General features: G+C 42.9%; 9 protein-coding genes and 1 long non-coding RNA gene across 23 annotated transcripts; 3 read left to right on the forward strand and 7 right to left on the reverse strand.

Annotated features, from left to right (window-relative positions):
• Window positions 1-1128: 1128 nt before the first annotated feature.
• ADNP2 (ADNP homeobox 2) lies at window positions 1129-20761 on the reverse strand. 3 transcript variants are annotated; one of them, XM_033072936.1, is made up of 5 exons: window positions 20678-20761; window positions 15591-15747; window positions 13739-13858; window positions 10277-10366; window positions 1129-6362 (listed from the first exon to the last, which is right to left on the reverse strand). In XM_033072936.1, the coding sequence occupies exons 3-5, from the start codon at window positions 13844-13846 to the stop codon at window positions 3396-3398; spliced, it is 3165 nt and encodes a 1054-aa protein (XP_032928827.1). In that variant the 5' UTR covers window positions 13847-13858; window positions 15591-15747; window positions 20678-20761; the 3' UTR covers window positions 1129-3395. The 3 variants fall into 3 exon arrangements, with proteins under 3 accessions (XP_032928827.1, XP_032928810.1, XP_032928818.1); XM_033072919.1 differs by having other exon boundaries at window positions 15587-15747; XM_033072927.2 differs by lacking the exon at window positions 20678-20761 and adding an exon at window positions 18409-18608 and having other exon boundaries at window positions 15587-15747.
• Window positions 20762-35324: 14563 nt separating this feature from the next.
• RBFA (ribosome binding factor A) lies at window positions 35325-46919 on the reverse strand. Of its 2 annotated transcripts, XM_033077126.2 has the most exons (7): window positions 46804-46919; window positions 45746-45788; window positions 44975-45151; window positions 42614-42726; window positions 41473-41557; window positions 38590-38657; window positions 35325-36060 (listed from the first exon to the last, which is right to left on the reverse strand). In XM_033077126.2, exons 1-7 carry the CDS (start codon window positions 46911-46913, stop codon window positions 35667-35669), a joined length of 990 nt encoding a protein of 329 aa, XP_032933017.1. In that variant the 5' UTR covers window positions 46914-46919; the 3' UTR covers window positions 35325-35666. The 2 variants fall into 2 exon arrangements, with proteins under 2 accessions (XP_032933017.1, XP_032933022.1); XM_033077131.2 differs by lacking the exon at window positions 45746-45788 and having other exon boundaries at window positions 46804-46882.
• A 486-nt stretch (window positions 46920-47405) lies between these two features.
• LOC116991991 (probable 2-ketogluconate reductase) lies at window positions 47406-52446 on the reverse strand. Its single transcript, XM_033055220.1, has 7 exons — window positions 52391-52446; window positions 51951-52004; window positions 50480-50864; window positions 49800-49971; window positions 48655-48833; window positions 48066-48162; window positions 47406-47692 (listed from the first exon to the last, which is right to left on the reverse strand). The coding sequence occupies exons 3-7, from the start codon at window positions 50859-50861 to the stop codon at window positions 47539-47541; spliced, it is 984 nt and encodes a 327-aa protein (XP_032911111.1). The 5' UTR covers window positions 50862-50864; window positions 51951-52004; window positions 52391-52446; the 3' UTR covers window positions 47406-47538.
• Window positions 52447-56886: 4440 nt separating this feature from the next.
• LOC122149364 (probable 2-ketogluconate reductase) lies at window positions 56887-65373 on the reverse strand. Of its 2 annotated transcripts, none has more exons than XM_033059514.2 (6): window positions 65230-65373; window positions 62910-63294; window positions 60528-60699; window positions 58327-58505; window positions 58079-58175; window positions 56887-57265 (listed from the first exon to the last, which is right to left on the reverse strand). In XM_033059514.2, exons 1-6 carry the CDS (start codon window positions 65356-65358, stop codon window positions 57109-57111), a joined length of 1119 nt encoding a protein of 372 aa, XP_032915405.1. In that variant the 5' UTR covers window positions 65359-65373; the 3' UTR covers window positions 56887-57108. The 2 variants fall into 2 exon arrangements, with proteins under 2 accessions (XP_032915405.1, XP_032915427.1); XM_033059536.2 differs by lacking the exon at window positions 65230-65373 and adding an exon at window positions 64693-64781.
• On the reverse strand, window positions 64848-73896 carry LOC116996235 (probable 2-ketogluconate reductase). Of its 4 annotated transcripts, none has more exons than XM_033059484.1 (7): window positions 73826-73896; window positions 72015-72256; window positions 68765-69149; window positions 67368-67539; window positions 66404-66582; window positions 65570-65666; window positions 64848-65184 (listed from the first exon to the last, which is right to left on the reverse strand). In XM_033059484.1, the coding sequence occupies exons 2-7, from the start codon at window positions 72207-72209 to the stop codon at window positions 65028-65030; spliced, it is 1185 nt and encodes a 394-aa protein (XP_032915375.1). In that variant the 5' UTR covers window positions 72210-72256; window positions 73826-73896; the 3' UTR covers window positions 64848-65027. The 4 variants fall into 4 exon arrangements, with proteins under 4 accessions (XP_032915375.1, XP_032915383.1, XP_032915463.1 ...); XM_033059492.2 differs by lacking the exon at window positions 73826-73896 and adding an exon at window positions 72764-72810; XM_033059572.2 differs by lacking the exons at window positions 72015-72256; window positions 73826-73896 and adding an exon at window positions 72764-72936.
• A 13-nt stretch (window positions 73897-73909) lies between these two features.
• Window positions 73910-82121, forward strand: TXNL4A (thioredoxin like 4A). The gene is made up of 4 exons (XM_033059588.2): window positions 73910-73989; window positions 74133-74306; window positions 81076-81179; window positions 81849-82121. The coding sequence occupies exons 2-4, from the start codon at window positions 74154-74156 to the stop codon at window positions 82018-82020; spliced, it is 429 nt and encodes a 142-aa protein (XP_032915479.1). The 5' UTR covers window positions 73910-73989; window positions 74133-74153; the 3' UTR covers window positions 82021-82121.
• Window positions 82122-85283: 3162 nt separating this feature from the next.
• HSBP1L1 (heat shock factor binding protein 1 like 1) lies at window positions 85284-87970 on the reverse strand. 2 transcript variants are annotated; one of them, XM_033080808.1, is made up of 4 exons: window positions 87743-87970; window positions 87578-87644; window positions 86567-86661; window positions 85284-85664 (listed from the first exon to the last, which is right to left on the reverse strand). In XM_033080808.1, the coding sequence occupies exons 1-4, from the start codon at window positions 87953-87955 to the stop codon at window positions 85659-85661; spliced, it is 381 nt and encodes a 126-aa protein (XP_032936699.1). In that variant the 5' UTR covers window positions 87956-87970; the 3' UTR covers window positions 85284-85658. The 2 variants fall into 2 exon arrangements, with proteins under 2 accessions (XP_032936699.1, XP_032936691.1); XM_033080800.1 differs by having other exon boundaries at window positions 85284-86661.
• Window positions 87971-100161: 12191 nt separating this feature from the next.
• Window positions 100162-163625, forward strand: SLC66A2 (solute carrier family 66 member 2). Of its 3 annotated transcripts, none has more exons than XM_033070934.1 (5): window positions 100162-100440; window positions 109336-109469; window positions 113619-113666; window positions 141560-141776; window positions 161478-163625. In XM_033070934.1, exons 1-5 carry the CDS (start codon window positions 100238-100240, stop codon window positions 161683-161685), a joined length of 810 nt encoding a protein of 269 aa, XP_032926825.1. In that variant the 5' UTR covers window positions 100162-100237; the 3' UTR covers window positions 161686-163625. The 3 variants fall into 3 exon arrangements, with proteins under 3 accessions (XP_032926825.1, XP_032926833.1, XP_032926819.1); XM_033070928.1 differs by having other exon boundaries at window positions 100163-100440; window positions 113613-113666; XM_033070942.2 differs by lacking the exon at window positions 113619-113666.
• On the forward strand, window positions 155338-157781 carry LOC117002118. The gene is made up of 2 exons (XR_004419213.1): window positions 155338-157039; window positions 157079-157781. It is a non-coding gene; the product is annotated as an uncharacterized LOC117002118 (long non-coding RNA).
• Window positions 163626-167866: 4241 nt separating the features above from the next.
• Window positions 167867-221732, reverse strand: KCNG2 (potassium voltage-gated channel modifier subfamily G member 2). 4 transcript variants are annotated; one of them, XM_033073747.2, is made up of 3 exons: window positions 221558-221732; window positions 190523-191346; window positions 167867-170269 (listed from the first exon to the last, which is right to left on the reverse strand). In XM_033073747.2, exons 2-3 carry the CDS (start codon window positions 191276-191278, stop codon window positions 169475-169477), a joined length of 1551 nt encoding a protein of 516 aa, XP_032929638.1. In that variant the 5' UTR covers window positions 191279-191346; window positions 221558-221732; the 3' UTR covers window positions 167867-169474. The 4 variants fall into 4 exon arrangements, with proteins under 4 accessions (XP_032929638.1, XP_032929629.1, XP_032929655.1 ...); XM_033073738.2 differs by lacking the exon at window positions 221558-221732 and adding an exon at window positions 220867-220952; XM_033073764.2 differs by lacking the exon at window positions 221558-221732 and adding an exon at window positions 219547-219619.
• Between the last annotated feature and the right edge of the window lie 29369 nt (window positions 221733-251101).

The following is a 251101-nucleotide window of genomic DNA, read 5'->3' on the forward strand; positions in this document are numbered from 1 at the left end:
CGGCAGCAGTGGCAGGAGGGGATGGGAGCCCCCTGCCTCCCCCCGAGCCGTGGGGTCAGCAGAGAGAGCCCCTGCCTCCCCCCGGGCCGCAGGGCCAGCAGGAGGGAGCCCCCCGCCCCTGGCCCGGGCTGCACTGCCTGAAGGAGGGAGCTCACCCGCCTCATGCTGCCAGCACTGAGCCCGGTTCCACCCGCTGTGCAACAGAGTAACCAATTTGTAACACTCGCATAAAGCCGGGTTTTATGGCAGGTGCTTGACTCGGCACCTCGGTTTGCACTTCCGGGGTTGGAAATGTCAGAAAATTATTCACATATTAGCCGCTCCCGAGTGTAAGCCGCATTTCCGGGGCAGGAGTAAAATTTCAGTCAAAACAATGCAGCTTGTAATCGTGAAATTACTGTACTTACAACAATTATCCTGCAAGCCAACCAGCATTCTTCCCAACTGGGTTTCTTTCACACTGGACCACAGCTCCCTTCCCACACTTCAAGGACTCATATTGGTAAAGTCTGCTGCAGGGGGCAGCTCCACGGTTTTCCCATTCCCATATCCCCGCAGTGGGAGGCTCTGTTCTTGGAGAAGTGCAGAGAGGCAATTACCACAACTGCCCATATGGAGCCCGAGGCAGGGGCAGCAGCGTCTTTCGTGGCTAACATTTCTACTCAAATGACTTCACCCATGAGAAGCCTACAGTAAAAAGCCTGATTTAGATAAGGCCACTGATTTTTAACTTGGCTGTTTTCAAGCTCCTAGGATTTCCTGAAAACCACAGACCATACTGCATTCTCATTCACCACTTTCACATTTCAAAATTTATCTGGTTTCTATTTCTACAGTATCCACTTAACCAGAGCACTAGCATTTAGTGATAGCAATTAGTACCAAGATTTAGGAATATCAGCCACTAGGATAAAATGCAGCTATCAATATTTGAGATAATAAATAATTACTATGATGCACTAAGATCTACCTGCAGCATCTACATCCAAGTTCTATGTCTTACTTTCTCTTTCTTTCCTCTTGTCTCCTTCAACAGTCATTTTGCACAAGAAGAAATATTCATCTAAAGTTCTCGGAACGTACTAGAAGAGGAAAGAGGGTGCATAGGCAATCATTTACACACACATCTAAGTCAAAAATCTGGTTTATTTGAAACTGTGAAATCAAAATCCAATAAATAAAAAGTTTAACATCAACACTGGACACTATGGAGGAAAACTCTGGTAAGACTGGATTGTTCTCTTGGTGCCCCCCAAACATGGATGAACATTGTTCTCTCTACAATCTTTCCCCATTCATGGCAAGCCTTCCCCAGATGCACACTGCCAAATTTCCCCATGCTGGAGTCTCAGTGACAGGGCTCACAGGGCAGAGGCTACAAGAGCAAGTGCCTACATTTCAGGACTTCTAGAGAGCATCCCTCTTCCTCACTCAAAGCCCTCTGAACTGGTTTCATGAACTGTCTGCTATGGCCAAGTATACTTTATTTTTTTAATTTTTAATGAGCTGTTTATGCAGTTATAAGAATACACTGTTTCTTAATCACTTTTTGGGGTGGGGAGTGCAACTGATACCATAAATTATTCTTTGTTTTTTTAACACTGCTGTTAAATTACTAGGTTTTTCCAAACAGCAGATTCTAAGTAAATGCACATAGCATACACATTAAAACTCTTTGAAGCAATCAATATGAAAATATTAAGATTTTACCCAAAATATAACTCCAAACAGCTTACAGAACCTCAGGCAGGAAATCATCAAATTCTGCTAAAAATGTCACACCCTTTCAGAAACAGCAATAAAACACTCTGTATCTGCTTTAAAAACTATGGCACAGGCCCAAAGTCTACTTACTATCTTAAAAACAGAATTAAGCTTGGGCATATCATCCTTTCCTTCTAACACTGATACAAGTGACCCCTATTTTTTTTCTTCTTAGAAAGGAGGGTGGGGAGAGGGGGATGAAAAGGTGGAATAAAACCAATGCATCTTACAAGTAATTTATTACATAACTGGCTGTTGGTATTGGTGGCACTCCCTGACAAACCAGATGAAAACAAGCATATCCAGAAAGGACAACAAGCCTCTGTGGCCACCAGTTTGTGCTTCAGCTCAGGTGAACCTTCCCAACAGCTCTTCTGTAATCTAACACAGATGTCAGTCCATACTGAAGGGAAGACCGTCTGTGTTTTATACTATTGTGATGCTCTCTATAGGCCAACAAGAAGCAATCACTACCTGAATATCATTGGCTCAGGTACTCAACATTTTAAAATCTTGATGTTAACAATTCAACTAGGTTCTGGCCCAAGGGACTTCAAAGCCAGAGATCAAAATTGCTGGGGAGTAGGCTCTGCTCAGTTACTACCTCATGAAACAGCAATTTAAAATGTCAGATTTTTCACCAAATTTGGGTGGTATTTGGACAGGGCTTCTATACATAAGTGATGTGCACAGAGGTCATATACTCCATGTATCAAAGCAATTTGACACTCTCCAAAGCAGCTTTGCTTTTTGAAAAAGAAAATTAAATAAATGCTGCTGCCAAGCTTTGAACAATAGGTAAACAACCAGGCTTCAACACTAAATGAAAAGGATAAACACTTCTGGTTAGATCTATTTAACAGATAACACAACCATTTCAAGTCAGTTCACTGTAACCCTTCAACGGGCACCCAAAAGCCCCCCAGTATTCACCATGTTAATACTCGGCAGGAACTACTGCTCACCAGTCTGAACTGGCTTAGCAGGCATTCTGACTGAGGAAAAAAACACAATGCCATGTATTTCACTGCTACCAGTGCACTGGGAATTTGAAGGGGCAATGGATTTATTGGCTGCAATCACTTCTTCAGTAGATAAACCAGAAATAGGTCCAAAATATCAGGACTTAAAAATACAAATGAACAAATTCCTCTCTTTCACGTAATTCATCTTGTTATTTTAAGCAACATTACATACTTCAATACTTAGAAAAGACGACACTGCAGAAAAATAAAATAAAATTTGGTTAAAACAAGGACAAGGGTTTTACATGGTGATATAAAAAATGTAATGGGAACCTGGAGGGGAAGAAATGAAAGTGGATCAAAAAAAAAAAAAAAAAAACAAAAAAAAAAAAAAAAAACCACCAAAACAACCCAATGTCTCCCCCACAAAAAAATCCCACAACACTACTCCCAAGGAAGGTAAAAAGCTAAAACAAATTCCAGATGTTTAAGTCTGAAGGTTTAGCTTTTAAAATACACAACTACGTGTGCCTTTCACAATAACAGTCACAAGTGAATGATACTCTTTGTATTACTGTACCCCTCAACAGGTCAGTTTGCATGTTAAAACAAACAATATAACAAACTGCTAAATTGTAAGTATGCAATTATGGATTAAAAAGCTGCTTACATATCCAATGGTCCATCCTTTAAATTTAAACTGTGCTTAACGTTTTTTAGTTCAGACATACTGAAACCCATCAGCACAGATGGTTTATGATGTTTTATCGCCTTTAAGCATTTACTCCTCCTTTTTGCAAAGAATGATGCAACATCAATTTTCCACGCATATAGCAGCAAGGAAAGTAATTCCAGCTCTTTTTTAGAAGGATATGGCCTCCGGTGAAAGTAGTCTGACAAAAACTGTTTCTGTGCCTCATATGAATTGTGATCATACTGATTAGGATCTACTGCTAGAAAGCGGAGATCCTCACTAGAAGGAAACTTCCTCATCTCAGTCTTAATCTTTTGTCGTTTGAAAGGCACTACCCAATTCACTTCATTGTCTGGAGACAGAGCTATGCCAGTACTTAAGCTCAGAGGGTGCTGTTCCTTATTCCTTTGGTCTTCTGCAACAACGAAGGGATCTGATTGTTTTCTCTTCAGTACCACAGAAAGATGCTTCTCACCATTCACAAACAGCAGCTCTTTCCTCTCAGTGCGCTCAAGTTCCAACTTCAGGCTGGAGTTGGTGTCTTTGGGAGCACTTCTACAACGGAGCAAATGTACTGCAATAGCTGTCAGAGTCATATTTCCAGTGTACACACCACAACAGTGGATGCACTTGAAAGCAGGAGACTTTAAAATCGTATGCACAGTTGGCATTATATGATGCCTCTCTTTCAAATGTTTTTCATAGGTTTCTCTACCAGCAAACGTACCTAAGCAAAAAGGACAGGTGAACATTTTTCTGGTGCATCTCCTGTTCACTTGTGCTGTCTGAGGTTTCACTTTGATGTAAACAGGGACAAGAAGTGATGAATATATTCCAACAAGCACTGCCAAATGTACTTCTTTTTCATCCATGTCTTCATCTGGTAGCACTGTATTGAAATCGAAGTGTGGAAACATAAAGCCACCCTGTTCATCGTCACATAGCTCAACTCCTCTGTTGCTGTAAATTGCATGCAACTGCTTTTTCCCATTGTGTGCAGTTTTACTGTGCTCCACAAGGCTTTTTAAGTCATAGAAAGTACCTGTGCAAAACAAGCAAGATAAGCCATGCATGAAGATGTGCTTCATGAGCTCTTCCTCACAGAGAAAACATTTACAAGCGTAACACCAGATCGCCTTTTCTGTCATCCTCAGAAAGGATGCACAAGCTGCAAGTTTGTGAGGTTCTGGGGGTTCTACTTTTACTTCATGTTGTTTGTGGGCCACCTCCATGTGGACCTCGTAGACATTTGACGGGAAAAGCTCATTACAAACAGGACAAGTCTTCCACTGCTTGGCCTGTCTGACAGCCTGGCTTGTTTCAGGAGCAGGTGGGGAGGACTGTAAGGATACATTCTCAGAGGTCACAACAAGGGGAGGAGACGGAGCATTGGCTGGAGACTGGGACAGCTGAGCCACTGACCCCGACTGCATGAGCTGGATGGGCACCTGCGGAGGTGACACAGCTGCTACTCCACCACCGGGACGTACAGGCAAAGTAACTGAGACAGGGGCCAGAGTGAAAGTAGGTATCCCATTAACCTGTTTGCCAGTGGGAATCAACTGCCTCAGTAGAGAGCCCGCAGTCAAAAACGCTGCGCTTTGAGAAACTGGAGGCTGAACTGGCTGATTTACTGGGATAACTGCTGGGGCAACAGGTTGATTAAGCTGAAGGAACCCAGGTCCAACAGGCGGTCTGACAGGAACCACCCCAGGGGCAACAGGCTGGTTAAGCTGGAGAAGACCTGACCCAACTGTCTGCGTCACAGGAAGGACCCTGGGATCAATGGGTCTGTTCATGCTCCCAAGTGACTGGCCGACAGATAGAATTGCTGGAGCAACCGGCTGATTCACAGGGAGGACTCCTGGTGCAACTGGTTGATTCACAGGGCCGACAGGTTGAGTAGCAGGGAGCGTTCCAGCTGGAACCGGACTGTTTAGAGTACCAATGGGTTGACTAACACGGAAAAGCCCAGGCCTGACAGGCTGATTAAGAGGAAGAACTGCAGGGGTCACAGTATTATTTATGGTCCCAACAGAATGATTAAGAGGGAGCCCATGGGAAACAATGACGGGCTGAGAAGGTGATGGTTGAATACCAAGGTTGATCTGAGCTACAGGAGGATTACTGGGCACAAGAGTGACATGCGAGGACGCAGCAGCAGGAGCACCAGTGGTTTGCGGGAGGCTACCAGAGGCACTTGGGACAGTCACTGGTCCGACTGTGCTCTGAACTGCTTGTGTCTGCACCATGCTCTGGTTCTGATTATTCTGTGGAAATGCAGCCTTGATGCGAGCTGGAGCTGTCGCAGAACCTGCTGCGACGACAGTAGGCCCTGAAGATGGAGCAGCCGCTGCTAATCCAGGGACAGACTTTGGAGAAATATACGTTTGTTTCACAAATCCAGATTTCTTAATGTGTTCTGAAATCAGAGATCGAAGTTTGTTCTCCAGGTCTCTGTGTGTTTCAGCTGTCAAGATATGGAACATTAAAGAATCTGGGCTGTTTGCAGGAGCATTACATTTTTTACAGTAGAACTCGACTGAACTTGGTATATTTTCATTAAATTTTTCTCCGAAATATACACTTAGTAAGTTTATAAAATGGCTCGTCAGCACATGTTTCTTCATATTGTAATACAAGGTGTCTGTGAATTGACATTTTAGACATGTGAAGTTTATGATGTCACTCTTAAATTGTTTCATGCCATCCAAAATGCTGACTGTGTAGTTCTGTATTCGTTTATTAGATGAATGAAACATCCAGATGTGTTCTCCCACTACTTTGGGATGAGAAGAAAATGGACATTTTGGGCAAGAAACCACCATCTCTTGGTCCACCTCATCCTCATGGTAACGATGCAAATGATTCTTGAAAGAAGAAAGCAATTTGGATGAGAACTTGCATAAGGTACAGCAGTATGGCTTTGTTCTGTATCTCTGCAAACAAAAGAAAAACATCCACTTAGAAACTGCCAGTTCCTACTCCACTGGTATCTGTTCAAATCTGCACTATCACCTGTCAAAAATACCTTCACTTGATGTATAACATGTATCTTCTCAGTTTCTTCTGATTTTGAAAACAAGATTTAAAGATGACATACTTAAAGGGAGAAACATTTGTACCTTTTTTGTTTCATTACAATTTACCAAGAAACCTTACTTGAGTTTACTTCTACCCTGGTTCACAGGAAGCAATTCTGAAGCCTACATGTTTTTAAATACAGGAATCACAGAACAAGCCAGGAAGAATTTGTATCCCCACGGTACATGGAGGTCAAGCCTTAAGAATTAGGAATAGCAGCCCTTTTAACATGACACTTCTAAAGCATTATTCAGTTCAGGGCCAGCTCCAATCTACTGGACAAAAAGAGAAAAGACAGAACAGGCAAGGATTTTTTTCTGTATCTGAACAGCCTATTCATCACTGAAAACTCTCCAGAAGTTCCTTCCCAGCAAAGCCATAAACAACTGATTTTTAAAAGAACATTCTTTTGGAGCCAAAATAATAATAGAAAGTAGTAAACCCCCCTTTTTATGATAAAACAGTGATGTATTACTCATACATACAATTGATATTAACTCCCACATACTGGGTATCCCATCATAGTAATTTTTTAGGGAATTTCCTCAAAAATGTTCAGTGTAGAGCATATACAGTAATTTCACTAATACAAGCCGCAGCAATTAGACAAAAATTTTGGTGGAAACCCAGAAGTGCAGCTAATATTTGGGTGCGGCTACTTTATGAACAAAAATGTGATATCTGCCCTTACCTAGTATCATACCAGTCCAGTCCCAAGTCGAAACAGTTTGAAACCCATGGTTTCCCGTTGTTCCAACGATGAACCAATCAGAGAACAGCTTATTGCCTGCCTGTGGATGGCGGCGTTACTGAGGGGCGGGGGTTGTTATCGGGGTGAGTTACCTCGGCAGTTCGATAAAAGTGTGTGATATTTCTCTGTACTTTTTGAAGTGTTTTCAGTCTTGTGCGGCTGCGGGGCTGGCTGGGCTCGCAGGGAGAGGGCTGGGGGAGCCTCTCGCCCCGCAGGGAGAGGGATGAAGCGGGCGATCGGCTCGCAGGGAGAGGGTTGGGGGAGCCGCTCAGCCCGCAGGGAGAGGGGTAGAACGGCCACTCGGCTCGCGGGGCCGCGAGGGCTAGAGCAGCCGCTCGGCCCGCGGGGCCGCGAGGGCTAGAGCGGCCGCTCGGCCCGCGCGGCCGCGAGGGCTAGAGCGGCCGCTCCTGTGCCAGCACGGAGATGTGGCTCCACTCAGAGCTCAGCTGCCTGCCTGCGCGGCTGAGTGGCTGTTTAAAGGCAACGCGGATCCATTGGGAATGCTCGCAAAATGACCACACTATTGTTCCTGTCTTTTTCGGTTTGTAAATAAAGGGTGTGTCTTTTTTCACTTGGAAACAATGTTTCCGAGGTCAGCAGTAAGCCAGTAAGCCCCGGCGATCCCGCGATTGTGTTACTAAATGACGACTTTGTGAAAGTTCGCGGTGAACTAAAGTGCGGCTAATATTCCGGGTGCGGCTTATTTGTTGACAAAAACGTCAATGTTGCCAACACACCGGATATGCGGCTTATACTCCGTGCGGCTTGTATTCGTGAATTTACTGTACATTCTTTTCAGGAAAGTATTTTAACTGCTCAAGAACACATCTATCTTGCATTAAGCAGTGGTTTGATCCCTCAATTATATGTCACATGATAGCACTATTTTTAATATGCACATGAACATCATTTGTTCTTTCTGAAAAACTGGTAGCCCCATCAACCATTTTTTCTGATCAACTTCCTAGGAAGTTAACCCTGGCTCCTGCCAAAAACTACAGAATCATCCATGCAACAAATTTGCTCTCTCAAAAATCTAGTGGAATCTGTCTGTTCCCTCAGACATGTTTTCACCTCACTGATTTCTGCCCTCATGAACAGAACCCAAAGGGAACAAGCTGTTCTGCCACTACAGCACCCAGCTCAGCTAGATCACCCACATCCACATCTCACTGACACACCATGAAGAACAGTAGCAAAACACGTGCAGGTATTTTTTCCCACATCATGTATGCATGCAGGTTACCATCAGCCATCTACAGATGACAGACAGCCCTGACTGCCATCTACTAGCAGTACTAGGAGAGTTTCCTGATGGTAACCAAAATCTAAGCTTCAAATTCAAAAGACTGCATGAGACAATGCCACTGGCTAGTTAAGGCTGCTGAAGAAGCACACTGCTAACATATCACTGAATTATCTTCCATCTATACTCTTTGGGTGTCTAATCTCAGCTGTAAAACAGCAACAAAGGAAATTAACAGATGCATCAATCTTCAAGTATCCCACCTGGAGAAAGGCAACTGACATTAACAAACTAATGAAGTACACAGAACATAACCAGAAGATAAGCCTCATGAATTCTGAAGGAGTAAAATGACAAAGAAAATATTCCAAACAATTCTCTTTCAGCAGAACAGAAGCATGTGGAAATACGCTGTTTTGATATTCTCTATATGAAACAGAGCTCTTCCACACAAACACTTTAAAAACCATTCTGCCAGCATGTTCTCCTTGCATACTCATCTGCTTTTTTCTGTTCGTAAGAAAGTTCAGAACACTGTCTACCAATGGCATACCAGTTTTACAGAAAATTTGACAAAATAAGAATTGCAAGCCACTTAGGAAAAACAATGCATCTTGGAGATTGACCAATACAACCTTCAACTGTAAAAATGGAATCCAAAAGAAGGCTTATTAGAGACATTGTGGTAAACTCAGTCCTCCTTCAGAGAGCCTACCCCAGAACATAGGAACACTTCGTGTTTTCTAGTCTCAAATTCTCCACAACCTAGAATCATGCAGGAAGACGGGACAGCCTCCAAAAAACAAAGTTCTTCCAGAATTGTTCATGTCTCCCTAAAAATAGCAGAAACAGCAGAAACCACCAACTTCACTTCCACATACATCTTCTCCAGGCTACTGAGTTTAGTTTACAGGAGGAAACAACCTTCCACTTATGGCAACAACTTTGGAATAGAACATCCCGAAGGACCAACTTCTTTTCTCCCAAATCTAGGTAGCATGATATGTGAATGATACACATTAATAAACGAAAATTGTTTCAAGAAAACGGACAGGAAAAAGGTTATTATTCAAAAGACATTTTGGCAAACCTGTTCCACAGCAATGTGCTATCACCTCCACACTGAATTTCATTGACAGGTCTTCCATAAGGAGGCAATGAGGGGCCCCAAGACTCTTCAGCAAGACGACAAGTCTACCTTTTTTTCTGGACATACTCCTCTGCTCTATACACAGCATCTTAGAAACTTGCTACTATATACAATTATAGAATTGTTCACCTCAAACCTGTCTTTCCTGTAGGGTCTAGCTATACAGAACTAAAAGCTGTTTCACATACACAAATCTAACTGGAAAGAATTTTCCACTGCCACCCCATACCAAGCCACTAATAATTTCACCTTAATCCACTTGCATCTATGCAATCACATTTTCACCCTTCCAATGAAACAAGGAGCCATGCTGTACACAAGACCATGCTAAGACTACATATTAGGTTAGGCTAAAAATGCAGAACACTAGTGTGACATCTAAAACACTGATGTTCAGGGTTGTATCCTTAAAGGCCACAAATCACAACTGAAGTCCTCACAACCAGCTGCATTACAGGGAAAAACAAACAGGAAATGTACTATTATTCCCTAATAGCACTTAGGAAACAATTAAAGCTATTTTTTTCCCATCAAAAAGACACATTCCAATTTCTGAAAATTGTGAAATTCAGCAACTCCACACAACATATTTACCCACAGTTTGTGACACAAACATACATACCTTCTTTTTGCCCACAGGCTCCCAAGGAGAGACATCACCCCATGAAGTGTTACAAAAGTAGCTTTCACCTGCATCAAAGCTTTTAAGATTCTAAAAAGAAAATAAAAACAAGAAATGAAAACAAGGATTTTGCAGTCTGTTCTGAATGTGAAAAACTTCTCAATAGGAAATAAGGAAAAAGAAAAACCCACACAAAGAGAGGATGACTTAGAAGTCTCAAAACTCCATTCAAAGAAGTTACTTCTTTGACCATCTTTGATTTATGTTACCTCAAATATTTGTTCACATAACTGCCTGGTAATAAAGTAGGAATTCTAAACATTTCATAGTTACTGAAAATAATATAGGGAGTGAAAATATTTACATTTGAATTCCACTGCTTCCAGCCAAGTTCACAGTGAATGCTCAAAATATTTTCCCCCCTCTACCTCTCTCATCCTTCACTGGTAGATTTCATTGCTTACTTCCATGCATTAACTTACCACCACCGTTTATTTTGCAACAGGTTTTTAAATCTGCATAGAATTGTTGTACTTTTAACTTGGAAAAACAAAAGACATACACAGAAGCTGATTTCCAAGAGCTGCTTTTCCCAAAGCTGTAAAGGCAACAATATTACTGTGTCTGGGAAAGCAACTGTCCTTACAGCCTTCTTCTAATTAATCCCATCAGAGCAGTTCACATCCTTCAAGCCAAAGCCACCTACTATCCTAAAAACACTAAAATTCATCTCCAGATTTCTGAGACCCACACAAATTTAGAAACAAACTTAATGGGAGGAAAAAAATCCAGAAAAACCTGAACTATATTCCTGTTTACTGGGCATATCTTAAGACCCCAAACTAGATTCAACAGCACACCAGAATGCCTTGGATGAAACACAGGTAACAAATCCAGGCTTCACCCATAGTAAACTTGTATCTCTTCTCCCCTCATATTCTTCCCTTTCACAAATCCCTCTTCACTCAAAACCGCAGATACTTAGAGAAGGTGATTTCCATCTCTGCACCAAACCTCATTGCAACAGCAGAAGCAGATAATAAATAACATTTACGATCAGATGACCTTAAAAAAGGATTGGAATTCCTAGATCTAATAGTTTGTGTTATGTGAAATTTAGCAGCAACACTGAATATGGACAGCAATAAAGAGAAACAAAGCTTCAACAATCAAATACAGATTCTTACTTAATACAGGCTCTGTCTGCACTGTGTTCAGCAAATTACAGTAAGCCAGAACATCATGTCAGTGATAATTTGATTTTAACTTCATTATTCAAGAATTTAGCAAAACATAGCAGCTGAGTTTGCATTACACAGTCTACCTTTTCAACCATCAAGTATGCTCAAAGAGAATTCAGAAAAGCTCAGGGCAACAATAAATCAATCCCTTGCAATCTAACCAATACCTAGACACTGAATGAGTCATGTATTTGCCCTTCAACCAAACCTAAAAAAAAACCACCACCACCAACAGGAACCTTAGAAAGAACTCTTGCATGGAACAAGAGCAATGTCAGAACTTTGGAGAACTATTTATAATAGAGAAAATAGAGAGACTTGAGATTCACTAAAACTGTTTCAGCCTAACATGCTTAAGACTGAGATGTACTAGTCATACATGATATTCCTTCATCTTCCTCACAAACTATTGTCCATTCTCATGCCTTATTACAACAGTGCAAGATTTTAAGAGCAGATGCAGGTCATGTTTGTAGCATATCATATTTCAATCCATTTCTTACATTGTCCAGCCCCTTCATAGAGAGTCTAGAAATCAATTCCAATATTTGAGAAAACAAACAAACTTTAGGTACTTCTCACGAGATGGTCTTCAAGGTCCTTTCAAACCCAGGCCCTTCTACAATTCTAAGTTTTATTAAATCCCCACACATCCCATGTTACCAAAAAGAAATATCATCATCATATGAACCAAGTACAAATCAAGCTATAGAAACCATTCTTCCTACTGGTAAAGTTGTACCAAAACCAGCCCCAGATTATCTGGAAAAAACAAACTGAAGATATGAACTTGGTTAAGGGAGAATTATTTGCAAAAAAAAAAAAACAAAAAAAACAAAAAAAAAAAACCACACCCAAACAAAAAAACCAAAAAAAACCAAAAAAACAAAAAAACAAACACTTAATACGGTATTTTTTGGCCCAAATCTCATAAAGGTTCTTCCATAGTGGAAGTGTTTGCCAGGTTTTCCACTACCAGCAATTATTAAAAATGAAGCAAAACCAACTAAACACACATTATATGTACCCAAAAAACTCAACCAAATACAAAACAACTTACTACCTATTTACCATTTAAGTCAACAATCAGAGAGACTACAAGCAATTTCATAGTAAAAAACTGTCACCATCAAAACATTCCTACTTCAAATGGTCAAGACAGACTCAGCTTCTGAGTTAGAAGTGTGATTACGGAGCAATATCAACAAAATAAAACAGCAAGTAAGTGAAAATGACTAGACATTACAATTTTCCTTGAGCTATTAGAACATTTAGATATATAGCACACTGTTCAATTGGAATGGCAAAGAATGTTCCAAAATCAGTTATGCATGTAGCCTTGAACAATTTTTTCCCCAATTAGAGTTTCAGAAAGAAACCACCACAAAAGACACAACAGTACCCTTATAGTGTTAAGCCTACTTTAGTACTGCCATAAAGAAGCAATCAACCTCTTGACTATGGTCAATGTCAAGGTGCGAGTATACTCAAGAGCCAAAAAAGTCTGTGCACCAGCTCACTGAAATACACAGTTGGTAAGAAATGGAGTTACATTGCTGTGTTTGCACCTTTTCTGGTGTTAGGCTTGCCAATCGGATAGTGTGCATTCTTCCTGATTGATGCACAGAATTTTCCTCTGGAAGTGGCAACAGTGGTATTGGGTTTATCTCGATCACCCCAGCACACCTGCACATACTTTTAAAGATGTAGACTACAGCTCAGTAAGACCATTTTGATCTTTTTCACTGGACACAATGTTTAGAGGCTTATCCATTTTCAGAAAAGCTCATGTCCCTACAGAGGCTTGTCCTTCATATGTGATGGGATGTCTCTGAGGAGAATCAAGTCCTCATTTACTTGAGATTTTAAAAGAATTGGAAGAAGTTGCTGCACAGCACACAAATAACAATTCATTAGTCTGTGGTATTCTTTCCTGAGCTGTACAAAAGAAACTAATATTTCTTTTTGTTGAAACATCACTAACAGAATATGCAGCACCATCTAGGACACATCTTGTTAAAAAATACATCCTCTTGCAGTGTTACATACTCAAACACTAAATTCCTGCCCCGGGTTTGGCAAGTCAATAATGAGCAATCCCCAAAGTAATGAACCCCCCAAAAAGATCTATGACAGAGGAGCATCATGTATACACCAGAAAGTGAAATATTTGTCAGGAATCTACATTTCAGATTGGTTTACATTCCTTCAAATGCTTTACCTTCAACAAATCCCTGCAGCTGTCACGCCCAAGATCCACAAGAATGTCCTTCACCTTTTTTCGAGCCTTCCTTATATTATCAAGGTTCTGAACAGGAATTTGAAACATTTTGCACTTTTCCTGGGGGAAAAAGAAAACACAACAATGAAAAAAATAAAGAAAAAATGGAAACAAAAAAAAAAAAGAGGAAAAATAAAAAAGAACAAAAAAAGGGACAAAATACTTGAACACATGCACTTACATTTAACAGTGTTAAAATAAGAACTAAAACAGACCTCTAAAATCAAGTCCAAACATCAACCCAACACAGTCAGTGTACCATTAACCATGCCTCTCATCACTACACCTACATGTCTTTTAAATACCTCCACAAATGGAATGGAACTACTTCCCTTGCCAGCCCATTCTAGTGCTTGGCAACCCCTTTTTCTGAAGAAGTTTTTTCCTAATATCCAATTTAAACCTCCCCTGCAGCAATTTGCTCTTGTCCTGTCACTTGTTACTTGGGGGAACAGAAGGATCCCCACCTGCCTGCACCCTCCTTTCAGGTAGTTGTAGAAAGTGACGAGGTCTCCCCTGAGCCTCTTTCTCCAGACTAAACACCCCCAGCTCCCCCAGCTGCTCCTCACTGGACTTGTGCTCCAGACCCTTCCCCAGCTTCACTGTCCTTCTCTGAACTCCCTCCAGCTCCTCAATGTCTTTCCTGTGTTGAGGAGCACAAAACTGGACACAGCATTTGAGGTGAGGCCTCACCAATGCCAAGTACAGGGCTGACCACTGCCCCAGTCCTGCTAGACACACTACTGCTGATATAGGGCAGGATGACATTTCTTAAATATGAAAGCCCAAAATCCTTAAGCTGAAGAAGTGGGCTCATTAATATTTCGCAGTAGATCACTTGACTGATTCTAAAGCAAACAGAATCTAACTGGAGGGGCAGGAATTCTTTATATTTCTTCTATCTACAGAAAATTCCAAACTTTTCTTTCAGATGTCCTGGTATCTACATGGCAGGAACACTGGTTTCGTACGGTTTTTTTTAAAAGAACATGAACATCAGAATTTTATTAAGTTCTATTAAAAAAATTACCATTGTATCATTTAGGAAGGAGAAATTCAACACCTTTCACCTTAAATGCTAGCATCAAGATGAGAAGTCTCTTTAATAATTTTGTTTGCTGTCATGCATATACATGCTTAAAATATGAATGCTAGTAAAATCTAGATTTCTTGCAGAAGTTTCTACTTTTGTAAACCTGAAAGGTATTCCCAGAGGCTCAGCTTTAGAAGTATGTCAACCTTTGTCAACTCCTTCCTAGAGTACAGCCAAATGCAATTAAACTGAGCTTTAATAAACCGCAATGGACACAGAATGCAAAACCTAATCCTAAGCCTGTGCTGAAAAAGGTCACTGGAAGCTTTTCCAGTATTTGGTGCTTAATAGCCGACAGAGGATCCAGGAGCATTTACATCTTAAGTGGTTATTGCCAAACAATTCATCCATCCAGGACACGCCTGAACAGGAAAAGGAAAAAAGAAGAAATAAAGGAAATTCCCAAACAGTACTTCAGCACAGTCTCAAATGTCTTGAAAACCTGCACTTTACCAAAAAAGCAAGCTCTCTGCCAGCATGAAAACTCTGCTTAGAATGACAAGACTTTCCACGCAAACAGTTGCAAAATCCCCTTGCTCATAAGACACCAGCTACAAGCTAAGTTTCAAAAAAACAGACAAAAAACCCTCCAAACCATATTAAAAATGTTCTAGTCTGTATGTAACACCCCAAACCTTAATTTATGCACAAAACATACAATTGAGGGGTTTATAATTAAAATTCAAACAACTCACATACTATTCTTCACTTCTTTTCCCCTGAAAGGAAAGGTGTGTAGAGAGAAATGGAGAGGGAACCCCATTTGACAGACGCTAGTCTTGTTTTCTAATGTTTTTTATCATCAAGAAGTCCAGAAGACATTCTGATACCATTGGGGTAGATGCAGAACAGGAACCTATACAGAATGGAATAAATCAGAGTAACTGGTCTGGTATTCTCTCCAAATACAATGAGCAAAAATTTGACATAAAATACCCTTTTCAAAGAGTATTTTTCAACACATTAGGCTCCACTGGAGACAGCTCCCCCACCTCAGTCTTCCAACTAATGCTACTGAAGAAGGTGAAGCAGGCATTTCTTGAGGCATGTCTAGCTCACAAATAAAAAAACATCCACAAGGGGTGTGGTATGCAACATTCATGTACCTTAACAGTATTCTTAGCCAGCAATCATCCTGAAATTATTCATCCAGGAGAAAGAAAAACACACCAAAACATCCACAGCAATGGAAAAAAACTTGAATATAAATTATTTTCCCATTTTCAAGCAGTTGGTATTCAATTCAAAGGTCACCATGTCTAATCATGTGCAATGTTATTCAGTAGGTGTTTAAACAATCCTCTTGGGAGTAAGGATCTTAAAGGTAAAGGATCTCATACCAGAATCACAGAATGGTTTAGGTTGGAAGGGACCCTAAAACATCATCTAGTTCCAGACCACCTCCCATGGGCAGAGACATCTCCCACTAGACCAGGTTGCTCAAAGTCCCATCCAACCCAGCCTTTAACATTTCTAGGGATGGGGCATCCACAGCTTCTCTGGAAAACCCCTGCCAGTGCCTCACCACTGTCACAGTTAATTTCTTCCTAATATCCAATGTAAACCTACCCTCTTGGAGTCTCTCTATTAAACCAGCACTGCCCCACCATAAAGATCACAAAAGATCAACCTTCTAAGCTTATTCCCTCAAGCCCTCAGTTTAATTCCTTGATTATTACACAGTTTATTATCCACATTTTCATACTAATAATTTTTTTTTTTTTGTATTTCAGACATTTTTCAAGCTTTAGTTTGCACTTTCGTTCAATGCATTTGCTGGTCCACATTCCATTCTTAACCAGCAAATTCAACATAAAAAGACTACAGTAAAACTGAACTAGGGTTACCAAGAGTCTTGATCATTTTACCATGCTGCCTATCTAAAAGACAAACACTTATCCTTCGCTGTTTTAACTGTTGTTTCCAGAAAACCTAATAATCCACCGAGTTTCCAGACTCAATGCCCTTTCATATACAGAACCAAGGCAAGTTTTTAGCAAAATAAAAGAGTAATTTTAGCAACTGATGTCTCAAATTCAGTTCTAAAAAGGCCATTCAACTATTGCTCAGGCACACCATTAAGCCATTCCTGCATTTGTTGTTTGTTCAGATAACATCTCCATCATGATATACACGACTGAGGCTTTATTCAACACTACAGGTTCCTTTCATTTCTGCATTTGTTATTCTAACAACCAACTAACTACATTCAGCTTTTCGAAGATCACAAATGCAATTCTCCCCTTGCAGCAGTACTGTAGTATTTTAAGACTAGCCTAAAAGGCAAGGTAACAGTCTGCACAGTATCTTAGTAGTCAAAGTCACTAGTTTACTAAGCAACTATCTTTTACTGTCCTTTCTCTGCATTAAAAAAAAAAAAAGCAAAAACACTCACTTCAAAGAGGTATAGTGTTAGAAGTCATCACAAAATGCCAAGTTCTTGTTCATTCTACTTCTTAGAACCATTCTCACTCCCTGGAAGCAACCTCGAGAGGACAATCAGTCCGGCTTCATAGGAAGCAAGCTAACTCTGTTTTGGTCAGTCAAGTTTGGCAGCCTCTCTGGGCAACCTCCTCCAGCGACAGACAGCACTCACATTGAGACCTTTCTTCCTGACATGAAATCCACACCACTTCTGTTTGTGTTCCTACAGGAGGTAGGCATTTGCAAGCAAACTAAAATGGAGTTGATATGGAGCTAGCACAAGGAAGATGGACATATGTGCCTTCAACGGGCACGCAAATACTTCCAGCAAAATCCAGTGAATTAGATAATGAGGCATTTCTAGTTTCCAGGAAAAGAGGCATGTTAGGAGATCCACAGAGAAAATAATAATATAATATATTATATATTACGTAACATAACCCTTCTAGACACTACATAATCTGCACAGAAGCAAGATCTCCAAATGTGTTCTTAAGTGGCTGGCCTTCACTGGTCTGTTGCTCAAAGAACTGTTTTGAGCAGAGAAATTATGAAAGACTTATAGAACTTTTTCCTTTCGTAATAACTGCCTTGGAAATGGAATCATTCTTAGCTTTTGTAACTTTATCTAGTAACTGTCATTAGCAACTGAGAAAGATTTTATAAAGACTTTGGTCTTTTTAAAAGGTTTGTAACTTTTATAGGACCTTTATAAAAGTTTATAGGTTTGGAACATTTGGGTTGGAGTATTTTGAAAGGTTTGTTCAACAACTTGTATCTCAGCAGTTATCAGAACTGACAAACACCAGTAAAGAATTATTTTCATTATAGTAAAAAGTTGACAATTTAGTATTAGCTTAGAAAACAACAAAAACTGCTTCATTCCTAAAAGTGGAATGGAAGCATATGATCTACTTCTAAGAATCCAAGGAACAAGAACACTGGATGACAGAGAGCAGCTAGGAGGACAGGCCCACTAAGAAACTGCCTAGAAGAATGCAAGTTTGGTTTGGCCATGCCAAGTTTTACCCTCATCAATCTTGTTTTGTTTCTGATAAGCTTAGAAGTCTTAGAAGACTCTGAGAAGTCACACCTGGGTATGTGCTCAACCACACACTACATGGTCAGTTCCATTTCCTGGACTCTTACCTCTTCCTTCTGAAAGAGACCAAACCAGATTTACAAGTATGTCACCATCAACAGAATTTACAAGATAAGCACCATCAACACTTATTCAACCTATGGAGGGAGAGGAAAGAAAGCTTCCTAAAGAACAAGTCGATTGATTAGAATGGATACTATTCTTATTCCTTGTTTAATCTGTTGTAATACAAAATATATTCTAGTAAAACTTACGTGGCCAACAAAATAGTTGCTCTTTATCCTCTTATATTCAAATTTCTAACCAAGAGCAACTTAATAGAAATCTCAGGTAAGAAAAAATGTTAACTCTTCTTTGCCCAGCTGTATCACAAACCCGTGGGCATTTAAAATCATAGATCTCTTAGAGTCACAATAATTCTGCTCTTTTCATGGCTATTACATACCTGTTAAAAAGGTCATCTTGTCCAACACCAAGACAACATCATTGAACAGCAGCTAAGACAATGAAGAGCAGTAAGGTATGTGATGATACAGATGAAGATGCAGCACAACAACCTGCATCCTACCTAACAAAGCAAATTTAGATCACTAACTTCAGTTACTGTGGTTTAAATAACTGTTGTGATGGTTCACTAACACACAACCAAGTCCCTGCTATCCAAGACTGGTGAGAAGAGACAAAGGCACACTCCCATTTAAACTCATGGAGCCTTCCTCAAGCACTATCTCACACAATGCTTTGACTCCTTTGGAAGCCCATTCCAGGCATTGGCCAGAACCCGAACCCAGCACAATCCAAGTTTATCCTAAGTTATTTAAGAGTCCACTCAAATCCTGCAGGATGTGTCAGCCCCACGTGTATGTGAGCAACAGTCATATCCCAAGCACAGCTACTCCAGGAAGCAGTAGCACTGTATTTGTGCTGCACTCATCAGCTTGGTGTGACCCTAAGACTTTGCACTCTACAAATGCACACTACAGTCCACAGCACAGATAATCCAAAACCTTAACAAATCAGAAAGGGGACAGAACTGGGGAAAAAACAAACCAGGGCTGTGCAACAGGTTTCAGAAGAAAGACTAAAGTGTTCAAACACAAACCAGCTCCACCAGAACTCAGTAAGACTTAGTCCAAATTCAGGAATTCCCAATGGAAAAACATGTGGTGTAACAAAAATGTATGCTCTCTTCCTTGTCTCTAAAGATTTACTTTAACTTGTGGGGGATCTTGTTTTTCACAAAACTTCCATGAAACAAACCACAGACATTATTACAGCTTACCACATACAATACACATTACAATAGAGCTTACTATAGCTTATCATACACTTTATTTCTCACCCAGTTCCTCTAAATATTGTGCTAAATAAATTCCTTTTTGATCAAAATTAAAGAGAAATTTTATTAAAGGGACCACTAGGATTTTTAGAATATAGATTCAATATCCCAAGAGTCTTTTTAAGTATTTCGTTGGAGTTCTTTACAAACTGTTTTTTACAAACATAGATTTTTGTTGACAGAAAACTGTTGAGGGCAACACTAGTAATTTGCTCATCAAAAGTTTATCAGCTGAAAGTAAGTTGTTCATAACTATGACAGTACAGGACTCCGAAGCCCTGCAGCAAAAGTCAGACACGCGCCTTTTATTTCGCTTACAAGCCAGGACAACTGGAACGCCCAATTACCTGCTCTAGACCGCAAAGCAAGCGCACACAAATGGTTTTCACGGCTTGCACTGCGTGGGTTGTGTTTGTTTACATGATTCATAAACTTTTTTTCGAAACGTGTGCATTGCTGAGGCACCGCAAGGATAATCAACTTAATTTTTCATCCCATTAAGCGATTCCATTAACCTGAGATGAAGTGCTGGTTCTCTACGCGTGCCATTCCTGCCCATGCTACAGTTTGCCGCAAACGCTTTCAAATTAAAACAATTCATTAAAAGTAATTAAAATTATTCATCCACAGTCCCCAAAGCAAGCTACTAAGCTGGTTCCATAGACACCCCATCGCTGCAGTGCGACCTGGAATTAAACAACCAAGAAGCAAGAAGCGCGGTGACAACGAGCTGTTCACGGCGCGGCAGCGGGGAAGCGTCCCCGTGTAAAACGCCGCTCCCGGAGGGGCCACGCCGGACCCGTCCCATCCCTCTCGCCCGCTGGCTCGGGGAAGCTGCTTCGAGCTCGCAGCGGCCGCCGAGCCGAAAGCGCGGAGCCGCCGGCGAGCCCGCCGCCCTGCGCCCCGGCCCGCCGCACGTACCCGGCCGGGCTGCAGGGGGAGCCCCCGCCGCCGCTGCTCCTCCTCCCGCTCTTGCTCCCGCTCCTCCTCCTCCTGCGGCCGCCGCCGCCCGCCGCGGTCCCGCACCGCCGCCACCCGCGGCTCCGGCTCTGCCTCCGGCGCTATCCCCGCCCCGCGGCCCCGCCTCCCGGCCCGGCCCGCAGCCGCGCTCAGTGCGCGCCCCGAGGGAACGAGGGCATGGCCGGGGCTCCGCGCGCGCCTCGCCCACCGCACGCCTCCCTCAGCGCCCGCCGCCCGCGCCACCGCCCGCGCCGCATCAACCGCCAGAAAGGGAAAATGGCGCTCGATCTGGCAGAGGAAGTGACGTCGAGGCTCATTTGCATGGCAGACGGCCAGCCAATGGGGAGAGACTAGGCCAGCGCTCCCATTGGATCCCCGGGTGTGATGGGCGGGGCTGGGGGCGTGGCCTCAGGTGGGGCGGGGCTCAGCTTGGGGCTCACCTGTGCCTCTTCACACCTCTAAGGGGCAGCACTGAGCACTCTCGTGAGAGCTGTGACGTCACACCAGGGAGGAGCCTGATGACACCATGCCCATCACGTGAGGTTGCCATGTGACCACCCAGCACTGGGCAGCATGGGATGATGGGTGGAGCTCCATTTGCATCTGCTGCATTCTGGAGGCCCCGCCCACCCCTGCTGGCCAATCGGGCAAGGCGAGGCCTGGCGGGAAGGCTCCTCATTGGCAGCGCTCCTGTGGGCGGGGCTCACACCCCTTGGCGCCATGGCAGCTGGGCTGGGGCGCCTGGGCCTGGGTTTGGGCCAGCAGGGGCATGGAGCAGGGCCTGGGCACGGGGCCCCTCTGGTGACGCCATTCGGGAGCGTGGCACTGCCGCGCCCATGGCCCTGAAAGGCTCTGAGGTGTGATCGAAGACACATCACTCACTGCAAGCTCTGTCTACCAAATGTCTCTGTGTCTGTCCACTAATGCAGTTCTTGCTCTTCCCATGATGGCAGATGGTTTCTGGTGGACACAAGATGCAGAGACAATCCCTTGTGCGGACAGGCAACAGCTGTACCACAAGGACCAAGACAATTGGCCTGCTGCTATCAGCAGGATGGGTGGCTCTCCACTGCCAAGACCCCTGGTGTGGCTCTGCCACGGGAGCTGGAAGGAGGCCAGTCATGGCAAGAGACCATATAGGCCCATGCTGGATCCCATCCTTGGCACACTGGGACCTTCTCCCTGCATCCCTACCATCTTTCTGGCACAGCTCTCCATCTTCCCCACAAGGGTGACCTGGCTTTGCTCAAGCCATTCCCAATGGCTTCACAGACTAACGACTTCAACTAGAGATTCCCAAAGTGTTCACCATGTGAGTGAGACACTGATCGATGGAAGCCAAGGGCGATTTTGCAATGGTCCTGGGCAGCCATACGATTTCACTGTCAGTCTACACACAGCTCACACGCAGGTCAGTGTGTTGGCTTGGGCACTCAACACCTTTGAAGGCCACTGCAACAAACTGACTGGTATCTTCTCAAAAAGTAATACAAATCAATACTTTTGGCAGAAAAGTTTTGGGGTTTTTTTTCTGCAGCAGTGGCCACAAAATTTATTTATCTTTGTAGTCATCAGTCCAATAAGTATATTGAAATGCAGTTAGTTCCTTCTTTTTTCCCCCTGTTAATAAGTTCCTTAGCCATGTACTTTCAGCACCAGTGAATATGCCTTAAGGTTGTAGGTAAAAGCATTTACAGAAAAAAGGGGCAGCCATCCATGAAAAATAAGTTATCCATAGTAGTTACAGGACCACAATATAAAAAAATGTTACTACACAGTGCAGGGAGGGATATGTCCCACTTAGTTTCAATGTAGCATTAAAAATAACAGTAATAACTTCTGCCTAATAATTTATAAAGTAAAATAATTGAACATGGCTCTGCTCGTATAGAAATGCCCAATGGCTCCCACATAATCAACAACATTAGACTTCCATTGCTGCAGACCCGATAATTGCAAAGTGTTTCAAACAATGGATGTGTTAAAGAGATTAAGCAAAAGGTTTAAAGAAAACATTTGTGAAAGGGTCTTTCGTGGCTGAACATCCCAGCAAAGCTGTGGGATATGTCCTCATTTTCACAGAACCCCAGGACAGTTGAGGTGGGAAAGGACCTCAGGAGGCTAACTGATCCAAACCCACATTCCAAAGCAGGGCCACCTGGAGACAGCTGCCCAGGGCTGTGTCCAGATAACGTTTGAGATCAACCACAAGTGTTTTCTATCAGGTGGTAAAAACAGGAGCCACTTTATACAGGGGGCAAATTAAATGTACCCACATAATAACTTTAGTTGTAAATCTGCTACCTATTTATCGCCAGCTGCCAAATCGTGCAGTGTGCTCAGCAAAATTGGGTCTTGTTTAAATCAGGTGGAGTTGGCGCTCGTTCACTTGGGATAAGAGGTTACATTTTCACATTGCAGGACTGGCATTGACCTGTAGACATTGGAAGTAGGTTCATCAGCCACCAGTATATGCGTAAGACTTTCCAAAGTGAAACCTGTGACCAGGATGCAAATTCCTTCCCTCAGGAAAACAAAACAAAACAAAATAAAAAAAAAAACCCTACAAAACAACAACAACAACAACAAAAACCCAGCCCACAAAAAACCAACAAAATAACCCAAGGACAGCAACATGCAAAAACAATTCAAGAAAAGGATTTGGAAGAATAAAAGTGGATCAGGTTAAGAGGGAGGAGCAATGTATGTATTCACTTTTCCTGCAAGTCAACAACAATTTTGCAATATAAAAATAAGTGGACTTGGCGACAACAGAGTGAAGAGAAGTCAGAAGCATACCATGTGAAGAAGAGTAAAAAAGTAAAAAATCAGGTTTTCTTAGACAAAAGTAATAGCTTTGATCAATCAAATTCAATGGATTAGTAATTTCCTTCAGGAATGCATTTGAAGATTAGTACTTCTCCAGCTAGAGGACATCAAGAAATTTGGTGAATGTAACTTTACTGTCATATGAGAGTTAAATATTTGATTAGGTACCTTAACAGGTTACATTTAACAGTACCACATTAAGTAATATTTTTGCTTATACTGTTGGGCAATTCAGGTCTGGAGGAAGTAACAACAACAAGAGAGTGCTTTGGCAGGTCAAGGTGACTTGTGAGTGCCTTAGCCCTGTCCTCTTCTTCCTGTGCTCAAAATCCACAGTTTCAGCTCTTCCCATTAGCTGTCTCCAAGCAGAACAGCAGGAGCAAAGATCACCCACCTGCAGGTGTACAGCCAACAGCTGGGTTGGCAAAAGGGACTCCTCAGAGTCTATAGGAGAGTCAGGAGAATTGACTTCTATGGCTGCCTTCCACATTCCAGAGTAAGATCCCAAGACCTAGATGACTCTTTTGAGGAAGTGCAAGAGGATGGAGAGGAGCTCTGTCTTTTTACAGGGATTTGCAGGCAATATTTTTTTCCTTCAACTCTCCAGAATATTTTTTACATCATGTAATGTCCTCTTGCTTTTGGAGAAGATGCTGTAGCACATACCAATCTCAGATCATCTTTAAAATTGTCTGATGAACATGTTCATTGATCTATTCTGGATGTTTAAGGATTAATGTAATTACTTTACACTCTCTCTTCCCAACAAGCAGAAGCTGCAAGGTCTCCCTTTGAATAGTCTGTATGTTTAATTTTCCAAAAAAAGGTGCTTCATTGCTTGTTGCAGTGTAGCCATGATTCTAGAGAAATAGAGGATCTTGGAAGAGTTTCCAAAGGAGTCAAGTGCCAAGCCTCTCATTGCAACCCCACTCTTCTGCTCTCTGCAGGAGACCTCCTCAAATTCCACTGAAGTCTAGAAAGATTTTTACTGAATGTCATAGCTTTTCAAACAAGTTTTCATCGTGAAAGGAGGAGCGTCTCTTCTAGAAGAAGAAGAGGAAACAAAGAAATAAAGTACAAAGAAAAGGCAAAGAACAATGCCAGGCAAGCAGAAGTTATGCACAAAGTAAACATATTCAAAAAGTTGTATCAGTTCAATATGGATGTTTTTATATGCAAAAAATGTAAAGATTCCCAGAGAAGAAGTTTATCTCAAATACTTGTGATTCTGGCTGAATCATGTTTATCAAGATGGTTTTACCTACAAAAATTAGACTTGAAAATACTGTTAAGCAATGTGATAATTTGACTAAAGGAAAGATGGATCTTAAAAATCCAGATTATCTTGTAGAAAGGAACTAATTATTCAGACAAGTTAAGAAGAAAAGATAACTAGAAAATAATGAAGAATCTTTCCAAGTCCTTCTGCTAATTAGGATCTCTAACACTAATTGACACTCAAAATTATTCAAATTAATTTTATCATTTCTGAATTTCAAATATCATGGGGGCAATTTCAGTTTCAATTACCTTGAAGCATTTTAGAAAAATTTGAAAAGAGCATGTCTAGAGAGATTAAATATCTCTGATTTTAAAAAATTTTAACATCTGTAACATAACAGTAATGCAGAAAATCTACTCCTCAGTAGATGCAAATATTCTACTGTAAGAATTCCATTGGAAAATACAATTCATTCTATTTTTCATAATTTCACAAGGAAATGTTTCACGAGAAAATGTTAGAAAAAAGGAATCACCAATGCTTTTGCCAACACTTTGCACATACATTTCTGATATTTTCTTTTCAGATGTTGTCTATTTTTAGAAGAGGAATTTAAAAACAGTTTTAACAGGTGTTGTCAATCTTTGTCCTTTTAATGCTAAACATCCCTTCAAGTTTGTTGCACTTTTCCCTAGGTTGTTCTGAAAGTGCAGAGGTGTTTGTCTACCAACACCAAAGGCAGATGACTAACTCTGGAGTGCACATTTGGTTCACACAGTAGGGCTTATAAGGCTCCGTAAATCTACTACAGCTTGAATGTTTCAACATTATTTTAGACTTTGTCAAATCAGAGAAGATACCAAAAGAATAAGCTGTATTTTTCTCACCTCTATTTTCTCCTTGTTCAAGTTTTACCAGGAAATTACTTTCCTCTAGTGCTAGATGCCACATGTAATTTGTGTGATAAGTAAGTACTTACACATGCAGATTCCTATTCACTTACTCAGCCTTTCTCTTATGTTCCCCATCAGGCAGGCATTCCAAGAAAACTATAAACCAGGATCATATAGCTTCTTTCTGAATTATGTATATATTACATATGAAGTATTTTTCTTTATTCAGAAATACTAATTATCAAATTCTGAGAATAAGTGTAACTCATGTATGTATTCATTCATATAACCACAGTATTCAGATTGTAGTCTTTAAGGACTAAACCCTCTTTTTTCCAGCCAGCATGCTGCACACATACTTGAGATAATTGAGAGAGCATTTAAATGTTTGACTTGTGCTATTTATACAGAAAGGAATTTTCCTACTCTTTGAAAAGTAGCAGCTTTAAATCCAAAATAATTAACACATTCATTAAATATGCTGTTTATGGTCACTCTCAAAAAGTTCTAAGTTCCTTTTTAAAGACACAGTAGTTCCATTTGAATATATCTGGGGTTGGAGATCCTTTGGCCATTGCATAAGAGAACAGACACTTAAATTTAAAATAAGAGTGCTTTAGCTATGTAACACCCTGAACAATCCCTTAACTTGTATTGGATACAGAGATTTACTGAAATATTGCTGGGAAAAAAACCAAACCAAACCAAACCCCTAGAGATAAAGATCACTTACTGTTAAATCCTTTCAGTCTCTCTAAACAGCCTGGCCAGTGCCCACCAGAGATGACTGGCAGACTTTCTCTTGGAAATTAGATTCTTCAGCTGGGTAGGTGAAAAAACCCTTGAGGAGCTTCTCCCTCTTCCAAAGCTGACATATAAATCCAAGTCACAATATCTAAAAAGTTGAAGGCATTATTCAATTTTGCAACCTTTCAGATGCTTTGTCGTGACAGGTTCCTAACGTGGCCAGAAAGGTTTACCTTCTATGTTGTGAAGGATTAAGTTTATATTGAGTATGAGAGGTGCACATCCGCTGGTAGGATAGCAAGGAGAGAACTTTTTGATGTCTGGCCTTGGCTAAAAATATGTGGTTTAGAAAAGGAATTGATTGATTTCACCAATTCTTCAAATTCAAGGTATTGCTTTGAAAAAGCAGAAGATCCATGAAGAGGCTAATGATTTAGATGATATTCCAAGACTGCCTTTTCAAGATTAGGATCGTCATTTTATCTTACCATGATGGTTTCCCACTCACTGATTTGGCTAGAGAGGTCCAGATGAAGGCTGCTGGGATGTCAGGAAAATTGTAAAGGTTGCAGACAGTAGCAGATTCACAGCTGACAAAAAAGTGTACAAGAAAAGGAGGGGAAATGTCTGGTATTTGTGGAATTTGCCCAAACACAGCTGAACAGATTCAATTGGATTCAGTGCCAGCAAAGGAGGAGCAGCATGGTGATGATTAGGAAGCATTACTTCAAAACACAGTACCTAGAGGTGATGTCAAGAGCCTAGTTCTGTTCCTGTTTTTAAAACCAGATATGTGTTTGAAGCTACTAACATGAAAGTCCTCCAGACATATAATTTGTTCAGCCTCCTCACAGTTCTCCGGAATTCTCATCCTACATAGCTGCCTAGGGACTTCTCCTTTAAAGGAGCTATGCTTCACATCTATTAGAAGACTTTCTATCTTTTTCTAAGATTAATCCAACTATCAAAGTTGTGTTTTCAAGCAGCTACCAAAACTGCCAGTCCCAAAGTGGCTGGTACAGTTGCTTGAACAACCATCACTGAGATAATAGTGTCAGGGAAGTTCGTGTTGAGGATATCTGGGCTAAAGGACTGTTCTTCTTGATTCCCAGTCAAAAGAAGGGATATCAGTATCCTAAATGAGAAAACCCTAGATGAGTGTGAGACATAGCTAAAATGGGAGGGTTTGCTTTTGGGAATAGATGGATATCTAATAAGATATGGCTTTCTTACCTATTTTACCATTGTGTTTCAGTGCCTTTGATAAGGTAAAAGCATCCCTCACTGCTTTATCCACATCTGGGGCTTATAGAACACATTGCTCTTTGTCCTAGTTTCATCTGGGAATGAGTTAATTTTTTTCCTAGTAACCAGTACAGTACTGTGTGCTTGGATTCAGTATGAGACTGATGTCGATAACATACTGATGGCTCAGTTGTTGCTCTGCAGTGCTTGCTCTGAGGCAGGGGCTTTTCAGGTTCCCATGCTCTGCCAGTGAGGAGCTGCACAAGGACCTGGGTGGGAGCATGGCCAGGACAGCTGACCCAAACTGGCCAAAGGGATATTCCATACCATACGGTGTCATGCCCACTCTATAAAGTGTGGGGAGTTGGGCTGGGAGGAACGTGTTCTTGCACTTAGCTGCACGGGGAACTGGAAGGAAAATGTGCTTTGTGGAAGAACTATCATGGTACCAGGTGTTTCCTGGCTGCAGAGGATCACTGGGGAAAATTAGCAAATTTTGAGGGACCACTTGTTATTTGTAGCAGAGTCACATCGTTGGACAAAGTACCAGAAGTTCTTCAAAATGAAGAATGCCAAATCTATGAAGATAATCCCATGCTTTCAGGTTACTTGGGCTCTTATCACAATTAGTTCAATATGCAAAATGTCATTATGGATCTAAAATCTTTCTTGCATTGTCAGCTGGGTCATGAAACAAGCAGGCTGTGTGTAACTATAAACTGTCTTTCAAATTTGTCTCTGCTAGCATGAACCAGTTCAGGGAAAAGTCTAGTGCAAAACATGTGTCCAGTCAGGCACATGTTTGGATGGTATAATGAGCGGTGCAGAAATAATCAGCCTGCCCGTAAGTACCACCTCTGCTAACACCTCTCAGAAATAATGTACCACTGCTATTCTAAGCAGTTAAGCAGGCAGACTGTTTCTTCAACGAGGTTTACTCTTGCTCATAGAAAAAAAAGTATACAAGTACTGTGTACCAAGACTGAGAATCAAAATTTTAGAAATTTTAATTACTTAGAAGCTATATTTAACCTAGACCTTTTAAAAAGAAATGGAGAATAAATTTACTTTTCAGCTTTGTAAGCACTCTTGTAAGTTGCCTGTCTGCCTTTCCAACATCTTTTCCTAAACAAAAATCCTGAAGACTAGTGACAGATAATGTTTGTCTACAATCTTCCATCCTGGAAGAACTATTCACTGTCTTGTGGAACCAGGAACAGTTTTGGTACAGGGGTCAGATAGCATAGGAAAGGGTGCAGAAAAATAAGGCTTTTTTCTAGATAACACCAATATGTTTACTGATACTGACTTTTAAGTATCTCTATTATCTACTGAGCCAAGAGAATCTTCTCACTTGGTGACTTTGTGTAAATAATTAGTTCAACAGCCACTCTCCTGTCTTGAATTAGATTTTTAGAGTGTTAGTAGTAATCGGTTACGAAGTGCATAAACTCAACAGATACACACACACACACACACATATATATATATGTGTATGTATATACATATATATATAAAAATAGAATCACAGAACAGTTTGGGTTAAAAGGGACCTTTAAGATCATCTTGTTCCAAACTTCCTCCCATGGGCAGGGCAATTGCTTAAACCCAGCCTTGAACATTTCTAGGGATGGGGCATCCACAGATTCTCTGGAAAACCTCTGCCAGTCCCTCACCACCCTCACAGTTCAGAATTTCTTCCTAATATCTAATCTAAATCTACCCTCTTGGAGTCTCTGTAACCGTTAAACCAGGACTGCCCCAGCATAAAGGTCACAAAGTTTCAACCTTCTGAACTTATACCCTCACACTCTCTGTTTGATTTCCTGATTACTATGCCATCTATTTCCACATCCTTTTACTACTAATTTGTTTGTCTGTTATTTTGGACATTCTTCAAGCCTTAAGTTGCACTTTGTTTCTATGCATATCTACCAATCACAGGAATGGGGGCATCCACATCCCTGGGAAACATGTTCTACTGTCTCAACATCCTCATAGTAAGGAATTTCTCCCTAATATCTAATCTCAAACTACTCTCAGTTTAAAGCCATTTCCTCTTGTACTTTCACTACATGCCCTTGTGGAAAGTTCTCTCTTTAGCCCCCTTTAGGCACAGTTTTAAAAAACTCAGATAATTAAATTCCTTTGTATATGAATAATATCATCAGAAATTTTATCATATTGACAATCTCACATGGTTTCAGGTGAAAACAATTAAGTCCTTTTTGGCAGCTATGTCATAGTGTGTAGGGACTCTTAAGGAGTAACAATGGCCTTTTGGGTTTGAATGGTCGTGTAGCCAGCCACATTCTTACCCACACAACCATGATCAGCAACAACCTTCCTCTTTACCAAATTCCCACAGAATGAATTCAAAAATTTAGTGACCTTTATTCACAGTCCCGAAGAGTAAAACTTATCCCCACAGACAGCAGTGCCACAAACCACATAGACCCAGAAGTGTTTCACCTCTTGGAGCTTTCTCAGTGACTGGCACTTTCTCCAAGGAAACTTCTAAAATGGAAGTTCAATTAATTCTGGCTGTGGGTATTTCCTTTCCTAGGAGGAAACATCCATTGCTAAAGTGACTAGACGTGGATTTCTCCTCCAACCTGGAAGTATGGGAGTAGGCAAATGTTGCTGGAGGCATGAACAGGTCACACAGTGTGAAATTATTACTATAACTACTGGAGAAAAGTTATTGAAACTAAAGTTATATCCACATCCTCAGAGAGGTTGTAATGGTAAGGAAACCTTCATGGTGGAATGTGGTTGGCATGTAAGGAATCTGTTCCCCAAGCAAACATAGCCTGCAGCTTTAGATGTTGGCAACACTGGGGGAGCTTTGTGAGCTGACCTTAGAAGAAATAGAGTGGACGGCGGAGCAGAGTGGAGACACCACAAGCAGGCTCAGTTGTAAATCACTGCCAGTATGGAACTAAATGGTGCCCTATAGCTAAAAAACCACATCTGCCACACAAGAGATATATTGGTTGCTGAACAAACAAATGCTTGATTTTATGGTAAAATTCTGTTCTGTAGGTGTGGTTAGCTAGGGAAAGCCGATCGGAAGATCACGTGATGTACGGGTAAGATAGGGTCCCCACCCTCTCCAAAGCGTCTACCAATGGCGATGTAGTAAGTGGCGTGACAGCCGTGACGCAAGTGCTTCACGAATATAAAAGGATGCGTGCGTATAAAATAAAACACATTTCGCCATCCACCACATTGGTGTCAGTGTGCGATTTGTCCTGTTAGGCATGTAAGTTTAGCCGACGTGTCCCTCCTTAGGAACTGGGTCGCCACACCTCAACCAAGTTGAGGCGACATGTAGGTGGTATTTGCTCATTATAATACCAAAAATCACCTCCACCCCAAAAGCTACCTGCCTCCTAGGTGCGACCACCGCTCACTGAACATGTGCTCTATATTTTTCCAACCTATACCTTTAAAATCAAAATGAGAAAATTGTACACCAATCCATAACAAAGCTATGTATGACAAGAGTCACTCAAGCTCCACCTAAACATAAAAAAGTAGTACAATGCCCCTTGTGTGTCAGGCAAGATATTTTTGTAGGAAAGGCACACATTGTGCAAAGTCCTGGTGAAAACTCATCTATACCAGAGTGAACATCTCTCATTCCGTAGGTTCAAGTAGGAGAAATTCCATCTGAGGTGAAGGCAAACAAAGAATGAAACAGTTGATTAAGGGCATGGAGGGCCTATGGAATAAGAAGACAACTAGCAAGGCACGACAACAGCTGAGAGGGCTGTCATCACTTTCAAGAAAGATAGCAAGGTTAAAGTCCAGGAAGGAAAAAAGCTACTGAAGTGCAAGGAAAAATGATGGTTAACATTGCAAACCAATTCACTACTTCTTTCCAAAAGAAAAACCTCACCATCAGTACAGTAGCAAATATTCCTTGGTGTATTGGGAAGAATGGTGAGGAAACCATGCATGCTCTCTATGCTCTGCAAAGTTCACGCAGAGGAAGCCAAAACCCTATCTTTCACCTCTCATGTCACCACAACCTTATTCACACAATCTAAATGTACATACCCATTTTGTGACCAACATAGAAAATTAAAATCATAGTGCATTCCTTCCTCTTTCAAGGCTCAAAATACTAAATCCTAAAGGAAGAAGAGATTTACCAGGCTTACCATGAATGGAGGTGCACAAATAACTTTCAGAACAATTTAAGCCACCAAGAAGCGTTTAAAGTTTTACCCTGTGGATGGATCCCATATAAACAGCCAACTGGGCAGCTTAGTTTCAGTGGGAGAAGGGGATGTGAAGGTGATAGCAACAATGGGCTGTTTTACAGTTTGCAAATTTGCTTTGGGCATGGACCCAAATGTTCTATACCTGCAAATAACCAGCCTTTCCACCACAGCTCCTCCCCCCTTGTTTTTCAAAGCCTGTGTTGTTTCCAAAGTGGTGTCTTGGCACTGTTCATTCCAGCCAATGGAATGTATTTGGTTACATTTTGGCTTTTGAGCCAGAAGTGTAGTGATGGCTCGAGGCTGAGGGAGAACAGTCTGTCCATTGAAGAGGCAGGTCTTGCTCACACACTCAGGGAATTGCCAGGTGCTAGCACTGAGATCAGGAAGGAGTATTCCCCAGTGCAGATTGGCACTAGTCTATGGGGCTTTTTGTCTTCCCCTTCAGCATCGAGCATGACCACTGTTCAGGGCTCTCCAGTCCCTTTCTTCCATGCTGCTCATGCACGTGGAAGATGGCCTGCAGCTGAAGGGAGGAAGGCTTTTTTCCCCCCATGGTGGGCTAGCAGATGTCTCTAGCAGGTATTTTTGCCTTTGCAGCACTGAGAACGGCCCCTTGCCAGGCTCCTCTGGACCCTTACAGTTCTGTTCCTGCCTGCTGCCCTTGCACTCCCCAGGCACTGCTGGTGCCCTGGCTCCTTGACTCTTCTGCCTGCTGCAGGCTTGGAGTAAGAGTGAGCTCTTCACATCACTCCATTTTCCGAGGGGTTCTTGTTTCTGGTGAACAGCCTTGGAAGCCTTCCTTCCTTGCTTGGAAGGGCTCCAGGCTTGCTGCCCCATCCAGAGGCTTGGATGCCAAATGGCTTACTGCCATTTTTCAGCTCTTCTAGAGTACAATACAAGTGTGGGGCAGGCACAAGAGCACATTTCATTCATCCTTGGCCAAGAAGCACAGTGGAGCACATTTTGGAAGGCAGAAATTGTGCTTGTCATCGATATGGGTCCTACTTTGGATAATATTCCATGGTGCCACATACCTCTTTGTTTTCTTCTTTTGTATGTGGTCATTTTCCTCATTCCTCATCCTCATTTTTCTCATTCCTCTCTTCAGGAAACAGGGACTGCTTGGCCTATATTCCTGCTGTTGCTTTCTGTGCCTCTATAGCTTTTCATTGCTAGACTGCAAGAGATGTTTTTTCAATCTAAAGTGAAAAATGCACCAGCCTGCTCCTGGCTACATGTGCATTGTGTTAATGCTTGCAAGCATCAGCTATGAAACAGATTCAGAAAAATAAAAAAAAAATACATAACATAAATTCATATATATATATATATATATATAAATACCATTCCCATTGTAATCTTTCAGATTTGTGTTCTTGGACATGTTTTTGACAATGCAAAACCCTTGGTATTTCAGGCAAATAACAGTCTCACCATTATTTGACTCACAGTGAAAGAATAGAATAGAATAGAATAGAATAGAATAGAATAGAATAGAATAGAATAGAATAGAATAGAATAGAATAGAATAGAATAGAATAGAATAGAATAGAATAGAATAGAATAGAATAGAATAGAATAGTTCTGCTGTGTTATGCCCAGAGTTCTTCATGACAAGCTATAACCCACATCTGAGTGTTGTACCCAGGAGAGCAGCTCTCTGCAGTGTCAGACACACCTGCAGCATCACTCAGGCTCAGCTGGATGCATTCAAGGACCTTCACATCCTTTTGAAATTGTGGGGCCCAGAAGCACACACAACACTCAGGGTGAGGCCACACCAACACTAAGTACAGCAGGATAATCCCTTCTTTGAAGTGGCTGGTGAAGCTGTGTTTGATCCACCCCAGGACACGGTTTGCCCCCTGGGGTGCCCAGGCACACACTTCTGACTCCTGCTGAGCCTCCTGCCAGGCAGCACCCCCAGACCCCTCATGAAGGGCTGCTCTCCAGCCACTCCTCACCCAATTTAGACTTGTGCTTGCCATTATTCCTTCCTAGGTGCAGAATCTGGCATTTATCCTTGTTCAGTTTCAATGTTTTTCCAAATGCTCCAGGCTACCCAGATCCCTCTGCAAGGCCTCTTGTCCCTTGGAAGTGCCAGCAGCACTCCCCAGTTTGGAATCATTAGCAAACTTGCTCATGGTGCATTCAACTCCTGCATCCAGATCCCCAAGAGATATATTGAACAGAACTGTCCTAGGATTGATCCCTGAGGAACACTGCTGGTGACCAGTCAGTCACCAGCCAGATGTGGCCCTGTTCACTGCAACCCTTGAGCTCTGCCCTTCAGCCAGATTTTCAACCAGCACACCATGAACCCACTCATCCCACAGCTGGAAAATTGGTCCCAAAGGATGCTGTGAGGTACAGTACCAAAAGCCTTAAAAAATCCAGGAAAGCTACATCCACTGTATTCCCTTCATCTGCTGAGCAGGTGACCTTATTACAGTATACTAAATTATTTCAACTGGACTTTTTTTTAATGCCTCTGCATTGATTATGACTGATGATTGCAGTGTTCTGTAAGTGTAGTGATAGGACAAGTCCTAAATTTAAAAGGAAAAGAGAGATTTAGCTTGGATATGAGGAAGAAATTGTTCTGTCAGGGTGGTGAGGCACTGGCATAGGTTGTCCAGAGAATATTGTCCAGGATGCCGCATCCCTGGAAGTGTTCAAGATCAGGTTGCATGGGGCTGTGAGCAACCTGGTCCAGTGAAAGGTGTCCCTGCCCATGGCAAGGGGCTTGGGTCTACACGATCTTTAAGGTCTCTTCCAACCCAAACCATTCTGTGATTCTGCTATATTGTAGGGCAACCTCCTCTCTGTTGACTTTCTTTAGCCCCCCAATAACTACTGGAATTCAATTTTCTGTATTTCTGGTAGAATTCTCTTTCACTACCTTGGACATTGTCATTTCTTTGAAGCTTTCAGTCTTCTGACTTTAAACACTTATGCTATCTTTTTTTATGTGCTTTGAGTCAGAAAGCTTTATTCTCACTTTTTATATGATTCCCTACTCATTTTCAAATTGGTTTCTGGGACAGTCTTCCCTGCTGCTCTTTCTCTGCTTTTCAAGTTGTTAATACATTTTCTAAGTCATAGGCAATATTTTGCCTAATTTTACCCAATAGATAAGCAGTTATCTTTTTTTTTTCTGATTGCAGTTCCCCTTGCACAACTATAAATTTATTTTCTTTTTCAGGGTTATAACTTTATTGGCCATCATTTCAATGAGTTTCTGCTTCTTGTAGAAAGTGTTCCCCTATTAGACTGGTCCTCAAGAGAAGACCCTGTCCTCATCTCTGTGTGATGAAGCTGAACACCACTGTCATTATTTTGCTTCCCTCTTCCTTCCTGATATCAGAATAACAGGCACCATCCCGTAGTGGTAACTTTAATACAGGTCACTAAAAAAATAATAATAATTAAAAGAAATATTGCAATATAGAAACCATAATTTTATTGGAAATAATCAACACAACTGCAAGAAGTTTTAACTCAGTGCTGCAATAGGTATATTTTATCATTACAAAACTGCTCTCTGGTTGAAAGTCCTTCAAGTGCAGCAGTTCGAAAGCTGTTTAACAGCATGTCACTAACAGCAAGTTTCTTACCTACTTTGTGCTAGCAAACCTGCCCACATGTGGCAAATCTATTACTATGAGTAATGAAGTCGTTAACATGTTGTACAAAATGAATCTTTCAGTAGCTATGGCAGTCTTTTTGTTGTTGTTGTTGTTATTGGCAGCCTTCATTTTGAAGGGAGTGGCTTTTTCACTTCATTTCAGTTTACCAGTAGACTGACTTAAAGTTTTGTCATCATCCACCTCCAACTCATTCACCTCTTCCTGTAGTTCATCCTGCAGCTCATAGTTGGAGGCTGATTCAGTGTTATCATCCCAGTAATCAGCTTCGTAACTGTCCAGTAAGTGTTTCTGTGGCAGAACGTCATCATCGTCAGGAGGATTCCTTGCTTTTTTCTTTTTCATTTTCTTTTTAATCTTTGAAAGCTGCTGCTGCTGCTTCTCTGTCCAGGCAATGTTTTCTATATGTCTTGACACTTGCATTTTTTTGTAGTCCATTATCTGTTTATTCAGTAGTTCATGATCAATACCAAACAGATTAGGCCGCATGGGTGAATCTGAAGATTGAGTTGTTGAAGGGAAGAGTTTACTGTGGGAAAGAAAACAAGTATTGGCTTGGGGTTTTTTTCCCCACATATATTTCTGTGTTCCCCATGTTACAAAGGAAGAGATACCACCATATCATGTGTACAAGGACAGTCTGTGTCAATGGGAGTCTGTTTAACGGGAGAAAGCAAATAAAGCAACAACATGCCAGATTGTCTTGGGTTACAATACAGAGTGTGATAAAAAGTACCTATTCTATCACCATCTGTTGAGGGTGGGGGGAGTGATCCTTATCTCCATGGGAGACATTCTGCCAATGGGCCATCCATTGAAACCAGGCGGGGCATTGTTCTTTATCTTTTCACAACCCATCCTTCCTCCAGCGAGTCATTTTCTGCCAATGGCCCATTGAGTCCCACTGTGGGACTGATAAAATTACTGCATCCCGTTGGAAGTTGCTCCAGCCAGGGGGAAGAGCCCAACATTTCTTACCAAGAGAAAACAGAGGTTTTGGGACACTAACGTAGCCCCTTTCTCCACTGGACTCCAGAGGGAAATGGGACTCCTCCATATCACTACTGGACCTTTAGAGGGAAACTGCACCTTCTGCAGGAGCACTGCTTCAACTGAACCACATCTGTCACTGCAAGAGGACTGCAACCACCACTGAATGGGACTGCTACCAACACTCTGCCTGACGGGGTGTCAGGTTGTACTCTGTCAGGTTTTGGGGTTTGTTCCTTTGTAGTATTGTATTTCTATTTTAATTTCCCTAGTAAAGAACTGTTATTCCTAATTCTCATATCTTTGCCTGAGAGCCCCTTGATTTCAAAATTATAATAATTTGGAGGGAGGGGGTTTACACTCTCAATTTCAAAGAGAGGCTTCTGCCTTTCTTAGCAGACACCTGTCCTCCAAACTAGGAACGGATGAAACTGCTTAACTCTGGGAAAAAGTGTACATAGGTGAGCACTGGACCTGGGAGCCCCAAGGAACTCAAGACTTCTCCCAGCTCTTCCAAGAAGTGAGAAGCAGCAGCCTGTGCCCAAAACACACCAGAGTGATGCGACACCTTATGCTGGACTTGACTATTTCCCCAAGACACAGAAGAAGGTGTTAGGGGCCCTTTGGGAAATCTGTCACTGGAATGATTTCCCACGGGAAGTTTTTCCTGCTGAAACTTGTCAAATTCTGTCCTGTGACCCCACAACCCACTGCCTGCTGCTTGTGACCATTTAGGTACCAAAAAGCTACTTTGAGGAAGGGTGATGGAATCCTGACCTAAAGGAGACCATGTATTTGTGATTTGCACCTGAAGGACCATTCTGTGAGATGCTGAGGCACAGACGGCATTTCTACCAACAGACTGCAGCACACTGGTGCAAAGGCTGCTGGCTTTGAGAGCATCCAGTCTACAGAACCACCATTCTGATAGGTTGTTCAGCCTATCTCTCAATGGTTAAAAATCCCTCACAGAAGGAAGTTACAGTAATTTCACGAATACAAGCCGCACTGAGTATAAGCCGCATCGCCAGGTGCTGGCAAACATTTCGTTCTTTGTCCATAAATAAGTCGCACCTGAGTATAAGCCGCTCTGTCGTTCACAGGGAGGACCCGCGTGCAACAAAGTTGCCAATTAGTAATAGAACGGCGGCAGGGCGGGGTTTACTGGCTCGGCTCGGGCCATGAGGGATCGGGGCTGCCGACAGGACTGAGTGGCCCAGCTCAGCGCTGCCACTCGGTGGGGCCGCTCGGGGCCGGCCGCCGCTGCCTCTGGGATCGCTCGCCCCGGCCCGGTGCTGTCCCGCGGTGGCAGGAGGGGCACAGAGCCCACCGGCACCCGCGGCGGCGATGGGAGGCAGGGATGGAGCATCCCCGCTCCCGCGGCGGCAGCATGCGGGGACGGGAGTCCCCCGAGCAGCGGGGCCAGCAGGAGAGAGCCCCTGCGTCCCTCCCAAGCGCGGGGCCAGCAGGAGAGAGCTGCCCCTGCTTTCCCCACCCCCTGTGCTGCCTGCACGGAGCAGCTCCACCCGCCACGCAACAGAGTAACCCATTTGTAACAACTGTGTAAATGCAGGGTTTTACTGGCAGGTGCTCGACTTCGCAGTTTGCACTGACTCGGTTTGCACGCCCGAGGTTGAAAATGTCAGAAAACTATTCACATATTGGCCGCTCCTGAGTATTAGCCGCATTTCCGGTGTAGGAGCAAAATTTTGGTCAAAACGGTGCGATTTGTATTTGTGAAATTACTGTAAATTAATTTAGGAAGATTTGTCAGTAAACTTGCGATCCATGTATACCAAACCAAACTCATATCAGAAAAAAGTGGAAAAGTAGAGCAGTACTAGTAGATGCAGTTTTCATCCTCATGAGACAATTACTAGCAAGAAACAAGTATTACTGCTTCAGAGCATTTTAAAAATTCTGATTATCATCAACACATCAAGTCTTGAAATCTTACAAAATCTACATGTCTTTCCCTCATAAAAGTAAGATATTAATACCAGAACAAGTATTGGGTCAGCAGAGATGAAAACAGACACCTATAAAGTTCTGAACCAAAAAGACCTACCTATCATTTTGAGATGTTTCTTCTTCTTCTGGAGGTCCAAAATCAGCAATTGCCAGTAAGTCTTCGACCTGTAAATACATGAAGGCAACACATATTAAGGATCCTGTTAAAATCCACTTTGTTCTCATCTACACAAGAGTATCCAACAGCAAATATGTTCCTTTCTATATTTGGAATATTTAGAAAAAACACTTTAAAACAGCCTTTTCCTTCTTTTACATGGAACTGCTTATACTTCTTGCCTGGAATGTTTTCGTCAAATAGTGGATCCAGAGATTCCGACGCAGTTTTTTGCCTTATGTGCTTTATGAACCCTTGGCTAGGGATTGTCTGACCTACATATTTTTTGGTTTATTTGTTCTTACCTCAGTCTTGCAAATCTTTTTCCATAACATCCTTACACTTATCTTCTTCCTTTCTGCAAGTTTGCATTTCTCTTATAGGCAACTATGATGTTTCCAAATGCCTTTTAGCATGGCATCTAACCAGTAAATGCTACAGATCTATTTTATGCAGTACTTACAGACTATACATAATTGTGAAAATCTTCTCGTTTGAAATTTCATTTCAGCCTTTCTTTACATTAATTCCCTTCTTATCCATTGTATTATTCTAGGAGTTTAACTGGATTCCCTTACTTACAATATTTAAAAACCAAGTTCAGCTTGTTATTTGAATCTGTGATTGACAAAAATCTGATGAACTGCGAAGTGGGAGAAAATGATCCATCTATCTGCTCCCCAGTGTCATTCCCTGACAGAAGTGATACAAAGAGGGCTTTTACTTGTTTTCTGTGAAACTCAGAATTGTTCTGATCACAGAAAGTTCAAGCAGTACATGGTATTTCTAGAGAATCTGAAATTCTTTTTATCCCTTCCAGCTCTGCTCATGCACACTGCAGGAGCCCATAAGGGTCTAACAGTAATTGGCTGTTATTATAAATAACAAGGCACTTCAGGGCACAAAAACATGAACCTGTTCTTTTCAACTTCACATCAACAGCTTGAGGAAACATTTCTCATCAAATCCTACTCATTGGTTGTCATGTTTCTCTTCTGGAAATCTCACTGTTTTAGAGATCTTGCTTCACAGTCCCAATGACAGCTAATTCCTAGGAAACCTCAGTATTCTAGTAATATGTCAACTAGTTCAAACTATCAACACCTTGACAATAAACATGAAATAGTAAAGACAATTTTAAAAGTTAAGGAAAAAAATGTATAAGCCTACATCCCCTATGCAAAGATTTGCGCTTCCCTACAAACATTTTAACAATTCACAGATGGAAAAAGATATGGGGAAAAAAATAAAAACAAAACACCCACTAGTTATTCAAATGAGTCTTAAAAGCACATAACATTTAAAATATGGAAAACAGCTCCTCCAATCTCATTTCTATAATCATATACACCAGGCAACCCTATACTATTCCTTAAAATTATAATTTATCTTTTTAAAATTTCTTCACTGGCCTAATGATACTGCCTAGAATTCTTCTACATATTATACAGGCACCAATATTACTCAAGATTATTTGTTAAAATCATCTTTGCAACTATAGAGAAAAACTGATTTTTAATGTAAACTGGTAGAGCAACTACAGTAATTTCATGACCATAAGGTGCAGCGGACTATAAGGCGCATCCCCCGGGAGTCAGCAAACTTCGCAACTTTGTAGATCATATAAGGCGCACCGGACTATAAGGCGCACTTTTTTTTGCCGCGAAGATCTGTGCCACGTGCAACAAAGTAACGAATTAGTAATGGAAACCCGCAATTGTGGAGTTTACTGACAGGGGCTCAATTTGGAAACATTTTTCACAGATCGGCGTAGGCTTTCAAAGGCAGCCCCAGGTGCCCTCCCCGTGCAGTGGGCTCTGGCACTCCCGCCCGCCCCCGGTGTCGGCTGGCGTGGCTCGGCGCAGCCGCGGGGCCGCCTTCACCTTGTGGCTCTGTTCTGCTGTGGTGCTGTTCCCCATCGCGGCTCCACGGAGCCGCCGTGCTGTTCCCTCGCTCGGCTTGGCGCTCCTGCTGTGCCACCTGTCCCTCACTGGGCTCGGTGCCGCCGCCATGCTGCCCGTCCCTCGCTTGGCTCGGCGCACCGCGACCCCGCCTGTCCCTATCAGCTGTGGCCCCGCTGGCCTGTGCTGGCTGCGCCTGCCCCTATCAGCTGTGGCCCTGCTGGCCCGTGCTGGCCGTGCCTGCCCCTATCAGCTGTGGCCCTGCTGCCCCCAGCACCACGGCCCCAATGGCCCCTATCGGCTGTTGCGCCGCTGGCCCCTATTGGCTGTGGCCCCGCTGCCCCCAGCACTGTGGCCCCGCCGGCCCCTATCAGCTGTGGCCCCTAGGCTCAGGCCACCGCACACAACAAAGTAACGAAGTAGTAACACCTCCCTGCCCGCGCTGCTCCCAGTGCCTGGAGCCACCCGAGGCCGCCCCTCACCTCCCTGCCCGCGCTGCTCCTGGTGCCTGGGGCCGCCCGGGGCAGCTCCCTACCTTCCCGCCCGTGCTGCTCCCGGTTCCTGGAGCCGCCCCCTGCCTTCCTGCCCGCACTGCTCCCGGTGCCTAGGGTCGCCTGGGGCCGCCCCCTGCCTTCCTGCCCGCGCTGCTCCCTGTGCCTGGGGCTGCCCGCGGCTGCCCCCGCATCGCTACTCGGCGCTCCCGCAGCGCCGCCTCGCCTCGCGGCTCTCACTTCTGGGGTGGCAAATGTCACAACTTTGTACATCATATAAGGCGCACCGGACTATAAGGCGCACTTCCGGATTCAGGGAAAAATTTTAGTCAAAAGGGTGCGCCTTATAGTCATGAAATTACTGTAAATGATCATCTCTCTCTCTCTCCTAAGTCACTATATTTGAACATTGAGTCAAAGATTAGATTTACCTCTTTTACAGCTGCAGCTTCTTTGTCTTTTATAAATATTACTGGGGGTACATTTCCTACAATCTGCTGACTCTTCAGAAGATACCTGGCAAAAACACAGCATTCACCAGCATGAGTATCAGTATAGCATCTCCAGGACAAGTAAAAAGTATTAAATGAAATGCAGCAGTGCTGTAAATTTAAAGATATGGCTTGCAAAACTTTCAGTCTGTTGAGGAGTTTTTCAGGTTAACGCTAAGCAATACATCAGCACAGAACCCCAGCTTCAAATGCACAGCATACAAAAACTACTGGCTGCAGGTCCAGATGAGTATTGATGATATTAGGTTTGTCCGTATCTGTATGCACAGGCTGGCACAGGTCTTTCCCCACTTCATTTGGTATCCTTATCCCCACCGTAGGGATAAGAGCAGTGGGGGATAGAGCCCTTGGAGCAAGGCAAGACAACTTATCCTACATGCTAGCTGCAGGAGAGACTGACAGGGCTCCGCTTGTCTTCTTCCTAGCCAGCAACTTTCCTTCTTAAAGAGTAGAAGCTGTGAAGTAGAAGAGAGCATTATGCTGGAGCAGGAATTACACAAAAATCTCAATGATACTGTGAAAAAACACTGGAATCTGTGTTGGAAAAAATGGGCAAAAGCATCACAATACATGCTGGAATTCTTAATTTTGGGGGTTTTTTGGTATCAGCATTGTGAAGAATTTCTGTAATAACAGTCATCCCTTCTGAAGGCCCAAATCATCCCTAGCAATCAGAACTGCCCAGTAAATCTGGAAGGAGATCCTTGCAGCTGTCAGTCCTTCATGCAGCATCCTGTTCTGGGCTACTGTCCTGCACAGCCTGTCCAGCCACCTCCACCAGGATACTGGAATGAGACCTCATCCACACTTCTCTTGCTTTCTGCTCAGCCCACTCCTGCCCTGGGAAAGCACAGCAGCCAAATGAGCCAGCTGCGCTCCATCAAAAGATCACATAGCTGGTCTGACATGGCCACCCTTCCCTGTGAGGCTCAGCACAGGAGATGCTCTACTTCAAGTATCTGAAAACCCAAAGCATCCCAATAGGCCAGGTCTAGACTGTCAGAACACTTAAGAAATAGCTCTGGATTTAGGAAGTGGCCTGTCTATCCCATAGCAGTACCGTATACGTGGAGCACTCTTTCGCAGTACACTTTCAACATAACTTTCCTTCTCCACAGTGGAAGCAGGGTTCCAATACACACGACACGCCGAGAAGTTGGATGACAGGGACACCTATAAAAAAGGCAAATCTGTCTTTAAAAATTATGTACAGTAGTTTCACGAATACAAGCCGCACGGAGTATAAGCCGCACTTCCGGTGCCTCGACAATGTTGCTGTCTTTGTCAATAGATAAGCCGCACCCCGAATATTAGCCGCACTTTCGTTCGTAGCGAGAATCCGTGCGCAGCTTTCACAAATTGGCCAATTAGTAACAGGATCGCGGCATAGCGGGCTTTACTGGCGCGGGGTGGGGCCAGGAAGGCTCGGCCCACTCATGGTTGCCGATGGGGCCGGCCGGGTGGTGCTGCAGCTGCCGCCGGGCTCACTGGCCCCCCTCTCCCGTCAGCACTGCCTCGCTGCCGCGTTTGCTCGTCCTGCCGGCGGGCCAGCCGCCGCCGCCGCTGCGAGGCACGCCGGCCGCCCCGCCGCTGTGTTTACTCGCCCTGCCGGCGGGCCTGCCGCCGCCGCCGCTGCGAGGCACGCCGGCCGCCCCGCGCCATGTTCGCTCGCCCGGCCGGCAGGGCTGCCGCCGCCGCAAGGCTCGCCGGCTGCCCCCTCCCGTCTGCACCGCCGCCGCGTTTGCTCGCCCTGGCCGACACTGCAGGCCCCCGCACCGCCGGGCTCTCCCACGCTGCTGGCCCCGATTCTGCTGGGCTTCCCCCGCTGCCAGGCAGCCCCACCCGCCGGCCTTCCTGCTTCTGCCATGCTCCCCTGCACTGCTAGCCCCATTTCTCCCAGGCTCCCCCGCCCTGCTGGCCCGGGCTCTGCCGCCCCCCCTGCCCCGCCCTGCTGGCTCAGGCTCAGCCGCCCACCCCCACACTGCAGGCCCCGCCTCTGCCAGCCTTTCCCACCTCAGCCGGGGCCGGCCGGGCTCCAGCTTGGCTTGGGGCTGCCGCGGGCTCTCACTTCCGTGTTGGCAGATTTTAGAATTTTGTTCATGTATTAGCCGCCCTCGAATATTAGCCGCACTTCCGGGTTTCCACCAAACTTTTGGTCAAATTGGTGCGGCTTGTATTCGTGAAATTACTGTATACACACACACACTTCACATACAACTAAGTCTGTGATGGAAGTCAGAAAGCCTGCTAGAAAAATTCTTTTGCTAAGAGAAGTAATAATATTAGGCCAGAATCAGTTCATGAGTAAATCAGGACAGATCTACACCCAGCAAAGTTCCAGTACAGCACAAACACCGTGCAGCTATAAAATTTGTATTGTACTGGGAAGAAGGCTGTTTCTTTCCCTCTCTCATGTTACCAGTTGTTTAATTTACAGCAATGCCTCCTGTGTCTTGCCCACACCAGCCAGCATTTTTACATGCAGACGTGATCTGAAACAAGCAATCCTCAAAGCCCTAGAGAGACAGAAATACTCTAAAGGATATTGCACATATAGAGCCAAAACACTCATCTTGCCCATGCAATTTTGAACACTTGTCTAACAATAGAATGAATTCAGCTGGCAAAAACATCTATTTCAGTCATGAATGACAAACCTTTTGTCATAGATGCAGTTATGAGGTACCATTTTTTCCATGCTTCTAATATCAAAGCTAAGTCCACCAAGCTTTTAAGCCAAACACTGGTATAATTTAATCTTTACAGAGCCGCAATTGTAGAAGATAAAAACTGCAGACAACAAACAAGAATGTGGAGGCTGATTTAGTTCCTGTATCAGAGCTCTAACATCCCTTTCAAATCCAAAAATTACGACACCACTAGAAACAATTATGTACAAATCTCAATTCTTTCTCGGATCTGGCTTGACAACGACATTCTCTAAGGCTTGCCCTTTTTTTTGAACTAATCTCATGTATCACTTAGGTCTTCTGCCAGTAATGTTGCTGGTGAGTAACACAAGGAGGTGACAACTCTCACACAGCTGCAAGAAGAACAGACTCTTGGAAAGATACATTTAGGTTGGTAAAACCAAGCTCCTCCTTCTGAAAGGGCAAGACCAAGAGTTTATGTCTGAGTAACAGAAACAAAAAAGTCGTATCAGGAGAATCACCATGTAATTGGCCTGAGTTGCATTTGCATTAGAGTGGCAAAGGTCTCGTAAGCCAGGTACTACAGTGGCAAAGCTCTGCTTGTGTGTACTCCAGAGCCTGATTTTGCTGCACTCTGCCACATCAGAAGCAATGCAGCAAAACTCCTCTTGCACACGTCACAACAGCCAGGGGAGCTCCTCTGGCACGTCCATGCCAACCTCACCATGTCATCAGAGTGGCTCAGCACAAGCTGTAGCTTTGGCACTTGCCTTGCAGATTTCCAGCTTGAGATCATAAAATTCTTGACTGACTTCACAGGTAGTGGCCATCTCTAACACAGCTTTATGAATAAGACCATCCAAGACTCTGCAGCGCATGTTATCTTCTTTCTTTGTTTTTGTCAGATCATTTTTCATTAAAAAGTCCAACTTGGTTGGTTTATTCAACTTTAAAAAGAAACAAACAACATTAAACAGTAGCTACACACTTGTATTAGGCAACTATATACAGTTTCATGCACTTTACTAAGTATGCTCTTATTTCATTATTGCAGCTGTGATGTCTTTATATAGGTCCTACATATCAAGTGTTTCAATAAAGAATACTTCTGTTCATAAAATCTTTGACATTTGTGTACTACAGTCAAAGTTTCTAAAGTTCTTTTTGTATTTTGTAGCAAGTTATGAAGCTCCCTAGATCTGTTTTCTCAAGCACAGCATGCATTACTGAAAAGCTTTGCTGGTTTGAAAAAACAAACATTCAAAAAATTTCATTAAACTAAGCTCATAGAAATTTTAATCTGGATCAGTACTCAGGAGTGTGCAAGAGAGCACTGATGCTGGCAAGGATGAAAGATCAGTACAGAAGAGGAAAAAGCCATGGGAAGCCAAATGGCAAGCCTGTCACAGTCAGAACCCTACTGTTTGTTTGCTATTTCTCCATCCAAAAATGCTTCAAAGTTAGAATCAATGGCAGAAACACAAGTCTGTTCCTCCTAGCACAAATAAACACCTTAAATCACCTTAAGAGCTTACACTTACTGTTTGCGGTCCCAGGGTAGGGCTGTCATACCAGAACTTCTTTCTTTTGGGAAAAGGAAAGGAAATCAGCCTTATCTTTCAGTAGCTCAGACAAATAAAGATTCCCTGTGTAATTAATATTCCACCTGCCTGAAAGCACACCACAACACCCAGGTTTACATGCAAGTAGCTCTCCTCACAGCTGGGGTGCAGACAACAGCGGTCCCCAACCACAGCTGAAGCTGCACATGGACAGCAAGGGGGTGGAAAAGAACAGCTCTCATGTTTCTTTAGATTCATAAAATCATTGAGGTTCGATAATAGGGCTAAGATCATCAAGTCCCACTATTAACACAGCACTGATAAGTTCAGCACTAAACCATGTCTCTTAAGCACCACTTCCAGGTTTTCTGAACACTTCCAGGGACAGTGATTACACCACTTTCCTGGGGATCCTGTCTTACAGCTTGACCATACTTCCCTTCCAGTGAAGAGATTTCTCCCAATATACAATCTAAATGCCCCTCCGTACAGCTTGAGGCCATTTCCTCTCGTCCTGTCACTTGTTTCCTGGGAGAAGAGGCCCACCCCCACCCGGCTACACTCTCAGGCACTTGTAGAGAGTGATAAGGTCCCCTCGGAGCCTCCTTTTTTCAGACTGAACACCCGCAGCTCCCTCAGCTGCTCCTCACAGGACTTGTGCTCCAGACCCTTCGCCGCTGCCCTTCACTGGACACGCTCCAGCCCCTCAATGTCTTTCCTGTACTGAGGGGCCCAGAACTGGACACGGCACTCGAGGTGTGCAGAGCACAGAGGAACGATCACTGCCCTGGTACTGCAGGACACACTACTGCTGATAGAGGCCGGGTCCGTCGGCCTGCTTGGCCACTGGGCACATGTGCAGCCGCTGCCGACCAGCTGAGACCGGCGGCTCGGGGTCTGTGTTTCTCTCTCCTCCGCGCTACCGGGAGCGCCCGAGCCCCGCAGCCTCCCTTACTCCGCTTGCCCAGCGCCCACAGCCCACCCCGGCAGAGCCCGGCACGCCGGGAGGGCCCATCTCCCGCCGGCCCCGCACCTACTTATTCTTGCGGAGCATTTTCCGCAGCAGGTTCCTGGGGCCGCCCAGGGCTGCGGAGCTGCGCAGGGCCCGGCACCACCGCGGCGCCGCGGCCGCCCGGGCGCCCCACATTGCTGCCCCGGCACGGCCCGGCCCGGCCCGGGGAGATCCCGCCTCAGCTCCGGCTGTGGCTGCGGCTCCCTCTGCCGGCATGGAGGCCCGGGCTGGCGGCTGGAGGAGTCCCGGCCACTGCCGGAGAGGGAAGGAGGGAGGGAGGGAGCTCTGTCAGGCCGGGCAGGGCTTGCACACATGCACAGCCTGCGCACAGCTCGGCGCTTCGGCCCGAGAGGGAACTCGCCCCCGGGGTCGGGATTGCTGCTGGAGCCGCTCCCACACGCCGGCTGCGCTCGTGGCTGTGCCGGGCGGTGCCTCTAAGACACGATTGACATGTCTAAGACCGACTGTAAAACCAAGACACGATTTACATGTCCTTCAGTTCGCTGTTGCATCGGCGGGCAGTCGTAAGGGGATGCGAGGAAAGTAAATGACACTGAGGCAAGACTCTGTGCTCTGGAGTTTTCCAGTGAAAATCAAGACAAAACACTGCAGTTTTCCACACAGAACCGCTGTTGGGTATTTAAATAAATTAAACCCGTGCTTTATTTATTTATCTGCATAACACTGTGGGATGATTACACCAAAAGCATTCAAATTAGTGTTTCTGCAGTGACGGCATTAATCCTAAGTGCCAGCTGCTTTAGGGCAGCACCTCCCGAGGGATGGGAAGACCCGCCAGGCCCGCCTCTATGCTTTCTGTCATTTCTTCCACCATAACCCAGCGTGTCTTCTTGGTGGCACTTCCAATGTGAGGAGTTATTATAACATTCTTCAGCTTTAACAAGGGGTGATCCCTGGAGAGGAAAAGAAATGCTCAGCAAGTTGCTCACAGCACATTCATCTATTATTTCATCACCTGCAGGCACCCGGGGAAAATAATAATTAAAAATAAAACAAAAACCTAATTGCATGACCCAAGCATACTCAGAGGAGTTCAAAGTGCTGCCTAGCTTGGTGGGACTTTATGCAACAAATCCTCCAAATGAGTGAGTGTGAATTTTATTTGGCTGGAACAAGATTAGGGACATGGTTTCAGCAGGACTAGTGCACATCTCTCATGTACTCCAACTAACAAAATTATGCAACTTCTCACATGCTCACAAAATTTTACTCAGTTCGAACATCACAGATACACCCTTTTGTATTTAACTTAAATACATGTCCTACCTTGGCAAAGGTTCAGGATATGTCACATCCAGAGCAGCTGCCTTAATAACTTTGTTTTGAAGGGCTTCCACCAAAGCGTCCTGATCCACTACCAGACCTGAGTCACAGCAAGAAGGGTATGTTTATTTTCCTGTTCCTTACTGTCCTCTCAGCATTCTTTTGGGCACAGTGGTCAGGCAAACAGCAGGGCAGGACATGGTCACGGTGCAGAAGCAGCAGCAGAGTGTGGTGGAATGGGAGGGGGAAGCTTGGGCATGTGCATCAGGGAATTAGCAGCACGAAACAGAGTGCTAGGCGTCAGAGCAGGCTGTGCCAACCTGATGTGTGTGAGCAACAACACCGCATAAAATAAAGGCTTAAGTAGGAGATATATAAATACACATTTCCAGCTCACTAACATTTCAGAGATTTTCTCATTATTATGGGAACACTTATATATTTTACTGAGATATCACCATGGGTGTCCAAATAAACTGGTAACAAGAAAATTTACAGAAAATTTCAGAGGAACAGACTCTGTATTAGAGATTTTCCCAGGACTTGTCATGCCAGCAAACCTTAATGCAGTTCTGTTTATTCTGCACCTTACCTCTGCTGATATTAATAAGGGTGGCAGTGGGTTTCATCAGCTCCAGCTCCCTCTTCCCAATCAGTTTGTGTGTCTGTGGAGTTAGGGTCACAGCCAGCAACACAAAATCTGACTGCTGGAGCAAATAATCTATCTTCTTACAGTAAACAGCTCCAACAGCACTTTCTTCTTCTTTTTTTCTGAAGAGAAAATCCCAGAATTAAACTGCAGTAGCAACAAGGGAAATATCAAATCACAAGTAGAGAAAATGTTTCTTTTTTATCTTCACTGCATAGTGCAAAGGAGTTAGCTGCTTGTCTGAAACTCAGTAAAGACAAAGGTCAAGCTATTTCCCACAATACCAAGTGAACGCAGTACTGTGGAGATGGAAAGTAAGAAATGGATATCATGTAAATGCACTGAATAAATGATAAACCAAATGCATTTGTGTCACAATTTCTGCTTATAATGGGGATTCTTTTCCTACCCAAAAGCAAGACTGTCTTGTGAAAAAACACGCAATTTAAGTAAGTCATGTGAAAATTACTGAGGAAACACACCAGACAGGGCAGGGTTTAGATCTTCCCAAATCTATGTCAGCAACAGCCTAATTGTGCTGTGCATCAGTTCTGATTCACTGCATCACGCTGCAGGACCTGCTGGTGCACTCTATCTGCATCAGGACAACATTGGCTGGCTCTCATCAAATTCCCACAAAAGAAAAGAATGGAATGGGCCTGATGGGACCACCGGGGCACAGGGCACATGCACCTCATCCAGAAGACAGCCAACAGAGTGACAAATCTGGCCCTTTATTGTCACGTGGAAGGGTGAGATGTCTCTGCCGGAATCCCTGCCTCACCTAAATCACAGGAGTTAAGTCCTCCCAGTTTTCTCCTTTCCAGTTCACCGAAATATCACCACCATGGCAGGAAGAACTTGGGAGCCCCAAGTAATGGGGAGAACAGTGACATACATCTCTCCCATTCCTTCCTGACTTTCTTTCTGTATAAATTGGGACATTATTGATCATCTTGGAATAAGTGTAGGTACTTGTCCACTTAAAATAAAGAGCAGTGCAAAAAGTGAAAGCATAGTGAAAAGCACGGATAACATATAAAAGCAGTGACAAAACAGAGTTGCCATGGAGCTGCAACCAGCTTTACCTCTGATTTCTGTTGTGGTACAAAATCTTCATTTCAAAGGCTTTGGCTCTTTCGGCCACTTTGTAACCGATGGTGCCCATTCCCAGGATCCCCAGGGTTGCTCCAGAAACCTCAACCCCCAGCCAGTCAGCAGGGAAATACTCTGTGTCAGGGGAGACTGCCATCTCATGGCCTTGGAAGAGCAAAAGAAGAATTATGTAATGTAAGGGATGTTCCAGCATCTGGTTACTCCCCACCTCTAGTAGCAGTAATATATTGTCATCGTGTTTCTGGACAAGAAGTGAGTAATGCTGCACTGCAGACATGACTGCTGACACTGATTTCTTGCTCAGGAGGGAAGCATACCCAGCCTCTCTTTGGCAAGAAAGGAGATAAGGAAGGTAAGGCCAAAGCAGTAGTAAGGCCATCCAGTTCCCAACAATGAATAAGTGGCTGTGGGCCAAGGGAGAAGAGGCCTGAATTTAGAGCTGTCCAAAGAAGGAACAACCCTACCTTGCCAATATGCCAGTTTGGAAATAGAGTGCCAGTTATTGTCAACAACACAGATTTGTCTTAACCCCTTCCTTTTCCCCTATTTCCCGTGTTTCTAGTTTTAAGCTTACTTTTGCATCAGCACATGTTTTCTGCATGTTTCAAAGTAATCTTTTCTATGAAAATACTAAGACCATTTAAGTTATTACCTTCCACAAGTCTCCTGGCAGATGCCAGCAACAAAGCCATCCCCATGTCTGCAGTGTCAGTGGAAACAACAAATGGAGTATTGGACACCTTCACACCATAGCTGGAGAGGAGTTTCAGGTCCAAGTGATCTATTCCCACTCCAGCACTTGCAACTATCTTCAAGTTAGGCAAGCTCTGGACCAGCTCTTCATTAATGACTGGTCTGTGGTACCATACATAGATAGCGCTGATCTTTTTGCTGAGAAATGTCTTGTTTTCAAGATATTCTTTCATAGTGATGAGATGAAAACGTTTCTTCAGAAATCCAAGATGGTCTTCATATACTCCAAACCTCTCTCCTATAGAGTCAACTAGCACATAAGGCAGTTCCTGACCCTCCATGCCCTACAAAAGCAAAGAGAACCAAAAGGACATGGTCTGAAACGATCCATTATACCTTTTTTCCTAAAAATCAGGAACTGATTGCCTCAATTACTTGCTGTTTTCCTATTTGATGAAGGATTTGGCTAAAGATAACCACTCCCACATCCAGAAATCTTTTGGGTTCTCCCTGTGTTATTCAGAAGGATGTTCAATTTCTATATAATCTTGTTAATAAGAAAACATTTCTGAAAGTGTTTTTCATTTCTGTGTGTGTATTTCAGAATGTATATTCTGAATGAATAACCTGAACATGCACTTTCCCCAAAGCCTAGGAAAGCTAGTGTCTCCTTCTTGACAGCTGATGGAGACATAGTTGGTATCTTGATTACATCCATAGGCACATGGTGACATCCCTTATTTTGTTCCCAAATGCTGAATAGCTGTTGGGCTTTCCTATTTCCTGCTGACTTTGGGCCCCATTATGCCAGCACTGGAGCAGCCAGTTCCATTCTACATACCTGGTGGCTGCAATCTTTTCCACATGTCTCGAAGTTCTGATGAGGTTAGACTGGGTGGTTTCTGCTTCTTGTCTGAATTCCCTCACTCCTTCCTGTATTTTCTTTTCTCAAGGACCAGCTTCTTGATGGAACCCTTCTCTTCCCTCCTCCCCTAATAACTGATGATATAGACCCATTGACTTCCATGTCCACTGGGTTTTTTCCACTACTGGGGCAACTGTAGTTGTTCTTGTTCGAGCCTCTATCTCTGCTATCACTTCAGATGGAGTTTGTCCCCTTGTAACTTGAACTCAATCAAGTCACCCTCAGCATACCAAGTTCTGGCATACCAAGTATGCTAACACTTAAACACATGAGTAAACCAGCAACTCCTGTTCAATGTTCAATATTTAAAGCCAAAGTCTTGATATTTTAAGAATGTGTCCATGTGAGTAGAAAGGTATCTTTTAGTCTGCAAGTTCTGCCACTTCTGCAATTATATTAAGCAATTATAATTTATAAGATTATATCAGTAAAAATCTCATTTAATGTAACAGAGCTATGAATTGTCAACTATGAACTTTTGGGTTATCCATGAACATAAGTTTACCCTTCTTTTCTTCTGTCTCCTTCAGTGCTTTGCCAACTCTTCACTCTGCCGACTCTGCAAAGAGCCAAGGCTGTGATCTCAGGTTAAAGCCGAGACCCCTCCCGCCGCCTCTCAGCCCGAGGCAATGCCGGCCTGGCTCCCCATTTCCTCCCCCGTCCCGGGAAGTTTCCCCTGCCCAGGGCGGGCTGAGCGCTCGCCGCTGTCCGGGCGGGCCTAGGGCTGGGACTAAAGATAGGGGAGAGCTGGAGCGAAGGACGGCCGGGAACGGGTTGGATCGCTCCCGTTCGCAGCCCGCGGGAGCGCCGTGCCCCGCACGCCCGGTGCTACCCCCGGAGCCTCCTTCCCCCGTGGGGCTTGGGTCCTGTCCCCTGTTCCCTGTCCCCTGTCCCCTGTCCCGGCCCGGCAGAGCGAGGGGGTCCCGCGGTGCCGCTCGCACTCACCCCGGCCGCTCCAGCCGCACGGCGGGGGCGGAGCGGCACCGGCCGGCGAGGAGGGCACTGCCCGGGCCAGCGGGGAGGAGAGGCGGGACAGGGCATGGGACGGGCATCTGCTGGATGCCAGAAATCCGGGGATTTTGAGCTCTCTGTGCTTTCAGGCATAGACCCCCTGGAGGACACTGCTTTTTGACCTAAAGCCTTGGAGACAGCTTCTGAATATGAGTGATAAAGCGAAAATCACGAGTGTGTAGTAAATTAGAAGTGTGTGCTTTCACTTGATGGTGGATTTTAAAATTAAGGTTTTTATAGCACAGTAATAACTATGGGACAACATTAAAGTTTTTAAGCATTGTCTCTTTCTTGGTTCATCTTTCTTCATCTTCCTTCTTCATGAGTTTCAGGTAGTAGTTTCTGGTTGGTCAGTCTGTGTCACTCTAAAGGTCATAAGAATCTAGTTATTTGGTCAAAAGTATAAATAATATAGGTGTTAATTCTCTGTTAGACTATTTAGCTTTAAATGACCTTGTAGCAATTGCATCTGAGGCCATTTTTCCTTGCTTCTAGCAAGTAACTAGAAGTGCTATTGTACACTCTGTACTTTCTGATAAAATATAATAAACAACCAAGCCCAAATATGAAAAAAACTGTTTCTATCGTATTTTTGTTAATCTTGAATCTGAAGGAAAACAGACAAGACTAAGACAAACCACTAATTAAGTGGTGCAAAGCCCCCACACTGCTGTTACAGGCACCCCAATCCCTCTAGGAGCTGGGAGAGAGCAATGGGAGGTCACGAGTGATTGTGTGTTGTTGGAGAAGTCTTTCTGTGCCATTCCTGATTTCAGGATTTTGCATTAACGTCCTGCACACTGTATTTTCTATGTCCTTGAAAACTGGACATGGTCTGGTCTTTCTGCTGGTCACGACACTCTGTGCACATGAATTAACATAAGATGTAGAGTTGTCTCCGACCGACAGACACCAGTGACAGCTCTCACTGCTGTCACATGAAGGCCTTTTCCAACCTATATGATTCTAGGAACACCCTCAAAAACTCTCTTTGAGAGCTAAGCAGATGAGGCAAGCCCAGGTTCTTGGACACTTGAGATGTTATCCCAGCTACAGGCAGTTCTGTGCCAATTTCAGCTGGGAATGTGTGAGAATTTTTCTGTCTTGGTCCGTATCATAGAATCACAGAATGGTTTTGGTTGGAATGGAATTTAAAGCCCACCTATTTCCAACCCCCTGCTACAGGCAGGGACGCCTTTCACTACACCGGGTTGCTCAGAGCCCCATCCAACCTGGCCTTGAACACTGTCAGGGATGGGGCATCCACAGCTCCGCTGTGCAACCTGTTCCAGAGCCTCATCATCCTCAAAGAGGACAATTTCTTCCTAATCTTCTGTGTTCTACTACCTAATCTAAACCTACTCTCCTTCAATTTAAGGCCATTCCCCTTGTCCTATCACTATTTGTGAAGAGTCCCTCTCCAGCTCGCTTGTAGACCCCCTTTAGGTACTGTAAGTTTGTTAGAAGGTCTCCTCTGAGCCTTCCGTTCTCCAGGCTGAACAATGCCAGCTCTCCCGTTCTGTCTCCATAGCAGAGGTGCTCCAGTCCTGTGATAACTTAGTGGCCTTCTCTGGACCCACTTCGATAGGTCCACATCTTTCTTGTGCTGTGGACCCCAGGGCTGGATGCAACATTCCAGGTAGGATCTCACAAGAGAAGAGTAGAGAGGAAGAACCTCCCTCAATCTCCATACCCAGTGATGGGGACTGGGAAGTACAGCTTTAGCTCTCAGTTCACAAAAGCTGTGCTGAAGTAATTCCCCTTGCTCTACTGGTGGTCACAATCCACTGGGAAGGATGCCTGGCTTCTAGGGTCACAGCAGCTCAGGAGCCAGAACACTGCTGTGGGCATCCAGGGATCTTTCTGTTTTCACACTACAGAATAACCAGCCATAGGGTGCTGATGTGTCTCCTAACTACTGTAGTGCTTTTCAAAAGAATGGATTAATCTTCTTGAATTCTGTCAAAAGCATTTTGATATGCTGAACATGAAGACAGTCAAGTTTAACACCAATCCTCTATAAAATTGCTACTAAAAATAAAATATAATAACAATTCATATCAATTACACAAAACTACAAACTGTTCTCGTTATCCTGGTGATGATTTTTGAGTATCAGTTGATTATGTGAATTTCAAGTTCAAACAGTTAAACTTCAAAGTAAAAATTAATAAATTAACAATATGGAGTTACAGCATGTTAACTGGATTCTTAGTTAAGCTTACTTACATTTTCTTCCTTAAAAAAAAACCCCAACAAACATTAAATGATTACACATTACCTCTTTCACACCAAAAGTTTCCAATCTGCTTTGGTGATAAGATGTAATGAGTAAGCTTTTAACTTACTGCTCTTTTAACTTACTGAGGCCAAAGGACCCTTGTAAAGTCCCTCTCAAAGACACAAGTCTGATGAAGGAGGCCTACCACATTTTAGTCTTGAAGGCAAAGAAAAACCTTTGTAAGGGCAACACAATCGTTTTTGCCTTTGTATATCAAATCCACAAATTTGAAGGAACAAAATGAAGGAGGAATTAGTCAGAGGAACCAAAAAAAAAAAAAACCCAAAAAAACCCAAACAAACACCCAACAACAACAAAAAAAACAAAGGAATGTTACTCCAAGCAAAAACCAGAATTTTTGTCAAGAAATGGGTGTGTTATGTGGTTAGGTGTGGAGAAATGTCAAGAAAATGGGTATGTTACGTGGTTAGATGTGGAGAGAATCAGACTTTTCAAAGCTATTTTGTGTGTCTTGAACCGATTTTCAAGCTATAGGTCAGGAGCTGATACATCTCTACAGAAGATGTATCTGTTAAGCATCATATGTGAAATTAGCTGTCAGTTTTACCAGTGCACTATCATGTTCTAAGTATATTTAGTTTGTAGACTACCTTACAGACCTCCATGTAGTGTGTTAAGCTGAATTACATTGTGTGTATATCATTGCTGTGTGCAAGTTTTCTTTTACAGACAGGGATTTGATCCACCAGCGTTGTACAGAGCACTGTGAAATGAGTGAGGTCTGTGGGTACGTAGAGAGAAGCATTGCATAGTCTGTGGACTTCATCCCCATCATTAAATACTGCCACTGGTATCCATGTAATCCTGCAGGGTGAGCTGATGCCTGCAGTTTAATAAAGTGCAACAATAATAGCTGCTTCTTAGGATTAGGCTTTTGAAGTATTGCATTGCCCTAAAATACTTTTGTATAATATGATGCATACATTTCCCAGGTGGGTTATACAGACCAGCTTAAGCATGAAGCTGGATAAAGACATACATTTCCCATGTCTACATTAAGTTTTGTAAGGTAGTATTATATGTGAACAGGATTAGTAGGACAAAACAAAGTTGAGGCAGGAAATCTGTATTCACGAGCTTGTTGTTTCAGGTAAGGCCAAACCAAGTGATTCATTTGTTTTCAGTGACTATAAAGCATCATAAAGTGTTACCTGGTATCAGCCTGTCTAGTTGCTGTAGGTGAGGCCAGCTTTCCCAGTAGTCTTTTGTACCAGAACTTTATTCCAGATCATGTACTTTTTGCAAATCAAAGTATTTCAAAAAACCTGAATCAATGGAGTGAACTATAGTGGATCATCTCTCATGTGGCCACTGCATTTTTGGATCCACTTTCAGTAATTGAATGTATTCAATTGACTGAATGTATTGCGTGTAAACCAACTCATCACTCCATGACTGATGGGCAGATGTGTCAGCACTGGCAGGGAGCACTTCTGAAACTAATCAGCCCAGATTCTTGAAATATCTGCAGATGTAGGAGCAAAATTCCAAGCAAAAGCCAAACATGTACAATTGTTTAAGTAGAAGTGAAGTACTGCATCTTCTGATTTTGTTTGCTTCTTCACCTCTTTAAGTTTGAATAAGACAAGTCTGCATATGCAAAAGGCAAAAGCCTTGTGTGCTTTTTGCAGTTTTAGGATACTGATCTAAGAAAAGGCTTTTTCCCCCTCTTTTCTATTTTATTGTATAGTAACCTTGTTTTTCAGCTCTGTAATTTACTGCTTTTCCTTTTATTTTAAAATAAATTTAACTTATTTTTAAAGGTGACGTGACAATGAAAGGTGTACTGGTCACCTCTACCTCAGAGAGCAGGGAGATCCCTGGGGCAGTCTTGAAATTCTTGATAGGCAATTTGCTGTGCCTGAAAAGCTGCAATGTCTTGTTTCCTGGAGCTGCAAGAGTTGGTAATGTCATCATACATTAAAGTGATGGGAGTAACTGTATTTTGAGGTAACAACTACCTGCAAGACAAAGGCACTGTAAAGATGCATAAGGCTCCAGGCAAAATCTTGGCTGCACCTAATGGCTACTTTGCCATAAATTTTACTGATAAATAATCATGCTATTCATAAAGTCATAACAAAACATATACAAAAGGCATACAAAACCAATACATACATAACAAAAGGCATACCACTGCCACTTTGTGTGCGGGTTTATTTGTCTCTTGGACTTGCATTAGACAACAGAAAGTATATAAATACAACTGAGAGGATGGCAAACTCTTTCCTTGCAAGCTTTAGTGAAGTGTGTGGATATTCTTGTATTTAAAAAGATCTTTAGAACTGATGTGGAATGGAAAGATAATAAAAAGAGAAGAATAAAAAGAGATGTGATATCTTCTCACACATCAACTAGGCAGCACTTCACTGGGTAGGGGGAGACCATTCAGGGCTGCTAGTATGTTTTCAACTGCTTCCTCTGTTATCATGTAGGTGGCCTTGTCTGTTTTAATGCCGAGGTGAGGTGTTATAATGATGTTCTTTAATTTTAACAATGAATGGTCTCTGGAAGAAAAGAAAAAAGAGTTAACAATTGCTGTTCTTCTAAATAAAGAGGAGTCTTAGTTTAGCTTTTGCACTGTATTTAAAGTTAACTTGATACAACTTTACAAGTCCCAGAGAACCTGACCGCCTACACGGAAGTAATTTTGGACTGTAATAGGACATGCAAAGCCTTCAAAGCATCTCTTTTCTCCAGAAACACCCTTCTGCCATGAGACAGCAATTTGAACTGTGTCAGAAGAGAGGATTAAGCCCTCCTGACACATTCACCCTACACAATAGTCTGAGCTGTAATTACTTGCTGGAAGGCACAAGACCAAACTCCCCACAACCCAAAATGCCAGCACAGTTAACTCCAAAAGGCAATATCCTGGTAGAGTGGTCTTTTTAGAGAAGCTAAGTAGTCTCTGGGCCCAAGAGACTTGGAGTTCTTCAGCCTTGTATTGTGGAAAGAAGCTTGTGGGGAGGGATGCCTCTGGGCTATGCAGCAGGTGTTAGGCCTCAAGCAACTTGCACCCATTAAAATTGGCAAGCTGCACTTTGTAATAAAGTAATTTGCATGTGAAGCACCACTGCAGCTTCTCAGGGTGATTCTAAGAACTGAGTTTAATGCTTTCCCTGCCTCCTGCTGTTTCCTGGCTTCCTTTTGGTTTGTTAACAGCCCCACCATTAGGGCTGCATCCCATTGGTATTCATGGCACTTTTATCCAAACTCATGCCAGGGGCAGGGGGTCCAGCTTCCTGCCTGCTGCAGGGATGCCTCTGGCCTCAGCAGGGCTCACCCATCCTTCCCGAGAAACAAGCAGAGATAGCAACCTGGGCAGTGGCTCTGGGGAGGTGACATCCAAAGCTGCAGCCCTGATAACACCGGTTTGCAGAGCTGCCAACAGCGCCTCTTGGTCAACTACTGCACCTGGTGTGGAATAAGAGTGTCTCTGAGTGCACCTTGCAGGTGAAGAGAGAAGAGAGAAGGGAAGGGGAGAGGGAGGAATCTCTGCCATGCCTGACCATGTGCCCCAGCTGTGCTGGATGCAGCTGGAGCAGCCAATGGATCTGAGTGGTACCTCGGCTGATGTTAATGAGGGTAGCTGTGGGTTTCATCAGCTCTAGCTCTCTTTTCCCGATCAGCTTGTGTGTCTGAGGTGTCAGGCTCACCACCAGCATCACAAAATCTGCCTGCTGAAGCAAGCTGTCTATCTTTTTGCAGTAAGTGGCACCAACAGCTTGCTCCTCTTGCACTTTCCTAGTGGGGAAAAAAAGCGTTTCAGCCATGGAAACTTTTTTTTCAATGATATCACCAGTATACAAACTAAAGGATCTGATTATCACATCCATATAGCAAACAGGTGGCAAACAAAGGTGATTTTGCTCTCAGCTCAGTGTTTAGATCCTTCTGGAAAGCTTCAAGCCCTACAGCACAGGATAGATTGCATGCCTGCCTCTCAGCCACTCCAGTGCAGGGTCCCAAGGGCTTCTTATGATGTCTGCAGATGAACTGAGGATGAGCACTGAAGCAGATGGCAGCACACATTCCATTCTCTAGGATCCCCTGTGCACCTCAAAGGATGCAGCCACCACTCAAACCAGAGGAGTGGTATTCACCAGAACTCAGCCATGCAGGCTCTGGCCATGGCAGTGGTCCTCATCCTGTTGGCACTCCCAGTAAGCCTGTCATTTTTTTATGACTGAAATCAGCAAGGCAGCTCTTTGCCAGGCTCCTGGCTGCCCCAGGACTTTCACAGAATAAACTGTTCAGCAGAAAAAGTTACCAGAGTAGAGAGATTTTTCGTTTTAACTTTTCACAGTGCAGAAGAATACTTGCCGTTTCTCAAGATTTTTGTAAATTTAGCTGTCTGAACTTTGAGAAATAAAGGAGCAATGACAGGGGATCATGTGTACAATCTGCTTCAGGTTGCAAGAGAAGGGCTTTAAGTTATCTTCTCCCTAATCTAGAAATAAAGAGGTCACACTAAGAAAATAACTTCAATATAACTTAACCCATATCTCTTGTAACAAATGCGCTTCACTGTTTTTTTTTTTCAGATCAGCAACCACAGAGTAAGTGAGAGAAGAACAGACTGGAACTGCAGCCAGTTTTGCAGCATGCAGAGCGCATCTTGATTCAGCACACAAGCTGGAAGTGTAAATGTACTTTCAATGTACTTTAGGCTTTTAATTTCTGTTGCACTGTACACTGATCATTCATCACAGCACTCTTACATAAATATTACTTCATAGTCTGAAAAATATTAAACAGAGGGAGTTAAGGATGATACACATAGGAAAAAAACCAAAGGGATTAGAGCCTTTTAATTTTTTTTTGTGGTTTCTGAAGAAATTCTGAAAGAAATTCTGAAGAAATTCTGGAAAATCTTAAGGAGTACTTATTTTTAAATGTGAGTTTGCTCAGCTGTTTTTCTGAAGAAACAGGAATGCCAAGCATGGCTAAAAATTCCTGGCCTCGTTCACTCTTGTGATTTGCCTAGGGCTAGCTAAAGCAGTGACCCTCCTCCTGCAGTCTGCTCATGGGGAAAATCCCTGAAAGTCCTGAAAGCCACATCCTAGCACTGCAACTTCTCCCTTCAGTCACAGAGGAGTAAAGTTCTCTTAGGGTAGGTCATAGTTTATAGCAGTAAATAATTGTTCTGCTCATTATCTACATCTTGCCTGATTGCAAAGGCCTTGAGTTGTTCATGGGGGTCTTGCTCACTTTAAATTGAAGAGCCCCTGTGCTGAATGTCTAACAAGGCTCAGATTCCCAGATACACAGGCTAGGAGGGGCTAGAAATAAAGGGTGAAATCCACTTAACTACTTGTTAAAATTCCTACTGGCTTGAGAAGAAACAAGATTTTCTTAAGAACAGCTGTCAATCATATTTTGCCATGTATATGCTTCCTAGTTTCCAGCCACTGTTTCAAAAATATCCCTCCTGAACTTCAAATATAGGGAAAAAACAAACAACAAATAGAGTTATGTTGTCATTATAGTACAATGTGATAAGAATAGAAAAGTATCAGCTTGATTTCCATTTTTCTGCAGGAAACCTTGAAATTTCTAATATAAAAGCTAAATTAAGTTTCCAAGTGTTTAATCACCGAGTCTTTACAGGACTGATTTCAGGCAACTATTCTTCTTTTTTTTCTTTCGTTTTAATCTTGGCCCTATTCCCTCATTTCTTGCTATATTTCTGACATAATTCCTTGAAAGGAATACTGACTATCTGGAAGAGTTTCTGCTGCAATTAGCGTCAAGACATATCTTTACCTCTGTGTCCTGTTGTGGTACAAAATGTTCATTTCAAATGCTTTAGCTCTCAGAGCAATCTTATACCCAATGCTGCCCATGCCAACGATCCCCAGAGTAGCTCCAGCAACTTTAACTCCCAGAATATCAGCTTCACAGTACTTCATACTTGGAGAAATTGAAATGTTATGGACTGCAAGAAAAACACATAAATATGAGAAATGAATGGGGTCCAACACAGAGGAACAAGACAAAAGAGTCTGGACTTGTTGTGCTACTATAGCACACTTCTAATGGTTACAAACACATGATTTTGTAATCTCGTAGGTAACTCCCTAATGTATCATCTTTCCCTGTTTACATGCATATATGATATTCCAATTTATTCTTACCATACTACAAAAAGCCTTTTGATACAATCTCTCCAAAATTTTCTTTACTACTTTAGACTCATGAAAATATTGCCCTTTCCTCATCAAAATAATCAATCAAAATAATTATTGCCAATAACAATGCAGAGTTTGAAGATGCCATGCGGAGAACACCACCAGATATTGGGTTTCCTCTTCACATCTGCCACTCTCCTTGGGAAGAAAAGTGTGACTTCTTTAAAATCACAACTTGGTAATTTCTGTACAGTAAATTCACAAATACAAGCCGCACTGAGTATAAGCCGCATCTCTGGGTGTTGGCAAATATTTCGTTCTTTGTCCATAAATAAGCCGCACCTGAATATAAGCCACTTTGTCATTCGCAGCGAGGACCCGCGTGCAACAAAGTTGCCAAATACTAACAGAACCGCGGCATGGCGGGGGGTTTACTGGCTCAACTAAGGTTGTGCAGGCTCGGCCCGCTCGGGGCTGCTGACGGGGCCAGGTGGCCCAGCTCGGTGGTGCCGCTCGGGGCTGGCCGCCGCCTCTGGGTTCGCTCGACCCGGCCCCGCTCCCGCCACGGCGCCGGCCAGGCACGGAGCACCCCCTGCTCCCGCCAAGGCGGCGGAGGGCGGGGGCAGAGCCCCCCCTGCCCCTCCCCGAGCCACGGAAATGGTGGCACTGGGCCCCCGTCGGCTCCCCGAGCCGCGGCAATGGCGGCGCGGGGCCACCCCGTCTCTCCCCCGGCTGCGGCAGAGGAGGGAAGAAGAGAGCTCTCCTGCCTCTCTCCCCGCCCCCCGTGCTGCCTGCAGGGAGCCAGGGCAACAGAGTAACACTTTGTAACAATCGCGGAATGCCGGCTTTTACTGGCAGGTGCTTGGCTCGGCGCCCTGGCTGGCACGTCTGGGGCTGTAAATGTCAGAAAATTATTCACATATTAGCCGCCCCCGAGTATTAGCCGCACTTCCCGGTTTCCACCAAAATTTTTGTCAAATTGCTGCGGCTTGTATTCGTAAAATTACTGTAATTACCTTTTGTTAAATCTGCACAATTCTGGACAGTTGTGCAACACACAAAACACAGTTATATACACAGTGTCAGCACTGCTAACAAGGTGACAGCCTTTTGATATTTCAGTCTTCTGGTACTGCCAGCTTTTCCAAAATACAAGCAGAATATTGTGGAAGGATACAAAAAATGACTCAGGAAAAAACTCAGGCATGTCAGGATAGAGCTATCCGAAATGCCACCAGGGATAGTTTAAGTAGATGGGAACAAGAAATTAATTTTCCTTTTAACCTGTTTCCCTTTTATGAGGTAGAAACAGACTTAGAGGGACACAAATCCCCTTTGAGTTTCTATGAATCCTGTGACACAGATGGCAAGTCAAAGTCAGATAAATATAAAAGGATAAATCTGAAGGAATTTTTCCTGAAGAGGGAGGCATTCTAGCCAAGCAAAGGGTAGGTCTATTTGGCAAAATAGCAAGAAAAAATTGTTGATGAAACTAGAAAGGATGCTATTAACAAAAACTGGAGTAGGCTGCTTTCTTATTCTCTAATGCCTCTTAAACGCCCCAATTCTGCACCAATCCATTTCAGTCTCCAAGAATATACCCATGCCTCTATCAGCCTTGTGGGTCCCTTCCAACTCAGGATCTTCTATGACTGTATACAACCTTGTTCTGCCCATTATTGCCTCCCACATGAATTTCTGCCAGCCTGTGACTTCAGTGATCATCTGATCTTTGGCATCCCCCACTTTTGGTAATAGCAGTGTAACTCCATCACATTTTATTTACACCTTGTTGAAATACATGCTATGTAGTCCGTGTATAATGTAATAATTTAAGTATACCTATAATACATGAAATATATTAAAATACCTATTATTCTGTTTGCCAAGCTAACATACTTACATTTTCAGATTTTTATTGTAAAACCATGTGCAATACAGGTAACTAATAAAAGTCAAATTAATGGCAGGTAAATACTGAATGATTTTTAGAAGCCACAGAGAATTGAGATGTTACCTTCCACTAGTCTTCTAGCAGATGCTAGCAGCAAAGCCATCCCAGTATCTGCTGTGCTGCTGGAAACAGCACGTGGAGCATTAGCCATCTTCACACCAAAGCTAGCTACAAGCTTCAGATCCAGGTGATCCATCCCCACTCCAGAATTCGCAATCACTTTCAAGCTTGGCAGGCTCTGGAGGAGCTCTTTGTTGATGACTGGTTTGTGCCACCACAAATAAATTGCTTGGACCTTTTTACCAATATCCTTTCTGTTTTCAAGAAATTCCTTCATGGTGATGAGGTGGAAATGCTTCTTCAGGAATGGCACATGGCTATGCAGTATCCCACGTATGCCACCAATTTCATCTACCAAAAGCCAAGGTAGCTCTCCTTCTTCCATGATCTGCACAAAGAAGAAAAACACAAAGTGCCAGAAAAAAGACATACTGGTATTTCCAGACATTTTAAAGAATAATCACTGCCATGTCCTGTTTCATGACATTTATGTCACGAGATCCCATAAACCACATAGGAAGATAAGAAAACCAAGACAAGCAAGCAGCTCTTTTAAATATGCTATCAATTGTACTCATACACAGAAGTGCCTCCCCTCCGAGGTATTCATATTATCAGTCTGAACAAGTTCTGTCCTCATAAGCTAAGATTTCATATTACTGCTACTGTGCTCAAAACACAACACTTCTCATTAATTACTTAGTTTCAGATCATCAGCAGTCTGCAGTAAATAGTGCAATAAATCTCATTTGCTACCCTGAAATCACAAAGTACCTTGTCTAAGTAGTTTAGAAAAATGTTGGATCATATCTATGTCATGAAAATAAATTGAACAGCTTCATCATGAACTTTGAGTTACCAGGTTAATTTTTAAATGCTTCGTTGCAGAGATTTTTGCAGCCATTTGTCCTGAAGAGACCCCAGTGACTGCAGAGCCTTTCCCTGAGCCTACTGTAAATTACCAAAATAACAAAATAATATATGTGTGGGCGAGTGTTTTCAAGAAGGACCTACACACTCTAAAATTGTTTGGTTTGGTTTTTTTTCCAGAATCCCTGACCATCTGGTTTTGGTCTCAAGAGGGTCTGTAAATTGACAGTTATTTTGCATTTTTTGACAGACTATTTATAGTTACTTTTGATTTTCTATATCAGTTTTGGGAAAAACTGTGGGGAGACTATTCAAGGGCTAAAGATCTTGGGATAGGAATCCTGTAGCAATTCTGTTGCCTTGTTAATATCATTTCACTATTTCCAACAGAATGTCTAACTGCTGGCCTGTCTATACTTCTGTGCTAGAACTTCATTTTACCATCCCTTCAGGGAGCCTGACTATGTTGCAAAATAATGGAAAGTCTTCCTGACTTTATGGAGGTTACAACTACTTCATTGAATTTTCTGAATTTGTTGATTGCCAATAGGAAAGAGAATGTAAGAGAAGGCTTGGCCCTGGGCTGCAAGTCAGGACTATTCACTAATTTTGCTTTAGGTTAAGCCCTCACCCATGTGATTTCAATGGTAATTCTACCCTTCTTTCATGGCCAGTCAAGATAAAAGCAACAATTTTGTCTGTATGAAGGAACTAAATCTCTTGGAACTTACTTTGGTATTCAAAGGATCCCCTCACAAAAAATAAAGACACTTTTTCCACAATTGGCTTTGCTTTAACATGTAGAAGGGCTTTTGTAAAATTAGAAAACCTTAGGCCTATGATCACTTTAAAGAACATTTCTTCAGTGTTTCCATATAAAAACAGAATAAGGGAATATTTGCTGAAAAGTGCTTACAGTCAAATTTCTGCAGAGAATCAATGCTCATTCATCTTCAACAGATTTGAGTGTTGGGTGCACTTGCTTATGATTATGCAGCAGCAAGAACTGGGAACAGAACATTGGTATTCACTAAAATAGAGTGAAGATATCAAAATGCATAACTGCTCAGCTAAAATTTTCAAACAAATCTCTTTTATTAGCTTCATTTTATTTTTTTTGAATTGTGAGTAACAGAACAGATCAAGTCTGACAGTTTTGCAGCATCATGATGATCAGTGCAGGAACAGATGAAAAGTGGTGAAAAATTGTGCCTTCCCATACACAGGAGATTTAGTGGCATCATCTGGCACTCATTTGGGAAACACTTCACTTGGAATGGGTCGGCCATTGAGAACAGCCAGCATGTTTGCTATTGCTTCTTCTGCCATCATACAGATGGCTTGGACTGTGGCCGTTCCAATGTGCGGGGTTATGATGACATTATTCAGGTTTAATAAAGGATGATCTCTGGAAGAAACAGAAAAACCAGAATGTATTACATAGGGAACTTACTCTGCTGCTATCCCATGCTAGTTGTGAGGAACTGAACCTTGGGAAACAGCAATGGAACGTCCAGGCCAAAGCACAGAATGAGCACAAAGCTGTGGGACACTTGCTTACACATTTCTTCTTCTTCTCCATCCATCTTGTTCGTTGCCTGGCCCATGAGTCAGGATGGTAAAGAACTGACAGAGGTGGGAAAGAGGAATACCTTGTTGTTTATTTATGATTGTGCAAGACAGGCTGAGGTTTGGCCCTTAGACAGTGAGTCTCCCCTGGAGATCAAAATTATGATCTTTGAACACAGTTTAAAACATTTCAGATTAACAGAACGGGAAACAAGTTTCTTTACCTTGGCAGAGGCTCAGGGTATGTCACGTCCAGAGCTGCAGCCCTAATAACCTTATTCTGGAGAGCTTCTACCAATGCATCTTGATCAACAACTGCACCTGCATTCAAATGAAATCTTGGTATCCTGATGAGTTAATGTACACGTTTTTACCTAGGAGGGGGAGGAGAAGATCTCCAGGGTCAAGTGAGAAAATCTAGAGGCTCTCCATCTTGTAAGCAAATAGAATGCCTTTTTAATAATCATTAACCACACAAACCAAAGATTTTATTTATTAATCCTTAATTATGTGATGATTATGGTTATAACCACTGCATATGTTTTTTCCTGGGATGAGACCAGTCTCAGTCTTTTCCTCATTTTGACACTTCCTGTATTATTATAGACAAATAATTTAATCTCTGCAGACTTTCCACTCTTTTATTTCTGCTTTGTTTGCTGAAATGATAATCTCTCTTACATGCTTGTTCAGTGGCAACAGATTTCTCATTCCATGTGAAGCTTCCTTTCTACACTGCTGTTCCAAATGTTAATATTTCCCCTTGTACCCTGTTCTCCCTCACTGATGATAAAACTTTCAGGTATTTCCACTAAAACCCACTGTCTCTAGAATGAGGCTAAAGAGAACCAACCATCTAATGAGCATCCCTAATTTCCATCGGACCTTTGAAGACACAGCATACGATCACATAAGTCATTTGTAGACTGCCAGCTACTTCATGACTCAAACAACAGAGGGATACTACAGACTGAGGTTGGAGAGGGGAATGCCAACATTATCAGACAAAACACAACCTTAAATGTGGAGCCACAAACAGTGATTTCAGATCCACCTACCTCGGCTGATGTTTATAAGAGTAGCTGTGGGTTTCATCAGCCCCAGCTCCTTTTTCCCAATCAGTTTGTGAGTCTCAGGAGTCAGGTTCACAACCAACATAACAAAGTCAGATTGCTGCAGCAAGTCTTTCATCTTTGCACAGTAGTGGGCACCAACAGCCTCTTCCTCCTCCTTTCTTCTGAAGGAAAAATGTAGACATCCCCAAACTGACACAACCATTTCTAACTGAGTTTAACAATCAAGCAGCCCTAGCAGAGCTCCAGAAAGCACAGAAATTGAGAAGTTTGATACCAACATAAAGGATAAGTCATTGATAGGCACAGATGGTGGAATGGATGCAAGAAAGGATGAGGGCTAGAGCGAGCAAGAGGCTACAGAGTGGGACACTGGAGAAGTGATGTGTGAAAGCAAAGCACACAGGCTGGGGATGCAGTCAGACCCCACTCTTCTCTCCTGTATCTATGCCAATTCCTGTGGAGCCTTTCCTTGCCTGACATGCCAGTTACAACTTGTGTTTGAAAAGAAATGAAGTGTGAAAGAAAAGCAACTACAAACCCATGAGAAATTAAGATATTTATCATTGGCAGTGTGATGAGTGATCTGGCTAGGCTGAGGACACTGTCTGAGAGGAACAGGGATGCTGCCAGAAGCCTGAAGCAGAGTCTGACAGGACAGGGGACACCACAAGGTGTCAGGACCTGGTACAGGACCTGGTGTGCTTGGACAACATCTCCTGAATGTTTTCACAGCCCTTGTTTCAAACTGGTAGTGGCTAACCAGGGTAGGGGGAACTGCTTCCTGAGGGGAGCAGGAGGGAGCCAAAGTGAGGAAGTGGTGGCACAATGGTGTTTGTCACACTGCTTACAACTGCCACAAGTGCATGGGAAGGCTGGGGACAGAGCAGAGCTGTGGCTTCCATCACTGTCCCCTGGACAATTAAATGCAGAACCCAGACGCCTTTACCTCCGGTTTCTGTTATGGTACAGGATCCTCATGTTGAAGGCTCGGGCTCTCTGAGCCACTTTGTATCCAATGCTGCCCATCCCAATGATCCCAAGCGTTGCACCGGTTACTTCCACTCCCAGCCAGTCAACAGCAAAGCTCCTTGTATCTGGAGACACTGCAATCTGGCAGCCTGCATGTAGATATATGTTGAATAGGTACAAATCAGCCATAAACGTAGGCCTGGGGGAAAGGAAAGGTTTAGCACCATCACAGCAGTGGGGCTCTGGAGCACACCTTAGAAAACACCTTTGTTGATTCTGACCAGTTTTTATAAGGGCCTGGATGGTGCCAATTCCTGCACCCAGGCCTGAAGCCAGTAACACAGTGGGATCCTGGCTAGGTACTGTGCTGGAAGGAATGACTCCTTGGGGAATGAACTCTTCCACAGCTGGTGTGTTTTTTTGGAAGTTCAAAAATAGCTTATTTGAAATCACCCTGCAAGCATTGACTTCAATTTTATTTTTTTTTTAGCAGGGGTAAATCTCTCCATATCTTTCCTGGATCACAACACAAAAAATCCTCCTCACTGTTTGAGTAGGTGAAGGTTTCAAATTCCAGCTCAGCCAGGGACGTCTGTGAGCTTTTATACAAAGAACTTGAGGTTTAAAAAGATGCAATAGTGAGAAAACATCATGGGGAAAGACGTAATTCAATGCTCAGGGGTGGAGCGGCAGTGACAAAAAGACCATGAGCTCCTGAAGACAGTAGCTTCTTGTGAAAGTCTCTACTGACACCTTCCTTCCCCAGAAAGGCATTTAGTAGCAAGGAAGTGGGGAAAGAACCTGCTTTTAGGGACACAAACTAATGCTGGTGGTAGAACTCATAACAGTTTTGTCAAGAGGATTATCATCTATTTAAAAAATAATGCTGATGCTCTTCAGGAAATACAACCCATAGATTTAGACAAACTCATCACAGAGGCAGGAAAAAGAAGAATTTATGCTAATTACTGCTCTAGAGTTGAAGATGTAGCCATTAACACTTTGTATCTTCCTGAAGCTCCTAATGCTTCTTTTGAGGGGAAATGGAAAGTGGTGACATTCAGTTGGGATGCACTCTGTATTCAGTTTTCACAGCTATAAACAACCCACCCAGGGAACAGCCAGAGAAGAATTAAGCCCCAGACATTATTCCCAACAGGATACCACAAGACTTTCAAGCACATAATTTAGACAAAAGCCTTATTCTTGTCACTGTTGTCCTAAAAAGAAGTGAGACATAGGAGAGGTAGATGCCTCTGAAAAAATTTCCCTGTAAAAGCATCCCAAATATTGATTCAGAAAGATCATCTCTATCACAGCAAAAGCGAGGCATGCCAAAGAAGTAGCTAGGACCAAGAAAATTTAAAACATTACCTTCCACTAGTCTTCTGGCAGAGGCCAGCATCAAGGCCATTCCTATGTCTGCTGTTGGGTCCGCCACGGCATGCGGGGTGTTGGTCACTTTTACACCAAAGCTTGAGATCATTTTCAAATCTAAGTGATCCACTCCAACCCCAGAATTTCCAATTACCTTTAAATTAGGCAGGCTTTCTAGAAGCTCACGGTTAATAGTTGGCCTGCACTCAAACACAAAAACAGATTGGATTTTTTTGCTCATTTCTTCTTTGTTTGCAAGAAATTCCTTCATGGTGATAAGCTGAAAGTGTTTCTTCAGAAGTGCTGCAAGGTCTTCTAGCACGCCATGAGTTCCTCCTATATCCAGGATCAAAACAGCCGGCAACTCTCCTTCTGCCATGACCTGCATCAGGGGAATAGAAGAAATGCTCCTTTGTTTGGGAGAACACCCTGAAAGGAGTAATGATGTTCCTTTAAAAGTTATCATTTAAGTTCACATGTGCAGATCAGGAAACTAATGGAGCTCAATAGTGCTTTTAAATCCACAGTCACTTGGTACCAGTGTGGTATGTCAGACAACTTCCAAGTACTTTTACCAAGTGATGATTTAAACTTGGAATAGGAAAATCTAGGAATCTCTTATATCCAAATCCAGTTCTACAAGCGGTTCTTCTCAAAGAGTTTCATTTTAGTCCTGAATCAATATTGATTTCCTACAAAAATAGTAGCTTTTCTGGTAGCTTACTCACTAGCACCTTTCTGTAAGCAGTGCTATGAAACAGAGGCTGCTAGAAATTTATTCCAAGTTTCTTGCCCGTTGGTTATGGTTGGTGAAGCCATAGGCAATGTAGGGTGGCACTGAGGCCCACATGGGTCTGACAAACATCTGTCAGGGATGGTTTAGGTCTAACAGGTTTGCATGAGGAAGGGCCACCCTTGGAGAGCTGTTAGACTGCCTGCCTTCAGTGTTTTAAACATTCAGATCTGTACCTGAACTTACCTCATGCAAAATTTAGCACACCCATACCTATATGCTGAACCAGTGAGGAAGAGCACTAGAGGTGATACCACTGATAACACACTCCTTCATGCTACAACTTTCCTCTGCCTTGAGAGTTTTGAGTCCAGTCTTCTATACAATATTCCTGCATATGCACTCTGTACTAAGATAGGGGCTCCACATGCAAACACCTAATTAAAGTTCCTATTGGCAAAAATGGTATTTGAAGATTTCCTGCATATCTTAACAAGAGCTGTGCCTAATTTCCTACAGTTCTTTTTGCTGTGCTTCACTGATTTTGGTCTCCATCCCATTCTATGTCCTAGACTTGCATCCAGGAAACCTGATTAGAACAATTTTCCACAGCAGTATGCTGATTTATTCTGGGCACACAGCGCTGGCCAGTTGTGTTCTGCTGCTTCACTCCTCTCACAAAAAGCCTTCTGTGAATACAGTAATTTTACGAATACAAGCCGCACCATTTGGACTAAGATTTTGCTCCCAAACCGGAAATGCGGCTAATACTCAGGAGCGGCTAATATGTGAATAATTTTCTGACATTTACAACCTCAGACGTGCCAGCCAGGGTGCCGAGCCAAGCAACGGCCAGCAAAAGCCGGCATTTCGCGATTGTTACACTGTGGGTGGAGCCTGGCTGCCTGCAGGTAACACAGGGGGCGGGCAGAGAGGCGGGAGAGCTCTTTCCTTCCCTCCTCTGCCGCAGCCCGGGGGAGAGACGGGGGGGCCCCGCGCCGCCATTGCCGCGACCCGGGGAGGCGGCGGGGGCCCCACGCCGCCATTGCCGCGGCTTGGGGAAGCGGCGGGGTGCTCTGTCCCCGCCTGCCGCCACGGGAGTGGGGGGGGCTCCGTCCCTGCCTGCCACCACGGGGCAGCGCCGGGCCGTGGTGACCGAGCCCAGTGGCAGCGGCGGCTGGCCCCCAGTGGCCCCGCTGAGCGGCAGTGCCGGGCTGGGCCACCTGGCCCCGTCGGCAGCCCCGAGCGGGCTGAGCCTGCACAGCCCGAGCCGAGCCAGTAAACCCTGTCCTGCCGCCATTCTGTTACTATTTGGCAACTTTGTTGCACACAGGTCCTCACTCTGAACGACAGAGCGGCTTATACTCGGGTGCGACTTATTTATATGGACAAAAAACGAAATATTTGCCAACACCCAGAGATGTGGCTTATACTCAGTGCGGCTTGTATTCGTGAAATTACTGTAATCAGAACTCAAACCTGTGATAAAAAGGTGTCAATGTAGATTGGAAGTTTTCGTCAACCACATCTACCCTTGTCCTGAGCAGACTCAGACTGATCCCAACCACATCTATTAAATGGTTACAATCTCAGCATCAGTACTGCTGGCTTCTCCTGGCCTTGATGTGCATTTCTGCCTCAGTTTCAGTCTGCTGCTGTACATGGGTTTGAAGGGGCCTCCACGCTAGGACAGGTCTGCAGTTCACCACAATGTTTCTGACAATACTCTCTGATTCCCAACAGCAGCAAACAAAGCAATGAGATGAACAGCGCAACCAAATTGCAAAGGAAGACCATGTTTTTATATACATGCCATCTTTTCTTTTGCCAGCTGAAGTTGTCAGCCCCATGTGATTGTCAAAATTGTGCAAACTTCCCCAGGTGTAGTTCGCATTTCTTAAGAATATCACACAACATTACTAGGATAAACTAGATTTGTGTTCCAGAATGAATGGAATAAAAGAGGAGTTGATAACATATTGTGATGGAGTTGTCCAGCTTCATTAATGATCAGAACCTGGTAATCCTGGACAGCAGCTAAACCTTATGCTGTTAAGCAGGGAAAAGCAGGCACCAGACATGATCAAGTGATTGGCAGGTGCCAGTAAGGCAGTACTGTATTACTCCATTTGCTTTCCTCACCACCTCCTACCCCACTTCAATACACCACACATGATAGGCAGAGCCAGACTTGCTTTCACTTTGGGAGCACTTCCTACACTTCACAAGCAGAAAGGTGACCTATGAGGAAGCCTCTAGCTTCTTCAAAACAAACCAGCTGGTGCACTAGAAATAGGTTGTTTTTGATGGTTCTTTTCATGAGTGTGGGCATGCTGAGCCCACCACCATTCCAGCCATGTTTGATGCACATGTGACCCCATGCATCACCTGCAGCGCTGGTCCAACAACTGTTCTGCTCGCCCCAGGTACAATCTCAAAAATCACACTGACAACCGCAAAACAAAAACACTTAAAGGAACCTCACAGAATGAAGGGGGCTCTGCACATACCAACCTTGGTCCCAGCAGTTATTGCTCGTCTTCCAGCACTACATGAGTGCGTCCTGTACCTCTGTTTGTAAATCACACTTCTGTGACAGTGATGTCCGTGAGAAGCAATAACTGGATGAAAAAATTTGCAAGCCAAATTTGACTGGCCAGACATCAAGGGAATCAGCTTCAACAGACGCAATGCTCTGCTCCTGAACATAATTATTCAGCTATCAGATGTCTTGTCCAGTGTGCTAAATGTAACACCTGTCAAGGATATGACAATTTTGGTTTTGGACTAGTATCATCTACAGTATCACTAAGTTCCTTCTTTAATTTTTTTTTTTTAAAGTTGTCTCTTCTCCTTTTGTATTTACATAAGAATCTATGCTTCCATGTAGGTTAACAGTCACAATCATATGTAAATCATTGATGTAAGGTAAGTGTACTAAGTTCTGGCCCTGGCATTGCAGAGAAAACTCTGAAAATATGACTTAGATTGAGACAACGGGCCAAGTAAGAAGGATGACATATAAGTATTAATTTCAGTGCTAAGTGAAGCTCGCCTTATTTCACCTGTGGAGTGGGGACTCACTTCTTACTCGCAGATTTGTTGACTGGCGCTGCTGTATCACCTTGGACTGAGACAAATCGTAGCAAAATAAATCTACGTAATTTTTCCCAGCTGAGCTTTCAATTCAAGCTAACAGCCTGCGTCATCCAGGATCAATTCCTCCTACTAACTTTAGAGCTCTGAAGAAGAAAACTAATTACCTGAACAACAACCAAAGTACTAATCAGGGCTGGTTTCTTCCTGACGCCGTGCCTTTCCCAGCCCGATCCCGCGGCAGCTGGAAGGGCCGAGAGCTTACGGGAGCCGGGAGCAGACCCTGGGCTCCTGCCCAGCCCTTCTCGCTTAACTCTGCCCTGTCCGGGGCTGGCGGCGTCCAGGGAAGCTACGGCCCGGGATCACCGCCCGCTGCCTCGGCTCTTGTCCGCACTCTGACCGGGCTGCCTCTCCTTTCCCTCTCCCTCTCCTGCCGCCGGATGTCCCAAAAAGGCCATAAAGCAAAACGAGGACTCGGACAGTTTTTGGAGAGCTCAGCAATTGTGGGGCAAAGTTATTTGCCACAAATTCCCGTTGTTCCCCACGGCCCAAGCTGCAGCTTGTGTGGGATTTTTATGGTGGAAACGATGCTTGCCTCCCTGCCTGCTGCAAGCTAACCTTTTAAATGGGGGTCTACTGTGGGATTAAGGCAACAGATTGGTCTGGGATGGTCTCTGCCAATGGAACCCAGTGCAGGAAGGCGCTGGTTTCGCTGCTTTCACTTCCACTGGAACGCTTGCCCAGTGGCACGGTGATGGGAAGAGCGATGGGAGAGCTCATGGAAGAGCTCATGGAAGCCCAGTGCGAGTCCGGCGATGGCTGGGCAGGGCAGCTGGGTCTGTGGGGCTGATGGTGCTGGGGCATTAAAATTGTCATTGCTGAGGGTGAATACACTGAAAAAGCCTTCCACAACCAGGACATGCAATAGCACAGAATCACAGAATGGCTGGGTTGCAACATCTAGACCCAACCATGCGCAGGGACACCTTTCGCTAGAGCAGGTTGCTCAGAGTCCCTTCCATCCTGCCCCTGAACTCTTCCAGGAATGGGACATCCACAGCTTCTCTCAGCATATCTCTTAGACCAAACCCCATGGAGGTACGGGGAATGTGCTAACATCAGAGTGCTCAGCAGCAGGCAGGCGGGGATCTGGACTCTGCCCACCTCTGTTCCCTCCACCCCGCGCCAGCCGGCACCGCCGATCCCCGCGGCACGGCTCCACAGCCCACCTGCGAGCGGGGACGCGGCAGTCCCGGGCAGGCCCTGCTCCCGCGGGGAATGGCGGCCGCTCCGCCCCGCGCCGTGCCGGAAGCGCTCCTGCCGCCGTGCCCGCCCTTCCGGTTCCCGCCCGCGCCGCCGCTGCTCCTGTCTGTGAGGGAAGGACGCCCGCGGGGTGCGCTGGGCTCGGGCCGCGGCGGGCTCGGCGGGCTGGGGGGGGGCCTCGGTGCTGGCGCTCGGTGGCCGCCGGCGCCCCGGGAGGGCCTGGGGAGGGGGGAGGCTGTCAGCTCCAGGGCCATCATCCCTGTCGTCCCGCAGGCTCGCCAGCCGGCCGCCAGGATGTCGTACATGCTGCCGCACTTGCACAATGGATGGCAGGTGGACCAGGCCATCCTGTCGGAGGAGGACCGGGTCGTGGTCATCCGCTTCGGGCACGACTGGGACCCCACGTGTATGAAGATGGATGAGGTCCTGTACAGCATCGCCGAGAAGGTAAACAGGAGCTGTCTGCTCGTTCTGAGCTCGATGTTCCCCATGGATTGCGTATCGCTGGGGTTCTGCTGCTGTCCCAGCTCTAGGAGGCAGCAGGAAAGCTGTGTGGTGTCACTTCCACGAGTGTCTGCTAAAGACTGCCCTGATGTTTGCAGTGTTCTGGGGGGTGAAAAGAGCATCGCAGATGTTCGGAAGTCGAGGCAGCTGCCTGTCAATAACCCGTCATTGAATGAGCGTCGGCATTCAGGCAGAAACACTGCTCGCTGTTGGGGCTGCTGCGGCTCTAGGGGATGCAGCACTCTCACTTTGCAGTGGAAGTGTGTGGTACCTTCAGGTTTCCCTCTGAATAACTTGAAAAGTTGCTCTCATTTTGGCTCTTAAAAATGGTGAGGTGCTAAAATGTGCGGGATGGTGTTGCTTATTCTATCATTGATATAATTCTGATTAATCTATCAGTGATGTTATCTCTGGAGACCAGTAGCATTCCACTGAGTTTCATGGACTGAATTAAATTTTAAGAGCCAAATTCCACAGCTGTTTTCAGATGGAAACTGAATGATTACCAACAGCTGGTCACTTGTTTAAGAAAGATACATAGATAGGAAAAATTACATTGTTAGAATTCAGTCAGCTATAACTTACCTTTTCACGTATTTGCTAAATGTTTATTATTATTGTGAAGCAATAGATGGTAGAATACTGGCAGTTCTTTAACTGAAACACATGAAGAAGGAAGCAAAAAAGTCTGAATCAGAAATGGTGACTTGGGTAGGAAAAGGTGCCAGCTATTGCAGAAATCATAGAATGCTTTGGGTTGGAAGGGACCTTAAAGACCATCTCATTCCAGCTCCTGCTGTGTTCTACACTAGACCAGGGTGCTCAGAGTCCCATCCAGCCTGGTCTTGAACACTGCCAGGAATGGGGCATCCACAACTTTGCTGCCTTCATGCCAGATTGTTTGCATAGCTTGACATGGAGTTGTTTTTATGGTTTACATTGTGTTCTGAAGTTTTTTTAAATAACTTGTGTCTTGAAAATACCCACAATTAAATATCTATACCCACAGCCAGGGATTAAGATGTATTAGAATGCAGTAAAGAATTGTGACATGTTTTAATTCAGTTGTTTTGTATTCAGCCTGGTGGGAGTGTTATGCTCACTGTTAGTATGGACTTGTGGCAGGATGCTTGGCAATTTGGCGGACCTGCTGGCAGCTAGGGGTGACTGGGGGAAGAAAGAACAAAGTAACTTCTTATTTAAAAATCTCCCTCTGCAGAAATGGCAAATTAAAGGGGGAGATCCTACCTCATCCTCTTGCTTACAAGCCATGTTTGGATCTCTGCTGTTTTAAAGAGTGAGTAAAAGTTCCAATTGTACAGGTGTTTATTCTAGAGAATAATACAGAATGTTGACATGCTATAATTATAGGCTACAGACAATGTGGCCCTATTTTACATTTGTTACCCTGGTGCAATATTCTTTTAGACTGCAGGATGTTTTTGGGTAGCAGTAATATTTATCTGTACATTATGACAGGAGAGCAGGGGTTTTATTCCAGTTTGAATTCTTTAGTGGAAAAAGAAACTAGAACTCTGTGTGAAAGTTCAGAGTAGATTATTTTCACTGAAGTGTACTCCATTTGCAGTTGACTGGGTTTTTTCCCTAGTATTACATGAAAAAGAAGCAAGGTTTCACTGAGTATCAAAACAATTGTAAGATGTTAGATTTTTTTTTTTGCTTTGTCAGGTGAAAGCCTGACAAACATTGATTGAAACAAGAATTGGGTTTCACAAGTTTTGTCTTAAAGACCTTTTCTAAAAATGTACTTTTTTCTTTTCTTTAAAAGAAACTTACAATTATAAAACCCAATCCCCTGAAATAACAGATATTGGTTTGCTAAATTAATACATCTTATTTAAGACATGATTTATCTATGACTGAATAGTGTAAATCAGATAACTGTTGTATTGGATCACTGTGGGTTTAGGGAGGAATTTTCATATGTTGTGCATTTATTTAACCATAATCAGAAATGTGAATACCTGTGGCTTTTCCTCAAACATTAGTTGTGCCTCTGCATTTCTGCTAAGGTTACATGAAAAGTGAGAGAGGAAAAGAAGGTGGGGCAGGGAAAGAGGTAGCTATAAAAAAAGGCATGTAGGTATTTTAACTACTGGTGTTTGTAATTAAAAGCTGAGCAAAGTTAATCCATTTGCTGATGTAATTTTCAAAATTGCTAGCTATAAGTGCTCCTCTTGGCAGTACAATGTCTTTTTCTTTTCCCCTAGAAATTTATCACCTAAACTTACAGCACAATTAACAAGAAAAAAGATTCAAATAAATATTGCCAGTACAAACTTTTGAGTTTGTACTTGCTCTGTTCAGTTCAGTAATGCAAGTCTGGCAGTCACCTTCAATTTGAGTCATTTGTTGCAAAAGCTAGTCAGTTCTTGTGAGTTCTTTTATTTTTTCCTGTGTTTCTTGTCCATAAAGTAATATTCTGTTCTTCTAAACAGAAAAAACACTCTCTAGAAACTGATTAGGAAGATGAGAAGATGCAATCTTGGGTCTTGTTTCAGATTTCCTTGGGCGTTTGGGCTCTAAGGTTTGCTTTTCAAAGGCAGCTGAAATCTTAACAACTAAAAAAAAGGAGTATTATTTACCTCTGTCAGAAGTTTCAAGAAACTTCACGATTTTTGTCCTAGTCATTAATCATATTTTTGTGTCACATTCATGTTGGAAGGCATTAATTTATTTATTTTTTAGAAGGATATTGTTAATGAAGGAACTCAGGGAGGAGACCTTCAGAGATCAAATGAGTCCCATGGCATATAATTTTTCCTACATCTGTGTTGCCTGTTCACTAGCAAAGTGTGTGATTTTCATGAAGACTGGATACAGAATCTTAGTAACTGATGTTAAAAGTCTTGTAGATTCCTCTCCTTTATAGTCTTGAGCCATTCGGTTAAAGGATTTCAGAGCAGTCTTCAAGCAGATACAGTTCTGTGAAGGATTAGAACAGCCTGTAACTGTGGCCAGGCAGTAATGTACTTCTGGGTTTTCTACATGCAGATGTAGAAATTATGTTCATGTAGAAAATTGTTCAGCAATGTAGATTGGTTGGACTGATTTATGAAGCTGCCATCGCTGGGGAGAAGAGGGAAAACCAGCAAAACTGAAGCCCCTTCTGTGAAAGCCAGTTGCCAAATTTTGAATCCATGCTGCTGTTTGACTTAGGTTTCCTGCTCTACCCTGTCCCCCAAGAACAGCAGCTCCAATAGCCTGGTAAGGAGAGAAAGTTTTGAATTGAAAGACAGGTAAGGGAAGTCAGGAGTGTCAGTTAATACCTGTCTCTGAAAATGCTTTTATCTTTAGTTGTTGCACAAGTGAGGAGCTGCCCAGGAGGAGGTCTCTCACTAGAGTTTTGATTTTGGTTTTTTTTTCAGAAAGCAGTTGACTTACTGCTACAAATTTAGTGTATGTTATGAGGTTGAGCACTTTCAGAATGAACTTGTGTTTGTTATTCTGTGTTCAACTTCTAAAATTCTACAAGTTTTTTTCATATTGTCTCTACAGTAAAACTTTGGTTTATATTAACAAACTCAGCGTAGTCTTCCCTGTAACTACTGCAGCTGCTTTTATTTAGTGGGGTTTGCTTGTTTAGAGTTGTATTTTATTCTTGTTCTGAGGTTCTTTTCTGTATCCTCAGTTACAACCCACAAGTCAGAAAGAGAACTTGTTAGCAACCACTGCCTTGGCAGGGTAGCAAAGCTGGTTTTGTACGGGAATGTAGGTTTTCAACTGACAGCTCTGTCTGAGCAAAGGATTCACGTCTCAACAGGGAGAGGTCAACCTTTGGTTTGTCTCCACAAACCATGCACATCCATAGCAGTCTGAATCCATAAATACTTCCATTGCTTTTGCTTAAATCAAAGCCTAAGCTAAAGCTTTGTGAATTAGAGCTGGCTGCATGTGAAGCCGGCTGAGATGCTGCTCTGTACTGCTGCTGTCTTGGCTCCAGTGTTGTGTATGAGACAGGAACTGCTTCTTCAGGCTCTAAAACTTGGCCATACTGTGCAAAAAGAGACATTTGAGTCTCTGCAAGTCTTGTCTCGTGTTGAAATAAAATGCCTCTTGGTGACAAGCTTGCCCAGCCTGGCACATTAAATTGCCCAACCCCAAAACATTAAATAGGCCACTGCAGTTCTTCTGCATCACCCTCTCCATATGTTTATCTAAGCCTTCTTTAGGCCTGAATCCCAACCTCCTGCTGCTGTCCTTGGCAGCCAGTGTCCAAACAACAAAGCAGACCCTCATTCAATGTGCTTGCAAGCTAACTCGTTTTGGAGTGGTGATCTTGCCAAATTTGAAATTAGGAAAGCGAGGGATAAAGAATAGAGCCACTTTTAAAGTTTTGGATTCAAATTTGAGTCCAGCTTTAAGGTCTGCTTTAGACTTAATACGAGTTTTTCAGCAGGCAAGATTGTCATCAGTTTCATTTCTATAAAAGTAGGTCAGAGAGAAGGAAGATTTAATTAATGTCTTGGATGCTTGGATTCTGGTGATGACTTGCACATGTGCTGTGCAAAGGTGATTTGAGTGATCCTGACCTTTTTAGTAAGATTTATATAACAAAATAAGACTTGTATAGTCTGTTTCTCTTGTATGAAATCCTAGGCTGTTGATGATCACTGCTAGTGACAAGCATTTCTGGTTCTGCAACAGCTCAACTAAATTAAATGCATATAATGTCAAACTAAAAGGATTTTTTTGTTCCAGTCCTGTCTGGAATACAGAGTACTTGGAAGTAAAATTTTGGTTTAAGAGTGTTTTTGGAGTGGTATTCTGGTGCAACATATAAATTTCCTTGGACTAATCTTTCAGTGAACAAAACAGGTCCTAAGAATGTTTTATTAATGCTAGGTTTACATTAAAATAATTTTCCAAGCTCCAAAATAAGTAATTATTCAAAGACAGTGTGCTCTGTCAAAACTACTGAACGTCTTGTAGGAATTTCCCCACCTGGTGTAGGTGTGCTGCTGATGCTAAAAATGCCAGCAGGGTGGAAGAAGTAATGATAGGATAAAATGAAAATGGCTCCTCAGGTGTTTTTGTAAAAGAAGGACCAAAACCCCTCAATTGCCTTTTGCCTCCCAGAGCTCACCAGGGAGTAGCTTCAGTCACTTCTCAGCTAAATTATGTCGCCTCTGAACATCCCATTAAGTTCTTAGAAGTCTTTAATGTAAAATTGAAATGGGTGGGAAGGATCCCTTTGGAGGGTTTGATATTTATGACAGTTTTAGTTTACAAGGCTTTATCTCTTGCCTGATTTAGAACATGGCTTAAATGGGATGTTTTCATTAGACTATTGACTGAATCTAGGACTCTTAACTGGCTCCATAAAAGCATAGTAAAAACTTTAAATGTTCTTTTACTCTAGAAGAGATTTTACTTTATTTGCTGGTAATACTTACTTACATTCTCAAAGTGCAATTATTTTTTATAATTTTGAAACTTTGAAGCATAAGTCCATAAAAATTTATTTGCCCTGCATTTCTGAGGGTTTTTTTGTAAATAAACATCTCCATACTTTATCAGTAGAGTGTCTGCTAGGATGTCTACGTACAGGCTACACAATATATCGTATATTTCTCATACAAACTAATCCTGCTCTGTGAACTAAAATAAAATATTGTTCCATCAGGCAGCTGTTATAATAGCATTTCCAGACTTTGGACAGGGAAATTAACAAGTGAGAATCACTGTCATGATCAGTGAGTTTATCATAGATTTAGACCATGTGTGTTAACCTCAGGCTGGTAATTCTGGGCAGTCAAATGGGAGGGACCAAAATTGTGTTAGCAGGTAACTGAGGATGGGGAGGCACAATTGTGCACTCCGGATGTAGTGCTTAAGCATTTGATAATATACCTTACAGTTAAATGTTTGTGCATTTTGGGTGACTTCTGACTTAGAATGTAATGTGTGTGTTTCTATGCACTTGTGAGCTAAGTTTGGAAACCAAAATTTCTCCTAATTCCACTTACTGACAAGTATGCTACATCTAGGAAACAAAAATGTGACATGGTTTTCTTGCAGGAATGAAGGCATTGACTGTGACACTAGAGGGGAGGGATTCTTTTGCATCTGAGTAACTCTGCAAAAGGAAAGCCAGTTTTACCAGAATTGTCCAGACAGTAGCTTCTCATCAAGGTCTTCTTTCTTTAGCAATTACACTTTTAAGTTTTAGCTTTGCACCTCTCAAAAAAGCTACCAGTTTTTAAATTAGACCTTAAGTTTCCTTTTCATTTAATGAGTCTTGTTAGACAAATTGGGTGTTATAGAGGGGGAAAAATGCTTGGAGGCAGGCACCCCAGGACACTGTAGATCATTAATTTTCTGAAGTTTATAAGCAGCTGATGACAGAGGCAAGATGTATCAGCTTGGCTTACACAAAGCAGTTATTCTACTTGTTTAGAGCTGTGCATATCACTGTGAGTTCTCAGTTCTGTATAAAGGGCATTTGTTTCTCTGGATGTTGATTTCCAGTTTACACTGGATGTGAAATGAGCTTCTTGGCTATACTGAAAAATATTTTCCATGTTAATTGGTTGTTGTGGTTAACAATAAAAGCAAGGCTGATTATTAATTTATTCTGATTTTATGACTTAATAATTTGGAAAATAAATGTTAGAATAATGAAAGCTTATGTCTTTTAATTGAAAATATATATATATTGCTTTTGTATTTCCTGTTTTCTTCTGTTTAGGTTAAAAACTTTGCTGTTATTTATCTTGTGGACATCACTGAAGTACCAGACTTCAACAAGATGTACGAATTGTACGATCCCTGTACCGTCATGTTTTTCTTCAGGTATGTGATGGTTCTGGAATGTAGCTCATTTAAACTTTCTGTTTGTCAAATACAGTGTCTGAGCAGATCACTTCCAAATGCATAATAGCACACTGATGCCTGTGTTTACATTGCTCTACAGAAGAGTAAACGGATTTTATAGGAATAGCCTGGTAACAGTGTTTGATAATAGAGTGAAAATCAGCGGTAGTGTATTATCCATTGCTCTTAGTTTTAAATCTCAAACTTCCTGTAGAGAATACTGTAGTAATACAGCAGTCAAGCTTGCCAAACTTGCTTTCAAGATAAATCAAAAGTAATAAGGGTTTTTTGGAGTTAAGGTTTCTACATTGATGAGATAAAATGTTCTGCTGACAAGTATGGAAGTCTCTGAAGATAGAGAGTAGTGTGAAAGAAATACAAACGATAAGGAATATGCTGAAAGATAATTGCACTGAGTAGCCATTTTGGGGCATGTTTGGAGTCCTTATTCTTGCTTTAAAAATTGGCAATAAAATGTCAGCTTGAGTGAGAGGGGTGGATATTCTTCCTTTAATGCTTATTTTGCAATCCTGTTTATGTTATAAGGGCTTCCTTTGATCCTACAAAGCATTTTGGGGGTGGGTTATAAGATTTCTTTCTGAATTATAATATTACATTAACTTGGTTTTTTGTTCTTCCTCTTTAAAGGAACAAACACATCATGATTGATTTAGGTACAGGTAATAACAACAAGATCAACTGGGCAATGGAAGATAAGCAGGAGATGATTGACATTATAGAAACTGTTTATAGAGGAGCCCGCAAAGGTCGAGGTTTGGTGGTATCACCGAAAGATTATTCCACTAAATACAGATATTGATGTTTCTTTGGGCTGCCTTTTTTCATAATTCTATGTCCACTTAAATTTATTTCTGTGTATGTGTGTACATATATGTATATTAAAAGAGAAAAACGCTACAATTTTGAGCATAGTTTGAATTATTTAAAAGATTTGTATTCTGTTTGAGAAATAGAAAACTCAAAGCCTGGAATTGTCTTGACAGCTGTAATACTACTACAGCTGAATTTTGGGCTTTTGTTTTTTAAAGACTTTCTCCTTTGTTGTCATTTTGGTATAACATATTTTTGTACACAAAAAGCCTGTATGCAGAAAAACATTTTGACTGGTTTTGTTTGCTTTTATTAAACAAATACCTGGGAAAATGATACTATAGCTTTTTTAAAAGAATAAAGTGAGTTCCACTTACCTTAGTTTTTTTCTCAGCTCATTTAATTTGAGAATTAAAACAGGTGTAATTAGATGCAAATCTGTAATATTGAAGACTTCTTACTTTTGTCAGGATTTCCTTGTGTATCATATTAGTCTTCTGTATCCACTAAAAATGGGAATAAAGCACCAAGGTGCATTTATTAATATTTAGCAGAACTCAGAGAAAACATCTCCCATGACCTTGCTCACTGCCACACTCCCATCAGCCTAATGGACTTGTGGTGCCAGACTCTTTTTCTGCGGTGGTTGTGCACTCAAGCTTTTAAGCACTTGGTGAATTTTGCAGTGTGAAAGCATAATTGCAGTTCTGGAGCTGGCTGCAGACAGCAGCTGAGGAAACCACCAGCCATGCTGTCACTTTACCTCCGGTTTGTCTTTTGGTATACCAACATGCACATGTACTTGGGAGACTTGGATTGGATTCCACTGCAGCATAGCTTTTGGAATTTACATTTGCATTTCTTTTATGGAAATGAAGTTGATGTTGTGTGGGGTTTGTTTGTTTTTTAAACTGATACATGCATATTTACAGGATTACAGTAATTTCATGATTATAAGCTGCACTGAGTATAAGCCGCACTTCCGGGTGCCAGCAACTTTTCGTTCTTTGTCCATACATAAGCCGCACCTGATTATAAGCCGCACGTTACAATACAGAGTGTGATAAAAGGTATCTATTCTATCACCATCTGTTGAGGGTGGGGGCAGTGATCCTTATCTCAACGGCAGATATTCTGCTAATGGGCCATCCATTGAAACCAGGCAGGGCATTGTTCTTTATCTTTTCACAACCATCCTTCTTCCAGTCAGTCATTTTCTGCTAATGGCCCATTGAGTCCCACTGTGTGACTGATAAAATTACTGCATCCCATTGGAAGTTGCTCCAGCCAGGGGGAAGAGCCCAACATTTCTTACCAAGATAAAAACAGAGGTTTTGAGGACACTAACGTAGCCCCTTTCTCCACTGGACTCCAGAGGAAAACTGGATTTCTCCACATCACCACTGGACCTCCAGAGGGAAACTGCACCTTCTACAGGAGCACTGCTTCAACTGAATCACATCTGTCACTGCAGGAGGATGCAGCCACCATTGAATGGGACTGCTACCAACACCCTGCCTGATGGGGTGTCAGGTTGCACTCTGACTTTGTCAGGGTTTGGAGTTTGTTTCTTTGTAGTACTGTATTTCTATTTTAATTTCCCTAGTAAAGAACTGTTATTCCTAATTCCCATGTCTTTGCCTGAGAGCCCCTTGATTTCAAAATTATAATAATGTGGAGGGAGGGGGTTTACATTCTCCATTTCCAGGAGAAGTTCCTGTCTTTTTCAGCAGACACCTGTCCTCCAAACTAAAACAGCAACTTTTCATTCTTTGTCCATATATAAGCCGCACCTGATTGTAAGCAGCACTTTGGGTTCGGACCAAAATTTTAGTCAAAATGGTGCGGCTTATAATCGTGAAATTACTGTAATTAAAACCAAACCAGTCTAGCTCCTTTCTCCAGAAGGAAGAAATCCAGTTTGTTACAAGACAAAGAATTTACTTTTACTACCAAGCGTGTTGTAGAGGATTTAGAAAGTGTGAAGGAAGTAAAACAAAAAGGTCTCAATTTCTGCAGAAGTTAGTCTGGTTTACAGTGGTTATTGATTTTGGAATCATTTGTGTTGGAAGGGACTATCAGCCTCCCAGTTATAGTAGGTTCCACGTGGTCAGGGTACCCAGGATTATGACCAGTGTTGAGTATCTTGGCTGGACTAGATGATCTTCCAGCCTTAATGATTCCATGTTCTCTAAGGATGGAGATTCCTCAGCCTTTCTGGAAGGCCTGTTCTGCTATTTGAGCACCTTCATAGTTGAAAATGGTGTTCCATGCATCTAGCTGGAATTTTCTGTGTTCCAGCTTCTGTCGAGTAACCCTGGTGCACAACACCTTCCACAAGTGTCTGCTCTGCCATGGGGTCGTGGTTGGCAGCAAGAAGCCACATCATTTCTTTAAGGCTGGCGTAAGAGATTTCTCTCAAACCTTGTATCTGCTGTACTGCATATCTTGGTGGCCCTGTTTTACCTCCCTCACACCACTGCATCTCTTGAACTGGGGAGCCCCCAAACTGACAGAATATTGTAGGTGTGGGGAAACAACTTGCTGGTCCTACCTGTGCTAATACTGACCAGTGAGTTGCTGCAGCCTGGGCACCCTGCTCACTCAGTCAGCCTTCCCACCTGTCCCCTTTCCTGCAAAGCAGTGCCAGCCAGTCCCTCACACTTGCCCAGCCTGGCATTTTGAAATTCATCAAGGTCCTGTCGCCCAATTTCTCCACCCTGTCCTCCAGCATACCAACCTCTCCCCCCAGTCTGACAGTACGTGCAGTCCACACCAATTAAAGCATTAATTGGAATGATTTATTGATAGTAATGAAGGCTGTAATAGAGGCATTTCTCCCTCATTAGCTGAGGTATTCTGTTAACCTGGCAATGCTTCAGTTTCTGCATTATGGTAAAAGGTTCCTATTACACTTCAAACTAAATCTTCCCTGCAAAGAGTACCAATGTTTTGGTGTACGACCACCTTAAAGTTAGTGCAGATGTCCTGTTGTCTGACTACCACTTTCTTCTGGACATGCTTGGTAACTAGAATTCCTCATCTATTTCCAGATCTTTAAATAAAATAAACTTTTCATTAAAACAGCTAACATAAAGAACTGACATTGTCACAATATTAATACCTGGTCATGTTACCTGTACTGGTGTGCAAAGCTTTGGGTGGGCTTGTGCAAACAGCGACAACTGTGCAGCTGCAGTCTATAAATACTGCCTTTTTTTTTAGTACAGAATGTTTTATTCTAAGAACATGTAAGCTAAAAAGGCAACACATATTATTTTAATATTAAAATAAATACATTTTCATACATTGAAAACATTCGTGATTGGATAAGTTCACATTACAGGATATAGTTTTCTATCCAAAATAGTGGCTTTGACCTCTCTGAAACTAACACTTCTTTTTCAGCTCCAGGAAATACAGTGCCCCACTTAGATGAACAAACCCAGCTTTCTATTTTTTTCCTGGGCCAATCGTTTAAATTTTTTTTTCAAGTTTCTTTTATTGCATGATGCAAACACATTTGTCTTCCCTTAACATTTTTTGTCAGTGTGACACCTGACTGTAAAATCTCCGAGTCAGTGCTATGCAGTTCTGTCTTTAATCTTCCTCAAACACATTCTCATTTCAGTGCTGCAAAGATACAGTGAATAAGTAGGTTAGTGATTTATTCATGAACGTGATTCAGCACAGAGATAGGAAGATCTCTGTACAGTTAAATACATCTTTGTGGATTGTCTTGCTGCATTTCTGAAAATTATTGTGTACCTTGTGTAAAAGGCATCAGAATGAATAGATACCTAAATTACTTCAGAACATTTACAGACATTCCTCTTTCACTGGGTAAGAAGTTCCAATGACAAGAATAATTGATGTGTCTCAATTTGAATCAGGAAAGCAACAACAGGAAGATATCACTTGCATCCACAGAACACAGAAGCAGTGCTGCCTCATAAATACTAGGAACACACAGTCAGGCATCCATCAGGGAGGGGGATGGCATATGCAACAGGCTGATATAAAATCCAGAACACAATCCCAAAATGCAGCATGATTTAATATTATACAGTGATTGACTGTAATTTACTGCTGTGTTTGGGGTGTGCTCCAAGTCACACTGGGAAGCTGGAGCAGGTTTAAAAGCAGAGGTACATAAATTTACACCACTGAGAATCCTCAGATAGGTTACCGTACCTGAGGGACAGGAATGGTGGGCAGGAGTACTTCAAGCCACACACATTTCACTATGAATGGTCAGCCTCAGTTTATACACTTGGGTGAATTAGCACTAGCCCCTTGTATATGGCACTCAGCTGCAAGAGGCAGCAAGATGAAGTTTTTCTTTTGTAAAAGTGGTGCCATTCTTTGGGTCTTGGAAAAAAAAAATCCTACGTATATTAAATATGTTTTTAAAAAGTACACTTTCAAATCCAAGAAAATGCAGGTATACCAAATATGTAAACACCATTACACGCCCATCACCCAAAACGAAGTGGAAATGTGTAAAACAGAAAAATTTAAGTAAATGTCTTTACTCCCAACTCTTCGTTGCTGTTTTCTACCCCAGCCTCTGTCATCAGGTCAGCAACTCGCTTCTCAAGGTCATTGATGCGCTCACCCATTTCTTCCAGTAAAAAGTTAAAGATCACTTATAAGTAAGAGTTCTACAATTTTACAGGTTTTTTCTTGTGTAAGAAGAACAAGCAGCCTTATTCCAGATGTGTCAGCCTTTTACTTGTTCATGCTTAATGCCAGACGAAGCATGCAGAAGGTGGTATTGTTAGAACACTACCTAATCTTCTCTTACCACACATAAACATTCAAATTGTTAGTATCAAAGCCCTTTGCAAATACTCATGAGTGAACTGCATAAGAGATTGTTTTCTTTCTGATGAACTCTTCTAGGTGATGCCATACAGTTAGCCTACACAAATGAGTATGTGTGCTACCCAAACATTATTCAGGAAGCATCTGCTTTCTGAAAGGTCAAGTTTCTAAAAAAAAAAAAAATTATAAATACTTCAGAAAGCAGAGGTAGTTTCTGTAAGTACATGTAATAAGAGAACTCAGAACCCCTTCAGGTCTGATCTTCTTTTGAGGGCTCATCTTGTCATGTTCAGGCCACCAGCTGCTTTTAAACTGTGGCTCGTTTGAGTTACATTTTTGCGGATGGATGCTTTTTAAAATGCACCTTCAGAAAATCTTTACATACAATCCGATGCTTATTTTACTTGAAAGCCAGAATTGCAGCACAGCGACTACCTCGCTACTTGTAGTGAAACATTTTTTTTCTAGGATTTCCTTCTTAGAAAAGGGGATATATAAACAGGCTGGGGGAGGGACTGGAGGGGGGGAAGTCAGGTGCCTTCACGTCATAGCTGTTTAGCCACGTCACTCATTATACAATTAAACAATTTGATGTTTAAGAAAGAAGCCCAGCCCGCTGTTGGAAGCCCAGACCCCTCCCGCACCCATCAGCGCGCAGGGGGCCCCAGCCACGGGATCCCAAATCCAGCCGCGGGTACCCCACGCTCCAAAGAGGATATTTCTCAGTGTTAACTTTTCCGTCAGAGCCTGAAAATTCTCCTGCAGCCGGCACAGCAGATTTTCCGCCTGCAGTGGGGAGGGGGGGGAGGAAAGGCGAAATAAACACGGGGGAGGCAGAAGGCAGGAGCCCCGCAGCCGGGGCACCTCAGCCCGGCCCCGCTCACCAGCTGCGGCAGCTCCACGGCTCCCGGCGGGACGGCGGCCGCCATCGGCTCCGGCTCCAGCCCCGATCCCGTCCCTGGCCCCGGTTCCAGCCCCGGCCCCGGTCCCGGCCCTCCGCCCGCCTCCGCGGGGCGGGCAGCGAGCACGGCCCCGCCCGCAGCGCTCCGCTGGGAATCCTTAATTACCGCTCCTGTGTTTGCCGAAGAAATCGTCATCCCGCGCGGCAGTAACTAAATAAGGATGTCAAGAGTTGATCTTAAGAAGTCTTACAATTTTTTTTAATGTTTTTTAAAGGTCCGCCCTTTTTTCCCCTGTACACTAGTTTTGTGAGATGGAGTGGTTAAAAAATACGGTGGTGGTTGCAGTGTCGAACGAGACAACACCAAAGGCATAAGCAAGAGTCCTACGGTGCCCCTTGCAGCACCCGCATCTAGGTCACTCCGGCCTTTTGGGCTGCACAGCGTAAAAAGCTCCTGATGCAGCTGTTACAAAGATATCTTTCTTCTGCATTCTGGGACTGTTGCCTGATGTAAATGAAGAGATTTTCAGTTTACTGGGTCTGTATGGTTAGGAGCATATCACTGTTGGACAATAAATTACCTTAGTCAATAACTTTGAGTAATTACATATGCTAGATATGCCAAATATATGTCTTCATCCACAAGAAATTTCTGAGTTAGTAATGACTTCAGTTGCTGTAAGCCTACCACTTATACTCTTTCTTAATATACTTAATTGTTTTTCTTGGCCTTCCCCACCTCATTTGAGAGGGTGCGTTAATCTCTGAGGTGAAATTCTAGCATCAAAGGCAACCTCCGCATTGCTACTTGCTTCCCATAATTGTGGCTCCTCTGCACAGCCTTGTCTTCCCACTTTCACAGGTTGTCCTCGTTGTAGAAAGAAAAATCAAGCACATTTTGCAAAGCTTGAGTGTTCTAGCAGTGTTACTGCCCCAGAAAGCTTCTAGATAAAACGATTTGAACAATATTATACATGTAGATAGGGTTTGCTTTTGTATGTAGCTGCTAGCATCAATCATACAGCCTTTTTGTTCTGTTGCTTAAGTAATAAGGAACAATTGGTGCTTCTTACCTGTTTATTTGTCGATAATAAATGTTTCCTTTAAGGCTAGGCAGTAGAGCTGTAGTATTTTTGCATTTTCACTTCTGGTAACAGCCATAGTCTTCCTAGTTTTCCCTCCTTCCAGAAGAGCTACAAAAGCGTCTCTCTCACACTGCAGTATTTTCCCCCAGAGGCAGTCGAAGTGACTCTATCTGCTTGTGCCAGTTTTCTTGAACAAAGCCATAGAATCCTATTTGTAGTGAAGAGCTTGCAAGGGTAAAGAACCAGCTGAAAATGCAGAGGAGCAAGCATTATATAGCCAACCAATTCGCAGGAATCCCACTACATCTTTGTAGTGCCACATTTTAGCAATGGCTGGGTTAGAGTTCAACTGAAAACAAGCATGACTTGATAGAGGCTTTCTTAACTAGCTCCTCATTTTTGTGAGGTAGGTCAGTATGGTTGAAACAACAAAAAAAATCCAGCTGACACAGCAAGGAAGGCCAGGCAATTAAAAGTGTAGAAGAGACTGAAAAATATTTCACCATGCATTTCCCCCTTCAAAGGTCTGGTTCTTTTACTTTGTGGGCTCAGTAGCTGATAAGAATGGCCCTCTTAGTTCAGATCTGGAGCTGAATTACAGTAAATTCGCGAATACAAGCCGCACTGAGTATAAGCCGCATCTCTGGGTGTTGGCAAATATTTCGTTTTTTGTCCATAAATAAGCCGCACCTGAATATAAGCCGCTCTGTCGTTCGCAGCGAGGACCCGCGTGCAACAAAGTTGCCAAATAGTAACAGAACAGCGGTAGGACAGGGTTTACTGGCTCAGCTAAGGCTGTGCAGGCTCGGCCCGCTCGGGGCTGCTGACGGGGCCAGGTAGCCCAGCCCGGCGCTGCCGCTCGGCGGGGCCACTGGGGGCCAGCCGCCGCTGCCACTGGGCTCGGTCACCGCGGCCCGGCGCTGCCCTGTGGTGGCAGGCAGGGACGGAGCCCCCCGCCGCCTCCCCGAGCCACGGTAGTGGCGGCCCGGATCCCCCCTCTCCTCCCCGGGCCACGGCAATGGCGGCATGGGGCCCCCCCGTCTCTCCCCCAGGCGATGGCAGAGGAGGGAAGAAGAGAGCTCTCCCGCCTCTCTCCCCGCCCCCCGTGCTGCCTGCAGGCAGGCAGGCTCCACCCGCAGTGCAACAGAGTAGCAATTTGTAACAATCGCAAAATGCCGACTTTGCAGCAGCTCGGCTCTGCACTCTGGCTGGCACTTCTGAGGTTATAAATGTCAGAAAATTATTCACATATTAGCCGCTCCTGATTATTAGCCGCATTTCCGGTTTAGGAGCAAAATCTTAGTTAAATTGGTGCGGCTTGTATTCTTGAAATTACTGTAGGTCAATAGTGCACAGCTGGGTTTATGAAATAAAAATGGAAGTGTCTTTAAATCTAAAAGTGGTCATGGAAAAGTTCCAAAGTTCAGAAAGCCTACGAATAGAAAAATTTTGCTTGACAATTAATTTAGTTAGAACTAGCATGCTTGGTTTTGCTCTGATGTCTTCTAGTCTCTCCCTTCTCAGAGGGCTTAGAAGTTCAGAATTGAGCTGTTGCGTACATTCCAGGGTCTGAAATCTGGGGATGTAAGATGAGCCATATTCCAAAAGCATAGTCCATGTTGGGCATGCACCCATGGGTTAAGGGAAGCTGAGCAAAGAGGCTTTGGTTTTGTTTTGTTTCAAAAGCAGAGGGATAGCTGAGAATGAGTAAACCACCTGTGCTTATGAGAGTATTTACTTCAATAAGAATGCTTAATTTACTGAAAGGATAACAAAAAGTTCATTTTGGCAGTGAGCACAAAAACAAGTCCTGAGGGGGTTTGAGAAAGGAGCAAAAGAGATTTGACAACATAAATTCTTTTTCCATGCCAAAATAAGCTCTATGCTAGTTTATTTCAGTAAAAAGCTTAGACTTTAGTCACTTTAGTCACTTTTTAGTCTAAATATGTCTTTTTGGTATGAAAAAACATGGAGTAAAAATAAAAAATAGGGTGACCTCGACGCTGAGGTGCCATCTGCTTCCATCCTATTTCAGTATTGCAGACCTGAACTCCTCACAGTGTGGACTGAAATGGTATCCAAAGCATGTTTCCCTTGCTCTTTCCTAGGGAAATTCCAGTCCCCTTACTGCTGGAAGGAGAAGTCAGGGTAGCAGGATAGGACATAAAAGCATATTTAAACTTTTATAAGATCTAAGCTCCAAGTTCACTGCCATGCTGTAAAAACCTGTGGTATGGTGAGATAGAAGAACTGTTGCAGAAACGCATTACTCTTGCTGTTTGGATGTTACATAGAGTCTCTTTCCCTTCTCTTCGCTCACAAATGAGGTTTTATATACCAAGGGTAAGGAATCTTCTGGTCACATGCTCCATGCATGTCTTGCTCAGGGTTGCTTTGGAATGAAGGTGAGGTCAGAGAGAAAACATCTCAAAGAGAAGCTGAATATTACATGTGTGGTAAGAAAGAAAACAGGAAATTTAGTCCTGAAAGGAGACAGGCAAATGCTCCTGGGCTGACATGGCAGCTTGTTTTGGCTGCAGATCAGAAGGCAGGATGCAAATGGCACTGCAAATTTTGTGGGTTTGCATTCTGTTCTTCCTGGCAGAGGCATGGTCAATACTAAAAGTTTTCTCTGAAGAGAAAAGGGCTTGGTACATGTTAGTGCTTGCACCACAATCATGGTATTTTTGCTAACAAATTTTTAGGCTGGGTCTTTGAGTCATGCTGTGCTTGGTCCTTCCCTCTCAGGTAGCTTCTCTTGTGTCACTTTGCAGTCGTGATTCAGAGGGACGAAAGGTGCAGAAAAAAACATCTGGTTTTGCTAGGTCATCAGCTTTTATATGCAGCAATCCCAAATGGTGCTGATGGTTCCTGTAGCAAACTTTAACATTTACCTGATCTTTTGATTCAGCATAATGCAGTTCACTGAAAGCTTGCTCCACTGGAGTACTTCCTGGTGAAGGCATCGCTTTTCTTTCATATGGTAACATCAGTAGACCAACAAGTTGTTATTCAAAAGCATGGAAAGACGTGGTTAGTGAAATGCAAATGCCTCAGGCAGGGGAAAAGGCATTCGGGTCAGTGGTGTCTGACAGCTGGTGCTCCTTTCAAAGACAAAGTCATTTGAGGTGAATATTAAAAGCCTGGGTGTTTGCTCATGGTTCAAATTTCAGATTCTGTATCTTTGAAGAGAAAAGGGTAATTCCAGCCGTTAGGAAACCTGATCCCTGATGGAGGTGCTCTGCCTTCAATAAAAGTGTTCTGGTTTGGGACTGCTGCTTACAAATCCCCCTATTGTGAAATTTTTCAGTCAGCCCCTTTCTGCAAGTTTTTTTTCAAAAAGAAAACTGACAGGGTTAAGGATAATCTTGATCAGATGCTCAGAGTGTGCTGTGGGCATCATGTATTGCTAAGTAGCTGTGACAGAACACAGGGTGTCATTTTCCCTGTAAGTGTTATTGCACTGAAATAAATGCAGGAGCAGCAGAAAGGTGACTGTGGAGGCTGGTGTGGTGGGTGGTGGTGGCATCCTTTGGCTCTGTGAAGAGCTATGTGTAATTCATGGCTCTGTGAAATCACCCACCCAGCTGCTGTTTACTGCTGAATTATGTGGTGATCCAGAAATCTCCAGCTACGTTTCCTGGACATGGCTGGTAAGAGATGTTGCTTCTCATGCTTTTTTCTGCTCCAGCCTTGTTCCATTGTCTTTGGATAGTGAGGATGAAGGAGTATTCACCACGCATTTCACCTTCTGAAAGGCGGCAGGAAGGAGCTGGAGGTGTTGGTCCCTGATGAGAGAGGGAGCAGGGTCTGTTTCTCCGGCCTGCTGGCACACCTGGCACTGTATCTGGGGGCTGTGTTCAAACCACCCCGGCACGAGGACAGGCAGCTAACCTCACATGTCCAGATCCCACAGCCTGGTGTGACTCTCTTCCAGGGACCTCGTGGTCTGGAGCAGAATGTGCATTTTGTGCACAGATATTAAATGTGGCATGTGCTTAGGTGTGTGATGGAAAGGGTATTTTTCTAAAGTATTTGATAAAGAGAGCCTCTGCTCAAGAGGCTGGAAGCAGGGCAAAGGAGGCAGTGGTTCATTGGAAAATGCCCATTTTGCATTTCCAGAAAGTGTGGGTACAGGGTAACTGACAAACTCACTGTTCATGACAGTGATTCTCACTTGTTAATTTTGCTATCAAAAGTCTGGAAATGCTATTATAATATCTGCCTGATGGAACAACTTTACTGTGGTAACGTTTCCTGTGACCAAACTGCAGTTATGCTAATGCTTCCTTGCAGCTTCACACACAATTTTTCCCAGAGGAGGCAACTGGTGTGTTTCCCTGGTACAGGTGTTAAAATTCACCTTGAATTAGTGGAAAACACTTAGTATGGTTGCATAAAACGTGAGCTGTTTTGGGCAAATATGGGGAACATTAGGTGTAGAACACATGCTCTAACAGCAAGATGTGCCTCAGTGAGCAATGACAGTAATAAAAAAGCCAAGAGTATGGTAATCTGATTATTTGGCTTTTTTTTTTTTTTTGTTGGGGAAAAAAGCTTGCCCTTTCTCATCTGAAACAAAGATCTCTTGCAAATATGCTCTAAAGACTGAAACCTTGACTGGCAGTGGCCTGCCTGCTTCTTCTGTGAGACATTTGTGGCAGAGGGGAGGTGCTAAGAGCTATGACAGGTATTTTATGCAGCCTGGGTAATGTAGGAGGCCCTCCCACCTCAGCTCCGTTTAGTGTTCCACATGGTGTTTGCCAGCAGGAGACATTTGGGTGCATATTCCAAGCATGCCTGGCAAAAGGCATCTGAAATTACAAGGGCTTAGAGAGGCCAGAGAGTGCCAAGGGACACTGCCAGCATAGGTAGCACAAGTGTCAGCTGAGCAGAAGAGCACTGGAGGTTTGCCCTTCCACAACTGGGGAAGAGGTGCCCCCAAGGCTGCTCCCACTTTTGGGGCTGGCCAGAGTGGCTCAGAGGACACATGAGAATGTTAATTTTCTCTCTGGGATAGATGCTGTATTAATCAAAAGCACCTGTAACTGCAGCTCCTTGAGGTTTCAGAAAAAATCAGTCTGCAGTGTTTGTGTCTGTCTCATCTAAATTATCTTCAACTCAAGTATCGCTCCTGCAAAAAGTTGGTCTTTGGTGTTTTTTTTCCCCCATTCTGCACTCTTTGCTCATGGTAAGGAGAGCATAAATTTAGTTTTTTCTGTTTTTAAGTGTACCAGAGATGTTGAGGTTATCTAACAGAAACAAGCCAGGTGTGTGCTACAGTGTGTAAATGTCAGCAGGAGCACTTTGTCCTTGCTCTAGAACTAAGAAAAAACTAAGAACTAAGTTTGGATGCTGTAATGCTACTGACTCCAGGTCACTTGGTGGTATTTTGAATCATGATGAAGTTGTAATTAGTCTGTTATTTTTCTTTCTTCTTTCTGCTTCTCATTTACTCCACAGCAGAGAGAAGATGAGTCAGAGCAGGCTAGGGATAGTTCTCCTGACACTTTGGACACTGCACTTGCACCTTCACATGTTCAGTGATAAAGCCAGCCTGAGGATCTCCCAAATTGCATTTCATGCCCTGTGTTGGCTCTGGCTAAGGTGGAGTCAGCTTTTTCCATAGTGACCTGTATGGTGCTGTATTTGTGACCAAAACAGTGCTGGCAGAACACCACCATCACTGAGCTGTGGTTGCACAGCATCAAGGCCGCCTCTGTTTCTCATTCTGCCCTCCCCTCCACCCCAGCAAACAGGCTGAGAGGGGAAATAGCCAGCACAGCTGCTCCAGGTGATAAAAGGGACATGCAGAACCAACACCATCACACTCAGCAATAAAACCGGGCTGTGGGCAGGAAGTTTCTTCCAAAGTAGCTGTTGCTCGGAGACTGGCTGGGCACCAGTCTGCTAGTGGGAGGTGGTGAGTGGTTGCCTTTGCATCACCTGTTTATGTTCTTTTTATTCACTACAAGGCTTTTTTGTCAACCCATAGGTATTTTTCCCATGGCTTCACCCTGCTGATTCTATGCCTCATCCTGCAGAAATGAGTGAGCAAGCAAGTGGCAGTGGGGGCTTCACTGCTGCCTAGGATCAACCCACCACACTCCTTCTCTCCCAGCTCACTCTCTAGTATCAGCAGCTTCTTGTGGAACACAATTGATCCTGTAATTAGTGAGCATTTTGCCCCAGTGAAGTGAGTGCATAAGAGAGGGAGATGATTCAGAGCTTTTCTGCATCATCTCAAAAAAAAGTCCAACAAAAACCAGCTTAATAAAATAGCCATTTTAGCAAGAAAGAACAAAAAGAAGAATCTGTCTCTTCTGATGCTGACCAGCATGTGTCGGATCAGCAATGAATGGAGTCTGCATGGTACTTTCCCATGGCATGCTGTGCAGATCCCATCTGTGGAGATGTTCCTCTATTGCATATTTTCTTAAGAGAAAGCAGCTCTGCTCCTGAGGGCTGTTGAGGTGAGAACTTCTGGCTGCATTGTTGGTCATAGGCAAGGATATGCAGGTGGATTGGGAACTGCCTATAGACTTCTCTGCTGTAGCCAGCTGCTGAGGTGACCTTGAGCCCATGGGACACACCAAAGGCATCCCAAGAGCAGGTGGGGAAGAAATAATTGCAGCCAGCTGGATCTGTTTGACAGAAGAGCAGGCTGTGGGTTAAGTAGTCCTGCTTCAACTTCTTACCTGTGTCCAGCCATCAGCTGCTTACTCAGGTAAGAAATTGAACTAGGACTGATGTTTATTTAGCACCCCACTCTAAACTTTGCCCATTGTTTACAAAGCTGTAGTGGTTTGAAGAAGAGTTCATGTATCTTTGCCAGCTGTCAGGCTGATTCCTGCTCTGACATGTTTGCTTTAGGGCTTTTTCTCCATTCGTCTGTGGAGATAGTAGCAGTCCAAGTACAGAGAGGAGTCTAATCATCAACCTCCATGGTCCTGCTTCCTGCTCCCCAGTGAAAAGCACGTGACAACTGCCCAGGGATGGGCTTCTAGGCTTGAGCATGTTTGTCAGAGCACCTCCTTGGAAGTACAGAGGGTATTCCTGTGCATGCAGGTGGGTGTTCCACTCATGCTGATATTCACTGTTTTGTTTGCAAAGACCAGCGCAGGAGAAGAAAGGAAGAGTGGTGAAGATGTGCAGTAAAACTCCTGTATCTCCTGTTAATGCTGGCTTGATGCTGGCCATCAGCTGCTAAAACAGGCTCACCAGTGGTAGGAGAGGCCAGGAGGTAGCTTCTGCCACCAGTTGCAGCAAGGTTGCTTTAAAAAAAAATAAAAAAAACCGGAGAGGACAGCTGATTTAGTGATAATACATTATGGTAGGAATGGCCAATTTCAAGACACTTAAGACCCATTTATTTGTTTTATGGACAGTACAGTGAATATTTCTTTTTAATCTTCCCATGGCTGTAGTTGTAGGATGAGATATATAATGTGATAATTGAAGGGAATTTGGCTGCCATAGGGATTCACTTTATCCTTTTATACTGTGTTCCTTTTGCAGTGTGTTCAAGAAGTAACTTAGAGCATATCTGCACTTTAGCATAGTTTTGAATGGACTTCATATGCTTGCTTCTGTGCAATGTAGAATATAAAATAATTTTAATAGTCATCTTTCAAATCAATTGTCAGAACAACAGACTGGTTGGGAGACTTGCAGCAATCTGCTATTTTTGCTACTGCAGTAACTACAAGTGAAGTACCAAAAGCTGTCCTCCTCCTGTAAAAAACTGCAGAGGTGGCTAAAGCTTGTCATGGAACTGGTCCATTGGGTGGTTCATTCCTGTGTCCTGCTGGTCCCATTGTCATCCTGATAGGAATATGGCCATATGGAGCCAACTGTAGAAATGGGGCTCTGCTTACTTTTTTTAAGTCAGTGGCCCTATTTGCAAAAATGAAACCTTATATAGTAATTTTTATTACCTCTCCCAACATTAAAGTTAAAAGCCCCTTGAAAACATCCTGTGTCTGTTCACCATTTTCAGCTTGCTCAAACCATATCTAAAGATAGTACAAGAACATTTCTTATCAGATTTCTTAATCTAAAAGAAATCAAAGTTCTCGTTATATTTGGAGGTTTGGGGACTACGTTGTCACCAAAATGTTATCTCTAGAAGCCAGTTCATAACTAGGTGGCTAAAGCTGCTCACATGATCAATATCAATTCTCCTACAGCAGATGTCCTAAAAAGATTAATTCAGTTTTCAAAGATCTGGTGTGAAACTTTGTCTGCTTGTATTTTTTTAAGGGGTAATGTAGTTCTAGCAAATAGAGAAGTTTTTTTTTCCCTAATGGAGGAATTTTGCCAGTCTGTGTGAAAACATAAATGCACCTGTTCTTTTTGTCATCACTTGAAACAGAGGATTGCTTCTGGCAGTGAAGCAGTACTGTTTCTAGGGTAGGCTCTGCTTTTACACCGAGAGAGAGGTCCTTCTGAGCCCCTTCTTAGTTACTATCTCCCAGAGAAAAAAATCTGCTTTGATTGAGCCTCACAAGGTTCATTCTTGTGTCACTGCACTCAGACCTGCAGGTTGTGGGACTTTTCCTTCATGATGCAAGACTCTCTCCAATCACCTGTTATCACTCCATGTTTAGATAAATTTCTTACAGCACACTCTCCTGCTGGAATCTTGCTGGGTCTGCTGTGGTCGGACGTTCCTGTGCCAGCCAGGAGTCAGCAAGCACCTCAGGATAGTACTACAACCAAAAAAAGCCCTGAGCCTGGCTTTTTAGAATATCCTGAGACCTGAAGGGTCTCTCCCTGATGCTGGCAGCTGCTCAGCCCGAGGAGTTCAGCCAACCTGTCATTCCTCCTCCTAGCCAGTGTCTGGTGTCACTGGTCAGTTTAGCTTACAGCCATGGATTAACTCCTGAACAACTAGGACTTTTTCAGTGACCAGAACTGAATTGTATTCACATAGCAATGTGCTGTAATTCACAGCTTTTACCCTTACAGTTTCAAGGGAGAACAATCTAAGTTTAAGCACTTTTTTGTTTCTAGTTGAGTATTTCAGAATTTTAATATTGTATATAATTTGTTATTGCATAGACTTAAGAGCATCATGGAATAATTCTGGAAGCTAACCTAGAGATCTGGTGCCAGCTTGGCCAGTTTCTTCCACTTAGGTAACCTTCTTACTTACTTCAAAATACTTATTTTCTCAAGATAACCTCTTCATAATTTCTCAAAATATTTGTAAAATTTACATGAAAAAAATTGGCTTTCTAATCTGGGCTACTACTATTTTCAGCTAGAGGTTTGTTTAGACCCTTGTGCTTAAGGAAAAATAATGTGCTAAGGGCTCCAAGGAAAATGTGTAAAGAAGTTGGCCTAACTGCCTGATGAAAATGCACATGTGATATATTAAATATGAGCCATTAAATAATAAAATGTTTTAAATAATGCAGTTTATGTACTACAATAAACTGCAGTAAATAATGCAGTTTATTGGATTGTTATAGTCTCTCTGTGTAAGTCAGATGCGATGAAATTAGGAACTTCAGGATCCTCATCCAAAAATCAGAATTCAAAACATCCAGGATGTATTTTTAACTTCAGCAATCAAATTACCAAGTCTGTGCAATGGAATAGAGCTTTGTTCAAGTAGCACAGCTGCTGCTTCCTTGTAGGAAAGGTAAGTCCCAATGTTATCACTGGTCACCTGATCTATATAGGAGGATGTTTTGGATGTTTTTGTGATGGTACTCCAAGAATGTCTTGGACAAATACATGCTGAGGTAATGTGCAGGTTCACATGCTGCAAGAATTACCCAGTGGAAGAAATGGTTGCAGTTGAGCAAGGTGCTGCCATGCAGGAAGTAAACAAAAGGCTTCTGAAATCCCAAAACAGACACTTCTATTTTTAATTTGGCTCCTTTTACCTGTAAAACTCACAAAAAACATTTGCAGCTGCTGCTATAGGACACAAAATAATACATCACTCAGATGCAGGAAAACCCATCTCATTTCCTACCTGTCAGGTGAGCAGCAGGGGCACTTACAAGGTAGAAAGAAGCATGTCTAGGGTAATATGTGGGGAGCCCAAGGGACAAGCTTTGAGGGCAGCTGTGCAGCCACTTGGATGCACTGTGGATGATCCATCCCGTAAAGTGTGGCTGAAGGAGGTGGATGCAGTGTCCATGCTGTCATTCTCCACACAACACCTGTGTGCAGCACCGCTGGCCCAGTGCAAGCAGCAGTAGAGGCTCCTTGATGACTTTGGGCTTGCCCTCCTTTGGGTAGAAGATGCACATTTTCCCTCCCCAGCACCAGCAATTCAGAGAGGCACAGAAATCACAGAATCACGAAATGGTTTGTGTTGGAAGGGACCTTAAAGACTATCTAGTTCCAACCTCCCTGCCAGACACCTCACACTAGACCAGGTTGCCCAGAGCCCCATTCACCTGGCCTTGAACACTTGAAGGGATGGCACAGCCACAGCTTCTCTGGGCAACCTGTTCCAGTGCCTCACCACCCTCACAGTAAATAATTTCTTACCAATATCTAATCTAAATCTCCTCCCTTTCAGTTTAAAACCTCCCTTGTCTCCCATGCCTCCACTGTCCATGAGGCATGACGGAATTTTCCGTAACTCCTGGGGAGCAGGACCCAGGGCGGCAGCTCAGCGCAGCCGAGGAGGAGAAGGCGCCAGGGGGAGCCGAGCCGCCCGCCGTGTCCCGGTGCCGGCAGCGCGGTGCAAGGCACGCACGGGGAGGAAGGGGCCCGGCCCCGGCGCCGCCGATGCCCGCCGGAGGAAGGGGCGGCCCCGGCGCTCATGGGCGGGGCGGGGCCGCTGGCGGTGCGTCACGGGCCGCCCCGGCCGCCGCTGCCCGCCCGCGGAGCGGCGCCAGGGGATGGAGGCGGCGGCGGCCGGAGCTCGGGGAGCAGGTGCGGGGCGGGCGGCCGTGCCTGTCGGCGGGACGGGGAGAGCGCGGGTGGGCGAGGGAGGCGGAGAAGCCCCCTCGGAGACATGAACCGGGGCCGGGCGGGGGTGGCGGCGGAGCCGCGTGTCCGCGCCCTGCCCGGCCGCTCTCCTCAGCGATGGAGCGGCGCGGCTTCTCCTGCGGGGCGCTGGGACCGCGGCTGGGGCGGGGGCTGAGGCTGGAGCGGGGGCGGCCCCGGCCCACCCGCGGCAGGGCGGTGGTCCGGGCTCGCCAGCGCCCGGCTGGCAGCGGCCGGAGCCGCCCTCGGCAGAGCCAGGCTGACGCCCCGTCCCTTTCCCCAGGTGCGGGCCCCGCCGGAGAGGGCGCAGCCATGGTGCCGCACGCCGGCCCGGAGCCCGCCCGTGGCTAGAGCCGGCCCCGACCGGAGAGCTGCGGCGGGGCACCCTCAGCCTGCGGGCGCCCCTCAGCCTGAGCGCCTCCCCGCGCGCCCCCGGCATGGAGCCGGGCGGGCTGGAGTGGCTGCTGGTGCCCATGCAGCAGCTGGTGTCGTGGGGCGCCGCGGGGGCCATGGTGTTCGGCGGCGTCGTGCCCTACATCCCCCAGTACCGGGACATTCGGCGCACCCAGAACGCCGACGGCTTCTCCAGCTACGTCTGCCTGGTGCTGCTGGTCGCAAACATTCTGCGGATACTTTTTTGGTAAGTCGGCTGTGTTTCTGCTCAGTTCTAAAGGTTCGTGCTTGCCAGCTGTAAAGCTTTGATTGGAATATTTGACGAAATAATGTTTTACTTACGTTTTCTCTTCTCTTGGAGATCTAAAATGCTGTCTTTCCATCAGTGTGCGAGTCTGTTAAGAATGAGCTGGGCTGGGAGGCATGGTCTGTTCCCCTTGGTAGATCTAATTATCAGCACTCTGATTTCCAAGATGAAACTTTTTAAACTTGTTGGTAAAGAGTTTATGCAAAGTCAGGTCCTTTTTCTTGGTTTTACATTTTTCGTGCTCCTCTGTCCCCATTTTCAGAATGAATGCCTCGGTACCACACACTTATTCTGGTGTCTAGTTGACATTAATGTCACTGGAACACTTGCCATATATTCTTGCATTTTCCCGGGATGCCAGCTGGCTTCAAAGGGGATCCACTTGTAGATCTTCATGCACAATTACAGATGTAAATTTTCACTCTTGGATAAACAAGGAAAAGATGTACTGCCTTTCAAAAGGAAATTCCTTTTGCTTTCAACACCACTTTCTATACTTAAGAGCAAGTTTATTTCCATATTTAGGTCTTGTGCTGCTGGACAAGCAGGGCATGATTTCTGTGAATCAATGTTATTAAAATCTTGCTCATTACTTCTGATTGTATAGATGCTACACCACTGAGAATGTACTTGGGAAACCAAGGATTAAATGGTCTGGACAATTACTGCAACTAAGGACAGTTATTCCATGATTCTGTTCTGATTACAAAATAATGCTTTTTAATCCATGAAGAACTAATAGGTAGCAGGCTGCATCCGTTCGTTGGTTTCCAGTTTCTTTTTAAAGAAACCTCTTCTGACTCAGTATAATGGCTTCCTGGATTCTGCTACAGCAACATGCAACTTGTAAGTGCTGTGCTGGAGTGGAAAGCAGGAGACCCTTCCTTGGTACCACAAGCCAGCAGTCAAACAGGAGTCATCACTACATCAGAGCTACTTCTTGCATTGGAACTGTGTTTTTCTGGGGAGAAGTATATGGAGAAAGCAAGAAAGCAGGAGGGAAGTAGAGGAACTGGCAAGAGGAGGAAAAGTGGAAAGCCTGAGCTGACAGTTTTAGAAAGAGAAATAGTCTGATACTTGGTTTTACTGGAGGTAGCTAAAATATAGAAATGACTTACACCTGAATGGAGATGCTGGCAGCTTCTAGGTAAATCAGATGAGTGCATCTGTTAAGTGGGACTCAGACTATGGAAGACGTGAAAGCTCTTAAAAGTGAATCGATCTAGTTAAGAGATATGTGAAAGTATAAATACTGCAAGTAATGAAAAGTTACAATTTTTGTCAATGTTGAAAGGTTTGTCAGTACCTCAAAAGAGAGAGAATGCATTATTGATAGGAATATGTAATTATTTTATTGTGTAGTTAAGCCACATGATAGTATCACTCCTTGACACAGATAAGCACTGTGTAGGCTTTGGTCACCTTGGAGCTTGGCATGGAATGACTTCACACAGGAGCCTGCACAAACCTTTCTGTCTGTACTTGCAATGAGTTGTCTCTTTTTAGTTCTGCTGAACTGGAAGACAAAAGAGTACTTGCGTAATGATAACTCAGTGTTCTGGGGAAAGAATATTTTGCTCGTCTGCCTAAAAAATTAGGCATCCCTTAGTTAGTTAGAAGCACCAGTAAGTCATGAAAACAGCATTGAGGGTGGATGTTATTGAGGGTGGGTGCATCTGGACGATTAAGGAAGAGCGTAGAGCAAGAGCCTGTGATTTCTGTGAACATGGCTAAAATGCACCCATAGAGCAACCTGGCAATTCAATTTTTGCAGTATTTGGTTAGTGTCACCTATGGCTGATGCATTATCTGGGACACAATGCTCTCGATAATGACATAAGCAGCAGAATTATTTTAATTGTATATGTAATATTCTTTGGCGGAAATGAGAAGGCTTTATTTATTTTGTTTTAAATTTATTAAATAATTTAATCCATTCTGGTGCCAGGACAGAACTGTTCCTGCAAGTAATTTTTGTTCTGTATATATTTTTTTCCCCAAGTACCAGTTGACATCTCTTTCCCTTCAGCAAACCCAGTATTAATCCAAGCCTCTCTTCTGAAAACTTTACTGCCATATAGCTTCTGGTTTCATTTGGTTTCTCTTCATTACTTCTGATTATTAAGTATGTGATTTGAGCCAGAGTAATTTTTCCAGGACTTCCCCTCCACCCTGACCCAAAAATTAGTACTTAAATTGTTAGGCCTTAAAAACTTTCAAGTTTTAATAGTGTTGCTTTTCAGGACTTAATTATTTCCTAGAATGGCTCATGTTTCTATTGTTTTTTGCTTGTTAGTTTTGTTTTCAACTTCAAAGACATTTCTGTAATTTGTTTCTGTTGCTACTTCCAGGTTTTCCGTGAAATTTCATTTATTGAATGTGGAGCTCACAAGGACAGACTGTTTCTGCCTGTTATGCCTTTTATGCCTCTGTATTTTTGCTCTTGGATAGTGCTGGTGTTTCCGTATTTGTGTAGCTTGTAACAGACCCAGTCCTCCCACCTTTCCCTTATGGCTTTATTATACTTCCTTCTCCTCAGCTATGGGGGAAATTCCCTCACATTCTCTTTGTGGAATGACAGATTCCACAGGTTCCTTTAACTGTACTCAGTTATTTCAGAGGTTATCCTTTCTTGGTTTAGTGTCTGGTTTTGCAGTGGGTTTAGTTTGACCTTTCGTCTCCCCTCCAAAGAGTATTTGCTTCCTAACCTTGGCATGTTTTATGTGTCAATAGAGTTTCAGCTGGTGGATTGCACTGTGACAGTAGACAATGAACAAAGTACTCCTGAGATCAAGGATAACAGTCCTGTTTCCACTTACCTGTTCTCACAAATTCTGTTGTCTGATTAGACTGTCTGCAGTGGTAAGCCATCTTTTGAAGTCAAGAGGACTCTCCTCCTTGTCTTTCTTGCATCTAATCACTTAATTTCAAGGTGTGCCCAAAGAACTTTTAGTTTACTAGTGATGACAGTAGCACAGCATCCATTTTTCATGCTTCTCTTTCACAAAATGTCTCAAAATGTCATCTTTAAAGAGATATTTCTGCTTTCAGTTTTGTGTGTTTGGCCTTGCTGTATTCCAAAAATGTGCTAGGACTTAGTGTAAAAACATTGGGAAAAGATTGGTCTGGAACAATGAAGACAGGGTATGGATAGCAATGGGCGTGGTTCTACTTCACTTTATGCATGCATAGTTTTTGTTTAGGAAAAAGAAAGTAGTTTGGCTATGTGTAAGTCTTTTGCACTTTCAAAGAGGATTCTTAAAAAAATGAAAAGTAGGCAGTTTGTGCTTATAGCATAACACAAGTGAGTCTCTGTTTACCAGTGTGAAGAGCAGATTTTGTGCTCTTGTTTGCAGATTTGATACCAATATAACTTTATTTTTAAAAGTAATCTGTTGTTACGATTTTATCTAACACATCAAATCAGTATTTACTTTGGGGTGCCAGTGTAGCTGCTGGCTATGATATATAGCTGCATCAGCTGCCCCTTTGTTAAGTTCTGCCATTGTCAGTACTGCTTCTCCTGCCTGTCTTCTCTAGCCCCACAGGTCATTGTTTGTCTGGACTGGTCAGCCTGGGGAAAGTCTGCACTGTGCATTGACATCGAGAGGCAGTGCAGAACTCCCAGGTCTTTGTATTTCTGGTGCATGTGAAAGCGCATGACCTGCTCAAAAAAAACCTGATAGCAATTTTCTTCCCTCTACATTTTTAATTAAACACTTCATTACCATTTTTGATAGCTGTGCCTTAGTCTTATTATCCATTCTTGAGTTAGCTCTCTGTTCTTGCTCAAGGGATACCCTGAGCTTTGAGGTGATTAATTATCTGTTTAAGCTGTCCCAGGCTGTTTTGAAGTTGTGGAGTGGCTCCAGAGTTCCCTGTGGCACCAGACCGAGGTGCACACATCTCCTGGGTTCCTGTGGCCTGCAGGCTGCCAGCTGAGTGGCTTTGCATTGTCATGATGGAGAATGGGAATGAGAAGGCGGGTGAGAGTTGTGTAATCGGTTGGGGGTGGAGGATGCAGAAAAACTTATACTTGTGAGTTCTCCCTCTCTTCCCCCTCTCTCTCTTTGCCCTTTCTTTTTTTAAAGCAGAGCTTATGAAGATATAAATTACAGTTTCTTCTAATACTGAAATGAGAGTAAATAGCTAGAGGAAAAGAAACTATAGATTTCTTAGAAATCAATGTAGACATTTTTATATATATCTTGACTAAGTACAGCCAAAAGTACTTATGTTACCTGCTATCCCCAGAAATTTTTGAGATCTTTTTTCAGTTTTACGTTTTGTAAAATGGATGTGATTATGTAATAGGGTTTGTATATTTTCCAAGAAGACAATGTTCTTTCCAAAGGTTTTGAGCTGGAATTCTGTGGGACACTGTCCTAAAACTGATACAGCAGTGCCACTGAAATCCAGAAACAGAAAATAAAACCATCCAGTTTTGGAGCTGTTTTCACAAAATAGTTGCCTTATGGCAAACCGTGGGAACAAGTTCTGACGGCTGGGGACAGGATGGAGACGATGGACTGTATTATTTTTGAGCAAAGGTAACCCTCTACGAGTTCCATGTCAATTGACCTGAAACAAAATATCTTAAAACAGCAATATCGACAGCATGGGAGCTCTCTGCTGTAGTCAATGGAATAAGCTCCCTGTTTAAGAGTAGAAGTTTAGAGACTCAAGTATGAAGGTGGAGGCAATTTATAGAGAAATTGTGAACTTGGTCTTGTCAAGGGTAGATTCCTAGGTATTTATTATGCTGTAATATCTACAGTGGTATTTGTGGACCAGATCCCTTCTGTCTGATGCTGCTCTGGCTTTGGGAAGTGAAGCAGTGATATCTGAAGGACTTTCTGTGAGAAAGAGAAACTTCTGCTTTTAAGGCTTCTGTTACTAAAATGGATCTTGCCAGCTTTTACCATGTGTGGAATGTGGGATGATGCTATGAATCAAGCTGACAAAATGACTAGAACTTTGAGAGATTGCCTTGCATATGGCCTGCTGGTGGAATCTTGCTCAGATATTGACAGTGTTATGCAATTCCTCCTCCTTTGTATAAGTGTCAGAGAGCAGTGATAAGATGTGCTGCCTTTTTTGTGTAGAAAGTGAAGTAGAATTTGTATGCCCAAGTGAGGAGCTTGGTTTGGAATGATGCATAAAGTCTTGGAAGTTTACATGTCAAGAAGAACCTTGTATCAAAAGATGCTTCTGCAAAACTAGTTTGTTTCTTCCTGCTTAAATCCTCCAGGTTAAATTCTGTAATTGGGATGACTTTCAGGACAGTTGCCATGCGGCTACCCTGGGATATCTGTCTTGATCCTGGTAGTGTGTGGTGTATCCTGTGTACTTTCCATGTTGCCTGGAATCTGTAACTTCTCAAAGAGCTGAAAAGCAGACAGCAGATGAAAGCTGGAACAGCATCCAGGAGTGTAGGAGGAAACAGTGGTCAGGGTGATGGTGATTGGGCTGCACCAAAAGCAGTCAATTTATTTCAAAGATGTCTTAGGAAAAGCTTTTATATAAGCAAACCTTTTATGTTTGGTCTAGCTTAGGCTTCTTTTTCACAATCTGCATTTGCTGTTTCAAGTAGGCTCAGGACTGGAATAGCAGGATTATTGCAGAATTGAATAGTACCAATGCAATTACGTAGTTTTCTCAATAACTAGTTAGTCTCTGCTCTGGCTTGAATGTGCACTTCTTGTATTCATCACCCTGAACATGCATTAGTCATGTGAAGGCTGTGGAAACACTAATAACATGTAAGTCACTCCCTGCCTTTATTTGCGTATTTGACTAGTACAGGAAATAAAGGGTTCTTTTGTTTTTACAAATGAAGTAAACAGTGGAAAAGCTCTTTGTCTCTTTGTAGTCTGACATATGAAGTCTGAGTTCCTTGAATACTGCAAGTGTCACTGTTCACTTTGTTACACAACACTGTAGTTATGGGGTGAAAATGCAGAATAATGGTGGTGACCTCTCACTCCCAGGATTTCAAAGCTGATCTTTTCTGCAAGCCTGTTCTAGTATCCTAAGGCTCTTCATCTTTCTCTCATAAGGTGCTCTAATTACTTTAATGTTCCTCCTCTCCTGGCTCCTGCTTATGCAGAGACAGGAATTATGTCTGTGAGGCAGAAAGGAAACAGAACATGGAATGGCACGCTCTCCCTTCAGGGCTTACATCCCATAGTGCTCCTGGCTGAAGCTGGCCTGAGGAGTCTTAAACTGGATTAGTGTTGCTTTGGCAGGCCCTTATATCAGTGCAATGTAGGGTAAGCAGCTCGGAGTGGTGCTTGTGTCCATGATCCTGAGCAAAATGAGTGTTCTGGCTTTTTTTTACAGCTTTAAGAACCCAAGGGTAGTCCTTGACAGTGGTATTCCCTTCAGTTTTGCTGCCCAGGTAGTGTAATTTTTTGCTCTGCCTGTTGGCTTCCGTGGTAGCTATTTGTTTTCCTGTATATCTGATCTAGTTTAGAGGTTATGTTGCCTGCAAGACTCATTCTGGGGTTTGGTGTTCAGGAAGATACATTTCAGATGAGTTATGTTTTGTTGTATAACCTTTGTTGTCTTTGGATGGTTGTGAAAAACCGTACAGGCGGTTTGCATTGCTTGAAGTTCCCATAAGAATTTTTAGATTTCTATTTTAACTCTCTTGTGTGTTGTGATCTTTGTTTTACTTTTTTTCCCACCTAGTGTGTAGGGGTAGAGGGTCTGCAGCAATACTTGAATCTCATGACAAATTGTTGTGATCAGACAAGCAGGTGCCTATGCTTATTTGTGTTTATAGTGAGTGGGTATTTAAACTGCAGGCAGTACTTTTGTGAGGCACCCATTAGTGAATCACCAATAATCTCATCAGCAGGGAGAAACTAACCTTGCAGTGACCTGTGGCTGGATTTACTGTCATAATAGCTTCTAACTTGTGCTGCTAGCTCAGCCCCTCTTAAATGCATTGCTGTATTTTTACATGCAAATGCATTTGAAATTGGAGATGGTTTTTCTAAATCTGATGTAAACTGGTTTATAGTTAACTTGTCTGTAATTATCAGTAAGTCTTTCCCATATTTTTTCTTATCCTTGAGTAAGAGGCAGATATGACAGGATTGAGTTCCAGTAGGTGAGGGGAACTTAGCCACAGTCTGCAACACAGGCTGAATGAGCTCTGGAATCATGAGCCTGGGGAATAGGTTGGGTCCAATTTTTGTTCTTTTCCCCTGCATTTTGAACTAGTGCAGTGAAAGGTTTATTCGGAACATGCGCTACCTATGATTATGCTTATCAGCTGTGTTCTTTATTTCCTTCCTCATAGTGTCCTCCAAATTTGTTACAGTAAGAAAGAAGTGGGGGACTAAAGGTCACAGATCTGCTATTCCTGCAGTATTTACTGGTGGGCCCTCTAGCAGTAGTGTGGAGGCTCAATGAGTTGTACTTTTCCTCAGCTGTATGCCATTAGGCAGGAAATTCTTGGCTGTTTTCACTGATGTGGGCTGCTTGGCTCTTCTGTGCAGGATTTCCAAGGAAGCTGGTTAAGGATCTTCCATCTCTCTCCTGTTCCTTGTTAGTTGACTCCTAACAAAAAAAATCTCTCTCCTGAAATGGCTGCAGCAGAAACACAGTAGTGTGAGGCAGCATGATGGTGAACCTAGCTGGTTTTTACTGGCATGGAGCTCAAACCATGAAAGCAGCCCGAGCATATCAAATTACATTTTGCCAGAGTGCTGTAAAACAGGAACTGTCAAGAATAGGGCATAATTGTCATGCATGTGAGGCTTAGGACTCTGTCAGCATGATGTAGTCAAAGACTGACCTTAGTAACTGTGCTGTTAAGAAGTTTAGAGAACCTGTGTGCTTCATGGTACAGGCGAGGGAGCCTGGGGAGCACCGCAATATGTTCTGACCAAATCACTTCCTCAGCACCTCTGTCTTCAAGCCATAAAACCTGGCATAACTGAGCACAGGAGCAGCAGCTCACTGTGATGTGTGTGTCACCTTTCTGTTGTAAATGCAATGTGCAAATGCTTTGAGGGCTGCACATGATAATCTTCCACCTTTTACCCCTTATGCACTTACTGAGTGTGTGGTGGGGATTGATGAGCTTTCATCAAGTAATGTAGGAAGAGGATCTTGAAGCATTTCTGATCTCCACTGAAGGGTTCTCCTTTTCCTACAGCAGAATCTTACGCAGTCACCGAAGAGTGAGCTCTTCAGTCAAGTCTGGTCACAATCCAAGTTCACCCTCTCTGCTGTGTGAAGGAAGTGCTCAGAAGCTCCCATGACACACCATCTGTACTTCCTTACTTTCCCCAGTCTTGGTCCAAATAAGACAAAAATGTATTAAATAGTTGGTGTGTTTTGCAGACCTGGCTTTTCCACTCAGATGTCTAGACAGAGCTGTGGATATTTGTTTCTTTACAGGGCAAGTGCTATCGTTTTTATGACTTAATTCAAAAATGAAAAATTGAGAAAGGGAAGTTTTGCACAGAAGTCCATGTGAAACCTTTGGGGTGTGTGTATGGAGAGCACACGTAAGTGGTGTTAATGTGGCATAACTCTGGTCTCTCTGTACTGACTGCTTAATGAATGTGATTCTCCTTTTAAAACAATAGGTTTGCTGCTGGCTTTTGAAGCAAAAACTTAAGCTTCTCTCTTCAGCAGCTGTAGGATCAGTCCAGTGGGATGTTGAAATGAAGTTCTCAGATACTTCTGCTCTGAGCTACTGTATGTGCAATTAGGTCTGTCTAGTGACTGATTTCCTCAGCCTTCCACACCTGTTGCTAATAACATTTCCTTTTCCAGATGCTTAGATGTTTTACATGCTTCCTTTTCCTTTTTTAGGTTTGGAAGGCGTTTTGAATCCCCTCTTTTGTGGCAGAGCATTATCATGATCATTACAATGTTACTGATGCTGAAACTGTGCACTGAAGTTCGTGTGTCCAATGAGTTGAACGTGAAGCGCCGCTCTTTTGCAGGTCAGTGACGGAAATTGGCTTTTTGAGGATAAATATGTCTTAAAGTATTGTGTGCTCTACTTAGTACAAAAGTTCTGTCTTGCAGTCTAGTCTCCCCGCTGTAGCACTTTCTGAACTATTATTTTTGAAACTGCTTCTTTTCCAGATAAAAATATGTAGCTGAATTTTTATTTCAGACAGGTCTTGCTTCAGTCTAGAAATTTGAGTTCTCCCTAATATTTCACACCACATTCTGAATATGGAGCTGGTTATTGTGCTAGCCTGGATTATTTTTAAAGATCTTGGCTGGAGTAAGAAGTTATTTTCTTCAGCTGTTCTTTTAACCAAGTTCTTAGTTATGATCTTACACTATTATCTAAATGCTGTAATTGCAAACATTTGCTTTAGTAGGTAATAATTTTCTATTTACTTGTTACTACTTCTTATCGTAGCTGCAAAATTTCTCTTTTTGTGTACAATTTCCTTTGGCTTTAGTATGGGACTAGTTGGGATTTATGGGAATTTTCCCATATATTTTATTATGGTTAATTTTATTAATTTTGCCAATTTCAGTGGGGCCAGTCTATTATTCTCTATTTAATAAAATGTTCAGTCTTTGTGCAGTGTCCTTGCTTTTTCCCCTGCTGATAACAAATGTGAGATGAGTAGGTTTTTGTTTCTCTGTGTTGGCTTTGACTTACAACATTTTATGTAACAGCTTATTACCAACAAGAATAGAATTAACACTGTCAGCTTTCTGTCAGTTGTTTTGCCATTAAGGATGTATAATTTATTCTCTCCATCTGTTCTCTTCCACACTCTCTAATAATTGAGGGTCTGATCCAATTCCAGATAGTAGCAGCTCCTGGCTGTGCAGTAGAGTAATTTATCTAATAGCTAAGGAAGCTGTTTCCATGCCTGCTTATTGTAGAGTTTAGTGAGAAACTATGCAGGTAAGTGAATTCATGTGGAAGAGGAACTGCACTCCAGCTTCAAAACATAAGCTGCTGTGTTCACAGGGGTTTTCAGTCTGGCAGGATGAATGACTCAACAAGTACTTTCAGCCAGATTTAGCAGCAGGTAAAATCCAGGAAGCATTTGGGAGGGGCATGTATGCTTTCTTCCTCCTCTGCTGTTTGTACTGGCATTTTGTGGAGTGACTGAGAGGTTTCTCTGTTTGCTCTTTCTGAGCGGAAATTGTTCCTGTGCCCATTTACACACGCACGCTTGCAGGCTCCTTCAGTAACCTTTGGACAGAAAAGGGAGACTCTTCAGTTTAATATACAGAACTCTTTAAGCAACTCTCCCTGAAAGACCTGTAGTCTCCTAAGGGGTAATCAGTCCTTCCCGTAACAGATGACAGAAACTCTTTGAGATCGCGTTGTGTTACTTATTCCTTTTTCCTAAAACTCAGTTTGTCATATGGAATTTGCTAGAGAGACTGATTTTTACCTACTTGTGGTCCTTAATTATTTGTTCTCATCGAAAGGCTTATATCCTTCCACAAACACTTGTTGGAATATTTTTCTTACATGGGACTGGTATTTTTTTAAGAAAGATAACTGTACGATGGCTGAGACTAAACATACAGATGCATACAAAGCTCTTTTCAAGCTGGACAGAATAATAGGTTTCAAGCACAATACAAATAGGATTGAGAACTGTGTTTCTAATCATACACCTAATCTTATCTGTAAAGTTTTATGATGATCTGGGCAAGCTGATAAATCTATGTACTTTCTTTTCTTATAGATTACTGGGGCAGTGAAGAGCTAGGTTTGAAGTCATTGTTTTTGGTTAACCTTAGAGAATCCTGAGGGAAGGTCCACCATTTCTATATGATAATATAATTATTATTTATCAGCATGGTTGGTCTTCATTGTGAATGTTTTTCTTTTCTGTCCTCCCTTTGAATGTTTCAATAAAATAATACAAAATATTTAGAAAGAGTAGAATATTTCAGTGGGAGTTTGCTGTTTTCTTATATTATTGTTAAATGTGGTATTTCTTCCAAGTGGCATAAGTATATGTTTACCAGTGTGTTTTCAGTTATGTGTGAATTGCCCTTTTTCCTTTGGTTTTTATTTTTCTCACAAATTAGGTCCCTTAAGTAATAACTAGTTCAGAAGGAATCTACTTCCTATCTTGAAGCATGAAGAAGCAATCTCTTCAAATCCTGACAAGCTTGTTCTGTATTCTTTAGCCTGTTTTGTGGTATTACGGGCTTAAAATGCCCAAAATGTCAATAACTATTCAGCGCATATAAAACCATTCAGTCAATTTGCTTGTAGTTTGATTTGTAGGGTAACTATTATAGTGTGAGAAATGCAGTCTCCCTAGATTTTCTGCTAATGTTTGGGGGTTGCTTTAGCCTCTGTTTATAGAGAACTTAACAAGATTATTTGAGTTTTCTTGACTTTTTTCCCTTCTCACAGTTAACTTCTCAATGGTTGGATTTCCCTCCGCTCCCTTTTAGTATTGCAAAATGAAATTAAGGTGAAAGTGGTGCAACCCATCTTGTGCTGTTGTTGCCTTTTCTGATTTTTTGTTTTGGATACACAGACTTTATGCTTCAGTACATACTTATTGAAAACTGAGCAAGTGCTCTCCATATATCCTACTGTTCTGTTACTTTTTTTTTAAACTTGGACTGTATAACCTGTTTTTAACAATTCAGTTTGGGAAAAGCCAACACCCAAACCAGGCAAAATACAAAACCAGCAAATGCCCCAATTTGATTTTAAAACCTCCAGTGATAGGACAGTTCTCTCCCCTGCATCCAAATGCTTTGAAAACTACATGAAGGAGTCTTCAGGTGAAATCAGCGGGCATGAACAATAACTTCTTATCTTGTAACCTGTATTTAACCTCACTGCATCTTAATGCAGATCTCCTGGTACCATTGTTGTGGCAACAACAGTTTTCCATATTTGTTCCCAAGTTTTAAAGTTGTATCTGTGCAGCAGATACTGCCTTGTTGGCTTAGTACAGAAAGGGCCAGGCTTCTTGTTAATTTTGTCTTTGTCTTTCTTCAAAGTATTGTAATGTTTTGGGGCATGATGGTGCTACTATGCTAAAGAGCTGAAAATTGAAATACAAAATGTGCAGGTGCTATGTCTTTACTCAAGAACTAAGAGGTAACTGAAGCAAGGTTGTCACAGATTCAGACAGCTGAAAACATCTGGTTACTTTTGGGAATGTTGGCAGGCCAGAGCAGTCTCTTCATGTTCTTGGAGAGACAGACACTCTGTGGAACTTTCTTTTTCTTTCCCCAAATCAGCCTCCCACCTCTTTCCAACAAAGATTCTAGCAATGCTCAAGACATTGTGACAGATTTCGAGCCCCCTGAATGTATGAACTATACTAAAAACCTGTGGACAGCATTTGTTGAAAGGAGATTCTTGGACATCTATCCTTACAGGCTTCACAAGTAGAATATGGGCTCCTGTGTTTTTACATTAAGATTATTTCCTCTTGTCATTCATCCAGTTTTGCTGGTGGGCTCAATCTGCTTTATAACTTGTATCTTACTATAGCATTCTGATCCTTTGAAGAGCTTTGGTTTTGGCACTGGAAAACTTTTGTGTAATATACAGTTTTCAACTGGCAGAGGCAGGTTAGAATGAAAAAGGTTTAGCATGCAGCATGGTTGCACATGAGGTCTGTTCTCTCCTTCTTGATGTTGGGCTGTGTGACAGTATTTTTGAACAGCGTTTACCACCAGAGGCGAGGCAGCTACTGTCTCAGCTGTTTATACATATTTATCCACACACCTAGTGTTGCTGAGGGAACAGCTTGTTTTCTCTGATAATGAAAAATTAAAAGTTTTGTAGTCTAAAGTAAGAATCAATCTGTCTATTTCATTGTTTTTTAAGCCTTTATTTCCCCCTCATAGGTACACTGTTGCTGGGTTGTGCAGTTAGACTGTTGTGGTACTTCCTACTGCTCAGTCCTATCTTAACATTGTGGGGTGGGAGCCTTATAGAAAGCATGAGGTCTACAATTTCTGGCATGTTTTGGTCTGGCTATTATTTTTTAATGAATAAAATGTACTAACTGACTAAACTGTAACTCAAATAACCACTGTTGCATTTAATCATAAAAGTCTGTTTGTCTTTCCTTTCTTTTTTTTTTTATTTCCACTTCAACTCCTTTTTTATGTAGCTGCAGATAGTAAGGATGAAGAAATCAAAGCACCTCCCAAGAGATCCTATCTGGGTATGTACTGTACAAACCCATTCTGCATGAAGTTGTCCCCTTAACTACATATTTCATGATTTACTACTTTTTGTGATCATTTTTGGAAATGATTGCATGATCATTTCTGTGGAGAGTGTTTGCATTACCTTTTCTTGACATACTAAAATCTGGGTGTCTGATTTTTTTTTATCTTTAATTTTTCACCTGCCCACTTTTAACTTTCATGGAAAAGAGGAAAAGATGCTTTCAGCTCTATTTCCAAAACCAGTTTTTTGAAGGCAGTTGAATTGACCACATTGTGTGTCTCAAGAATCTCTTCCTTACTCTTTCCCCAAACTGGGAAAACAAAATATTGCATGATACAGAGATCCACCTCTTCAGACTCAGTTCCTCTTTCAGCTCTTATGCTGGAGGAAATGATGAAATATGCAGAAGGTATCTTTGAGCAGTGTGCAGAACACTAGATAAGAAATTTCACACAACACTTGATATTCAAGCAAAGTGCCTGCATCCTTGTGAGTATTCCTCTTTTTCATTACAGAGCAGCCTCAAAATTATTATTTGGGAATTAGTAATGCCCAAGGTGAGAGCTTCCAATCTTTAGTTTCAGAGTTGGAATCTGTAGTGTTTAATTTATCTAAGAACTGGAAATACTTGGTGCAAACCAGCCCTGCAGTATTTTTCCAGTCTTAATAGTTTGGAATGACAATTTTAGTCAAGTAATTGTAATTTTCTTTTAAATTAGTTGGGGTATCACGTCAAAGAAGTTAACACAGACACAGAAGTTCCCTAAAGTCAACTTATAGACTGATTTTAACTGAACTGATTCAGAATCTTCCATTGGTACCAGTTGTGTTTCGTTGCAGTTCTTGAGTTAGTAAGGGGTCAACTGGCAATATCCAGGGCACAGAAGAAGAATTTTGCGGCAAAAGGAGAGTCTCTACATTTCTCAACACACAGTTAATCAGGCTGGAGTTAGCTCTGAGAAACTGCCCAGGACTGGTATTAACCTGAGTGCTTTCTTGAAGCCATAAGGCCATCCCTGCTTAGGTTAAATAAGACTCTCTTTTAATGATTCATCTTCTGGATCTCCCCTTTCAGGTTTAGGGGCAAAATCCATGCTTTGGGAAATTTATCAGTTTTTTTTGTCTGATACCAGTATTTTTGCAAAGCACCTTTTCCTTTTCTATTTTCAAAATATTATTTTTTCTGGGTTTGGTATCAAACTATGTTTTTTCTGTTTGTCTTTAACTCTAGTTTGTGTGGTCATTCTCACTGGCTTGCAACACTAACCATTGGAATGTAATGTTTAAGCAGTTCTGTCTTCCTTGTACCTGTGTTCCTGTCATCTTTTACTAGTTTTCAGCAATGCTTTATTTACAGTGTCAGAGCTAGAAACATTTGTCAGCTTCATGTGGTTAAAATTAAACAGAAATAAGTAACTTAATGTGACCTTTCACTTAATTCAATCAATTTTTTTTCTGTGTCTATTTGGCTAAAAACTCATTTGTTGGTAGTTTGATAGTTTAAAAAGATGTGGAATAAAGCACCACACATCTTAATCCAACTGATATAAATCTGAAACATTCGGTTAATAGGTATTACTTGATGTTTGTTTTGGAGTTGCTTAGCAAAACAGGATGAATTGAATTATTGCTAAGGAACAAGGCAGCCTTACACGCTTCAGAAGTTTAAAGACTGGGTGGGCAAATTTGAAATACGGCGATTCTCACCGCTATAAAGAAATAAGAAATGTTTTGAGCTGTTTGTGTATAATGTGCATACACAAATGTGTGCTGGTGGTATCAAGAATGGGGTGCACAATGCTGTGTGTCACAGCATATGTCGTATTCAATTTAGAGAGGGCTTAACTGAGCTGTGCTCTGCAGTGCTGTGTTTTGCTACAGCTCTGGGGAAACTCACTTAGAGATTAGCTGAGGGGAATATTGGTTGTGCTTTCATGTGTTAGTGCATTCTCATTATATCCTTTAATGAGTTTTAATTAAAGCTTCTGCTCAAGAAGATAGAATTTTTTTTTTTATTTCCCTCAAATATTTTTGAGTGGTGTAAAAATTTTTCAATATATTTTTAGGCTTCAAAAATTATTATATTACTTTTTTTTCCCTGCTCACATAGTAAATTATGTTTGTAATTGAAGATGATCTATTAAAGCTATTTTGATATAGAGCTGTTGAACAATTAATCTGAAAATGTACTGGGCTACCAATGAATGTTAGGTGAACTTGTTAGATAAATACTGAGGCATTTGTTTGGTGCCTCTTCTTGAATAGGAACTGAACTCTGCTGGGCTCCCCAAGATTGCTTTTAGGTTTATTTTATTGTCAGTAGTTCAAGAAACCACTTAATGCCACTGTTTTTCCACATTTTATCTGAAAAAGCCTTTATCTCTGTCATGTGACTCTGAAAAGTAACTTTCTGTCAGTACTGAGAGAGAGTTGAGGGTATGGGGGAAGCCTAGTGCAATTTGAGTGACCTAAAATATTACAGTAAGGTTGGCCCCAGGGTGCAGGGTTTTCTCATTCCATACAGAAATAAAATTATTTCCCTTTTTTTTTCCTTGGTGAAGGAAAGATTAAAAAGAAGTAGCTCCAGTTCTGAAGGATTAATGCTTTATTTCCTTTGTTTTTTAATTCAGGTATGTAGTTCTACCTCGTGCCTGGTAACATGCCAACTGCTGAGACTGAGCAATCTGCAGTTGAGTTGAAATTTGGGTTCTTGCTTGTTTCTTGTTTCTTTTTTGCTTCTCATCTTGTTGATGAGATGATTTAGAACAAATGTGATTAAGTGTATTAGTCTGTTTTGATAAAATGCAAATTCTGTAGCATTCCATAGCTGAGCCCTGTGAATGTTGGAGACTGTTGGGGTAACAAAATCACTAAAGGAGTAACAAAACACTATCATTGCTCCAAAAAACCTGGATTGTTTAAAGTTGTTCAGAGTGGTTTCAGTGTGTGGCAGGTGAGCCTCAAAGTGGATGGGACATGTTGGATTATTTTTTTTTCCTTCTAAGTAGACAGTTAAACATTTTGAAATACATATCTGGGATTTCCTTCCCTCTCTGAAGATGGTTTTAAAACTTGTTGTATTACTGAATCTTGACCCTTGGTTTTTACTCAACAGAAACTCATCAAATAACATTAAAGTTTAAAACATGAATAATATAAACAACAAAAACTTAGATTCATCAAATACCTGTTGCAAAATATTTTAAACTACTAAACATTTTTTAGGGGGGGAATGAAAAATATATATATAGTTGAGTTCACAGACTTATATCTGCATAATGATGAAAAGAAAATAGTAATGTGAATTTAGCAGGTGCAGGCATCTGCTGCATGGTTTCCACTGGCAGTGTGACAGCCTGGTGGATAACTCACCCTTCCACCTCTCCTTTTGTCCGTGCTCTTTGCTTAGCTCAGGGCATCAGCACCACACTGTTGACATACTCTAGAACAGCACTGCTACACGATATGTGCCATGAAGGATATAAACTTTATTTAATCAGCTCTCACTTCTGTTCAGGGTTTGGTCTGTTTGGGTTTAGCAGGACATCCTGCACAGCTTGCAGGCGAGCACTGTGTTTTTCCGGGGGTGCTCCGTGACTAACAGCATAATGTGCTTCTCTGTCCAGCTCAACACCCTGAGCAGAGCTTGGGACACAGAGGCACAGCTTTGCTGGCTGTGGGCAGTGCCTGGGCTTTTCATTGAAAGTGCTTGACTTCTGCACCCTCCTACCCAGTAGTTGAATTCCCTGTACAGCTGGAACAACAAGAGCAGAATTGTTGCTGGGCTGTCACCACCTCTGTCTGTGCATAACTGAACATGGAAGTGCTCTTGGAAGGATTTCAATCTCTTCTCCCCAGCATTATATGTATCCTCATTAGGCTAATTTCAGAGTGCTTTTGTTAGTATTTTGGGGAGGGTGTCCAGGACAAAGGATTGTAATGGCATGTCTGTGACAAAATAGGATGCGCAAAGGATCTTTTTTGTTGTTTGTTTTGCTTTTAGTTTTGTGGTCTATTTATTAATTTTAAAAATTTTTATAAAAAGGATTTAAAAAAATATTAATGGAGTTCTAGTTGTTGAAGAACTCAGGTCTACTTCGCCTGAGAAAGTGGCACCTGTCTGCACTGATACTTTGGTTCTAATTCTGTGTATGTTGGGCACAGTTATTTCCCCATGACTTTCTCTGCATCAATTTTTATATCTTTCAGGAGAAAAAACAGAGTAAGAAATTGAGATTATAAGGATGTAGGGGCAATTTTAAATTTGTTTTAAGTAAATGCTTAAGTGGCAAACATTGGTGTCTTTTTTAATACATAATTTTGGTTCCTATTAGTTGATGTTGCAAATGAGACCAACAGAAGTCTGGAAAATAATTTGTCTTTACAGGTATGGATGGGGCTGTGCTGGAGGTCTAAGTTACTATTCAAGCATTTCAGAATAATTCAGTCCAAATAGGATACTATTGGATTTTTTTAAAAGGAGCTTAGAAATTGTTGACACACTGAACAGATTGAACAGGTAACTTTTTTTTTTTTAAACTACAGGCACAGAGAGATGGAATAGTTTCATTTTAAAAGTAGTTTCTTTATTTTCGTAGGGAGTTTGTCCTGAAACATTTCAAGTTCAACACTAAAATAATTTTCTTTCAGAAAATGTGAGAAAAATGGATTTAGATCAGTCTGTTTTTTGGGACCAGTTTTATGTTTCCCAATAGATATTCTGTTTCAGGCTTTGAAGTTCTATTCAGTGTGAATCTTTCTTTAGCCCCTCAGGCTAATGGGTCTCAAAATAAAAGTTCTAAAAGTAATAAAAGTGGCCTTTTTTGTTCTGTTGAAAATGTTGGAAGCAGCTCAATAGGAGGGCATACCTTTTTGCAGGCTTATCTGGTATTATTCAGAAGGTATAAAAGGGAAGGATAAGTTTAAACTCTGTATTCCAGAGAGACCTTTTCCTTTCAGGAAAGACAGCTAGGAAGAGAGAAACCCAAAAAATGATTGTTGAGGCCTCTGAGCAGCTGTGATCCCTGCCTCTGGCAGTTTGCAGTTTCCTTAAGGTGAGCAATCCAGAAATACACACACCCTCTGCAGTGAGGTGGAGGCATGAGGCCAATCTCTTTCCTGCCTGCCTGAGTGCTGTGAAAGCACATTCCTGACCACAGTGGTCAGGAATGAATTTTCTTTTATTTTCCCATTTCCCTATGCCAGAAGCAACTGGCTCTTGTGGTTCTCTGGAGAGAGGAGCAAGAGGAGAGTGAGAATTGCAGTAGATCCACAAACTTAGAGATGAAGTGGTGAGGGATCCAGGTGGACAAGTCACTCTTGTAATGTGTGGCATGTAGTGGGTTTAGGCCTGACAGTCAGGTGGTGGCTCTGCATGAGAGTTAAGGTGGTCACCTTTAGAAAACCCAAGGGTATTTCTTTTCATGAGGTGCATGGATGAACTGGACAATTGCAGTGGAAGAGACTGACACTACCTGCTAGAGTGCTGTGTAAAGTATGAGGCAATAGGTTCCAAGTCTTAAACTGATCTTAGATGTATTGTTCCATTCATAAGTTGCAGATTTACCAGCAGTTGTTGTTAAGCTGTAGGGAATAATCCTGTGTTGTGAGCTCACCCTGGCACTCAGCTCTTCCCAGCAGAGCCACCCACTCGCTCTCCTGCAGTGGGTGGGAGGGGAGACTCAGAAGGCTAGAAGTGAGAAAACTCCTGGGTTGAGGTAAAGATACTTTAATAGGTGAAGCAAAAGTTGGGCATAGAGGCAAAGCAAAATAAGGATTTAATTCTCTACTTCTCATCGGCCAGCAAATGTTCAGACATTTCTAGGGAAGTAGGAACTCATCATGGAACATGATGGAGACAAAATCCATAATTTTAGACATCCCTACTTCTTCCTCCTGAGCATGCTGCTTACAGTTTCTGTGATCACTTGATTAATGTGTGAGCCAGCACAGGCAGGCTCTGCTGTAATTTGATTATCTCCAGAACAGGGCAGGATTCTCAGGCCTATTTGATAGGGTGCCTCCTATCACAGGCCTGTGTTAACTAAACACAGATATTTGAGTTGCCTCTTGGAGAAAGGTAAGGTGATGAAATGTGGTTTATATAAAAAAAAAAAACAACCTGCAGTGTTTTTTCAGTCCAAGAAATGCCAAGGACTGCTGTCTTAATTCTGCTTTCTGATCTAGTAGTGTATGAGAGCTCTGTAGCACTTGTCACTTCATGCTAGGATGTGGGTCCTCCTTCTCAAGTTGAAGTCTTAAATTTAGTCAGCATACTCCATAGTGAATTCTTACTGGGTCTGCCAAGATATCTGAAAATGGAATGACATGTATCTGCCAGGTAAATAGCTTTTTTTGGCTGGTCACCTGCTGTTTTCTTTATGTAGGTTGCATAACTCAGAGGAGAGAGGTCTTATTTGGGTGGTAAGACTTAATCCTTCTTTCCAGAATTTTGGTTAGTACAATGATGGTTGAATAGGTTCCTACTGATTTTGGCGTTTGTTTTGTAACTTAGATATTTTACCTTAATTTAAGATAAAACTAGAACTGGTAGGCAGAGAGGTAATGTCCTTGTACACACAACTTGGGGACAAAGTATTTTCAGCTGTGTAAATTCTTGTGCAGGTGTGAAATAGAAGCAGAGAGCTTCAAGCTCCTTTCAGTTTGGAAGCTGCTTTTCTCTCAGGTTTAACTTGTGTATCAGTTACAGCAGTTAAGCAGCAAGAATAGTTGCTATCTGTCAGATCATGGTCGCCTGTGGGATGGAGAATGGAATGAACACCCACCATGGAATGTGGATGGGTGAGTTGCATTTCAGGTTGTATTTTCAGCAGGCAGTGAAGCCAACAGTTCTAGAGTCTGTAATTTTTGATAACCATTGATGAATTTTAGTTTCTAGATTTCGTGTTCATCAACTTTACAAAAACATTTTCATCTTTTGGGCTTCATTCAGAGATCAGAGGCGCCACCTTTGATGATGAAGACCTTATCTGCCCAGTAATGTTTCTCTCCTTAATTTGTGTGTGGGAGATGGAGACTAGTAGTTGTTTCATATTAGCCACATGTTTTGCATCAGCAGAATTGATACGCTATACAAAGTATTTTGCATTTAGTGATAAATGCCGTAGCATTCCTGTGCTTTAAGAACTGGATTATAAAAAGTACTCTTTCAATACATTTGGGAAATTGGAACTGCCACCTGCAACTTCTTCTAGTAATTAAACTGAATCCTCTGAAGCCTTATGGACTGAAGGGGTTATTCTGATCTTTTGTAATGTGGGCAATAACATTTTGCTTATATTTTATTGTAGTGCATACAGTAACTTGTGGTCAGACTGGTTCTTCTCACAGTTTAAAAATTTACCCATTCCTAATCAGCAAGGTTCAAAGTACTACTTCATAAAGTGAAATGTCCTTGGTTTTTAAATTTTTAACAGGTTACCGTTGGACAGTATGGACTAGATGTCCTGCAGAAGGCTTTTCTGATCCAAACTATTGTGGGATTTTAAATAAATTGTTTGTAATTTCCTCTATGTTAGCTTTGTAATATTTTGTACAACACATTAATTCATTTGACTTCTGTCATTGGCAGTTATCAAACAATATACATATACCTAAAACAGGGAGTTGAGAAGGTATTGCCTGTGTTTACTTGTTATCAGGGCAGGGAACCTGGAGGACATTGTTCTGTTTTTGTTGCTACCACATTTTAAAATTGTTATTTAGTTCCCTTTACATGTGCAGCTTACAGACAGTAGGGAAGTAACCAACCACAGACTCATACGATCTCTTCTGAGTTAGAGTTCTTTCAGTAAGATGTTGCTTGGTGGTAGAGCAGTATGTTTGGGCTAAGCCTTTTGACCTATTTACACCAGCCTTGCTGCTGCTTTTAAATGGCTTTGACATGAAAATGTGGCTAGGCTGTTGTTTTATGAACTACTTAATGCAGTTTACAGTGTTTGTGTTTATAGTTTAAGAGGATCTGCCAGGCTAAATGTAGTGTGTGAATAGCCCATGCCTATTCCAAAAGCCTACCCACTGCAAGAAGAAAGGGGATGGACAGGCAGGCATGGGTTAGATGGAATGAGGGAAGTGTGTGCAGCGTCAGGGCCTTTCCTTTGCCATGCAGCAAGAGGACACTGCAGTTGCTGGGAGAGCTGGAAAGAAGCAGTGCAGCTGTTGTTCGCCCAGCCTGTCCTTATTTAAAAAAAAAAAAAACAAGTGGGGAAGGGGAGAAGAAAAAAATCTTTATCTGCTACCAAAAAATTTCAATGTTACCTTAAGTTGAGGGAAAACTGTTGTTCAATCTGGGGAGAAAAGAGGGAGGTGGTGAAGGTTGCTTCCCCAGCCTGACGTGAGCAGTAATACCTAGAGGCTTCACAGGAACAAGGTTCAGCAGCGTGTTTCTGGAGTGTGCTGCTCAATTGCCTGCTGTGGCTGCTGATGCCCCTGACCAGCCATCCAGAAGGCCTGTCGTCCAGCACTACCCTGGGGGGAAGAAGAGGCTTGAAACAGGGTCTGTTGGAAGAGCTGTGTGCCAGCTGAAGTGTTATTTATGGTCTAAGAACAATGCCCAGTTGGTGGTGTGGTGGGGAGATAAACCTGTGAATAAAATGTGTATTTTGCTTGTGCCTCTCCCAATTCAGACTGAGGAGGGAGATCTCCTAGCAACATCTAGCCACATGAGGGTGCTCTGGGTTTTCAAAACTTGTCTGCTGAATCACTCAACTGGAACCTCAGAGAGGAGGCTGAGCTCACTTCCAGGGCTATGGAAATAGGGGATAAACAAAGATGTTGAAAAAATCTTTTCCTTATTGCTGGGAGCCAGAATAATTAAGTGCTTTAATAATATCAGTGATGAAACATCTAAATGTTCAAACATCTGGTTTGTCTGCTCACCCTTCACATCAGGGAGCGTGTGTGCAGCAAAGCTGCTGCTTTGGTTTGGTAGAGGTCAAAAGCTTTTGCAGTTACCTGCTTCTAGAGCTTGTCACATGCTGTTGTATACTTGGTCATATTTAGATATGAATGATGAGCTTCATTCTTTAAATTTGGCTTGGAAGGGACTTCTGAAGTTATTTGATCAAATTCCCTGCTTTAAGCAGGTCCAGTTAGATGAGGTTGCTCAGGTCCTTGTCCGGAGGAGTTGTGAGTATCTCCAGAGTTGGAGATTCCACAACCTCTCTGACACCTGTGCTGGTGGCTGTCTTCATGGTAATAAAGTTTTTCTTCTAACTACAGTAATTTCACAGCTATGAGGCACACCTCTGGGGAGTCAGCAAATTTTGCAACTTTGTACATTATATAAGGCACACCAGACTATAAGGCGCACTTTTTTTTCTTTTTTTTTTTTTGCAGCGAGGAGCTGTGCCGTGTGCAACAAAGTAACGAATTAATAACAGGGGCTGCCGTGGCGTGGCCGCAGCTCACACTTACGAGTTGGCTTGGGGTTGCCACCCGCTCCCTCCCTCCTTCCCCGCGCGGTGGCCAGGGCTGCCCGCCTCCCTCCCCATGCACTTGCTCCTGCTGGGCCGGTGGCTCCCTGCCTCCCCACCCTGCTCCAGCCGAGCTGGGGCTGCCGGCTCCCTGCTCCCGCACGTGGCTCGGCACTCCTGCGGTGCCGCCCCCCCACTCACAGCTCCCGCTTCCACGTTGGAAAATTTCACAACTTTGTCCGTTATATAAAGCTCACCGGACTATAAGGCGCACTGCTGGGTTCGGGCCAGAATTTTAGTCAAAAAGATGTGCTTTATAGTAGTGAAATTACTGTAATTGGAATTTCACTTGTAACTCCTGTCTGTTACCTCCTGTTCTGTCTCTAGATGCCTTAAAGAAGAGCCTGCGTCCATGATCCACTTCCCCCTTAGACAGCTGCAGGCAGCAAGAACCCTTCTCTTTGAGCTGAACGGGTCCTCTTAGCCTCTTCAGGTACACCGTATGCCTGAGCCCTTTAATCATATTAGTGGCCCACCACTGGGCTCATTTATAGAATTATAAAATTATTTTGGTTGGAAAAGATCCTTAAGATCATCAACTCTGGCTGTAAACCCAGTGCTGCCAAATCCACCACTCAGCTATGTACCACACCTAATCTAAATTCCTTCACATATGGTCACTCAGCTGCTACCCTGGGTAGCATGTTCCAGTGCTTGACAATTCTTTCTGTGAAGATTTTTTTTTCTTAATATCCAGTCCAAACCACCTCTGATCCAAGTCAATTTTTGCTCATCCTACTGCATAGTACTTTGGAGAAGAAAGTGACTCCTGCCTGGTTACACCCTCCTTTCAGGCAGTTGTAGGGAGTGATAAGGTTGCCCCTGAGCCTGCTTTTCTCCAGGCTAAACACCCCCAGCTGTTCCTCAACAGACTTGTGCTCCAGGCCCTTCCCCAGCTCCCTTGCCCAGAACTGAACATGCTCCAGCCCCTCAATGTCTTTCTTGTAGTGAAGGGTCGAGAACTGGACACAGCACTTGAGATGTGGCCTCAGCAGTGCCAAGTACAGAGGGTCAAACACTGCCCTGGTCCTGCTGGCCACACTATTGCTGATGCAGGCCAGGGCATTGGCCTTCTTGGCCACCTGGCCACTACTGGCTCATATTCAGCAGCTGGCTGTCACCCCCAGGTCCTTTTCCGCCAGGCAGCTTTCCAGCCACTCTGTCCCCAGCCTGTACCTCTGTATGTGGTTGTTGTGACTGAAGGCACTTGGCCTTGTTGACTGTCATACACTTGGCCTCAGCCTGTTGATTTAGCCTGTCCAGATCCCTGTGCAGAGCCTTCCTGCCCTTCAGCACATCAACACTCCCACCCAACCTGGTGTCATCTGTGAACTTGCTGAGAGTGCACTCCAGCAGGTAACTCCAGTAGACCAACATCTTTCTTGTACTTGGAAGCCCTGAATGCATTACTGCAGATAATGTGTCTTCTGGGCATTGAGTAGAGAGGAATAAACAGGTCTATCCATCTGCTTGCTATACATTTATCCAACTATACAGCCTGGAAAGTGATTTTAACCATTACACCCGTGGTCTTTATTATGGGTGTACACTTTGGCTCATGCTCAAATTGCCTGCCTGGCCATAGCAGGTTACACTCTGCTATTCTGTGAAGCTGTTCTCTAGTGAGTCAGCCCTTTGCACGAGTACTGTGGTGTGTGGTTACTCCTTCCCAACTGCACAGTAACCCTGAACTTAATTCCTGTCAGCCCATATCCTCAGAGTAAGATCCCTTTGAATAGCAGTGCTGTCCACATACAATATCCCGGGTTGGACAGGATCTACAAGAATCATTGAAGTCCAACTCCTGGACCTGTAGAGGACAGCCCCAAGAATTACACTGTGACCCTGGGACACTTCTTATACTCTGTCAGGCTTGGTGCTGTGACTACTTTTCAGAGAGGCCCAACCACTCTTTGGATGAAGAATGTTTTCCTGATATCAAAACTAAACCTCCCCTGACACAACTCCGTGCTGTTTCCTGAGGTCCTGACACTGGTCAGCAGAAAGAAGAGATCGGCATCTGCCCTTCTGCTTCCCCTTGGGATGAAGTTGTTTATTGCTTACTCTCCCTAATTTGGTATTCATGAACTCACCATCATCCAGGTTGTTAATAAAAGATATTAAAGAGCATTGGCCCTAGTATTAATCACTCTGGGCTGCCTTGTAACTGGTCATAAATTTTATGTTTTTCCTTTGAGAGAAATTGTTTGAGCCTGATGATCCAGCCAATTTTCTGCCTTTTTTATTGTCCACTAACCAATCAGTAATTAGTTAATAAAGATACTGCAGGAGACTGCCAGCAGCCTTGTTAAAGTCTCTGGAAACAACACCTACTGCTCTCTTCTTGCTCTTAAAACCATGAATTCATAGAATGTCGGGGTTGAAATGGACCTTAAAGACCATCTAGTCTGAGTCCTGCTACCATGGGCCAGGATGTGTCCCACTAGACCAGGTTACTCAAGGCCTTACCCAGCCTGACCTTGAACACTTGCCAGGGTTGGGGCATCCACAGTCTGCCTGGGCAACCTGTTCCAGTGTCTTACCCCCCTCACAGTAAAAAATTTGTTCCTAATACCTAACCTAAATGTGCCCTCTTTCACTCTGTACCCATTACTCCTTGTCCTATCACTTCAGCTGCTGAAGAGTCCCTCTCCAGTTCCTGGTAGGCTGCCTTCAGATACTGGAAGGTTGTCATCTCATAGGTCAGGTTGGTCACTTGCAGTTTGTGCTTGGTAAAGCTATGTGGGCTGTTCTGGTCACTTTATTATCCTTCCTGTGTTTTGAAGTGACTTCCATGAGGACTTCTTCCATAACCATCCCAGGGATCAGGTTATCCTGACTGACCTGTAGTTCGCTGGTCTCCTCCTTGCAGATAGGTGTGATTTTTTTTACCTTTCCTTCCCCTGTCCCCAATAAGAGAAAATCTCTCCTACCATGATCTTTCAGAGATGATGGACTAGCCTTGCAAAGACATCAGCCTGTACCCTCAACACCCCCACATGCGTCCTCTCTTGTATAATCTTGTGTAAATTGTATAAACTTATGTAGTCCCAAACTGCTGCTTTCCTTTTCCTGGATACTCATTCACTCCCTCAGCTTTGCTAGCAGGACTGAGGAGCTGTAGGGGGCAGACCTTACCAGTGAAAGCACATTAAAGCACTATTAATGCAAGAAAGCAAGAGGTGAGTTTAGAGCCACGGTGACAGCTATCTGGCTTTCATGGTGATGTCCTGTTTTGCTGCCTGCCAGCTCTCTTTCAGTTTATAAGCAAAAAAGTGAGAAGAGAAATGATGATTTTCTAGATGATGGCCAAGTTGCCAGTTCAGTGCAAAAGATGTAAGTGAAGAAATTTTTAAAGTGTGACTCGCCTCCCCACAGGCTTCAGAATAAACTTTCAGGCTGAAGGGGTTTTAATTGTTAGTACAGATACACTGATAGCTTGCTTTTTTAGTTTCTTAAGTGGTTTGTAGCACTGGCTGGCATGGTGTGTGCTTAAAGAAGCGCTGTTGTGCAGTGCTACCTGCTCAGACATAATGGATTGTCTAGACAGCTTGCTAGGGAGAAAACTTCTGGTTGCAGTGCATTTTTGTGATCTTGTTACAGATTCTGCAACATCCAGATTTTGTAGATTTCGTGAGTTTTTAAAAAACCTTATCTTTGCATTTAAGTGAGTGGTATGGACTCAGCAGTTCAACAGATGAGCATGTCATCAGAGTCAACACCTGCTAATATTAAAGTTCTGGCATGTACAGGAGATGGGGCATAGCCTGCACTCCCTTTCTGCTGCTGACACTCTAACCATACTCCCTAGGAAAGGCAGATGTTGTCACTTGGGGGAGCTGCTCATTGGATATGTTAGGGCCTTCTGTTGGAAATGAGCCTGCTGAGATAACCATACCCACTGCTGTGTGCAGTGGGAGGAATGGACAATGAGGTGACCTGAAGTGCTGAGCTGTGTGGCAGCATTCATTTGGTCCCAGTTAAAATGCTGCACAGAGCAGGTGTGACTTTGGATGTCTAAGCTGTCACAATTTGCTCTATGAACTGTATGTGGAGATCATGCTCAAGGTACAACGTGATTATTGTACACAGCCTGATGGATTTTTAAATTAAATTTTATGTCTATATGTTCTGTTATCTTTAATTATTTTAAAATCACTTGGAATATGAAGTTACTAGTTTCTAGTAAGCTAGAAATAGGGAATATATTTAATAAATCAATGCTTCTGAAGGTCTTATAAATAATGCCATTTTAACAAGAAGTTTCCTTATGGTGGAGGTTGAAAGGCACTTTTCACTGAAACATCAGTGCTTTGCCATTTTCATTGCTGTATCAAGGGAAAACAAAATAAACCCTTTTATATTTTGACACAAATGTCATGCTTTTAACCTGTAATGCAGTGCGCTGACCATCTTGGACTGAAAAATTTGATAGCTTTATTTTCTGAAAAGATTGTCATTTTCTCCCCACTCCATATTCCCGCTTTGCAAGCAGTAATGCACCAAAGGTTCATTGGAAAAGGATTTTCAAACTCTAGCAGAACATTTCAAGGGAGAGAAAAGAGAGATCTTAGCCACTCTCTGTTGTCTGTTTGCTTTTGAGAGATGACACAGGAAATTCTATTTTGTGTCCCATCTCTGAAGCAGGAAAATGAAGCAGTAGAACCTAGGTACTCTGTATCCCATATGAATGCTGAGCAAGGATAAATTAGGGCAGGGGGCTTAGGTGCTCCTGCTTTTCTGTGTGTTCTGGATCCCCTGTTGCCACCACAGGAAGGTGCTCACAGCTGACTCTGTTTAGCCCTTGTTGCCCATTTAGTTTGTGTCTGTGCCCTGAATGCTTTTAGCCTTGTAAAGACTGGAGCTGAGCACTCCAGTTACACAGGCTGCAAAGCAGTATCATGGCACTTGGGTGGGATATGAGAGACTCAGGTGGAGGCTCCTGCTTGCACAGGTAACTCCGGGTGTATTAGTGTGAGCAGAGTGGCTCTGATGGTTTCTTGGTAAGCCAGGCTGCAGACAGGAGAGAGAGCCCTCAGAAGGAGCCTGAAGCCCACATCCCAATCCTTAGGCTGTTTAGGTGATGCTGGTTCCCCATCCCTTACTCTTAGCCTGATTTTCCCCTGACTTGGGTTGGAGAAACATCTGAAATTTCAGTGTTTACTTAAGAAAAAGGCATCCTATCTGGTTCTATCCATGACTTGCTGAGTGGCCTGCAGAAGCTGAAGGCAAGCCAGTCTCTCCCTATGAATTGTAAAGGGCCTGAATCCGAGGCTCAGTCTGGTGGTTGGACTCCAGATCTCAAGTCTGATCTGATGAACGCTGCCTTCTGTGGTGCTGAGATCAGCTCTGCATCAGGGAAAGCTGCCTGCCTCATGAAGTTTTACTTACTTACTGATTTTCTTTTGCAGTAGTAAGTTCAGAGCTGGCTTTACCTTTTTTTATTTTTTGAATAGCTTTTTATGAACCATGGTGTGCTGAAGAGCAAACACCAAACCAAACACCTTGTGGTGTGGATGCCAAGTTGTCACTTCTCATGTTTGGCAGTTAGCAGATGCCCAAAGAGTGACTTACGAATGCTGAAGAGAAGAAATTGTTTTAGAAGTTATTTGTCAGTTCTGTTCCTGTGTGTTGGGGGGAGGTGGGCATTGTTATGGGAAATGGTGTAGACCTTGGCAGTAAGGCTGTTTGATGGGAATACTGTGTTGGAGCAGATTTGGCCTAGGTATCAACTATGCTCGTCTGCACTGAGATGTGACAGTCAACTTTCAGAGACAGGCGGTGCATCATCTTCCTCCTGCCTTCCAGCTTGATATTTTTACTGTTGCATGCACCTGGTATAGATTATTTCAGGTTGCATTAGATATTGGGGCAAATTATTTAGACATTTAGTGATGTGACATTTAGCACAGTGTAGAGCACCAGACCTGCTGGAGGGTTGTACAGGACACTGTGTCAAGGAGCACAATGTGGAAGGATTATTTTGTAGGTCATACCAGGTCCTGAATTCACTTCAGAGTCTCGTCCCACACACAGTTGCTCCCATCTCAAGGCCCAAACCATCTCCCTTTCACTTCCAAACACTCCATTAAAGCTGATGAAGAAATCTTACACTGTAAAAGTTTTTTTTGTGCAAAGAAAGGTTAGTGTTGGAGCTTCCTTTGCAAATGATGATTTAAATTGCCAAGCAAGAAATATGGGAATAAAATAAATTATTTTGTGTCTTTACTAAAGAAAGTTTGGTTTATGTGGTGATATATGTAAATGGAATAACTACATTTTAGTAATGATCCATTTAAATTACATTTTTTATCATCTTAAAAAATTAATTAAATGGTCAAATATTGCATTACTTTTACTTGTAACTTATAGAAGCTGTCTGGGTTGAAGATTGATTCAAAATAGAAGTGCAAAATGACAATTTAAATTACAAAAAGGTAAATGAACTGCAGTGTTTGTTCTGAAGGTTCATTTTGCAGAAATGTTTCTTTTTAAAAAAAACAAATGAAGTGGTTATTATTTTCAGATAGATTTTTAGTAAAATTAATTTACTCTTTTTTTCTCATTCTTTTATACTCTCAGTCACTATTCAAAGACACGAGAACAAAGCAGATGTTACTCAGCTTCAATCAGTTTCTTGTTTTTAGAATAAATGAGATATTTTTACTAAACAAAACTGAAAAAGTAGAAAAATTGCTCTTGCAGAAGGAGACAAAGCCTTCCAAGCTCAGGGTCTAGTGCACCAGCCAGTAATTCTTCAGATGTAGCATTTGACTTGTTAAAACTATGCACTAGTGATCTAAATGATGTTAATAGGCTGGCAAATATAGACCTCATTAGAAGGTGCATAATCACATTTCAAAATTTGAGTTTGTTTTATGCTTCAGAGTGAATGTTTTTAGCTTCAGAATGTTATCTTTTAACTAAGAGAATGGTGTGCAGTGTCTGTAGGAGGAGGTGACATAACACTGAGTGAGTTTGGGAAAAAGGATGTAACTTAGCTTCCTCTATTGTCTCAAATCAGCAGCAGAAAAGGTGTTATTTTTTGGAGAATTGTGAATTTATGGCGAAGGGCAGAGTGTACACAGTCTCCCTCCAAACACTTGGATTACCAGTAAACAGCATGTTTTCCTTCATGTGGAGGGAGCAACTATACCATCGTTATTCCTGAAGTTATGAAGGTCTCCTTTCAGATGCATTTATTATGTGCCCTACTTTCTCTTTGCTCTGCTCTGTGATCAGTATGCATTACATCTCTGCATCAGCATCCTATGTCCCCTCCCATGGGTGGGGGAAAGAATCCAAATCCCAGAATTCAGTTCTGACACATTTATTTTTACGTGCATTGTACATTTACAAAAAAGGGTCTTGTTCATCCTGACCGATTCCATGGAGAAATAGAAATCTGTGAAAGGAAGACAGATCCTGAGTATTTCATGGAAACATTTATTTATTTTTAAAAGCTGCTTAAAACTATTTTTTTTACTATTACCCATTGCAACTCAGAAGTCTGAAAATAATTTGGGAGCTAGAACATTTTAAATATTCAGAACATCTCTGTTTCTTTGCGTAAGGTGTCAGATGAGTGTCGGGATTTTTTTCCCATCAAAATCAGGACCAGTGCTGCTGTTTCTAAAATACATAGACTACTTTGGTGTTATACACATTTCAGTAGAGTTTGCAAGTTTGCTGTGGTTTTTTTCTGTGTGCAGTGTGTGTAGCTAATCTTTAAATTTATCTCTATGATAATAAAAATTATGTCATCCTCTCCTTTCTTAAAGTGGCTTTTTAGTAGGTTGTTTTGTAAGTGTCACGAACTGCAGTTGTTGCTAGGTAAATTTTTTCCCCTCCTTATCTCCAGTTTGTATAGCCTTTGGTAAAAAAACAGTTGCTGGTCTTGAAATTCTCTTTTTCCCATCACCCCCATTTTTTTTGTCCATTTATACAAACCGTGACAAACTTGAGTGACTCCTTGCTTATGTTAGTGTTTTCCACTGCTGCCCTTTCTTGCCTTTGCAGCCCTTAGCGTGTAAAAATCAGGAGCAGTTATTTTAAGAAAATGTCTTTTGCCTTAGATTTTTTACTGTATCTTCAGAGATGTTATTTACTTCCTAATGCCGTTCTTCAACCCCTGTTGAGAGTAGGTTGTAGTAGAACAAGTAACTGCACTTAGGGAATAGGGCAAACTTAATATGCAAATGGCTTAAATTAGTCTTGTTCCTCATTTAATTTCTGTGTACAGTATATGTTAAAGAGCTGATCACTCTTTAAAGAAATTCACTATTTCTTCACAGCAGAACTCAGAAATATAATGAGGATTTTGTGGATAGGATTGTTGTTTGCAGCTCATTGTTTATGGTTCACCTGTCATCATTCTCCACATCCCCTGCACTCCTGAGTACACAATGGGAAAGGGCCAACGGCAGTGGAGGGCAAATTCCAGAATCACTTGGCCAGGGATATAAGCATGGTGCCCTGTGGTGGCAAAGTCATCTCTCTGGTGAACACTTCCCATGCACTCTCTTCTGCCTGTTTTGGTTTGGAGGTTTTTTGTTGTCCTTTTTAAAAGTAAAAATACTCGTAAAGGGGCAGAATAGACAAAGTCTTTTGCTTTTAGCAATGACTGGGTGCCAGGATGCTTAGCAGCAATGCTGAAGATATTCTTGATCCTCTTTTTCCCCCTACTCATTCTTGCCCCCTCACTTGTACTGACAGAACAGTTTGTGGGATTATGTTTTGAACCAAATAAGTGAACCAATCTTGCTTAAAATGCAGGCTTGTTCTTTTTTGGTGTATGTAAAATCTTAAAAAAAAAGAAAGAAGAAAGCACATGTTTTGTGGCTTCAGTGGGAAATGCTTCAGGGAGCTAAAGAGTTATCCTGTTAGAGATTGAGGGGGATAAGAGGGGCTTAAACTTCTACTGGGAAATGTGAACAATTTGTGAATGCACATCTGTATCACCACCAAACTCTTTGTAACAGAGCCACTTACTTCAATCAACTACCTTTTGTTCTGTCTTGAAGGTTAGTTAGCTTTGGTGCATTGAACTGCAGGCACGAGGTGTTCAGAAAATTTGGTATTCACAAGTGCACCTTACATAAAAAACACTGCTCTTGTCAAAACAGAGATTTATCTCTGGTCAAACTAAACAGCTGAGAAGTTGAAGGGGAAATTCTGTTTCAGGGAAGCTCTGTCTCAGCTGCTCCAGTTACAAGTGCTGTAATCAGTAAGGCAGTTTGCAAGATTCAAGTGAAACTCTCTACTGGTCTCCCATCCTGTAAATTGCTTCTGCTAGTGCAGTGGAAATTCCTGCTGTTTGGTGTTCTGTATACAGTAATTTAGATCTGTGCAGACTTGTGGATAGAATGAGTTTTGGTTTAATGGTTGTGAAGGGACACTGGAGGCATGGAGATTCTGCAGTTCAGAAGGTGGTAAAGTCTGGCAGTTACTTCCAGAGTTTCTAGGAGTAACTTGCTGCATTATACATGCAACCTGGCATTGTAATCTCTGGCATGGTGGAATCTGAGCCAAACTGTATCTGGTCTAATGCACGGCTTAGTCTTGTAATGTTTAGAATAACTTTTATTCATTTCTTTAATTACAGTCTTCAAATGAGAAAGGGCATATTGTTTTGAAAATTACAGTAGTCTCGGTATCTTCTGAGACTTAAACTGCATAGAATAAGTTTCAGTACTATTCAAAATAAATTAAACTGTTTTCATATAGAATTTATAACTCCCAACTACAAGAATTTTAGAGTCAAGGCTGCCTGCTCTGCATTGCTCAACTTACTCCATTTTAGTCTTTTTTGGAGGCCTTTGTGTACTACCTGCTAGGGCTGTGGGTGATATCTTCGATAAACTGTGCAGATGATAGTGTAAAATATTGTTAAAATTATTGTAAAAATAGAAACTTGGTACTACATGTTCTCCTTGCTGTGACATTCTCATCATCCCTTATCTTGCTGTCAGAAAAAGAAGTCTCTTTCTATAGTTAGCATAGGAAGGCGTATCTGGCCAAAAGAAGAGGGAGCTTATCTCTTACCTTCCGCCTCCATTGCTGGCTCAGTTGGGAGCAAAGGCCTGACTTCACTGCTTGTGAGTGAAGGGTTGAGGCACTTCTTTAGTTTGACTTGCTCTGGGGTTTTTGATGCTCCTAGTGTAGGAGGTGAGCAGAATCAGGAGTATTTGTACTGAAAGCAGAGGCTGCCCAGAGTCATCCAAACTTTGCTGTGGCATTCCCTGAGCTTCCCATTTCACTGCCACTGCTGCAACTTTAGAGAAGGATTTCCTCCTGAGGTCCATGCTCATTCTGAGTCACATGGCTTCTAAAGCTGTTCATGTTGCTTTCACTCCACCTTTCAAATACAGATCATATTTCTGTAGCACTGAATCCTTTGGGCCACAGATGTCTTATTCCAGTGGCTTTCCAAGCCCCACAAGCTGCCAAGTTACTAGGCTGTTTTCCTTCATTGGTCATAAGTCAGCTAATTGCTGCTTTTGCCTACTGTTGAGACAATCTCGTGGACGTGGTGACTAAGAAGAACAGTGAATACATTGGAATAGAAAGGAGGGATACTATACTGAACTATACTGAACAGGCAAGAGTAGAAATAACACAGTAGGGAGTTGCAGTAGTGATGCTACTGGGGAAGCCAGTCTTTACAGGGGAAATATAGTACTCTACTGATTTAGATATATCTAGCCTTAAGTGCCCTGCTCTTGTAGCAGTATTGGCATATGTGTGGTGGTGGTTGTCTTTTTTCTTCTCCTAGTCTTACTCTGGCCTACTAGTACACCAGAAGTAGAGACCCAGTGCTTTCTCTCAGCTGGACTTGGGAAGCAAAACTTGGGAAGCAAATAATTTGGTTAGCATATGTTGCACAAGGTACAGTGGTAGGGGGGTTGCATGTGTACCTGCTGCAAGATTGCCTCAAAAGCATCTTCCATCTGGAGAACCCCAAGAAATGTCCTTGCTTTGGATAAGAAGTCCAGAGTACTCTTCTGCATGCTTTTTGTTGGAGGGATGGGGGTAGGAGTTTACTTACTCCCCAGGTGGGTTACACTCATTCTGCAGTGATGTTCAGAGACAGCTGAGCTGTACTGCTCCATGAGGATTTCCCAGCTCAGCTGGCATCCACCAGCAATTTATGAGCCCAACAGTTAGAACCTTGTCCACAGATACCATACTTGCTAAAACTTCCTCTGTATTAGAACAAAAAATCTTTGTTCTCCCCTGCTTGCTTTTATAATTGTGCTTCCTTTTTCATGCTTATAACATCAGCAGTGCTGTGAGGAGGAGGCATGTATGTGTATGCAGGCTTATTTAGATATAAACACACAAATTAAAGTGTTGACAGGGCTGGTATCAGTGCAGCACAACTGATGTAAACAATTCTGCATCCTTTTGTAAGACAGTGGAAATTCTCGAAGATGAGTTAAAGGTCAGCCTAATTTTGTGGGTTTATATAACTGCATTTTTCTCTAAATTTTTTTTTTCTTCTTCACTCTGAGACTCCCATAAACTGAAGCTGTGTACAAAGCCAATTACACTGCAGATAGTATGGCAGAGGCTGTCAGCTACATAGAAGGTGCCTTTGATTTAACTTTTCATTCCTATTGTCATGTGTGTTGTCAGCAGCAGGGGTAAAACTTTCAGAATAAATTGTAACTTTTAAATTGCTGCTCTTTGAAGGTTACAAAATGGTCAAGACAGGTGTTATTGCTAATCATGTCTGGTGAGGACTACTGTGCTAAGTGGTATTCAAAGGTTTCCTTAAACCAAAGGCTGTAAAATCAGGGAAATAGCACATTAATGGGAAAGGCAAGGTATTAAGAAATAGAGTGCGGATTGTTTGACTTTTTCATGTGTACTAGTGCATTTGTGTCAGATTTTTCTGAAGTAGTTGTATTTCATGTAATTAATTTCTTAACCGTGCAATTGCTAATTACCTTTGGTGAGGAGTGGACCCTGCAGGACCCAAAGGGGAAGGATAGAGCAGTTACTGATATTTGTAGGTGTGTGCTGCGGGACAGTGTGGAATATGAGTGAGAAGCCCTGGATGGGCAGGCTAGTGCTGAAAAAATGTCAGCCTGCTTAAGTGTAGTATTTCTGAGAAGGAGGAAGAAGAGTGGGTAATAATTCTGATGGGAGGGAAAAAACACAAAACAGAGACAAAACAGAGACCCAGCATAGAAGATTTTAGAAAATTGTGACACTACATAAAATAAGGCAAAGAAAACCAAGGCAAGTACTTGCCTTCAAACTAGGAAAGATGACTGAAGGGAGATAGGGATAATGTTGATGTAGAGATTTCGTCAGACTTGAACTTCTAATCTCAGGTGTTCTATCCCCCATGAAGTACTGAAAACTCCATTGAGCTTTTAAAAACAAAAGTTCTTAAAAACTAAAGTATGAATCTTCAAGGTTTGTGTGGGTCAGACTTTCAACCTTTTTCAATGTGATTAAGATTTGACACTTTACCCCTCTCACATGAAAATCTGCTGGTTACTTTTTGTTGACTAGAGGACTAGTACTGTTCAGGAGAGTCAGATACTAAGAGGAGTGGCTTTAATGAACTGACATTAGTCTAGATGTGGCCAAGAGAAGATACTGTATGAGCCAAGGGATGTCAAAAATGGACTTCATTGGAAGAGAAATTTGTTTGGTATAGGATGGGTTGATATTTTCAGAAGAGGTTCAAGACCCTCCAGAATGTCTTGCTCCCATCTTGCATGGGCTAGAGAGGAAAAAGTGACAGGTCAGTGTGAAGACTAGATAGAAGGGAATGTTTGAGAGATGCTGAAGTAGTCCAGTGACAGGGCTGAGCAGATTCATAAAAGTAACTCAGAGTTTGAGAAATTCCTAGGTATGGTCCTGAAGGAATGCAGATGAAGAGTATTGTCTGTTTATTGACAATGTCCTTTCAAAAAGACAGTGATTTGGATTAGAGCCAGAAATTTTTCATGCTAAGCTCTCCTTTCTTCTCTTTTTGTACCATGAGTGAAAGATAACAAGTCCCTTCTCAGCCCCAGTGAGTGTAAAAGAAATGCTGGCTTCAGATAGCATTTGCAGGTTTCTGTCAGTTCTTAAAAAAGGAGGAAAGAAAATCTGAATGTATCAGTTCTCTGTAATGCTGCTTCCTTTCTTCTTTCTGGAAGGAAAGAGGAAAGTGCCTAGCTGGATATGTGGATGATGAGAGTGAGAGAAAAAGTTTTGGATCACCCAGTAACAGTCATGCAGAGTCTTACTGCCCTTGTCACCCCAGTTACTTCCTGGGAGCCCTGTGGGGTACTCTGGTATTTCAGAACAGAGCATAGAGAAACCCAGCTTCTGACTGGGAACTGCTCAGAATGAGCAAGGTGAGGAGTGCTAGCCAGCATGCTTCTCTGCAATCCTGCTGCTGTTTTTAGATGAGAGAGTTGAAATCAGGATTGCTAAGGAGACAGATAATGCCTGAGGCAAATGTCTGAGGATTTGCTGCAGCTGAAGAACTGTAAGTGTAAAAGTCTTCTTTTCGGAATCCGCTGCCTGGGCTCAGCCTCTCGTGACAGGTGCCTTGCAAGTCCTCTTTAGAGAATGTGGCAAAATTTATTTTTAAGATGCTACTGCTGAGTGCAGGACCTGTGTGTAGCTTAGAGCACTCATTGGAAGTGTGAGAGATCTGAGTTAATTTCCCTTGTCAGCCTGGGGATACAAGTCTGTGTCCTCCAGCTGTCCAAAGAGTTGCCCTTGTTGCCGAGCTAGGATAAGGAGCAGCATCATATTTGCCTGCAGCTCCGAGCTGAACCCCTTTTACAGCAGAAACCACGAGCTCTGGAGAGCAGAAGAGCAAATGAGGGGGAGAGTGTTGTACTGTAGCCCAGTGGCTGAGACCCACAGCCAGCACAGACAGTTGCAGACTGTGCCTCCTCCATCTGCAAAGTGTGTACATTTTACAGGAATCAGACCATGGATAATAACCTGAAATAATTCCCAGCCATGACTGCATTTTGTAGCTGTTCCAGGTTGGATATATTACTGTTATCAGGCTCTTTCACAGCATCTAAGCCAGATTTTGGATTGCAGTGTTGTTGGGGAAGGCGTTGGATATCTGACTGCTTGGGCTGGACTCCTTTGATCGTGTGGCAGGAACAGGTCAGGTGGGCTGGCACTGTGGTCCACAGCCAGATGATGGAAATTGGATGTCCTTTGAACAGCACCACAGTCTCACAAAACATACGAGTTAGCTGTGTACCAAGGGTAGGAGGATTAACTACTGAGTCATCTGTTTAGAAGGGCATTCAGGGGGTAGAGACTGTCTGCTCAGCATGCTCTTAGAAGGAGTTAGTGAGCAGTGTTTTTCATACAGGAGGTCAAGAGTTTAATTATGGGAGTCAGTTTGGGTGAGTGACTGTAGTGTAGTGGCGTTCATAAGGAGTGGGAGAGAAAGTAAAACCAGCAGCCTTCCTGAGAAAAAAGGAGTTTATTTCCTTGTCAGAGCTGTACAAAGGGCTCAAATGCAAAGACCTGCAGTGGAAATTGCAAGCTTTTCCTTGACTTCAAAACTAGGAAGGAACCAACAAAAAAGAGGAGCTGGGTCAAATGTCTAAGGACATGTGTAAGTGAATGTAGTGCAAGGATGTAGGTACAGAATTAGAAAGGTCAAGGCACAAAATAAGATGCAACTAGTAAGAGAAATTGAGAGCTACAGTAAATAATTTTTAGGATGTCAAAGTCTTTGCTTCATTTTCCCTAAAGGAACTAGCATGGTAGCTGGCTTGGTATAAAATGTTTCTTGACTAAAAATAATGTAACTGTTCAGACCGCTCTGTCATCCTCACTTGAAAGTTGATACTGTGGACTCTGCTTTGTGTCACTTGGCATCTATCCCACACCAGAATCTTGAATTTACTACTTGCATTTTGGCCTGACTGGTAATAACCATTGTTATTTACAATGCTGTCTCTGCCTGCTTTACATTTTTCATATCTGACATGCAAAGTGCCTCCCAGAGGAGGTCTTTTAATCTCATCCTTCTTCACCCTCAAGCTGTGTAGTTTTCTCCAGTCAGTGCACAAAAAACCTACTGAGCTGCTCCTTCCCCCAGCTTTAATAGGATTTTCCAACATAAATCTCTCATCTATCAATGGATTAACATGCTTAAAATTCAGCTCACTGAGTGGTTTAAAGAGCTCAGCCATGGGTAATAAAATACAGTACCTTTCACCGCAGTAATGCCAATTCTGATCCACACAGGATGTTAGTGACTGGGAGTTACTGCTTGAACTGCATCAGCTGAGTGTGGTTACAAACCCATGTCAGGGAATTCTCACTGGGCAAAATGGAGTGAGCTGTGCAGGCAGTGCCTTCCCATTTCAGGGAGTAGAAAGATACGACAGTTTTTAAGATGTTTGCTAGAAATAAATGGTAATACAGTGGGATTTCTTGTTTTGTCCTTCTAAGGAAAAGAGATGATGGGGGGGCAAAAATCCCAATGTGATGCTTATTATTCATATACTTATCTTCAAAAATGAGTAATATTTGCAATAATATGTATAACTTTGTTCAGTTCTCAGATGACATGGTCTGGGACACTGATTGGTGTCTTCTGCCTGTCTTCTTGGGATAAGGACTGGTTTGCACACACATGAATTTTGTTCTGTTTTGAAAACTAAATTTTTTTTCCAAGCATTTAAAAGATTTTTTTTTTTTTTTTTGCAAATACCTGTCACTGTATTCAGCAAAATCAACATTTTTTTCTTGAAAAAAGTATCCCTCCCATTACAGCTCTAATGTGTTTGGACCCCCTTGAGAAGGAAGCCACTTGGAAAAATGAGTCACAGTTTATTTCCAGATCTTGACATGATGGGTGTGTGACTTTTTTCCCTCTGAATTTTTGAAGCCATTTGTCAAAGAAAATAAACTTTAACCTTGGTTAAAAAGAAGCAATCATGTGGCAAAACATTGTAGCAGTTCAAATAAGGGCTAAAAAAAGTACAACCCTTATGGAAAGTCAGGTGTCATCCTCATTTTTTATTTTTTTTTAAAATGCAGATTGTGGTGATGTGGTGTCCTAAAATAGACTTCTGCATCTGGAGAATACATCTGTTAAGTAGAGCAATTACTGATTATATATTGGGTTGTTTTTACCATAATTCTGATTTTTTTCTGCAAAACTATTATCCAAGGTTATGATTGCTCTTATCTCTTTTGTCTTCCCTTCTTCCCTTCTTTCTTAACTATATTATCAAGCAAAATTTATAGCAAGAACCAGAACTTATAAACTGCTACAGTGAAATGGAGATTATCTAGCATCATGATAGTTTTGAGCAAAAGAGAATCTCTGCACTGGTAATTAGTTCTCCAGCTTCAACTGAAATCCTGTTTCACACAGTGTTTTTCTCATCTTTGCTCAGGTGTTTGCATGGATGCATGGATTTTGTTGCTTGCCTCATGATAGCTGTGGGAATGTTGACTTTTTTGGTTTCATGAATTTCCTAAACTTCTCCTTCCATGTAGCTTTAGTTCTTTGATTTCTGTTATGAAAATGAACTTGAGAAATTAGGATTTGGTGTCCAGGGATAGATATTTTAAAAAGGATCCTTGAGCATGTGGAGAACAGAGGGGGAAAAATACAGTGTGTGTAGGGCAGATGTGACAGCTGGTAGGAAGGTTTAATGAGTGAAGGGCCATGGGGCCTTCATCTCCAAAAAGGGAAGACTTCACAAAAAGAAATGCACAAGGCTCAAGTGGCTGTGCCAGCACTGGGTCTGACTATTTAGTCTTGTGTCCCTGAGTTTTGAGGCTGAGGAGCCACTACCGTAAAATGCTGAAAGTCAACATTTACATTGAGTGTGATTTTGCCCCAGGTAATTTCATTCAGTTCTGGGTGATGGTTCACAATGCTGCAGGTTGGGTAAGTCTCCTGGCCAGTTGTGCCTTCCTCTTTGGGTGGCAAAATAAAAAATGATTGAGCTGGATGCAGTCAGGAGGTATCCTGAGGTGTGGGTTTGCCAAGTACTAAGAAGAGAATAGTTACTAAAGGGTGTCTGAGGGCCAGACTGATACTGATATGAAGGTATGAAGAGATGCAGAAAATAAAACTATTACTTGGTGTGTGTATGTATCCTGAGGCAGCTAAGTGCCTAAATCCCCATCACTGAATTTTCTGTTAGTATTAGTCAGTGGAGGTTGATGTCTTCCTTGCTTGAGTTAGCAGTGGGACTATTTCTGTAGCTTTCTGACTGCTTCTGAAGTGGCAGCAGCAGCAATCTTCTATTGATGTGCTGTGTGTTGCATGGCTTTGGGCTGATTGTAATATCCCTGTTAGAACAGTAGTTCATCACCTTGGTGGTTCAGAGTCCAGTTGGTCTGAAGTAGGTGCTTCTATGAAAGGAATGCAGGAACAGCACCTGCTATCCAATAGTTAATATAGCATTTTTGCTAAAAATTAATTTATTGCATTGCTCTACGGTCAGTCACTGTGGGCTTGTGTATTTTATTATTCATCAATAAGACATACATATCTTTCGGTGGTACACTGTTACTGTGCCAAGCAAATGCCATGGTTGGTTTCTTCCTTCTTCCCTCAAAGAGGGGATATTGTGTTTTGTGGCTGAGCATTTTATTGTGACAGATGCAGAAATGGGAGCTCAGCCTGCACTCCTTGGTGCTGGCAAAGGCAAGAGCAAAGCTTTGTTCTAGGAGTGAAAGTGGTGGTGTCTCTGAGAGGCTTTTTTCCAGGGAGAATCTTGCCTCAGTCTTGTCCTGTCTCAGTAAAACTGTAGCAGCTGCACTGGCATCTTGCCCTTCATCACAGGCAGCTGAACTGCACCAGGGAACAGAGCTGTGGTGGACTTCAGGTGACCTTCTAAGCTGCTTGGATTGAGTCACTAGGAAGGCAGAGATAATGAATCTAAGAGAAAGAATGCTTGCACTGCAGTGCTTGGGGCCTGTTATTAGTGTTGGAAGGTTTTTGTGCAACATTTCCTGTGGGAAATGCCAGCCTCACTACAGCAGTATCCAGAGTCCTTTATGTTTGATACAGGAAGGTATTTTTTAAATACTTTCTTTTGAAAAGTTAAAAAGTTATCTTTGTAAATACTTTGTTGGCTTTTGTTTTCTTGTTTCTTTATCGAACATCCCCCCTAAAAATATTTTTGAAATCAGGACTATTCTTTATTTTTCTTGGGGTTTTTTTTGTTTTTCCTGGGGGGGAGGGGTGAGGATTGCAAGTGTATGTGTTTGTTTGGTTGTTTTGTTTTTATTTTTTTAATCCTATCCCTCATTTTTACTGACCCCTTCCACCAAAGCCTGTGGCTTCCTAATGCTTCCTAATTCTCAATTCCACCCTAATTGAACTGGTTGAGAAAACATATTTTATTCTTCTTGCATTGCTGTTCTATTGCAGATTTTGACTTGAACTACTTTTGGCATTGGAGCAAGTTTACAGACTACGTGCAGTGCGTCCTCACCTTCACTGGTGTGACTGGTTACATCACTTACCTGTGGCTGGACTCTTCCCTGTTTGTGGAAACGCTGGGCTTCCTTGCTGTGTTCACCGAGGCCATGCTGGGCGTGCCCCAGCTATACCGCAACTACCAGAACAGATCGACAGAAGGAATGAGGTACGGTGCTTGTCCTACACCAAACACGTCTGTGTGCCTTCGTGAGCGTTGTCTCTGCAGTGTGGGAATGCTTGTCCAGGAAGGGCAGTGTCACCTCTACAATTTTTACTTGAAAATTCAGCAGCAATTGGAGTAGACTCTCTGTCAGTAGGAGCCGGTGCAGCACTGCTGAAGGCAGTGGGAGTTCCATGACTCCTATGAAGTCTGACCCATTATCCAAGTCCAGCTGGAGAGTTCCAAGGTGAAACACATCGTAGTGAATAAACATGTGAAACCACTGCTGTTGCCATTAGCAACGTGTTGCAGTTCTACTCAAGCTGTGCTACACTGGTACTTAGAAATGATCTAAAGAAATCTTACATATCAAAAGTAATAGAGAGGATGAAATTTTTTTGAGCCTACAGCTTGTAATTATCAGTGTAACTCATATAATTAGCTTTTTCTCACATATCTGCTCATCACTTCTTTATAATTCATTACTACATTTGTAGCAAATGACATCTGTATGTATTTTTGTGTCAAAGCTTGAAACTGACACTTATGAAAGCTCCGATGCAACTTTTACAGTCATGACTGTAAAAATGTGGGACAGAAAACTTTAATCTTGTGCCCACTCTTGAGTCATTAAATCAGATTATCTTTTCACACTGTTTATTGGATAACTCAAATGGTAACACCATGTTTACAAAGGCAACTTGTGAAGCTTTTTGAGAGAGGAAACTTCACTGTCGTGCATCAGTGCACTGCTCTGTAGAAACAATACAGCAGCAAATTCAGTTCATAGAGTGCTGTGGTCATTTGTCTTCTCTTTCATTGTTTCATTATGACTTCTCTGCGTTCCTTTTAAAGTTTGCTGGGATAGTTTTTACTTCAGTCAAAACACTTAACCACTGCACCCCCAAACAAAAGCAATTCTGTCCCCTGTTCACATGGTTCCCTTTACTTGTTTGTCTTGAGCATGCTTATACTAGCTACTCTGAGATATTTTCTAACTTGAAATGTTGAAATGTTCAGAAATTTGCTTTGATGCTTCAGGCATTTTCTGTTGGGGAACCCTTTTGGTACAGAATGTCAGGATTTGCTTCCAAAATATTGGGGTATTTTTCATGCACCCACTGTCTTGGAAGAATCTGTACCTGCGATATCCAGAAGGCAACTTATCTACTAGATATTTTTAATGCTCTGGTTTGACTTCTCCTTTTCTATTTTTCATCTGTGAATCATAATGCCATATTAATGATGGCCACTGGTAGTGTTTTGCTTTTACTTAACTCCTTCCTGGGGACATGAGTTTCAGTTTTCCTATTTCTTATGTGTACTACTAGCAAAAGGATTAAAAAAACCCCTTTGTTCTTTGTAAACTGCTAAGCATAGAATTGCAGAATTCTCATCCAAGACTGCTTGGCAGAAGAGTGCTGTGCTTAGTCAAGGGAAAATAGCATAAAAACTCATGTTTCCTTGCCATGGAACAGAACCAGGTCAAGCATAGCCACGCTCTTTATCACTTGTGCCCACGGTTCCAGACTGCATTCCCCTCTCTAGTTCCACTCTTGAAGCAGTACTTTGTGTGACATTGGACATTGTTGGGTCTGGGCACTGATGAGGTAACGCACAACTTTGGCTGCTGTGGGAGGATATTCATGCACATGTTGGTGCTATTTCTTTTTTCATTTAAACTGTGGTTTTATATATGTTGCAGGTACCACACACACTTTGTAGTACCATGCAATCCTAAATTGACTGGATGTTCTCTAAGCATTACTGGGCTGTTCTGCCCATGAGCTGCCAGTGTATTGCTTTCTGCTGAAGGAGCTGTTGGAAATATTTCCTCTGAACTTCCCACTTCTCTAAGAGCATATCAAGAAGAGACCCCAATCATGGAAACACTGAAGGGAGTATGTAACAGTGCAGTCAGCCTACTTGCATGGATATTTACCAGGTGAGGGCTGGCTGATGCCCAGGTTAGCTGATTCCCACTGCTCTATGCAGTTATTTATGGCTCAGGGCAGAAATAGCCACGTGGATGTGTGGATGGTTACACTGTTGGAAGCAGTTGCACTGGGGATCTGGGCCAAAATGGCTGGCTGCCAGCCATGCTCTTAGCAAGCCTCAATGGCAGAGATGATTTTCTAGTGTGTCTGTAACTTTAAGCTTCATGGAGAGCGCAGTGAGTACTAAGCTGTTCTATATAGTGACCTTTTGGTCAATCACATCCTGGTTGGAGGTGGTAACTTCTAAAACCGCAGTAATTCTGTCACCCAGTGTAGGAGTGCAGTGTGTGTCCCTGATAAAGATCACAGCCTTTACTATTGCCTGAGAAGTGGTTGTTCACAGGTCCTCATGGCTTGGCTGAGAAAAGCTGTATTCATCTGTCTCTGAACTGGGACAGAGCAGCTGATACATTAATTCTATTTAGCAAACAAGTCCTTTCATAAAGGTTAAATATTGAAAAAGAAATACAGAATAAGGTCTCAGTATGTGGTCCCATTTGATCAAAGTATCCTGCCAGACTCCTCTGATACTCTTGTTTCTGAAAAAAGTCCACACTACCCCCAACCCTTCCCCCAACCAGTAACACCTGTTTAAGTGAGAAGCTGAGGACATCTCATACTTGAGGTAGCAGTCATTTCCCAATAAACAAACTTTGACACCTGGGGCCATGAGAGAGCTAAATGGGAGAGGCAGCTGCAGTGGCAACCAGGATACCGTTTCGGAGTGTGTTGTGGAAAGGGTCCTATCACATCACCCCTGTGTTTCAATTTGTTACTGCTTGAAAAGTCCCCTACTGAAAATGTCCTCTGTGTCTGAGGTAAATGTCCAGAGGGCATCTGCAGCTTAGACCATTATGTTTATTGTAATAGGGCATAGCTGGAGTGAAAGAATCACAGTTATGTGCTTTGTAGTGCTCCTGAGAATGAGTCTGCTGGTTCTTTGATATCTCTGTTCTGCTGGATAGAGCTACTCACATCTTATTTTTAAATTTTCATTTTTCCCTTTCTCTCTCATTTTCCTTCTTTTTGTAAGATTATTACTACTAGATCCTGCAGCTTCCTCCTCTGTTCTGACAGAACAGAGACCAAAGGAGAAATTGGAAAGAAATGGAAACAATAAAAGTAGAAAGGAGATGCATGCTGAGTAACAGCTTTTGTGGAGTGAAGAGCGTGTAGTATGTCCTTGTGGGCTGATGATTGATGGATGGAAATTTTCCTATGATTAAGTAAACAACAAAGCTAGTGAAAGCAACAGAAATTTTCATCATGTTCTTTTTGACAATTCATCTGTTTACTTTTGGAATGTGTACTTTATGGAAACTTGGAACTCTGTTTAAGTACTTCTGAATGATTGCAAACCTAAATAGTACAGTAGTAGTTATATAAATTATGGTACTAAACTCGACAGAAGTGCTTTGTAATGAATTGTGTTAATACCTATCAAAGAAATATTCACTTAGTTTCCATTCTTTTCAAGAATTAAACTAGTTCTGTCAGGTCACCTAGGAAAAGAGTAATTTAATTGCTTTAATTATTGGGGTGGATTAGAATTATAAATTATAATGTTAGAAAAAGGACAAAAGGCTGCCTCAAAGTTAAAGAGCTTTAGAGTAGTTGAGAAAGAAGGCACTATGACATTAAAAGATTTGTTCATCACTTCTAAATTTTCCTTATATCATGTGGTAAAATATTTCAAGATTTGACATCCAGAACACCTCCCCTCTATCACCTTTTAGGAGTCGAAGCTGCTGAATGCTAGAGTTGGGATCTGATGCTCCTTGTATTATTAAGTGCTTTTGTTTTGTGACAAAAAACGTACTGTCAGGAACTTACTCTGTCATTTGTCTTTGGGTTCCAGCTCCTTCTAGGAGAGTTGCCTCCCAGTCACTTTCTAATAAAGTGCATTTGTGAGGAAAGGTGATGTTCAACAGGAGGCAGTGGAAAGGGCAGGAAGGTTGGCTCTGGATCTGGCAGCAGCACTGCTGCACAGAGAGGCCAGTGCGTTGGGAGAATTGCATCTTTGTATGGACAACAGCTTTTGTGGAGTTCCTATAGGGGGACAGTGTGTGCTTTTGTGCAGGTGTGGGGGGAGCCTCTAATGGGAGGCACTGCTATTATTGTGCTCTTCTCATAATCCCATCTGACCTCACTGCACCAAAGGAGGAGGATGGATGGCATTCCTCTGTAAGATCTGTGACCAAGTTGTAGGTGTGTGGTCCTACCCAAGGACCATGTTAACCTTGGGACTGCATAAGGGTTGATTTGCTCCAGGACAGTATTGCATTCCTATCTGCTGCCCAGAAAAAAAATGACTGCCCTTCATTGAAAGTATTTTGCAAAGGCTTCTCAAAATCACCTGGCAGTAACCCTTTTTGATTGCCAGCTGCTGCTCAAACCCCATGGAGAAGCAGTTTCTTTTCAGTCAGAGCTGTTGCATGGCACAATCTTCCCAGGTACAAGAAAGAGGTTGGGCAGTAGGACTAAGCTGGGCTGCATGTGTTGAAATCTCAGAAGCTGCAGTCCATTGGATACCCAAATGTGCCCATCAGCTGTTAGCTTGGAAACATGTGGGATCAATAAAGGTCTTTTGCAGCAGTAGTTGAGGTCCTGATATGCAGTGCTGTCTCTTTGGCTGCACCCTGTACACAGGATGGCCCTTGCTGTGTCTGGCTCAGGGCTGCACATGCAGCTGCATGGTCAGAAGGACACAACCAGGGAAAATCTGTGTTGTCCCTCTGCAGGCAGTTTCCCAGGTTTATCTTGCTCATGGACAGCTTTCAGTCTGCTTGGGAGGAACCTCCTTTCTGCACGACTTTTAATGTTTGTTTGGCTGACATTGGGTTGGGGGCTCAGAATTTCGCTGTCTAGAGACAGCCAATACGATCAGTGACTCTACTTATGCATTGATAGGAGACTGTCTTGAGAAATCTAGTCTGAAAAGGCTGAATGAGGATAATCTCAGGATTTCATTCAAGTGGGTTATTGTGCAGTGAAAGAAAAATGTTAATTTAGTCCCTCCTGTGGCAGTGCTGGGTCAGTCACAGTGATTATCCTGTTTTAAAAAGCACAAATCACTGAAGGAGAAACAGTTGGCATTTATTGTCTCAGAAGTTGCTGGAGTCAAGAGCTGTAAATTATAAAAAGCTTTTTCATTCAGAAATGTTTTATGAGGTGTGCTGCAGCTGTGAGCTAGTTGTAAATGTTTATCTGAAATGCATCCAGTGAAATGAGTGTGGTATAAAGAGGTACGAAAGGAATAATTTCTATTAAATTTTTCTAATATGTATATATATTTAATACATAATTTACTTTTCTCATCTATAAATAATATTAAAAATACTAGAAGACAGTATTTTTTAGAGAGATAAATGTTATTGTTGGTTGCTTTTATTGAATACTGATCTATAGCTTTTTCCTGTATGAGACATGCAGCTCTTTGTATCATTATTCAGGAGAAACTTTTGACTTCTGAGAACAGTGTTTGTCCCAGAGACAAATCCTTGGTTTATTCAAACACTGCAAATATTAATGAAAGCTGCTATGTTTTTTCTGCCTGTATTGTATTAGCCAGTTGCTATGATGAATAGATGTAGAAGGCTTTATTCAGGACTGGTTAACCAATGTCTGGGCACCTCCTTTAGTGAGAGTTTAGATTTAAGGAGATTAAGTGCTCTAAAAATGCTACTCCTGTGGCTTCTTGGGATTTTTTAGCCTGAGGGAAGTTTTTATTTGTGAATAAGTAAAACAGCTTCAGTGAGTTACTTCCTTTGGAGTAACTTTCAGTTACTTCCTTTATGGTATTTAAAAGAGAACAAAACCTTGTGTTAGAGGGAGGTAGCAAGACTTGTGGATGTTTCTGCTCAGGCACCAACTGTGTATTAGCTTCTTGAGAAAAAATTTACTTCCATTAAAAAGGGAGGCAATTCATATCTCTTATGACAACTTCATTACGCATCTGTGTTTTTTTGGGGAGGCTCAGTAAAGGAGTAAGAGAAATTAACTGGAAAAGAACTTTAAAAGTGCTAAAAAGAAGGGAAGTTAAAAGAGAATGATGCAGGCAATGGCTGTGTTGAATGTTACATATTTTTTCTCTTCAGCTCCTGTTTATCACTGTCAGAAATTGCATGGATGAGAGCAAAATCAAAAAAATAGGAGTAGGGATAATGGATGCCTATGTGAAAGATTTTCCTTTCCTGAGTATGCCACATACACAAAGCAGACAATGACTAGCACAGTGGAGACCTGAGTTAGGAGTACATTGTGTCTCAGAATTAACACCAAGGAAAATGCTGAATAGAGAGGGAACTGTTTCCCACAGGCTTTGGCATTGTACCCTCCAGGTGCTGATTAAACAGTGTCTTCTGTTACTCTTAAAATAGCAACTGTTTTATATATTGAACAGACAAAACAGAGAGCATGGAAGAGGGGTATGGCAGGTGAGGGCCATTTAATTCAAACAAACCAATTAAAACCCCTCAATATAATTTTGTGAATTCAAATCATCTGACACAACTAAGAAGCAGATTTTCATTGCATAAAGCGTTGTGCAGACAATCATAGGGACTAAGTTATGAAAGAAAAAGTAGTTCTCAAGGGACTAGTTAAGACCTAAAAGTTAAATCTGGGACCCTGGAAAACAGAAAAATCAAGCATGAGCATGAACTACATTGGATATATGTAAAATTATTACCTATACTTTTAAGTGGTTTGTACTTAGGGTTGTATGTAGCCCATTCCTTAGTTTTGCTGCCTTTCCTATTGCACTAAGTTAATCAGAACTGTCACTGTGCTTACAAATTACCTATTTTAAACTATACATATAATTTACTGTAGTTCTGTGATTGTATTCTTTTGTCTTCCTACATGCTCTTCTTTACTGAGATCCTTAGTTTTCTTTGTGGGCCTACAACAAGTGTTGTCATTGCTTCTGTGGCCAGTATCCATAGTTTTCTGGGGAAGTTTTACTTGTTTGATTGCTTTGCTTTGCTGACATTTCCTCTTCTGCTCATGGCACTGATCAGCTGGTTGCTGTTGTCCTTTATCATGGCTTTTATGTAAAATATTCCAAGGTTTTTCATTTCTGGACTTTGCATACACATCCAGGTTTGCGTAATAGTCAGTGAACAATTTTCATGACTGGATGGATGAGGTTTTTGTATAATTGTAAGGTTTACTACAAAGAGCTTGTCTTCTCTCTTCACCTTTTCATTTGTACTGTTAGGCAACAGGACCATCAGAATTCCCTTCCCTTCTGCCTGTTTTAGGGCTAAGAGATTAAAGAAAGTAGTCTGTAGTTCTCAGAAGGTTTCTGATTTCTTCTCCCTTGAAAGTGTTACTACATCAGGAAAATAAACAGACTTGGTGTCAGTGCACTCAGGATGAGGGCAGAGTCCTGTCAGCATGTGAACAGATGGACTGAAACTTTTGTTCTGATCCTAGACATTAAGTGACTTCTTTCCTCTTCTCCAGACCCTCTTTTCATTTGGAGCAGACCTGTGATCAATGCCCCAGATTCAAGGGCCTTCACTTTCTGCTTGACTCTCTATAGATCTGTGGCCTGTGGGTTGCTGTGCTGGTCAGCACTGCAGTCACCTCTGTGCTTGCCCTCTGTGTCGCCCCAGAGCTGTTCTCTCAAGACCTGCAGCAGCACAGTATGAAGCTCCAAAGACAGTTCTTTGTGCCCTGTACTCTCAACACATTTGAGAATTTCTGGAACTAAAGGAAGGGACAGGTGGAAAAATCCAGGAGGGAGACCTTCCTTCCTTCAGCCTCCCAGCACTTCTGAGAGTGTGAGCAGCAGTATCGACTTCCCTTAAGCATCTCTAAGGTTGTAGCACAGTGTGGACTGCTAAAGTTCTTGCACATATTGAACCTCTTTCTCATTTCTCTTCCCCTGGCACCTCATCCTCTCAGTTCAAAAAGCAAATTCAAAGCAAATTACTTCAAACCAAAAGCATTCATCTTTTACAAATAGTTCAAGGCTTCTGTACAGCAATAGGAATAAAGCTCTGCCAGCATGTTTAATGAGTGCTCCCTCGGTAGGTGCTTTTCTCTGTGCCCTGAGAATTTGAATTACAAGAGAAAATTTATTGTACTTCTGTTACAAAACCATTCTGTTAAGTTTAGGTGCACCGTCTTCCTCTGACAAGGAAGTGTCATGCAAGGTATTTTGCATAGATAAGGTCAGGTCAAGGCCCAAAAGGTGGGAATTAAGCCTGTCATGAAGACACCTGAGATACGAAAGTTTTCTAAAATTGTTGTCTTCCTCTGTTACTCAACAAATTTGGGACCAAAAGTGTTTCTGTTCTCTACATTCCACCACCTGTATTGTTTTGTTAAGAGTTCACCACAGCCAATTGTGTAAGTGGGTTAAGTTACCTGCTTATGTGGCTGCAGAGCCGTCTCCCTCAGTGCAGTAGGGCTGAGTGGAATTAGAAATATGGAATGGAAGTAAACTGAGATTTGAGTTTAAAGAAATGTAGGTTGTGATGCAAGGATGCAAACAGCCATAATGATAACACTGACTGTGATGAAGATCTGTTAAGTCAGCAGAATGGTGAGTAATTTAAGTAGTTAACAGATGAGCCAGAGCATCAGAAAAAAAAAAGAGATTGAAGAGCCTTGGCTCAGGAAGTGACTTTGCAGGGTGGTCCAGGAAGACTGCTAAGAAGAACTGGGTAAAGAATGGGAGTTGGGCAGATGTGAGTGGGTCAGCTACAGAGATTTTGTTTCAGCTTTGACCTGTAATGATGTGTTTGGTCCCCTACTCCTCAGACACAGAGGGACAAGCAAGCAGAAGAAGAGTGGGAGGTGCAGAGACTGACATACTGAGTGATGTGCCCAAAAGCTGACATGGCGGGCAGGAGTGCATAGTGTTCTTGAGTGGAATGTAGAAATAAAAAAGTCTTGATAGCAGAAAAATCTGTTTCAACAAGGCTGAAAGAGGTAGGGTTTTAATTTGTTCTAGGGAGGATGGCTAGGAATGATACATGTCTACATCACATAAAGGAATTACATGCCTAGCCAAGTGTCTTGGCATTGTTTTCAGGGTAGCTGTGGAAGCCTTGTCCTGTCAGATACTAAGTCTTGTATTAGAGAATTTCCTAAAACAGGATTCATGGCATACAAGGCAGCAGATGGCAAGAGTTTGGGAATGAACATAGACTAGAAGATATGTATCCTTTTTGAACTGCAGAAACCCTACTTGGGCTAAAATGTCAATATTTGTTTCATGCTACTGTGTGTGGGATGTGATCATGATGCTTTTATTTCCTCCCTATAGCATTCAGTTCTGCAGCAGGGGTTCAAAGCTCTGCAGCCACCATGGGTCAGTGGCAATGTGGGAAGTGGCTTAGAAAGGGTTGGTTTGTGGTGGCACCTGCTGACAAAGCACAGCTTTGCTTCCCACTGGGATTTGCTTTGAGAAGCAGCACAGAGGTATGTGGTGTGTCACTCCTGCACTTCTGTGTGCACATGAGCACGTGGAAGGAAAGGGAGAAACCTGGCATTTCAGATGAATTAGATGGTGACATACGTTCATATAGAGCTTGCAAGAGGTTGTTTCATAGAATCAATAAGGTTGGAAGAAACTTCTACTGAGTCCAGTCATTGCCCTAACACTGCCAGGTCTGCCATTATTTCCTTACAGTGCTACGGTGTTTTAGAGGAGAATGCAGGCTTTGTTCTTGCAAATATCTGTAATTTCTTTCCAGACAGTAATCTGGACTTTGTCCCTGAGTGATCACTCTTATTTTACCCACTAGTGTTTGGGGTTTTAATTTCCCCAGTGTTTTCCTAGAATGTGAGAAGCATTTTTACTAACTGAAGGATGTGATTATTCATGAAAAGTAATGACTGCAACATCACTAGACTTTGTCCTTGTGGATGCTGGCTTTGAAGACAAGTGAAATCCAGTCATCTAGAACAAGGAAAGCACTATAGCTGGGACTGTTACTTTGTGTATGTTAACCAAACAGGTAATTGTCAACAGTTGTTGAAGTAGAATACTAGAAGTGTGCTCAAGCTATGTACTTGTTACCATAGGAAGATGAAGGGAAAATGTGCTCAAATTACCTCAAGTTGGATGAAGAGTCTGATGATCTCTTGGTTGTCTAGGGCAGAAGGAAAGGAAGATTTAAAAGCATTGCTTTGAGCCTTGAACACAGCTGTGCTGAAGGAAACATCAGTTCCCTCACATCTTTTTATTACATTTCAAATTGAATTTGTCCCAGGTTATTTAGAACTAGAGCAGGAAATACACTGAATGGTGTTGCACAGGGACATTACGTTGCTACTTCTTGGCATTGGCCTTGCAGGACATAGTGACATCCCTCCTGGCAATGGGCAGGCTGCAACTACTGGGATATGGTAGGCCAGCTCACCCTGCAGGGAAGCGAGTCATGGGAAGGAATGCTGCTTCCTGGGACTTGTTTCCCCGTGCCCTTGCATGGCAGCAAGTCTTTCTGTCACCCAGCTTTCAGGGCATGATGTGGGGCCCCAGGGTGGGCTGTGCCAAGTGGCTGGAGAGAAGGTGGGCAGCAGGAGAGCATCTAGAGTGGCATGAGCCAGCAGCTGTGCCTGCAGCTCCACCAACTGCAATGCTGTGAGTGGGAGGTGAGAGACAGGGAAGCAGGGACAGATCCTCAAGAACAACTTCACGAGTGAGATGTTGAAGGATGGTGTAATTTAGGTGTTCTCTGCACCATTCTCATTACATTGACAGTACCATGTGCGTTGGCAGCTGACTGTCGTTATTGTGGGAGGTGCAGGACATGATTTTCTGCCCTGGCACCAGTGGAAATCTACCATGGCAGCAGGTCTCAAGCTTCCCAATTCACCAGCAGCAGAAACAGAGCCTGCTGATCTATGTTCATACCACACATCTAAACAGACCTGAGCTTTGCAGTCTGGCTGGCATCCATCTGTGTCTCCTGCAGAAAGGACACTGGTGTCAATTGTGGCTCAAATCTCTCCTCTGATCCACAGAAGAGATTTATTTTCACACCTGCTTCACAGAACTTGGGTTTTTTTGTGCTGTTTAAGACCTGCTGCCCTTCTATCTGCAGCACAAATTGTAGAGTACTAGAAGTACTTTGTAGATGTTAAGGGTTACCAGTTTCTGGACTGCTACAGACTGGACTTTAGGTACAGCTGCTTGCCATAGTTGGAGGTCGTATTAGTGATCCTGGACTACCTACTGACCCTGTGCAGCATGTCTTATAGTTTCTTTTCATAGACGTGTTCTAACAAATACTGGCTTTTGGCTGGATAAGCTACATGGGATCAAAATGCCTGACACTGCCATTCCTAGATGTTTAGAAAACAGATATTCGTGGAAAAAAAAAATTGACAAATACCCATTTACCCTGTTCTTCTGTGAAACTTTTTTGTTTAGCTGCACCTTTCTGGGTTTTTTTGCCTGATGGTGTTTCAGAGTGAAATCCTGCATTTCTTCTGTCCTCATTGATGAGTACAGTCCTTGAAAATCACAGGAACTTTCAGATAATTTGTTCTTGGATTGCAGCTGACTGTGGTATGAATGGCTTGTAGATATGGCTTTTAACTCAATTGCTTCAGCTTGGTTACAGAAGTCCAAAATAAATACTGAATCTCTCTTGCTGCATGCTCCTTTTAACTCCTGCTGGTAATGTGTGGATGGACAAATGTCTTTCTCTGGAGATGGTCAGTGCTGCTGCAGCCTCAGAGGAATTGTTGAGAAGTGAGGTAAGGCACTCACACCAAGCAGGGCACGTAGGACTGGTGAGCAGTTTAATGCTTGGATTCCCAACTGGCTGTGCAATATTTAAAACAAGATCTTAGCTTATTCACACAGAAGGACCTGTCTTAGGGTATGCACACTTAGTTTCCATGTTTTCAAACTTCAGACACTTTGGATATCTGATCCGTGTGTTTTCTTTTTCTTCTTTTCCTTTTAATAGTTTTTGGCAGGCTAAGAAATTTGGTTAACATGAGGAGGACTCCTTTTTTTTTTGTTAAGCCATATGTCATTTTGTTAGAAACAAGGGTTCTGTTTATTAATTTTTGTTTGTTTTGTGCAGTGTTAAAAATAACATGGCATTCGCATTTCATGTTTTCTGGTCTGTGTTTCACTGCTGTAGGCAGGCCAGCCTCTGATTGAATGCAATGTTAGGGATGCTTGCTGTCTTTTCTAAGTAGCCTATTTTGGAGCTGCAAATGGGAGCTGAAAGTTTTCCAAAGTCAGGATGTTACAACTGAATCTGCTTTCTCTTCCAGACATTCCTGTGCGAATGGTTTGTGGGAGGTAGCAGCTTAAAAGGTTGCCGGAGAGATACCTTCTGTACCTTCTTCCTCACTTCCCAAAACCAAATGCAGTGTTGAAAATACTCACTGACAGGCTGCTTCTGTATGGACTTTATTCCTGAATGAAATACTATATTGTCAGCTTTTACATTATTTTATTCTGCTTTTGTATCCTGTCATTCAAATGTTTGTCACTGTGTTTTAACAAGTATGAAAGTCAAGTGCTAATATATGAAGAAATGTCTGAAACTGTGGCAGTCCAATCAGATTTTCTGATTTGGCAAAACCTGTGGCCAAGATGTGGGGAAGTTGGCCATGACTGTGGAAGTTGTGGACAACTTCCACTGATTCTTGAACAAAAGAGTCCAGGATAATTCTCTTCTTCACATAGGTAAAGGTCAATAAATTATATTATTTTTTTCTCTATCAAACATAACTTGAAGTTTTGAGTTCATTGAATGTCTGAGCACAGTTAGCCCTAAGTTTTTGATGGTAGCAGGATGTAATTACATCAGGGCAACACGTACCTCCTGTTGCTATTTGTGCTGAAATGTCTGCTGAAACCACTGCAGGATTTTTCAATCGAACTCACTGTCTAATGTCTGATTCTCTCAGTGTCTTCCAGCATGCAGGGTATTTTTGGGTTTGTGTGTTAAGCTACAAACATGCAGAGTCATAACACCAGTGTGAGAAAATCTGCAGTGCAAACAGGAAGCAAGGACTGCTGTGTCTTTCCTTCTGCATGTTTCGTGCTCAGTCCCAGCCTGTGTTCTGCAAACTGCTTCTCTGCAGCCCTGCTGCTGTTTGGATGGAGGGTTGCACGGTCTTCAGACAGACTGGGAACAGACAGGGAAGTGGAAGAGGGGGCTTCACATCTCCTATTCTTTTACCAGATCCTTCTTTCTGGTAGTTTTTGTTCTTTCAGATGAAGGAAGAAGAAAGGTGTAATGATCCAGAAGTGGGTAATGTTGAGCAGAGTGTGCAAAGACTCCGAAGGAAAAATCAGAGACTTGAGACCGTTGCAGCCAGATTTTGCACAGAAGGAATGAAGATGCTGAAAAGCTTTGATTAGAATAGTATTAGTCCTGGATAGGGCAGGTTGAACCTGAATATCTGGCAGATATAATTGTTTTGTAAATTACTCAGCCCCTAGTATAGTTCCACAGAAAGAAGCAACAGAATATAGTTTGTTTGGTTGGATTTTTTTTTCTTTTTTCCTTTTGAATGTAGCTCTTTCTACATCTAAATAATTCCAGAAATAATTCTATAAAAATTAAGGTTTGCTGGCTGACTGCAGATACCATGTTACTGATATCTTGTTTTTAACTCTAGTTGCTGTCACTTCATGATTAATATACAACATACAGGGAACCTGAATGAAGCAAGTTATTCCATGAAAAAAGTGAATGCTATTTTCCAGCATGTGATTTATTTATTTAGCAAATGAAGACGGGTACAGCTTGTTTATGAAATCTGCTATCAGTGGTAGAGCAGCACCGTAGGGCATTTTCATATTACCATATTAAAACCCATCATTTACCAACCCACCCCTAGTCTAGTGTCTGATCAGAAGGGCTGGTGTCTCTCTGAGAATTTATTCCAGCATCAGAATAAGTAAGTGCTCTTTCAGATTTTGAAAACAGTTGAAAAAGTAGCAGCTTTTCCTCTTTGTGGTCACTTACAATTTACGCAGACTTGGCACTGGCTGTTACTGCATTAACAGCTCCTCAGCTGTGAGGAAGGTGCTTGCTTTTTAGGAGGTTTGTTGTCATTGGATACTGCAGTGCTGATGTACATTACTGGGAAGTGCTATTTTTACCACAAGTCTGCCTCAGCCTCTGGCAATACCAGCTACTTGAACGCAGTTCCTGCCTCTCTGGTTGGCATCTCTGTTGTCACACAGACAAATGCTGCCATTTGTTTATTTCTGCATCCCCAGGTTGCTCTCTGGCACTGCTCACCCCATACCTGCTTGCTCATTTGTGCTAAGAGCAGTTGTGCTTTGCTTCTAGAGTGTATCCTCCATATTGACAAGGTGAGCGTTTGCTGCCTTCCGCATCTCCCCATCTTAGCTCTGGGCTATTTCAGGAAAGAAGTATTTACTCCTGAGTCCTGCTTTGCTTTGTAGCCAGTGCTGCACAGAACAGCTTGGCTTGTGTGACTGCACATAGCAGGAAGATGGAGTGTGAAGTTGGTCTTTGTGAGATAGTCTGGGAGATTTTTGCTGCACGCAGCCTCTTTGTGCCATGCTCTCCAGTCTCAGGCAGTGTTGCTGGTGAGCCCTGACTGCCTATTGTAGCAAAGCCTCCTCTGCATTACCAGTGCAGCATTTTCTCTTGCACTGTGAAGCCAGAGATCAGAGTCTGGTGCACCAGAGTCTGTATTCTACCAGCCCATGACACCTGGCACATGTCAAAGGTGCAGATCCATGAACTGGAGCTGGTTGTATGAGCATCTCCAAGACCAAATGCTGGGTCCTGCAACAAGCTATAGACTTGGGAAGAGTGACTGGAGAGGTCCTCAGCAGAAAAGGACCTGGGGGTGCTGGTTGACATCCACCTGAATATGGAGATATTTAAAAGATGTGCAGATGCACCAGTTAGGGGTGTGGTTTAGAGATGGACTTCGCATGGCTGGGTGAGTTTAGGTTAATGGTTGAACTCAGTGGTCTTAGAGGTCTTTTCTAACCTAATGATTCTCAGCAAATACAGGTCTACAATAGAGCAGTGGAGCAAGGGCTTAAGTGTGCCTCTCCCCTTTTCTTTCTTCTCCACAACCAATAGAAAATTTCCATTTCTTTTGGGCAATAAAATGCTCTCTTTTTCATAGACACTGCTCTTTTCTCCACCAGGGCAGGTAAGGGTGCATCTGCCCAAGCTAGAATGGTGTCTTTCTTATCTACTCCAAAAATAAGAACAAATATAAGAATTACCTCTCTTCCCCAGGTGACTGGGTAGAAGCTGCAGACAAAAACTGGCTTTTCTGTGCAATGTGGCATCCTGAAGTGACACAATAGCTGGAAGGTATGAGGACAGTGACAGTGTGTCCATGCCATCCATCCCTCATAGTCATACACGCAACACTGCATCATTGCAAGTGACATCTGCATATGCAGCAAGGACAGAGCAATTGCAAATCCCACATCAGGGGGAGGACCATTACTATTGCATTGAGAATCTGGAAACTAGGACTTGACAGAAGTTGTGTTGATGGTGTAAGCTTCATCCAGCTCATCTCAGGCCTGTGGTGTGGTAGTAGGGGCAGGGCCAGCTCTGTTTCCCCCAGGGTGCCACACTGATACTTGATGGGTTTCTCAGCAAGATGAAAGTTTGAGGCTGTGTGCAAACAGGTGCTGGTTGAGGGGGGGAGAGCCAAAGCACTTGTAGCTTTTCCTCTCCCTGGAATGGGCACTGGAGGAGTGAGACACGTACTGATTTGGAGAGGGTGCTGGGGGCATTCCAGGGTGCTTGGACTGGTGACATGAGAGTCCTGGGTCAGCACACACCTCTTTGCTCATTCCCTAGCTTTTTCCTCATGGTGGATTGATGTTGGCTAATGCCAGGTGCTCACCACACCACTCATGCTGCTCCTGCTCCCGCTCCCAGACAGGGGGAGAGAAAATTACAATAAAAGGCTCATGGGTTGAGATAAGGACAGGGAAATCACTCACCAGTTACTATCACAGGCAAAACAGTCTCCACTCAAGGAAATTAATTTAATTCATTGCCAATCAGAATCAGAGTACGATAATGAGAAATAAACCCAAATCTTAAAACAGCTTCCCTAGGCTTCTCCCTTCTTCCCAAGCTCAGTTTTATTTTGTCTTCTCTACATTCTCCCCACAAATGGCACAGAGGGACAGGGAATGGAGGTTGCAGTCAGTTCATCACATGTTGTTTTTGCTGCTCTGTCCTCTTCATGTTCTTTCCCTACTCTATTTGGGGTTCCTCCTAGGGAGACAGTGCTTCCTGAACTTCTTCAATGTGAGTCCTTCCCATGGTGTGCAGTTCCTTATGAACTGCTCCAGAGTGGGTCCCCATGTGTCCTTTCCATGGCGTGCAGTCCTTCTGGACTGGATTGCTCCATCCTGCGTCTTCCCAGGGGTCACAAATCCTGACAGAAAGCTGCTCCAGCTTTGCTGCTTTGGGCTGCACACTCCATGGACCCACAGGTCCTGCCAGGGACCTGCTCCAGCACAGGCTTCCCATGGGGTCACAACCTCCTTTGGGCATCCACCTGCTCCAGAGTGGGTTCCTTCACATACTACAGGTGGATCCTGCTTCCTCATGGACCCCCATGGGCTGCAGGGACACAGCTGCTTCACCATGCTCTTCAGTGTGGGCTGCAGGGGAATCTCTGTACCAGTGCCTGGAGCACCTCCTCCTGCTCCTTCTGCACTGACCTTGGTGTCTGCAGGGCTGTTCCACCCACATGTTCTCACTTCCTCTCACCTGGCTGCTGTGTAGTGCAGCAATTTTTTCCCCCTTCTTAAATACATTATCCCAGAGGTGCTATGACTGTCATTGATGGGCTCAGCCTTTGCCAGTGGCAGGTCCATCTTGGAGCCAGCTGGCATTGGCTCTCTTGGACTTAGGGGAAGCTTCTGACAGCTTCTTACAGAAGTTACTTTGTAGCCTGCCTCCCTGGGCCCTGCTACCAAAACCTTGCCACACAAACTGTCTACTGGTCATTTTCAAGGACTTGTGTACTAGGTTTCCAGTTCTCTTCCGTTCCTGTCATTCCCTGTCCTGTTCCAGTCTCTTTTTTCTATCCTCTTCTAATCTGACTAACTTCTTGGCTCCACTGCTGCCTCCTTTACTTTCCTCTGTAGCCCTTCATTGCCTTTTCTCACCTCTTGCATGACACTGTCCCCATTTCCTTGCTAAGCTCTTTGTAATTACCCCATGCACCTTTTTGGTCTCTGCTGGATGTGCTCCTTTTGTCCAGTCCCCCCCTCCTCTGGGTGGGGCAGCCAGCACTCCCACAGTCACTGCTTTGCATCAGCTCTGAAAATATCGGTGCAGCTGCAGGACTGAGTGTTGTGGGATGTCAAGTGTTTTCTGTATTTAATTTTCATTGTACTTTGGTGATTTGCAGGTTTTCTCTGGTGCTTTGTCCAAGCCACTGGACAGAGAAGGATGTCTGATTTTTGGTACACAGACAGATCAGTGGCATTAGCTCTTTAAATGATCTGTAGCATTTTTTAAGATTATTTTTGTCAAGGGCAAGTTAAGATTTTCATGTGTGTGGAGCATTGTTGTGGCCTAGTGAGAACTCCAGGCATGATGATGATGTCCTAGAGTGTCAGATGTGTGAGCTGAAGTGCAGGTTCTGGAATGTGCAGAGGCTGTCAGAACGTGCAGCAAGTTTTTCAGCCAGTATTGCAGACTGTTGAGTTCACAGGTGGCTTCCTAGCAAAACACAGACTTGCTTTGGCAAATTTGGCACAGCATGTGACACAGCTAGAGGTGTGCTTGGCTCCTGTGGTGCTGCTGACTGCAGGTGTCCTTAAGTTTTCCCTCAGTGATTGATTATTCTTTCTTTGAGGGGGTTAACTCTTCTTCTGTAGGCTGTACATCTTCTGACTCTGTATTTTCTCCTCCACAACTGCACTGCATTGTAAGGTCACTTAAAAAACCCAGCTGGCTTTCTCCATTGGAAATGAGTGGCAAATATCCTTTGTATTAAGGATATTTGTTAAATTCCTATTCAGCTATCTTATGGTATCCCTGAATTGCCCTTCTGTCAATAGTGAGCAGTTACTTGATCAGCCTGGTTGAGCATGTGCTTTTAGTGAGGGTGCCTAGCCGTGCCAGGACACATTCACAATTAAATTGTGATCAGTTGCCCAGCAGACACTAATACAAGGAAGTGGAATTTCTCAGTGGAAGAGAGATATTGACTGCCAGCAAGCAAGGTGCCAGTTTTATTACCCTCAGAGTTTATTGCCCTCCTAATTAAAATCTCATTCAATTCCAACCACCACCTGCATCTACAACGGTCCTGTAAGTGTGATGTAAGGTGACTTGGTGATTGGGAATGTGCACAGGGCAGGTGGTGCAGGCTGTTTGCACCAAGCACAAATAACATGTAGAGTTCAGCAGTTGTTTTCTTTCTCTGATTATTTATGTTTTTAGGATGACCTTGGGTGGGGAATGACTGCTCACTCAAGCCCATGTCCTTGCTTGCTGTTCCACACAGATTCTGTGGAAGGTCCTGATTGTAGACCTGTTTTGTGCTCTGGGCCATGTGACATGAGTTACAAAAGGGTCCTGTTTCCCTGGTGTGATGGGGCTGTATGAACTGATACTCTAGGCCACCCTTCCCATGTGGGCAAAGAATGGGCTGCAGCATTTGGCTTGCAATGGCATTGTGCTCTTGTGCCCAAAATACAAATCCTGTGAGCTCCTGCCTGAGTGTTTGAAAAATGAACATTAAGTCAGCAAATGCCCTGCTGCATGGACCTGACTGTGTGTGATGAATTGGAGTCGTGCTGGCAAAACGTAAATTGCTTGTAATTATGACAAATCATGTGCAATGCTCACACTGTGAACTACAAAGCTTTTGTGCGTGAATCTCAGAAGCAGCCTTCCAGGTTTGGTTGTTCACATTTTGTTGAGGACACTGAAAACAATTTGGTCTGTTTGAAGAACTTGCTTCTATTCCCTGGCGTTTCTCCTGATGTGGGGAAGCAGGAGCTGGACTACAGGACAGGGAATGCTCAGCAGAAGAGCAAGATGAAAGCAAGTTTGGTTATTAAAAGGAACTCTGAGCATTGCTCTTGGTCTGTGTCCTTGATAAAATCCCTAGTGCTGTTCATCCTTCCAGTAACAGTTGCAGGCATGTAATTTCTCCTCTTTCTGTATTACTGGACAATCTGTCTGTCTGCTTTTTTTGGTTGTGCATTTTCTGCAGTAATGAGGGGTTTCTTCTGTTTTGTTTGTTTCAGCAGGTGCTAAAAGTGTGCATGCATGAGAGAGCAATCTGTGTGTTGCTTTACCTTGCATGAGCACAGAATGGCACGCACAAGAAGTAACTGCTGGGATGAATTGCTGTTCTTTTCCATGAACTGTTTTACTTCGGTTTATGGTCAATGCTGTCAGCATGTGGCAGTCATGTTTACAGAGCACCACTGAGTCAAATGTCTTAGCTGGATATTTCGAAATGTTGGATACCTTCGCAGGTGTTCAGAGCTGTAATTGCTGAGATAAGAGTGCTGCAGTGTGTGGAGCAGAGAATTTGATCCTCCCTTCCAAGTCCAGTGCTGCCTGTTTCAGCTAGGCACGCTGTCTGCCCCTGTCACGGGGAGTCCCAACCCGCTGTTGGGTATAAATCCTAGCTGCAGTAGGTGGGATCCTCTGGCACAGCAGGTCTAATCCAAAGCCAGGTTCTTCTCAGTAAACACTCTTCCCTTTTTTCTGTATTTTAGCATCAAGATGGTGCTGATGTGGACCAGTGGGGACACGTTCAAGACTGTTTACTTCATCCTGAATCAGGCCCCTTTCCAGTTCTCCATCTGTGGACTCCTGCAGGTATTTGTGGACATCGCTATCCTGTTGCAGGTTTACTTGTACAGCCACTACCCTCAGAAGCCTGTGTCCCACACTGCACACCCAGCCAGCACCAAGGCCCTGTGAGCAACTTGGCTGGGCAGGTCGCAGGTCAGCAGAGTCAGCCATGGCATCTCTTCTTCCACTTGTAAATACTCCTGTGTTGCCAAGTTGAAAGCAGAAATGAGAACAAGGATGGAAAATACGGCTGCATGTCCAACTGGGGAGGTTCTGTGTTAAATAACCTGCTCTGTTTTCAGACTTAGCTGTACAGAACTGTTTCTTGGTGGGGGGAGGGGCACTTTATTTTTGCATACGTACCTATGAGCCTTATTAATTCACAAATGTTTGTATATTTAATCACAAGGGCTGGATGGTTTGTGTTTTTAATGCTATTTAAAAATGTTACACCACAAAAATTATAGGATATTTTGTCTGAAACTTCTACCTATTTATAAAATATAAAGTCTGTATATTGATGGGAAGTTTGTGGCATATACTAGCATTCAGTATCTCCGTGATGGAGGAAGAAGTATTGAAGAGCAAATCCAGGAGCTTTCTCTTTTCTCTGTAAGGGTGTCTGGTGAGAAAAGGTGGGGGTGGGAGGCCCTGCAAAGACATGAGCAACTAGAAATGAGCTGGCCACAGAGGCTGTAAAGCTAAAGAGTGAGCAGGTGTTCATCCCCCCTGCAGGAGGACACATGGAGGAGAGATGATGGAGGGGGTCTGATGGTGCTGGAGTCACATTGAGAGCTGGCACAGCAGTCAAGCATCCAGGCAAAAGGAGGAGACTTCAGGGAACTTAGTCGTGCTTTGAAACCATGGGATGTGGGAATAGCCTGCCCTGCACTTGGAGAGCAGCACTGCCCCTGCAGCTGTGCACAGGACAGAGCTGTGCTGTAGGGTGTGGTGTCTGTTCCAAACCAAGGGGCCAGCAGACAGGTGTTGCCAGTATTGCCAGGCAAGTATTTCTAGATGGTGATTGAGCCACAGAGATAGAAGCAGGTCCATTTTTATTGGCTCAGAAATGAAGAAGTTTAAGACAGAGAAAAGTAGGACCAGCATCTGACAGCTTGATTTGTTGAGGCTGAGATTCGTATTCATGTTGTTCAATGCCAAACAAGAACCAGGTTATGTTTTGAGGTGTTTCCTGCATTGGCCCAACAAGGAAGGAGTCCATGTTTCCCTTTTACTGTTATGAATTTTAGGCTTTTACAAAAGAGATTCTTCTCTTTTAGATGAATCAGCAGCCTGTACTGAGAGGGACTGAGAAAGCCGAAAGAGCAGAGTTTATGTTTTCTTTAAAGGCTATTAGCCAGCATAGGTCATTGTGCTCTGTCTGTGACATGCAGCTGCTGGTGGTGTGGACCCCTGGGGACTGTGACCAAGCCCTGGGCTCCTGTTGTGACACTGCTGTCATGATACTGCCCCTGGTGATGTGAGGAGATTGTAGCAAGGTCCTTGGTCCCAGGAGTGGCTATGCCTGTGCTGCTTCCTTCATGAGGCTTCCTCTGCTGGGTGAGTCCCGTCTGGCCACAGGCAAGGTGTTGGACAGAATTTTCAGGATAATTTTTTCTGTAAGAATAGCCCAAGAGATTGTTTTCTTAGCAGCAGCAAGTCTGAGGTTTGATAACTTCAGTGTGTAAATCAGTTACTTCCCCTACTGCGCTTTCTTTGGGAACCTCACAATTTGAGTCTGGACTGTCTTCATTGGTGGCAAACTGTCCAGTGGAGGGGAATCACACTGTGCCCAGGCACTGACTTCACGCTCTTTGTTCAATACCATACTCTTCTAGGCCTGAAGTGACCTTACAAAGACAATGTACTCAGCATGGCAGACTATGAATGTTTTGTTCCTCTCTTTTCTCCAGTGTTCTGGTTGTGTTACAAGAACATCTGGGCTTTTGTCTTTTTTAATTGAAAAACTTTACAACTGGCTTCTCCGGTATGCTGCTTTAATGAGGATTGTATTTCTACTGTTTGAAAACAAACACTTTCTTGTGTGTTTTAATGGTCTGAAGGTTTTTTTTAAATAACTTGTAATGGTAAGATTTTTGTATTTGGTGGTCTTTTTCTAATATTCTGCAAAACGGGGATGTAAGAAATTAATGGTTCGTAAGGAACATACTTTTGTATGTTACATCTTCACCTGGGAGTGCACACCTTTGGCCACCTCTTTGGCTTTGAACTACAGGTATTACTGAGGATAAAACAATTTCTGTTTTTTCCTTTTGGGGTTCTTCCTTGGGCGGATTCTTGAGTCTGTCATCAGTACCTAAACCAGCGAGCTCTGCAGACCAGTCTCATTTACACCAGAGCAGCAAATGCTGGAAGAGAAGCCAGTGAAACCATGTCCAAATCATCTGTATGTGGCATTTAGCAAGTAGGACTCTTGGCCAGGAACTCTAGAACTTCTTGCAAGATACTTTAGGGACAAAGTGTTACAGAACTTTTTTTTTGTGCTCTAATTGTCAGGAAGTATCTGTTTCAATGATCACCTCAGAGAATAAGAAATCACTTACTTTAAATACATCTATTTGAATGTATGGCACATTTCATGGACTTTATTTTTTCTGTCAGTTGCAATGGTTTTTTTAATAAAAATTACCTATTATATATAAATTGCAGTGTTGCTTTGTTTTGTTCAGGTACAAAATGTGTGCTTCTTAGCTCTTATTATAAATCATCTTGTCAGGAGTGTTGTTGAATATGAATAACTAGCGTGGTTTTTCCTTCTGATGAGTGAGTAAGCAAAAGGCATAAATTGTCCTGAAGTCATGATGCACAGTAGGTGTTCTGGATTTCTGTCCCCTGCTCTTGCATACATACCAGGGTAAACTTAGCCATCGAGACCACATAACTTGTTTGCGTTTGCAGTGCTCACAGTAAAAACCAAATTACTAACAGATTATTACATAGCTTTAAAACAACCCTGTGTGATGCAGACTTCAGACTTTGAAGATGGGACACAGATGAGGGATGTGCTCTTGGCAGCCTCTGCACAGAAGATGAAGACACTGAGTCTGTCATCTCTTGGCCAGTTGCTGCCCCAAGAAAAGTCTTGGCCACCCTCCCTGTTTTTTCTGGATGGGAAAACAAGCCAAGACTGTCAGGAGCAGCCTTGCAGCCACTGTGCTCCTGGTCCAGGATGTTGGGCTGCTCTGGCATGGAGAGGTGGTTTGCTATTGCTGTGTGCAGTGACTGCAGGAGCTGCAGAAGGGGAGTTGGGGAGGAGAGGGCTGGGAAGGGCAGGAGGAGAGACGTGGGGGAGACTGAGCTTAGTCAGATAAGGGGGGAAGGGAAGGGACGGGAAGGGAAGGGAAGGGAAGGGAAGGGAAGGGAAGGGGAAACGAAAACATGAAGGTAATGGTAGGTAAATCAGCGAAGTGGGCAGGAAAGGAGGAGGAATGTAAGGGTGGGGAGTAAACCCTGCCTGCTCTGTTACAGTCTGCAGGCAGTGGAGACCCAAGCAGTTCTCACAGCAGCCAAGCCTCCTCAACACATGCAGTGCCTGCCCGTTCTCCCCAGACAGTGCTGGTGCTACTGGCTTCAGCATTGGCATTCACTGTGGAGAAGCCAGTGGTGGGGCTGGCCCCAAAGGAAACAATAGGGAAGCCAAATCTCTGGGTGCTGCAGGAGCCCAGCCCTGCTACTGGTGCAGTGCTGCCCCAGGCCTCCCTCAGGGCAAATCTCTCCCTCTGCTGTGCATGGCAGTCTGCACTGTGGCTCCATGGAGGGAGAAATTTCATGGTTAAATGTTTGAGATACATGGAGTTAGGTGCAATTAAAAACATTTTAAGACATAAAATAAAGCTCACATTTGGTACTGGGTATTAAGCAAAAATTGGCCCACAGGTTCTATTTGTTAAATCTGATTGTGATCCTTAGGCTTGAGAGCCAAGCAGGCTTCAAGGACCTGAGTGATAACTGTAACATTGTTGGAGGCTTTCTGGAAGAAAGAAGACATCAATATGTAAGTCAGCAGTGTGCCAATAAATGAACACTGCCTGAATACCTGTGCCAACAGCAGTAAATTAAAGATGGAGACTAGAACATAATGTGAGGTTCACCCTGGGGCAGGGGCAGGTCTTCCTGTAAACAGCCTTGTAAAGCAGCCAGTCCCAAGAGGATGACAGCATCTAGAAATGCACTGACAGCAAACAGCATTTCAAACCTCCTCCTGCCTTTCTCTGTCCTGGCTTAAGTGCGCTTGTCTCTGGTAGGTGCTAGCTGGGGGACTGAGGGGCTTTGCTCAGCTGCAGATGGGCCAGCAGCACTACCCTGAATTTCTCTACCCATCAGCCCTCCCATGTGCCTGTGTCCTCTTCCACACCAAGGCTTCACACTCTTAAGGCTGTGGCTTGTAGGTGCCAAGGGGAAGGCCAAGGATGCTTTGCCCCCTGAGGCATCTGCTGTGAGGCTGCCATAGCCTGTGCCTGTTCTGGCCTCAGCAGTGTGGGACAGTAGCCTCTGGCTTACAGCTGAGGAGATGACACCAGTGTTGCATTTTTCTTTGCGTTGCTGCTTTTTCTTAACAGGCTGCTGTGCAAGAGGAGGTGGCTGTGCCCATGCTCTGTAATGAGCTGAAGTTGTGTTTGACTTTGTGCCATTCCCTTTAACTCTGTCCCTTTAGCAGTTAACACATCCTTAAACTCTCCTAAGTTAGGGTCTTTGTGACTAATGTTGCCAGCTACCAGAATCTGTAGGATCCACGCATGCTTCCACCAAGGTGGACATGAAGAAGAGGTGGCTTTGCTCACATGTTTCGAGTCTTTGTCCCATATGAGAGAGAGGAATATTTTTTCCTTTTATTTTTTTCTTTTTCCTTGAGGCAAAACTAATGTGCTACAATTGTGAAGCACTTAGTTGTTCAAAGAAACAGGCATAACTACCTGCTGGCACTGATGTGTCTGCAGACAGCAGTGTGGCATTTATTATAGTTAGAGATAAATGGCCTTAAAATCATCTGTCTGTTGTGTCAAAAAAAACCCCAAATACCATACACAACAAAATCAACATTCTCCAGCAGCTGATCAAAAGTAGCAAGCGTCACTCATAACAACAGCTGCCCTGGGTGAAATTCATTCTCCTCTGGGTGTCTTTTATGTCTGGCAATGTGTGCATCACAACTTTATACAGCTTCCAAAAATAATTTGTTTAAAAGGTTCCTGGTTTATATTTGTTTCCTCATCTGTCATCCCAATAGATGAAATGAAACTTTATTAAAAACCAAGCTTTGACTAGGAGACAAAATGAGTGGATTTTGTCACTTTATTAAAACTCTGTGCGTGCTGGAATTAATTATGTGCCTTTTGAAAAATACAAAGAACTCACTATTGTAGGACAATAGCAACTTGATGGAGAACAGCAATAATATGGTGTGTGTCATCAGTCTGTTTTTCTACACAGCTGCTGAGCTGCAGTTTGCTGTCCCAGCACTAGTTTTTTCATGCAGCAAGGCCAAAAGCTGCATTGATTCATGGTTATTTGCTAGCACTGCAAGTGTGAAACTCTTTGTTCTTCAAGGATATCCACTCCAAAATGGCTTTTCTTGCATTTTGTGGGCTTCACCACCTTGAGGAGATGCATCCTGCACCCTCCATGTGCACTAGCCATGGTCACTTCATTCACACTGGAGACGGAGCATGAAACACACCTGGGTGTGCATGAACCAAATCACCCTGAGGAGTGAACTTGTGAGTCCTCCTAGTGAGTCTGCTGGGTGCCACCTTAACACTGAGCATCTGAATGCCACCAGAAGGTGCAGCGTGCCCCTCAGCATCAGGCCACACTGTCCCCCAGCCACTGCTCCCTTTGCTGGTTTGCAATCAGCTGGCAGCAAAGCTGATTCCCTGATGTCAGACCTTAATAATCCCTAAAGAAAGAAATGCCTGCACCGGGAATAAAAAAACCAATAAAATTAAAATCTTTCATGAGTCACAGCAACCCAGGGCTGACATTGCTTTGCCAGGAGTCTGAGTCAGCCCGAGGCACCAGCCCTTGGCTCTCCTCTCCAGCACAAGGAGCAGATGTGATCCCGGTGCTGCTGGGTCATAAAGGATGGGCAGAGCCCTGGTGTGGACACCTCCTTTTGGTTTGACAGCAGTTTGGCTTTGCTGACCCAGGTGCATCCTGCAGGGTAGGGGGGCTCAGATTTGCTGCCTCCATCTCCTGCAGTGCTCAGCAGCAAGTAACATGTGCTAGCTCACATCAGCACTGTGAAACACCACCTCCCTCTGCACCCAAATCACCAGACACAAAGAGCAACAAAGCTTTTAATTTTTATTAAAATAAACTGAAACTTTTCCATGTCCTTTGCTTCATTCCTATAAGGAATGGCTTAATATGAGCGTTTGCTAATGTAGGATTGTTTTTACGACGTATGCCGAGGCAAAAAAAACCCCCCAAACAACAGACCAGACAAATCCCATCTTCAATACATCAGGTTTTGTTCCCTTCCAGGTGGGTGGAGAATATGGAGAGTGACACTGCATGGCTTCAGTACAATAGGAGTGTAGCTACAACAGACTGTTGGGTTCCATCTCCCTCCAGTCCCTGATCACATCCCATCTGCAGGAGCACTGAAAGACCCACAGAGCATCCTGACTTGGACCAGCGACACAGCTCCTCCAGGGTGGGGGCTGGAAAGCTCATGCATGGGGCTGGGACCAATAAGCAAACATGCAGATGCCACCATATTATTTATTTTCCCTTCAAATTGACTTAAATCCTTTGAGAATCGGGAAGAGGAGCCAGAACACTTGTTCTAATGACAGGATTGTCTTTTTTGTAGTAGGAGGGCAAAACCAAAAGGCTACTCCTGACACAGAGAACAGCTGCTGCACCACAGCTGGGACCAGAGCCCACTGCAGGTATCTCTCTGGCTTGCCTGGGTTTGTACTACTCCCCTGCTCCTGTTTGCACATGACAAACACTCAGTGCAGCCACCACCACCGAGGAACACTGCACAGAGCTGGGAGTCACTGCTGGTTTAACATCACCCTCCCCTTCTTGAGCTACATGTAGTTCAGATTGGTTCAGCTGCCTGTTAAACACATTTCTCGATACATGAGAGATGGAAATAGTTAACAGAAAGCGGAGAAACATCATCATCTGTAATGGTATTTTTTTATATCTGACTGTTAGAAAAGAAAAAATAACCAAGTTAACATTTAGTACCATAGTCAGGATGATTTTTTGTATGTGTATTTCTGTCATGGGACTAAGATATAAAGCTTAGGATGGTAAATATGCATCTCTACTAAATAATGCAAACTGTGCTCACACACAAGTCAGAGCTGGCAGCTCCGGCTGCACTGCCTCATCTGTAGAAGACAAAAGCAAGCCCCTGGTAAAGCTGAAGGGATGCTTTGCCCTTCTCCTGCCCTCGCCCTTGGCTTGCCTGAGGTTTGTGTTCCTTGGTGGTGCTGCCAAAACAAATGTGCTGTGGGGCGTCACAGCACGGGGAGCCCCTTGCTCAGCCCCTCCACAGGGAGTGCCACTGAGCAGGGTGGGGAGGAGGTGGCACGCTGGTTGCTCTGCCGTATGGCACCTGGCACAGGCTGTGCTTCACATTACATTCTGCTGGCTGGCTGGGTTCAGTGGCTGCTCCTCAGGCATACCCAAAAATACTTGGCTCAATAGAAAAGCCCTAAGAAAAGCAATGGAGCAGAGCTGTACTTGGTAGAATTTATAGGGGTACATTTCAGAGGTCCCTTAAGATCAGAAGTTGGTCTTTAGAGAAACCCTGTTTGTATCTGCCCCTCATTTATGCAGTTCAAGGCATTCGTCTTGCAGAACTGACCTCCCTTGTCCACTGCTTCTTGTGCTGCTGGCGTATGTCCTCAGCTGTTCAGAGTCAAGAACTTCTCTTGGCCTACTGGTCCACCAAGGGCAGACCCTCATGCTCACCAGCACTTGGTGGGAATGTGGCACTGAGCCCCCTTGTACTGTCGCCACCCCAGAGCTCCGTGTTCTCTTGCCGCTGGCGCACCTGCCTGCTGGCTACTCGCTGCTGCTGCTCCTTCAGCTCACTGTAGGAACGGGAAAAGGTGTGAAAGATGGAGGTGACCGGGAAAGCCATCAGCAAAATCCCACTCAAGATACTGCTCAGGGCTACCACCTGTCCGGGGATGCTACGAGGCACCATGTCCCCGTAGCCAACAGTTGTCATGGAGATCACAGCCCACCAGTAACTGGTGGGGACACTGGTGAACTCCTGCTTGGCTCCCAGCTCGCTCTCAGCCAAGTACACCAGCGGCGAGAAAAGGGCCATGGCGACGCAGAGGAAGAGCAGGAGCAGCCCGAACTCGCGGGTGCAGCGGCGCACGGTGAGCCCCAGTGTCTGCAGCCCCAGCGAGTGCCGCGCCAGCCGCATCACGTACAGGATGCGCAGCGCCCGCAGGAAGCGCAGCACCAGCCCCACGCGCTCCAGGTACTTGTTCCCGGCTCCCCCGCCAGGCTTGCTGCTGTTCTTTGTGGAAACCACGTCCACAATGAGAGAGATGTAGAAAGGCAGAATGGCCAGGATGTCAATGATGTTGAGCGGGGTTTTCAGGAAAGCACACTTGTCTTCTGCCTGGATGGATCGCAGCAGGAACTCAAAGGAAAACCACGCCACACACACCGTCTCCAGCACAAAGATGTCATAGCACTTTCGTGAGCATTCACCCTGGGGAGAAGAGGAGTGGGAAACACATAAAAGAGGGAAGAAACAGATTTAACCAGGCAGTGAAACAAAGAGAGCATCAGTTCTTAAAGCACCATGTGAAATTTATACCAATTGTGATGTACCGAAGCAACATCATGGCTGCTGAGAGGAATTAAAACCAGAGGCTTCATGTTTGACTACAGGACAGGTGAACAATGCTCTGGAGTGTCCCAAAGCTGCCAAGAACTTGGTGTGATCTTATCAGCCGTTGGCCAGAGAGCCTACTGCTAAAAGACCAGTGGTTTGTACTTCATTTCTAACCAAGACTTTAACACCTTTTAAAAAGGACTAATACAAGATTCATGGACTATAATAAATGTGATCCTTCATTCCCTTCCTGATCAATAATAAATTGCTTACTAATGGCTCATAAACACCTACAGTATTTTAAGTGATATGCTTGGAGTTATCTATAATCTATTATTCACTAAATACAGTGCATATTTTATGTTCCTGTGAACATTTATTAACACACTACCCCTACAGTCAAAAGCTTATATAAAGTACTGAGAAATGTAGGCATTTCTAAAAGAAAAAATACCACAGGACAGAGTGGATAAGTGTTTTAATTCCTGCACCTATAACAACTAGTGACCTTCCCCAAGCTTTCTTCCCCTGCTCTACCCTGCAGGCTCACTTGGTGGCACATAAAGAGAGCTCTGGCTCTTTAGTTATGATGCTTCTAAACAAGTCAGCCTCAGTGCACTGGAAAGGCAATAAACAATATTGCTGGTGATGGCCACTCCTTGGTTGTTAATACTGTGGCAATTCTCTGCTGTATCACTCTTGGTACCTCCAGCTCAATAATAACTTCTCTACATAAACAGTTTGATGTGGACAATTATAGGGCTAGTGCTGTTTCCGCTACAAATGCTCACATAAATGCTCATATACGGGGGCTTTGTGTGGAAGGCAAGTGTATACTTAATGGAAGTGTGTATTTATTCAGTGTGCCAGTTTGAACAGTTTGTGAAACAGTTTGTTGTAAGGAGTCCATCCATGCTAGTGGGGTCTGTGACTCCCACTGGATGGAACAGGTATTAGGTCCCAATGCCCAACCTTGCCTATGCCAAATTATAGCAATAAGCATCATTTGAGAATGGCGAGGCTGCGTCAAGCTGGTCCCCATTTCACCACTGCAGAAGCTGAGAACCTGGCACATCTATTAACAGCTCTGCCCACATACTCAGCCACAGGAGTCTTTTGCTCCAGAGAGCCAAGGAAAATTTTAATGCACAGCACTACATCCTAACTTCATCCCTCTGGAAATGTGTATGCACAGGCTTTTTCTCTGTTTGGAAAGAAAGCAGCAGAAGACTGATGAGCATTTTACCCTCTTCACTAACTGCAGCCTTCTCCAAAACGTGGAGGGATTGGATATGTTTCAAAAGTTACTGCACTGCCAGCAGGGAGAGCAGTGTCATTACACTGAATGCAAAGCCTTGGGTTACCTCAATATGATGACCAAAATGCTGAGGCACTCTGCACATGTTACACTTAAGAGATTGAGACAATAACAAGAGATGTCAGCAATAAAAACAGATGTGAAAAGGAATCCTCACAGCCAACATTTATGGTCCTTGTAGTAACCACAAAAAAAATCGTAATGCTTTGTGTTCATGGATTTTTGTTTTGTATTCCACTTTCAATTGGCACATGATGTACCTCCCACTGTTTCCCAGGGGGTCATGCTGATATGGAGAGAAAAACTACTTGTCCCATTGAAATTACTGTCAAGATTTTAAGCATATTGCAGGGAGGAATGATAATCTTATTTTACCAGTACAGTAGCTCAGATAGCCTTGTCTTTAAATTCCAAATTTTGATAGGTGTGAACAGTAGAAGGAGCTTAATTTATATCTGCCTCGCCAAACTAATTTGGTCATAAGTATTTTTGTCACAATCAAAATACATAGGATATAAGATTTTGTTTCTAGGAGCTTTCCTCCTATCACAGCATAACCATGCTGTCAGGCTCTCCTATCAAACACAGAATCAAGATGCTTTCACATCCCAACACAAATCTGGCTCTGTGAGCCAGTGACAAAGCTGGCTCTTTGTCTCTGACAAAGTCATTGGAAGGACTCTGCCTGTACCATTGTAACTTCTCTCCTTATGACCCAGAAACCAGCCCTCAGACCAATATTGTCCCAGAGCTCTGCTGCCTGGAAATCTCTCATGAGGATACGCTGGATCTCACACCTAAGGGCAATGGATGGAGGTGATTTCCAGTTCTTCATCCTAACCTTGCAGGAGTTTAAAAGGATCAGATTGAGGTGTTCGGATGACAACCAGAGAAGAAGAGCTATGGCTTGTGCAAAGCAACAGCAGTGGCAAGATAAATACCCAAATGGGCAAATTTGCTTCCTCTGACAGGTGCACCATTACTTGGACCACCATCTATGGAAACTGGGATACACCTTGCCTTAAGAGCCCTATCTGGCAGGAAGTGTTCTGGATTCTGATGCACATGTATAGACTTTCCATGCCACTACACTAAAAGTCTTAGGAAAGTCAGTGAAGCCTATGGAGAATTTAGCCCTAAAGAAACCCCTACAAAGTCACTAAGCTGATTTATAGCTAATTTGGCACCTAATTCCCCCCGCACTTTCTCTATCAGCTACATATGGAGACTCTCCGAAGTGCTTCTGTGTGAGTTTTGGTGTACGAGAAAACAGGAGTGAAGATTGTTCCTCACTAATGGGCTACCAGGGGAGATGGCTTGCCAAAGACTCTGTGTGCTCTCCCACACTCTGACATGTTTATCTTGTGTAGAGTCACAGACCTGAAGCACTGCCTTCAATCTTCCTGCAGAACTACATCCCAAAGTATGGGAGCAGCCTGGCAACCTTTGTTCAGCCAAGTTCAAGAAGCTTGGGGAAATGTGGAGCTTGCATAATTCAACACTGCAGAACCAAACTGCATCTTTGCCCATCAAGATAACGAGGAGCTGAAATTTCCTCCATCCAGAGCCAGCGCTGGGCCCTGGCTTTTTTCCACTCTTCCCACTCTTCACAGCTGACAAATAATATGAAAGTCAAAATGTTTACTTTCAGTACAGTGGAGTGATAATGTTCTACTACACAGAGTTCACTTCAACAGGATGAAACAGTCCCCACTTCCAGTTAATGCATAATTATGTCCAGCAACTTGCTCAGTATCCTTATTAACCTATCACAATCTGAACAAGCCAGGCTCTGTCCAAAGGCTGTCATAAGAATAAGAGGGTCTAAACATGCTTTTAGAAAACAGATCTGTGTGTCAATCAACCTGCCAGAGGTCTCTTTTTTCCACTAATAAAATGTCTTCCTACCCCTTGGACCATATTTCAATATCATTTAGGTGTGACCTATTACTATCCTCACATGTTACCAAAAACAGCAACACAAAACTGTTCTTTGCATTTAATTTCTTTCAGTTGCAGCTACTTTTCCTTGCTGGTTTTTTTTCCTGTTTGACTAAAGCATTGGTTAAGAAAAGGGGAAAAAAAGGCAGTTTCTTGCTTTCTTAAGTTTCTAATTATGTGTTCCAGTCCAACTGGATGCTGTAATTCTGCCTGTTTTTTTGAGGTTTTTCTGTTCAATAAAACAAAGCAAAAATTCTCAGAAAGGCACACACTCAGATGGAAAAAAAAATCAGGAATTAATCAGCCATTGGAACACAAAAAAACCCCAAGTCCTAACAGAACACGGCACCCTGCTCAAAATAGGTCTTCATCAAATCTGCATGTTCTTGAAAAGATTGAGCTATACCAACTTGTGGCCATAAACACGTTCATTAACAACTACATACTGCCTTTTACTTTGTATAAGCAAACCAGCTCTCTCATACCAAGTAATGAAATTTCCTCACCCTGTAATCTAATGGATACATTTTTATCACTGCTTTTTCATATTTAGACTGATGAAATTGAGCTGCAGGGAAAACAGTTGTTCTTCATAAAGTGTGTATATTTATTTATCTGTTCACATTTGTTTTTTGAAACCATGAGTATTTTTTTGGTTTTTGTTTTGTTTTCGTTTTTGGTTTTTTTTTGTGCAGAAATTTCTTGAGTATAGGAAATTAGCTGTACAGGATTTGGGGGCTATATACTAATGTCAACACAGGGCACAAGGAAAGAAAGTGAGAAAGGCATCAGTGAGTAATTCTGTGCAGTCAAATTAAAGTGAGTTTCCTTCATTAGGACCTATAGAAATTTGCTGTCAAAAAGCCAACCACAGCATCTTTCTTCTGGAGAAACGTTTTCCTTGCCAAAAGTTCTTTGGCAAAAGGAAAATTACAAAAAGGAAAAATGGAGTCACTTGAGTTCAAATCCATCTGTATTCATTGTTCTGTATGGCCTGTCTGAAAGTTGCAAACATCTTTCAGAAGCATTTTGGTTTGGCTTGTAGGGTCCATTTCACTTGTGCTTTCTTGTACTGAACCTCAGAAAAATTCTCCACTGTGTGTTGTGTGACTTCTTGGCCCTGTCTTTGTCCCCTGGTCTCCTGAGAAGAAATTGTGACTCTTCCTTAGATTCTTGCAGGCTTTGACACCATCTTCTAATCCCTCTGCATTAGAAGATGCCAAAAGTCAGATCAGCTCTAACTGACCCAGTTCTTGTGTTGCTTTCCATGCACTTTTTTGAAAGGTCAGCAGCTCCACAGCACTTTGAAGGAAGATGTTTCAATGCTGCCCACTTTGACCCTATAGTAAGATTTCCCTTACTGTCAAATCTGTATGTTAAGGAAAAAAGAAACCCCAACATAAGAGGCATTGTGTACAAAAGCACTTATGTAAGCTTGAAAATCATGACATTTCTAAAATGATATTTTTGTTCATGTCCACTTGCCCCTTGTTACTTGAACCTTTAGGGTCACATACTTCAAGTGTTTCTTCGTGCACATCAGATCAAACTCTTTTTTAACAACAATTTGGAACTCGAAATTCTGACACAACTGAGATCTCAGCATCAGAGATATGTGTTAAGAAACCTGCAGACAAAGAGACCTGCAGTCCTGAGGCTGCTGACAAATCTGCCTACAGTCCCCAGTCCAGAGGCTTAGGGTGTTCCTCTTGGATTGGGGTGGAAGGCTAAGCTGCTTGCTTCAATGAACGTCTGCAGGGTGACTCAGAGGACAGACACTCCTCCACCACCAACTATTCAGCAGCCCAACACTTGGAGCCCTTGCTGGGCTCCGAGAGACCCAGTTCCTACTCCTGTGAGAACAGGGTATAAGATTGGCTCTGCCCCAGTGTGTGGGAGTGCCTGGAGCACGGGGTGCTGGGTCATTTGCCCTCTCTTGTCACTGTAAAATGAACACGCCTTTCCTGAGAAAAATTCCAGCAAAAGAGCAACATTCCCAGAAAGATGCCTCACCAACAAGACTCAAAGGTATTGCTCATGCTGGCACTTTCTGATGAAAGGCAATTTTCTGATGAAAAGCGATTTTCTGGTGAAAGCATCCAGGTAATTTTCACAGCAGGGATAAGTGCACGACTCCTGCAATGTGACCTACCTTGGAAGGGCAGCATCCCACCCTGCCTGCCCTGGGGCTCAGGCAGCTCCCCTTGCTCTGACCACCCACAGACACGGTGATTGCAGCTCAGGGCTTCTGCTATTGACGCCAGGGTCAGGCTGAACTCGCAGTCAGCCGGCTCCGAACATTTCCATGTGCTCCTGAACAAAGATGATTCAGATAACTGCACAGCCTGTCCTCAAAGCTGGCTGGCTATGAAGTTAAAGTAACAGTTTCTGGTTTTAAAGTCACCAAAGGGCCATGAAAAAGTCCTCTGCTTATTGCTAACCACACTTTGAGCCATAACTCGAGCTTAGTTCTTGCTTTATCTTCAGCCCAGCTGCCAGCAAAGGCAACCTGTGCCTTCCGAGGGGAGGAAGAGTTGTTGCTACCTTTGCGCAGCCCTGTTATGGACATAAGACAACTCTTGCACAGCTTGTCTTTGTTGAGGAGAAAGTGCAAGGATTTCCCTTGATCCGGAGATAGCACAGCCCCAAGATGCCACTTCTCAAAACCCCTCAGCCTGACATTTTCATCCTGCCAGTGAAGCTGCAAATAAACATGGACGACCAACAGGAACAAGGGAGATGCCAAAAGACTATGGCAGCTGCTAGAAGGTGATTGCAGGGTGTGCTAAAATACCCAGCCAGAGTCTCATCAGCTTGTGGAATTGCATGCTGTGCTATTCACTTGCAGTCATGCAGCCAAGGGGTTACTGAGATACCTACGTGTGTCTTTCATTTGCCTCAAATTGCTCCTCTGGCCAGTAACTGTGAAGCCAGATGGCTGTGTTCATGGAAATCTCAGAAAAGGGTCTGGGAGTCGATGGTAGGGAAGAGAAAACTATGTGAGGACTTCACCAGTGGTTACCCTTGCAGACTAAAGAGACATGAGACATGGACGGCACTCCTGATCCAGGAGGCTGCAGAGGGAACCAGCTATGTTTCCTTGGGTTACTCTGCCCAATCCACAAGCAGCTGCTGCTTTGGGCCATCTCAGTCCCAAACTGTACAACCAAAATTAGACACTGCAAGTAGGCCTTGGGTTCCTAAGCCATCAATACTGAACTCTGAGACCTGTTTAATTGACACCTTTCTCCCCGGAATGCTACAGATGTCTTAACAGCTGACTGCAAGGATTTGGCATATACATCTGAATCATGAAGAAAGACACAGACAGGACTTACTGTGATCCTAAGGCTTTCTTCCATTTCCCTGCCTCCTTCACCTACCGCCCCTGACACATGCAGATATATTCTCTGATCCACTATCCTGCCTCTTTTTGCCCCAGCAGAGTTGTTGAGAAGAATGGGAAGCAGGTAAGTAGTGCTACAGATGCACAAAATGCCCTCTCATTAATACCTTCTTCTGAACTAGCTCTCCTCATGCCTGCACCCTTTTTTAGCACACACGTCTCCAAAAGCAACAGTATTTGCTAGAGAGAAAAAAATGCTATCTGGCTGTACTTTATGGAAAGCAACCAAAACCTAAAATCACCAAGAAGCAGGAAACACAGCAAGAATAAAACAGACCATGAAATATCTATGAAACAGAACACCATCAACTTGCCTGATTTTCAGATGCTTATCAGGAACAGCATAGCACCTCATCCAGAGAGGCTGGGGGAGGTGTCAAGACATCCAATGTCCTAAAGCTCCTCAGACTCTGTGACCGTGGCTGGGAGCAGCTTAAGGCAACAGTGTGAGCTCCATCAGCCAGCTCTCCTACCTCCCACTCTGATCTCCCCACACACCAGGAGTGAGGGGCTATATCATAACATAAGGAGGAGTGAGATACCCTGGGCAGTATTTTCTGCAGATGTGGTCCAGGAGTGGCTGGGAAGGGCAGCACCATCAGCTGAATAACTGCAACCAGCAGGGCAGGCAGGAGGGCAAAGGAAAGGGACCTCACATGCTCAATCTGTACTGACTACATGCAAAGGGAACCCAGTGTTGGCGAGAGAAGAAATAGCTACACCAACTTTCAGAATAAAGACTCTAGAAGACACATGAGGTTCCAAAAGAACAGGGAAGATCAGAGACCTCTAAGATGAAGTTTCTCAGTTTTGAGGGTTGGTGGTGTGATGTAGCTCCCATGACAAGAGGGGTCTGTGCTCACCTCAGAGGACCCCTCCAAGCCCTACCTGCCCATAGGGTTTGGCTGGCAAAGGAAATGATCTCTTGGTGCTGCTGGAGTTGGCCCTCAGGGTCTGAGATCCCCACCTGGCTGGTCCACAGCTTTTGTCTGTGCATGAGTATAAGACATAAGCAGGCTGTTACTAATATTTAGAGAATTACAGCCTATATGTACAAGAAAAGATTTACTGCCATTTGCTTGAACAAATATTCTAAATCAAAACAGTCCTTTTGGTTGCTGGGGTCTGCTTTGGCAATTTTACAACCATTCAGTGCCACTGGGAAACTGTCTGAAGATGAATAGCTACACAGAAAGACACAGTTGCAGGAGAACAAGGTATTTTATTTGAAACTCCTCAACTCCCACAGCATTTGGTACAGGATTTCACAGACCACAGCACATATGGCTTGTTTGTCTCTGCCCTGCAGCTGACCCCTCTCTCTGGGAAACACCCGTGGGTGACACAGAGGTCCAGGTGTGCCCACCATTCCTGCACAGCCTGCTGTGCTTGGACCAGGCACAACCTGCCCAGCCTGGCCTCAGGGGGCAGCTCAGCACAGAGGGTTTGTTTATCAGTCACTGCCACCGACTGAGGCAGGAAGGCAGGAAAAAGAATGATGATTTCACCAAGCCAAGGTGTCCTCCAAAGAATGGTTTCAATTTAGAAACACCAATGTTCTTAGTATTTCTGACTAAAATTACCTTGAATTTTCTATTTCTAGATCTCCAGATTTCCAGAATGCTTTTCTTGGGTTTGACCCACTTTTTCAGTGAAATTGAAAGTAAAAATCCCCAAGAGAATAATAAAGCACTAGGAGTGTCCTTGCTGACAAGTGTTCCCCCTTTCCCCTGGTTTTACCTTAATAGAAATCTTCCTTCTCAGCCCCCTCTCTTTTCTAGCTCTGATAGAGCTTTTTTTTAAAAAAAAATCCAATATCTGTAAATCTAAGCAAATGCTTGATCCTGAGCTTTCATGTGAAGAAGCTCTGTTACACTTCAACTTAACAAATCTGATTTCTGAAGAATTGTATTTTCTATCCTGTGTTCTGAAAACAAGACAGACTCAGTTGTCACTTGGAAAAGCTTGAGCAATGGTACTTGGCACTTGCAGCACACCTGCTCCTCGCAGACAGGGAAGGATTGCAGAAATAAAGATGAGGGCTATCTCCCTTAAAGCAATCCAGCATAAAACTGCAGAATCAGAGCAGGGCTGAGTTCTTGCCAAGGGCACTTGGGTGCAGTTTGAACAGCTTCCCCAGGAAATGGGAACACCTGCACACCCCTCCAAAAGAACCAGCCCACGGGAGACAGGGCTGTGTGACAAAGCAGTGACATTCCTAATGCTTTCACACCCACCTAATACCTGGGAACAGATGATGTGGTGGCACCTGGTTGTGCTCACAGATATCCACTGCCTAGAACTGTGGTCTTCCTAAACCCAGCATCCTCTTTCCATCTTCTCCTCCTCAAGCTTGTCCCACACTACAAAAGAACCTGTCTTGTCCTCCCTCTCTCACTTACTGATTATATTAAATGATCAACTGATTCTTAATAGCATTTTAAAGTGTATTTTCCATCTTATTTACCCCAGTTTCTCCCTTCTTTCAATAATTTTTTGAAGCTCTTCTCCTCCTGCCTCCCACTCACTGCTAGCTGTTTTACTGACCCATATTAATTTTACTGGTTCCTGCAACCCTGTAACCTGCTGTAAGATTGGGGGGTGTCTGTTTTTCCCCTTGGAGGAAAGGAGGACAGAGTCAAGCTTACTGTTTTCCTTTGACATTTTTTCCCAAACCTGTATCCCTCCCCCCTCAGTCTCCCTTTATCCTGTTATCTGAGAGCAAGGGAAGGATTTGCGTGTATTGCCAGTGGGAAGATTTGCCTTCCTGCTGGTAGCAGCTCAGGCACAGCTGGCAGTGAGCTCCTGCCGTGCCTTTGCACTGAAATGCTCTAAGCTGGGATGCATTTTTACGAGGTGGATGTGACCACAGTGAAACCAGACACGCTTTCATATTCTTTCTTTCTGCTCAAGGCAACAGTAAAAACAGCGCTTTCTGTGACATCAGTGCAGCATTCAAGAGCTTACCTTAAAACAGCCAACATTTCTACTGTGTGTGAAGGCAATGGGCTGCAGACTGGGAGAAAATCTCTGCAGTGTCTGCTCACACACAGAGCAGGGACTTTTTGGGAGAGTGCTGCAGTTTCTCTTGTCACCATCTCTACCCAGTGTACCAAGTGCCAAGTTCCCAGCACAGCTCAGGATGTATTGGATGGCTGGGACCTTCACATGATACTCTCTATCTCCTATTTGAATCCAGGCTCAGGACATGAGGGTAGAGTGAGTAAATGGCCTGAGGGGTGGGCTGGCACATGTCCTGGTGAGCAGCCAGGACAGCTTAGCTGTGGCTAAGCCCCACCAGTACCTGTGCCAGCCCCTGTGGCACCCCCTACAAACACCAGTCAATGCTGGACAAGACACTTAGGTTACGCGATGCTTCCTTCATGGGACCAGACTCATGCCACGTCACTCTTCAGAGATCTTCCAGGCTTCTGAGCTTTTTCTGGCTACTCCTGCCTTTAATCACAATTATGAACTGTCACTGCTCATTTCATCTTACTGATGCCTTCAGGTCTCAATATTCACGAGGGCCAAGGAAGTCCCAGACAGTGAGAAGATGTAGAGCATCCTTGCTGGCACCCCCTGCACCAGCGAGCCAGGGACAGGATGGCAATGGTTCACTGCCCTGGAAGGGCAGAAGAGGCTCCTGAGCTAATTCCCTGTGGAGCAGAGGATCTTGCCAAGTGGCTCATGAATCATATGCATGGCTTCAGCTGAGCTGAGCTGTAATGTTTAGAAAGACTGACAGATTGCACTTAAAAACTCTATGAGATGCATGCAGGCATGTCTAGATAAATGGTTTCCATTGTTAATTACCCACACTGTAACACACTTTAATTCAGAGCATGAGTTTGTCCAGCTGCAGCTTTCAGTTACTTCAGTTCACTGCTGCTCACAGACATTCTCCTATCATGATTCCCACTGCATTAAAAGCATTTCTAGTGTCTCACTATAAAGCAGAACTTTCAGATTTTAAACCAAATTTTAAATTATTTTTTTCAATTTGCCTGCCAAATGAATATCAATCCAGACACAGTATCTCAAGCCTCACCTGATGTCTTATGTTGGTTTTATGCTATTATGCTAAGAGATTTTTTTAAACAATAAGGAAGCTAATTTTTGAAAAATGCCTTTTTATTAAGGAAGAATGTTGTGTGGCACTAATTCAAATGTCTTAGACATTAGAAGTTACTTTCTTCTGAAAACTTTATAACCTCAAAAATATATTTGATTGAGTGGTGTTCTACACAGACTAGATAAAGATGTGGCTGATTGTACACAGTACCATGTTTTTGATGTTTTTACTTGGACCTAATATCATGCTTACTGTTAGAAAATCCAACAGCTTTATAGTTTTCTCCTGGTCCTTTCTCAAGCCCTTGTTTAAAAACTTTTGCAAAAAATCTTGTAACCATATTTTTTTCCAATTTGTACACCATTCAATTTGTCTTGACTATAAATGTCTCCATGGACATTGCAAAACCCTCCAATTTCAAAAACTTTTATATTTCATCTCCATTGCAATACTCTAGGCAATGAAAATGTAAGCATTTATAATGTTGAATAATTTAATGCAATTCTTCTAAGTGCCATACACATGAATCAGCTCATTACCTCAGCCTAGCTATATGAGGTGTAGCCAAATGTAAATCTGCCTGCCTTCTTTCATTCCAAACCTCCAGAACTGATAGCAATGTGTCCTGGAGCTCTGAAATGAAATTTCCAGATTATATTTTCATTTCAAATAAATGAAAGAGTTCTCTCTTTCAGAACACTGGGACAGCACTCAATAAACCCACAGCGCCCAAGCTCTCCCGCAAAAGGCAGTGGAGCAATCTATGGAACACAGAAGCTGTGCTGTACCCCCAGGATATTAGGCTGTGATGAGTAGCTGTAGTAATTTTACAAACATATCTGAAGGTCAAGCAGCTATTATTGTGAGATTGTTTCAGAGACTCCCTGGATGATTTACGAGCAAGTCTGGAGAAAAAACCCACTGGTAGGGATAGATACTTACGGTGGTGGAACCAGAGAGATACTGAAAGAAATTAAACATGGAGCATATTTTGCTGGGTGAGCCACACTGCACCAAATATAAACCAGCTAACAATATGACAAAGTTACCAATGCTTTTATGAAATAGTTTTAGCCGTTTAATTATTTATCACTAATGTTACATTGAAGCATATTTATATAATATTTAAAAGAAGACCTAACTTTGCTATTTATTCATGAGAAGATATCCTGCAGACAGAAAGAGTTTGTTGGCGGAGAATAAAGTTATTAACAAGTCAAAAGTAATTTTATCTTAGTCAACTCCTGCCTTGTTCCCAAGCAGTGCAGAGAAACACTCTCCATTTTTATACTTCTAAGCCTAAAACACTGCAGAAAATCTCGGGTGGCTCCCAAAGTCCTGTAACCTACTGTCCTCAAAATCTTCAGGGCAGCTCCTTGACCACAAGGATTTCTCCCCTTACTTGGGAAAAGCAACCCAGTAGCAGGTGCTGCAGTGAGACCCACGAATGGGAAGAGCCAGGCATGGAGAGCTCAGGTGGTGACTTCGCCGAGAGGGGGAATTTTGAGCAGAAGGTCTGCAGCAGGCTCACTAAGGGACTCTGTCAACACAGTGCTGTGTTCCCACCCCCAATCTAAGAGAAATTCTTAGAGGACATTCCTCCTAACTCTCCTGACACAACAGAGGATGATTTTCTTACTGGAACCATGGCTCCTTTATCTGCTCTTGAAGCAGCTGCCATGATGGAAAAAACAGGTATGTCCTCTAAAGTTTAGACAGCTTCAATGAAGTAGGAAGGCTGGATTTTTGGCTGGGTTTTTTGTTTGGTTTTTTTGTTGTTGTTGTTGTTGTTGTTGTTGTTTTGGTTTTTTTTTTGTTTTCCCGGGGGTGGGACAACTGCAGAAAGCAATTTCTTTTTTTCCCAAGAAGAGCAAGCAAGCCAAGGAGAAGAAATGGTGAGAACTCTTCAAATGTAGTCATGACTAAATACAGCCAGTTGTTATCCAGCACTCTGTCCACACAAACAATAGCAAGAACAACCAATCGTTCCTTCAAACATTTTCTATTTGTCAGCAGCCTAAGGCAGCTTTACAAAGGGGGAAGGACTGTCTTGTAAAAGAGCTGGAAAAGCTGGCACATGGTGCGCTATGTGACCAGGGGTTTTGCAGGCAGCAGGGGTCCCAGGCAGTGGCTGGCAGAGCTGGTGCAGAGGGCAGTGAGCTGCGCAGCAGCGATGCTGGGGACTCCCATACCCAATGTGTCTCCTCAGTGTGTGAAGAGCCATCCTGAACTTGGCCAAATAAACTGATACTGAGATATGCTCCATATAACAGCTGGATTTGGACAGCCAGGAAAGGAGGGATTTAGATTCAGTTCCACAAAGTAAAAACAAATAAATGCATTCTTTTACATTAGGGACTGGATCATTCAGATGGCTCACAGACAGCTCCCAGGAAAATGATCAAAGGACATGGTCACCACTTCTCAATATTTGCAAAGAACATTTTGCCATTGGTCTCACACTTATAAATTTTATGAGAGCCAGATAAAAGATGCACACTACTCAGAAAGCCCCACAGAACTTGACATTTAAGGTTTAGATGGAGCAGAGCAGAGGCTCTCAGCTCCATGATTTTAATGCTGTCTGCGTGACACACAGACAAAAACCAAACCTCATCACTTCCCACTGCTTTCAGACAATCCTGACCTGTCTGAAAGACGACTTGCCTAGCAAATGTCTCTGACCATTAGAGAGGAGTTGGGAGAGTACGATGGGATGACTCAGACTCGAGAACTTTGCAGTTACTCCTCAGTTTGGATTCAGCATGAACTAAGTTGGTCTCACTTGCCAACAGAATTTCCTTGCCTAGAAACGTATCTTGCAGATGAGGCATGAGGAAAGTGCCCATGTACCTGAATAGAAGGTAGATGTAGTTTTATTTCTGTTACGATAACCACAGACATTGTGTGTTTAAGGTATTTTGTCCCACAGCATTCCCAATCTAAAGGCAGGACTACACAGAACAAGTGGTAGAACCACATGAGGCCAATTGAGAACTTCAACAAGAAAGCAAGCATTTGCTTATTGCTGATAACTGAAACTGTGAGTAAAGGGTGCTCTCAATGCATGTAATTTGGAGTGTGCTACCATTTTAAGTACGATCTGAGGAGAAAACCTACTTTGCTTATGAAAGGAAAAAAAATAAGAAACACTTTTAGTTAAAACAGAGTTCTGCAGTGCTCTGAGTCCTACATCCCTTAAGCAAGGACATGTGAATGTTAAACTGAATATGAATCTCACGCACGCGCCTGCAGGAACTTCCTTGTGCACAACGTAGAAAATGCAGGTGACCATTGCTACTGAGTCATTTGGTCTTTCCCTGGCCTCCAGCCAACTGTGGCCTGAGGAGTCTGGAGCAGACACAAAATGCAAATTAGCAATATAGGGTGCAAGTACAGTAGATCAGTTCAGATGCCAAAACTGATGATATTGTTACAGCTTATGATTTTTGCATTTCAACAGCAGAGCTGAGAGTGGTATAACAAATTCTCAGATGATCCTCAGGGAAATTAGTTAGCCCAATTCCCCAAGATTCTTTTTATAAAAAGTCACCCTCAGTGCCTATACACTATAAATAGTTTTCTATAACACCAGCAGGGAGATATTTTTTTAAATACGTGCTTTTTGTTGACTGTGCTGCAATTTCTAGAACAGTTTATTCCACAACGAAAGCAAAAGCACAAGCTGCAATTTTATTAGCACCTTCATTCATGAAAACAAAGCATCTATGCATCACATGTGGCTCTAAGTTAAAATTAAGGTCTCGGTATCACACGTAGAATAACAAGTGAACAGTCAGAAAGAGATAAAGTCATAAAAATGAGCTCTGTAGTAATTCCAGAGTCTCAAGTAGAGTGCCATCTTAGGATAGCAAGCACCACTGGACTTTGTCCAGCATGTCTGTATCTCTCTTGCACTGAGGAGCCCAGCACTGGACAACTGGACAAGTTTTCAGTCAATCTCACTGTCTGCTCATCCAGTCTCTAACAGAACAGCTTGTCTATGAAAAGCTATTGAGAATCATTATACAAGACTCTCTCAACCTTGTCTGAGATTACTTTTGTGTGTACCTTTGCGAAATGAAACCTTTAGTCACAAGATTGTTTAAAATGCACATTCACAATTTACCTATTCCCCATCCTCAGCATTATGGAAGTTGAAGCACAGTGTGTAAATTGAGCTTAGAAGGTTAAATAGTTTTTGCTTCTTTACGAGCTATTATTAACTTCATTATTTATAAGTCTCTTTGTTGTAATGTTCTTCAGCTGAAGGTTATTGAACTGTAACTTCCTATCACAGCATCTTTAATTAGTCTGGCTTTTCCCAACAGGTTACGAAACACGGTGAAGAATGGACTCTCTGATCTGCTTCTCCTGTTTTGCACTGTGCTGCTACAAATGACTGAGCTCAGGGGTCTCAGGCCTAGAAATGCTTTTTTGGATCAGGACAGAATGTTTGATATTATTCTCTAAGTTCCACCTTTTCTTCTGTGACAACAAAGGCTGCTGTCTAATAGAAAAGAGAAGATTTGTCTTCAGATAGAAATGTTTGACATTTCTGTTTTCACCAAGAAAAGAAAGGAAGAGTCTAGTATGACGACCATCTGTCTTCCAGCTGAATCTCTCTGAATGTCTTTTGGTTTAGCTCTTCCTATGTATTTTAAAGCTTTTGCTGTAATGTATCCCCGACTGGTTTAAGACTTCTCTGATGTATTAGCTGTTTTCTTTGAGTCACTCAATGCCTGCCATTTGTTTAGAGAGGTGAGAAGTCCACTTAAAGGTAGCATATGCCTAAAATGCCTTGAGGATACTCTGTGCCTCTGGCTATTTTTATGTCTTTGAGATGACTTTGTGGTGGTCTTGAAAGAGCTTGGTGCCTGAGGGCTTCTGCTATGATTTTGTCTCAGCAGATTTCGCCTTTAGAGGAGACTTTTCACCATTAAATCTTGAATTGAAACCTCCCGTTCTGGAAATTTTTAAATAAAAAGTTTATCAGTCTTGTTACTTCACATGGAAGAACCTGAGTGCCTTCACATGTTTGCTTTCTTTACATACTCGAAGTGTTCCTTTCCTGAAATTTCCAGGAGTTATTATACATATTACTGGATTAGTGGATTTTATTTGATTTAATTGGTAAATAAAAACGAAATGACAAAAAAAATTTGACTAAATACATATCCTACTTTGTTAAGTGAAAAGTAATTCGGGATCTGATTCTGTTAACTCTACTGACAACTGTGCGGTATCTGAAATACACCATACTACTTCCAAAAGAGAGTAATACTCCAGGTGAATCAAGGTGACCTTTAGTTGTGGGAACCCAGGACATCCCTCTGAATGGCTTGGATGGTTTGAGATCCTGGCAGGGGGCTCAGAAGCCTTGGCACAGAGCCCAAGACCCCTGTGCCTTTGATTTTAGCCCCTGGGAAAAATTACCACCTTTGCATGAAAGGTCACACTTTGCATTACAAGTCACAAAAAATAAGTAGAGTATAAGTTAGTTTATCAAAAGGTTGAAAAGTAGAATTTTAAGATTTTTTAGAATAGGGGTCTAGGGTCAAGATGGAGGAACCTGGGCATGTTCTGTTCTTCTTTCTCCTTCTTCCTAGCATCCATCCTTTAGGTGATGTTGGCATATTTAGATTGGTTTAGAGTAGAACTAGACTGTACAATGTAAGTGATAGGTATTGGAAGATAATTGTAAATAATGTTTCCAGTATAAAAAGATGATACCGCCCTGAAAGCAGGCAGTGTGCCTGGAACTGACCTGCTGAGAGGACCTCAGCTAGTCAGGGAAAGAACTTTTAGATTAGATAAAATAAACAACTTCTGGAAACCACAGAAGACATCTCCAGACTCTTTCTCTGGTGCTTGGGTTGGAACACAGAGACTCTAAAACATACACAGGTGATTGTCTCAATCTCCTGAGCACCACTGACCATATTTAGTAAGAACAAGTATCTACAGTACAGGGGAGCGTGAGCCTTCCCACTCTTGTTAAACCACCAGGGATTGGTACCTTCACCAGAACACCTGGAGCAGCTATAAAGTTAACAAAATATATGATTGAATCTTCTGCTCTATTTTAAAAGAGATAGGCAGGCACCTAAAATAATTTCCTCACCCACCTGGCAATTACTTCTAACTTTTAAGGTCCCACACTTAGATCTTGTGTGAGGTCGTTTACAACTCTGCAGGACATCACTGGATGTAACAGCTGGTCCATTCAGATGGCATTAAAGGATCAGGGTATGGAAAACTGCTCCTCAGCATGATTTTTTTCATGACTGGCTTCTCTGTCTTTCCCTGAAGCAATAACAGGACAGATAGATGGCACATACAGTTTTTGTTTTGTGCAGTAATGCCAGCTCAAGGAAAAGGCCACTGTTTGCTAGCCAGAGCACCTCTGACAGCCCTGACATGGAACCATAACAACAGCAATGCCAAAAACAGAAAGCCCGGAAAACGTGCACACTGAGTATGATGTACCTTTGAAATAGTATTTACTACTGATTTGTTCCTTAGTCAGGAGGGATGCACATCCTTTTTCTGCTTGTTAGGAGACTGCAAAGCCAGACCAAAGAGCTATCCCTGGGCACAAATTTTAATCTAAATACTGGGGATACAGCTCAGGATGATTACCATGAATTTGAATTCACATGAGCTCTCTTGTCTCCACACCTGTTACTTGCAGAGCTGCCTTGGCTTGCTAAGCCACACAGGGAGTACACGAAGGGAGTCTGCAGCCACGGTCCCAGTCTCTACAGGTGATTCCAAGTGGGCAGATGCCTATTCCTTGCCTGCCAGAAGTGATCCTTCACCAGTCCCCTGTGCAGGAGAGCTACCTTTGTCTCAAACAAAATAACCATTTCCAGTCTGTTAGAGACCTTCTCCGTGCAAAGTGCAGAACGAAGATTATTTGCAGGAGCTCTGTGCTTTTAGAATTTAAGGGCACAGAAGAATGTTGGATAATTTATTCTGATCTTCTCAGTAAGAATTCCACCTTTGTAACTTGATCTGCAATTGATGCTTTTCTTTTGACTGAAGTAGAGTCTGTTTAGCTGAGGGCTAAACAAAAGGGTAGTGAGTTTTAAAGTGAAAATATCTAGAAGCACAAAATCCACTAATTCTCTTCCTAGTCTATCCTAGTAATGAATCACCTTGGTATTAAACAGTGGCATATAGTTTCCCATATGAATTTATGAGGATTCAGCTTTTATCCATACATTATCCCCCTGCTTAATTTAAAGGTCTTTTAGATGATACAGTTCTTCTACCCTCATAAAAAACCCACTTATGTGCCTAATCCACTCACCTTCCTTCCAATAATTTAAGTCAACTGAAATGTTCGAGTTTCTTATTGTACGGGATTTTCTCCAGGTGTCTAAGATTTACAGGTTTTTAGCCCTCTTCCAAATGTTCAAAACACCATAAAAATATGAATGTGAGAATTGACTGCAGTGTTACAGTGTCAGTCTCACCAATACCACATGCAGGCACAAAAAATCTTCTAGCTTCTTTTTAATACTCTCCAGCTTAGGTATTCAAGGATGGCAATAACCCTTCTAACTTTATGCTGCAATATGAATTTATGATTGCTTGTACCCTAAATATTATTTAGAGCCTCATTTTGGGAACCAGAGTCCTTACTTTCACATGAGCTAACCTGCATTCATCTTTATTGCAAAATTTTGAATTTGACTATGAAAATGTGCTCCTTCTAATGGTTCCAGATTACCAAGAAACCCAGGTTTCTCTCATATGCTTGCTCTATCCTCATTATTATCCTGCTCCACCTACAAAACATTATTAGCCTAATATTATGAGTCCCTATTTATGTTCAGACCATTACTAAAAACATAAGGTTCCTAACCTCTCATAATTCTTAAAGCAATTCTTTATCTCTCACTTAAACCTGTGAACAAGTAAACACTAAATTCATCTCAGTTTTCGACAGTAAAATATCCCTTCTGCTTGGAATTCAGGATACTGGAGACCTGATGGTTAATTACAGTAAAAGGTATGTGTTTTGGAAATATCTTAAAAAACATTATTAGGACAACGCAGTGTTAACTAGTACCCAGTACTACCACCCTCAAATTTTAAATCAGAAAAAGCCCTTAAAATCAAGATCTGATAATAAATAATGTATCAGTCAACATAACCAAATGTTTTATCTTTTTTCCTGGCTGCTCCTGAATGAATCTGATTCCAAACCCAACTACTCAGCTGAGATGCAACCTGAGCAGAATTGGTAAGCAAAGAATGAACGGTACACAGGGTGCCCAGGCAGGTGCAGGGGTCTCTCTGAAGCAGTTGGCTCCATTTTCCATCAGCTTGCATTTTACTATCAACAGCAGATGCGTCCAAGTTCGGGGATGATCACCCTGTTTTCTGCTCATGGCAGTGGGGCACAAGCCATCCAGCCCCTGGGTGACAGCTCATGGGAAGAGCTGCTTCTAGGAGAGCTCAGCCTTCAGCTGAGGCAGCACATCATGGGCTGGGCTGGAGTACCGTCTTAGTAGCTGAAGTTCACAACCACATTGGATGACCACGGGGCTGGGAAATAAGCCCAAACATTTAGTGCCAAGCTTGGACTTGGGTAAAACTAGAGATGGCATGAATTCTTCAAAATGTCCTCACCCCCAACTCGTCAGGTTGCATTTCAGCACATATGTGAAGAAAATGTCAGTGTCCTCCTCTACCATTTTTCAGATGAGCTCTTACTAGCCTACATACATTTAATCCTAGAGAAGTGAACTGCTTGCACAAAAAAGGGACTAAACCCTTAGGAAATTTGATGAACTAAAGAATAAACAAAATATCTGTTAAGACTTGATTTTCAAGGGCATGAATCATCCACAGCTTACACTTGAGAATACTAAGCAGGTCTGAAAATTGGGACAATTGCTCTGTTTCTGCTGTTAAGTTGCTGGCCTTTACATCACCCTATAGCATCAAAATACTTTAGATGTGGTTTTTACACTGGCGCACTGAGAGTTCATTCAAATTGTTAAAGAACCTTTAGGGAAAATTGATCTCTTAGCTCTAAGTCTAGCCTTAAAACATTAAGCCACAAGAGAGGCTGGATTTTATCCCCAGAGTAGCTAGTTTGTCATCTGGTTAGACATGTCAGAAAACAAATCTGGTGGGTAAGGCAATCTGCTGGTGTGAACTTGCTAAGCTGGGTTGGCAGGGCAGAGTTTGGCCCAATCTTGTCTCAGTTTTAAGTGACATAATGCTTTCTGTGCTCTACCCAGCCAGCCCTCCACATCATGTGTACTGAACACAATACCTGCATATCTGCTGAAGTGATTTTGCCTGTCACCTTTCCTGAGAAGACAACAATGCAAAACATGCTCTACCCCAAAGAAAAGCTGCACTTACCCGATCCTCTTCTTCTCTGACATCTGGCATGGTGCTGATGCAGAGGCTGACAGCAGTGATGGCAACAAAAGAAATTGAAATACAAGCAAAGATCTTTCCTGGGATCCCTGAGTGGGGGTTCTCTACCATGTCCCTGAGTTTTCTCATGCACAAACTCAGTCGGCTGTTGTCCTGGAAGGCACATTGAGTGGCTTCATTAAAAACCATCTCCCTTTCAAACAGCCTGGCCTCAGCTGCCTCTTCCTCTTTCTGTCGCAGTCTCTTTTTACAGCACCACTCCAGGTGGTCCTCTTCTATCCCCCAGTAGACAAGCTCCTCCTGGAATGAAAGAGCGCACATCTCCCTGAGAAGCCTCAGCTTCCCAGCTGTCAGGAATGTCATGATCGTTCTGAAGGCACTAGGATTACGGTCAAAAAAAAATTCATTGCAGCTAACATCATAATCATCGCAAATGTCCATGATCTCATCATAATTGTTGCAAGATTTTAGCTTCCCAAGCCTGGTCAAGGGGCAGTTCTCCAACGTGGTCCAGGGAATTTTGTACTTAATACCACCTACGTTGATGATCACAAACCTGGACCGGTCATCCAAGTGGGCTAAGCAGCACAAGTCCTCTCCAGGATGCAGAAGTTTGGCCTTTTTGTAGAATAATCCTTTCTTGGTTTGTACTTCACACAGGTTTTCCAAGTTGTTGAAGGAGTGGGAGCTGAACTCAGGATCTGCATTCCCAGTGAGGAGTGCCATTTCGCGGCACATTTGTTGAGTCCATAGGGAGGGTGAGTCTACTCAAACAAAAGCATCTGGAGCTTGACCAGAAAATCTATCTGTAAAACAGAATTTTAAAATTACAAGAAAAGTGGGGCACTCTTAAATGATAACAATCCTATCTGCTTCCTCCCAAGAAACTCTTCTCTATGGCATTCCTTTCCTCCCCATTATTTTAGGACTATCTTTGCTTGATAGTCACTTGGGGAAAGAACTTATGCTACAATCAGGTCAGAAGCCATGCTGTTACTTCTAGAGGGTTTAGTGATTGAATGGAAACAAAAGTAGTGTATTACCATTTTTAGAAATTTCTAGAGGTTCAAGATATATCCTGGATATCAATGCATACAAGAAGAAAAATCTAGTCATTTGGATAAATGGCAATTTACAGTTCAGCAACTTAACAAAAAACTTAGTTGCAAATGGTTTTTCAATTATTTTGGCCCATCTACATTACGTCCCTATTACAAAAAGCTATGGGGTGAAGATAGAATGGATATTTACAGTACAGTCAGAACTGTGATGGCAGAAATGTGGGTAATTCCCAACCTAAATTCATTGAACCTAGGTAACAATAGCAATGAATATGTGGGAGCTGAGGGCATGCTGGGTCTGAGCTCAAATCAGAGCTTGCCTGGGAGCCTGGAACTGCTGGAAGCTCTGCTGTGGGCTTGGCTGCAGTTGTGGACAGGGTTCCAAGCAGCCTGTCAGCAGCTCTGAAACAGGAGATCAAACTTCAGAATGAAGCTGAGCTGGAAGTGACCTGTTTGTCGTTCTGACTTCTGGATAGCACAGAACCCAACCGGTCACATTTAGAAGGAACTATGTATAACTCCAGGATTTAATTTGTGCCTCCTGCTTGTCCCTGCTTTACCATACCACAATCAAAATTGCTTCCTTACTTTCTCTAAAGCTTATCACATGCATTCTTCAAAGCTGTCTCTCTAAAGCAATAGTGGGATGTCTTGAAATGCTACCATATAATGGCATTTGTGAATCACCCAAAACTTCCGGAATTGCTCAAATATGAAGTAGGAAACAAGAAGTCAGTGTAGGATGACTGGGTCTCAACACAAAGACCCAGGCTGGGAGTGGATGCAGTGATGGAGAACAATTTTAAGCAGAGGATGGAGAAAACGAGAGGCAGTAACTCCATAATTTATAAGCAATGTTCTCCAATTCCCTCTGAATCTCATGCCTTAACCGGGAGAGAACAACAAACACATGGGTGCTAGGAAAAACTGGAGAGCATATACATTCACATTCCCAGAGGACCAAGTTCCTTTATCTTTAATCAGCTCACCAACTCTTAGCTCATTAGACTTATTCAAAATGATCTCTGACAGAGATCTGGTGAATACTTTTAGTCACAGCCCTGAATCACCCTCCAAACGTTCTCACCAACCACTCTCAAACAACACTGCAGTAAAGTAGTACTTTTGCTTCAACATTTCTATGAGGATCCACTCCCTGAATTTCAGAACAACACTTACATCAGATATTTGTAAAAAAGCCAGAGAATGGCTGCTTTATGTGCAAAAAGCTACAGTCACCTAAAGCTACTTTTCAGCACTGTGAAAATTTCAGAAGAGCAAACGATGCCAAAATCTCTCCGATTTAACTTCGGGGAAGAGAAATAATTGTTTAAACATCCGTTTCTACAGGGTAACATGAGCACAGAAGAGCTCCTTCATCTGGCTAAGGGCCAGTAAAGGGCAACACGCACTCTGAGGAATGGGTGCTTTTGCAGCACAGGCTTGAGTGCAGCTGGGATTGCAAATACCATTACTGTCACAGCGAGAGCGCACTGTCAGCACAGCATATGCTTTAAGGATTTGGTCTCTTGTTGCTTTCCCTTGGTAAGATAAAATATTCACTGTCACTACTGAGGGCTCTGTGCTTTTGTTTTCATGCCTCACTTGTTCCACAAATCAACATACTAAAAGGAGTTTACATTGTTTTGACATCAAGGCCAGGATTTTTTTATTCCTCTCCCCCTGTGTAGCATAAAGGGGCCAGATACATTTCACAGAACTGCTTTGAATCTAATCTTACATGCACTTCTTCTTCCTTCTAAGCAGCAGCTAACTCAGTGTGAAAATCTGTAAGCATGTTCTTTGCTACAAAATCACTAATTACAGAGGGTTATTAATCTTTTATTTTGTGGATATAAAATGATGTTGCTTAAATCCAAAGCTTAAGAATGCAGATTGATTTTATTTTTTTTAATCGTTAGTGGATAAATAGAAAGTGAGAGAGAAGTAGCTACAAATTAAAGCTGCCTGTGATTGAACAGGTTGACTCTGGACAGTGGACACCAGACGCTGGAGTTCAGTAACTAAAATGAATTTTCTGACATCACAGTTCAACATTCCAGAATTTATAATAGCTGGCAGCATTTGTTTTGGAAATCTCATATTCAATCTCAGATTAAAAGATAAGCATGTGAAGACAGTTGTATTTATTATTCTCTTTGGCACTTCCACCCTGTGAATTGACTGCCCAAGACTCAGATGCCAGTGGAACAGTTTGTGGTGCCATTTTAACTGTCCTATAGAAAACCAAAATACTGTGGGCTCCCAATTTGACATCTCTCCTGAGAAGTAAAACAAGCCTGGAAGGTCTGCTTCTGATCTTATGTGCATGGAATGTATCATGACTGTCAATAAATATTAAAGGGTGTTTCAAAATTATGTAGGTCTTAAAATACTCTCTGCATGCCAGGGTTATCTAATGTATGCACATGCCTGCAGTAAAGCATCCCATTGAAGATTAACATTAAAAGCCAATACTTCCAGAAATGATACTACATTATCATCCAGTTGGCATTTCTACTATTTAATCTGACACATGGGTGCATGAAAGACTATTAAAACACAGTCTGGAATAAGCTGCCCATCACAGGGATGAAGGACAGAATTTGACTCTATATTTGTTGCTCATAATTTTGAATTGCTGTGGGAGAAATGCTGTATGAATATTTCAGTTTGAGGATCATATACAGGGTGGGTCACACATTGTGGGCATTCTTTTTTTTTTGTTTGTAAGTATAGTCAAATAGTTTTTATTCACTAAGAAGTACTTTCTTTGGCCATCAGTGTACGTGTTTATGTCTACACACATACACAAGTTCAGCCACATTTTGTCAGCAGCAGACAACTGAGATCTTCACACTACAGGTATTTCTCATCAAAAAATTTAGTTTCAATAAATGTCAGAACCACATGACTGCCTCATATTCTTCTTTTTGTTTAATTATTTCCTCAGTAGTAGAGAGGGTTATTTCTCTGCTTACTGCTTTTTCACTTTGCCTGCTCCCAGAACTGCTCTTCACACAAATACTCCTCATTATCCTGTCCTATCAGTATCTCTGCATCTAAGTCACATGTGATTCTGCCTGTGACTCCCCTGCCTCAAGTTGCCTTGGATAAGAATGAAAAATGGGGCAAAGTCATTCCTACCAAGATGCTGAGCAGTCTGGCAATGAGAGCTTGACAACAGCGATGAAAGGGAGGTAGCGGTGGAGCAAAGAGTGCAGGGTGCCATGGCAGGAGAGACCTTGTGGAGAAGGGTGGCCAAACAAATGAGGGTACAGGTACAGGAAAGTGTCATGGGCAGAGAGCTCATACCTCTTCATAGAAACCAGCCCAACCAGGTGGCTCTGGAGGGCCTGTACACTAAAGCAGGCAGCCGGGGGGGGAACAGGAAGAATTCAGAGGCCTTTGTGCAGTTGCACAGAAGAAAAATGTTACTCTGAGGGTGGTCAAACCCTGAAAGAGAATACTGAGAGGTGGTGGAGGCTCTATCCTTGGGCATATTCAAAACCTATCTGGACACAGTCCCAAGAACCAGTTCTAGCCAATGCCACTTTGAGCAGTGGTAGATAAATCAAAGGAACTCTGGAGGTCCCTGTCTACTTGAACTCCCTGATTTTGGGAATAGTCTCTTTTTTAACTGCTGATGTAAATGACGAAATATTGAAAGTTTACATCTGTGCTACAGCAGCAAGAGGAAGCTGTGAGACCTTTTAGTAATTAATGTTTTAAGATTTCCTTTGTGAAATGAAGCACCTTTTGACAGAGAACAGGCAATTGTGTTGTGATTCAAAGCCACAAACACGAAACATATATTAGGGTGACAACAATTTTTCTCTCAATTCCAATGAGAGTTGAGTCAGTGAATCTGTCCTGCAGTGCTCAGCCATTTCTAGTCAGGGATGTGCTGAAATCTGGCATTGCTGCCTGGGACCAGAGCAGTTCCCAATTCTTACTGTGATGTGATTTATAAATCACAGCACACACAATCACTTTAACACTAAACCTTACACATGCAATTGACCATACATTCAGTGATATTACAGCTAATAGTGTGGGCAAAAAAGCTTACGAGATCCAGGTTACTCTTGTGCTTATTACAATCCAGTAGAACTTGGGGTCCCGATAACGAGTCCTTGCCAGTCACTGTGGAAATATGGAGAAGAGAGCACCTGCTCACGAGGCTTACAAAATGCAAAAAGAGAAGGGGTGCGAGAAATACATATATTTTAAAAAGACCCAAAACAAACCCCAACAAAACAAAACTGAAAAGGGGACTGGGAGATATGGTAAGACATGCAGCTTAGCCTGGAAGGCAGACTCTATGGGATTTGGGGAATTAGCTTCTGAGTTTGTCTACACTGAGCATGATTATGGCTCCCTACATACTCATTATTACAGAATCATAGAATTATTTACATTGGAAAAGACCCGTAGGGGATCCCTGAGTCCAACCATTGCCCTGATATTGCCAAGTCCACCACTAAACCACATCCCAACCACATCTACTTTTCAAAGTGCCACATCAGGTCTTTTAAATACCTCCAGGAATGACGACTCACACACTCCCCTGGGCAGCCTGTTCCAATGTCTGACCACCTTATCAGTGAAGAAATGCTTCCTAATATCCAATCTAAACCTTCCCTGGCACAACTTGAGGCTGTTTCCTCCTCTTCTGTCTCTTGGTACTTGGGAGAAGAGACTGAACCCACACCTCACTACACTCCCCTTTCAGGGGAACTGCAACTTGGACACAGCCAAATTTTACTTATTTCTTATCAGTAAACTTTAACATCCCTAACCTCCTACGCCTCTGCTTAGGGAAGGCAATAGCTCAAGAAGTTGAGAAGGTACTAGATATTTGAACAGCCCTTCATTTTGTCTGTTTCTCCATCAGAGTAACAGGAAGCAGGGACACCGCCTTACACACCTAGCTGAGATGTCCCCATTAACAGAAAGAAGGATTTCTTGTACAGGTATGGAGCACAGCAGCTAAGATAGTCTTCTCCAGACAGTGTTTGGAGGCCTTGAGGAGGTGCTGCATTAGTCAGTCCAAGAAGCGCAGGAGACTCACGCTGTAATGAAGGCTGCAAAATTCAGCGTGTGAAGCTGGACATTGCTGCATACTCTGGGATTACATTTTCCTTAATATTTTCATCAATGCAGTGGGAGAAAAAAGCAATAATTTTCTTCTCTGAACATCCCTCATCACATCTAGGCCACACTACATAATTAGCTGAAACAATTCAATTTGTTAAATGGAAAAATTAACTTGACTCAACATTAATTATTCTGACATACGCCCATAGCTATTTGTCTCCATTAGACAGATTATGAGTTATCTTGTGTCACTGCACTTGCCAGAGTTCTGTAGTGAAAGTATGAACATTGTGACATCTTTAAGAAATCAGGGATTTGGTTCATCTACCCACGTGAAGGTATGGGATCCTTTTACCTGTATCTTCACAGCTACACCAAATCTGATTCTGCACTTCCACAAGCTTTCGGTGCCCATTTATCTTTGTACCCTAAATGGCATCGAACTATTATTTCTGTGAAGCTATTTGCACACTTCAGTTGCACAGCAGACAAAGGCAGACATACTAGGTAAAATACAGACAGGGGAATCACAGTTTGTTTTTGCATTCTACCCAGAATTACAGAATTCTGTTCAGGTTAGCAAGCCTCAAGATTTCACAAAGATCCTAGACATGTATTTCACTCAAACAGAACTATAAATAAAAAACGAGCAGAGACTACAAGGATTAGGCAGAAAAGTTTTCCCCCACAGAATTATTACTACTTAAAATAAAACAGAGCATCATGTTCAAACCATGCTTTATTTTTTTAGGTGAATTAACCTTCAGTTGGTTACCAGAAAAACAGATTTGTAAAATGTGCTTTCATCCTCAGTTCATATTTCCTGAAAACTGAACAGACTCCAAATATGCACCAAGTGGATGATGTGCTAAAAGGAAGGGACTTCAGAGCAGAGCTGTACCTCCCAGACTCTTGTGATTAGATTGGACATGGAGATTTGTCTGATGCAGTTCCTGTTAACTGCAAGCTTGGATAAAGTATACAGTGTCAAGAGCCTAAAATTAAAATGTGTTCTGTCTGCACTTGCTTAGTCAGAGATTGAGCCCTGTGAACAAGGTACCTTTGACCCTTACTGGCAACGACTAGATGGTGAAGTTTTTATTCTTCCATGAATCACACACAAGTTTATTTTAGGAGTCTTACTGATTAATCCTGTTAGTATCCTGTTTAATCAGCCATTCTGATAAGGTAATATGAGTTGGTTGCCAATCTGAAATATTTCTTTCCCTGTTCTTAGATTGCTGTATTTCATAATAAATAAATCATAAAAATCCAGTCTTTAAAGTATTTGCTCCAGTCATGATTACATAGTCACAGCTGGCCTAAGATGCAATGTGAATAGCACTATCAAATACAAAAGTGACAGACTGTGTAGTATTTTAAAACAGCATTGTTTATCCTTCTCACCCAGGAAATGAAACAGATTGTCTCATTTCTGTTGCCAAAATTTGGGAAGCACAAAATCACAGAATTATCAGTCAAGCGTTCAACTTGGTCTGCAGATCACTGTGGGGGGAGGAAAATACAATTTTTAGCATGAGTTCTTCTCCTAACACTGATCTTTTCTTTCTGATCCATCCTACCAGTTTTTGCAATTCTATACTTAGCAGCTTCCCACCCACATGATTAATATCCTTGATTTCATACAGAATATACCAACTGGATTTCTGACTAGAAATAAGAAGTTTTGACTGTGTGATGCCACTCCTGGCCCAGTTGCACATTCAGAAGTTCATGAAGATTTGCTGGGGCATTTTTCCCAGTAACTGTACCTGTCCTTGCATCTCTTTCAGGGCCATTCACAGGTGTGTACAAATGGTTGTTGTAGATACATACGATTGAAGAGAAAACAGCCTCAAATTGTGCCAGAAGAAGCTTAGACTGCATATTATGAAAAATTTCTTCACTGGAAGACTTATCAAGCATTGGGACAGGGTGCAGAGGGAAGTGGTTGAATCAACATCCCTGGAGATGCTGCAGACACAGCACCCAGGACACAGTTTAGTGGTGAACTTGGCACTGCCAGGTTAGCAGTGGGACTCAGTGATCCTAAGGTCTTCTCCAACCTCAATGAATAAATGCTCTTATTAGCTAACTGCTCATGGACTTCAGATGTAGATCTAGCCTTTTTTATTTCCACATTAAATCCTTTGCAGAAACGACAAATTGTATACAGATGCATCTTGCTTCTCTTGTTAGCCTGAATTAGTGAACACTGGATTTTGTGTGTTTTCATTGTTTTTTTGCAGATGATGTCCCTTGTTCTCATGTGCATTTCATAAGTCAGTTGTGCACTGACCTCAAAAATATTCCCATCTCTTCTTAAACACAATTCTGCCTCTGAATTTAACATGAATTGCAGTTAATTATTAAAATCATTGCATAGAACACCTTTTAAATTTAGACTCATTAAGATTGTATATTTAATCCATGGTTGGAGCTAACAGGAACTGGATCAAACAAAACTCCACATGCACCAGAACTATCTCAGAGAGACACTGGTTAAAGGACAGCTCCTGGCCTAAAATCTATCCACTTTAGCTCATCATTCTCTCTCTGCAAATCTGGTGTCCCCAGAGCTTGTAGTGCCTTGTTTGTCTCAATATCCCTACCCACACTCACAATGACACACATATTTTGCACAAGGATAATACAGCTGTGGTTCTAGAGCCCTTGGATGAGGTGACTCCTAAGCAGAGGGGTCCTTAACTCTGTGGCATGGTGCCCACATTGAGCATTGGGAATACTGACACACTGCTGCTTGGTGCAGCAGGAATTACCTGCCCTACCTACAATGGACAGAATTCAGGAATCTTGTCCTCCAGATGTCTTTGTAAATGAGAAGGTGTTCAAGATCTTGCTCTGTACACAGCTTGCATTTCTACAAGGAACGACCATCACTGCCTGGAGCATGAAGTTCCCAGAGCCCTTCACTTCTATTCTGTGCAATCTTTACCCAGGAACATCTACATTTTGCAGCTTTCAGTTGTGGTGAACTGGAAATACTGCAGAAGCTTGAAGTTAAGTTAAAAAATGAAAATTTGTGTTCAAATAAATAGGAAAACTAATACTATGACTAACAAAGAACCCCTAATGTATTTATACAAATTTAACACAAACTTCTGTTCCAAAATGTAAATTTCTTTACATCTTCTGTCCTGAATTCCTCCTAGACAAATGTGGTAGCAACATCAACTTTCCCAACGAAAGCTGACAGGACAAAGCCACAGCACCTGTGTAGATGCACTGATTCTTTTAGTTCCTGGAAAGGTGGGTGACAGTTTATATTTTTTCCCCTCAAACAGGTAGAGAGAGGTCTTTTGCAGTTTGGGTTTACAGATGCATTTACACATTCTTACCATGCTATTGAAGAGGATGAAAATGACCTATAATAGTCCAAGACATCTCTGCAATTTCTCTCACCAGCAACCCACTTTCCCCTCCACTGAACTGCGACTGCTGTATTCAGTAGAGAAACACAAATTCACTATACACACACTCACTTACTCAAAGGATCATCTGATAATGTTACCAGTTTTAATGTTTCATAAAGAACCAAAATAATTAGAAAACTTTCTGCTTTCTCTAATGCAATTATTTCGGTCAGCTCACAGACTGAGCATGTTAGCATTTTTAAGACCTTGTTCTCTATAAAATTTCAATGGACTTATCTACGCAACGCAGTCGGAATGAATGGATTCCACCGTGAAGGTGATGGTTTTGAAATCAGGTAAAATATGACTGATCCAGTTATGTGTAATATCTTCAGCAATCATATTGAATCCTTCATAAATCACCTCTCCCTTCAAAAACTCTGGAACAGATACAAGAGGAAGGCTGACAGGCTAATTATTCACGAATGCAATAGATGAAAACATTTCACTGATATCTTGCTGGAGAACCCTGGTAGATCAGATGTCATGCAGATACACTCTGATGTAACATTTACAGAGAACTGCTGTAGCAACAGATGTGTGAGAAGCTCAATTCTAAGACCAGCTCCCCAGTCTGGAGGTTTTTCACCCAATGAATAAGGTGAGCTCTTGGGGCAGTGAAAGCAGGCATAACATCAGGACTGACAACAATCCAGACCTTTAAAGGATGCTCAGAGTGGCTATTTATTCACTAATTGTTTATGCCGTTGGGCTAGCAAATGAACAGTTCCTGCTCTCCATGAGAAAGCTCTCCTTTGTTCAGAATTCCTTCAGTTTCTGCCAGATTGCTCACCACCATTCTACTTGCAATACCAGCAAATACACAGAAACACTGGGATAAAATACCACTAAGGAATTCATTTTACAGCATCACCACTACTCATACGATTTTGTTTCTGAGCAGTTATTTTCATGCAGCAAAAGGACATGTTGTTACTCATAAGGCATACATTATTCTGCAAGTGAGGCAAACAATAAATCACTGCCAGATCCCAGTATCTCTGGCACACTCCAAAACTGCTGGTTTCTTCCCCTGTGTTGTCATGCTTTAAATCTTATTACCATCAGAAAGATGATGAGGAATTTCCAGTTACTTCAGTTCCCTGCCAGCTGGTCTTCCCCTTCCATGAGGAAGGCTCCATCAGCTGCACAGCCTGTGGTGCTCACACTAAGAACTCAGGAGGTCATTAACCCAAGGGCCTTGTTTGAGAGGTGTTTAAGTCTTCACTCCAGGCCTCATTCATGGCTGCCTCATTGGTTTTAACTTCCCCCTGCAGGTTCCTACTGCTGGGTGAGAGAGGCTGATTGTGGGGTGCTGTGCAGACACACAGGCAGGCTTTACACCAGCAAAAGCAGTATGACTATACAAACCAATTTACCCCAAACTGGGTTACACTAGAAATCTGTGCAGAGATGTGATGGCCTTGCTCAGAACTGAGCCTGCAAAGGGCAATGGGCCCTGGCAATTCCACTGCCAATGGAAAACAGTGGAGCTGAGGAAGTTGCTTCTTCATTCCACCTTTACCTGACTGACCAGTTCATTGTGCAGCTAAGAGGATATCCATGACTATTTCACTTTGAGCAATGGAAAGCTGCTCTCACCCTTCCTGTGCTGCCAGAAGATCTGACGGGCTCTCAAAGAAGCTGGAGACTGGCAAGTGTAGGAATAATTTTGCACCTCTTTTTCTTTCCAACTGCGCTCCCTGACTGCCAAAGGAGGCTCCCTGGAAGGTGCCCTGCAGATGAGTAAGCTGGTCTAACCCATCAGGTTGTGTTTGCTAGGGCACTGCAGTGCTGGCATGGTCAGGGGAAAAAAGATGGATGTTCAGCTAAATGAGAAAGATCACAGAATGGAGGAGTTTCGTAGGTACTAACAAAAAAGCCGGGCTCCAGCTCTATTCCAAGCCTGTACTTTGGTAAATATAAGATTTATCTACTACACTGAAGAATCTGGAGCATGGTCTCTACAGAAACTCTTCTGCCTCCCTCCACAGTGACAGCAGTGAATAGAAGTGATTTTCAAGGCACAAGGCTTACGTGATCAGCAGCTCTGTATATTTGTATCATGCAATACAGCAGAACACCCCAGATTTATCTACTTCAATTTTACTTATCCTGGGGCATTTGTTCCAAACAAAACTTCATTATTCTATTATTGGTTTTTTTGCTAACAACCAACCTTTGCTGTTAACACAAAAGATACACTAAAGAAATAAGCAAGAAAATAACTTTCATTCTCTCTCCTCCTGAAAATTTTAATTAAAAGACATCTCATATAACATGAATTCATATCCAATTTGCTTGCTCATCAAGTAAAAAGTAAGCACAGATATCAGCATCTAAAAATCTGAATAAAGATCAGCAAATAAGTAGCTAACAGCTACTTAATGAAGATGCTCAAGAAGAATGCATGTAATCTGATTTGTACTGCATAATTCTTTTTGTATTATTTATTTTACACTTTAAATGACCTTATTTTATTTAATGCATTCAGTCTCAGTAGCTCACTGATACAGAATCATTTAGTTTAAACTCTGATTAAGTAGCTGCTCTGCAGTTCAATTAGTGTCCTTCCCGACAGCAAGAATTTTATTTGGCTGGTGAATACTTCTATACCCTGACAGGAACTTGTAACCTCATTTGGTCTCAGAAACCTTGTCCTGAAGTGTATCATCATACTCCACAAAGCCTAGCTTCAACAGAATCAACAGAATTTGAATGGGCTATGGAATTGGGCTCTAGAGAGGTCCATCCTCAGGCTTCTGAGGAGCTGGAGAGAAGGGTGCCCCTAGGAAGACTTGCTGGACAGAACTGGAAAGATCCTACCAGTGTTATACAGCAAACCCCATGCATAAGATTAATTTCTGTGTCTCTGTCATCACTATAGAGATGTTTTCTGTGGTTGTAAAGGATAGCTTCATGATCTGGAAGGGAAACAAAGTGTGAAATAAATATGAGACATGAGCAAACACAGATGGGTTTACAGAAATAGAGTGGGAGAGAGAAAGCACTTAGCTAAACCTCTTGTGGTCAGCTAAGAAATGTAAATGGTACTGTTTTGAGATAAAATATCATTATAAACTAAAATCACTTGGTGGTTTTATGTTTACAACTACTAAATCAAAAAGAAACATAAAATTTACAGTGTGAAGGAAGAGGAGAAGGATAAAAGGATAGAGATCAATATGGGATAGAGCAGATACTTCATTATTTTAGAGCCTAATTCAAGCATATGCTGAATCCCTGCACTTTTCATGTAAGTTAACAAGTGCCAAGAAGCTTGTAAGAAGTCTCTCCTGCTTTTAGAATCAGGATCGCAGTCTGCTATATCACCTAAGAAAACCATTAACAAGTAAATGCACAACTAGTACTAAGCCCATTATCAAATATATATAAACACTCCCCTAGACAATACTGGATTTTCCACCATGTATATGCATATCTATGCAGGTATCGATATATTCCCCTCAACAAGCAGAGGGAAATGACAGACATGAGATCTACAACACGAAATGCCTGTGGGTCCCCACCAACAGCCCTCAGGAAGCACCAAGGAGGGACAAATCAACCATCAGCTCCTACCAGCTTCCAGAGGAAACAAGCAGCTTGAACCTGGTACCTGCACAGTGGCACCCAGTGCAATCTGAGACACCTTGGGATACCTGAGGATAGCAGATGTGGCACAACAGCAGCAGCTGGATGCCAAGAATGATGTGCTAGTACATCTAAAAGAGCTGTCTTTGGGCAAGCAGAACTACCCTAGGTAAACAGGTCCTTTGAGAATCTTTGCACACAGAGCCTTTGGGGGTTTATTTTTAATCTCTTGGCAGTGACAAAAGGTCCTCCATATTCATAACTTCTTAAAGTATGGCACTCTTACATCAAAAGTGAGTGCTGCAGATCAACTGATATCTCCATGCAGATGAGATACTCACTGAAACAGCAGAAGGACTGTTAAAAAAAATAGTGGGTTTCTACCATGCTTTGGGGTATGCAAACCTGAAAATTTCTGTAATTAAAGTTAAACACTATCCTGGAAGAAGTTTCCATAAGATTCACATTAGGCAGCTATATTTATTACTAAATGTTGCCTGTTTTACCCAAGCTGAACACATTCAGCAATTTGCATTATAGAGCATAACTCCTTAATTCTCAAGTTAAATGTGATCACTGCACATACTGGTTTTGCCCTACCCAGCCTGTGCATCTAAATTTCCAGTGTCTGTAGTATGATCAGGTGTCTGCTCATACTTGTGATGGGGACCAGCTGGAAATAAGTCTGTGCACAGTTATAATGTGTGTATGAACATGTGTACAGGTTGGAAAACAGAGTACATTATCCCCTGTTTTTGGAGGGGAGATACCTTGGTCATACAGTATCATCATGAAAAACCTGACGGTCCTCACCCTTCTGAAGCACATACACACATCCAAGAGCCGAACGGAAAAAGGGAAGCCAGTGAAAGGGTTAATGTCAATTGGCATTACCTCTTTTGCTGCTGCATAAATGCTGTTTTCTGAAAATAGCAAATACCCTTCCCAACCCTGGACTGGTAAAGTAGAAGGATTTTAACCTAAAATGCATCCTCTATGAACCAGAGTAAAAAAGTCCCAGTTTCCTCCAAGCCCTAGAAATTCTGCTATCCATTGTATTTATATAAAACCAAAGCCCAGTTATGAAAAATAAATTAAACCTAACCACCTAAATATCCTTTTCATGTGCTAGAATCTCATGCTTTTGGCCCCCTGCCTCTGTTTTATGCATAGTCTGCATTCTCACTGACCTGACAAAACTGGGAATTTGTTGCAGTGACAGAAAAATCAGTGCCACTTAATTCTCCAGTCTATGAGAGAGTAAAGCAAGCTACTTTTCATAATGTATGTACAGGCATCATGTGAGCACTCACTGGTAGCTGTGCTGGAATGCCTGGATATTGTGCGTTTGTCAGACTGTCACAAAGATTTATAAATACACAGCTACAAACTGCAGATGAAGTCTTGCAGCAGGGACAGGCTACACGCACCTAAATTAAGAAGGTGTTTTAATTCTTGATACATTCAGATGCAAAGTGTCTTTTTGCATGTAAACCTGTTAAGATTTTCAGACTGTGGTGATTTTGCACACAGAGAATCAATGCTTCCACAGGTTCAGCAAGACCTACTGGAATCTGTGTGGTTCCACCAAATGAGAGGAAGAAAAGAAGCAATATAGAAACCATTACAAAGGAGTCTTCTTGAGCAGAGTCTCAGATTATGGGGACAAACTACAGACAAGGTGAGAAAATAGACAACATGTTGCCTCATTTCCACCTCATTTCACACTCCTTAACACCTTTACTTCCAACCCAGAAAGAGAGGAGCAATGAAGACTCCAGAACTCGAATCAAGCCACCACAGACAGACAGTGGGGAGGAATTTTATAAAAGTTACAGCCATATTCATTCCAAATTCTCATAGTAGTTGCTGAGCACCTCCCTTATAGACATCTGCTCTTATGCCCATGCCACTTTTTAATGAGTGATCCCCTCAATCAAATCTTGAACTTGATTTTTTTCTAAAGCACGAATAAAATGCCTTTATCCATTAGCCCAGTTTCTGCTGTTTTCCTAATACTGAAAAGGTGAAGAAGTCACTTAAGGTATCTTTTCTTAGTTCCCATAATCTGGTAGATCTCTTCTCCTTTTGAACAGTTTCTTTACTCCCTCTCCAAACTATTCTTTGCTAGAGCAACACACTTTTCCCCTTATTAAGGACCCTTTTACCCCAAATAAATGTCCTGCAGTATCAACCGATCATGCATCAGTTCCAGTTCCTCATTACCAGGTCCATTTTTCTTTTTGCGGACACCTGCATAATTACATTATGTGAAATAGCTTATATAAATCAGAAGTCATTGTCAGATGTTCTGAAGAATTGACCTGCAATTATTATCTACTGCAAAATTTCATCCCAATTTTAGCCATCAAATCTAAGCCATAAAGTCAAAAGTTGGCTGAATACAGATTACTGAAGCTGCACTTGGGAAACAAGAACTTGCAATTTATTTACAGTAATTTCACGAATACAAGCCGCACCAATTTGACCAAAAGTTTGGTGGAAACCCGGAAGTGCGGCTAATATTCGAGGGCGGCTAATACATGAACAAAATTCTAAAATCTGCCAACACGGAAGTGAGAGCCCGCGGCAGCCCCAAGCCAAGCTGGAGCCCGGCCGGCCCGGGCAGAGGTGGGAAAGCCTGGCAAAGGCGGGGCCAGCAGTGTGGGGGTGGGCGGCTGAGCCTGAGGCAGCAGGGCGGGGCAGGGGGGGCGGCAGAGCCCGGGCCAGCAGGGCGGGGGAGCCTGGGAGAACTGGGGCTAGCAGTGCAGGGGAGCATGGCAGAAGCAGGAAGCCCGGCGGGTGGGGCTGCCTGGCAGCGGGGGAAGCCCAGCAGAATCGGGGCCAGCAGCGTGGGAGAGCCCGGCGGTGCGGGGGCCTGCAGTGCCGGCCGGGTGAGCAAACATGGCGCGGGGCGGCTGGCGTGCCTCGCAGCGGCAGCAGCGGCTGGCCCGCCGTCAGGGCGAGTACGTAAACGCAGCGGCGGGGCGGCCGGCGTGCCTCGCAGCGGCGGCGGCGGCTGGCCCGCCAGCAGGGCGAGCAAACGCGGCAGCGAGGCAGTGCTGACGGGAGAGGGGGGCCAGTGAGCCCGGCGGCGGCTGCAGCATCACCCGGCCGGCCCCGTCGGCAACCATGAGCGGGCCGAGCCTGCCTGGCCCCGCCCCGAGCCAGTAAACCCCGCTATGCCGCGATCCTGTTACTAATTGGCCAATTTGTGAAAGCTGCGCACGGATTCTCGCTACGAACGAAAGTGCGGCTAATATTCGGGGTGCGGCTTATCTATTGACAAAGACAGCAACATTGTCGAGGCACCGGGGGTGCGGCTTATACTCCGTGCGGCTTGTATTAGTGAAACTACTGTACCTAAATCCTACTATTGTGATCTCATTCCTACAGGTCTTGAAATTGATTTTGAAAAAATACTTTAATTACCTTCCTTCCTGCCAAGCTTTCTTTGGTGCTTGGTTCAGAAGCTGAGATTGACCCTGACTTCTCATGTCTGGGTCTGTGCACTGCTGTTATCCGCTCTCCATCCTTGCTGGCTGCTGTGTGCCAGCCCAGCAGGGCTGGAGAGTAGCTATTAGAACACAGGGCAACAAATGAAGCTTTCCTGATGCTTTCAACAAGCAGTGACTAACTGCTCTTAAAATTATCAAAACAGTGGCAAAAAAAATTATATTTAAGGTTACATTTTCACCACCTCCTTATTTGTATGTACAAAATACGTCCACATAACAGTTAATTAGCTGTGCAGCTATTCAAATGTCTTTTCAAATGCATCTGTACATGGTCAAATGTAGATTTTTCATACCTGAATGACTGCAAACAAACCAACTGGAGCCAAATGAAGGTTGGGCTATTTAATCTAGAGGATACTGCATATTAAGAAACACATTCTAAGTTGCAACAGTGTAAATTATTGCTATCCCTTTAGGAACTTTCAGTTCCTTCGTGAGAAGAATCACATTTGACCCATTGAAAATAAATCTGGTCAGAGGCTATTATAAAATGCAGAATGTGTTTCCACAAACAGAACAAGCAAACTTGTGTAATTGAGACATTCATAATTTATTTCAGAGCCACTCTGTTTTGCTGACATATATCTATTCTTCTTAAAACCTTTTCCAATGAGATGTTTTATATTCCAATAAAAGGTTATCTTAAATCTCACATTTCTTCCTTTTTAATTCTGTATATTTCACCACTTGAAACATCCAATGACTACCTGCAATAGTTATTACATTTAACCTTCCAATATGCCCCTCTTTCTCACACAATTGTTTGCCTTCTAGGACATGGACTTGCATCAAACTTCCTTTCTCTTTATTAGGCTTCTTTTCCTAGTGCTAGGTAGCACGTGTACCCCTTAGGCTTTCAGTTTACTAAATTAACTGTCAGCATTTTATATGATCCCTCAACTTCTTTCCCCTCCACAGTTCTAGCTCATTCTATTATCCTTGGCAGTTCTAAAACCTTTCAAAATTTGGTCTGCTGAAATTCAATACTAATGCGAGAGGATATAAGGTGCACCCTGACAAGAGAAAACTTCAAATTTTGAGCACATCTCTCTAATAAGCCTTGTCCAGTCTTACTTAATCTGTCATTCAATGCCTAGAAGTAGAACTTGAGTACACTACACACACCCTAAAGCCAGAAGTACATTATTTCCCTAGAAAATTAGATACTTCTTTCCATTTCCTGAACAGTTCTTCTCCTCATCACTTTTTCAACTACTCTTAGTGAAACTGCATTATCTGACTGCTTTGCTTAAAGCAAATTGATATAGATTATTTCAGCATCTCTTTGTTTTCTTTTTTCCTTACGGAGGGTGAGGCCAATACATTTTATACTAGACTAGCATATGTTGCAAAGTCAAAATTCAAAGAAATATTCTGCATGCTTCCTGCTCTAATTTTTGCTTTGAAAATTAGTACTTAGTTGCTTTGAAACATGAAAAATAACTGTGTGTGGCCATAAAAGTGCTCAGGAAAACAGAATCTGTCAATTACACTGAGCTATTTTTGTAATATCTGGCCTTCTGGATCTATTCCAACTATATCACTCTAGTTAAGTCAGTCACTTACTATCAGTTGTTTGCCAGCTCCTGGCAGTGCTCCATGATTTCTTCTAGGTGACTCACAGAGCATGAGATTGACCTTAAGGTAGCTTCAAATGACAATAAATGTGCCACTTGCCAGAACAAACATAATTTCTCTGTCTCCTAAGCCCCAGTCTCATCCCACCTGTGCTTCCTCTTCCAGAATATTCAGAGCAGGAGGAAGGAAGTTATTTGAATCATTAGCCTGCAGGTGTTTCCAAGATGCATCCATGATTAAGCAAAGATTTTCCTTTGACTTTGTCCAGCTAAAGAGTAGATTAAATTAAATGGGCATTTTCTTTCCTTCCATGATTTTATCTTTTGCATTTACTTACTTCTGAAATGCTTTCCAAATGTTTTCTCAGGGTTTGGCCTAAAATCTTGATATGCTGCCTCCTAAAATTCTCCTCAAACATATGTTATTTGCCTTGAAGTTGATAGTGTCTTTCCACTTCAGAAAAAATCTTCGGTTAGAGGCACCGTGATGATTCTCTATTTCTAGACCAAATCCATTCAGTTATCAAGGAAAGAATTAGGTCTTCTACAAAACCCAGTCAGGGCACCCACAGAGGAAGTTGATCTGCTAAATAAGGAGCTGCCGCTTTCCACAGTGCCTTTTCAGAGCTGAACTGCCATATGCTGCTGCCTATCCCTCCTTCACTGCCATCCTCTCTGCAGGAAACCAGCTCTGAGTACTTCAGTCCACTGGCTCAGCCTTCCCCAAAATGGGGTGCACTTTACTTAGCTGCAGTTAATGTCTCCTTGCCCCACTCCACGGCACTGAAATATGATTTTGGTGCTTTGGGTACCTTTCAAAGGAGCAGGTGATTCTTTCCCACACACATTGCAGCAGGTGATGCCACAGGGACACATAATCCTTTGGGGATCCATGTCAGGTTGAATCACAGACATGAAGCGGCTGGTGGAGGGAGGTGCCAGACTTTCACTCTGCCTGGGATGCTCTTTTTGTTCCTGGTTCTTGTGAGGAGCACACAGGCTTGAGGAGGGGGAGGGAAGTCACAGGGTTGTTCTGATTCCCTTGCACTGCATCTAGGGAGCAGGGGCATAAGCAATGGGAGAAGAGCTCTGCTAGGCCCAGCCTAAATCTATCCCTGTAGCACGTCAAAAAGAACAAAAGCTTTAGTACGTGTCACTGGGGCTGAGCAGCACCCTCTGTACAAAGAGAGACTCCTCGAAGAGTTCTGTGACACCAGTGCCCATCAGGAGTCAGGACTGTCTGGTGCAATAATGGAGCTCTTACAGCCATGCATGCACCCAACCATTTCCAGCCCTTCTCAGGTTCAAAAAGCTTTGAAATTCAACTCCAGTCAAGACTTCCCTCTTGCAGTCTCACCTAAGCCTTCTCTCCAGCCACATCCTGCATGCCAGCTCATAGCAGGCATTCCTAACCCCCTGGCTGCCTGCCTTGTCCTCCTCTCCAAAGCTTAGGCATCACTTTCCACGTTTTGCCTCTGCAAAGCTACAAAGGCCTTGCCTCTCACACTCATGCTTGCCACTCTACTCAAGAAAATAATAAAAACCAAAGGATGGAATGTGAGTGGGAAATAAAACCTGATAAATGAGACTGCCTTTACAAAACTACAAAGCCCTAATCATAACTGTGTGCTAATACACTTATTCCTGTGCTGTTGAGAACACACTGGTACAGCAAAAATGTAACACTGGCAAATAAGCATCACAAAAATGTGTTCAAATCCATTAGTGGATCCCTGGAAACCCACATGTTGTTTCCTGGCACTCCAACATTTACCAGTTGGCTCGCATGAAATTATGGAAGAGGAAGAGGGACACTCTTTTCCTTATGACACTCATTCCTTATCTTCCATCCTCACTATCACTGCACAAAACACAAGTTCCATGCCACATCCAATGTAGGGCACAATGTCACGTTCCCTCTTGCCTTTGCCTTTCATCCAGTCCCTGCATGGGGCTGAGAAGTTCATTCAGAAACCTGAAGTCAGGCATTGTCCATCCTAGCTGGTAAGGACCCATACCTTTATTCAGAAACACTCCCATGAATATGCAGCTGGTGACTCTGAAACCACTTTAGGTGACACCAGTTATCTTTGTGAATGCACAAAATGAACAGAGAAAAAATTCTTGCTTGTTACAGCAGAGGAAAGAAAATAATGCAAACTGTACAGATAAACAGCCTGAACACTGTTGTTCTACTTTGACTCAGCACTATTTTAAGTCAAAACACCAGCCCATGGTAATTTAAACTTATTTTAAGTGAAAATGGATCATTACTTTATGACTACCTGAATACATTTAATGTCCAGCTGAAATTCCAGCAATGGATGGCTCAAAGTTGGACCATGCCTACTAGCTTTCATAGGCAGAAATAGGATGACAAAATCAGTAGTTAATAGAACACTTCATTGGAAGATTCAAAGAACCTTATACTGTACATTCATGATGTATCCTGCTTTTGGGAGCAGTTTACCCAAAACCCCAATGCTGCATTTTCATTTACATTCTGAAAACAAAGGGTCTGATATCTTTTATACATTTCTTATGCTATTGAATTTAACTTAAGCAGTGTCTCTTGCTTCAAGATTTTCCCCAGAAATCTCCAGTGATACCTAAAAATTGTAGAATGGGATCTTTTGGTGGTACAAATACTTCTTCTCTTCGATAATGGTCCGCTTTTGAGAATGCCAAGAGTGGTATAAAGAATGTCAAGCAAGCAAAAAGGTGGGGAAGGAATCACATCCCTAAACTTCAACAGTCTGAATGTGCTTGAAAAATCTTGACCAAGAATGAAGTAAGAAGAGCCCAGAGAAATGCTGACTCCAGAGGCTTCAGAAAAGAATCAGGTGGCTGCCACTATACATGACAAAATCCTCATCTGACTTTGGTTCTTCACACTGATCATGCGTAGAGCAATGTGCCCCCCTCATAACACTGTTTTATTAAGAAGCTCAATTAATCCAGTGTATTAAAAAGTATCAAATGATGAGTTTTTGGATCATACACCAGTCTTCTCTCACTTAAGCTAAAGGTGAATCCCTTCATTTAAGGAATAAACAAATTCTCGATTATCTTAAAAAATACATCCAGTATTTAGAATTGTAGTAGGTTGTTGAACAAGGAGTTGTGTTTGATATGAAACAAAAAAGCATGCATACCCACATGTGCAGCATTTGAACAGGTATTATTTGTCACAGTCTCCCACAGATGCTATCAGAGCTTACAGAGAAACACAGTGGTTATTAAAAATGATTCACCGCAATTATTAACACGACAAAGCACAAGAACTGGGAACTAGTCATTAGAATGGATGAGATTTGATAAATAAAAGAGAATATATGAGATTTGATAAATAAAAGGCTTTTCAATGCTCTGTAAGGACCTGTTACTTTTTGTGAGCTCATCAGCTTCAGGACACCAACATACTCAGTAGCTTGTTTGTGTGAATTACTCATGAGGGGTCCCTTCCAACTCATACTGTTCTATTATCCAGTGCCACGGGATAGTGCAGAGGAGCGACCAATCTTTGATTGCAATTGCTCAGTTAAAATCTACACCTACAGAAAACATGGTATTACTGTGCCAAGTCCAAGTTAGTGCGTTTCGAAGGTATTTGTGCTGATTCCCTTCCTGCAGGAGAAAAGCAGAGCTTGCCAAAGTGACTTCCAGATGGAAAGTGCATCCCTGATCATACGTGTTGACAAACAGACCAAGTTGGGCAGTCCTGAGGTTGCTCTCACTTGACCCAAGTGGGGAACAACAATCTTGGAACTTAGGGGGAGGAAGAAAGCCAAGTGAGTATCACCTATTTTAACTGAAAAGTAATTAGGCAAGAACACCAGCAGATTGCAGTGGAAATTGAGAAGCCACAGAACAAATTGTCAACGATCCTTGTGGACTCCTTCCAACTCAAGACACTCTATGATTCTGTGATTCTAAGATTCTAAGGGTGAAGTCTGTCAGGGTTAGACAAAGAACGTAAGATCTTTTCACAGTTTTTTATTTTAAAACCAGACAAGAAATAAAATCAGAAGTTTTACTCTTGCTTAGTCCAAGGGTGATATATTATTAATCCATAACGCTGAGGGATTTCACTCTAGACTGCTGTACAAGTACAAAGAAATACAAGTACAAACACTCAGGACTGAGGCACACTCTCATTTACACGAAGGTAGGTCTGGACAGGATTCTTTGATTTACCTCAGCACCCCAAGAAGAACATCTCCCTGCCATGCAGCTAGGAATTGCTCCCAATTAAGAACCCTGAACAGCAGTCTACAGAACAAATTCCAGTCCCTCCATTGCCAGAGGAAGCCTTCATGGTGTGAAGAAGCCTCATGTAACCACCAGGAGAGGCTGAGTTCAAAAACCAGGCTTTTAGGGAAACACTAAATGCAATACTAAACTGAGAAATATTTTAGCGACATTTACACTGAAGAATATACACGTGAAAGAGGATATTCACAGTCTACAATCATAAAACGCTGGGACTCTAAAGCTCGGAGAGTATGCTGCTCCTGCTTCTGGTGGATAAGGAAAAGGTTGTGCATGCTGCGCATTTTCCAGCCTCACAGGACTCAACCTTTTGTTTCTAAATCAGTAGATATTAAATGGAGCCTTATACCGCCTTCTAGACTACTTAAACTTGTCATGAAAGGACTTCAAAATTTCTCTTTTTTTCTCTCTTTTATATGTAACCCTGATCAGCTTCCTTAATCCATATATATTTGCAGGGGTTTTTGCAGGCTTTAAAGTCATACTCAGAAAAGTCCTTCCTGAAACACCTTTGATGATTTTACAGTATATAATAACATTAAAAACTACTCCTCAAAGTCTGAATAAATGACCTTGAAAAGCAAAACAGACAAGAACACAGCAATAAAATTATTCTAGGTACGAACTTAAAACAAATCAACCTTATCTGAACCAGAACTGGTATGACTACAGTTGTTCCTGCCTTCTTGTAGGCTGAATAGAGGAGACTTTCTTAAGGAATTGATGTGACTTTCCCTTAAACAATGAACACAAGTTCAACTGTATGCAAGCTGGAAAAAAACCTAAAACTTAGCTGGGAACTTGGACTGAATAAATTAATTTGAGTACTGGCACAGAAACTGTGTCTGATTAAATGTAAAACAGGGTCACAAATTTACTGTGTTCTCCTGTACAGTGAAAGCCATCATAAAAATGATACCATTCAAAGTTAGCATACTCATGCCCATCAATAGAAACCACAGACAAGCCTCTTGTGGCTTCACTGATTGCTTAAGCCTGGCATGTAAGGCTGGTCATTATTCTGAGCACAGAGGTAAGTTCAGAAATATGTCAACACACATTATTGCAATCAACATGCATTAGTGTACATCAGCGTGCATTATTGTAATCAAATTTAACAGCTCAACTGAACAACAAGGTCTTGCAGTCTGAAAAGATGGCAAAAGGTCCAGTAATGGTAACAAAGTGGTACCAGACTGTCCATGGAGACACGTAGCAGGCCTCTGCCATCAACGTATAACTGCAATTTCACTGCAAGACTCAGTCTTGATGGTCTACCATAATCTTCATTAACTAGAAGCACATTATAGTGACCTCCAAAAACAATCATTTCTGGTGTCAGAATTAGAAACTAAATCTTACGAGATGTGCTCCATGTCCTGGGAAATATCTGCTCTTTCAAGTATTTACCACTTAACTCTGGAATATTATCAAAGACAGTTTGTGAGGGAAGAGAATTAATTTGTCAGAACCAAGTTGAAATTTCATCCTAACAGGTCAGAATAAATAAAGTAAATTCTAACCCTTACAAACTTTAACCTTGGGATAATGTTTGAAAAGCTCTAAAGAGGCTTGAGTTTCAATCAGAGTTTTGTTGAAATAATTTATATTGTGATTACTGAGTCTCCATAGAAGCTCTGGCTTCCTGGCTTTACCAGCTGAAAAAAATTGCACTGATAATCTGAAAACAAGTATTTTTCCTCATGTCTGTTACAATCTGTTCAGCACAGAGTACCTAGGATTCTCACACTTCACTCTGAGAAGTTCAAAAACCCCTCATCTTCCCTCTAGCTCAGTCTATGCTGCATCCTATTATTTAGAATGTTCAATGATTCACAGTGTTGATAACACATTTTCTCTAGCAATTGTTTCCACCTCATTTCCAAAGCAAGATTTTCTTATTCTTAGAAACATATTAAACCCACTCCCCACTAAAAAAAAAAAAACCAACCCAAAGTCCAAAACCAAACAAAACCCTAAAGATTTTTTTCCATACACTGCAAAAATCTGTCCATCATTATGATAACCAGCTTCAGACAGTGGGACAGGTTCCTGGCTGACACTGCCTTCCACCACTCAAGCAAACAACACGACCTAGACCCTTAAATGGGAATTACATATTGGTCCCTTCATTAATCTACATCACTTGTCTGGTTAAACCAGCACATTCCCATTGTTCTTGACTCTGAATGTGGTGTTCTTACATTATTGCTGTAAACAGAGTTTAGTTGTGAATGAACTCCTCCCAGCTCAGGTCAGTAACAGCCCAGGAATGCCAAAGCCACCTGAGCCAGGAATGGAACACAGCACAGAAACCAGGGCTCACAATCTGTGTACTACCATAGCAAGGGAGGGACCAAGGGGGAAGAGAAGGCAAAGGGAGGGACTCTGAAAGGATGCAAATGTTTATGCCCTCAAAGTCACCACAGTAAGCAAATCTGCACTAAGAGATATCCCTTTTCAACAAATGGGTATCCAAGCAGTATTCTCCTTGATTCAAAGCTGGTTTGATGTGACAAACATTTAAAAGCAGCAGTGTAGGTCCGGTTCTAACTCAAGAAATTAAAAAGTCAATGGAAATGAGCTTCCATTTGAGGGTTCAGTTCTGTGTTCAACACCCTGGACAGGTAAAAATCACAAAGTCTCAGAAAGACTGCTAGACTTGAAGAAGCTAGATTTAGTTTTCAGGGGTACAGGGCTAGGCACAAAAAAAATTTATTCTCACAGCTGTGCCAAATCCCTGGAGAATGGTTTATCCCAAATCTGGTTTACTTCTCCCTCTTTTTCCTTAATCTGTCCAGTTTCTCCTTAAACATTTTAAAATCACAGATCTCTTCTAACTCAGACAGTGGGGCAAATGTACACAAAATGATGATGCGAGCAATCTGGTACACAGCCAATACACAACTGCTTCAAGTACATCTAGGAAACCTTATTGTCAGTCCATCCCAAGAATGTGTCTGAATAGAAACTTTAAAAGAAACCCCAACAAACACTGCAAGATGGAAAGAGACGCATAATAAACACATAAACATGTTCATAAATCCTCTCCAAAGTTCCCAAAGGACTGTGCTCAAATCCCAGGTGTACCAAAGTCAGAGTAGTAACGGGCTTGGCAGTGTTGTAGTTAGACATCATGATCTTAAAGGTCTTTTGCAACCCAAATGATTCTTTGATCTTGCTGCATGTCAGCATCCTTTTTCCCCTAAGGAATGATGGAGTTCAAGCAGAGAAGGATATCACCAACACAGCCCCAACTGCTCCCATTCCCAAAGGGTAAGCAGTTTGCCAGGGCATCCTGGCACTACTCTGCACACAGACAAAGATGGATCTCACCCATTACTCCCTGGCCACTTGGTACCAGTCTATTTATTTTGTTCACAGAACCATTTATAAATGGCTGAGACAAACAGCTCTAACTCAATTGCCAAAAATCCCCCACAACATTAATATTTACAAAGTGCTTCTTGTGGGTACCATCTCAGTCTAAATATTATTTGTATCTTCAAGGAACACAAAGCTCTGAATAAGAAGATGAGAATTATCTCCATAAACATCAATGAGTATAATTCTTCTTCTTGAAACAACACTGAAAAGATACATTTTTAATGCTTTATTTTTGTTTCATCTCTTTTGTTTCATTGCTATAATATTCCTAGAATCTTCAGCACATTTTTTCTTTTAAATGCCCATATTCTTTCCCATTTGTCAAACATTGATTTACCTCCTGCAACTTGTGCAGAACTCTAACACGCTTTAGTTGGATCTCCTGTTTTCAATAAGCATCACAAATTCTACTGAGAGCTCAGAAGGACACTGTCCACCAAGCGCAGAGCATGAAGAACCACTGTTTCTGCAGATATCCTGCAAACTTAGTGGTTTTACATTTATTTTGATCAATAGCTGGCATCACAGTTTACAGTCTTAATTATCCTTATTTTTAAAGTATTTATTTACAACCCTGAAAGAGAAGAAGAAAGAAATCATTCAGGACCTTTTCTGCTCAGGAATAGGAATAGACTAGAGTGGCTTAATTCAATTACAGTAATTGAAATTCCTCCTTTAGCTTTCTGTCACTTGGAAAAAATACCACAAACCTCTGACTTGCTTTAAAGATTTAGATTTTATCACCAAATGGCTATGAAATGGCAATTGTGTTGGTAGGACCTGAACAATTATCAGAGATGCCAGTTCATGTTAAGAACCTGGGAAACTGCATACTTCTTATCTTAATTCCAGGGTGAAAAAACAAAGAGATTTTAAATATTTAATGAGAAGAAAACTGCTCCAGAAATTGCTCTTCATGCACCTAAGGTTAGTGAATGCACTGAGAGTCTGAAGATGTAAAGCACTCATCCTAAAGCACATCAGCATAGAGTAAACCATCACAGATGATTTTTGAGGTGGTAAGGGCAGAAGAACAATATTAAGAAAGCAGAGTGACTTCAGCCCCTCTCTCATATTAAATAACATAGGAGTGTTCATGCTCTCTGCTGGGAAGTCAGGGAAAAGCCACTGGTCTTTCATCAGGCACTAAGACCAGCCCCAGAGATTCCACAAACGTTTTTTTCACTCAGCTCACCGTTTAACCACAGTGCACAGAATCTTAATTTGCATTTGTATCTTAGTCCAGTGAAGAACACAGAAGTAAGGAGCAAGGAAAAAGTCTCCCACAGGCAAAGCACTACACAAGAGGAATGAACAGAAGCAACAAACCCTGACTTTTCACGGGGCTAAACTGCCTCTTGAAACACAAAATGAATGTGGTGCAGAGGAAGCATACCAGGGAAGCAGTACCAAGTAACTTAAAGCTGTCAGGTTTAATTAACTGGTTCCCAAAAATACCTGATGCAAACAAAGTGTTAAAGTCCCTTGACTGATTACGACACCTCTTAGAATCTGATGAAGATATTCATATGAGTAGGGAAACACCAACTCGGGTAACTCAAAATCAGTGTCTTAACTGAGCAAAAAGTTTCTCCATGCAATTCAAGGCACACTGAGTATTTAAAGAGGTACCGCCCCAGAGCTGATAGTTTCTTCATTTTTATAGTAGAGCTACAAAACATTGGAAGAGAAATAATCTCAATCCTTATCACCTACATGCATCCAAAAATTTTTGAACCCTCAACAGAAACCCATCTGCATCACAGGTTTAACACTCTGGTCCTTGATAGCCCGTGTCATTTTTAAAATAAGAGAAAAGCTCCTCAATCACTCAGACATTAAAAAAATCAGGAGTTTTCACTATCTTCTCTTAATACCATTTAAATTGAACATTTACTTTTATCATTCATTCAGTCTTAAAATGTTGCCTCTATTTCTTTCTTGCAAGCAATCTGAGGGACACAGTGATCAAATCCATCTCAGTCTTTCCCCCAGTTGTGCTCAAAATAAGCAAGCAAACAGCTGTGTGCATGCAAGTTCACAAGCTAAAAGCTATGCTGAGCATTCAGAAGACAATACTCTGGAATAATTTCCCACCTGGGCACTCACCCAGTATCAAGACCATCAGTGCACAATATTAGCACAGGTACAGCTACAGCATCATCAGTTCCCATCAGCTTTTCTGGCTCTAGCTTCTCCAATTAGACTGGACTCGTGCTGGAGAAGTCCAGGGGTTTCCACAGTGTCTAAAAATCTATCCAGCACTGGCTTGATTACTGATCCTGTCTGACTACAGACGGTGCTGGGTTCAGTGCAAGGCACAATCTGATTACCTGGTAATTTCTTACAGTGTCCTGAAATCATAGTCCGGCATTTGAAAGGAATTCTCCCAGAAACAAACACAATGACAAAGGAAAGCGAAATATGAGAACCATCCAAAGACCTTCATAGTCCTGGTTAAGTTCAGCAAAGAAATGCAATTCTAAAGAAACTCTTCTCTCATCTGTTTCATCAACACAGAGCTGCTAAGGGGAAATTAAACAAGTAAACTCACATGTTTTAGGTCTTCAAAACCAAAGGCGCATAAACAAAGCTGGGCTATATTAATGGGGGCCCCGACAATAGATCCATGCATCGTGAGAGTTAGTCACACAAAGGGCTGTGTCACATTTTAAAACTGAGCTGAAACTTTTCTTTCTGTGCTGTTTCAAAACAACTCCGTACTCAAGCCCGAAGTGATGGCAAGCATTTACTGACAGCTAATGCAGTGCTCCTGCGATGCATTATTAGGCACAAGCCCAGAGGTACAAGGCCGAGTGCTGTTAATCTCTTGGTGAGTGCCACAGTGTCTCAGATAGGCACTTCCTGAAAATACCTACTGATATCGCTAATGTTTACTAAAAGGCAGGAGTCTCCAGTTTTCACAGAAACTGATACACTGATTAACCCACCAAAACAAAAGTATAATGGAAAAAGCCCTGCAACAGTTCACCCAGTTTCTAACCCCTGCTTCCCCACATCAGGAGTGATGTACCAAAAAAATACTATGCTCCTTTGCCTTACCTCATGCTTTACTTCAGCAGTGTCAAATCAGATATTTCTTGCTTGGCTAAAAACCTTTCCAAAACAAGTGAAAACATCTATCAGCTTTTACCCAAGGGAAATGAATTGCTGAATATTCAGTCATAGGTTTCCTTCCAAATGTTCTGCTTGTTTGTTTTAGAGAAGCCTTAAGAAGGGCAAATAAAAGGTTTGAAATCCTCTGAGCAAAGCTGACTGTTTTCTCTGAAGGTCACCCTCAAGTCATTTCAGAACCGTGGAAATAGCCAGGGGAGGGATAAGCAGACTCAAAAGACAGCTTTTCTTCTTAAGCAACTTTGGTGCTTCAGGCTGGACTAAAAAAATACCCTCAGGTGGAGGTTTTATGGACCTATCCAATTTTACCCTGGGGAGAAAGATGCATTAAGAAGTTCTTCTTGCAAAAGTATCTGCTGCACAAGCGCTTCAAAGAAAGGAGTGATTGTCTTTTCAGAAAGATTCCACTAGAAGTCATGGGGCTCGTCAAGGGCCTTACAGTCAGGTACCTTCTTCTTTGGGACAAACCTCAACCACTGTTTTCAGGGTCAGTGCCAAAGCCGGAATATTCAAACCATACGGTGTAGATCTGTATCAAGACAGCCCCTTCACATTCCTTCAGAATTTACGGTCTGATCATACTAATAATATGCACTCAAACTGATAGTAATGCATTTAGCAAACATTAACTATGACTGCCATGCTTATTCAGAGCAAATTTTGCCCAGGATCCAAACTGGAAGTCAAAATCACGTTAGCTAAACATATTATTTAGGAGATGTTGCAGCCTGACTAAAGACTTAATTTTGCGTAAACCTTGAGAAAGACCCGGCAAATCAGCGGGAGCTCTACCCAAGCAAAAACTATAGTATCTGGCGTCCCTGTGCCGCTCCATGCACGGGCACACCGCCGTCGTCCCTGTGCCAGCTCCGCACACCCCGTTCCTGTAGCGAAAGCGCGCCGCCACCCCAAATACCCAAGCAGGCAAGTGAAGAGAGCAGCGCTCGGGGCAGCCCGGGCAGGGCAGCGGCTGCGCCCCGGCACAGCCCCCGGCGCCCCCCAGCCCCCGCACCTTCGGCCGCGGTGCCAGGCCGGGCCGGGCAGGGCAGGGCAGGGCCGAGCCCGCCACAGGCACCGGGACAGGCAGCACGGCCCCGGCTCTGGCAGCGCCCCTGGCCCCGCGCACGGCCCGGGCAGGGACGGGACCCGGCAACTTGGCGCACGGTGCCGCCGGCCAGCGCAGAAGTTGCCGCCACCCAGCGCCATTCCCTCGCCCAGCGGGTGCTTTCGGCCCGCAGCCCCTCTCACCTCAGCCGCTGCCTCCTCCTCGCCGGACCGGGGACGGCGCCGGCTACTCCCCGCTCCATCGCCTCGCCCCGCTCCCTGCTCGGGCTGGCGCGGTCCCGCTCGCCGCCGCTGCCGCCGCAGCCCCAGCGCCAGCCCCGGAGCGCCGCCTGCCGCCGGGGCACGGCCCCCGCCGGCCCCTCAGCGGGCGCGTCCTGCCCGGGCAGCGGCCTTCATCTTTCATTCACGGCTTTAAACAGCAGCCCCCTCCCCTCACCGGGGCAGCGCGGCCCCCGCTGCCCGGGCCGCTGCCGTGAGTTGCCCAAGCTCAGCCCGAGCCCGGCCGTGCCGCGCTCCGAGGCGGCGAACGCGCTGTCCCGAGCACCGGACCCGCGCTGGCCGCGCTGCGGTCCCGCCTGGGCTCCCCGCCCGCTCCGAGCCCGCGGGCGGCTCCGCGCAGCCGGCAGGTGAGCGCTGCCAGCGAGCCCGCGGGCGTGCCCGGCGCTTCCCGAGGCGGGGAGAGCCCTTTCCCCGAGTTTCTGCCCCGGAGCCCGTCCGGGAGGCGGGAGCGGTGCCGGCAGCCTCGGGGTGCCGCGGCAGAGCGCGGCTCGGCTCGGAGCCTGTCCCGAGCGCCGGCGGTTCGCGTGTGCCGGAGCTGCCTCGGGGGCAAAGCGGGGAACGGCGTTCACAGACTCTCGGGCAGAGACATCATTACCCGGGCGGATGTCTCCGATCTGCGAGCGGGCGCTTGGGGGAACGAGAAGCCTTGGGATGCCGGCATGAGCGCTCGGGCTCTGCCCGCTCGTACACCGCTGCAGGATGCCGCTCCTCCAGGCAAACAAAAAGCACACCACACTCGTAACTTTTATGGTTCTAGCAACGAGGATGCTCTACCCCGACTCCTCCCTCTGCTCCCCTCAACCCCCATCCGTACCAAGTTACGGTACCAAGCCTATTTGTAAGGATCGAAATGCATTTCCTGAGGTGTCTCTTATCTCCTGACAGCTTTTTCAAAATGCCTCTGTAGCAAGTACCTGACTCCAGATTTTTGTCAGTCTTAACACATTTTATTTTATTTTTAAATTGGATTCTGTTATTCATTAATTTTAATTTTTGGTGTATTTTAAAAAATAATTCCTTTGCTTCCTCTTGGTGAAAATTCTGGCTAGTTATGGTATCTGTCACTATTTTTGCCTCTTATTACTGAAGCAAAGATTATGCGTGCATTAATTAGTTTCTTTTCTCAGTTAGTAGATTAAGTGCAAGAATTTGTTAGGTCAAACTTGATAAAAACTGTCAGTCCCAGGCAGCCCCTTGTCTCTGCAGGAGCCAGCTCTGTCTCAGAGAAAGCAGGACATAGTTCTGCCTGTAGTATCTGTAGCTATTAGGGAGATTCTCTTTGTGTATGTGTATGCATTTCATGGTTTTTACTAATTATTGCTTACATCCACTACAAAATATATCAAATTTCAAGGCAACAGTTCATTGCTCTTGAAGCATTTGGTTTTCAAGATAGCAGTGAAGAAGTAATTGGCAATTTAAGTACATTGCCGTCTAATTTCATTTCATATTCTGTTTCTCTAGCATTATGTAAAGACAAACAAACAGGACCTTGCTCTTGTCCTTCTCAGCTCCATTTCGGCACTGCTTCTTGCATGCTCTCCATTAATCACTCCCCTCTGCACTCCCACTGAAGTCTGGAAGTGAGACAGGCATCACAATATCTGACCTTGTTTGTATCAGTGTTAAAGAACCATTTGAAACCACTTGTCTTTCTCATACAGCAAGACCTTTTTCTTCTCATTTTTTTGATGCTTGACAGCACAGATAGTCTGGAACATATTTCCCCTGGCATGAGATTTTCGTGCAGTTCATTTTCTGTGCCAGTTCTGTTTATTTATTTAGCATGGATTTATCCTACCTGTGTATGGCTTGTATTTCCTCAAAATAATGTGTTTAAAAAAATGGAGGTATTTATTTCTTCTCCCCACCCCCAATTCCTAATATGTAATTTGACAAGGCTATGGAGATTAGGATCTCACTTCTATTCACAAACTGATGTGCTACTATTATCTTCAGACGTTACCTTTCAACTTGCACTGGAGATTAGTTGTACATCCCCAGAAGTGAAGAGTGAGCATGACCAGACAGGTGTAATTCCACTTTTAATAATTCCAAAATACTAAACAGTATTCCATCTCCCTCACCCCCCCAGTTCCACTAAGTTGCAGTTTCTTTACTTCACCAATGATAGAAAAGAGTAATATTAAAGATCAATAGCAGAATGTTATTTATGGGGTCCATGCCACTTACCATTAAAAATAATACAATTCCAGTTTTATAAGCAGATGGGGAAAAGGTTACATGGAGCAGTTAAACTGGTTTGGAGGATCAAAATGGTGCAGTCTTGGCTGAACTGATGGTGAAAACTGGGTGCTGGCTCCAGCTTTTTGGCTCATTGCTGTTGCTTTGGTGCTGCTTTGTGCTCCTGTTCCTTGAAGGCCATGCAGTGTGTGCCATTCCTGGCTTATGCAGCACCCACAGCTGCAGCAGGGAGGCTACAGCCACCATTCCAATCCTCCTCGCCTCTAGAAGAGGGCCACAAAAGGCAAATTGGCAGCTTTGTTTCATGCCCATGCCTATAGAAGAGTGGGATAGCAACCATTCCTTCTTGCTTTTCCTCCTTGCTTGGAGTAAATACAATTGAGTTTGGTTTACAATCAAGCCTTTCTACTGCAATCAAAAACACATTTATATGACTTTCTGTGAGGAGCTCTCTTTATACAGGTGTGGGTGCAGCCTCATCAGTCTTCCAGTTTAAAAATTTCATTTTCTACTTGGACCTACTTTCTACTTGGTCCTGTTTCAAATAAAATTTTGTCCCAACAATTTCAGAGGAGTATGATTAAATGGTTTGCAGGTATGTTTACCCATTTCTTTCCAATCCATCCCACTAGTGTTCCTATTGCTTATGTTCCACAGATGGCAGCTTCAGGGGCAGGGACATGGCAAACATGACAGACACAGCACACCTCTGTTTCATTTCTTCAATTAGTTTAAAATTTGTTAAATATGTTTAAATGTTTTAAAAAGTAGTAAGCATAAAACCACTTGCTTGCACTGCTCACCAAGACCTACTTTTGTTAAGCAAAAAAAAAGCAGATTTAAGTGCAATATTTTGGTTTCTTTTTAAAATCTGTAATCTGAGAAAAGCTGGAATATTATTCCAGAGCTGCGAAAAGGGAAAGGATATACCTTTTCCTTTAGACTCACAAGAGTCTAAAGTCTAGAACTGTGTTGTTGATTTATTTTGATTATTTTAGCATCTCAGTTGTTGTACTGTGTCACCTAATACAGAAGGGGTTTTACACATCAATAAGATGCTTCAGCTGAGTGTCAATAAGCATTCTTCAAATGCATCCAGTTTCTCAGGAGTCTTTTGGAATAAGTAGTATTAGGGACAAGAGTTTATGCATGTATTAGTATGTGTGTTTTATAGGTGGAGAAGCTGTTAAATTAGTTCACCATGGTTAAATTAGTTCACCAATGACCAAAGAAACAGTATATGGCCAGAGGCAGTAAGAACTTGTATTAAAGCTATAATTGTACAGTTTCACCCTGGTGTCCCAGTCAGCCAAGTTGTTTTAGCTGCAAACTGGTACAAAGAGTTGTCCCCATCTGTCTGGAAGGGACCAAGTGGGGAATTGGAAGCTTTTGCAGTGGATGTGCCTAAAAATGTGGCATCAGGCAGGAGGTGTTAAAAAGAGGAGTCAACCTAAAAGAAGGTGTCACAAAAAGGGAAAGAAAGGTGATGGTGATGATGAACTTTGGCCACCTGGGGTGTGTGTAGACTGTGGAGATGGTAGTAGAAACTTTCTCCTTGGAGATGGTGGCAGGAACAAAAGGAAGCTCCTGGAAGCCTGACTCCCACTCTTCAGCTCTCATAGCAGGCAGAAATCCCAGAGTTGGGTAAGTGAATGTGTCTGTGGAGACTGTGTTGAACACTATTATTGTAATACTTTTGATCAACTGTCACCAAGTGCTGCTGACTGTGTTTTTGAAGGGAGAGAGGCAGATAGCATAATTTTGGTACCTGTCATGGAGATAATTATTTTTGTAGCTGAAGGGAGGGAAGGGGATGGTGTGAAAACAAGAAAGGGAAATGAAGCATCACTTACTTCAGGTAAAAGTGATTTTTGAAACAGGAAAATAATTAAGCTGAACTTCTATTTACATAACTTTAAACCGATTCCATTTGGGGCAGCTGATCGGAACAAGTTTCTCAGAGCTAAGAAATAATACTGCAGGTAACAGTGCAGAAGGGAAGGATAACATAATTGTATCAATGACAGCAGATGCAGTAGTTTTTTTCCTCAAGTTATTTGTGACTAAAGTGGTCATGTGCATGTGCAAAATATTAATGATCTATTAGAACAGTAGCCATGGGTATACATTACATAAATATGGCCATGTTTATATATTACATAAGTATAATATTTTCTGAGTGCTCATCTCCTTCTGTATAAGATGTATCAAAAGGAGAATTTAGAGTTTTCTGCAAGCTATTATATAAATAATATAATGTGTTGCAAGCAGGATGTACTTTTATATTAATGCTGATTTTTCAAATTATTTCAGGGGAAATTACTCAGGTTGGGAAATCACAAGAGTTAAATTAAAAAGCGAAAAAAGGAAATCAAGAAAGTCACGGAAGATGTAATAGAGCTACTGTAGCGATAGCTACTGTGGTGATGGCTTGTGAACACTCTATATCCTTTTTGTGTGGAAATAATATTGCTGTGAGTTTCCTATTCTGTTAGACATCAGGTTGTGTTTTTATAGTTTTGTTGAGAGTCACAGCAATGAATTAATATCTCTGTAATCTCTTGCATCAAGTTGCTAGAGCAAACAGCATACCAGGCACCTTCCAATTACAGATAAGCTAAATTTTAAGTTAGTATATGCAAATCTACCCTGAAACAGAAAGCTTGTTATGTACAAAGGTGTTCATGTTTTTCTAGGTCTGTTCGTTGCCAGAGTCATGGGGTTGGTGGAGGGGAGAGAACTCTGCCAAGCAAGAAACTCAGTACTTGGCTCTTTGATTTGCAGATGAGACCCAGGTATACATCAGTGAATGTATACTCGGGAACACTTAGTGAAACAGGAGCAACAACGTGTATAGGTAGATTGCAACTTTTTGCAGGTGAGATGCAAACTTATGCTGAAAACTGTCCCTGTTTAGAGATGTGACTGAGCTGCCAAACCCAGGGGCTGGCCCTGACTGCAGGCCACACCACATGCTCAGAAATTGCTTGTCTACAAAGGGTTTGGAGGTAAAAATCAACATATGTCCGCCTCCACGTTGGTATAACAAATGCCAGCAGCCATGCTCAGGCTGAAAAGACATTTTCCTAGTGTGGGGGTTTGCCCACTCAAAACACCAAGGAAGAAAACATTCTATAAATGAGAAGAAATACAGAGCATAAACTGGAAGCAATTTGGAAATTATGTTTTTTCTGTCAAACCAAACACAAGCACCCAAGACTCTGAGATTAAACCATACTTACTGAATAAAGATGTGGTCAGGCAGCCAAACAAATGGAAAATGAATCCAACAGTGTTAAGCTTGATCCTGCCCTGCTTTGGGAAAAATTGCTTCTTCAGTACATTTCATTGTGTAAATTTAACATCTCACCTCAAAGTATTATATTTGCTTCAATACAGGCTTTGCTGTCTAAAGGATTCTCCTAATCCATTTGGCTGAAAATCAAGGACAGTGGGAGAAAAATAAAATCAGAACGATTTCTGTTGTGTTTATTTGCACTGCTGTTCTCAGAAAAAAAATTAAGCCAAATTCACTAATTTCAGATTCTTGAAATGGATCATTAAACCAAGGTAAGTTCTTGTAGTGGCTCTTTGATTCAAAACTAAGATTTCAACTGTAAATTGTCGTTTATTAAAAAAAATTGCATCTCCTTTAATTCCAAATGACAATACACAGAATTTTAAAATAGTTTAACAAAATCACTCTGAAATTTCATTCAGATTAATGTTTAATCATCCAGCATTCCTGTTGTCTGGAGGCTTATGAACATGGGAATCTTAATGTGCTATAAAGTAGCATTTAAATTTTTTTGAAGGAAAATATGCCTTTTTCAAGGAAGAGTAAATTATCACTACGAATGGTGTATAGGAAGAGTTAGTGCACAGTGAGTTCCTGGTCCTGCTCACTAACTGCACAGTAACTTCCTCTCTAGATGTGGGTCCAGGCCAGTAGAATTTATGCATTGTTAATCTTGCCCTGCACGTATTGCAGCACTTTGGCTATAAAGTGGATCAGAGCCCAAACAGTGAAGGATGGCTGTGTCTTCATCAGGAGCAAAACGGTGCCAAGGGGCCAACATTTGTCTTTCAGCAGCTTTTTCTTCGGAGTAGCTGTGATATGTTCCCAGGGACTCAAAGCCCTTTAGTGGCTGAAGCACATCTTTCCGTTTGGCTCCTGCAGGAAGACCCTGGTAGGGCAGGATTGAGCAATGCACACCAAGTGGGGAGAATCAAGAATGATCTGAACTTCAGTGCTAGTGTAGATATTCTGAATCAGAGCAGGGCTTCACAGGAGGGCTAGTCTGATGGCAGCCTGGGTGTGCTGTGAGCCTGGGGTGACCAGTGTCCTGGGAACCTGCTAGAGAGTGGCTGTGGGACTCCCTGAGTTAGCAGAGAGGTTGATATTTTTATTTTATAGAAGAAAGGATGCAGAAAAGCACTCATCAGATTGATGCCTATGGCACCATTCAGTCTGTCATGGCATTTGATGCAGAACTAACTCTGCACAGCACTCTGTGGCAAAGGCCACGTTGTAATGACTGCATTGAGAACTAGCCCTGAAGCTTTTCTTGCCCCAGTCTGTTTGCCATGAGAAACAGTAAATTAAATAACATCGGAAAGGCCAGACTCCTATATGAGACAAGCATGCAGTCCAGAGAATTCACTAAGCGAGAGGTCAGTGGGCTTAGTGAATTTGACTGGTTCTTTTTAAAGACTTTACATTATTAATAAGGTTTCCAGCTTCTTAGTGGGAGCTGAAGTTACTGCAGAGCTTTTGAAACAAATTTCAGGGCTCAGGAAGGGATGTGCTATTTTTGGCTTCCACTTAACCACCCATCTGACAGGAATCAGGTAAATGATTTCCTCGTGTTGCCATTAGTATCATGTTGCTGGTATGTATGGCATCTTTTTTATAAAAAGACAACAGAGCTACCGTTCCAGCAGCTTGCAACATAGATTAGAGAAAACTGTGAGGTTTGCCAAAGTGCTTTTGCTCTTTACATAGCAATTAAGCTTGAGAGAAAAACAGATGGCCACAGGTGGGTCTCAAGCAGCTGTATGCAAACCTCAAATATCCACCTAAGCCAGAGTCACCTTCTGGGATTGAGGTGGCTTTTGAACAACCAGTAGGCTGTTTGTAAATTATTCACATGGATGCTAACCTGTTCTTACCTATGAAAACAGCACATGGGAGAGGCAAGAATGGCTGATGGAAAGAGGGCAGCAATATGGTCAGTGTCACCCATGAACTCTGTCAGTTGTGGTTTTTTTTTAAAAAGTGAATGTTAGAATTTACAGATCACGGTGCAGGCACTGGCATCCGAGGAGGGTGGTTTAAAGGGGAGGGAGGGAATGTGGTTACCCCATTAATTCCATCGTGGCTCACATTAGCAGTGTGTCTTTAAAAACAAAATAGGAGGGTGCTAAGGGTGTAAAGGGAGCTCTGGTGTATGCTACATCTGTTGTAAATTGAATTATTTCTAAATATTGGGTTTTTTTTTAATGCCACTGGCTGATCTATAGCACAAAGCTGAACAAAGACACTGCAGTGAAGAACATGAGTAATTTCAGTGCTAGGACCTGCAGAATTATTTAAGCAGATTTGTGTGAAACTGGGGCTTTTCTCACAGTGTTTAGTCTTGATAAGAACAAGACTGATGGCTTATCTACACCGCTTATCACATTTACTGCTTAATAGCATTGGAGCTGCTGACAGCAAGCAAACAAAATATTGTCAGGAAAGTTGAGTGATTGAATTACCGCTAAATGAATGCCCAGAGTTGTCAGTGATATTTTTGGCAACAAAGAGACCTAACCAAAACAAAACGTTTTTCAGAATTCACAGGGCTGAGGTGATCCCTCAGAAGCACAGTGGAGGGGCTGCATCAACAGGAGGTGTCACGAAAGAGCTATTTGCCTTCCGCTCCTTCTCCTTCATTGTGATGAAGGAGCCTTCTCACTTCCACCGTGGGGAAACTGTTTCAGGCCAGAAGGGTGGACAAGCAAGGATGGGGAGGGAGGAAGTTTTTCGAGGGGTAGCAGCCTCCTTGGGTGCCTTCAGCTCGCTTTCTGAAGTGCAGCCAGTTTCAGAGGAAAGTAGCTCAGGAACAAGAAGGTGCTGTGCTGCTTGGAAGCTGACAGGCTGCCTCTCCTCAACCGATAATTAATTACCTGAGCCAGAAGATAAGGCTGCTTCTTGGCAAAATGCTTTTTGTCATATAATGGTCATGACAGAGATGAAAGTGCTTGGGAGTGCAAAATTGTAAAATTGACTTACTTACCACGTTATAACCTGACCGACTGCATTCACACCAGGCAGATCTAACAATGCTTCATGCTGGGGCTTTCATGAGATGAATCCCTGCAGGGAAAAGATGTCACTCGTTTTCCACTGCCCTTTTTCAGACACTTTGACACGCGGTTTTGTTAAATAGAGCCCAACAATCCTTTTCCTATTGGGTTTTTTTTGGAGCATTTTTGTTTTAATGGAGAAGTGGCAGCTCATTTAGAGCCCAAGAGCATCCATGAAACATTCGGATGAGTTCCAGTTGGCACAGCTCTGGGTACAGCAAGGAAGCAGGGAGTTTGTGTGGCTGAAGACCATCACCTGTAGCAGGTCTTTTTTCCTGTCCTTTGCTATCTGTCTTCATAAAATCCAAGGTGATGGATTAAATATCAGCAACAACCTTTGCACTTTTCCTTTTAATTAATGCCTCTTGAAATGACTCAGCAGATGCAAAAGTTTCATCTTTATTATAACAAATTTGCTGTTAAATCCTATTTCACTATTTTAGTCTGATGGTGCCATTGGTTCCTTACAGCACACATTACAAAATATCCTTTCAAAACCCAACTAGAAATTAAAATCGATTAAACACTCGATAGACTGCCCAAAGCTGCATGAAAATTGAGCATGAGGAGTTTCAGAAGTGAGAAATGCTATTCTAAATAATTTGACAGGTTCTTTACCCCTAAGTCCAGAGAAGGATGTCCTGGTTTACAAAGATGCTGAGTGGGAAGTTTAAGGCTTCACTGCCATGTTACACATGAAACTCAATGGTTAGGGCACTCAGGTCAGAGCTGTAGGGAGAATCAATGCCTTGCTGCTGGGTGGTAGGCACCATTGGGTCGGCAGTCCTGTCTCTGGTGGTTTTTTGAGAGAGTAAAAATCTTGTTCCAGTGCAGAACAAAAAGCCATCTAAGATGCTGGAAACTTCTGTGTTGCTAGGAAAGTCAGTGCAGTGAGGCAAGGACAATGTTTTTCTTTTTACACCCATCCTCTAAATATTTGTAATTTCTGTGACTACTCATTGTGTGCATTCTATGTTTTTTCAAAGCAGTACTACTCAGATCCCTTTATCTTATCCTCCAAGAGGTTGTAAGCAAGGAGGTTGTAGATCAATTAGCTCCATCTACTTCTTTTTCACTAATAGCAAACAGTTGCATTTCCATCTCTTGCTACCCACTAACTTTGAAGCTGAAATACTGAGAAACCAAGGCATTTAAGGCTTCCTATCAGAAAGAGCTACGTCAATGCAGCACAGGAAAAAGAACACCATGTTCCCTTTGTATGCCTAGTGAAGTCCTTCAACTGCAGGGGAGTTGGGTGGCTGAGGAATTTACCATGATATATGAGGTTCAGACTTTGTTCTGGAAAGGGCTGAGTAGCTACAATAGGTGGTCTTCAGTTGGCCATCAGGTGACAGCCTCAACACAGCCCCCTACCCATCTTCCCCAGGCTTTTTCCATAAAGAGTCACAGTTAATGATAATTTCTACTTAAGTGATGTATATTCACATTTCCCCCCTCAAATTATTATATTACCGAAGATACTTTTCCTTATTTAGTTTTCTGTTTTTGAGATGAATACCATGCTCTTCTATAACCCCATTGAAACCCACAGCTTTTTCTCACCTTTCACCTAGGAATTATACCAATTTTCTGTGTGTTTCTCATTGTGCCATTCTGCCTGGGACACAGCTGTGGGAAGAAAAGACCTTCCACAGCTGGGGAAGAGGGTCCAAGCTACCTGACTGTGAATTCATGCCACTGTTGGTCTGTCAGCTGTTTATCTTCTCACTGACCCAAAGCCTTAGGCAATTCCACCTTGTTAAATCTAAAGAACATTGTGTACCAGAGCCCCACCTCTGGGCGGGCTTGACCTTGTGCTACTACAGCATCTAGCAACGAGCTTGTCAGTGGGAAAACACCCAAACATTCAGAGGGGAGAGCAATTTTAAAAATGCAGCACAATAAAGCTCAAGATTCTTGTATGTTCTGCACATATAAAGCACCATTAATCCAAATCCTTCTTTCCATCCTATTACTTAATTCAATTTATAATAATGTAGCAAATGCCCAGGAGCATGAACATGTTCATATATGGGAAGTAAATTAACTTAGTAAATTGCTGACTAAAGCAAATAAATAGATTTTTTTTTTCTTTGAGAATAACATCCTCCCTATCCATTATCAAACAAAAGATACCTGTATTAAAAGCTTGCACTTGAGGCCCTCTCCCTGGTACTGCACTATTTGTGACACAAACACAGGAAGTTTATTACAGCAGGGAAAATGATTTCTGTCTGCAAGTATTTTATAGTAGGTCTGTCTTGTATACAAATTATGGGTCATTAGCTCCCAAAAATCAGTATCTGCTCACATACATGGCATGTAGGCACCTTAAAAGGGACAGTGGAAGCACCTGCTTCCACTGCCAGTGAGGTCATCCTGGGAAATTTGTGCAGTCAGACAGCTCTGATTAACATGTTTACAGAAGCAGGGGCTGCAGGCAGATCCTTCTCCATCACTTCTCAGGCTCGGCTGTACAGATGGCATTTTCTCCAAACTGTTCCACTTTGTGTTGCAAAGTGTTTAATACTGAAGTTCAGCCTATTCTATTCCAGGCTCAACATACTCCAGAACTTGAAGAAAATCAGTCTCAGGGAAAGTGTTAGAGCAATATTTGCACCTTAACATTTCAGCACAGACCCTTGAAGGTATCTTCAGATCCTTGCCAGAAGAGTTTCAGTGAGGGTTAAAATAAGGATCCAAGCTGACAGATTTCATGTTGGGATTTAGACACCTAAACATACAGGTGTCTTATTTTCTTCATGATAAATGGTTTGTTTGTGGCATCACATGACGCTTGTATTCGGTCTGAGCTGTATTCAGCCTGCTGGATGTACCATAATGAGACAGTAGCAAGTTCCCAAAACATTGACTCAACTGGCTGAAGGGAGGTAAGAAAATAATAAAGGTCACCAAAACAAATGCCACTGAGTGGCCACTTGGCTCAACCTCTCAGCACAGTGTATTAAAGAGCTAGGGAGAGGTAGGGGCAACTGTGGCTGGGAGAGTGCAAGTGAACAGCTGCAGCCCAAGAAAAAGTAGTGTTGGCACATTCAAAGGTGTAGAAGCAAAGAAAGGAATTCAGTAAATACTGAGCCTTTAAATGAAGCAAGGAAGAATGGATTATTTAATCCCTGGAAGTTGAAAACTTGACCATAGAATAGCATTTTTCTGCAGAAGATTGAATATTAAGGTGTTAGTTAAACAAGAATGTACAGTTAATGTACAGAAAAAATGTATTGTCTGAAATAGTTATTCAGAAGGAAGAATGAAACATCTGAAGAGCTGGATATTACAGAAAATATGGAACTGACAGTGAAAAACTGGGATAGAGTTTTATTTCTAAAATGGAAGGCACCATCTTCCAAATGGAACTCAAACCACTTCCAGTTTCAGTATGCATCACACATTACTCACATTATTGATCCACAGGTGGAGAGGACATGAGGTGAGGCTGGTAAAGTCTGAAGGAGAGCCATCACAGAACTTGAAGCAGTGAACAAAAAGAAGATTAAAAAAAACTCCAAAGATAAAATACATCCTCAATTAAATCATAACTCAGCTAGTGTGCACAAAATCAAAAAACTTCTGGCTCACTTTCTCATAAAAAATCAGATAGCTCTGCTCCAAGTGGAAGAAAAATGTATCCTTTTGCAAATGCATTTCTCTGTGTTATGCTTTAAAGTACCAGCTTTTAAATCATGTCTGAAGAGGCCTGGGAAAGCACATTAGCACCTCTCCACAAGCACTGTTTGAACATGGCTGGCTTGGGGAGAGGGGAATGAAAGATTTCCAGACTCTGTGCAGACAAAGCCCAAAGGCTGTTGGCGTAAGTACAAAGCCAGAATTCTGCTTCCAGAAAACAGAAAGAAAATGCCTTTAAAGAAGAATTCACCAAAATGACATGAAACAGCAAACAGGAGACAGGGCCTTTGAGAGCAGTTTTTCACAATTAGCTCACTGTTCTTTTGTGAATGTTGAAGGTGTTCCACAACAGGAGCCAGAAACCTGCTGAAAGCCTGTTCCAAAAACCCTTCTGGATCCCCTGGCTCAGTTTTCACCATTGCAATTATCAGACTGCCAGGGCAACTGATACAGCAGATTGACTGCTCACTTCCGAAGCCGCTGGTGGCTGCTCCTACAGAGTTAACGCAGGAGCTCTGGGAAGCAGCAGCTTCAGGCAGTGTGCCTGGAGCAGCTCGCAACCTCCCTTGGGGCAATGAGAGACTTACCAGCCATTTCTGTGTGTAAAGGGACACACTGCAGTGCAAAGTTATCAGCTGCATTGAAAATGTTCCTCTCTTTGTGACCGCCACTTTCCTTCCCCTGACTGCAGGTTTGCAGAGTGCTTTCCTGGGCCCTGTGTTTTAAAGAACAAGCCAAGGTCCTGTGAGTGTTTCTGGCTTGGTGTTTGCAGCCCCTGGCAGCCAGCTCTGTCTGACACAGCCATCCCAGTGAGCACTAGACAGTAGTTGCAACCTGCACCCCTAGAAGAGGACTTCACATCTGAAAGGAGCTCACCGCAGAGGAGGTAAGAAAAGAAATGTCTGCCAATGTGCAAGAGGATCAGGCCAGCTTCTGGAGTTTTGGGAAATGTGTTTCCATTTCTTTTCTTTCTTCTAGCTTAAATATTTTACTATTTTCAAAAAGGAGAGCGTGTGAGCATTAAAAAAATTGTGTGCCAAGGAGTGGACTTGCATTTACAGGACAGCCTGAAGACAGGTGAGATGGCACCTCAGAGGAAGAGGGATACAGGTTTCTAATCAAAGCAGTCACTGCGGAGCTGGAAGTGAAGCTCAGCACAGGTTTAGGCAGGTCTCTGTGCACTATGGCAGATTTTCCATCTGCTTCTTCAGCTTACAGTGTCGTTCTGTTTCCTGAACAATGTTTCAGCAATCTAGGGGTTTGGTGTGGAGCTTGCTGAACAACAAAATTCAGTAAACTGTCATTGTTGTCTATGTGATTAATAGTGGTTAATGCTGATGTAGGTACTGGCATGTGACACCATTGTTTCTACAAGGAGCCATTACTCATCAGCTCAACACGTGGGATTAATTGGCTTTGCTTATTACCAGGGAGAAACAAGCAAAAAGGTCAAGTTGCCCTAGCAAATTATGCACTATCACTTAGTAAAATCTCTTCACTGGGAAATACTCACTGAATTGAGTGAGAACAATTGTTTTTTATTTTTTTTTCAGACCGATCTGCTTGGTCTGTGTAATTAAAGTCTAAAAACAAATGTATGTACCCTGACAGCCTCTCACTACCCATGGACCACTTTAGTTATGTACTGACAGTCATGTGCCACAGTATCATTTTTTTTCAGTCTCACTGTTTATTTTACATTAATTCAGGTATTTCTGACACTGTTTTGTTATTTTGCCTTGAGTTTGATTTTGAAGAAATAATCATTTGGAAATATTTGATGCTCTTTTAGGCCCTACAAAACTATCCTCAGCACAGCTATCTGTACAGACAGGGAATACTCAGCTGAGTCCTTTATGCACTTTGAATCATCTTTTTTACAGTGTTTGTGTGAACAATTCTGCAATTCAATTTACAAGTTGCAAAGGATGTGAAATGAATGGTGAATGGAGAATGGCTGTGATGCTGAATAGCTGTGTAGAAAAATCTTCCATAACAAAGAAAAAACGGGCAAAGGAAAGGTGTCATAACTGTGCTCTGCTTCCACAGAATGCATGTGTGATCTCTAAAAAAGCAAATAATAGTAATGTGAGATGTGTGGACTGTTTTAGTCTGTTTCTAATGGAAGAGGAACACCCTCACTCCACCTCACCCCCATCATCAAAAGAAATATTGATAAGGAATTGTTTTGCCAGAACTTAAAGATTTTGCAGAGGTTCTTTGGTATCAGGATGAGAGGTGTATCCTAGGGATCTGAAAGTATCCTACTTCTCCCACTAATTGGTGAGAATCAGTGAAACCCAGCTGGTCTCTGGTAGTATGGGCTAAGAAACTGTGTCACAGATGTAAACTTACAACATTTGGCAAGGCCCAAAGCTTTCTAGAAGGTTGAAGATCAGTAAAAATTGTTCAGGATTTTTCAGTTTTCCTGCTCTAGCCAGGAATGCAAAGAGAGGAACAAGTGCTCTCTGTACAAGCATGCAGGTCTTTGAAAGCCTTGGGACCATTTCTGATAGTGAAGCCTGGGATATTGTAAGCAGGGAGTGCCACAAAACCAGGAGGAGATAAACTAAAGCAATGTGAGTAACTGCTTGTCCACCAGTTTGGTGCTTATGCAAAGATTAATGGAGAAACAGTGATAATTTGTTCCTCTCGAGGCAGAAAAATTACCCTTTTTGCAATTCTAGGACAGTAAGCTTACAGGGCATTCCAAAAATTTTTTTTATTCTTGTACATGCAATTTAAAGCAAAAAGGAAAACTATAGAGGACTTCAATAATTTTTCAAGAAGTTATTGGAAGAACCGAATCACATTTCAAAAAACAAGACCCTGATTTATGCTGTAAAACCCAGCATTTTACCTTTCATGGAGGCGACTTCCATAGCAGATGGAACAGAATTTTGATGAATTTCACTGCTGCCCTGGTTCTGGCCAGGACAGAGTTGATTTCTCCTGGCTACTGATTTCTGCAGTGGCCAGGAGAGGGCTTGGCCAGGACCTGGAAGTTATTCTTTTTATTCTATACCACCTCACCTCATTTTTCATACTGGGGAAGCACGGAGTGATTGGGTTGGATTCCATTATGAGCATTTTTCATGTGAATCACTCTGTCTCTCACTTGTACACTTTTGTTATTAATATTTTTGCTGTTACTGTTTGTTTTCTTCTCTCATTGCTGTTTCCAATAAATTGTTCTTATCTCAAGCTGTGATCTTTCCCTTTTTTGTTTCCAGTTCTCCTCTCTAGTCAACACAGGGAAGAATTGGAGGGGGAATGGGAAGTGAGTGAGGGGCACAAGTGGAGCCAGATAGTTTAAGTGGGAGCACTAAATTCCTAAACCACAACAATTGTAAACACAAATTGTCATGGAAAGGCTTTGTGGAGCTTCTGAAGCTAGAAAAAGTAATTTTTGTTTCCAGTGTTTTGGTGTTATTTTGTCAAAGAAGGAAGACCATCTATTTTTCCTTTGAAAGGCAATGTCCTTTCAGAACCACAAAAAATTAACTTAAAGATAAAACAGTCAATAATGCAAAGCACAGAAATGTCATGCTTTTCTGAGTACCCCTTTTTGTCAAGGTTAACAAATAACAGCAACATTACAACACAAACAGCTCTGGGAAAACAACACGTGTAATAGGATTATTCAGACGAAAGAGACTGCAGTGGTCATCTCAGATGACCTCCTCCTACTGCTGTATTGGGAGTTATTTGTAGAATATTTTATGAGAATTTCCACTAAAACTTCATCTCAACATCATTTACTACGATATACAGATGACCACACATATTTTATAAATAAATTTAAACATTAGAAACAAATGGTGGAAGTAACCACTTATAAGCTGGCAAGGCCACTAGCAGAGACATTTGTTAAATAACATGCATCTGTTCTTTTATGCTTTTACTAATTATCTAGAGCAGAGAATAAAGAATATATTAATTGAAGTCACATATATATTAAATTGAGGGAAATTACTAATACAAAGAAGACATGAAAAAAAAAAATGATGGAACTCACCCAGATAAAGAATACAGGGAGAAAGTGAGAAAATGAGATACTATTTATGGATTAAAACGCAATCAAAATGAAAAGCTATTTTAATTCACAAGGGGATAGAAAAATCTAAGACGTGCTATCAAATAAACCTGCACAGAAACAACATGGAAAGAATCTTAGGGGGCTGCACTTTCAATGAAGGATAACAAGGTAAAATAGCCAGAGAAATATATAATGAGACTGGAATATATAGATCAAATCTTTTTGCAGGGACACCTAGAATAGCCTGTTCACTTCTTTATGAGATGAAGAAGATCTGATGAAAGAGAGAGAATTCAGATTAGCACAGAAAATGGATTCATCAAGGTCCAAAATTTGATTTATGAGAAAGAATGAAAAGCCTTCAAAATGTATTAGATGATTAGTTAGATTAAGAGACAAGTACAGCCGACGAACAAAGCAGCAGTCTTGAAATGCTTAAAACCTATAAATAATGTTGATAAAGAGACTTCACCAGCTAATTCAAAGCAAACATAAATGAATAGGTGAAACTAGGTAAAGGTGAGGTCAGACTACATGTCAATAGCCCCTTTCCCAACAGCACACCATCAACTTGCACAGTGACCTTGCAGGAGACATAATGAAAGAAACTCCACTTGGCCCACTGAAAACCTGAGAAAAAATGTGCAAGAGAGGACAGGCAGGAGTGGGCAGCTTCAGCTGCCCAGCTGGAAGTGGCTGATGCCCCCCTGCCCTTCCTCAGCCCTTCACTCCTCACCAGAGGGATGTCACAAGGCAGTAGTGAGCCAGTTGTATGTGTAGACCCTGGTTAGTGGCATCCCTATGCCCCTGCCCTGTCCATGGCTGGATAGTTGCTTCTCATTCCCTGTGAGGCTCTTTTGGGCATGAATTAGTTCCCATCCCACCAGAAGTCAGTCTTTCCCTTCCTTGGTTCAAGTCTTTCCTGGACAAACCATGAGTCTTGACAGAAGAATGGCGCTGCTTGTTTAACAAATCCTGCTTTGCCAAATCCAGGCTATCCAAAAGATGCCGAATTCTCTAGGAGTTCTCTAGCCTGGCAAGTACAAGAGCATTGGTGGGAAAGGGTGTCAGCTGGGAATGAGAAGCCCTAACGGGGCAGCTGCAAAGCTAAAACCTCTCCTTGGGAAGAAGTGCAGTTTTGTGTCGTGTTTCACAAAGCAGAAGAGGGCAGCAGGTAAGATTTGATTGGCAGATTTGGGGAGCAAGGAGTAACACTTGGCCACCTGGCAGTGCAGAAAAAGTCTTGTTAAATTTCTTGGCATTAATGTCCTGCTGAGGTGTTAAGCCATTGACGCCATATGGCATCAAGAAGCAAGTTGTCGGGAGGTAATGCCTGCTCTGTCCACCTCTCTAATCTAGGGGGATATTTCCCTCAAACTCAGTTTTGTCTCCAGGCTGACATTTCCACACCAGCCCTGTGATAAAGGACCATTTGCTTATTAGCATGGACATCCCTATTTCATGTACAGCATGCCCCAGCACACAGTTGCTGTTTCCCCAGACCAGCTCTTCTGTAGCTGCTGGTAAGGATATCATGTTATTCCTTAATCCTTTTATTAGCATGCTGCTGTTTAACATTTCATTGTCTAACAGCACCCACTGCGTTAATGGCCACAGAGCGTAATGCTGAATGTGCACGGTGGGAAATAACGCACATAACACAGGCAGGAGGGCAATTGATTGGGCAGTTTAATCTCCTGGTTTATTCCCCTGCTGCCACTGGGAAGTCAATATCATTGACTGAATGCGCCAAGGCATCATCTTGTGAGCAAACCTGTCTTTGGTGGGATTTAAAGAAGTGATGAGAAGTAAAGAGAACACTGAAAATAAAACAATACTTACATAAAACTCTGTCAGACCTGAACTAGTCCCACCAGGTTTGCAAGCAGATATTGGTTGCAGGCAGCACATTCCTACAGTAGCACTGAGCACCTTCAAGCTTCATTTGCTGGATGATTTAAAATGTAGTGACCTTTCAGTGTTTTCTCTAGATAATCCTGAATCAGAATCCCAAACCCAAACACTCCCTAATACTAGGGACATTTTGATCTAACAGACAGATTAGCTAGGTAGTTTGGGATAAGTTTAGATGTTCGTGGAGGAGGGAAAAGAAATCTTGCAGAGTGTTACAGCCTGCACAATTGCAACATCTGCGTGGAAGAAGTGTGCATGTAAGGAGGGGAGCATGACTAACTGAGACAGAAGAGGAGGAATAGGTGAACATGGGCAAGGGATAAAGTTTTCCAGGCACTGGGAAGAGGAGTTTTTGTGGGGCACTGTGTGTGCCCAACAGCATCACTTCTGCAGTCCCATTTTCTCTTCTTGACTTTGACTTTGTGCTACCAGGGAGAACCTGGAAAGCTGGAAGCAAAACCCAAAAGGCAAACGATTAAAGGTGTGTCTTCCTACAAAAGTCTGAGAGCTAAAAGCACAAAAGACTGAAGTGTTTATGACAGTCTTGGAGTTGTGACAATCTGAAGAGTACAAGGAGCAAGGTTAGTGAAAGCTGGCAAAGCTGACCCCTAAGAACTATTGCTCAGATATTGAAAGGAAAAGCTTCCTGGGCATCAGTTTGCTGGATGTTACTCCAGCAAAACATTACTCTAAGGAAAAGGCTAATGCTGTTAGTGTGGATATATTCCTCTAACTCAACTAAATCATCAAGAACTCTATTACAACACAATACCAAAGCAGGAGAAGTGGGAAAATATTGTGTACCTTATTGCAACTATGTTTTTATGAACATTCCTACAATGGTCATGGCCTTTATGTGCTAAAGGACATGAATTCCACCTGCAAGTGCACATATGCAGTTTTGTATGGACAAGCAGGAGGACAGGTGTTTTTGCCTTGTGGCACTTGCAGGCAGCAGTGCAGGCAGGGGGCATGCACCCCAAGGCTGATGTCTGCAGCAGATGCTGGGCAGCTGATTTTCCAAGAGAAGGCCCTGCATCACTGGGCAATGGGATTTGACTTGTCTCCATTCCTTCTCCATTCATTCTATCTCTGATTTATTTGGAAATAGGATACCAGGTTGCTGCAGGCACAAAGTCTGGTGACTTTCAGAGGACTGAATTGGGCGGTACCACTCCCTTTCACCAAAACAATAGAAAAGACAAGGGCCAGCACTGCTTTTAGTTCTGTTGTTTCTTAGCACTGGAGGGAGAAGCAGTAGCACAGTTGTATCCCTTTTCCTTTTCACTATGAGAGAGCACGATGGGATGTGGGAACAGTGTGCTGCCACACATGAATATGAGAGCCAGGTGCTCTCCAAAGATGTGACGAGGACATCCTGGGTCTGCTGAAATTAGTGGGATGGCAGCCTTGGGCTTGTTGGGAATGCAAAAGTCTCATGTGCTGTGTGTAAGTTGTGACAGGTAGGACAAGTCTGAGTGTCTCATGCTAGGATCCTATGCTAGTCCTGGGCAGCTCCATGTTTGAGGCAACCACTGCCCAAATATCCCAGAGAAACCCCTTGCCATAGCAGGAAGGGCACACACTGAGCACCTGTGCCAACCTCTGCAGTCAGCTGAGAGGAGCTGAAATGGCACAGGGAGCTCAGAGCTACTCAGGACGATGGTCTTCAGCCATGCTACTCAGTCGAGATTTCAATAATGATTCTAATTTATAACCAAAACCCTTTTCATTCTCTAACAATCAGTGGAGATGTGTGGTGAAAACAAAGAGAAGATGTTTTGCAAAGAAAAAGAAAGCTTTGCAGTGAACCATGAAGCATATTTGGGGGATCCCTGATGAGTAATACATGCTGCTTCAGGGAGCTGGCCAGGCACTCACAGGCCCTGCTGCAGCATCCACAGGGCACTCCCCACTCCACACCCACATCTGTGAGACATAGAATCAAAACCCAGTCAGAAACCATGGCAGGACACAAGGTTTGCTGCACTGGGTATGGCAGGAGCACTGCTAAGTGCCTGTGATGTTAGAGCCAAGTGTGCCAGAGAGCATCCCTGAAGCAGGGTCCATGTGGGGACAGCTGGGCAGGCTGGTCCCCACGTGTCACAGCAGTGACAGACCCTGTGCCAGAGAACAAAACCCCTCCTGCAGCTCAAAGCAACCCCTGCAGTGACGGTGGAGAAGTGAGTCGGTTTGTGACTCCTCTGGCACCCAGAGCGCTTCCCAAGGGTGGCAGAAGGAAGGGGCATGAAGCACAGTAGGAAACCCTCCCCAGTGGAGAGGAGCATGGACCACAGGTGAAAGCACCCACTTAGCAAGGAGGGGCTCCCACTCATGAAGGCTTTTCCTGTAGAAGATTTGAGTCCATGCCCAGGCTTACAGGCATGGTGATTTTTAGTGAAAAACGTGGCTAGAGAAAACAGAATAAAATTCAAATCAATTATGCTGTTCAAAGTCAGTCTCTAAATTAATCCAATTATGCTGCAACAATCTTTGCTTAATGCCCAGAAGCTAGAAAGGATGGTTTAGAGCAGTCGTTGGGGAAATCAGTTGATAATGACAATAACCAACAATGGAAGATGTTATTCAGAAAGTAAAGTGGTGGGGCGGGGGTAGAGGGGAGAGAAAACACTCTATTATTCAACCTTCACTCAAAGAATATTGCTTAGCTATTACAGGATAATGCATCAGAGCTAACCAAGCACAGCGCTGCCTCCAGGTCTCAGCAAGGAAGAAGCTGAAACTTGCTTATCGTTCTTTACTGAGGAAAGCTCCCAGCACTGTTATTATGGAAGTACGGCTCTTAATAACCATTGCACAGCCGTGTTCTGGAACAGTTTGCCCACACAATGTCTCTGCCTCTGTCAGGCAGGCTGCTAAAAGCCTATTTTTATATTTTCAAAATTTATTCTTCAAATCAACTTGGTGCAGAAGCTTCGCTTCAGGGCCTTGATGTTTTTCATAGAATGATAGAATAGTCTGAGTTGGAAGGGACCTCGAAAGCCCATCTAGCCTAATACCCTCCCTGCATTAAGCAGGGACATTATCAACCAGACCAGGTTGTTCAGAGCCCTGCTTAACCTGGCCTTGAATGTCCCCCAGGATGTGACATCCACAGCATCTCTGGGCAAGCTGTTCCAGTGTTTCACCTCTCTCTCCATAAGAAATGTCTTCCTTATATCTAGTCTGAATTGACCCTCTTTTAGTTTACAACCACTACCCTTTGTCTTACCCCAGCAGGCCCTGCTAAACAGTCTGCTCTCACCTCTTTCAAAAGCCCCCTTTAAGTATTGAATGGCTCCAATGAGGTCTCCCTGAAGCCTTCCCTTCTCCAGGCTGAACAATCCCAGCTTTCTCAATCTTTCTTCATAGGAGAGATGCTCCACATTTGTGGCTATCCTCTGGACTTGCTCCAACAGGTGCTGGGACCCCAGAGCTGGATGCATCACCCCAGGTGGGCTCTCACCAGAGCAAAATCCCCTTCCTTGCCCTGCTGCCCACGCTGCTTTTGATGCAGCCCAGGACAGGATTTGTGTTTTAGACTGCAAGTGCACATTGCTGGGTCACGTCCAGCCTCTCCTCCACCAGCACCCCCAAGTCCTGCTCTGCAGGACTGCTCTCCATCTCTTCATCCCCCAGCCTGTGCTGGTACTGGGGCTTGCCCTCATGCAGGCACAGCACCTCACAAAATCTTTTAAAAGGGTGGCCACATTCGGCTTCTAGCTTAGAGCATGAAAAGACAGAGAAGAAGCAGATGCAAACAAGAATATCCTCTTGTTTTAATCAGTCTGTCTGTGTGCACAAAGGCAGCCAGCTGAACTTGGCCCTCTTGAAAGTACCAATGAAGAGCTCCATGTTGATAGTTTCAAGATGGGACATTAGAAATATTTTAAAACATTTGGCCCAAAATGCCAAGATAACAGGAAGGGAATAGCAAGCGGAAATTCTACTGATTGCCCTAGATGATTTTCACTCAGAGCTGCATCCCAGGTAGTCTTTATGGGGGCAAAGCTGTCTGAAACAAAGGATGCTCATCAGTTTTGTGAGGGACTCGTATTCACACCATTGCATTGAAATCCCTGGTGTGTGGCATGATTTGCATCCCTCTCACCCCAAATGTTCTGAATCTTGGTCTAGCTTTCTTGTTTTGTAGGATACTTCATAGCAAGATTTCGTCTTTGAGCTGAAACTCCTCTCATCAAACTGCATCATTCAGATCCTCTCTGCAGGAAAACAGATGCACCCTCCCGTGCTAATCTCACACATCAGAACATAAAGAATGTATTTATAAAATATTCAACTCTGAAAATGCTTGGATGTAATTTCTGAGGCAATATCCTTGTTAACACTGGAAGAACCTACTCCCAATATTGCAGCCCACATGCTCCTCAGAAAATATTTCTTTGAGCTGTGTCAAAATTTCACAAAAGATTTGAAGGAGTCTCATTTCAACTCAGTGAGAAAATCTCATATTGTTTACCTCATTACCCCTCATTGCCTCAAGACTACTATTATTATTCATAGCCCTTCACATTCAAAATTGCATATAAACCCCCACGAAGCTGTTGAGCTTAGCTTAAAAATCACCAGGTGTACTTGTGGCTGAGCTGCTGAACTTTTTCACAGTGCAGGACATGATTTCAAAGTTTGCTTCACTTCCTGAAGGAGTAGACAAGAAAATTCATATTTTCTTAAAGTGCAAATTGAAATTCCTGTAGTTCACAGACTCCACTGTTTTAAATGGAGAGTTGGTAACAGCCTGTAGCAGAAGTGTGTCACAAGAGTGCTGCAGCAGTATCAACACATACAAAGGTATTAAATGATAATGATTAGCTAAATATCTCCCAAGAAAGCCAAGTGAACATCATAGCATGATAGCTACAAGCAGTGAGCCTTCAGTGTCATGTTAGGAAACCCTGTAGAAAGAAAGCAGTTTTTCCTTTGTGCTCTCTAGGTTTCCAAATATTCCCACAATGACCCAGAAGGGGATCCTGAATTAGTGTTAAATTCTTACTTCTGATCTGGAAAGTGGTCCATAATAGCTTCCAGAGATGCCAGAGAGCTCCTCCTCAGCCCTGGTGAGCTCTTTGGAGGGCTCCAGCATTTCTATCAAGGGAGACACAGCAGTTTCCACCAGGTAGGAGCTGCCTCTCTGGGAGCTCCGTGGTGTCCCACAGCCCTCTGGAGCACAAAGACAACAAGCAATGGGGGGATCTAAGAAAAGCAACACGTTTTGTGCCCCTAATGACCTGGATTCCAGATGAGGCTTCTGGGGGATGGAGCTTATGCTGACTGTGAGGACCTGCTTCACCCAAACCCAGGCAGAGACAGCACACAGGGGCTGGCTCATAGAATTGTAGAATAATTTAGGTTGGAAAAGACCTCTTAGCTCATTGAACCTGTTAACCCAGCCAAGTCCCCCACTAAACCACATTTCCTGGTGCCATATCCTGGTGCCTTTTGAACACTTCTCTCTGGACAACCTGTTCCAATTCCTGACCATCCTTTCAGTAAACAATTTTTTCTTAAGATCCAAGTAAATCTTGTCTGGCACAACTCAAGTACATTCCTCTTGTCCTATCCTCTTGCTTTTTGAACATGGTACATTTTTGGGCAGCAGCTGCTGCATCCGTGCCACAGAGCGCTTGGGTTGTGTTCACACCAACCCCGTATCCGTGGGGGAGGCTGCACTGGATCTGCGTGGAGAGCTCGGCTGAGACAGGGCCATGGCACAGGACATGTGAGATCTATTAACTCTGGGGAAGCAGAGAGCAGCTGAAGGCTGCAGGCAGTCCCCTAATGAGGTAAACGATACAAGCTGGGGATAAAACAGGAATTACTCACGGACTTATTCCTCAGCACTTCCACTGCGCTGTTAGATGCGCAGATGTCAAATGCAGGCAATTAAAAGTTACATAAAGCCACAGCTGAAGTTAACTCCTGCTGTGCCCCAGTCTACACCTCCGGGCACCCTCCTATTATGAAGCAAACCAAGGGCTCTGCTCGGTGACCTGTACATGGGCTGTGGTTTAAGCTACAAGGACAGCAGTAGGTGTTGGGATGATACAGCCCTGGGAATTTTATGTAGAGGAGAATTTCCAATCTGATAAACCTCTGTTTTACCCTTATGGACTGAGGAGCCTCTCATGTAAGGAAACAGCATTCAGTCTTTGTTCACCTTTCCTTGCCTTGGGTGTGTTCAGATGGGTGCACACCAAGCATGGCCTCTGTAGTGAGAGATGGGTTCTTCTGGCAATGCACAGCTTTCGAACTCTTGAGATCTTTTCCATCCCACAGACCACCAGGGGCTCGCTTTCACCTCTTTAGCTATCTTAGGAATTTTAAAAGAGAAAAGAGGTTTAGAGTGCCAAAAAGTGTCTTGGGCTGCTGGCAGGAGCCAGCTGCAGGGGAATATGTGCTTTGTGCCAGCAGGCTGAAAGCCTTTCCCACCAGCGAGGGAAAGGGGAAGGTCAGTGAAGAAGATGGATGCTGGAAGATGCACGCACAGCTGCTGCTCTGAGGCTCAGAGGTGACACAGCTTCCACAGGCAGCCCCTGGAGGGAGGAGACCCAAGGAGGATGCAGCTGATGGCCATGTCCTGGGGACCTGGCACAGGGCTGCTGTGCATATGGGTGCTATGGTGGGGCTCCCCACTTGGTCTGAGAGGCTGGCTGAGAGCTTGGATCCAAGAACAGAAAGCAAAAAGCAGAGGAATCAGATGGAGTGTTCTTGATTTGGTATTCAGTGTCAAGGAAAAGAAAGCTTTTCTGTGGGTTGCAGCTATAAGATTATGAGAGACAAAGTGGAATTATTAAAACATTTATTCACCCAAGGACATGTTGAACTCTCTGAGGACCAAACTCATTCACCTAATTAAAACAGAGAATCTCCCAAGCACCATTTGTATTGGAACTAAGTGACATATTTAATACTCATGTCCTGAAAGGGTCATACATATCCATAGTGGTTGATCTGAAAAGTTAAGAAGCTTTTCTGACTTCTTGCTGTGTTCCCTGCCAGAAAAGTGCCAGTGCCTGATCTGAAGACAGTATGAGGAGGAGGAGGCTGTTGCTTATGGGCTTTGCCCCTTATGATTGATCAGTAGCAATTGCAGTTTGTGCTTCAGCAAGAACAGCTTGACTGTTGTGAGGGAGCAACAGCACCCAAAATCTGACAGGCAGTCCTGGGGACTTAGAGATGTTGGTCTCCTGTAGAGAAGGGAAAGGAAGGAGGACCCAGCTCCTTCCTCGTCCCTGGTCAGGGTTTCTCTCTAATGATTACTGTCAGTAGAGACCTGTCACTGCAAGTCACTTTTTCAAGGCTTCCCCTGGCAGATGTAGAAGCGACAGAGGGGAACTGCACTGCCCTAAGAGCAGGCTTAGAGAGGGATGGGTGTTTTGTCATTGCCTATAAAACCTACATGGCTTTGCAGTGCAGTTACTGTGTGCCAGCTCTGGTGAGAGTTTGGCTCAGGAAGATGGCAGTGGTGTCTCAGGAGGAAGGTGTGTCTCTGTTCTGCTTCCCAGACTCCTGGTGAGACATGCTGACTTGTGGAGGACTGCTCACTGGAAGAGGACAGCACATGGAAGGAACCTGTGGACACAGTTGTCATCCCTCAGTTCGGGCAATCAAATGCACTTTCACCTCTGTTGCTTCAGATTAGCATCTGCTCTACCTTTAAAGTGCCTCTGAACCCACCCAATGACTATGTCAGTCCAGCTTCATCTTGGGATGGAGATCTTTAGAAGTGCCATGTATAATTACATCTACCAGACACAGCTCCTTGTCTTTATAGGGAACAGAGTTAGGCTAGAGTGTGGAAAGAGAAGAGAATTAATCACCCTCTGCCAAGGGAGCTCTGACTCATGGGGTAGCAGCACAGGCTCTGTGGGCATGAGAGCTTCAGGGATGAGTACTCCAGGGGGTTTAAAAGGGCCTGTGCAAGTCAGCAATGTCAAGTACTGCAAACACATCAAACCCACCCTCTGCTCAGTGCACATGACAGAATCTGAGTCAAAATCAGCCCCCATCTTGCCAAGTAAATGATCTGAGTGCTCTGGGTTGGGGTCTATGCCATCCCCATCCTCCCCTGGGATAAGATCACAGGGCATTTCTGTCACTCTCCAGCAAAAAGAGAAAGAAAGTCATGACGAATGAGAGGAGTGAAAGGAATAATTTGCTGTACTAGAAATAGTTTGTGCAAAAGAGGGCTTGGCTTATAGTTCATGTCTGTTTCTCCACAGATCTAGCAATCCTGTGTTCCAGGTGCCTGACATCCTTCTCAAATCCTGTTCCCAAATAAAATCACAAGTGGCTCAAAACCCCATCACATCTTTATTAAAATTCACACTCATTAAGATGTGGTAGGGGATTCTCCAGTACAGTGTATGGTTCTGGACTTGAAAGAAAACAAGCTTCTGGCAATCATGCATCCTAAAGTTTCAGCTCCTTGAGAAACTCAGGGGTGAGGGCCACTCCTGCTTTATGCCTCCTCTGTCTTAGCCAGCAATCATGCTCCTTGTGCTCACTTTTCTCCTTTCCACTCCCCCTAAAAAAACTAACAAAAAAGAAGTTCCTTTTTACCGTGAGGCGACTGAGCAAAGGCTATGGACTCTCCATCCTTGGAGACATCCAGACACTGACATGGACATGAACAGGTGACCCTCCCTGCTCGAGCAGGCGATTACACCAGATGACCTCCAGAGGTCCACTCCCACCTCAGCCATTCTGACATGCATACATTGATGACATCAGATTTTTCCTTGGAGGAGAAAGATAACAGGATTCATGTGGGCCCTGAGGAGATCCAGGAAAGCAGCTGGCTTGGTTCTTGGGGACAATGACTTCACAGCTGCTGGGAATGATTGAGTTGATCTTCATGAGAGGCCAGACCAGAAGCAAAGTTTTCCCACTTACGGTTATGAGCTGTATGACACTGAGGAATAAATTCCTAGAAGAAAGATGTTTGTTTTTCCACATGGAACCACTCACAACTAGCCTACAAAAAGGCAGTATTTTCACATGTCTGTAGTATTTGCTGCTGCGGTTACTACAGGTCATCTCCCTCTCTCTCAAAGCCAGGTCAGCAGAAGGAGCACAGGATATGCAGCTGCAGCCTGTCAGTACAGGTATGTATGGCTGCTGTAGGTGATGCTGTCTGGGGGATTGGATACTGCTGCCTCCTGTTCTCATGAGAGAGGAGGCTGAGCCGAGTGCTGGGCTCCAAACACTTCTGAAATGACAACAGAAGTTGAGATTGGATAGGAAAAACAAATTTATAAAAAGCTTGCCTGCAGGTAGTGAGAACTGGGAGTCTTATGCTGAATTCTCAGCTACATGATGAGATCCACTTCCTTAACAAGACCACTATGTATTTATTCTTCAACTTGTCACCCGCTGCCATGTTCACTGTAGTAAAATTAGGCAGAGCTGAGAAATCTTTAGGTACAGCTCCAGGTTTGTGCATGTGTATTTTCACACTTGTAAGACAGTCACCTATTCCACAAGCAGTAGTGCCAAGAAGGAAAATTGAGACTTCCCACCCTTCACAGAGGATGTTACTATCTAACACTGAGAAAACTCAAGGCCTGCTTCACATATGCACAAACACCAACAGTGAAAGTGTCTGCATGCTTACAGCTTTTCGCACCTCAGTGCTAAGCAACGGCTACCTCGTCTTCCCCTGTCCTTAGCACAGGCACAAGGAGAAAAGCTTGGCCACTGTGTGATGCTTTTTGCTTTTATCACAGGTCCCACTAACATCCCCATTCCTGGAAACATTTGAGGCCAAGTTGGACCAAGCTCTGAGCAACCTGGTCTAGTTAAAGATGGAGGGAGAATAGACTACATGACCTTTAAAGGTCCCTTCCAACTCAAACTATTCTATGATCCTCACCAGAGCTGTGATGTCTTCTCAGTCTCTTAAAAACTGGTGAGGGCAAGTCACGGAGAAAGTAAAACTGTTGGTCTTCAAATCAAAATGATGGCTCTTACCAGTTCTTAAATAACCACGAGCCCTTAGGAGCCATCTTTCATAGCCAGCGGTGATAGCACACACTTAGAAAGCATGATGAAGCAAGGTGCCCTTTTTGTGCTCATTTCCACATCTGGTACCCTTTCAGAAACCAGTACTGCCCAATGAGTTCAGCAGCCTGACTGGGAATCTGGTCTCCAGTTGTCAGAGTGCCTTGCTGGCAGCAGGTCCTTATGAGCTACCTAATGCACAGAAGTAGGGCAAGAAGGCAGGGTCAGAATATGTGGGTCACAAAATATCTAAAAGCCAGCCAAAATATCTAGGTCACTTAATGAAGAGCTAAACTCATTTCATAAAGCACATTTGTTGCTTTTCCTAGGATGTTCCAGCACCTTCAAAAAAGCGTAAGCTAGTGGGAGTGAGTGACAACTTTGTATATCCAGAGACTTCATGGCTTTCAGGACTCCTGCCCAGACCACCCCCTCCCACCAGTTAAGCCATCATCCATAAAATAACACTGAGAGGAAGATACAGCCTTTCTCACCAGAGAGCTTGTCCTCAGAGAATCCCCTTAGGAGCACAGTGAGGCAGCTGTGGAGCCAGGGACACAGCAACCAGCAAAGCCTGGCTGTGTTTACAGCTTAAATGCTGCCCCAGAGTTGCGTGACTGGCAAAGACCATCAGCCAGAACAAGTCTCTGCTGAAATTTGCGCTGTCAAGTCATTTGCAGCATCACAGTGACCCAGAAAGCTGATGTTATTTCACATTATTTCAAGTGGAGTTTTTAAGAAAACACAAAACATGCCCCACAATCCCTGGCATTTTAGTATTTAATTGCAAGGGGTCATCCTCCAGCAGCTGGGGATGTTGCATTCATGCTGCTTAAAAAAAAAAAAGAAAGTATTCTGACTTCCCATTTTACAAGCATTAGTCTTTTTCTTCTGTTATATGATGAAAAGTCACTTGGAGACATCCTGCTTGTTTTCACGGAGAGTTACAGCAGACACGGCACCGCAGCATCCAGCTGTGTGGTACCTGTGTAAATGTCCAGGAAGCTGAGCATTTTCCCACAAAATCCACTATTTTTGGATGCTGACTTTGCATTCTGAAGTGGAAAAGTAGTATTAATCTGAAAAGGCTCTTGTATTTTCTCAGTCTTCCTTTTACTGTCATCATGAAACTTTATAATTAGAGTGCTGTTTGTAAAGCAGCTGAGATTCTACTGAAATGTTCTGTTTTACTACTAAGTGGAAAAATGAAGTATTTCTGCACCAGAATGTACTTCCTTTTAACCATGACATACAAACTAATGAGTCTTCTTTTGCAAACATATTGTTAAAAGGATTCAATGTCCACTTGCTAACAATTGAGAATAAACCAAGGTCCTAGCCACAGAAATTCAATACCAGAGCAACAACTCTTATAGTAATTTTAGAGGCCAAAGACACCTGAGAAAAGTCAGATGTTAGCCCATTACAGTAATTTCACGACTATAAGGTGCACCCTTTTGACTAAAATTTTCTCCCGAACCCAGAAGTTCGGTACACCTTATCTGATGTACAAAGTTCAGAAATTTGCCAACCTGGAAGTACGAGCTGCAAATGCCCTGAGCCGCAGGAGCCCTGTGCCGCAGGAGCCCCGTGCCGTGAGGGGGAGCGGCACCATGGCGCTGCAGAGCTGCGAGGGACAGGCGGCACTGTGGAGCCGTGAGGGGAACAGCACCGCGGCAGAATGGAGCCGCAAGGGGAAGGCGGCCCCGCGGCTGCGCCGAGCCGTGCCAGCTGGCACCAGGGTTGGGCGGGAGTGCCAGGGCCCACTGCATGGGGATGATGCCTGGGGCTGCCTTTGAAAGCCTACACCGATCTGTGAAAAATGTTTCCAAATTGTGCTCCTGCCAGTAAACTCCATGATTGCGCGTTTCCGTTACTAATTCGTTACTTTGTTGCACGCGGCGCGGATCTTCGCGGCAAAAAAAAGTGCGCCTTATAGTCCGGTGCGCCTTATATGATCTA

The sequence above is a fragment of the Catharus ustulatus genome, chromosome 1 (assembly GCF_009819885.2).
Source record: "Catharus ustulatus isolate bCatUst1 chromosome 1, bCatUst1.pri.v2, whole genome shotgun sequence".
In the NCBI taxonomy this organism is placed as follows: Eukaryota; Metazoa; Chordata; class Aves; order Passeriformes; family Turdidae; genus Catharus; species Catharus ustulatus.

Bases quoted from the DNA above. Each gene is read 5' to 3' on its own strand.
- LOC116991991 (XM_033055220.1), bottom strand. From the start codon at position 50,861: ATGGAGGGTCAGGAACTGCCTTATGTGCTAGTTGACTCTATAGGAGAG. The intron at 49,972-50,479 runs GTAATAACTTAA...TGCTCTTCCAAG, and splicing joins TGCCAGGAGACTTGTGGAAG to GCCATGAGATGGCAGTCTCC. The intron at 48,163-48,654 runs GTAAGGTGCAGA...GCTGTGACTCAG, and splicing joins CCTTATTAATATCAGCAGAG to GTCTGGTAGTGGATCAGGAC.
- SLC66A2 (XM_033070928.1), top strand. From the start codon at position 100,238: ATGGAGCCGGGCGGGCTGGAGTGGCTGCTGGTGCCCATGCAGCAGCTG. The intron at 100,441-109,335 runs GTAAGTCGGCTG...TTCCTTTTTTAG, and splicing joins ATTCTGCGGATACTTTTTTG to GTTTGGAAGGCGTTTTGAAT. The intron at 113,667-141,559 runs GTATGTACTGTA...GTTCTATTGCAG, and splicing joins TCCCAAGAGATCCTATCTGG to ATTTTGACTTGAACTACTTT.
- TXNL4A (XM_033059588.2), top strand. From the start codon at position 74,154: ATGTCGTACATGCTGCCGCACTTGCACAATGGATGGCAGGTGGACCAG. The intron at 74,307-81,075 runs GTAAACAGGAGC...TCTTCTGTTTAG, and splicing joins TGTACAGCATCGCCGAGAAG to GTTAAAAACTTTGCTGTTAT. The intron at 81,180-81,848 runs GTATGTGATGGT...TCCTCTTTAAAG, and splicing joins ACCGTCATGTTTTTCTTCAG to GAACAAACACATCATGATTG.
- HSBP1L1 (XM_033080800.1), bottom strand. From the start codon at position 87,955: ATGACGATTTCTTCGGCAAACACAGGAGCGGTAATTAAGGATTCCCAG. The intron at 87,645-87,742 runs GTGAGCGGGGCC...TCCCCACTGCAG, and splicing joins CCGTGGAGCTGCCGCAGCTG to GCGGAAAATCTGCTGTGCCG. The intron at 86,662-87,577 runs ATATCCTCTTTG...TTAACTTTTTAC, and splicing joins GGAAAAGTTAACACTGAGAA to TGGAAGAAATGGGTGAGCGC.
- KCNG2 (XM_033073747.2), bottom strand. From the start codon at position 191,278: ATGTGCCGCGAAATGGCACTCCTCACTGGGAATGCAGATCCTGAGTTC. The intron at 170,270-190,522 runs GTAAGTGCAGCT...TCTTCTCCCCAG, and splicing joins TCAGAGAAGAAGAGGATCGG to GGTGAATGCTCACGAAAGTG.
- LOC116996235 (XM_033059484.1), bottom strand. From the start codon at position 72,209: ATGTTCAGGAGCAGAGCATTGCGTCTGTTGAAGCTGATTCCCTTGATG. The intron at 69,150-72,014 runs GTTGGTATGTGC...CCCCTGATGCAG, and splicing joins CAATAACTGCTGGGACCAAG to GTCATGGCAGAAGGAGAGTT. The intron at 67,540-68,764 runs GTAATGTTTTAA...ATCTACATGCAG, and splicing joins TGCCAGAAGACTAGTGGAAG to GCTGCCAGATTGCAGTGTCT.
- ADNP2 (XM_033072936.1), bottom strand. From the start codon at position 13,846: ATGTTTCAAATTCCTGTTCAGAACCTTGATAATATAAGGAAGGCTCGA. The intron at 10,367-13,738 runs GTAAAGCATTTG...TTTTCTTTTTAG, and splicing joins GCTGCAGGGATTTGTTGAAG to AATCTTAAAAGCTTTGATGC. The intron at 6,363-10,276 runs GTATGTATGTTT...TTTTGTTTGCAG, and splicing joins AGCCTGTGGGCAAAAAGAAG to AGATACAGAACAAAGCCATA.
- LOC122149364 (XM_033059514.2), bottom strand. From the start codon at position 65,358: ATGGAGAAGAAGAAGAAATGTGTAAGCAAGTGTCCCACAGCTTTGTGC. The intron at 58,506-60,527 runs GTAAAGATATGT...TTTCCCCACTAG, and splicing joins TACCACAACAGGACACAGAG to GAAAGTGCAAGAGGAGCAAG. The intron at 58,176-58,326 runs GTACCACTCAGA...ATTCCACACCAG, and splicing joins CCTCATTAACATCAGCCGAG to GTGCAGTAGTTGACCAAGAG.
- RBFA (XM_033077126.2), bottom strand. From the start codon at position 46,913: ATGTGGGGCGCCCGGGCGGCCGCGGCGCCGCGGTGGTGCCGGGCCCTG. The intron at 38,658-41,472 runs GTAAATCTAATC...ATGTATTTACAG, and splicing joins AAGCTGCAGCTGTAAAAGAG to GTCGAAGACTTACTGGCAAT. The intron at 36,061-38,589 runs GTAGGTCTTTTT...TCTTTCCCACAG, and splicing joins GAAACATCTCAAAATGATAG to TAAACTCTTCCCTTCAACAA.